Consider the following 288358-nt stretch of genomic DNA (forward strand, 5'->3'; position numbering starts at 1 on the left):
GTCCTTCACAACGGGGAACAGAGACCCAAGCATCAGCAGACATTTGAGACAAACCACAGCACCAATGAGCGGTATGAGCATATTAAAAAAAAAATAATAATGACCCCTAAGAATAAAGCCATGTTTCACAGAACTAAGAAAATCTAAGAAAAATATTCTAATTAGTATTCTCCAAGAAGTTTGAGAAGATACTAAGATACTGCATCCAAAACTATAAGGACATTTGCTACATAAATGGAGAGAAAAACAGTATGGTTTTAAAAATTTAAATAGCTGGCTAAAATAGAAAACTTCACAGAAGAATGTATGGTTGACTGACTACACGAATGACCCCATTTCTTCACCTCTGATTCTATCCCCTCCTTTGCTATTTACCCTCATGGCACTTCCCCTATTGGTCTCTGGGTTTGTCCATGTGAATTCCTTTAGCCAGCGATGCTAGCAAATGTGACACAGGAAGAATCTGGAAAAACGTGTTCCCTTTCTTCCACTGCTACCATTGCCATTGAGATGCCTAAGCCAGGATTTTGGATGTGTGTGGAGTAGAGCCCCAGCTGGCAGCCTGAAAACTCTTAGACACACTATGGAGACCAGCAGACATTAGAAGACGAGACATTAATGTCTCAGCTAACACTTCCCCTCAGGAAGGCTTTTCCTGACCCCTCCACCTAAGGAACTCCTCCTTGGCAGTTACACTGGCCCCCCCTTATCCACAGGGGATACATTCCAAGACCCCCAGTGGATGCCTGAGACAGGGATGGTACCGAACCCTGTAAATAATGTTTTTTCCTACATACATACCTATGATAAAGTTGAATTTATACATCAGGCACAGTAAGAGATTAACAACAGCAGCTAATAATAAAATAGAAGTTATGACAACATACTATAATAAAGTGATGGCAATATGGTCTCTCTCATAAAATATCTTATTGTGCTGACTCACACTTCCTCTTAGATGATGTGAGGTGCTAACATGCCCACTAGATGAGACCAAAGGACATGAACGCCTGGTGATGTAGAGTTAGGCTGCTATTGACCACCTGATGCTTCGTCAGAAGGAGGAGCATCTGTTTCCCAGCAGCGGTTGACATGGTAACAGAAACTGCAGAAAGGGAAACCACAAATAGGGGTGGGGACTACTGTATTTCATTACGTTTGTACCACCTTCATAGCACCCATCATTACTAAGTGATTGCATCTTCGTCTTTGTGTTCATGTTGATTGTTGTCTCTACTCAAATGTAAACACCACTGGATTAGGGACCTCGCCATCATATTCACTAGTGTTTTCTCCGGCATCAACAGCAGTGCTTTGCATTTAGCGGGTCAGCAGTTAAGTATTTGTTGAATAAATGAAAAAAAAAATGAATGAATGTGTTGTCAGGATGAAAAACTGGTAAGAAGATTGGTTATTAGGAGTGATCATTAAAATATTTACCAACTGATATGGCCCAGGCACTGATAGCTTAGAAAGGTAACCATCCAAGGAAGCTCCCCGCCCCCCCCACCCCCCATCTTGCCAGATGAATAACACTTTAGTTAGTGGATCTAGGGAAGACCCAGAAGATCCTTGAAGTATTTTAATTTTTTAGCAACTGGGTTGCCCCCTGGTGCATACCACTTGAAGACCACTCTGCTCTTTAGGACAACTGTGTAATGTGCAATAGTAACAAAGCCCAGCAAACTGGACAAATCCATCAAGTGACTCATTTTTGCGGGCTCAGTAGTATCACCTGAGTGCCCCCGAATCACACATTGCTATTGTCGGACCTCATATCTGTGTATCCATGGCTCCGTACAAAGAGCTTGAAAGTCAGGCTGTCAGGCATCCCTTTTGCTTCATGGGATTGAAGTCATTTAAGGAAAAGAATGAGATCACTTACACTTCTTAAAAACTGCGGGACTCTCTGAGCTTCCCACCAGCCCCACTCACATTTCTCTGAAGTCAGTGAGGCACTACTTTGCTTGGCAACAGAGAGCTGCCCTCTCTTATTTCCCAATGTCCCCCTCCTTTGCCAAGATAATCTTTCCCAGACAGGGACATTCAGAAGGAATAGAAGTCTCCAGAAATGGGAGGGAGGGGGGAATCCCACAAAAAAGGCCCTGGCAGTGCTTAGTTAAATGAATTCCACTTTTGGATAAGAACCAGCAGCTGACACGCATATGAGAAGATTAGGAGAGAATGTGTCCTGGATAGTTCACCAAAACAAAAACAAAAAAGAAATTTAATTTTCGGGCCATGGAGAATAATGCTGGTTGAAAGAATAAAGCAATTAATTTTCCATACAAAATAATCTGTTAACCACAGATGGCAAGTTAACTGCTAACCAAGCTAACGAATACGATAAAACTTCACTTGTTTGGTTGAAAAAAAAGAATAAAGATTATTGATCAGAGCCAATTTTTCAAGAGAGAAATGGTTGATTTCTATAAATGCCCTTTCAGTGAACAAATAAGGGTAACGGCTAATAGACCTTTGGAAAACCTATCAAGCACGAATGAGAATAGTTTTAATGACTTCAAATTGTTATATTTGGTTGCTTCTAGCATACATAAAAATAGATTAGCATCACTGTATTAAGTATCCTGTCTTGTTTCTTGGAAACAAGATATTTCTTAGAAATATCTTCCCCCATACATGTTACCATTCGAGGCATCAACCCACGCCATGATATGATGATTAAAACTACAAATAAGCTGAACATTAATTAGTGAATTTTTTCATTTTTAGAAAAACAGAAGCATTATCCCAGAAAGGGATAAAAGGCCTGTAAGTACCCAGCTCTTAACCCTACCTCCTGCTGCCGAGAAGCTGTTGAATATTTGTAACTAGAAAGCAACCATAAAAGAAAGGCTTTCCAATTAATAGGAGCAAATATCTCAGGAAACATTCAACTTGAAAGATACTCTTTTCCCTGCCGAAAGCCAAAAAAGTCTCCAAACCCTCTCCCACTATAGCTTCAGGAATTTTTTAACGGCTTTTTTCCCTAGAACGATTAATATTACAAAGCAGACAGAATTGCAGCATCCCTACATTTTATAACAGGAACAGGACCCCAAAAAGAATCAGAGTAATAGAGAAAATTGATGAAATTATGTAGTTGAAATTATGTAGTCATAGTAGAAATCACCTTAAAGACTGAACTTCAGTCTGTTGGTCTGTTACACATGTTGGTTTATGAAATTATTTTGTCTTATCTAAAATCAGGAGGTAACTAACGTAATATACTCCATGCGACATGCTGTCCAGAGAAGACCAGTATAGTAGTGACCACTCCACGTTCAGACCAATAACCTAATAATAAGAACGGGTAACCAGCGATAGAGATGTATCACAGATAAACATATGGAAGGAGAAAGGGGGATGGAGTAGTCAGTAATGACTAAGGTTATTTTTTAAAAGTACCACGCTTCATTCTATAGTTTGGGACAACTCATTGTTTTATAAATTCCCAAGCTGAGTCACTTCATGATCATAAGCCAAGAAAGATGAAATGAGAGACACAGCCAGCTTGCGTCCTTACTATCTTAGGGCAGAGACCGGCAGCCCCAGCCAGAATGATGCCTGAACAGGTCCAATTTCTCTTTCAAGCAGATCCCACACCAAAACTGGCACCAAATCTCTGTTCTAACACTTACACACTTACCCTAATTAGAGAAAGACCAGTAACTTATTTCGAGGATTAACATGTAGTTAAAAACAAAAAAGTTGTAAAACTCACTTATCTCCATGTCGAAGTAGTAGTTTAGGCACTTTGTTTAGTGATACAATGTCAGATAGAGCTTATTACTAAGCCAGTTGGAACAAACTTTGAAACCAAGGTCAGACCAAGAAGAAGACAGACAGAAGGGCAAAATGTAAATGTTGAGCAAAAGCTGAGGACAGTCTCGAGTCTACAATTAAGAGCTCAGAACACCATTAAGCTCGCCTTACAGGGAAGCTTAAACACCACAGGCAAAGAGGCATGTTCAAGATCAAGGGCATAGAATTTGGAGGAGTATATAGGAGGCGTCAGAAGTCATCCACAATACCTCTGAGAACCCAACTCCATGGCAAGTACAAACATGAATTACAGGCAAGTGCAGATAAAAGAAAGAGATGCACAGAGCGGGAAGACATGAGACTCAAGAGCTGAGTCCCTAACTAACCTTGTATATCCTGGTTCTAATACTGTTTTAAGGTCCATCTGCAACTCTGTCTTTGAATTGTGAATTGCCTGTGATAATTCTGTATTCTTATATTCTTATAATAAACTCCCAACCCCTTTCCTTTCGGTCAATTCAACTTGCTTCCTGTTACTTGCAACCAAAGAATTTTAATTAACATAGCATATGTGCATTATAAAGATCTTGAAGTATGTTGCCAAGTTGTTCCCCAGCAAGTTCATAGGGATCCATTTATTCAACAATAGCGTCCTGTTTTGCTCCACTTTTATTAACTCTGGATATTTCCATTCTTTCAAATCTTTACAAAATTCTCTTTTATATTCTAATGGCCGCCATAGTCAGAAATAGCTTTTGCACACATGGCTTTGCCACAGAAATATAGAAGGAATGGATATCAAGAAAAGATTTTGGACACAGAAAACAAGTGCTCCTATTGATACAAATTTGTGTTATCTTCCATTGGAAAAATGATGAGATCATTTGTGGCTAAATATGGGATAGTAAGATCATGCTAAGCAAGGGAATCTTGAAAGGAATGGACAGAAGGGTGGGTGAGCGTATGTTGCATCATGGTCTAGGAGGAATGGATCCCACTACACACCTCTTGAGTCTCAAGAAAACTGCCCAACCCATAGGGCTCCTTCTCATGATCCTGCTGATGCCCAAAGATGATCCTTCAAAAGGATACCTGATCCATCATGCTGAATTAATTACAGTAAAACCTTGGGTTACAACTTGTTCTGTGAGTGTTCCTCAAGACAAGCAAACATTTCTCATAAATTTTAACTTGATAAACGCGTGATGTTTTGCGATAGGAGCAGTACGTGATGCCGAACGTCACATGATCACAACTGAGCCAATGGTTCTTGAAATTCACTTTAATATACAAGTGCTTTGGATTACAAGCATGTTTCCAGAACAAATTATGCTCACAAACCAAGGTTTTACTGTATCACTTTACGCAACAAGATACGGTGTAAATATTAGAAAGGAGGTAATGCCATCATTTTACAGACAAGGCGGATAGCCTACGAGTAACTGAAAATCACAAGAATTTGTGAAAGAGTTCAGGGAGGTAGTTAAAAAAAATAAACGTGTTCAGTCAGTTAAGCATCCGGCTTCCGATCAGGTCGTGATCTCATGGTTCGTGAGTTTGAGCCCCGCATTGGGCTCTGCACTGACAGCCCAGAGCCAACTTTGGATTCCCTGTCTCCCAATCTCTCTCTCTCTCTCTTGGCCCCTCCTCTGCTCCCTCTCTCTCAAAAATAAATAAATGAACATTAAAAAATAAAAAATAGACATGTACAAATCAATATATTCTAGATAAAGCTGGGTACAATATACAACACAGATTATGTCACTCTCAATCACAACCAGTAGAAAATATCTGGGAACTGGCATGAAAATAAATCTGTGAGATCTATATAAACAGCAGTAACAACAAAAAGCTGGAAATAAGGACTGCTTAAGTTGAGAGACATACGTTTTGAGCTAGGACTATTTAATATTATAAGATGTAAATTATCTCCTGAATCAATTAAAATTCAATGAAGATATATTTAGAATTTGACAAAAATATTCATGAGGTTTATAAAATGTTGGATTAATAGGGGCACTTATCCAAACACATATTAAAGATTGCCATAAAACAGTAAGCAAAAAAGTGTGGTATTGGCAGTAGAATAAACGGAAAAAGTTCAATTAAATAAAAAGACCAATGTGGGCCAGAGACACATGTGACTTGCCCCCCGGGCCTTGTCTCCCAGAATCCTGCTATAGCCAGAGATCAATAAAGGAGGGAGATAAGTGGGGCGGGGCACGGCGGATAGACTAAACTACACATGAGTATTTGGCATGTGATAAAGGTTACACTTCAAATCAGTGGGAAGAGAATGGATTAATGAATTCTATTTGGGAAAAATAAAGTTCGTTTTGCATTGATCACATTCAGTTGCAAAAACCCGGTATCTTCTCCAGCTAGTTTAAGGAGAAAGGAATTTATTACATGGTACTAAATGGCTTATAGAATCTCTAAGAGGACTGGAAAAAAAAAATAGGCTATAGGCTGTATTTCCAGAAACGACTCCCAAAGCCCCAAGAAAAGTTAATCCAAATGGCTGTTTATTCTATGTTGCTGGATCTGAAAACACACTGCCTTTGCTGATTTCTGTATCGCTGAAATGGATGTCACATAGCCCACTTTTCTCCCCATTCAACTCCCTGGCAAAGTTAAGTCTCACATAATTATGCTCAATTCACAGAATCTAAATCACATCAGAAACACTAGTTGCACAGATGCGTGGGAGCTGCAGGTTTTAGCTTTCTGCCATGTGCAATGCAAGGAGGTGCGTTACATCAATTCACACAAACCAAAATAACCCTTGGATAATTTACATACTGACCACCGAATTAGAGAGCAGAACAAGATATAGATGTTTACTTTAAGTGTTTAAACTAATTTTAAATTTTTTTTTCAACGTTTTTATTTATGTTTGGGACAGAGAGAGACAGAGCATGAACGGGGGAGGGGCAGAGAGAGAGAGGGAGACACAGAATCGGAAACAGGCTCCAGGCTCCGAGCCATCAGCCCAGAGCCCGACACGGGGCTCGAACTCACGGACCGCAAGATCGTGACCTGGCTGAAGTCGGACGCTTAACCGACTGCGCCACCCAGGCGCCCCTGTGTTTAAACTAATTTTAAAGTACAGTCGCATTTTGTGAATTACCCTTATAAATTGTGTTAGATGCATTAATACATATACTACATGAAATACACATATTTAATTTATAATATATAACAAAACACATATGTGCACATATTTATCTGGGACAGAGAGAGAATGAGCAAGAAACAAAAAGGCTGTATGCCAAAATGATAGCAATGGGACTGTGGGTTCATTTTATTTCTTTTTTCTTGCTGGTAATTTCTTAACAGGATAAATAATAACAAAGCATCCCTTTTCTTACAAGAGGTTATTTTTTAAAAAACAAAAAAACAGGAGGGCAATCCACAAATATCATTTAGAATAAAGATTTTTTTAAATCCTAAGTAAAATATTAACTGACAAATATTTTAAATAAAAGTTAACATTTGCTGGGAACTTACTCTCTAACAGATACTATTCTTAGGGTTTGAGATGTATTAATATAGTTATTCTTTATAACAACCCAAGAGATAACCACTATTGTTATTTTCATTTTACACTGGGGAAACCTAAGACACATAAAACAGGTTAAGTAACCTGCCTGAGGTGGTGCAGAGGGGAAGGTGTCGTGCTGGGTAAGGTCATCCTGTTACAGAACCCGAGTTCTCACTTGCGACGCTAAATATTGTTATCAGCATTAATACTGTTACCAGCGTCAATATTGTTATCAGCAACAATATTGTTAGCTAACATAAACTGGGCGTCAACATACAATACAATTCAGCCATTTAAAGCGTACTATTCAGTGGCGTTTAGCATATTCACAGAGGTGTGTATCCATCACAATTAATTTTGGAAACATTTTCATCACCCCAAAAAGAAATCCCACTCCCCTTAGCTGTCGCCACCCACCCCTCCCTAAGCACCCTAGCTATACCCATACCTCACTGGCATAATCTATTTATCCTTGTAACATGTAACATCGCTATAGGATAGGGGCCAATATCCCCACTACAGAGTTGAGGAAACTGAGGCACAGAGAGATTACGGAAATGTGCACAAGTTTACATAACTAGTAAACAGGGGACCTGGGACTTCTTTTCGGGCAATCCATCTCTAGAATACTTCGCTTACCTACTGTGTTACCCCACCATCAACATACGCTATTACAAAAATGAAAACTTATGAACAAGTAAGAGTTATTCCAGGAATATAAGAATGGTTCCATTTAAATAAACATAATAATTGGATATGTCAATAATTATAGTTAAAAAAAAAAGCATGTGTCAACAAAGCATTCGATAGCATTCAATATCTATTTCTAGGGGAAAGAAATAACAAAAAGACAGATGAAAAAAGGCCCTAAACGAGTGTGGAAGAATGCGGACAGACGTATCTCAAATAGCTATAACACGTAGCAGTGTCCCAGTGAAGGCATACATAAATAACGAAGATAAAACATGCCCGCTGTTAACTACCCTAACTTACATTTATTCTGGAAGTTTCACCCAATGCAGTAAGTCAATAAAAAGAAAAAGGAAGATTTCTCTTGAAAACGAAAATGCAAAGTAATTATTTCTATTTAATAGATTGCATAAATAGGAAAATACCAGACTATCAACTTCAAATCCTTTTCAGCAATACGACATTCCAGTAATCTAAGAAACTGAATGGAAGACTGTGAAAAATAAAATTACAAGATAAAGATGTGGGGGAGTAGTCGTGGGAGGGAGGTTGGAGCTCGAATCTGTCCTTAAGGCTGCACAGCCCCCATAAACTGGAAATCATGAAGTCTTGCTTCACCTCCCAAGAATGCATACCCGTTAAGATTCTTTACATTCTTTTCCCTTGCCTATTCTGCCTGGAAAAATACTTGAAACCACAATGTTGGACATAGTTTATTTTTGTGTGTCAGTATTTTAACTGGAAGGAAAAGGAGAAGATTTGTCATGGATCTTTAGGTTACGGCGATTTGACATTTTATTAGTTACAGGATTTACGGCCCACACGGAGAAAGGAAACACTTGTGCAAAGGGAGAGTGGAAAAGCTAAGGACCAACATTATGTATCTCCTCCTTCCCCGACCGGGTAGTCAAAACCTCCACTTACATGGAATAAAAAGAAAGAATCCCAGAGCCCTTTCAGGTCCGTGAGGCTGTGAGGAAATTACAGAGTGACAGTGTCATGGGGTATCTCGCAGACTGCTGGAGTCACCGGGGATCCAGGCTGAAGGGAGTCCTCAGCTTTATCCAGGAGCCCAAGTATATCTATCTGTTCAACTACGGTCTATGAGGATATCCAAGAGCTGTAGCTTAACGCATTTACCAGGCACTTTTTGATAAACCACATGTATGCCTCTTTACTCTCCTCCCTCCTTCAAAGCTCTAGTGGTCAGGACATCGATACATTGTCTTTAGAAATAGATCAGCAACTGAGAGGTACCAGAGGAAAACTGACAGAGCAGAGCCCTGGTCTGAATTCCAAACAACCCACATAAGAAGGAGCATGTGCCGGGTCGCCTGGGTGATTCAGTCGGTTAAGCGTCCGACTTCAGCTCAGGTCATGATGTCACGGTTCATGAATTCGAGCCCCATGTTGGGCTCTGTGCTGACAGCTCAGAGCCTGGAGCCTGCTGCAGATTCTGTGTCTTCCTCCCCTGCTCACACTCTGTCTGTCTGTCTCTCTCTCTCTCAAAAATAAATAAACATTAAAAAAAAAAAAAGAAGTAGAATGTGTGACCTTGGCTGAGCCACTCAAACCATCATTCATCTAAAACCTCCTTGTGGATATCACCTTTAACCTGCTGGTTCCCAAGCCCAAGACACCTTTTTATTAAAATCTCACTTAACTTCTTTATGGCTTTGGACCTTGATGAACACCTTTCCTCCGTGGGCTTTCATAACACAACCTTTCTGGGTTTCCTCCTACCTGGCAGATGATTCTTCTCCTTATTCTTTAGCAGACTCCTTGCATCTGGGATCCGGCTTCAGTACTCAATTATTTGGTAATTCAGTTATTTGGGTTTAAATCCCTTTCCCTGGGAAGCCTCATCCAAATCCAGAGTCAAGTCCCAGACCTTTATCCTGAGACCTAGAACTCTAGACAGGTCAAATCATCTAGGGACCAAAACACCAGAACAAACCAGAGACCAAAAGGCTACAGGCTCCAAACTGAGCTAAGCTAAACATCTGTCCCACCCCCACCCCCAGCAACATCCAAATCAGAAAACGAGCTCCTCCTGTGAAGCTGATACCACCAGTCTGTGCATCGCCCTAGGAGGAGCAAGCCTTCTTTTCAGAGCTCTAACAACCAGCTCATCAACTTTTGTGGATTCTACCTTATGTCTATCCTTTTAGTCCACCTTATCACCATCTCCACTGCTTTAATTCAAGATCTTATGACCTCACCTTCAATGGCCTCTCTACTCTCTCTCCTGAACTCCCTGACACCTTTCTGGACCATGCCAATATGTGCCACATACTTCACCCGAAAGGACCTTTACCAAAGGCAAATCTAAGACTCTAAAAAGGCTTTCCATGGCCCCAAATTATTAAAGCTCCTTTGCTTGGTACACAAGGCCCTTCATGCTCTGGCCTGTTCCTATCTATAGACCTTCATCTTCAATCACCATCCCCTATCCCTTGCACCTCAATTAATTGCTTCTATTTTTCCCAAACACGTCATGCTGTTTTGTGGATCAGTTCATTTGTCCCTTTCCCAAGAAGTCCTCCCTTACCCCCAGTGTGACAGGCTGCATTGGTGGCCATAATTCTTCCCCATTCTCTGCATTTGCATTTTTGCCATGGCTTATCCTGAGCAAACTACACTTACCCACACTTATCTTTGAGGTTGGCCTTGCCCTGCTTTGGCCAACAGCACGGAAGCACGGATGATAATGTATCAGTTTCAAGTCCCTTTAAACAAACTTCTGACATCACTTGTAAGAAGAACAAGAGGGCTGGTCCCAGAAGGAACAGAAGGAACTCACCAAGCAGAACTTTTCCAGGGAACCGACCTAACCAAGTCCAACTTTGGTCAGCTCAGAGGACTCACAGGTGTGTGAGATTAAAATGCTTGCTGTTAAATACCACTGAGATTTTGTGGCTGCCTGTTAGGCGATATATTGTAGATAAATGATACAGCCAATGTGTATCATTAATTTGTCCTTTCCCTGACCTCCCATTGCATCCTTCTGTGTTTCCACCTGGTTTCTATCCAAGACAAATGAGAAGGCAGAGCTGCCTTGTGTTCCTGCTGCTGTTAATACTAAGCCTATCACCAACTTCAGTCAGAGGGGAAAAACTGCATCCTAATAAAAATTTCTTTAACGGCAAGAACGCTCTGCCCAGCACTATTCCCCCAAATAAATAAAGACTGAGCTCTTTCCTTTACATTATTCTCCAACCAAGACAATTTTACCCTTGACTTTTCTAAGACCGATGCCTCCACATATACGTGAACCTTTGTGTACAGATGACAATCGTGTGACAAAATTGTGAAGATGACATGCTTTTCCTGCCACCAACAAGCTAACTTTAAGTTATTCTGGAAGCCCAGCTCTCTTGAAGTCTGGAGTAACTTGCAAAACTTTGCAAGTAAAAATACTTCCATTTTTCCAACGCTTTTCTCTGGGTTTTTCTTTGTCACGTGCAAAGATGCTGGACATCGGGTTGTGTCAAGGGCTCAAGAGTCCAAAAGCCTATGTCTTGCGAGGGTGGTGGTCGATCAGAGGGATGTCTGTGAGACAGAAATCTGAAAGGCACTGTCTTGGGGAGATACCAGGTCAAAAAGACTGGCCCAGGGTCCAAATTCATCACCAAAACTGGACAAATAGGCAGGCAGAAAATCCCTGTGTGAGTCTGGAGAAAGGCGAGTTGGATGCCCAGTTCTTACACTCATGAAAAGGTACCACTGCATCTGATTAGGGAGCCAGCCGTACGGCTGTCACGAACAACTTCTATAGTAAAACTTTTCACACGGTCGCCCAGAAATTTCGTATTTAATTCTCTTTATGTTGTAAATATAGACAAGCTTTGGATACTTGTGCCGAGATATTTAAAAATGGTAGTTATATATATGATTTAGCTGTGTGGGACATGCTTCTGATAGAACGTTAAATGAAAAACAGAAGACAAGACGGTTTGCACACTATTATTATAATACGTATTCGTAGAACACAGACTGGGAGAAAATACGTGCCAAAAATTGTTGTTGGGCTAAGTGAAATGGAGTGATTTTTTTTTTGAAGTGTTTCTCTTTTTTTAAATGCTCAGTGTAAAGATATAACTTTATGATAAAGATGACAAGTGTCTCGTATAAAATAATGCCTACAAATAAAAACTGAAAATTGAAAAAGAAAGATGTCTCAGTGAGCACTGAACCAGAACAAAGCAGTATGTGAACCTCCCTGGCGTCTCCCCATTGAGATAATCCTATCGAGGGCTCACTACTCATTCAGCCTGCATAGCCCCCTCTCCAAACCGGGCTGGGGATAAATGAGTCAGTCTTTGGCTCTAGGTTTGTAGACTCCACACAGACCTACTGTCCTTCCAATACATTACAATTGAGAAAATTACTATTTACTTCAATTATATGCCATTACACATCCATGCTCGGTTTTCAGGATTAAACACGGGACATACCTCAGTCTTTTGCTGAAGGCTTTGAAATAGTTCATCGGCAGAGGTATTCCACTACCAAGCCTCCTTTGCTCGGTAGCCCCATGCCCTGCAGCCTGTTTTAGCTTTTTTTTAAGTGTGAGTGAAAGAAGCTGGTCCCAATCGTGTTCATGGCAACCCTGAACATACTTGATGCTAAAACTGCCCGTCGGCTTTTATTCAAGTGAGCTCACCTGTTCGGTGTGGCTTTACCTCTAAGGTGCTGTCTTCAGGAAAGAAGTGAATTTTTTCTGGGTCTTTGAGACTCTCTCTCCACTTGACTATCTCCCCACTGGTATTAAGTTGAAGATTCCTCAAAGGAATTCTCCATATTGGTGCAAATATCCCCAGCACTGCCTGTACTGTAAAGCAGAACATAGGGTGGGGGGTGGGAGGAGGAAGCAAGCAAAGATATGTTTTTCTATCATAATCAATTTCTTTTATAAGATATCACACACACATATGATGTTATGCAGTAAATACAAATACAGCTTCTTCCTACAATAGAGGCAGAGAGGTCAGAGTCAGACATCTGTGTACTAAGGCTTGGAGAGCCATTTCTTTCTTTTTTTTTTTTTTCAATATCTGAAGTTTATTGTCAAATTGGTTTCCATACAACACCCAGTGCTCATCCCAAAAGGTGCCCTCCTCAATACCCATCACCCACCCTCCACTCCCACCCGCCATCAACCCTCAGTTTGTTCTCAGTTTTTAAGAGTCTCTTATGCTTTGACTCTCTCCCACTCTAACCTCTTTTTTTTTCCCCCTTCCCCTCCCCCATGGGTTTCTGTTAAGTTTCTCAGGAGGCACACAAGAGTGAAACCATATGGCATCTGTCTTTCTCTGTATGGCTTATTTCACTTAGCATCACACTCTCCAGTTCCATCCATGTTGCTACATAGGGCCATATTTCATTCTTTCTCATTGCCACATAGTACTCCATTGTGTATATAAACCACAATTTCTTTAACCATTCATCAGTTGATGGACATGTAGGCTCTTTCCATAATTTGGCTATTGTTGAAAGTGCTGTTATAAACATTGGGGTACAAGTGCCTCTATGCATCAGTACTCCTGTATCCCTTGGGTAAATTCCTAGCAGTGCTATTGCTGGGTCATAGGGTAGGTCTATTTTTAATGTTTTGAGGAACCTCCACACTGTTTTCCAGAGTGGCTGCACCAATTTGCATTCCCACCAACAGTGCAAGAGGGTTCCCGTTTGGAGAGCCATTTCAAGAAAGAGGCAGAATTCTGAACTTTGGGTTACTCACCCCTCAACACACACACACACACACACACACACATACCCCGATATTGTAATATTAAGTGAGGAATCCCAGAAACTCTTTTTATTTATAGTCTAGCTTTCCCCCTCTCTTCCACTGGGGATATCTGATGTCTTTCAGGTTGACAACCATAGACCCCTCCTTACTAAACACTGACAGATGGGCAAATTCCTGAGAGGCAAAACAATCAATTCAGTATTATTTGGATGGCACCCTAGGAGCTCTGTCCCAAATGTCTGGCACGGAGGTTGTATCTCTGATAATACACCACTAGATGGCGCTCTTCCCAGCAACCTAAACAAAGGAATGAGTTTCCACCCCAGCTGGGGCCTGTGACCGACCAGAGAGGGAATGAACATTAGTGTGGACAGAGCCTTTCAGTTAGGAATTAGAAATGCAGGAGTGGCCGGGTAGCTCCACTGGTTAAGCCTCCAACTCGGTTTCAGCTCAGGTCATGATCTCACGGTTCATAGCATCTACCCCAGCATCAGGTTCTGAGCGGACAGTAGGGAACCTGCTTGGGATTCTCTCTTTCCCTCCCTCTCTCTGCCCCTCCCCCACTCTCACACAGGGCTCTCTCTCTCTAAATAAGTAAATAAGCTTTTTTTTTTTTTTTTTTAAGAAAAAGAAATGCAATTCAGAGTCAGAATTTGGCTGCCTTAGCGAGTCCCACTGGCACCTACCTGTCTCTTAGGTGCTCTGTCTTTAAGGAGTAGAGGGGTGTCTTCACACTTCATCCCAGCATTAAGGTCTGAACTTCATTAAGAAATCCTGTGCCCCCAAAGCTTTGAATGTTGACTTCTTTGCCCCCCCCCCCTTAACCCTATTCATCTTTACCAATAGAGAGACTTAGAGGGTTTTCAGAGTAACAATGAAGTTAATATTGCTTAATAATTCCTGATTATAAATCAACAGTGCATGAATTTCAGAATCTCCATCCATTAACCATACCCAAAGAAAAGCTGGTTCTCAGACTCCTCCAGTCAGTGACTGGTCAGGTTGAGCCATACGGGGGCCATCAAAAAGTGACATCTGTAATCGCTGAAAGGCTCAAATGAGCTCCAATACTGATCAAGCTTACTTTTGATTGCTAAAAATAAATAAATAAATAAAAGTAAATTAATTAATTAATTAATTACAATTAAAATTTTAAAAAGGAACAAGATACTCATCAAAAGCACCTTGCAATATGGGGCACCTGGCTGGCTCAGTCGGTAGAGCATGTGACTCTCGATCTAGGAGTCATGAGCTCAAGCCCCACATTGGCTGTAAAGCTTGCTTAAAAAAAAATTAAAGTACCTTGTGATAGAGAGGATCACTGGCTTAATACTGAGTTCTTCCTCTCAGAAAAATAGCAAAAACAGGAAAAATATTTTTTAAAAATCACAATATGTCGGTTAAGCATCTGACTCCTGATTTTGGCTCAGGTCATGATCTCTCAAACCATGAACCCCTGCATCAGGCTCTGTGTTGATAGGACGAGCATGGAAACTGCCTGGATTCTCTCTCTCTCTCTCTCTCTCTCTCTCTCTCTCTTCACCTCCCCCCCACAACTCACACTTGCTTTTTCTCGCTCTCTCTCAAAACAAATAAATAAACTTAAAAAATCATAATGGGTATTTTCAGTGCAATTTAACAGACCATAGGGATACATAAAATGTATGCAGGGTGCTATGGGAAAAGCTGCAGTCAGAGAACATAAATGAGTTCTTATGGGAAAAAATAATTTATGTAATTTAAAAATAAATAATAGAGGGCAAAAATAGGAGAAGGAACACTGGACTGCTGAAAACAAGTTAGAACAAGCACCCCAAGAATTCACCCACCTACTCAAATATACCTAAGTACCTTCTCTGCCCTCTGTTCTCACACACATGCAGACACTGTGGATACACAAGGAAAACGCATCCCTGCTCCCATAGAGTTTTCATTTTAGTGGGAATTATTCCAGAATTTAGAGCAAAAAGAGACATTGATAGAAATGGTAAGAGGAGTGATCAATAACATGGATGATAGATGAAGGTGGTTCTACATCTACATAATTAAGTCTTCCAGAAGGAGCCTTGAGAGCAAATGAAAAAATAATAATAACATATAGAAAAAGATTTCTTTGAGCTACCTGAGGTTTATATCGCAAGGTCTTGCCGAGTCCTGAAGAAAAAAGTTAAAGAAGCATTCAATTATATTAATATCAAATTTTAAAACCTTTACATTAAAAAGCCTTATTAGAGGTAATAAGGACCACTACATTATGGCAGAAGATTTAATTCACTAGGAAAATAATTTTAAACATGAATACTCCCAATAAAATAGCCTCAAAATATATAACGTAGAAATTCATAGAATTTTTTTCCGAAGGAAAAGAAATGACAAATGTATCATCAAAGGAGATTTCAATATGTCTTTCTCAGTTGTTGACAGGGAAAACAGAAAAGAGCAAAATACCAACAGGTCTTAAACCATCATCAATAGGATGGATCTAACGGAAACATATCCAATTTTGCCTCCAACCATTACAAAATATTAGGTCTTCTCAAGCATTCAAGAGACATTTAGGAGAAAGATACCAAGATAGAGATTTCTGATTTCTGAATCCCAAGATTAAATGCCCCACTATGATAATGTACCATGCTGGCAACATTTATGCCTCCAACACTCAACGTTAGAGACAGCTGAGCAATGTTAAAAATTTCTTAAGAAAAAGATTGTTACCCAAGAACTGTAAACTGGGCCAAAAAATGTTCATGTGGGGGGGGCGGGGGGAGACTGAAATATGTTTCCCCACATACAATCAGTTACAAAGTATGCTTTCTGGAAGAAAAAAATCATGCATGGCAGCCAAAAGAAAAACGATTCGGTATAAAGAGGTAAAGAAAGAGGAAGATACGGTATAAAAAAATCCTAATGAGCAAGATAATCAGCAGAGCAGTCTAAGGCCTTATTGGCATATGTTAGCAAAGATCCTTCAAAGAGAAACTGCATTATGAGAAAAGGATCTGAAAATAAATATGCACATTTTTAAGTATTTATTTATTTTTGAGAGAGACAGAGACAGTGTGAGCAGGGGAGGGACAGAGAGAGAGAGAGAGGGAGAGCAAGAATCCCAAGCAGGCTCCGTGATGTCAGCACAGAGCCCTATGCCGGCCCACGCTCACAAAACCGTGAGATCATGACCTGAGCCCAAACCAAGAGTCGGATGCTTAACCACCTGACCCACCCAGGTGCCCCCAAATATGTAGATTTTTAAAGATATATGAAGAATTTCTTGGAGGAATAGGGTAGGAAGGAAATAAAACTGGTAAATTTCTGAATTTGAAAAAGGGAAATAGACATGGACATTCTTTTTATTGATAGAGGGTTAAAACATTTTTGGAAAACACTTCATTTTAAACTTAAATTTAATTAATTTATTTTTTAAGGGGCTACCAGAGCCCTTTATCTTGTGATGCTGAGACAGTAGCAGTCTCTCAGACATACAACCAGGCTGGATTTCTCACAAGTTTCTCACTGGTTTTGAGTTGTATCCCGTTGGTTTCATTTCACTTAATCCCACCAACTCATCTCTCCAGGAGCAAGCACTCCTTTTTTCCTGCCGGAACGTTCTTTTCCGGAAGTTTCAAATCTGGAGCAGTCAGCTCAGGGGCCCCACAGGCAGACGATTTAGGAGCTTTGGAAGCAGGTGCTGCAGGGGACACAGACATCAACATGCCTCCAGAAATCATTCTTAAATATACCACTTCAAAGAAACTGAGAAGTAATTTCAAGATAGAAAATTAGAACTGAGAAAATAAAGATACAAAAAAGCATAATAAAGAGAAAAAAGAAAATGAATGTAGTAATCTGGCTACAGAAGGCCTCGTGGAATAAATAGTAAAGCAAAACCAAGCTCTCTGCTGTTGATAAGCTACATGCCCAAAACAAAATAACGAAGAGTTGGAAATGAAAACACAAAGAAGAAAACAGCGGGCTTGGAAATACTAACATTTTGAGAAGTCTCAGTTCAAACAAACAAGAAATTCTATTTTATCAAGCAAATGAAAAAATGTTCAACAATGTCAGTCGAAGCCGTCAGCACTCCATTTGGCCGAAATTACAATCATAATGAGAGACTGTGAAAAGCTACCTGAATTTGGCACCTAGAGTGGAAAAGCATAAACTATGATATATTAAATTAAATATATCAATCGCAAACTTTATTAGAAAGAAAACACAGATCTGTGTATCTAGCAAGAAACTCACATAACTTTTCAAGGTTTTATTGGGTCTGACACATTAATTCTAAATTGTAAATAGAACACATGCATAAGAATACCTACAAAAATCTTGACACAAAGAAACAGTATGGATAAGTGTCCATGTCATATTTTAAACGAATTTACCATTTTAATAATTAAAATATTAAATTACCATATGTAAGTGGTTAAACGAAGAGTTGAGATCTATAGTCTATGTTTTCTCTTTCTTATCCTTTCTCTTTCCCCAAATGCACATAAATTTATAACACGCATATATATACACATATGAACAATTCAATAAGTGGTGTTAGAAACATTGGCTTTCTTCTTAGAAAAAACAAAGGTACATTTCCACTTCTTATCATACACTTAAATAAATTGCAGTGAGATTGAATACTTAGCCACTAAAATAATAGAAGTACAAAATAAATGGCATCAAAGGTAGTTAAAGACATTTGTAAAATGAAAGAGAACAAATAAAATGATTTTGTCATAAAATTCAGAAGCCAGAAATGAAAATAATATAGAATTAAGGGAAGAACGGTTATCTGGCCAAACACATTTTCAAAGCTAGGAAAAACAGTCACCATATGTAAGAAAAACAAAGGGCTGTTATAACAAATAAATAAGCTCCAAATAAAGATGAGCAGTACATCATAAAAAAAATAGAAAAAGGATGGGCAAAGAAAAATAATAACCTTATGAAAACACTCTTGATCTCAACCCAAAACAAAGAAATCAAAATGAGAACAAAAATGTGAAATAAACACATACCAGTTTGGCTAAGAATCAGAAGATTGCTCAGTACCAATATTGATGAAGCCATAAGGAAACGGACTAGTAACTGGAAATCTCCAAGGACATCCAGGAAGTAGTATCAGAAATTGAACACAGATATCCCATTGTCGTGTCAGCAATTTTACTTCTAGAAATTTACCTAGGGAAGTAATTACACAAGTGCACAAACTTATATGATTCTTATCTCAGCATTTTTTTTTTCTGGGGGAAGAATTGTAAAAACTTCAGTGGTTCTCTAGCATTATTCTAATTACAATACATGCAATGGTATATATCATGCAGCAATTTACAAGTTGAGATACACGTGTCCCCATGTGCATGAAAGTTGTCCAGAATTAGGGGGAAAAACCAAGTTAAGATAGAATATGTATGCCACGATCCAATGTTTGCAAGATGTAGTTAAAATTTATAGTTCCATCTTGGAGGTGTAAAAACGTGACTTTATGTCTTTGTGACTGAATTCAATCTTTTGAGGTCCTATTTCCCTTCAGTGGTAGAAAAAAAAATCAATCTCAATCATGCAGGGAAAGTGAAGAACTTCAAAATAATATTTCGAAAACTATTTTAAAACTTAGTTCATTGAAGCTTAACCCAGTCTCCTCTGGGAATTTTCCTCCTCATTCCATGTTTTCCTTGATTTTATCTTGGAAACCTCTCCCCGGAGGCATCTGGGTACAGAAGGTAGCTCATGGATGTCCCCACACTGGCAGGAAGGGTTGTGGTCTATCTCTGAGACTCAAAAGGAGTCTGCACGCTGGTCCCACCTGATGTCAGAGGATTGGATCTGGGGTTCTGCCCAGGGGTGGCAGGTCTTGTCCTGCTTTTGTGTGTTTGCGGCAGCCAGTGCTGCTGTCTGTGGTTCCCCACATGTCCTCATACCAGGAGTTCATGCACAGCCTACCTTCTCTCAGCCTCTTTCCACCCACCAGGTCTTTTAGCATTTGTTCAAAACAACATGGTTTTTTGAGGGGATGATAGTGCTAAGTGGCTATTTTTTTAAGAGATAAAGTGATGACTCTCATAGAAAAATAAAACGAATACATGGCAAAGGTTTTGTCGAGCTCATTATTTAATAAGGGAACCAACTAGTAATGTTACAGCGCAGTTCAAAGAACACAAAGAACAGGATTCGGAATTCTTCCCGAGGATACTGAGCTGGAGGAAGGCAACTACCACCAGGGGGCTCCAAACTACAGTTGGGAGGAAATGGCAACCCCAGAAAATCTCAGAAGGCTCATTGCTTCCAGTTACTGCCTTAATCATTTCATTGACCTTTAAATAATGTGCTACTGGGTCTAATGTAATTAAATCTGTTGGGCTGAGACAGTAGCAGTCTCTCAGACATACAACCAGTAAATTTTTAAATTTACTGGTGGGATTTACTATATTTGGTTGAAGAATATCTTGTTTCTCTAAAACCTAAACTTATTCAGCAGAACTAGTGCAAACATCCAACTCCTTTCTTTCCTCTACTGTAGTGCTTTTCCGTACATCGTTTTACTGTAAATTAGTTTCCTTTTCTATGTTTTCCATTACATTGCAGTTAAAGAATTACATAGTTGTTTTGTTTTTGTTTTTTTTTTTAATTCTGAATTAGGTAGATTGTTATTTTAAGAATCTCATTTCAGGCTAATAACTTTTAAACAAAAAAATTGTCAATAAAAGGGAAGTATTGGCTCTGGATAGTCTTAAGAGCCACTGTATTACACCATTCTGCTTCCTTCTTAAGATCTGTGCTGTGGGCATTATGGAGAGAAAATATCTCCAGTGGAGATCATAACATTGGGCTTCAGTTGGGTTTGCCTTCCCCATAATGGTGAGTCCCAGGATTCTTTCTATTAAATGGCCTGCTTGGGGCTGATGCCAAATCATCCCATTTCTACTCCAGTGTTCGTGTATAAATTAATCTAGTGAACACTTAGGGTACATACTTCTTAATGATTATCATTTTCCATAGCACTTCCAAAACTAAAAGTACCTTCATTTAATATAGCCACATGATTCTATATTCTGAATATATCATTCCTTTCTCCATTCTTCTGTGTGAAAGGGTAATTAAAATTTCACATGATGAATTAACTTTTTAAATTTATTTTTTAATGTTTATTTATTTATTTTTGAGAGAGAGAGAGAGAGAATGAGCAGGGGAGGGGCAGAGAGAGCAGGAGACACAGAATCCGAAGCAGGCTCCAGGCTCTGAGCTCTTAGCACAGAGCCCAATGCAGGGCCTTGAACTCGTGAACCACGAGATCTCGACCTGAGCTGAAGTCAGACGCTTAACTGACTGAGCCACTCAGGCACCCCTAAATTTTACGTGATAGATTAACTTTTAAATTAAACTTTTAAAAAAATCGAATAGATTCTTCCAAATCGGAACTCAGGGTTCAGGGTAAAGTCACATCTTTAAAGTGTTTTGTATGTAAATGGAGCATTCAACTCACGTGTCATAAAATAAGGCAAGGATACCAAAAGAAAACTAACAGAAATAGAATCAAGAACCAAATTCAAATATAAGAAGGGAATAGGAGGATAGTAGGAGGAATGACACAACCCGATAGCTGTTGCCTGGAAGATACTTAAACATTTCACAACCTCTACCAAAGCTAATCAAGAAGTAAAGGAAATATTAATACATTAAGAGTGAGAAGGGAATATAACGAATATAAAAAGTGGTATCTTTTACATTTTTAACAGATGTGTACTTTTTTTTTAAATGAAAGTTGTTAGTTCTGCTTGACCAGAGGGTACGATCGTCATTTTTAAAAATGTTGTTGCTGATTTCAGAGGGATAGTCACTCATAAATGTGTGATGTATATCAAGCATTGCCTAAAAAATATCTTTTAAGAAGAGAAACTTATTACCACACACTCAACCCTGTGCTTCAGAGGTAAACAGACCTCCTCGTAGATATCCCAGAGGTAGCCACTGCCAAACACATCTATAAATGAACTCCTATTTTTCTCCTTGCCCTCACCTCAAATCTGTTAGTTTTCCTGTTTTAGTAAATGGCATCGCTACAATTTACCGGTAAGTAGTGGTAAGTCAGAGGCAAGACTTTATTTATCTCTCCTTACAATACACATTCCAGCACATAACTAAATCTTGATTGCTTTCATCTCCTACACAGATCTAAAATATTCCCACTTTTTTCCATCTTCACTGCCGACACCCTAGTCTAAGGGAACATCAGTTTTCATGTTAGTGCGTCCTACTGATCTCTTTCATCCACCTATGTCCCCATCTAAACTATTATCCAGTCAGCAAACTTTTGAACCAACATATCCCATCATTTCTCTCCCTGCCTTGAAACTCTTGGGTGGCTCACTGCCCTTTACTCAAAAGAAAAACTGAGCACGAATTATAGGGTTCCACCTGACATCATTCCTAATAATCATCCCACTCTTGGCCCCCACCCTTTTCTCATGTCCCATGTATATAATCTTTCAGGTACTTAAGAGCATGCTTTAAAGCGTTTACACATGATGTCCCATCAACCTTTCCTGCCCTTCTTTTATCTAAACAGCTTCTTCAGTCCCCAGCTGTGAACTTTAAAGGGACTTTCTCATAAAGAGGAACACTTTTGCACTGCTGGTGGGAATGCAAACTGGTGCAGTCACTCTGAAAAACAGTATGGAGGTTCCTCAAAAAATTAAAAATAGAACTACCCTACGACCCAGCAATTGCACTGCTAGGTATTTATCCAAAGGATACAAAAATGTTGATTCATAGGGGCACATGTACCCCAATGTTTATAGCAGCACTATCGACAATAGCCAAAGTACGGAAAGAGCCCAAATGTCCACCAACTGATGAATGGATAAAGAATATGTAGTAAAAATATATGTATTTATATACAATGGAATACTACCTGGCGATGAAAAAGAATGAAATCTTGCCATCTGCAATAATGTATATGGAACTAGCCTGTATTATGCTAAGCGAAATAAGTCAGAGAAAGACAAGTATCATATGATTTCACCCATATATGGAATTTCAGATACAAAACAGATGAACATAAGGGAAGCAAAAATGAGATTAAAAAAAAAAAGAGGGAGGCAAACCATAAGAGACTCTTAAATACGGAGAACAAACCGAGTGTTGCTGGCAGGTATTGGGTTGGAGGAAGGGCTAAAGGGGCGATGGGCATTTAGGAGAGCACTTGTTGGGATGAACACCAGGTGTTATATGTGCTGAATCACTAAACTCTATTCCTGAAATTATCATTACATTATATGTTAACTAACTTGGATTTAAATTTAAAAAATAAAAACAAACAATTTTAGTTTTCAAAAATTTTTTAAAGGGACTTTCTCATGGAAGTCTTGCTTGGGGCTCAATCCCCGTCCCCTCCATAATATTCATCTCACCTATAATAACGACTCTCCCAATGGTTGCCCTCCTTTCTGGTTTGTAAGCTCTGTGAAGATACATGCTACATCTGCTTTGTTTACCGCTCTTTCTCAAATATGTGCCAGAAGTTTTAACACAACATAACGCCTAACAGATGCTTCACTGGGGAAGCACAAAAATATTAAAAAGGAATTTAGAAAAGGTAAGGTAAAGTATGATCCTATTTTTGAAAACATGAGTAGAGGTAAATAATATCATGAATAGGCAACTAGAAATGCAGTCAGCTGTGATGGACACAAACCAGAAAAACTAATTAGGGCTTTAATTTTTCTTACGTCCTGAGGAGCCTTAAGGTGGGGAGTCCAGAGCCTGTGCAATAGTCACAGATAAACATTTAAGTGCTGTCAGTTGATAAGATGTGTTTTTCTAAGGTTTATTTATTTTGAAAGAGAAAGAGTGTGAGTGGGGGAAGGGCAGAGAGAGAGAGAGGGAGCGAGAGAATCCCAAGCAGACTCCACATTCAGCCCGACTCAGGGCTCGATCTCACAAACCATGAGATCATGACCTGAGCCGAAATGAAGAGTCGGATGCTTAACGACTGAGCCTACCCAGGTGCCCCTTTTAGATGTTTTTAACATCATGGAATGAGATGAGTGTACCTAGCAAGAAAATACGAGAAAGGAAGAGAACAGGCACACGACTGAGCTTTAGGGGACCCCAGTAGAAGAACTGATTTGATAATATACTCCAGTAACACCAAAGAGGTGACCATGTGAAATTTCCAAAGGTAGCATCCTAAATGTGACCTTTAAGGCTGCTGTTGCCGAAGACTTAAAAGACAGTGAGAAACATAGTATGGGAAACTGGAGGAAAAGGGATCCTTTTAAAATAGCAGCAGAAAGTTTAGTAACACTGACACCTACAGCAACATAGAAAGGAGAAAACGTACCTATGAACTGGGTGCTTTAATTAGATTTCCAGGTTGAGTGTTGAAGGTTTTGCTTGTCTTCTTTTTGTCATTTATAGTAAATGGCAACCGGAGACAGCTGAGCTGAAGAAAGGACTGTTAAATATAAAGGGTCCAAAATTGTTTGAAAACTGTCCATTTCTAAAAGCGGCAAATGATGCTGAGCAAAATAAAGGGCTTCAGGCACAGAACAAATGGAGGGCGTTGTCAGGAAAACACGGTCTATCAACAAAGCTCAGCTTGCAACTGACTACAAAATCTTTCCCTCAAATGTCAGAAAGATCTAGGTCGGTGCCTCCAAGAACCATCCAGACAGCAGGGCTTCTCAAAAACTAAAAGGTGTTACCTCTGCATCGCTCTCTCTAGAAACACCCATGTGCAGATTTTTGTGCGGACCTAGGTTTTCAGCTCCTTTGGGTGAATATCAAGGAGGCTGACTGCTGGGTGGTAAGCTAAGAGGAAGTTTAGTTTTGGAAGAAATCAATGTGTCTTCCAAAGTGGCTTGTACCATTGCGGATTCCTGCCGAGAATTGCTATGGCTCCACATTCTCACCAGAATTTGATCTTGTCCCTGTGTCAGATTTTCACCATTCTAATAGGTGTGTAGCAGCATTTCATTTTTCTCTTACTTGTGTAATTCCTTAATGGCAGAGGCTGAGGAGTATCTTTTCAGGTGCTTATTTGCTATCTATAGGACTTCTCTGACGCAGTGCCAGTGCAGGTCCGTTGCCCATTTTAAAACTGGATTATTGTTGAGTTTTAAGAGTTCTTTGTACATTTTGGGTAACAGTCCTTTCTCAGATAAATCGTTTGCAAATATTTTCTCCCAGCCCGTGGCTTATCTTTTCATTCTCTTGTGTCTTTTACAGAGCAGATGTTTTTAATATTAGTGAGGTCTAGTTTATCGATAGTTTCTTTCCTGGATCATGTCTTTAGCGTTGTATCTAAAAGATCATTGCCAGGGGCGCCTGGGTGGCGCAGTCGGTTAAGCGTCCGACTTCAGCCAGGTCACGATCTCGCGGTCTGTGAGTTCAAGCCCCGCGTCGGGCTCTGGGCTGGTGGCTCAGAGCCTGGAGCCTGTTTCCGATTCTGTGTCTCCCTCTCTCTCTGCCCCTCCCCCGTTCATGCTCTGTCTCTCTCTGTCCCAAAAATAAATAAACGTTGAAAAAAAAATTTTTTTTAAATAAAAAATAAAAAATAAAAGATCATTGCCAAAGCCAAGGCCTTCTGGATTTACTTCTACACTTACTTCTAGGGGATTTATAGTTTTGTATTTGACATTTAAATTTTGATCCATTTTGAGCTAATTCTTGTGAGGAGTGTAAAGACTGAGTCTAGATTTCCTATTTTTGTATGGATATACATCGTAGGACTATACGCTGGTGCAATTTTTTTGGAATATATTTTGGTATTCTTCACCAAAGTTAAAAATTTCAATGCATATTCCCTCTGATCCAGAAAAAGTTAGAAACAATCCTAGTATTCCTCGAAATTTAATACTGCTCATCAACATGTTAGGTTATGTTGCATTAACAAATGAACCGCAAAACACAGTGAATGTTTATTTCTTGTTCATTTCTTGACCATGCTGTTCATTCAGTATGAATGGCAGGGATTTTACTCTGCATAGTCATTCAAGGTCTCAGGTGGATGGAGACTTCATTCTCTTCATGTTCTCACATCTCCATGTTTGGCTTTCAGGGAAAAGATCTGGAGAGTACCCCGAGGACTTTTTACTTTATCAGCCTAGACATGACATTTGTCACATCCACACAGAGTCCGCAGGTCATGGTTAGTCCCATGAACTTGTCTAGAAGAGCTGTCATTTTCCAAGAGTCCAGGAAGGAGGGGGAAATAAAATATGGATGAGCTCTAAAAATCTCTACTTCAATTACACAGTGAGGCAGATACAGATTTACCAACCTTGGACATACCTCTGTGTCACCAAGTAAAAAACCCAAATATGTTCCAGATAGCTAACCTCATTTTGTTTAAAAGAAACATCTTCACATTTTCCTGGACAATAGTTTCAGATATTAAGTTCTGCTCTTTTTGTTTCTCCCTATTTCCTTCCTTTTCTTTCTTCCTCTTCAAACATATCAAAGGCTCTGTGCCTCCTATTTTGAAGAGGAATGTGGCAGGACGAGAGGAGAAGACCTCAAAGTCCACAATCTACATCTTTGGTCCAGAGAGATGCCCTGGGCCTCATGGATCACGTGGACACTTAGCTCCTGCATCGTTCTCCTTGGGTAGCTCATGGAGAGCTCAGATTTTACTCAGTATCATTTTCCTGTAAACTTGCTCCTTATTTGCATTTCTTTGAAAAAAATTTTTAACATTTATTTAATTTTGAGAGAGAGAGAGAGAGAGAGAGCAGGGGAAGGGCAGAGAGAGAGGGAGACACAGAATCCGAAGCAGGCTTCAGCACAGAGCCTGCTGTCAGCACAGAGCCTGACGTGGGGCTCAAACCCACAAACTGAGATCACGACCTGAGCAGAAATCAGATGCTTAACCGACTGAGCCACCCAGGCGCCCCTCATCTGCGTTTCTTATCTCACCGCATCATATCCGCATCTGTCAGTGGCCAAGGGCATTACCTGAATTATGACTTTTGGCACACAATCTCCGGGTCCCGAGTCCTCTCGAAGCCGGCCATCTCTTTCTCTCTGCACCCCAATTACTACCTTCATCTTTCATCCCAGCTAAGGTGACAGCCACCGACTGTCTTTTGGCTCCGGGCTTCCTTGTCTTCAATGTATTCTGAAATGTAAACGAGACTGTGCCACTCCTTTGCTTAAATCCTTTAACCGATTCCCCATAATTATCGGGATAAAACGACTCTCAAAATTGCTCAAGACATCATGCCTGCCTGCCCTCCAAGGCTCAATCTCACAATCTACACTTGTTCTTCTTTCCAAAATGGCGTCCCATCTCTCACCAAGCGTTTACACGTCTTGCCGGGAATGCCTATCTACCTGTGCTCCATGTGTGGCCTTTTCCTAATGGTGGTATTGATGTGGATGACCTACTAGCGTGGATGCAACTCAGGAGCTTGGCAGAGCCACACCTTTATACGACTCAGGCCACAAGATGAGGGCTTTGAGGGGACAGTTCCTATGCTAAAATGGAACCTTACTAGACTATTCTGACAAAGGTAGTCCCTCTTACCACCTTTTTGTCCCTTTTATTTTCCTTTAATTTCTATCATGCCATAGTTCCCTTTATAGCTCAATACAATTTGTGTAATGTCCTGGTTGTGATTTATTTTTAACTTATTTATTTCTTCCCGCTTTCTCCCTCACTCCTACTAAATTCTTGAAAAAACTTTATTTTAATGTTTATTTACTTTTGAGAGAGAGACAGAGCATGAGCCAGGGAGGGGCAGAGAGAGGTAGACACAGAATCTGAAACAGGTTCCAGGCTCCAGGCTCCAAGCTGTCAGCACAGAGTCTGACGCGGGGCTCAAACTCATGAACCATGAGCCAACGTCGGACGCTCCACCGACTGAGCCACCCAGGCGCCCCAAATTCTAATCAAGCTCTATAAAAGAACTTGTGTATCTCACTCACAGCAGTCCCATATGCACTAGTATATGGAGGGTTCTCAAAAGGTCTTTGTGAATGAATAAAGAATGAATAATGACAACTATCACATTGAATTATGGTTTTACAGTTCTCAGTCAAAAACCATTTAGTAAACAGCACTGTATTTTAGTTTTGTTCCGGGCATTTGGATCATAAAAAAGAGGCACAAAGTACAAATTATCTCATTCTCAAAGAATTTATAATCTAGTTTGGGGTATGGGCGCACCTGCATGTCTATACAAGCACAAGCACCCCGCAGAACAAATCATGCACCTGTTTATGACCTATTACCTTCTACTGCTTTTACTGTGTTAAGTTCTTTACAGGCTTAAAATAGTGCAATATACTGTCCGGCTCAAGGAACTCATAATTTGTTTGGGGAGCCAAGATAAGGACATATGAGGAATTATGGATTGCAATATAATATACATGTAATTATGTTTAAATAATTCTATAGACAACAACTATTAGGTCCCCGATTTTTCCTCTGAGATCCAGTCTCCTCAGGTGGAGACTCCTGACAGTGCCTCCTAACAGGCACTTTGCAAAGACCAAAATACAAATTATATGAGGGTCTTCTGTAAGCTGCAGGTCACATTACAAATTCAACATATACTAATATTAAAAATCTTTCCAAAGCATACCAAGGCACGTTAAACAAGACACGCTCAGAAAGCAGAAACTAATATTGATAAAATATTAATTCAGAAGACTTGACCTTGTTTTTTTTATTGTTCCTATTTAAACTGCAGTATTCTTAAATGTGGGGGAAACCTTTATCAGGGTTGTGGAACTAAGGAGACATTTCTTGGTCAAGAGTGCCTTTATTTGTGGTTGACACGTTTTATTTCATTTAAACAAGCGAGTTTTAAGTACTACTTAATACTGTGTTATGTGAGGTGGAGAATACAAAGTAAACTAAGATTCCTTCCTGAAAGATGCCAGGGATTAAATACAAACCCATTATAAACAATATTATACAAAGCAAAATGAATTCTGGCTTCCCTGATGCCAGTGCGAAGACATTTGAGAGTTTCATAAAACAAAATGTAAGCTCACTTTGTGAGGGTCTCTGTTTATTAGGCAATATGTGCAACAGAGATGTGTGGCCTAGCTTCCATCCATCAGGAGAGATTTTTACTTTCTACTTTATTCGTTTCTGTATTCCTTGAACTATTTAGAAGTTTGTATAATTTTTATAACCACAAAAGTCTCTCTTAACATACACTCACAACCTCTAGGGAAGTATCAGCCCCACGAAACTATTGTTATAAAGAAGTTTTAAAAGTTTCTGTATGAAAAATAGTTAGAATGTATTTGAAGAACTGGAGAACAGATTAGTGATTGCCAGGGGTCAGGATGGGGGTGAGCCCCAAGGACTGGGGCTACAAAAGTACAACAGGAGGGATCTTTGTGATAGTAGAACCACTCTATACATGGATCAACGTCAATATCCTACTTGTGATTTATACTATGGTTTTGCAAGATATTGTCCCAGTTTCCCTGGGAAAACTGGGTAAAGGGTAGAGAAATCTGTCCACAGTGCTTCTTACAACTGCATTGGAATCTACGATAATCTGAAAGGGAAAGTTTAATTTTAAAATGTTAGCAACGTTCTAACTAATTGAATAAAATTGGGATCCATGAGCCCATACTGATATAAATGAATGGGAGAGGACAGAACTTTTCCTGATAGTAGAAAGCAAACTAAAAATTGTGAGAAAAAAGAATTAGAAATTCATCATTTGGCAACTATCAGAGTAATGATCCGTTCATCCAAGAAATACCAATGGATGCGAAGACTAGACATTACAATTCCAGGAGGAATAGAATATTTCCTACAAAATACTATTATTACAAAGAAGAAAACAAACAAAGAGTAGTTTTCTTCACAGTGGAGAAACTGACAGGAAACACCTTAAGTAATCAAAGTTGACATCATCAGAAACGGAACAAATCAACATGGTTGGCTACTTGCCAGGATACAGTGAGAAGAACCACAGCAGCACTTCTGTGTTCTTTTACCAAAGATAAACATGAATCTAATTATAAAGAAATATTAGATAAACACAGATGCAGAGACATTCTACAAAGTGACTGACCTGTGATCTTGAAATGACAAGGTCATGAAGGTCAAGAAAAGACTTAGGGATTGTTCAAGATTGAAGAAGACTCAAGAAATGTGGTAACTAAATACAACCAGCAACCCAGGCAGGATTCTTTTGCTGCAAGGGATATTAGTGGAAAAATCGGTGAAACTTGAATGGGGCTGTGAATTAAATGGTAGTTTATCAGTGATAATTTCCTGATTTTGATTGGTTGTATTGAGGTTGTGAAAGAGAATATTGCCTGTAGGAATTACACAGTAACCAAGGATGATGGGGCATCGTGTTGGCAACTTAACACGTAGTTCAGGAAAAATGTTCTATAAATTTGGCAAACTTTAAGTTTGAGATTGTTTCAAAATAAAAATTATGTTTAGTATGAGAAATGCAATTGATAGTTTTTTCTGCAGTCTAGAGCTCAAGAGATTATAGTATGTTCAAGTTCTCCTTCCTTTTCCAATAAACAATATATAGTCAAATGAGAAGGACAGCAGGAGTGAAAATGGAATTCTCTAAATCAAGGGTTGGCACAGTTTTTCTGCAACTGGTCAGAGAGTAAATACTTTAGGCTTTGAGGGATGATCTCTGTTGCAACTATTCAATTCTGCCATTGTAGTACCAAAAAAAAGCCATAAACAATAAACTGATGAGTGTGGCTGAATGCCAATAAAACTCTTTGACACTGAAATTTGAAGTTCATATAATTTCCATGTCTTACAAAATATTCCTCTGCCTCAACCCTCCAATCATTTAAGAATGTAAAGCTCATCCTTAGTTCATACAAAAACTGGTAGATTTGGTCAATGAGTCCTAGTTTGCCAACCTCTGCTTTAGATTTTAAAAGGGTCTTTACACAACACATTTTTAAGCACATTATTAGTAAATAATTTATAGATATGAGAATTACAAATTTCCCAGAAGAACCTGAGATTTTAGGTATAGACTATCAAGTTACAGGTGAATGTTACAGGATGAACGGACCCTGCTTTGGAAGAGTGCTGACCCATTTTGGCCCTCAGTTATACACATTTCTTCTGTCAGATGACACCTAAACCCAAGCCCGTCCCAACACACAAACAAACCCCAATCCTTCTGAGGGTTTAGGGTCAGGTGAAGCTCACTTGGTGTTAAAAATGAGTGATTTGTTTCAAAAAGTCTTGCCAGAAAAATGTTCTTACCTTGGTGTAATGAAGGGACCCAATTAAGACATGTTTCTACAGTTTTGATTTAGCACGAGTCACAAGCTGGGTTTAAGAAAAAGAGCTAGAAACAAGATCACAAAATTATATTTCAAAAGTTGAGGGACTAGCAGAATAAATTAGAAGGAAGACGGACAGTGGAACCTAATGGTTAATTGAGAAAGAAAATGGGAAAACCAGTATGATTCATTAATTGTATATCGGCTGATGTTTCAAGACTAGGAAATCATGGTTTCACTAATTTAAAAAATGGAATATGTGAGGGGTGAATAATTTGTGAAGAAGAATTCTAAGATATCTGATTTCTAACAATCTTATATCCACCTAAATTTAAAGGTTCAGAACTCTCTTCCAAATGTCATGGAGACCTTCATTCCTTTGAATAAATGTTAACTTTTTTTACCATCTTAGCAACACAACAAAAAGAATATAATTAGCATATCATTGGAAGATACTCATGACTTTTGTTAGTTATTAAAATTGATAAGCATGAAGATCACTGTGATTCTATAAACTCCAAGTTTTTCATAAAGTCATCATAATGTTTTTATAAACTCACTTTTTCCAAAAGAAACTCATGTTAAGAGTAAGACTTATTACTGACAGAAAAAAAGCAGTTCTGAGTTGGGGAAGCACATGGTTGCTTCACCCCAAGAGGTCAGAAGGCCTGGTGACGGGGACATGAAGTTGTCCACAGAAGGAAGGCACCTTGCGATGCAAGCTGGAAGATTCCTGAGCAACAGAAACAACACGGACCAGAACCACACATTGCCAAACACTGATTGAAAATGAATTTATTAAGATCCAATTAGTATGTTTTTAACTCAAATAGTCCAGAATATATGCACATGAAAGTCCAAGTTCATTTCTTTCACTTCCAACATAAAATGCTCTGTACTTTGGATAAAGTATGTGCAAACACGTTTCTGCTAACTGGTTCCCCATGTTCTTTCCACCGTGGGCACCTTACAAGTCTGCCCTCTGCTCAAATGCTGACCTCTTCCTTCCTAGACAATGATACTTCTGGACATCTTTCTCTTAAACATACTCCCAACTTTCCCATACCTGCTTCATGACTGTGACTTTACTGGTTACTTATAACAAACTGGTACAATTACTAGTTCATCTGGACAATTCATTAAACAGGTATCACCCATTATGGTGGGAATCTATTAGAGGTGATTCCCAGAGAATACACAGTATCCAGTCACATACTGACACACTCAACCCATTTGCTACACGAGGGTCCCAAGCTACTTAATACGAAGATCCTTTATTCTCTTGGCATGTTTGATTTATTCGCATTGTCTTCACTTCTACATTACAGCCGTGGCGACCAAGAGCTGGAAATCGGTTCCTCAAACAAAATTTGGGATTGCTAGACATATTAATTAGGGGGTCCTGGCTATTTGTGACAATTGACTGCTTCTAGTCCATCTTGTTATAGAGAAAAAGTCACTCTCAACTAAAGTGACCACTGCATTTCCTTTGTAAAAAGGTAACTTCACTGGCTTTCCTCACAATTGCCACCCATGTGGTGCAAAGCAGGAAATCCCTTTTTATAAAAGGTAAGAGCATAAAAAGACATTTCACATTAAAAAAAAAAAATCCTTCATGGGAATACGTCCTAAGTAAATCATCAATTATATGGACAAAGTTTTATGTACACAAAATTTTGCAACATTATTTATAATAGCAAAAATCAGAAATGACCTAAGTAGTCAACAACGTGGGAATGGTTAAATAAACGGAATTGCATCCATTAAATGGAATATTATATAGCCACTAAAATTATGTTTTTGTAAAATTTTTAACGCCATAGGAAAATGTGGCAACTCTGCAGTGGAAAAAAAAAAAAACGGTTATAAAATTGTTTACGTATGATCCCAATTATATAAAAAGGCATGTGATATACATAGAGGCATACACGGGGGGAAAGCTGTGGTTACGGTGGTTAACGGTGGTTACTTCTGGGTCACGATATTACCAGTAATTATTTTTTCTGTTTTACACAGTTCTGCATTTTTCAAGTTTTCTACAATGACTATGTATTATTTTATAATACAGAAAAACACAGGCTATTAAAAATTCTTCTGATGTACTGATAATTAGAATGCACTTGGGTATTACAAATATGTGCTTCATCTTCTATGACTTCTTTTAGACTATGTATTCTTTTGGTAATAAACTTACATTCCCTGTTTTAGATGTGTTATAACACTTTGACAAGAAGGTAATATTATGATTAGAACATTGTTTCACAACCTAAATACTGGCTTTGACATCTAGGTTCTTCTATTTCCTAGAAGATTTAAAATCGATACCCTTTTATCTTTTTAAGTAAGGCATACTGCATACATACATTACATGCATGCTCTCTAAAAAATTCTAATTCACAATTTTCCTACATAAGGAAAAAAATGGAGTTACAATAGTTTAACAACAGCCTACAGTCTTATCCATCACAAGCATGCTGATAGGCATAAACATGTTTATTAAATGAAATGTATCCTTTAGAAATAAAAAGAGGGAAGCCTGTATGTAGATGAAGTTGTGGATTCAATTACTCAGAATTTATTCTGACTTGCACCAAACCACACAAAATCTTTTGAAGTCTAGTTAGTGTAGTCTAAATGGACACCCTGGAGTCTATTATGGATTCCATGGCATGATCTCCACTTTCTACTGTCAAAAGGAACGGGGATCAGGATGAGGGTTGTCACATAAACTAATTTTCCACATATCTCAAGTCTTGTGGGGTCTAGGAACAAATACTGCCATTGGTTAGTGTTTAAGTACGTGAGTTTATTTTTCCTCTCTCTCTCACACCGCACCTTGCCCTGGCATTTGGGTAGGGGGAGGCCGTTCATCCCTCAATCGATGATGGCTGGCTGCTCATCTTAGTTTCCTTTCTAAACCACAGAGTGGTCATTGCTGTGAACTCCGGCCAAGATGGTGTGGTTGAGGGAGGAAGCCGAGCGGTCCGAGCCTTCTGTGGGGCCACTGGTGTTGTCACTGCGCTGGCAGCAGAGGATCTGTCTGAAGGTGGCGCTCATCTCCTTGTCACGGTAGGAGTAGATGATGGGGTTCATGGCGGAGTTGAACTCAGCAAGCAGAAGGAAAAATTTCTCATAGGCCAAGACGTCACACTGCGGACAGCACACATCAAGAAGTAACAAGACCAATCCAGGAGTCCAGCAGATGATAAAGGCACCTACAAGGACAGGGATCAAGAGGATTTTACAATGGAAGAACAAAATATATATATATATATATATATATATATATATATATATATATATATATATATATAATTATGAAGCAAGCAACCGTCATGTGAATTTGACATTGGTTCAACATAAAAATACTAAGATTCAAAGCCACCAGATCATCATCTGAAATGAAATGTTCATTTTCTGTAAAAATAAAAAAAAATTTAGTGAGAAAATAATTTAATAAAATCTCATTGATTCAAACCCTACTGAAATTGAGTATTTATGAGATAAAGATGATGACTACTTTGAGCAAAACATACAGTTTGCTAAGAAATTGAGACAGTGGGGGATACACCCCTCAACCCTTACAAAGATAGGGTTTTTAGCAGTATGACATTGTTTTGGAGCAGAAGGGAACCCTGTGACAAATGTCCTTTAATGTTTGATTAAGGCATAATTTCTGAATTCAGGCTGAATGAACTCAAATCCTTGCTTTGCTATTTAGAAAACTGAGTGAATTTAGGCAATTACTTTCTTACCTCAGTTTTCTAATGTGAAAAATACAAATGATTACATTTACCTCATCAGGCTTATTGTAAGGAGTAAATGGGTGCTGAGAAAATAATCGTTAAGTATATTTTATCAGTATCAACAATAATACTGTTATGATCTGCTCAGTATCACGGGCCTACTTGGAAAGAGAAATTTCCAACAGGAAGATGGATGTTTATTTTCTATTCAACAATCACTTAAAAGGTGCTTTTCTATAGGCCTTACAAATACTAATTTTAGCAGCACTTTAATAGCCATCGGGGAGAGAAACCATTACCCCATCAGATAGGTGAAGGAACTAGGAAAATGCTATGTTATATTCCTGCTTCCTGAACTTAAGAAAATTAAATATTTTAACCCAAATTTTATGGTTTAGGTGTTTTACTAATTTAGATCAACTTTCATTTCTTCCCCAACTATTCTGAATTGTTTGGGCTTTTACTCTACGTGTAAAAAGAATGGAAATTCTTAATTCCAGTTGATTTTGTTGCTGAAATCACTCATTTGACTCCCAGGGAAAGTAGAGGTTGTGAAACAGTACTAAAATCTACCACCGTGGCACTCCAGGATCTGCAGGGATCCTTGGCCAAGAGGACATGGGCTAACACAACCGGTGGGCACCACCCCGTCCCATCATCGCTCACCCGTATGTGCAATCAGGCCACGCGGTGAACAGACAGGGAACAGGATGACCACTGAAGCATCTTCAGATTTAAATGGCACTGGCCTAAGTGGCTTGGACGGGGGTTGTGGATTTGTACTAGCCTCAAGGGTTGAGTTTTGTAAAACATAAACACATGAGATTTAGTATCCAAACAGCCCTGTTTTGAATGTGAGGTTTCTTTTTTGAGCCTGTTCAGCAGGGAAATGAAAATAAAGAAGAAAAGTACCCCCATAAAGCTCTTTGTTCTAAAACGCAAATGTGTATTGGCTTTCAACTGCTATTCACTTTGAAGACTGTCCAAGGTGCTTCATTTTCTAATAAATACAATACCTTAGATTCTCCTTAGAGAGAAAAAAAAATATTTCAAATATCAGGAGATAATAGCCAAGGAGCTATTTGAACTTCAAGTAAAAATGTTAATAAAGCATTCATTCCAAGTCCTTGAATTTCCTTGCTTGAAAATCACTCAGAAAGCTAAACATAAAGGGAAATCAAAGGAATTGCCTCTTGGGTTTCAGAAATAATGCATTATTCATTGAGAAGCCAGGAAGGGAATTATTCTCAGGGTGGAAAATGCTTGGATGGAAAATGCATGGTCCCATTATTCCATTTACTTGGAAACTAAAAACACGCAGGCCCTTCATGAATGGGAGAGCATTCTTGCAAGTTTCCTTTCCCTTTCTTTTATCAAAGCTCTAATTGAACTCAAATTCAGAGCTTGATTAGATACCAGCAACATGCAGCTCAACAGATTTATTTTAAATAAAATGATCTTTTTCTCCTCCTGGGCAGAAGAAGGGAACATTCTTATTCCCACAGGACTTTAAGTGACAGAATTCAACTACAGTCATTTGTCGCTTATAATTTTTTTCCAACTTTTAAAATTCAAAAAAAGCAAGATCTTTTTAATAAAAGCCATAGTCTCAGAAACTAGCCCATAGGCCTTACTTTTAGACCGAAAAAAAAAAAAAAAAAAAAAAGGCAAGGAGACTTGCTAGATTAGAGACAGGAAGTGGGAAACACCATCCTGACACAGGAGCTAATATATGTGGATACTTCATTGAGGAACTTGGAGTCCTCTCCCTTCTTCACTGAAAGGAACTGTTTTCAGTACTAGGATCACAGGCCCAATCACACAGTCCCAATACCCTGTGCTTGGTTCTTTAAGACTTGAGTAATTCGAGGGACTCATAGTACAGGCCTCAAAAATCAACATCTAAAACCAATCATACCATTTTCCCTTCTTCTCCCTTCCCTCCTCTTTCAGAGGTGCCAAGGACCACACTGACCAAAAGTGAAGATGGACCACAGAAGTGGAAAGTGGGGGCCTGGAACATTCCAAGGAGGTGAGGCTTCTAAACAATAGTTAGTGAGTGGGGCGCCTGCCTGGCTCGGTCAGTAGAACATGCTACTCTTGATCTCAGGGTTATGAGTTCAAGCCCCACATTGAGTGTAGAGATTACTTAAAAATAAAATCTTTAAAAGATAAAATAAAAAATAGTGAGTGAATGTTATGAAATCAAGTTTGCTCCAACTATGAATTTACCCCCAAACTTCTTTAATGAAAAATTTTTTTAATGTTTATTTTTGAGAGAGAGAAAACGAACACCAGCGGGGGAGGGGCAGAGAAAGAGAGAGAGAGAGAGAAAGAGAGAGAGAGAGAGAGACATAGAATCCAAAGCAGGCTCCAGGCTCTGAGCTGTCAGCACAGAGCCCAACATGGGGCTCGAACTCACAAGCTATGAGATCATGACCTGAGCTGAAGTCAGACGCTTACGGAGCCACCCAGGTGCCCCTACCCTCAAGCTTTTAAAAACAATAACTACACCCAGGCCCCTTTAGTAATAAGTAGCCAACCATAATTCAATTGGGTGATGGGACTTGAGATGTGCATTATGGACCCTATTGACACCTAATCTGCAGAGACTCGAGTACATGCCGAGTAAGAGTAAAAAGAACCTCATCTCCACATCAGTAAAGTGGAAAAGTAACAGCTCCTTGCCTACTCCATAGGGAGTGCTGAGGATCACGCTGAGATACAACATGTAAAAGCTCTCTATACCCTGTACATCTACTGGACTATACTACCTATCGCCAATGTCAGTGGCATAATAAGTGAAGGCTGGTGTAGCACAGAACCAGAGCAGATTTCCTGCAAGGGCACAATGTGGAAGCACGTTTTGGACTGGAGAAGACCTGGCATTTCAGGAAGCTCTGAAATGATACCACCCTGATTATGAGATTCCAAGGACTTGCTGTTGAGTCCAAGGAAGATAAGAAGAAGGAAAAGAGAGGGAACACAGGGAAGCACAGGAGCCCCACATTATTTTGGAGGTTCTCATGGGTCAGCTCAGCACCTATACCAAGATGGCACGCTACTGGATGTAGTACTTGATAGGGACAGTGCTTTGTGTAGTTTGCATGTTTCCAGGACATCTCTGATGGATGTATTCCCACAAGGAATGGTATGCAACAGTAGGGAAATAAAAAGGAATCATAAGTAGTTTATGGTTATTGATTTTAAAGTCAGAAGCAGAAGTGGCAGAAGATAAGATGGCCAAGGTCATGAAGGCCTTGTGCACCTGGCTAAGATATTTGAAATTTCTCCAGCACAGCACTGGTTCTCAGGCCTTGCCACATATTACAATAAACCCACAGAGCTCGTAAGAAAGATTTTCACTTACACTTCCCTCTGTGAGAGTCTAATGTCATTGGCCTCACTGGTCTGTGTCTCACTGAACATGGAATGCTCTAATACAGTGGAAGGAAGAAAATAATTTGGATAAAAATAAAGACAAAAACATCAGATGTTCCCAAATTCCAGAGAACTACAGAAAGCCTGAATTAGAGCAGTGCCAATATTAGGAAACGGACTGCATGAAATGGGGAAGATGGAAAGAGTCTAGATGTGCCTCTAGGTTTTCCATGGTGGGGGTTGGAGGGGGTGGTGAAGGAAGTAAGTCGCTACCTTTCATTGAAGGAGGAAACACAGGAGAAAGGGTTGGCTGGTGTTTTCTGAGGGGAGAGGAGGCGAACAGAGATAATGCCCTCGAGTTTACTGATCTTAACTTTGAGGCACCTGCGAGACTTCAGCTGCAGACGCCTTAAAGACAGGATAGGCTCATGGCAATTTGAGTCCTGGGCAACCGTCTCTCAGCGTGCTGAACAAGAGTGGCTACATTCTGCACAATCTGCCATGCTACATGTAACAGGGGGAGACAGATATTCAAAAAATATCCATGGGTTAGAATGAATAGCGGAAGTTGCTCTTCTTAGAGCAAGCTTCATTCCTGTCTTACGCATCTGTCAAATCAATCTGTGAGGCCCCGATGCCCACAAAGATGGAAGGAGAGGTGCTGGAATGTAGACGTAAAAAGCAGGGAGGAAGGAGGCTGTTTTGGAACAACAGGTCACAGCTGCAGAATGAGATCGTATTACCACACCTTCCCTCAAATCTACACAACCCCATCAGCGGAATAATGCTTACCATCTGGTCTCACAATTAGAGTCTTTTCTCTAGAGTGACTTTTCCCTAATCAGTTGAACTCTGCTCACATATGGAACATAACCAAGCTTTAACCAAAGTTAAAGAGAGAAAGTCCTTGACAGAGAAGACCGCTAGGGAGAGCGCCCTTTGATGAAGAAAAACCAGAAAACATTTCCAGTCTGGCTGGCAAATTTGTGTTTTTACCAAACAAACAAACAAAACAACAAAACAGGTAAAACAAAAACAAAAATACACACCAAGACAACCCACAGATCCAAGACAAGTCAAGGTAACGCAATTCCACACCAGTGCTGTGTTCAAGTCAACCTCTCCTCTGGCCCTGCATTTCTTGTTTCTCAAAGGATCTACGAGATAGTCCAATCTCAGAGGCCTGTGGTAGAGGCTGAGGGGGGATATAGGTGTTCAAAAACATACACTACCTCCACGGCCACTAAATTGGAATTTCCTCAGAGAAGGAGCAGCTTGGTATCCCAGAATTCAGTCCAATTTTTGTAGCTGTATTATGATTTCTGCTACTAAGGTACACAGAAATGATTCAGCCAGCGAGGAAACCCTTCGAAATTACATATTTTAAAAGAGGCTGTGTTAGATAACAGGCCGCAGGTGAAAGGCTTATGCCTAGGTCTAGCAGTTGAGGGATCGCTGCAATGAAGACGTAAATGGCTTTTTGAAATTAAAGTTTTTCTCTAAAAGAGCAACCTAGAGGGGCGCCTGGGTGGCGCAGTCGGTTAAGCGTCCGACTTCAGCCAGGTCACGATCTCGCGGTCCGGGAGTTCGAGCCCCGCGTCAGGCTCTGGGCTGATGGCTCCGAGCCTGGAGCCTGTTTCCGATTCTGTGTCTCCCTCTCTCTCTGCCCCTCCCCCGTTCATGCTCTGTCTCTCTCTGTCCCAAAAATAAATAAACGTTGAAAAAAAAAATTATAAAAGAGCAACCTAGATTATTTATAAAATCCATTTCCTAGAACACTGAAAAGATAAAATCAATGCAATGCCACTTCCTCATGGTCATAGTAAATGCTTCGTACGTTTATAGTTGCACGATCTCATTCATTGTGTGACGTACTCTAACGTTTCCTTCACCCCTGAGGGCAACATTTATCCTTTAAAATTTTTAAATATTTATTTTTGAAAGAGAGAAACAGAGCACAAATGGAGGAGGGGCAGAGTGAGAGGGAGTCACAGAATCCGAAGCAGGCTCCGGGCTCTGAGCTGTCAGCACCAAGCCTGATGTGGGGCTCGAACTCATGAACCGCAAGATCATGACCTGAGCCGAAGTCGGGCACTTAACAGACTGAATCACCCACGCGCCCCAACGTTTATCCTTTAAAGGACATTAACAACATACACATCTCGGGGTGCCTGGCTGGCTCAGTCGGTGAAGCGTGCGACTCTTGATCTCGGGGTTGTGAGTTTGAGCCCCACGCTCGGTGTAGAGGTTACATAAAAATAAAATCTTAAAAATAAACAAAAAAACATAAGATCTCAAAGCAGAACAGAATACTCATTCAGTTCTCTTTTGAATATTCCTGGATGAAAGTTTTAGCTAATCCTGTCTTTTAGCAACACAATGCTGGCTTTCCCACACAAAGGAGAATGCCAACACTGCTTTGCTTCTGGCATTTTATACTCTCCTTCACGTTAAACACTGAGTATCACACACACCCCTGCTCCATACCCTACAACAGACTCTAAATCTCATCTTCAACTGTACATTGGAAAGCACATGCCGAAGTGGCTAGCATGCCAGCATCATCTCTCATAGAACATCTGTGCTTGAGAACAGCCGGTAGAAACCACTTCTCCATGGCTACAGCCCTAGCCAAGTAAGCAATACCTTTTATCTGCCTATTGCAACAGGCTCCTAACCAATTCCTCTTCCTCCATGCTTCTTCCCTAAAGCTTGCACAGAATAGCCAGAATGATCTTTCATACGCATAAATCAATTCATATTACATCACTTTCCTGCTTAAAATCCTACAAAGGCTTTCTGCTTGAAATCCTTACTGGGATTTGCCCCATATGACTGGCCTGTCAATCTCTTCCACCTCATCTCGTTCCACTCATCACTCATCCACTAGATTCTAATCACGTGCGCCAAGGTCATTTCTGTCTCAGGACCTTTGCATTTATAGTCCTATTACCTAGGAATACTCCTTCTGTGGACCTTCCCATCTGCTTAGTCACAATTAAATACCACTTCCTCAAAAGCCATCCTTGGTTATCCTACCTAATGTTGCACACTCTCCTCACTACACTCTCCCGTTTTATCATCTTCATATCTCGTGACTATACCCAAAACTATCTCACTGGTTTAACATGTTTATTTTCTATCTTCCTTCAATGAGAATGTAAGCTTTGTGAAATAAGTAAATGTGGTCTCTTTCATGTCTGTATCTCCAGCATCTAGAACAGTAGCTGGCATACCGCGGGCATTCAATGTATCTGTCACATATCAGTCACAGGTAACTGCCCAATAGACATATCCAAAACAAGGATAGCACCCTTTGAATGGGCGCTACAAGGCAGTCAGAGGGCATGAGGTGGATCATATATGCAAAAGTCTCACCATATCTGCATTTGTTACTGGAGCATAAATAAATCTATTGCTAACAATCTGGATGGGTATCAGATTATCTGTAGAATCTCCTGAGTTCTGGAAAACCATGTTGGCTCAGTAATGAAGGGAGACATGGCATTACCCAAGTTCCTGCTACAGGAATGGTTCAATAGGATGATGATGCTTCATCAGACCCTGGATTCTGCAATAGCTACCTAGAAAAAATCACTTATTGACCCAACACACCTTTGTGTTAATCCCTCAGGATCCAAAGTTCCATGCAGGGGAATTTGGCCATGATTAGGTCTCATACCCATGCCCTAGTTATCAGGGAGTATCGAAAGAATATGTCCTACCCTTTGGCATATACTGTCTTACCTTTTTTTAGAATATAAAGTATACTTCTAATCACTTATCACCATAATCAGTGTCCAGGCATACTATTAAATGTGAATATTCACAAGTCTTTTTCAAGTGTCATACCTGCCTTTTTTATAGGCACTCAAATTGGTGTACTGTTTTCATATATTTATGTCCTCATAATTTATAATAGCTTACTTAACTCAAGGAAGACTCATAATTTATGAGAGGATAAAGATAATTCTCATTAATCTAATTTTTCTTCCTAGCATATCAGCTGGTTTCCTTTCAGTAACTGATGTCTAAATAATAGTATAAAGCTAAGTCCTTGAATTATCTTTATTCTTATAGAAAGTTTGGAAAATGCATAAAAGTATAAATAGGAAATTTTAAAAATTACTTAGAGTCCTGCAGTCTAGAGATACTTTAGTATATGGTTTTGCACTTTTGAAATGTTGCTTTGAATTCTAAATGTGTGCCTTTTTTTCTGATTGCATATGAAATTAATGTTGAATGACTGTTTATTAGTGATGGGGAAGGGTAGGGAAGTAGATTTTTTATCTCTAGGAACATTATTTTGTTATCCAATTGGTGTTTTATGTAGTAATGTATCCTAATTTGTTCAATACAACATCCTCTTGAATCTGTGAGAATATTAACTGTAATTTATTTGAGGCTGTTTTATGTTTTCTAGAGTACTTCTGTTTCAATGTTAGACGCTATAATACTCACAAATCCACGGCAGGGGACACCATGCTTCAGGGAATGTGTGTTCATTATTCAGGAGACTTTCCAGAATAGGGGACCCTCTGGGAAATGAATTGCCATCAAAGCCAGCATTTTCCTATACTTACAATATCCAGTGATGCCATCTAATGGGTGGGCGAAAAGTTTCATTAGACAATCACATAGAGAGAAGTAGACTCCTCTGAAAGTTCTTATCTATGAATGGTGAAAACAAAGTTGCAATAATGCTCAGATAATACAGAAACAGCATGGCCATCTTTCAGCTCCAAATTCGAAAAAAGTCAAGAGACAGCTACCAAACAAAGACGCACTAAGTTGTATGTCCTTAAACATCCTCGGCCATACTTTCAGCTGTAGCTAACATTCTCCCAGAGAAATATATGACCACTAAGGACTCTATAAGCATATGAAACAGGAAATGCTTGACTTTACGTTCGACAAAACCATTACATATTAAACTATGTTAAAATGGGTCACCATCTCACCCCTTCCTCCCTTAACAGGTTGCGTGATTTCTACCCAGCTCTGTCTTGGTGTGAAATAGCTGAGGGGAAGACTGGCTCACCAGAGCATTACCACCCACCAATAACCATAAAACAGTGCTCCTCCCAATGCCCACCAAAAGATTTTCTTGCAAGTCCTTACTGTTTTCAAATGACAGTTTCTACACTTATAAAAATATATACAATTTTTATATATGCACACACACACTGTATGAGTGTATACATAACACATATCTGTATGTGCATGGATATTCATACATACATTGAGAACAGTCATCACATTTTAGTGTCTTTAAAAAAACAATGAGATTTGGGGGCGCCTGGGTGGCGCAGTCGGTTAAGCGTCCGACTTCAGCCAGGACACGATCTCACGGTCCGGAAGTTCGAGCCCCGCATCAGGCTCTGGGCTGATGGCTCGGAGCCTGGAGCCTGTTTCCGATTCTGTGTCTCCCTCTCTCTCTGCCCCTCCCCCATTCATGCTCTGTCTCTCTCTGTCCCAAAAATAAATAAAAACGTTGAAAAAAAAATTAAAAAAAAAAAAACAATGAGATTTATTTTCTTTCACATGTAGTAGACTCTGAGACCCAACCAAAAAGGCCGCCACTTAACATATTCTTCACATAGAAAATAATTCGCCATTCTCAGAATGGTGAAATCTGTTTTGCCTTCTAAACCTAGTGATTGCAATTTTCTTAAAAAGTAAATTTCACTTCTTATTTTAAAAATGATAAATCTTCTATCTCACTGAAAATCAGTGTTGTCAACTCCAGACCAACATCAACTAACTCAGAAAGTGATACTAAACATATTGCATGACTGTGGTCCAGCTGTTACCAAGGTGATTTGAATAATATTTATTCCTTTAAAAAGATAAATAAAATCCACCCCCCAGAATCTTTCCCTAGCAAGAGTTCAACATAAACAAGGAATTTATAATTAGTTTTGCAACACAAACAAGGAATTTATCACTGGCTTTGCAACATATTTAGTTTTTCAGCTATGAATTAAGATTCTCCCCAAATGACATTAAGTCTGAAAAATGAGTACTAAAATCTGGTTGAAAATATTCACCGAATGTAGCTGATGACAGAATCCTATGGATTTTATTCTTTACAGTTCATGAACTACTTGCACGGATCAGCAAGATATGTACTAATCAAGAGACCAAATTCAAGGACAAAGAAATGTAAAGAAAGTTTCATTTCTAATTCATTTTTTATTAACAAAATGGGGAAAAATTTAACCCAAAAGCAAATTCAGAAAATTCTGTGAAATATTCTTCCAACCTAAAAATTATTAGTTTTTTTTAAAACATGCCTACACATGTATATATCCAAATGACATGAAAAGAGGAACAGCAGAAATGCTAAATATAAATCATTCTTTTCAATATCGGCTATGCCTCCTACGGTTGCTAAATGTCTTGGATTGATATTTACAAAGCACAGATTCTTGGCAGAATAGGAGGGATGTACAAACTGCTAGAATATGATAGCTGTGTGCCTAAGATATCTCTCATTATCAAAACCTTTTAAGTTAAAAAAAAAAAGTATACAAGCAATCATTCCATTGGGAAGCGAGTATTTAGGCTAAAGAATTCCAGATTGAAAATCATAAACAAATTTTTCTATATGAATTTCAATTATGTAACTACAAGTTCAGAGTAAAATATTGGTTGCTCAAACCTAAGATTAAAAATTACAAAACAAATTCAGACATAAATCCTGAACAAAAGTCTATCAGTTGTACAGCCTTCAAAATAAACTGCAACAGTATCACTTCTAGGAATTTATCCTATAAATACAGTTACACACAATTGCACATTTGCAAAGAATTCTTTGCATTATTTTATTTCAATTCCAGTACGGTTAACATACAGTGTTATATTATTAGTTTCAGGTGTACAATAGAGTACACTTGATCTTAGCCAAAGGCCAAGAAGTGATTAGGTGTACAATATAGTAATTCAAAAATTCTATATATTACTGAGTGGTCTTCATGGTGAGTATATGCTTAAGCCCCAGCACATATTTCACCCAACCCCCCACCCACCTCCTTTCTGGTAACCATCAGTTTGTTTTCTGGAGTTAAGACTCTGTTTCTTGGTTTGTCTTTGTTGTTTCCTTTGTTCATTTGTTTTATTTCTTAACTTCTACATGTGACTGGAATCATATGGTATTTGTCTTTCTCTGACGGACTTATTTCACTTAGCATTATACTCTCTAGATCCCATCTGTGTTGTTACAAATGACAAGATTTCATTTTTTTTTTTTTAGAGGTTAGAAGCAAGCTATTTTATTTTTTTTAACGTTTATTTATTTTTGAGACAGAGAGAGGCAGAGCATGAACGGGAGAGGGTCTGAGAGAGAGGGAGACACAGAATCTGAAACAGGCTCCAGGCTCTGAGCTGTCAGCACAGAGCCCGACGCGGGGCTCGAACCCACGGACCGCGAGATCATGACCTGAGCCGAAGTCGGCCGCTTAACCGACTGAGCCACCCAGGCGCCCCAATTTCATTCTTTTTTTAATGTTTACTTATTTTTGAGAGAGAGAGAGAGAGACAGAGACAGAGACAGAGTGTGAGTGGGGAAGGGGCAGAGAGAGAGGGAGACACAGAATCTGAAGCAGGCTCCAGGCTCTGAGCTGTCAGCACAGAGCCTGATGCGGGGCTCAAACTGACAGACCGCAAGATCATGACCTAAGCCGAAGTCGGACGCTTAACCAACTGAGCCACCCAGGCGCCCCTCATTCTCTTTTATGGCTGAATAATATTCCATTGTATATACACACATACAACATTTTCTTTATCCATTCATCAACTGATGGTCACTTGAGCTGCTTCCATAATTTGGCTATTGTAAATAATGCTGCAATAACCATACGGGTGCATATATCTTTTCAAATTAGTGTTTTCCTACTCTTTGGGTAAATACCCAGTAGTGGAATTACTGGATTATATGATAGTTGTATTTTTACTTTTTTTGAGGAGCCTCCATACAACTTTCCACATTGGCTATGCCAGTTTGCATTTCTACCAACAGTGCACAGGAGTTTCTTTTTCTTCACATCTCTGCCAACACTTGTTTCTCAGTATTGTTTATTTTTAAAAATAAGAAAGAGTCTAGGTAGAGAATAGAGAAGTAAATAGTCTAGGTAGAGAATGGTCACTGGTAGAAAAGCAAAATAAGTTACATTGTATTCATAAAGTGGAATCCTATTCAACTTCTTACATTTCTTCAGATATTCTATCCTGACAGATACCAAATGGTCTCCAAGATACACTGCAAAAAAGATCTAGAAAAATATGTACAATATGCTACTATGCTTTAACTATAGCAACCAAAAAAGGCATGGGCAAACACACAGATGCCTATAATAAGCCCCAATTGAAGCTATCAATAAATTTAAAAAATGTTTAGAACATGAAATTATAAAAATGATACTTAAATGTTTTATTTGAACTTAAAATACCACTTTGTATTAAGTTGCCAATCCTTTAATACAGAGCCAAGACTTTATATTTGAACTGGGTCTGCTAATTGGAGCTCGGCATCATCTTCCACGCAAAGCCACACCAATAAAGTATCACATGTTACTTCCAAATTGGCTCCTTCAGAGTGGAGTCAGAACTTTAAAATTCTGGTAAAGCAGTTTGAGTACAAAAATCTTGCAGATTTTTTATGGTTTTCTTCAAACTTAGTTGTTCTCATCAGCAAATCTAAAGCAATTTCTTTTTGCAACTTGCTTTAAGTATTAACAAAATATCCACCTTAGTTTTCCCAGAAACATATTCTTGTTCTCATTTTTAAATATCAATACTGTAATATTTAATTAATTATACAACATAAACAGTTTGGGGAGCAAAAATAAATCGATTCTTGGTACCTGTCAGGAGCTGAATTACTTGGCTTTAAGGCTATAGTCTACTAACTTCCTTTTTTATCCGTCTAAATATATATGTGTACTATGTACTATGTGTTAGGTACTATTCTAGGTACTGAGGATACCACAGCGAATCAAAAAGGAGAAAAAAATCTCTTCTCTCTTTGATCTTAGGTTCTAGAAGGGATTGAAAGACAACAAAATAACTTAAATTTCTTGTAGAGGGGGATAGCATTTGGGGACTGGGAGAGCAAGTGTGGAAGCAAGGGGAGCAGTTAGAGGCACGTGCAGAAGTCCAGAAAAGAGATAATGATGGCTTCCAACAAGGGAAGGTGATCACAGATATATGTTGATAGTAAAGCTTATCTAATTTGCTAATAGAATAGATGTTGGAGACAGAGAGAGGCAGAGGGACAAGTCAGGAAGCCTGCAAACAACTAAAATAAAGGATTTAGTGCCAAGGAGTTCACTGATGAGAGTTCAGTGGGTCTTGAGAATGGAAGCATGACTGGAGTAGATTCAAGAGTGAACAGAAGTTGGATACTGCAAGGATAGACATTGCTTTTAGGCAGTTTTGCTGTGGATAGGAGAAAAGCGACTATTGGCATTTAATTGTTATGTTTTACCAAGTTTTGTTAACAATCATGTTGGTGAAGAGAAAGTTAACAGGTCCACACTATGCATGTATACATAGGTGCATACCCACCCCCACATATATATGCTCATGTACGTACAGAGCACTTTTAAATAAATTTTTTAATGTTTTATTTTTGACAGAGAGACAGAGCATGAGCGGGGGAGGGGCAGATAGAGAGGGAGACACAGAATCCGAAGCAGGCTCCAGGCTCTGAGCTGTCAGCACAGAGCCCGATGCAGGTCTCAAACCCACAAAGCATGTGATCATGACCTGGGGCATGAGTCAGATACTCAACTGACTGAGCCACCCAGGTGCCCCTGTACAGAGCACTTTTAGAATGCTACACCAAAAATTGTCAATTATATGTAAACTGTATGCTTTAAATATGTACCGTTTGTTACTGCTAATTATACTTCAATAAAGGAGAAAGGGGAGAAAGATGGGTGGGAGGGGAGAAAGTGATTGAGATTAAGAAAGAGACTGACCAAGACTAGCACGGACCATCTTTAGTTTCTTCTTCCCATCTCTTGGTAGAAAGCATAGTCAGGCCCACTCAAAACCATGCAGCAGTAACCTTAGTGGTACAGACTTCGTGCTGGGGAGGCCCATGGTTGAGGGTCTGTGGGTACTGTCTGTGGGTCGGTGGCTAAGTCTTTTGATCCAGGAATGCAATGTTAGCAAGCCCTTCTGACTTCAGAACTAAAGCTCTTAAATGTTAAATATGACATTCTTATCTTGAAAAGAATAGCCAGCAGTTTGGGGAAAATTTAAAATCCTACTGGGGGCGCCTGGGTGGCTCGGTCGGTTAAGCGTCCGACTTCGGCTCAGGTCATGATCTCGCGGTCCGTGAGTTCGAGCCCCGCGTCGGGCTCTGTGCTGACAGCTCAGAGCCTGGAGCCTGTTTCAGATTCTGTGTCTCCCTCTCTCTCTGCCCCTCCCCTGTTCATGCTCTGTCTCTCTCTGTCTCAAAAATAAATAAACGTTAAAAAAAAAATTAAAAAAAATAAAATCCTACTAACGATGGGATGAGTAATAAATAAATGGACACATCCACATGCTGTTGACAAAAAAGTCATTTGACAGTCTTTCTGAAGGGCAATATGGTGAAATTTCTAAACTTAACAATCTTCTATCTATCGGCCCTGCTCCATGTAGGTATTTATCCACACAGGAAGATATGTGAAATATACATCTGTAAACTTATACCACCCACCATTCGTTATAAGATTGCTACAGGTATTTACACACATATATTCTCTCCATACACTACACCAAGTCTAGAAAGATACACATCACACTGTTAGCAGTAGTGAAGCTCGAAGGCTCACGGTAGTGGTGTATAGACTTTAAATTTTATTGTAATTCATTTTTTTTAAATTTTTGTATTTTTTTGTATTTTTGTAACTTTCAGGGTTTTTCTTTTTAATAAAGAGTATATTTAATAAGTAAGGAAACAGGTGACAATATGCAGGCATCATTCCCCCGGGGAACTCAACAAGCTAGCTGTGGGGAGGAAGACAGACTGAGGTTTCCTAGGGATAAAATTTTTTTCAATCTCCCACCCAGACTGTGTGATTTGGAAGGTGATAAGGGTCTTAATATTCACACTTCAGTAGACAAAAGAGATAGGCCTGAGGTCACACACACTGTTTCTTTCCCTGACTACTGGCAAGATATCCAACAGCTCCTACAATTCTGCTGAGCCTTAATTTCCTTCTTTGTCAAATGTGGAAACCACTTTCAGCACTGCTCTAAGGACTGAAGGAGACCCCCCTGTGGGCTAACGGGCCACCTGACGGGCTCCCTTCGTTCTTTTCCTCTTTCCTCTTCCTTCAGAAAAACCCATGGAATAAATCTACAAGAAATACAGATATGTGGAGTGAACTATTATTGGTTCTCCAGGCCTAAAGGTCACTCTAGCCACAGAGTGACCACTAGAATGTCCTCTTCCTGTTTAAGAAACTTCTGAGAGCATTCATCAGGATTTCTTGATGAGCTCTCAAATTTCAGGGTCGGCCCTCTTTCTACTTTAAGTTGGAAAAGAATTCGAGCTAAGAGACAAATTAGTAACAAGTTTAAATGATCCTTGCTTTTACTGTGCTTCAGACAGAGGAGAATAGTCGCTAAACAGTAATGGGCTCCCTCGGCCCGCTATGCCCTTCCAGTGTTGTAGAAAGAGCCTGGGAACATGGTAAAAAAAAAAGTGACAAAAGTGACTCTGAGCATGCTCAGAGCTGTGATGCAGGGGCGGCTGCCCACAGCCCAGCCAGAGCCAGGGGAGTTTCTGGGCAGACGCTGGGGCCTGGCTACTTTGTCATGTAGGCCCACAGTCAGGAAAGGCAGGACTAAGACCCACCCCTGCCCCACCCCCCCCACCCCCCCCAGTCGAGGCCTAAGGCAGAGGCCGGATTCCTAGCTGGGGAACTGGATGAAATGGACTTGTTTTTTAATGACAGGGTCTGGCCCAGCTGAGCTGTTTGAGGAAAACAGATAAGGCAGGGAGGGAACTTCTTTAGGGAGTAGACACTGGCCTCAGCTTTCTGTTTTTCACAGGTTACAGTTTAGGAGGGGATGGTGGGGATTCATCAGGCAATATAAGCAATGAGTGTGTGGTGCTCAGCCTTGGAGGGGCTCCAGCCTCTGTGGGACTGGACCCCACCCTCCTGAAACAGTTGGGCTGCTGGGAGAGGGCCAGGGCTGAGAGAATTCCCATCGCAGCCTAGTCTTGGCTACAGGGGGAGAAAAAACAGATAAAAAATAATTTTCCTAAAAAATAGAGCAGCAACAGCAAGGAACCAAATGTAGCCCAGAGGGGCTCCGCTTTTGCTTTGTTAGGAAGGGGACCCTTGAACCACCTGGACATCTCTCTTGCTCTTCTCACCAGTTACCCATCACTTCATAGACCTTTCTTAATCAAAGATCTTAATCAGATCAGGCTCACAGGGAGAATAATGTTGGGGAAGATATAAGCTGTGGCAATTCATTGGCCTACCTTTAGCTCCAAAGGGTTAGTGAAATGTCTGCTTCCATTTACACTGGAGAGAGAACTGGGCTTTCTCAATTTAATCCAGGGACAGGATGCTACTGAAGACCCTCAAGTCTAATTTGTAATCTGTCTTGTTACCACTTGAGATTTTAAAACTCTGCTGATACTCTCTAGGGTTCTCATTTTTCATAAATATTACCCATCGTTTCCTGTTAAATAATCTTTATTTTTCAGACACTTGCTGTATCTTCCAGTCTTTTGTAGTCTTTTTATCTTAACCATGTAAAGTGTTGAGGTGCAATTACATCCTTTAAATGCATTTTTACGCAGTATCTCTTATAACGCCTGGTTGCACTTATCAGGGCAACCCATGAGTGGAACATTTAAAGGCATCTCATAAAAGTGAAATTTAGTTTTGTGGTTTGCGTGTATCTGATTTTTAAAAAATTCCCCATCGTGTTCTGAGGTACGATGTGGAAAGTAGCCTTACATTTAAGTAGGAAAGAAAAAGAAAGCAAAGGACCAGCAAGAATTGCACAGTAGGATGGAATACTATAGGACCAGAAAGTTCCATAAGATGAAATTATTATTATTATAATAGTAAAATAAGAGTGAGGCTGGGAGTTTGAAGACTTCTACAGTCAAGTACTATAAGCACATTTAACAAATACATAATACATTTAAACATGGCTTAAAAGTTGGGGGTTGGGTTCAGTAAGCTGTGTATGAAGATGCCACTTTTTAATCAGGCAGAAACATTTTTTCCTGCATCCTGTCCTCTTATCCTTCAACACCCTTAGTACACTTGCAAAGCTCAGATGGACTGGACCTGCAAACAGATCACACAGGGAGAAAACTCTACATTCACGTCATTTGAGAATGGAATGTCACTTAGCTTTCTTGTGCATGTTTTAGGCACCTTCAATTGAGAGCACCTCCGCCGCACTTTCTTCAAAGAGTTGAGGTAGAACAAAAAAGATAACTGGAGAATTAATTCTAGAAAGACAGAAACTTGAGGGTGTGTGGAAAGAAAAAGAAACTGGGTATTCACTAAAATGAGCTATATTTTTTTTAACGAAGCAGATAGCCACACTGCGCTTACTAGTGATTGTTGTTTCTATACAACTTATTGTTGAATTTGAAAACTTTGGGATTATTTCATAAAGATTACATAAAATCCTCAATCACAGAATTTTTGAAGGAAGGATGGGGGAAACAAGGAGTTCAAGAAATCCTACTAATTAGACTTGCAGTCTTGTTCAAGTCACTTCTCACTGGACTCCAGACATATTTCAGGAGCTGAACAGACTGGTGGTGCTTAATCATTTCTGTGACATCAACCCCTCAGGAGTCCAAGGAAAACCATAGCCCTATCCTCAGAGGCAATATGGCCTAAAACAACATTTTACTTATAATTCTCAGCAATCCATACCCAAACTTCTGGACCGAATAATTCTTTCCAGTGCTGGTTATGCTTTCAGGAATTTAACAAAATGTTTAATTTTGTCTAGTAGTTGTGGAATTGCAGAATGATGACCTCAGAGAATTAATATAATTTGACACTTATTCATCCACATGGGGAGTAAAAATTCTTTCTTGTAGGTTGATACATGCACAAAAAAAAAAAGGGGGGGGTTTAGGGGCACCTGGGTGGCTCACTTAAGTGTCTGACTTTGCCTGGGATCATGATCTTACAATTCGTGAGTTCAAACCCTACATCAGGCTCACTGCTGTCAGCGCAGATGATCCCTCAGATCCTCTGTCCCCTCTCTCTACCCCTCCCCTTTGTGCATGTGTGAGCTCTCACTCTCGCTCACTCTCTCTCTCTCAGAAATTAAAAAAACATAGGTTTAAATCTCACTTCAGTGCTAGTATTGTAGTGAGGGCTTCCTCCCCTCCCCCTCTTTACTCACTGCTTCCCTAGTCCTGCCCCTCCACAGAAACAGTCCACGAGAGAGGCAGTATGAGGCTATAAAAACAACACTACATTTAAAATGAAGACAGCTGGATTTAAAATGTTTTAAAAATTATAAAGCCCTTGGGGCACCTGGGTGGCTCAGTCAGTTGAGCGACCGACTTTAGCTCAGGTCATGATCTCATGGTTCATGAGTTCAAGCCCCACATCAGGCTCTGTGCTGACAGCTCAGAGCCTGGAACCTGCTTCGAATTCTGTGTCTCCCTGCCCTCCTTTGTCCTCTCTCTCCACCCCTCCCCCACTCTCTCTCTCTCTCTCTCTCTCTCTCTCTCTCTCTCTCTCAAAAATAAAGTTTAAATTTTTTTGTTAAAAATTACGAGGCACTCAAGGATCATCTGGTTTACGGCAGACATTTCTGAGATAAAGATAAGGAAGTCTAGAAGAAAGGTCTTCAACCTTGCCTTTTCCATCCTTTGCCCTACTCTTACTTCTCTGAGCCTCGGTTTCCTTACTTGCAAAAGGAAGAAGGTCATTTACAGCCTGAAAAGTTTTCCATTAAACTGGAAGTTTAATGTCCCCCTTTTTCTATAGAAGTTAATTCTTATTTATGCTATTAGCTACAATACTCAAAATCACACCTTTCATGTAGTACATGTCTCCTCACCTCCAAAACAATCTATGAATGTTTTCATTGTATAAGTGCAAAGAAAGAACAATTCCTTGTAGTTTTAGCTGTCATATAAAGTAACAGATTTTGATCTATACCAAAAAACCTGATAACCCTCAGATGACTCAGACGAACATTAGGCAATTTTTTAAAATGCAATAAGCCTTATTCCATCAGAACAAATGATGATTCTGAAGATGTTTGCAATTAATATTAAGAATGGAAAGGTCTGGTACATTTTGTTACAGAGAAAAATCTAAATATAGCATACTGAGGCTGCATTTTCTTCTTCACATCACAACATCAGTAGTAACCTTAAACTCACTATGAAATTTCCAGGTATTTGTAAAGGTTATGTATTTTTTCATAGTTGAAACTCTAGGAAATGCCCAAATTAAATTATAAAGTAAAAGATGAAAACATCCATTCTTTTGGTTAAAAGGAAAACAACCTACACTAAGACTGTTCAGAAGTTAGTTCAACAAAATTCAATCCAGAAACAATAATACCAAGCAGCTATTTTTTTTAAAGTAGGCTGCACGCCCAGCGTGGAGCCCAACACGGGGCTTGAACCCACGACCCTAACATCAAGACCTGAGCTGAGATCAAGAGTCGGATGCTTAATGACTGAGCCACCCAGGCACCCCCCAAGCAGCTATTTTGTGCAAGACAATGTGTTAAGTATCTTTGGGGGTGGAATGTAGAGATGAGATAAGACCAAATTCTGGCTGAAAGAGCCTAGAAGCTGAGGTTGGAAAGAAAGGCGTTTACATGACTAAAAGGTAAACAGTACAGGGGGGACCAACAGAGGAGGGAAGAAAGGAAACAAGAAGGGAAGAGAAAGTCACATAGGCCAGTGTTTTTCAGACTTAAATGTGCATAGGAATCTTATGAAAATACAGACTCTAGTTTAATAGGTCTGGGGTGAAACCTGGGAGTCTGCTCTTCTAACAAGCTCCCAAGTCATGCTGCTTTTATTTGTCCATATGTAACTCTTTGGGTAGCAAGGGTCTAGAAGATCTTTATGCCCAATAGAATTTTCCATGGTGATAGAAATGTTCTGTATCAGAGCTATCCAATATGGTAGCCACTGAAATATGGCAAGTGTGACTGAGAAACTATTTAAAAGTTATTTAATTGTAATGCACTTAAATAGCCACATGTCTAATATCCACCCAATTGGACAGGCAGGTCTAGACCAGTCAGTTAATTCAGAGCAAGCTGCACAGGGGGCCTCAACTTCCTGCATGCTTTGAGTAGGTAAATCAACCTACTTCAGGATTTCTCAACCTGGGCACTAATGACATTGTGGACTGGATAATGCTTTCTTGGGCAGGGTTTGGGGGAGTGGAGGGTGGTCTTCTGTTGTAAGATGTTTAGCAGCATTCCTAGCCTCTACCCACTAGATGCCAGTAGTACACGCCGGTCATGAAAATAAAACATATCTAGACATTGTCAAATGTCCTCGGTGGCGGGGGGTATTTGTATTAGTTTCCTATTGTCGCCGTGACAAATTAAGGCAAACTTAGTGGTGCAAAACAACACAGATTTATAATATTATAGGTCTAGAGGTCAGAAGTCTGAGATGGGCTAAAATCAAAGGGTTGGCAGAGCTGAATTTTCTTTCTGGATAGCTCTAGGGGAAAACCCGTTTCTCCTTGACTCTCCCACCTTTCAAATGCCACCTGTGTTCCTTGGCTCATGGAACTTTCTTACATCTCCAAGCCAAAAATCCAGCATAATTGCCCCATCTCAAGGTCCTTAACTTAATCACAACTGCAAAGTCCCTTTTGCATGTGAAGGGGACATGTTAACGGGTTCCAGGAAGAAAGACATGGATGCTTTTGGTGGGCCATTTTTCTCACTACCATAATACGAAAATGAAAACTTAAAACAGTCAATAATTTCATACCTAAAATAATTTAAGATGAAATCTTCCTCTAAAGTCCTGCAAAACTGTGATTGTATTCTGTGCTGCAAACACTTTCATACCTAGAAATAACATTTTCTATTTACATATAAATTTGTATGTCACATTTTCCCACTTTTGATGTTATAGTTCTCATGCACTGCCTCATGCCTCCCCAACGCTGTTGAGATCACTAGTATAAAATTACATTTTTAACACCCAAGTGAGAAAATATCATTCACTGCTAACTCTTTGCATGATTTCCAGAAGTTCAGAATTCCATTTGTGTATGTACACAGTGACTGTCTTAGTCCATTGACGCAGCTATGACAAAACACCACAAACTAGGCAGGCTGTAAACAACAAAAATGTATTTCTCACGCTTCTAGAAGCTGGAAGTCCCAGATCAGGGTGACAGCATGATCAAGTTTTGGTGAGAGCCTTCTTTCAGGGTGTAGACGGCCAATTTCTCACTGTATCTTCATATGGCAGGAGAGACTAGAGAGCTCAGCGAGGTCTCTTCTATAAGGACACTAGTGACACCCATGGGGGCTCCACTCTCATGACCCAAGCACCTCCCAAAGAACCCACCTCTGGGAGGTGGGGGGGGAGTAGGTGTCAACATATGAATTTGAGAGGGACACATTCAAATTATAGCATTTATATTTCCTACTTCTTTAGATTCCCCTCAACTTTCTATTTCTTTCAAAAGGAAAAGAAGTATTTGGTTATGTGAACCCTTATCCAAAATCTCCACCAGCGACCTTTTCTGTAATTTCTAGATTTTTAGCTCATATGTGCCAAGGGCTGGGGCATTTTCAGTTATAGAACAATGAGTGGCTAAAATAATTATCATTCAAAAAATTTTTTTATTTTTTAATGTAAGTTTATTTATTTATTTAGAGAGGGAGAGACAGAGAGAACATAAGCAGGGAAGCAAAGAGAGGGAGAGAGAGAATCCCAAGCAGGCTCTGTACTGTCCACACAGAACCCGACACGGGGCTTGAACTCACAAACTTTGAGACCATGACCTGAGTTGAAATCAAGAATCAGATGCTTGGGGCACCCGGGTGGCTCAGTCGGTCGAGTGTCCGACTTCAGCTCAGGTCATGATCTCGCGGTCTGGGAGTTCGAGCCCTGCGTCCGGCTCTGTGCTGACAGCTCAGAGCCTGGAGCCTGCTTCGGATTCTGTGTGTGTCTCTCTCTCTCTGCCCCTCCTCCACTCATGCTCTGTCTCTCTCTCTCTCTCTGTCAAAAATAAATAAACATTAAAGAAAAAAAAAAGAATCAGATGCTTAACGAACTGAGCCACCCAGGTATCCCCAAAAGAATTTTAAACAAATACTTTCTTCAGTCTGTTCCTAGAAACTGCTCTTTAGAGTGAAAGCCTACATCTGCTCATCAGTTTCTGAAAGAGAAGAGTGGTGACTAACAAAGCCAGATGGCATCTACACTTGAAGTTTCTTTCCCCTTTTGAGTTTGATGTGCAAGAGTTGATTGTCTTTAAAAGCCGATTCTCCCGGGCTTGGGAAGTTAAGCTTGGTGAGCTCGACAAGAGGCGATGAGGAGGAAGGTAGAGGGAGAAGTGGTAGCCTGAGAATAGAGCATCTGCTGACTCACTTTCCCACCACAAAGAGTGGCAAACCGAAATTGAGGCTTCAATTTAACTCTTCTTCCACATTCTCCAAAGTACAAGAACTTCCATTCATAGAAGCCTGTGGTGGCAGCATGATTACAGAAGTGGACGTTGGTGGGGGGGGCTGGGTTGGTGGGGAGAGGATAGTTTTGGGTTCTGGTTTCATTTACAGGCAACTATAAGAGGCAGAAGCGTAAAGAAACAGAATACTTTCTGCTGAAATGAAGCCACTGACCAAATTCATTTTTTCTATTACAGGTAGTCTTCAGGGGTCCCTCAGAACGCTGCAAAGTCCCCTAATAAGATTTCTGGTCCAGACAAGATGGCGTAGACTACTTTCTCCCTGAGGCTCCCAGCTAAGTAAAATACAAACCCTGGCGGGAAAAACAGAAGAAGCAACCCCCCCGCAAAAAACAAAACAAAACAAAACAAAACAAAAAAACCACACATACACCACCCTCTGAAATGCAGAAAAAGGAAGGTTCGCAGTAGAGACCCTATGATTGAATGGTCTTGCGATCTCCAACCTAACAAGAGAAGGCCAACCAACTCCAGGTTTTCCACGCCCTGAACCTAGCAACAGGAGGCAGCCCAGCGAGGCTCAGACAGAGTCACATCAACACCACTGGGCTAGCCAGCAGCACTGACAAGGGGGATGAATCAGGAGCTTCCCGGAAAAGAAGTGGTCAGGGAGAGCACTCTCCTTACTCACTAGGCCTAAGACTCCCTTCCCACAATGAGAGGCAACAGGCAGCTGGCAGCCCCAGCGAAGGGGAGACTCCCCCAAAAGAGGCCCCACCTGGGAAGTGCTGTCCTTCCCTGCAATCTGGAGGGAGGTGTGGAGGAAGAGACAGGAACAACACAAGTGCCAGGAAGCTTGTTTGTCTTCAGTGGCCAAAGAATTCCTCTCCTCACCCTCACCAGAGGCACTGGGAGGCCCAACCCAGGGAAACCCCTCCTCCATCCCCTCAGGTGAAATCAACAGGGACCAGTGGGATCCCTAGCAACCCCAGATAAACCAGGCCAATCAAAACAGTACCACAAAGTCTCTGAAATGTAATCATCATTGGAAGCAACAGCCTACAAAATTAGGACGGGATCTGCATGCTAAACCTAACTAGGATGACTGCCTGGTAAGAGTAAAGATTGACATAGGATCTCAACCTACTAATATAACAGCCAAAATGTCCAGGATATAATGAAAAATCACCCATCGCACCCAAAACTAGGAATCACTACTTGATTGAGAAAAGAATCCACAGATGGCAACGCTGAGATGAATCAGATGTTAGAATTATTGACAAGGATTTTAAAGCAGTCATCAAACATTGCTTCAATATACAATTGCAAATTCTTTGAAGAAATAAAAAAAAAATAGAAACATCTCAGCAAAAATTAGAAGTTATAAAAAAGGACCTAATTGAAGTTATAAATATGTGATAATAAGAATAAACTTAGTAGGTCCAATAGTAGAAATGACAGAGAACAGAGATCAATGAATCTGATAATCAATAGAATCTAGTGAATTTGAACAACAGAGAGAAAAAAGACCAAACAAAACCAATGGCAGGGGTTGGGACAGTAAGGTACAACTTCATATATATCATGAGTCCCAGAAGAACAGGACAAGAGAGTGAGTTTAAAAGAATATTAGAAGAATAAATGGTTTAAACTTTCCAAACTGCATGAAACTAAAAGAGAAAAAACCCAAAGAAACACACGAAGACATTTCATAATTAAATTTTGAGAACTGAAGCAAAAAAAAAAAAATGTTGCCAGTATCCAGAGACAAATGACACATTATCCATAAGGGAACATCAATTCACATAAGAGCAAATTTCCTATTGAAAACTATGGAAGCCAGAAGAAATCTCACATTTTCCAACTACTGGAAAAAAAATAAAACACAAAAACCAAAACTCTGTCATCTTCAAATTCTATATCCAGCAGAACTATCTTTAGGATGAAGGGAAAAAAAGACATCATCCTCAGATGAAGGAAAACTAAAAGAATTCATTGCTAGCAGACCTACTTTAAAAAAATTTTTTTAATGTTTATTTATTTTTTGAGAGGGACATTGACAGAGTGTGAGCAGGGGAGGGGCAGAGAAAGAGAGGAAGACACAGCATCTGAAGCAGGCTCCAGGCTCTGAGCTGTCAGCACAGAGCCTGATGTGGGGCTCGAACCCACAAACTGTGAGATCATGACCTGAGCCGAAGTCAGACACTCAACAGACTGAGCCACGCAGGCACCCCTACCAGACCTACTTTTAAAGAATGGCTGAAAAAAGAATGCAAACAGAAAGAAAATGGTAAAAGAAGGAATCCTGGAACATGAAAAGAACAAAAGGAACGAAATATGCCTACCTACAATAGACAGTCTTCCTCATGAGTTTTATAAAACATATTAGATATTTGAAAGAAACACTATACCACCACCTGGTACTCAAAACGACGATATTTAAAAGTGGGGAAGGTAAAGGAACCTAAAAGGAAGTAGGGCTTCCACACTTCAAAGTGGTAAAATATTGGTATCACTACACTATATTAAGTCACATATATACACTGTCATAGCCAGAGCAACCATTAAAAAAAATACAAAGAAATACACTCAAAAACACTGTAAATAAGGGGTGCCTGGGTGGCTCAGTCTGCTGAACATCCGCCTCTTGGTTAGGTTCAGGTCATGGGACTGAGCCCTGTGTTGGGCTCCAGCTGAGCATGGAGCCTGCTTAAGATTTTCTCTGTCTCTCTCTCTCTCCTTCTGCCCCTTCCCCACTCGTGTGAGTGCGCACACGCACACACACACACACACACACACTCTCTCTCTCTCTCTCAAACACACACACGCACACACACACACACACACACACACACACACACACACAGAGTAAATAAATTGAGATGCAATCTTAAAAGCCCCAATATCTACTTGGGATTCTGCACACCAGATACCTAAATGTATATAAAAGTATAAAGTCATTCACAGAAAAGTCCAGAACTAGGCACCACCTCACTCTGGGATAGATGTATATCTGAATCTACCTGGGAATGTAAATCACCAGAACTTACTAGGCCTCAGTTTCCACATTTTTGAAAGAGAAGTGGCTGGAGAGGTACATCCAAAAGACAAACTGGGCCATTTGCAGTGATAAAAGTTGGTTATTCTAGAAGTTACGAATCTCCATTCTTCTCACCCATCCTAAATTATTCTTTATGATTCAGCTATCTCTAAAAGTGCTCTAAAAACTATGAGAAAGTCTACAAACAAAAAAGGTATTTGTATGACATACTCAGGGCTCTCGCAGATCACAAAGCAGAGAGGAGACAGATTTCAAATGTCACACATGCTATCGGAGCACGGACCATTTCCACTTAGTGGAATGATTCATTCCTTTGCCATCACTGGGAGGGAAGAGAAGTAATAAGCAAGGCAGAGTCAACTATATACTGCTGTTTATTTAGCATTCCTCTGAGATCAATCTATATCAAATCTCTGAAACTAGGTAAATTATGTGAAAATTGGCCAATACCTATCACAGTACATCAACTCAACATACTTTCACTTCTTCCTCAGCTCATCATGCTACCATATTCTGTTTGTATAAATGGCCCCAAGGCAATTTACCTTTGGGAAGTGCTAGGCAACGTATGGATAGTTTGGTACACTAGACAAAGAAATGCATTTAAAACAAAAATATGCCTTCACTCTGTTTTATAAATGAGTACAAACACCACAGTTTTACCACAAAGGTAAAAAAGGCCTCCGTTTTCCTATTAGTAATATGTAAGGATTAAAAAGACTATAAATTTCCCTCCATCTCTTATGTTCTGTGATCACAATGAATTATTTTTCCTAAACAGAATCAGGTGCAGTCATTCAACAAGGCAGTGAAAGCTTACAGGTGAAGAGTTTGAGCTTTGATGTTCTATGTACCTGGGATCGAACACCCTGGTTTGTGTACTTGCCAGCTGAGTGGCCTGGTTTAATACCCTGGGCCTCAGTTTCTTCATTTGTAAAAAGGATATACAGCAATACCTACTTTATAGGATTGCTGTAGGAACCCATATGTGAAACACTTGGCATAGAAGCATTCTACAGCAGAAACTTAGTTGTCAGAGGTAAACATAATTTCGAAAACAATGTGAAGCATTTCAAGAGGTCAGATTAGTTAGGATTACGGCACGAAAACACATCAAGTTCTACAGTCAACAGAGTGGTTATTTCTGAAGCCAAAATTCTCCTGTGTTATTTGGGACTCAGAGATTACTTACCACATGACTACAATGCTGAGTCATCCTCTGTCTCCTACATTAGGACGGTGGTAACCTCTTCCACACTCGGTGTAATGTGTTCCATAAAATAGGGTTTCCATAAAATAAATCCTACTTCACTTGTGTAATAGGACTCTGACACTGGTGATTTTTTTTTTAAAGCTTATTTCAAGCCATGTGTTCTTTTCTTTGAGAGAAAACTTCTGAATAAAGACAAGCAACCATTAAGAATATCATCTTCATAATTTTAGCCTATAGTATAAATGCAAATTTATCTTCTCTTTTCCTAATACCAACCCAGTAGATGCCAAAATGGTCACCTCAGAAAATTATCTAATAAAAGCATGCATTCCAGTCATGCTGCAATAAAAGTTTTTTTTCATATTTAAATATTGTTCTTGGATTTGACTTTCACAACTGTTAGAGTTGTTAAGCTATTATCAAAGTACTCTAAAAAGTTTTCTTCTAGGCCTCTTCTAGGACAACACTTTTTAAATTAAAATGTGTTTCCATATATAACATATAAATCTATTCAGCAAATATAAGAGATTTGTGATATAAAATATATCAATTATATGTGTAAGACTGAAGTGTCTATAGTGACATTGGAATCACTTTAAGGGCCAACTCAAGGATAAATTAAGTTTCTAAAAATTATGAGCAAATCCATCATTGATGCAGAATGGATTTGGATTAATATTTCATAATTTTGTAATTTAAATAAATTAACATTAGTAAAACTCCTACAAATATCTATATAGTCTGTGTTATTGTAATATAGATAACTAGTCATAACAGCTAATATGCGTCTGAAAATATTAAAAATGTATCGGTATCACTCTGACAACGGGGAGGAAAGGATAGCACCAAATCTAAGTGATTATAATCTTACTTAAGAATGTGATGGCAATGATGTCACAGACAACAAATGTTCCTGATAATATGCTGTCCAGTGAGTAACATCACAGAACTATCAAGGGAAGGGTAGAGAGAAGCTAAGACTAACAGACATGGGTGGAAAACAATCTAGAATGATTCATTAGAGACCTGGCAGGCTTCAAGGCACTAATGGTTCTAACCCCCTTCACACTGTAAAAAGCTGAGGGGTCATGTTCAGGCCTCCGATGGCATAGGCTCTTTGGTGGAAGAGAGCACGGAGAAAGGAACGTAAAGAAAGAATCATACAACCACCGAGGCCAAAATAAACAGATTATCTGTAAGGGGAGAATAGTCAGACTGACCTCAGACTCTTCTACATCAGGGACCAGTCAGGCCACATCTATAAGCGTTTGCAGGAAATGTCTTGATCCATTAATTCTTTATTCTCCTCTGCCGTTCATATGTCAGGACGACAGAAAGACCTTCTCAGATAAAGGGAACATTAATGTCTGTGTGATGGTGACTATTTTCTTTCTTTTTCAGTATTTCCTGATTTGTTCATGTTCTGTACTGATCATATGTTACCTTTACAATGGAAGGAAATCAACATTATAATAATTTGGAGATTAGAGCAGAACAGGAACTATAGAGAGGAGAAGAATGGCTCGCTATTCAAAGGATGTTTGAGATTTTCAATTTACATGTATCTGCTTAATTGTTCTAAAATTTTCATACCAAAAAAAAAGAGAAAGACTTATCCTTAAACCACCCCACCCCCCACCACACACACACACATCACTGTTCAGATTTCAGGGAGAAGCTAAAGTGGATTCTTAAGAAAATTATACTATAGTGAACAAAGGCTAAACTCTTCTCTATTCTGAGTAATTCAGCCTCCCATCAATGGTTCCTTATTTATTTGTTTTTGGAAATAACAAATCAGTGGGTTTTTTCACATTTTTCTCCTTAAGCATATTTTAAGAACATTTTCCATTTAAACTAGGAATTAAAGTACTATTAATTTTAAGTATTTAGTATTTAAATATTTAAGAAACAGTAAGCTATTTTAAAATCAATTTTTATTATTTTAAAATATTTTAAGACGTTACTTTAAATGATACAATGATTTATCAATACTTAAAATATTGATAAACTATTTTTACTATTAAAAATTACTATTAAAATACCTTAATTATAAATGCTTAATTTCAATTATTAATGTTTTAAAATAGGATACTCCTATATAAATTAATGCCTTATCACATAATGTCTTTGAAAGAAACCCAGAGGGAAATAGAGTAGAATAATAAGTTAAGTGGATACATACATTTTAGTAACTGCGCTGAATAGAACACTCAAGTCTGCCAGAGAGACTCATTAGGTAGACTGGTTAACCAGACACTGTGAAGAAATGCCTTCTCCTCTGTGGACCAGCAACTCCCTCACCTGGATACAATTTCCCAGAAAGCCTCAAAAATTCAGAGATGGCTGCTAAGGCAGCGAGGAAGCCCATGGAACTGGAAGAACCATGCTGAAGGACAGGCCGGGCATGCCCAGCATCCTTTAAGGAGAGGCGGTGTGCTCCATAAACAGGAAAAGTTCAGTGGGACTTTTAGGTTCCATTTCAGAAGGGACAGGAGAACTAAAGACCAGACACCAGAGTGGTGGAGCCCATTTTGGACCTCCCGCTTACTCCTATTACTTCCTGTTCCTCAGTAAGACACAAAGGCCTAGGTGCTTGTATCAGGGATGGCAGGAAAGCAGAAAGGCTGGGGAGACACTGTATCAGTCTAAAGAAGATCAACGGTAGAAAACCTGGAGTGAGAAAGGAGGTGGACAGATGAAAAGTAATCTGGGTCCCTGTGGACCATGGAAGGGAGAGAGAAAAACATAAAAGCAATGCAAAAATGAAATAGTTAAAACACAGGTTTTAAATACTTAATAGATGATGGAAAGAAAAACACAACTTGTTTCCAAACACACCCTACTTTTGACCACCCATAAGGCTAGGCTTATTTGCTGTGACCCTCTCCCTCATGGAGGTGAGTAGAAGAACTTTCTATCACAGAACCTTGGAACTTGGAAGCCGGGATATTGCCAAGAATCTCCCTCCTTCAAAGGCAATTCTTGACATCTTTACAGACGCAAACGTCTGATCCCAGACCCAGGGACAGAACATAAAACCTTGAAAAAGGAAAACTCTAGTCTTTTAATGATAGTTTACCAAAAAAAAGAGAATTAATAGAGGTCAAAGGCCTTTTTGCTGACAGCAGAGTTCTCATTTAATTGTTTTTACTTCTACAAGCAAAGAGAGAAGAGGCCAAATTAAATGAGCGTCTCCCTTCACAATAAAACCATTTTCAGACATTCCTCAGTCAGGGAGCACTGAAATCTTATTAATGGAGCTAATGTTTAGATACTCAGGTTTTCAGCAACGATAGAAACTAGCATAGTCTAAATGTGAACCGATTATTAACACAGAGCCATAATGTCTCTTGCTGAAGACAAGGTCTCAGCATCATAGTTTTCTCACTACTCAGAAACTACCCAGAGAGGAGGGCTAAAGATTCCACTCTAAATGTCACCCAAACACTCTTTCCTTCCTTCTTCACACTCCTGAAGAGAGAGGGCTGCTTTTAGTTCACAGGGTGCTAATCTCGCCTCGCTGGGGATTGCAAGGTCAGATTTTCAGCCTCCAGAAGGTCTAGCGCAGAAATGAGGCAAGGATGTTGACAAGCGCTGAATGAAGACTTCATGGCAGACACATTGCTTTTATTCTTCAACACAGTGTAGGATCAGTCTTCCTATTTCTCAGATGAGGAACCTAAAGTTGATTGCCATTAACTTGTCAAGCTACCACTCAAACTGAAGTCTGTGTTCAAATCCAGGTACACCACTGTATTCTCAGACCGAGAAATTCATCTGGCATATAAAAGGTGACATCTATCTATCTATCTATCTATCTATCTATCTATCTATCTATCTAGAAATAATGTGTAGACCTATCTGACTCAAAGACATTTTCTCCCCAGACCACATCACACAGAAAATACAGACAGAGCAGCCACTACATTAAGCACACGTTTGCCAAAGTAGCATTTACCATAGGGCCAAATCGGAAAGGTTCCTCCTAAGAGAAGTGAAAATCAGCACCAACTTGTCATCACACACACAAACACACACACGCGCGCGCGCACTCACACGCGCGCACACACACACACTTTGACTCTAAAAGTCTTTAAGTCCAAGTTTTGCAAAAGTAGTGGTGAAAGGTGTTTTTAAATATATTTTGAGTAAGTATATCCATTTTTAGCTTTAGATAAACAAGCCCATGTAATAAGCAGACTAGACCATTAAGAAACTGCAGAATATCCCCAAGGAACAATAGCCCATTTTGGATGGGACACAGAAAGCAAAGGGGAATTAGGAGACACAAGCCTCGAGAACAGGCTTCCATGATTCTGGAAGAATGAAAATATTAGGGCAAGAGATTTCAGCTTTCCTTCTTAGGCAGTGGGGATCCATTTGAATTATTGTTTGGGAAGATCACTGTGACTATTTTGCAGGATGGAGAGGAAAGGGAAGATGCTGTAGGTGGAAAGAGTAGCTACGAAGTTCAGTTGGGCACCTGCTATACTCCTCCACGGGAAGGCTGGCTGTTATTAAACTGTATTAATGAGACATGTCCAAACTTAACAATAACAAGTCCTTTATCTTTGGCAGGAGATGAAGGACTAAAAGAAGTTCCCCTATTGCTTTTTTCCATTGTTCCTGCCCACAGAAAATGCCATCATCTCAAAAGTTGCCTCTTCCCAGGGGAAAGCAAGTCTCACACCCAAGAATTTACAGCTCCTTAGTCCTTGATAGATTCTAATCATGTTTCCCTTTGTTTTCTTATGTCGATATCTCCCTGGCTTTTCAACTGTTTTATTATTGTGTTTACAATGACTTTCATAAATGAGTTTCTACCAAAATTTAAGAACAATCTTGTCTGTGAGAATAACTCATGGTTTCCATTTTATGAGCAGGGAACTCTCACTATCTCTATTTTTACAAATGAGAAAATTGAGGTTCTGAGAGCTCAAGAAACCTCTCTGGGCAATTCAGCTAACAAATGGTGGGGTCTGGGGATCTCAATGCCTCCAGAGGCCCTCACTCAGAGCCACAAAGCTACATTGCCATAGAGAAAAACAACACGAGATAGAAATATGTCAAAATGGTGGTGGTCAAATTCAGGATGAGTTTTGTATTCTTCTCAAATATTTACATATATGACAAAACAATGACACTGGATGGGATTTACTTTGAAAATCAGGAACAAATTAGTGATTAGTTAATAATATCACATGCAATCTTTGTGATTCAGCTCCATGAGGTTTAGATTGCTCAGTCCCTTGCTCTGCAAAATACCCTTCATAATTACACAGAGATCCTTCGCTTGGCCATGGGCTCTCCCTTTCCTTTCCTTGTAACTGATGTGGAACAGTCTTCTAATGAGGCAGATGTCCTTTTAAGCTCCTCAGGTTTCTCTAGAGAATGTTAATTACCACTCCCCCCACCCCCAAACACACACACAACTCACCAAAAAATAAATAAAACAAAAAATTCCACTGACTTCACTCTATACTTAATTAGGTGTAAAAAAGTGTCCAGAAGTTATCAAGAAGTATTATCTGTAAAAAAAAAAAACTTTAAAAAGGGCTATGATATAACATGCACAGTGAACCACATAACTCATTCTCCCTATGAGCTAAAAGATTCTTAATGGCAGCTGGAAAAAGATCTAGAATTCTTCGGGCTGTATGTTCACTTTCAATAGTAAAGACTTTATAGTTGGAAGATAAACCAAATTCACTTCAAAACATAATCCAAGGGATGGAAAGCAAAACCGTAAAAATTTCCTAAACTTTTGGGTGCAAGGCAGTAAGTTTTAAAGACACTAAGAACTACTGTGCCACCTTTCATTCTAAATTGAGTCAACCAATAGATGGGAAAGTCCAGGCCCACAGAAGGCTTTCGCTGAACCACACTGTGACAGCGGGCCACCAGCCTTCCTGGAGGAATGTTCTAAGAAATGATCTAGGCAACATGGCGCTGCATGTGAACACTAAGTTGTCCAATGTGCCATATCATGGCCAACGTGTCCAAATGAAGACCCGTAGGAGAAACGTCTCTTTGGGCTCAGCACTCAGAGAAGCTATTTCTTCTGATTTTACCTTATGGCCACCAAATCATGAATCTTTTTGCGTTTATGTCTGCATGAACTGCCAGAAAGCATGTCCTTATCTGACTCCGTGTCACTTTCTGGCATATAGTCTTCCCTTTCTCTTTTTCTTGCTTATTTTTAAACTTTGTCCTCTGAATGGTACACATCTTTTTAAGCTGCCTTAAATTCTTTTTTCTCCCCACAAAGTGTAAACAAACACAGGCACACACTTTGCACACGTCTGTAAGACTGTTTATAGAATCCTGCTATTAGAACATGAAAAACACCCGGCATGAATGGAACCAGCATGTCTCCTAGAGACCAAAAGGGAGAAAATAAATTTTCATTTCTCTTTTAAACAGCGAGGTCCAAGTGAGCCTCAGGTCTGTCACCCCACAGGCCTTTCATCTGACACTCAGATTACAACCGGGCCCCAACAGAGTCGTGCAGTTACACTGTGATTAGCTGTTTCCGTGCCCCTGTGCTCAGGAAGTGAGTGGTTGGGGTGTAAGACTTCTAGGTCCCCTGGAGGTAGGTGGATAAGGCAATTGTCAGGTTAGAGGTGTGGCATTTCAAAATCAAACAGAGTGGAAGATGTTCATGTGAAGGAAAGCAGCAAGAGGCAAGAGAACCAGTTAAGAGTAATGTCTCAGCAGCCAGAGGCAAAGAAAACTTCAAGATGGAAGTGTTTATGGACGCATTCTTTAAGGAAAGGCATATAGTTCTGGTGTAAATATATATTTTTTCTAATGTAGACTTAAATACATAACGTCCTTTAGTCTTTCATTCAATAACACTGATTGTTTTAAAAAATTTCTTTAATGCTTATTTTTTTGAGAGAGAAAAAGACAGAGTGCAAGCAGGTGAGGGGCAGAGAGGGAGGGAGACACAGAATCTGAAGCAGACTCCAGGCTCTGAGCTCTTATGACAGCTCAGAGCCCAAAGCAGGGCTTGAACTCACAGACCTCACGATCATGACCTGAGCTGAAGTGGGATGCTTAACCGACTGAGCTACCCAGGCACCCCAACGATTCCTTTTTTCTTCTGCTGTAATCGTATTAAAACACATGCACATCCATGGTGGATACACTCCCTAAGTGACCCCCAATGAGTCATACCCTCCTATAGTGCCCTCCCCCTGTGTGTGGGAAGAGCCTGTAACTTGCTTCTAACAAACAGAATATGGCAATGGTTATAGAAGTTGAGCAGGTTCTATTATATGACAAAGGTGAAGGGATTTTCAGATGTGATTAAACTGACTTTAAGTTGACCAAAAAGGAGATTATCCCGGGTCCGTTGGACCTAATCAAGTAAGCTCTTTTAAAAAAGAATCTAGAGGCCAGAGACTAGAATGGAAGCAACGGAGACGCTCTCTCTCTCTTCCTTGCTGACTTGAAAGAAGCAAGCTGCTGTGAAACCTGCAGACACAAAGAAATGCGTGCTGCCAACCACCTAAGGGCTTTTGCAAGCAGATCCTGCCCTAGTCTAGCCCTGCCATGAGAACAGGGCCCAGCCAACATGCTGATTTCAGCCTGGTGGGACCCTGAGCACAGAACCCACTAAGGCGTGCCTGGAATTCTGACCTGCAGAAACGGAGATAATAAATGGGTGTTTTACCACCAAGTTTGTGGCAATCTGTTATGCAGCACAGAAAACAAATCCAGCATCTAAAGATAGGCACTCTGGGGGCTGCCTGGGTAGCCCAGTAGGTTAAGTGTCCGACTCTTGGTTTCAGCTCAGGTCATGATCTCACAGTTCATGCATTTAAGCCCAATGTTGGGCTCTGTGCCGACAGCACAGAGCCTGCATGGGAGTCTCTCTCTCTCTCTCTCTCTCTCTCTCTCTCTCTCTCTGCCCATCCCCTGCTCGCTCTCTCAAAATAAATAAACAAGCCTTTAAAGCTATTTGTTAAAAAAGATAGTTTGTATGGGAATTGTTTATAGTATTAACTAAACAAAAAAAAAGTGGAATGGAGACTTCAGACTTTTTTTTCCTCAAGAGTTGCTAGATATATATCACTTATATTCTTTTTTTATAGCCTTGATGCTTGCTTTAAAAAATAAGCATTAATGTATTTTAATATAATGATGCTTTTAAAATAAGCATCAAGACTCTTAACTGTCCACAGCATCCTTAGCCAACCTCTCCCACATTAAATGTTTCAGATACTTAAATTAAAGCTGCTGCCACCATGCCCGTGATGCTTGGCTGGAAGACCACCGCATGGTGTCCTTGGGAGGATTCAGTGCTTACTTGCCTAAAGAAATCTGCCTCCAGTAGGGCCCAGAAATGTTTAGCCTGGCCAGCCTGAGTCCTCCACAATTTTCTAGTCAGCCAGCAGAGAATCAAGCTCCATTTTCAGATTGTTACAGTGATTCAGCACATTCAGGTCAAGGACTTCAAGCCTGGAGCTAGAAGACCATTTCTTCTCCCTCACCTGCCACTGGGACATGAAAACTACCAAACAAACATGGAACCAGCAAGCTTCCAACAGACCTGAAAGGAGGAGCCTAGGTTTCACTTCTATCTGAACACTGAAATCAAAACACAGCCTTCCACCAGGCTACCCAGCCAAGGCTCAGTTCCATAAATACCATGTTCTCTCTGCTCCGTGCAAAATTATACCCCAGTGATGTATTTCCATGCCACTGTGTCCAAAAAGCAGTTAGGCAGCAGTGGCTGTAGTATGGGTTAGAGGGTTAGGCTTATGAACATTTGGGGGAAAAAAAGGGGGGGAGGACGATGTTTGTCTCTTTTTCGGAAGCATTTTTCTGATGATCAGAAACTGAACTTAAAAATTCTAGTATTATATATTTTTTGTGTGGTGAATACAAGTTTTTGGTATGCAGTTCAAAGGCCAAGCATTTTCTCTTTTGGAATTATTTCTGGCAGCAAAGTACTGACAACGTTCTTTCAAACTGTTGTGATTCTTATATGCCAATTGAAACCACTTCCACACTGAGGTGTACTGGACACAGAAATGGCAAGTTTTCATTGTTTACAAAAAATCAAAGAGTAACAGCCACTTTTCCTTTCCTTTCTTCCTTCCCTTTTTTCCCCTCCCTTCCTTTTTCATTTTTAACTTGTGAAATATTAAAAGGTAGCCACATAGCAAGTATGGGGTGCTAGTTCTGAAATTACGAATCCTGCGTGAGGGTGTAGACTCCAGGCAAACAGTGAGTTACCTTCAGCAATTCCCATAGTCTCTTGAGACTCAGTTTTATCACCTCTAAAATGGGAATGATATTAGTTGCACTGTCAAACCTATGAGGCATACATGTATAATGTCATGAGAATCTTAAGAGATTATATAGGTTTATGAAGACACGTTAGTTGATCTAAACCAAATGTTATAAGAACGTCAAGTGTTTCTTCATTTTAATAATTGATGCTTTCTCTCATAAATTGGCAGAGACAGACATTACATTTAAAAAAATAAGTGGTTTGGGGTAACTGGGTCGCTCAGTGGGTTAAGCATCTGACTTCAGTTCAGGTCATGATCTCACAGTTCATGAGTTCGAGCCCCGCGTTGGGCTCTGTGCTGACAGCTCAGAGCCTGGAGCCTGCATCAGATTCTGGGACTCCCTGCCTCTCTCTCTCTGGCCCTCCCCTGCTCATGCAGTGTCTCTCTCTCAAAAAATCAATCAATCAAACATTAAAAAATGAGTGGTTTGTTACTTTATTCCTAACAAAAATTAAAATATTTGAGCGAATTTCTAGTTACTGACAGAAACAAGTTAACAGTTAACATTTAGTAAGTGCTTTAATAACATTCGTTAATGTGAGGCACCGCACTAAGAGCACTAATGCATTTCCTCATTTGGTTCTCGCATGAATTAAGACCTATTATTATCTCCATTTTATAGATGAGGAATACGGAGTTTCAGGAAATTGAGCAGTAAGCGGTAAACCCAGGACACAAAAGCAAGCAGTCTAATTCAGAGCCCGCAGTTAACCACTCGAATGTTTCAAATACATCTTCCAATACATTTTCAGGCCCAGAACAGCAGCAGGGAGATGTGGTCTGAGCAGTTCTTTGTCGGTATGAAGGAGAGACTGCCCCTGATGAGCTGGGAGGTCTGCTGTGGGGGCCTATCCATAGGAGAGTGCCACAGAGGGACACTTAAAGATAAGCCACATCGCTGGCATACCATTTAGGCAGCCTACAGTGGAAAGGACGCTCGCTGGAGTTGTGAACTGAAAAAGTCCTGTAAGATTTAGAGCTGACCTACAGCAAGCTACAAAACCATAATGGGACCTCCAGGGCTGTGTCTAGGGCTGCAAAGGTCCTGGAGCAGCCACAGAGACTGCCGCTGCTTGATGAAGACTAGACGGAGAATGGCCCTATGCAAAGGGGAAGGAAATGAGGCAGCTAGAACCAAGAAATAAATAAAAACAGGAACTAGGGAACAAGAGGAGGCAACTACCCAGAAGAAAACAAAAGTAAAGTGAAACCAAAAAACAGAAATACAGTAGGGCCCTGGTTCCCAAACTGTGCCCCCAAGGCACCTTAGGGTTCCACGCTTAATTTAAAAAGAGCGCTGGCGGATATTTTAAGTTCGAGGGCATCAGTGACATTCAGCATCTGTGAGAAACCATGTGAAAACTGCCAGCTCGAAGTAGTTCACCGTTTCAACATTAGATGGCATTAAATTCCTTTCTGTGACACGCTTTTGCGATATTGTCTGCTACGATAAAAATCAAATATTGCCTAAAACTCACTGTGAAACAGGAAATGAGGATGGCAATATTTGATCTGAGTCCAAGTTCTAAGTTGTACAGTGCCCAAAAGGCACACAGAGTTGTGGTTAGGAATTAGATGATCTTTCTTTCAATTTATTTTTTTGTTGCTGTTTTACAAAATGTCTGCTAGATTATCAGGAACTGCGCACTTATTAAGTTGATTTAACTGCTTCATCAATTAGACTCTTATGTATTTATTTGGCACCGAAAAAATGGAAATAAGGACACTGAGAATTTATGGGAACCTCTGCATTAGGGACTAAAGTTATCTCGGGAAGACAGAAAAGTGGGGGATCTCAGAATTGAGCTGTTTTCAGAGACATTTAGGATCCCTTGTGAGGAAGGCCACACCCAGTCCAAGGAAAACCTGTCCCACTGAGTCCTGGATGCACAATAGGTCCCGATCCTTCTGTCCTCCTCTTCACAATGTAATGAATGAAGAGGCACCACAATAGGGATTAATCCAGGGACTTTCAGTTTCGACACAGCAGTATGATCATTCTATACAAACACCAAGTTACGTATTTTATAATAGTATCTACCAAGTACTTACAATCCTGGCATCTTATATAATCATCTTAATCTTCTGAGGCTTTTCTGCTTCCGCCCTACCTCTTGTTATACAGACAAGGAAACAAAAGCATGGGGCAACTGAATACACGGCCCAAGTTGACAATGCTATGGGGTAGGACTAGGGTTAGAATCCAGGCAGTTGGCACTTCAGAGGTAACACTATTATACCTGCGCTCTACTGTTCAGTTGTCAGGCCTTTCGGTTTCTAAAGAAATAAATACACATTAGACCTTTACATGGAACAAAGTGCTTTAAAGCAGTACAGATATTTAACTATTAAATGCATTCCTATTTTTGTTTACTCTTAGTTTCTCAGTCCTGGAAAAGCACCCATCGCTTTTCAAGGCTTGCTCATGTCTGTCCTTATGAATAAAAATAATGTAAATGGTTGCAACATGGCACCATTGAGAGAAAAAGAAAAAAAGCCATCCAAATCCTGGCACGAATGTAACAAAGTATTCTCATTCCTTTGTGTAAGAGTGTAAATTGGTACATACTTCATGTAGAACATTAAATAATCAAGATTCAGAAAGTCTCAGTGAGGAGAGTTAAGATTCACATTAGATAATATTTATCTCAGTGTTATTTACCATAGCAAAGAGAAAGAGGGAGAGAAAACCTAAATGCTCCCTAATGCCCCTAAATACCCCCTAAATGACTGTGGGTGATCTATCATTTGGGATGTCTGAAGTCTGTGTAGATAACTCATGTTTTCATACAAATGACCCACAAGACACATGAAAAGATGCTCAACACCACTAATCATCAGGAAGATGCAGATCAAAACCTCAATGAGATATTATCCCCTTAAACCTGTCAGAATGACTCAAATAAAAATTACAAAAAATAACAAGTGTTGGAGAGGGTGTGAAGGAAAAGAAACCCTCATGGGCTGGTGGTCGGAAGGACTCTGGTGGAGCCACTGTGGAAAACCGTCTGGAGGTTTCTCAAAAAATTAAAAATATAACTACCATATAAGCCACTAATTTCATCACTGGGTATTTACCCAAGGAACACACTAATGTGAAAAGATATATGCACCGCTACGTTTATTGCAGCATTATTTATAATAGCCAAATCATGGAAACAATTCAAGTGTCCACTGAGAGATGAATGTACACACACACACACACACACACACACACACACACAGAAATATTACTCAGCCATAAAAAAGAATGAATCTTGCCATTTGCAATAACATGGATAGACCTAGAGGGTATAATGCTAACTGAAATAAGTCAGAAAGACAAATACCATGTGACTTTATTCATATCTGAAATTAAAAAAATAAAACAATGAAAAAGGAAAAAAAGACACAGAAAAACAAACTCTTAAATACTGAGAATGGTGGTTGCCAGAGGGGACACAGGTGGGGGATGGGTGAAATAAGGGGGATTAAGAGAATACACGTATCTTGGGGTGCCTGGGTGGCTCAGCTGGTTAAGCATCCAACTTTTGATAATGGCTGAGGTCATGATCTTACGGTTCATGAGATCAAGACCGAGTCAGGCTCTGCACTGACAGCGTGGAGCCTGCTTCCTTCTCTCTCTGCCCCTCCCCCTCTCCTGCTCACGCACGCAGATGCTCTCCCTCTCAAAATAAATAAATAAACTTAAAAAAAAGAATGCACTTATCTTGATGAGTGCTGAGTAATGAATAGTTGAATCACTATATTGTACACCTAAAAACTAATAGAACACTGTACGTTAGTTATACTTCAATAATCTTTTCAAAGATTACTTAATGGCATTAATGAGCACAGGGTATTTTTTTAAGTTGTGCAACAAAACTGTATGTAGTGTATAATCTCAGTTGTAAAGTATTCATTATAACAAAGGATTGGAAAGAAACAGCGTTTTCATTTTAATACTTTGGGTTTTCTCCAAATGGTTTAGAATTCCAAATTTTCTTAATTTTAATGTTTTCATTTTCTTTTCTTCTCTTTTCCTCCCAATGGATATATATTACTTTGGTGATCAAGAAAAAAGTCATAAAGATTAAAAAGGGATTCAGTACCTACAGAGGTAAATGTAGTCCAACAATACAAAATTCCTACATCATCACTTACACTGTAACGCTCAAAAACCTCTTTTACAGAAAGTTTTCCTGATATATCCTACTGATAGAATTCTCTTCCTTCCCTCAATTTTTAGATAGCATTACCTGAACTGTTTTGTTGGGTTTTTTTTTTTTTTTAGGTATTTTTGTTACCTCGTGCCTTTTACAATAATCATCTGTATACACGTGGCATCTTTCCTAGCAGACTGTAGGCTTCAGGATGGTAGGGCCCTATTAGCTTCGTAACTTTATCTATTATCAGCCTTACTCCCATCCTTGTAGTTGGGTCATACTGGTAAATGAGTGGGGATTATACATTTTGGTATTTGTTATGCCAACACACAAAAGGCAATATAGGTCACTTGAACTCAATTGGTTTGTAAATAATTGCAGTGTTCTCTATAGCACTAAAGAGAAATAACTAGATCTAGTAAGTGGCACCCTAGAAAATAGTTCCACCCCAGACTGTGGGTAAATATCTGTAACCCTCCATCTTTATCTAAACACAGTCTGGTTTCTAGAGACATCAGAGTGTTCTGCAATTCCAAGATGGTTGAGCAGAGGCTGAAAGACCATGCGTCCTTCCAGCTTCAGAAGAAGGGTGTGAATACCCATGATCTTTGTAAGGCTCATTCCACACCAAGTTTCTAGGATTCTACATTCATTGGTTGAATGAATAATTAAGAGATACATGGATAGATGAATGCACAAACTAATGGGCTGAATCCCCATATATCACCCTCAGCTCCATTTCTATGGGCAGATAGTGGGAAAATGCCACCAACGATAATACAGACCTATAAAAGTGGCTGAATAGATCCAAGGAATGACCATGCTGGGGAAACAGTTCAAACAATTTCAACCACTCACAGGTGGAACTTTCATGAATGCAGAACAATAGGTAAAGCATGAGAACTTCATGTTCACTCAAACAGGTGCCAGACAACATTCTAAGCACTTAACCTATCTCATTTAATTCTCAAAATAACCTCCCCTTTTGAGGAGAGAGTGATAAGTAACACTCTCTCCAATCATAGATAGAGAACAAAAGCTCTGAAAGGTCAAATATATTGCTCAAGGTCCACGCTTATATGTCAGCTGAACTGAGATTTTTAACTCATGTACATATCAATCCAAATCCCAAGCTCTTTATGCCATACTACTTCCAGAATAAAATGAAGGACTGGTGGGGGGGGGGGGGGGAAGAAAACTCTTTATGTTGCCCATGAACAACTAAGTGATTGATTTGTCCTTCTCTGTAAAGGTCTCCATGAAGACATACACAACTGCATCAGGTTAAACACCCCCCACCCAAAAAAACAAACATGGTTGCCTTACCTCCTCTTTTGGGGAGAAAAAAGTTTTTCCTTAGAATAGAAAATTTCATGCCTACCTGAAAAAATCTTCAATGTGCCATGATTTCTCAAGGGATCTTCATAATAAGCCATTACAATGCATTTGCAGTCATTAAATTAAAGGTGGCATATTTTCCTTGGGTGACAATAATTAGTGTGGTTATTCCACGTATTTTGAGAATACAGTCTACTTAGTGCAAAAATATCAATTTTCTTTATAGTAAACTTTTCAAGGGCCAAGAATCTTATCTTAGTAACACCGTTTTCTCCCTAAGTCCAACTCCCTTTACCTTCCTCTCATTCTATCTTTCACAAAGCAAGTGTACAAATACACAAGTGTGGGGGCAATCGCCAGTCCTAACGCATGTGTAAGTGGTACCCATAACGTGTCCATTTTAGTAGGAAAGGTGGAAAATAGATTTTGGAGATGAGCAAGGACAGGTTTAATGCCAGGTCTGTGTAACTAAACTGGATGCCTGGATGCCACCACAGGGATGCTGCTTCAGTAGGTCTAGGCTGGGGCCCAGCCATCAGCCTGTTCAATAGCATCCCACATGATTCACACGCGGGTGGTCCTTGGACCACACGTGGAGAGACCCTGACATAGCGAAGCCCTTCAGGGTACAGATGAAGAAACTATCATAAAGGTTAAGTGGACTGCCCAAAGTAAGTGGCAAATTCGAAGTCAGAATATAGTTAACACCTTTGCAACCACACGACATCACATTTCTTGCCTAGCATTCCAAACTTTTTTTGCTCACTGCTCTATCAGCAGCAGCTGCAAAAACATTCATCACTTACATTTATGTGACAGCCCCTATAAAAAAGAGTTTTCACAATCATTATCATATATGATCTTCACAAAAATATATTATCCATATTTGCCAGATGAGGGAATTGAAGTTCAGAGAATTAAGATTCTTGCTTGAAATTTTTACATTATGTATATTTGGGGCAAAGCAGTAGGATTTAATGAGTTTTGATGACTAGTAAGCTCTCAAATGTTAACCATCTTTTTTTTTTTTTTGAAACAAAACGATAAATACTGACTCAGGAAAAGTTAAAATTGGTAGAAAAGCCTGATTAAAAATAAAATTAAACCCAAACCCTAATAACACTTATTACTAATTAACCCCTCTGAATCAAATACTTTTGATAAAATTTAGCTATGAAGTAAGGCCAAGGTAAAGTCAACATGAGAGGAAAAATGAAAACTCACAATGGCAGACATTTGTTACAATCTGAGATGTTCCAAAAAAAAAAAAAAACTGATAAATTCATTTTACAATCTATACAAACATATTTGATTCTCATGAAAATTTCAGTTACATTAAATCTGAACAAAAATGTAGCAAACTAGAAATGTCTTAACTATGACAAATATTACATCATTGAAAGAATTAAAATAGATTAGTAATATATACTCCAGAAAATACCTTCTCAACAAAAGTTAAATGTTACTCTAATTCTGATTTAAATATCTATAAAGACAGTACAAAAATTTTTTTGAGGTCTACATAAAACAATGGGTCAAAATATCCCATAACCTCAATAACTTACTGAGTAATACAGTTACATGCAACGCTATCAGTAAAGCTGTAAGTGGGATTGCTGAGGCACAACACATTGGATATGTAACATATTGTAATGTAACAGATCACTTACTACGTAAAGTATTACATAGACAGATCACCATATAAGTGTATTTTTTTAATGTTTGTTTATTTTTGAGAGACGGACAGAGCATGAGCAGGGGAGGGGGAGAGAGCAAACGAGACACAGAATCTGAAGCAGCCTCCAGGCTCTGAGCTGTCAGCACAGCTCGAACCCACAAAACTGTGAGATCATGACCTGAGTGGAAGTCAGACGATTAACTGACTGAGCCACACAGGCACCCTAAATGAATGTATTTTCTAATTCTGTTTCTAATTTTTTCTGTTCCTGCTTCTAATGTCTTTTAAATTTATGTAGGCGTTAGCGACAAATTTCTCACTTGAAAAGTGACAGGACCAAATCAGATTAGGCTACAATGTTAAGAAATTCCATTATAGAATTATAGCAGTCTTATCATCTTTGCCCAGCAATGTAATAATCTACACTACTGTTAGATGTACTACTCCAATTTAGTTCCCACAGCATCCTCTTGCATTTTAAATAAACTGTTATGTAGTGGTACTTGCAAATATGCTAGACTATATGCATGGTACCTTGGAAATGTCTTTTTATGAAAACATCTTTTCTTGCCCCCTACGCCCACCAAGACTTTAGCATTTGCCAAATTAAACAAAGCTAGTGTTTCTAATCTCTACAAGTTCTGTGTATTTGATCATTACATATGTACTTTGTAGGATGTCCAAAATACAAACTCCTGTTTTTGTTCACTCGCTGATTCCAGCTCCTCAATTTATGGTCTGGCTTTTCCTTTTGGGCAGGAGGGAGGGGTGGTGGGGATAGCAATATACAAAAGAGCGTTCCAGGGCACCACGTGCTCAGCAAGGTTAGCAAAGCAAATCCCTCCAGCATAATATGGTGAATCACTTGCTGGCTGCAGCGAAAGCCTGTCAACTTTTCACTTCATCAGTTTCCTGGGCAGGTCCTGTAAGGCTGGGCTCCTAAGTGTATCTTCCCTCTCCCAAAAGAAAGGAAAATAACTCGAGCGAATGAATTCACGCCTGTAGCATGAAGAGAGGCTTTTTTGAAGTGCAGAAATACCCATTTAGAATGAACTCATGGAAAACCCTACTTAAAATGCAGCGTCCTTTGTGTCAACAGAGGTCTGCTTGGGCAGGATGAATAGGTGAAGCCATGAATTTCCAGTCTCCCGATGCCAGATTAAATCCCACTTCTTCAAAAAGACCCTGTTATTGCTGTGTCACCCTATTAGAACTTCTTATTTGCTTTGGATCATCACAATGACTCCTCTATTGGCGGAGGAGACCTGCCAGGGTTTAAGTAAAGCCATGACCGCACTCAGTCTAGACACTATCATCTTCGCTAAAATACATGAATAAAAAGTAGCTTCTTGGAGGCATAAGGCTGTAATTTAGACCTCAAAGGAAAAAATATCAAAGGTACAAACACAAGACAAAAAAAAAACACTTTTGTTTATACGGAAAAACAAACTTTGTTAAAATACTTTTTTCAAAGAGCGTGACAAGCCATATGTAAAAGGAGAGAATGATCCAGTTCAAAACTGGATCAGTTCAAAGTGTATATACCACTTTGTCTGTTCATAAGCATACATAAATTCTGAGAAATAAATATAAGATTCTATAAGCCAGATATGTCCATTTCTAGACAACTCAAAATAAAACTCAGAAATATTGAATAAGTGGAACCCTTTGTAAACTTAAATCGATCGCCAAGATGATATGGAAACAAGTAAGACAAAGAGAAAAATCTATGCAGAGAGAGTTGACAGGCATCTAAAATGCTTTATTTCCCACCCACCGCTGATGTGTGCTGGGGTTGCCGGATAAAATATATGATGCCCAGTTCAACTGGAATTTCAGATAAACAATGAGTACTTTTGTTAGTATGTCCTGTACAATTATTTTTATTTGCTAAATTTGGTAATTCCCATGCACACATGTGTGTTTATTGTAAGTGGTAGGTGTCAACATTTCCTGGCAATAATCTTTCAGGTCCTGAAACATACATGTCACTACAGAGCCCTTCTTACTTCCCATAGGATGTTAATTTGCACATATAGAAATTCATCCCTTTCCTTATAGGTAATCAGTCAAACTCATTTCCTTTACAAACAATTCGATGAGAAACTGCTAACTGCAGTCAATTAAAAAAAAAAAAAAAAGAATGTATTGTACCAGTGCAAAATGTAGGCAAAAAATGATAAGCACAATATTGTCTTAAAATTATGCAAGATTTCCTTCCCACCCTCAGGAGATTTGCACACCTAACAGGGGTTATTGTCATATCTAAGTGACATATTAATCGCAATATATAAGGAGGTGACTGAATATTTAATCCAACAGAGTGCCAACAATATCTAATAGAAATTATTTCTTTGCCTGGGTTCACATGGCAAATTCCTACACATTATCTAAGACAGAATTCCTAATCACCATCATGAAGTCTTTCCTGACATTGCCCAATCAGAAGACAGCATTCCTATAGCACCTTGCTTATTTTATTTATAATACTTTATTGTATTTATTTAAATGATCTATCATGATCTACTAAAATGAGAACTCCTTGAGAATAGGGTCCATATCTTCACTGATCTTTGCATCCCTACTCCTTAACTCAATACATGTTTGCTGACAAAATAAACTATTATTAATAAGCTCACGCTGAAACTTGGCCTAAAAAAATGTCCTTGACAGGCAGGATGTGGAACTGCCTTATTATAATTACCTTATAATAAATGCTACTTTGAATGAGACTCAGTATTAAATTACACTGGATTTTAAGGTATACAGGTATATTTCTATTATTATCAGGGAAGCTGGTAAAATTCTATCTGGAATAAAAGGTACATTTCACTTACTCATTCAACAAATATCTAGAGTTTGCTAAATTCTAGGCCCTGTTCTAGGTGCTGGCAAATAAGATATAGTCCTGCCATCATGGAATGTCCATAATGATATTCCAAGGAGATTGATGAAGTAGATGTTAAGAGATTAGGAAAGTAGCCAAATACCCTTTATCCTTTTCTTTCCAGGCAAACAGTGATGGTGGCCCCCACTAAAGGAATCATAGCTGGTCACTCTCTAAAGCTGGAGATGACTAGGGAACAGCAATAAGATGTCATGACCCCATCCCCTGGCCATTCTTCCACTTATGCCAGACTTGGTCCTTCATTGCAGACCAAAAGCAAATAGAATGGTGCCCTAAATGGTGGCTGGGCTACCAGCTGTGCCCTAAGCACAGAACATCCATCTGAAGGAACTGATGACCCTTTCTAATAGATACTGACAAAGTGGCCTGTTCCATTTAAAAATTCATTTTAATGGTTAATGCCGTTTAATGATCTTCAGAGTTATCAGGTCAAACTTGCCATTACTAATGATGCTAACAGGACTTTCAATACACAGGGCTGAGGCTCAAGAAGGAAGATGGAGGCAATTCTACAACACAGATGTATCTTTGGAAAAGCAAAGGCCACTGTGAATAAAAGGTACAGCTTATTATTGGAGCCAGCAGCTGCTAAAACACAGTACGACTTTTACACCATGTCATGAACAGGAAACACTAGCTCAACCACCAAATTTTACTATTGTATCTATGCTGGTAGGGTGGGTATGACAGAAAGAAAGAGACAAAAGGGGAGGGTACATGTGCAGACAAGACCTAATAGTAATGGTGATATTAGCTACCACCTAGTCAGCGTTTTACATGAGCCAGACCCTGGGCCACGACGTGAGCTTCACATGAGTCAGCTCATCCAGTGCTCACCATCACTTGATAAAGGCCCTACGATCCTTTTATTAATTCTGAAACTGAGAGGTTAAATCATTGACTCATTGTTATGAAACTATTAAAAGAGGAGTCAGAACGTGAATTCTAAACTCTGGCCTATCTTCTTCCAGATCTAAACTGTCAAACCCTAAGTAACAGCAATTCCCCATGGTCACCACACACAGTTCAAGGAATCCTTGCATCTTCTAAGATCCTTAATGAAAGGGACAAATGTCTGTGCAGCATTCATCTGGGGACTTACAGGAGCCTCAGGTATACAAAGTCTGAATCAGACCTAAAATAAGAAAGAGCTTCATGTTCTGGCCACTCTGTCCGCACCTCAAAAGGAACTCTGTTAGGTTCATGTGGTATTTTTGTTTTTTGTTTCTGTTTAAAGGTTTCTTCGGAGTAAAAATATTTGAATGGAGTTGGGCAACAAAAGGGTATAAAGAACTGGTATTTGAAAGTTGTTTTCGCTTCTGACCAGGGCCCAGGATTTGGGGTCTGGGCAGCACTGTGGGGCTTCTGTAGGGTGTCCCTCCTGACCACACCCACGATGCCAAGCCAGCCTCACGGCTGGCCAGACAATCAGGGCTCTCATGAATATTCTCTTAGGTTCTTCCTCAAAGAGGTCTGAACAGGGATGCCACAGGGATCTGAGGAGACTTGGGGCAGCTCTGGTTCCCCTACAGAGCAACAGGATGTGCAGCTGGTCACCAGCGGCCAGGGAATAAGAGTCTCTTGTATCCACTCCTTTCCTCCAGCAACGGGATCAGCTGGGAAGCCTTCTCTTCCTGTCACAGAGTGCTCTATGGGAGAGTAAAGCAAAATCAATTCATTTGAGATTATTTTCCATAAATGTGCCACTCCTTTAAATGGGGAATATACGTCTGAAGCTAACTATTAAAAAGGCTGATATGAAGAAAAATCATAACCCCTTGCTATTAAATTCTATTTCTGTGTTTTCTACTAGAAAACGCTACGTGCTTGATCCACAATAATTATGTCCTTATCGTTTTATTTATAGGCCAATAAATAAAACTGTAAATAATCTTGGAAATCAAATTGGCCAACTTAATCCTATAGATGAGGTACGGACAAATTAATGCACAGAGAAAGTAACTTGCCCAGAATTACCCAGATGGTTTAATGGCAGAGTCAGGAGTAGATCCCAGAGACATCCACCTCAATGAATATTAAGTGGGAACACACACACACACACACACACACACACACACACACACACTACAGGTTAAAAACAAAACTTGATAAAAACCAAGATAAATGAAAAATCAATACAATTGCTATTATTAAGAAAGCTGACAGGATGCTAATATGGGTAAAGACTACATACTGTGCAAGTAATTCAGTTTCCAGTGACTTTGTCAAAAGTTTCATTAGAGAGATTACCAGGTGGTTATAATGAGGCCAGATTCAAGGGGACCCTTTCTGTGAGTGCTAGGTATCTTTATGGCCACAATGCTAACACTAGCCACATAAATACATGCTGATGCTCACAAGGAAGGAAATGACAGAAAACATAAAGACCACTGAACAAGACGGAGGCATATGCAATAAGCAAAGAACCTTTCCGGAAGTCGGCAAACCTCGATCTTGGTTTGGGCCACCAGATAACTCAGATCTAAATTTCTCAATTAACTTGGGAGCCTCAGTCTCGTTTTTTGTAAGATTAGGGAGTCGGATAGTGTAGGGCTTGTTTTGTTCTGTTTTTTACTATTTGTAATTTACAAGGACTCTTTCAGCTCTAAAATTCTAATCCGGACAGATTCTTGCTTTAAAAAAAAAAACCAAAAAACAAAAACGAAAAAACAGAAGTTCTTCTTTACCATCTATGCAGTGAATTAAATCCAGCATTGAAATCTGCATTTTAAAAAGCCAAAGGAAAATGTAGAAAGAATATAAACAAATAAAAAGCAGAACTATGAAACAGACTGACACACATCTGGCATTGACCAGACTTGGTTTAGGCCTGTTGTCCCTGTGTCCCAACTAGTTAGTGCCTGTTTTCACTACCAAAAGCATCTCAGTTTGGACAATAAATTATATGGTTACCCCTGTAAGGAACTGGCCTTCTTAATCTTGGTGAATCTCACCAACTCGAATCACCTACAGGCAGAAGCCTCGATGCCTTAGTATGTTATGAAGGCTTTGACTCTGCAGGCCAAACTCCATCTAGCACACCCACCGTATGCTAATCACACCTGACTACTTTGGTTCAAGGTGAGGAGCTTTGCTCCCGCTACTGCTCAGCTTCCCTTCCACCCCCATCCTACAGAATGGCAGGCTCCCCCACATGCATCAACACCTCAGCTCGGTATTGCCTCCTCCAGGAGGTCACCTGGGATACTCTGCCCAGACCTCTCCTAGCACATGGACCCCAATGTTTCACGGCTTTTTATGTCCTCTATTCCACCCGAAGCTCTGTAAAGACAGTGCTTACCATATTTGTCTGTTTATCCTTTACTACATTATTAGCACTCAACATGTCTGTTGCATTAAATTGAGAAGTACATAAAGATTTGCTAACAGGATATTGGCTACATTGTCTTCCATCGGAGCGGGCAAAAACAACGGGCTTAAACTCATCTGCCCACCACCATTATTACCACCAGGAACAGCTTCTTATACGATACGTGGAGGGCCAGTGTCCTGTGGGTCATGGGTCATGGTCTACAACAACCTCACAGCTCAATCCCACTTCTGCCACTTACAAAATGAATGACCTTGAGCAAGTTATTTGCCCCATCCTAACTCAGTTCCCTCAGTATAAAACGGGGGAAACACAACTTTCTAAAAGGTGGATGGAGAGCAGTGCAAGCACTGACCCTGGCACAGTGGACACGGGTAGTGAGTAGTAATTTGGCTTCAGTGGTGATCATTTCCAGCCAGAATTGATCCAACTAGGAAAACCTGGGCTCCTTCTTCTTCCCCAAAGAGACAAGCCGCACCTGGATTTCTATATATTTCTATTTGGTCCCTTACCCTGTCCCAGGACTAAGATGCAAAAACCTCCGCACAATAACCACTATTCTCCTTCCAAATCCTGGTTCTTCGCTTTTCTTCTTATCCCCCACACAAGTGTCCACACAAGGAATACGGCAAGAAAGGCAAGGACTTATAACTCGAGATAGACTGTGGTCAAATAAGGTAGAACTTCTTGACTGCCAGTCTGATTCAACTGTGGAACACACTGAAAAGGAATTCTTGGTAAAATGTCAAGTAGGGAGAATTCAAGGCTGGGGAAGGATTACATGACTTCTTACTGGGACTGTGAACCCTTAAGTTAACGACACCCTGAGCAAAACACTTCCTCAATCAGAAGCAGTCAGTTACCGATACTCCAATGCCAAGCAGTGGAAAGGATCTAATGAAATGACAGCCATGAGCATCATTAGAGGAAGCAAAAGGAGGAAAGGAATGTTCCCTTAAAGCTTTCTTCTCCCCAGGAAAGAAGACACAAATAGCTAGGAAGTATCAATGGCAACAAACAGGATCACAATGTTTTAATTAAATAGCACGGTGCTGGGGCGCCTGGGTGGCGCAGTTGGTTAAGCGTCCGACTTCAGCCAGGTCACGATCTCGCGGTCCGCGAGTTCGAGCCCCGCATTGGGCTCTGGGCTGATGGCTCGAAGCCTGGAGCCTGTTTCCGATTCTGTGTCTCCCTCTCTCTCTGCCCCTCCCCGGTTCATGCTCTGTCTCTCTCTGTCCCAAAAATAAATAAACGTTGAAAAAAAAATTTTTTTTTAAAAAATAAATAGCACGGTGCTGTTGGAACTTTATAACAAAATACAGCATGAGCTGGTAGTTGTTTTTATTATAGAGAGGCAGGATGGTATGGAGGTAAACACACACACACACACACACACACACACACACACAAAGGCTCTGGAACCAGAGTGTCTGAAATGTATTCTAGCTCCTGTCCTTAACTAGCTGTGTGACCTTGGGCAAATTACCTAACTTCTCTGTACCTCAGTTTTTACCTCTGGAATATAACAGATACTTACTTGTACTTATAGTCAGCAGGGTCTTTTTTTTTTTTTTTTTTTTTTTTTTACAAATACTAATTTCTAAGGTAGACTAGTGCTGGGTACATGATTAATGGTATATAAGTATTTGACAAATAAAAATGTTAAGATCCAGCACTCAGTCAAAATAGTTTATATGCAATCTGGTGCTTAAAAATTGGTACCGGTATTGCTATGATAAATCTCAAAGAGATCTTTATTTTATGTTGACTCCTAAGAGTCTGACTTACTGACCAACACATCCTTCTGTTGATCATGGAAACTGAACGGGTCTGAAACCCAGAGGTCATTCTGACATGGTGAAATGGAAACTGAAGGTTTTTAACACAGGTCATTAAACCTTAATCATCTCCACAGTAAATGCAAGTAAAATAAACACATTTTTTATTAAGCATCCACTGTGGCCAGTCACTTCCCAGGCTGCAGTATTTGATTTGAAGGCATGGGACAGGATTGTAGCTAGGTCTGGCTTCTGCCACACAGCTGAATACAGTGGCATTAACTTAGTGAAGCCCCTTTGACCTTCTCTGGTCCTCAGTTCCGAAGGTTCGACAACTTGGTTTGGTACCACATTCATTCATTCATTCATTCATACGCACCTTAATAAGCACCTCCTTTGTGCCAGATACTAGGACAGGTAATGTGGAGGAAACGGACAACACATCATTACAACCCCATCACAAAGCTGGCAATCTGGCAGAAAGGGCAGATGTTAAAAACCAAATGTGCACCCACAAAGCCTGACTGTCGATAAGCTAATTCACGAAGAGAAGAGTTTCCAATAGACTAGATCTGTGTCTAGAAGACCAAGCCATGTCTTCCATGTAAATAGTTATGACTACACAGGATTCAAGCAGAGGAATACACTGTATGAATGGTATCAGGCGTCACCTGGCAAACATCTGACTGTTTAAGACTGTGAATTCTCTATTCTAAGCTTTGCAAGCACCCATCCCCTACAGCTCACCCATTCTCTCATTCTCGCTGCTTTTCTCAAAAGGGCTACAGTCCATTTATTTAATTTCTCCTTCCTGTATTACAGTCACATACACATCTTGCTTCACCAAATTTCTTCAGCTATCATCCTGGAGTCTTCCATGTTCTAAAATTTCTTCCATCATGCACCTATAGAAATAATGCTATTTATTTCAGAGGTAGTTACACGTATTCAAGCTTTGTAGAAGCTACTAGTTTAAACCTCAGAGGGCAACATTATTTCTGTTATTTTCATGTTTGGGGTTGGCACGGTGGGGCAGAAGGGGCACTTAGGGCAGATCTACACTGAAATTGTTGCCCCGTAAACTCTCAAAAAAAACCTCTCGCTTAACCTGTAAAATAATCCAATGAGGCATAAAAGTTAATTCTATATGAATCATTAAAGCTTACTACATACCAGAATGGGCAAGGCATTATACAAAGGGCAAAATTAAAACACAACTTGGCAGGTTCATAGTCCAAGTTCAGCGGTCATTTGTTACTGGCGGTTCTATGACCTATAAGCAGCACTTGAGATAATAATAGAAAAAGTGCACCCACATGAGAAGTTTCAGCCAACATGCAGAACATCAGTAAATAAATATTTGATCAAGACAGAAGTAAAATACCTCATGTTATTTAATTTCACACAAAAATAACATCCACGGTAAACTAAAACAGACAGGGCATGTCTGCAGGGCATTGTGTCAGCAATGTCAAGGTTTTGTTTTTGTTCTTACCGGTCTACCAAAGGGTCACAAGCAGGATACTCAGATATGATCTCCTTGGTGCGTTCACTTTCACCAAAATAGATGGAACTAGTTCATCAACCAGAATGCTAGTTTGTTTAGCCATAATTAGGGCCCTCTTTCCAGTGACTAAAATTCATAGAACTCCCAGAGTTTCAGAGAAGCCACACAATCCCAAGTTACATTCATTCAATCTGCTTTACAAATTGAAGCAAGAGCATTAGAGGAACTTTCCACTGAATTTCTGTGGGAAAAGGTGAAATGCTGAAGATTTTTAAAAAGGTTTTCAAATTGTGATCACACATTAGCTTAAATGTAGTCTATGGAGAAAATGTAATTCAATAGGGTAATTATTTAAACAAATTCTCACTGGGTGAACTTTTAAAACAGGTACTCTAAGCTTAAAAAGAAATGTTCTGAGGGGCTCCTGCCTCGGGGGCTCAGTCAGTTAAGCGTCTGACTTCAGCTCAGGTCATGATCTCATGGTTTGTGGGTTCAAGCCCCACCTCAGGCTCTGTGCTGACAGCTCAGAGCCTGGAGCCTGCTTTGGATTCTGTGTCTCCTTCTCACTCTGCCCCTCCCCCACTTGTGCACACTTGTGCACATGCTCTCTCTCTCTCTCTCTCTCTCTCTCTCTCTCTCAAAAATAAATAAATAAACATTAAAAAAGAAGAAGAAGAAGAAATTTCCTGTGCCTGTCCACTTCTTGGGTACAGTGCCAAGGGTCAGCACGTGGCCTGGAACTTATTAGGTGCTCAGAACTATTTTCTGAGTACAGAAATGAATAAATACACTCCTCTGAGCATTACCATGAGTTTAAATCTAAGAAAAACAATAAAGGCAAAAGTTATCTGAGTGTATATAAAAGAATAAAATCTTGCTCTTCACCTTGAAATATGAATTAATTTCCACCACTAAAAACAAAATCAATGAATAAAACATAAGTTTTTACAAAGATGGTCATAGAATGCTATTAATTCCAATCCATTTTGTGCAGCAAACCTATATAAAACCTTGATACGTTTACCTCCATGTATGTAGCAACAACTACAGAATGTGAAAGATAACTTATTTAGAAATGGCCTCATAAAAATGACTACACATGAAAGCATATGCATATTACATAAAGCACTTTCTATCTGAAAACCTATAATTAAAAGACCACAAGGCAAAAGTAACATAATTTGGGCTGTATGGAAACCTTTTGAAAGCTGGTATTTTCAATATATGATAGCGAAACTCATTCATGGCCCCTTTCACATCATCATTTAGCACACCACTGAGACATTTCCCTAACACCAATTCTGTAATTATAAAAAGACTTGTGTGCTGACTTCACCACAGACATTTGTTATAAAGTGCCTCATCCCCTTGTAATTCCTGAATATACACACACACCTGGTGATGCTCATTTGTTGTCTACCATTTTCCTAAATTAATATGGTTTACGTTAAGACACTGAAAATCCACAGAGTGAGTTTAACAGTCGAGACAAAACTTACCAAGCACAATGACGACAGTCTTCAGAAGACTCATCATGGTATCCCGATTCCGCCGGGGTCCAGAACTATGCCGAGACATTCTCATAGTCCTCTGGCGAACATAACCAAAGATATGAGCATAGAGAACCACCATTACGACAAAGGTCACCAAGTTGAAAATGGCCCAGAAGACTAAGTAAGAGTCACTGTAGAGGGGCGCCATGTTGGAACAATTTTCAATATCACAGATGCAGTTCCAGCCCACACTGGGTATAGCGCCCATAACGATGGCCATAGTCCAGATGACCACAATCACCACCACGACCCGCCGGTTGCTCATCCGTGTGTGGAGCTGCATGCGGAAAACCGTAATGTGCCTCTCAATTGCGATAGCCAGTAAGTTGGCCACGGACGCTGTCAGGCTGGTGTCAATTAGGCCCTGGCGGAGAAGCCACGTGCTGACAGTCAGTCTCCGAGTATTGGGTCCCGTGTTGAACATTAGGTAGAAGTAAGCCAACCCAGCAAAGAAGTCTGCAGCAGCCAGATTAGCCATTAAGTAATAAATAGGAAAATGGAAGCGGCGGTTGACATAGATTGCTACCATGACCAGTAGGTTGGCCAACATTATGAAGATACAAACAGTGATTCCAAGTCCCATCACCAGCTTGCTGACTGTGTTCCATTCTGTGGCAAGATACTTTCCACTCCGGTTATAAAAGAAGGCAATGGACTCATTGTAGAAGCACTGTGGTTCATTCATGGCTGTGAACTAAAAGAGAAGGGGAAAAAAGATGAAAAAGAAAGAAAGAAGAAACCACAGATCCAAATTTAAAGACATATAGTATGGTAAATGTGGCAAAAAAAAAAAAAAAAGCAAAGAATTTGAAAATCTGACCCTGCATAACATTCTATTATTATGTTGAAACCCCAAGGCTTTTCACTGTATTACTGCCCTCAAGATTAAAGACAGTTGGAGTTAAAAAAAAATGACAAGGTCTGTGCTTGGTGGCTGTATGTCATTGAAGTCTACTAGAAAAGCCACATGGCCCAGAAATCTTGCCTAAAATACATGAGACAGATGAAAACTTTGCAGAGAATTGCAATTGGAGTATTTACCATAGTGAAACCTATTTTGACCTGTTATTTAGGGAATCTATAAACATAGTTGGTTTACAGATAGGGTATTATTGCCCTATTATTCTTCATTTCTGTTCTCACATTGTATGTTCCATCTGTAACAAACATTTTGTAATGCAAGTCCCCACAAAGACCATCAGCACCAACATTTCAAAGAGGTCACTCTGCATCAAAGCTTCTTAGCCCAAAGCCAGCATTTGCTGTTCGACATTCCTGTGGTCAGCACTGTCTACCCCCATGACTCCCTATCCCCAGAATAGCATTTGTCAACCAATCTATGACGTTGGAGGACGTTTTTCTTTTTGGAGCACATAAATATGTTACCTAATGTAACCTCCAAAGAGCAGTTGACACTTTGACACTGCTCTACAAAAAGTGAAGCGTGCTTCAGGTTTTTCTAAAATGTGAAGCGATCATGTTTTATTGGGTCTTTTCTTATTTTGCAACATCGATTAGAATATATTCATTTATTAATTATACTCACTTGAATCCAAAAAAGGACTGAACAAGTGTATAACAGAATATAGGTAGTCAATGAAACTACTGAAACACAATTAGATGAAGTAGCATAAAGGAGACATGAGAAAACTACACATCAAAAAGAATAAATCACTTTGCCTGAAGCCTTCAGTTTTTCCGAGACTCCTAGAATCAGAAATTATTTAAGACAGCTCACATCCTTTTTCTTTTTTATCTTGTACGTTTAATAAATGACTTAGCACATACGACAGTTTCAACCACCATTTTTGACCAAATGTTCCACTGAATATCTACAGGTTGCGCATAAATGTTTACCGAACGCTGAACATTCTGGAACAGTGTGAAATGCTTATTAAATGGTTAGTCTTCTGACTTGTCCAGACATTTAAAGCCTCTTATTTAGACTTTAATAGCTCTTAGATCATGTTTCTGTCATTACACTTACCACGTGTATTGTTATTTATCACCTGTTTCTTGAGATTGTCGCCCAAGAAAGGAAAGAAGACCTTGTCTTACACATTTTGGTATCTGATGTACCTTCCAAGAGTTTCGTTCACTGCAGATCTGAGAACCTGGCTTGCAGTGTCCCATTCCACCCCAAATCTTGCCAGTACTCTGGCTATTTCATCTAATTTTCTTGCCTCTCAGTTTCTTGACCTCATCTCTAATGACCTTCTTCTATTCCATTACAACTCAGCTGCCCATTTCCATGGTCACACCCTACACTTTGTGACCACTCAGAACTGTCTCCCTTTGGAAATAAATTATACATTTGATTACTGACCACACTTCCCATTCTTCCAATTTTCTCATTTGATCCCAAATACATCAGTTCTTCAAAGTCATCTATTTCCTTAAGCATCCTACCTTTCCCTAATGGATTACCCTCCCCATCTCCCCCCTTTTTTTTATATGGCCTAGATTTCATAGTATGTTTCAGCCTCTTTATTGCTAACACAGGAACACATTCCCTTCTTGAAGATTCTGAGGTCAGATAGCCTTCAGAATTCAAAAATTGTCTGGTTTTAAGAACAGGTACACAGTAGATCACCCTTAGATGATGTAACATCCCCATCAAAATTTAGAGCATCATCCCATAATCACACACATTATTTTCTAAAGCAAAATGCATGAATATATACAAATTTGATAAATAAAGGTTATAAATAGCCTCACATAAATTCATTCTGAGCAGGCTTTGCCACTAGGTGACTTTTGAAAAAATCTTCAGTTTTCGGCCCTTCTTGAATTTTGTAACTTCAGATAAGGAAGAAGAGACCTTTCTCTTTTAATCTACTTGCCTGGATGTACTTCCACAACAATTTCTTGGAGCAACCCCAGTCTTGGATGAGTGCAGTTGGTTGCCACTTCCACACTGACAGCAAGGCTTCTGAGCAATGTTAGAGAAAATCAACACATCTGGCAGATTGGTTCTGACATAAATTCATAAGTCTAACCTCATCTGAGACTTCAGTAGCACAAGAAGTCTGTTTTTCTCCCTAATTGTTATTCTCTACTTTCTCCATAGTGACTAACTTAAGCTCACCTACTGTTCTCTTTTGAGTCCCATATTCCCTCTTTTCACAGCAATTGCCACAGGAGGAAAACAGAAACCATCAGACTGGGACTCCTTCACCCTTCTCCCAGCAAAAAAAAGACCTAGTCAAGAATCCATCCTTTCTCCTTCTGTTACAATGGAAGGAGTATACCTTTTATCATCCAAGTGTTATGTGTTTCTACTATTTCAAGAACTTTGTTCTATAAATTGTTTCCTTTCTCCTCCTTGTATCTCCCCCTCACTCCTCCTTCTCTCCCTCTCCCCTTAATCTTTCCTATCTACATTCAAGTAAGTTTAGTTTCTGCCAGGAAAGGAAAGGAAAGGAAAGGAAAGGAGAGGAGAGGAGAGGAGAGGAGAGGAGAGGAGAGGAGAGGAGAGGAGAGGAGAGGAGGAGGAGAGGAGGAGGAGAGGAGGAGGAGAGGAGGAGGAGAGGAGGAGGAGAGGAGGAGAGGAGGAGAGGAGGAAGGAGAGGAGAGGAGAGGAGAGGAGAGGAGAGGAGAGGAGAGGAGAGGAGAGGAGAGGAGAGGAGGAGAGGAGGAGGAGAGGAGGAGGAGAGGAGGAGGAGAGGAGGAGAGGAGGAGAGGAGGAAAGAGAGAGGTCTGTCATGACCCCGTTTGACCTTGCAGCTTTGATCCTTTTTCTCCTTCATAGCCAACTACTTCATTTCTCACTAACATCTCAATTAACTATAGTAGGGCTTCTACCCCAACCCCTCCATCAAATCCACTCCATTAAATTCTTTAGTTCCATATAACTTCCCCAAGTAACACCAGTCTTGTCTTCAGAGCATTAGACACATGGCTGAAAAGCCCTTTTCAGATCATTCTTTCTTTGGCTTTCATGACATCATACTCTCCTGGATTTTGATCCTTCTCTATTGCTGGTCCTTCTTAGTTATTTCTGAGGGTTCCCCACGTTCTGCACATCATTGATCTTTCTACACTGGTTATATACTCAGTCAACACATTTTCACTGAGTTTTCTAATATGTCCCCCAAGATTTCAATTATCTTATATATCAGCGATACTCCCAAATTTAACATATACTTTTTTCCTAAGCTCTAGCCAAATATCAAATTGCCTACTGGTATCTCTGACTAACTACCCCATAGGGCACTCAGTACTCAGTGTCTGTGCTCAAAATAAAACACAAAGTCATAATTTCCCTCTTGATCCCCAACTTGCTACTGCCATCTTCTCTATTCCCGAGCCTGGAGAACCATTATCTCCCCAGTGGCCTGAGGGCTAACCCTGGGAATTCCTTCTCCCCTTATTCTCATCACTTAATAACCAAACCCTGTATATTCTCCTTCCTAAGCATCTACTCAACCTGCACACTTTATTCCATCCTCAAGGCCACCAGCATTATTACTACAGGGGATTACTAAGTGTTCTCTCTACCCAGTGCCCATCTCCTCTCTAGTGATCTTTCTAAAAGACAAGGTTGACCAAGCTGTTTTCCTACTGAAAATGCTCCAATGGCTTACAAGTGCACTTAAGATAAAAATCTAAACTCTTCAACCACCTTATCAGGCCTCACCTGCCCTCCAACCTCAACTCAAACTATTAATGACTTCCAACTCTCTGCTTCAGCTCTATGTAATGTGTTGTGCTCTCTCTCATCTCCGTTTCTAAGAGCAGTGGTTTTCTACATCAGATTGGAGACAACGCAGATTGGAGGGATTTTAAAATACAGACTACTGGCATATTCTGAAAATTTCTGATTCAGCAGATGTGAAGTGGGGCCCCAGGCGATACTGATGTTGCCGGTCCAGGGACCACACCTTGACTTCCACTGGCCCCAAACAATCTTCCCTCTATTTTTACCTGGCTCCCTTTTTTTCATTCTTCGTGCAGTTGAAAGGTTATTCTTTCTACTCAACTTCCCTAACCATTCCCAAGTCGAGGCAAGGTGTTTTCTACTACAATTCCCTATATTTTTCCCATAACAGCACTTACCACACCGTATATTAATAATGGCTCAATTAACTCTTCCTCATACTAGGCTATAAACCCTATCAGAACAGAGATTCTCACCTTCTTGTTCACTGTCGTATAGCATCCAACCGTTAGACAGATTAGATGCCAAATATATAGGTTGCATTAATCCATTAAAGATAATTCCAGAGATGTTTACACTTCATAACTTTCCTTTCTGGAAAGATATACAATATACAAAAAATATATTCTAACTATAAATGCAAGGCTGCCTTCTTTCCTTTAGCTCCTATAACCATTTACTTTTTCTGGACACCTACATTTTTGCGCCAAATACGAAGCACATAGTACTTCACAGCATTCCAACTTCTGAACACCAACTGTTAACAAAGTCAACTGGTGATACATGCAGCCTCTTCACTTTTCCCAACTTAGAAAAACTAAACTAAGGATAAAAACATATTAAAAAAGCGCAAATTGTCTTTTTAAGCCACGATGTGTTAAGAAGAGTGAAACCGACAGATATTCTCTAGCGTATCCCACATGCTGCATTAGCAAATGGCACGTGACCAAATCCTCTGCCATCTCGGATCCTTCAAAAACGGAATCGTTAAAGCCATACCACCTTTAACGACATAACTTACATGATTATTTTATCATCTGTGAAATAAGAAGATTGAGCTAAATTTTACATAAGGTTAACCTCAGATTTAAAATTCTACACTAAGGAAATTCTGGATAACAACTTTATATGTCATAAAAATTGCCAGCTAAATACTAAGACAGTATAAAATGTGCCTGGGATTAAAGTAGTAAAAGGCAGAATATATCTGAGAAAAAGAGGAATGTATAACAGGATTGAACTGAAAGAAGAATTAAATCCCCTCTCTTTTCATCTACAAACAGAAGCAGGGCTGGAGAATAAGTGAAGGAGACCCTGGCAGAGCCACCAATAGGGTAACAGCCACAGGCTTTTTACTTCTTCAGGACCGAAGGGACCTAGGGTGAAACCCACACTAAGCTCTGGAGAATCTAACTTAACTATGATTGGACTAGAACCCATTCAGGTAGTCATGCCTATAATGACACAGCAAACAGCAAAAAATTATCAAATAGGGTAAGACAAAAATGCAACCGCAAAGGAGAGGACCATTCTGAAGAAAAGAAAACACCTCCCCTTGAAGCAGATTTATGGTTGGGGGGGGGGGGGGAGTGGTGTTTAAAAAGAAAAAGATTAAGTTACAGGATTCTCAACGTACTTTGTTAGGGTACTAGCACTGAAAATAAAACAAGCCATCGTGAAGACCAAAATGAAAAAAACACAACAAACAACCAAACAAAAAACCAGTAAAAACTACATAGAGATTGTAATAGTTCCTATTGCTACTGTAACAAATAACCATTATTAAGTTTAGTGGCTTAAATGTAAATTTATTCTTTTATAGTCTTAGAGGTCAGAAGTCCAAAGTGGGCTTCACTGGGCTAAAATCAAGGTGTTAGCAGAGCTGTGTTCCTTTCCAGAGGTTCTAGAGTGAATTTTTCTTGTCTTTTCCAACTTGTGGAGACTGTCCACACTCCTTGGTTCATGGCCTACTTCCATCCTCAAAGCCAGCAATAGCTCATCAAGTCTTTCTCACATTACCTCATTCTAACACCAGCTCCCCCGGCCCCACCTCATTTCCACATTTAGAGACCCTTGTGATTCCACAAGGGTCCACCCAGACTGAGTCCACCCAGATAACCCGAGACAATCTCCCCATGTCAAAATCCTTAACTTAATCACATCTTGCCAAGTAAGGCATATTCACAGGTTCCAGAGACTAAGTATCGGACATCTTTGAAAAACCACTATTGTGCCCACCAAAGAGATGGAAAACAATTTCTGAATTAAAAACAGCAATTCACACAGTGAAATGGAGTGTAAAAATTCCAGGAAATGGAAATGGCAGGCTGAAGACATACTTAAGAAATTCATCAGCGCTCAGAGAAGGTGAGGGATGGCAGGAATATAAGGAAAGGAGGCACACAGATGGAAACGTGTGGTTATATTAGGACTCTAAGAAAGATCAGGACAAAGCTGAAGTAATATGGCTTGAAACGTAAGTTCCTGCTTAAGAAGAAAAGACCTCAGGGGCGCCTGGGTGGCTCAGTCGGTTAAGCGGCCGACTTCAGCTCAGGCCACGATCTCACGGTCCGTGAGTTCGAGCCCCGCATTGGGCTCTGGGCTGATGGCTCAGAGCCTGGAGTCTGGTTCTGCTTCTGTGTCTCTCTCTCTCTCTGCCCCTCCCCTGTTCATGCTCTGTCTCTCTCTGTCTCAAAAATAAATAAACGTTAAAAAAAAAAAAAAAGAAAAGACCTCAGATTACTGGTTTACATTTATATAAATTACAAAACAGAGCTAATTAAAAACAACTAAAATGTAGATACAGCTTGGTTAGATTTTGGAATCTCAAGGGTAAAGATAAAAATCTTTAAGTACAAAAAAATAAAAATAAACAAAAAGCAAACAAATCAACATCTAAACAAAGAGACAGAACAGGGTATCATCAAGCTACTGCCATAGAATTCCAAAGGACAGAACACAAGCGATCAGAATCTCCATCACAAGGAGAAAATGAGGTCCATAAATTCTACAGCCAACTATATTCATGTTCCCCATATGAGGATAATATACAATGGTCTCAAAAATGTGGGCAGTCCCAAAGAACATCTACATTTCCTTCCTAAAAACTACAAAGGCAAGTAAGCCATGAGAGAAGTAAAAATAAAAAACACAATAGAGCAGAAACAGTGGCACAAAGTATCAAAACCCTCCAAAACACTGGAGTCTAAGTAAGTGTTCTTCATGTGGCTCCAAAACTTAGAGCAAATATCAAAAATAATTCTTTAGGGGTGCCTGGGTGGCTCAGTCAGTTAAGCATCCAACTTTGGCTCAGGTCATGATCTCACAGTTTATGGGTTCGAACCCCGTGTCGGGCTCTGTGCTGACAGCTCAGAGCCTGGAGCCTGCTGCGGATTCTGTGTCTCCCTCTCTCTCTGCCCCTCCTCTGCTTGCACTCTGTCTCTCTCTCTCTCTCTCAAAAGTAAACATAAAAAAATAATAGTAATAATAATAACAATAATTCCTGAAAGCATACTTATAAAAATAACCTACTCTGGAAGTAAAATCCCTTTATAGATAAGAACTTGAAATGTGGGAGAAGAATGTGTTAATTTTCTCTTACTACACAAGAAAGAATCAAGACACATCATTACAGTTGTAACAATAATTTTCAAAATTTTGAAAAAACCACCTCATTGAATCATTATCCTACTTATTGTAAGAAATTTAGAGGAAACAAAAATATGATCAGGCAAAACTCAGGACTTTTTTAAACTTTATTCTGCTAAACTCCCCATCAGCATAATTAGAAATCTCTCTGTAATGAGAGAAGTTACAGAATTCTACACTGCCCAAGGAACAAAGATGCAAATGAAACAGGATTATTCCAAAAATACTGTCCTCACTGCTAAAAAGAGAAGCCCACATCCATGCCTTTTTCACATCCACCAATCACATCTCAGGATGATGGGGCGGAGGGAGGAGTCTCCTGGAGCTCTGCAGAGCAGATGTTCCAAATCTCAGAAGTTGACCTCACCCTAGCATGTGATCTCAAAAGAAGTCATAACAATTCTGCCGAGCCCGCACTGAAGAGAGGTGCATATGGTGTTCATTTTCACTGTGCACTTCATTTATTATTTGCACAGTCACAGACATTCCTGGAAGGCCAGGTATGGGTGGGGCACTGGGCTATACTACACCTGACAAGGGTACCAGACCCCTGGTGCCCCCACTGTAGAGCCTCTCACAGTCCACCCAGTGTGATTTCTCATCTCCTGAAACACAATATATTCATTGACCAAGTGAAAAAGGGAATACTTGGCACAAGCTAACTGACTGGTGATTAAACCTATGTGATTTAGTAACTATTTAGATAAGAATGTGAGTATGTATGCAACCGACATGCTAAAAGAGAGATTTTAATCTATGCTGGATAAATGACCAGTAATAAGATATAAATCAAGCCGAGTTGGTTTCCCACTCCTGCTAAAGTACAACAATGGAGTGAACACTTCTTCCCGATTCTGATGCTCCCCAGCTAATTGGTCTCTAGTAAATCCCATAATTGCTCTGAATGTTGATTTTCTTATTCGTAAAGTAAGGTGCGGATGCTCTCTTAGACCCCTGCAATTCAAGTTCTTCAATCTAAAATAATCAGACCTTCTACACATTTCTTCCCCCTTCCAAAAAAAAAAGAAAAGAAAGAAAAGAAAAAAGAAATAAGAGAGAGAGAGAGAGAAAAGAGCACAGAATTAACTGCCATTAAGTCTCTATTAAGCAAAATTGTTCTCACCCGCTTTTAGAGCCTCAAATTAGAAACAAACAAAAAAGTGAGATGATCTGCCACTAGAGATAGAAAATGGGCCACAAAACAATGCTGATAGAAGCTGAAAATGTTTGAAAGCTAGAATTCTTAGAGTAGCTGAAGAATGGCAACTACAAGATTTTTTGAGTTTACCTGAAAAGGTACACAAGATACTACTTCTTATAAAGTAACAACGTATATGAATAAGATGTGTCCATATGTAATCAGAAACTAGGGAAAGCAGATTGTACTTCCGTGAAAATACTTTATATCTGTTACAGCCCCTCGTAATGGGCAGGGATAAAGTGAGAAACATTTTACTTACCAAAATTCCAGAGAAAAATTTGAGTTGGTCTAAGAGGAGGGAATGAAAACAAAAATCATTAAAACATTAAGAGGTTATGGAGAAAATGTAATAGTCTTCTCAATGCATTATTGAGTAAAAGGGAACCACAAGCCAAGGCAATAGGTCCCCCTGGTAATACATTGACAGATTATGGAGACTGGGCATTAAATATTACCGGGCCAAAGAAGATGAGCCCTCAGCCTTGTAGGAGGCAGTGAGCTAGAATTGAGAACAATCACTAAGCTAGAAGTCTTCAAGATCTCCCCATCAGTAAAAGAGTAGACCAGGAAAAAACAAAAAAATTACCCAATTGCTCTGGGGAAAACAAGGAAGTTTGTCTGTCTTAGCTTAGGCTCCAGGCTAGGAAACAGATAAAAGGAGTCATGACCCCAAGCCTATAAATCACATACAGTTGTGATTTGAAATTCAACTACCTGTCAAGTCTGCAAAGCCACAGAAGGAGAAATTACCAGAAACCATGGTCCTGAGCTTGGGATAGCCCCTCCCCCTTCCTGCTCCACATTGTCTGGCACTGGCCAGCAACAAACCTCTCGGGAGGGCCGGACCTCAGTGCGGCCAGACAGGTCGCACTCTCTCAGAGCAGCCCCCACCCAAGACAAACTTGTCATCCAGAAGAATAAGGGCACAGGAGGAATAACATGTGAGAACCAGGACAAAGTCCACAGCAGGATTAGACCCAAGAACATCAGATGGAAGACCGAACTGAACAAATGGAGCTTCTGTATTTCCCTCTTTCCACTTCAAAGATTTCAACAGCCATACTTTCTAATTCTGTTCTTTAATGCTTATTCTTAATATTTTAACGTGCAGTCTTGATAAAGTCTAAAGGTGACCCTCTTCCCTTGATGCAAGCCTTCTCTCCAGTGTCTCTGCTCCCATGTATCATGTTACCGCCACTCAGCATTGTGCTTCCATTTATCAAACCTACCAAAAATTACTTGATATTATTGTTTTGGTTTTATATTTTCAAAGTTTATTTGGTTACCTTTGTATGAAGTCACCATTACTATGAGAACAAACAAGGAGATTAAGAATAAAAGAAATTAATGGGGCACCTGGGTAGCTCGGTCAATTAAGCATCTGGCTCTTGATTTCAGCTCAGGTCATGGTTCGTGGATTTGAGCGCTACATTGGGCTCTCCCTCTCTCTCTGCCCTTCCCCCACTCACGCTCTCTCTCTCAAAATAAATAATATTTTTAAAAAGGAATAAAAGCTATTAGCCAATATTTTTAAGGAACATACATGAGAGCTCCTAAATATGTTATATATTACATATTATATATTTATACATGTTTATATGTAATTATATTAAAATATCTAATTATATAACATAATTATATACAAATATAAAATATACAAATATAGCTTTATATATCAAGACTAAACAGGGTTTATTCCAGAATCCAAACATGATCTAGCATTTAAATATCTAATAATATAATTCACCACACAAATTCAAGGTAAGAAAATAAAGCCAATGATCATCTCAATAGACATGAATAAATGTGTTTGGTAAGTTTTAGTGCCCTTTTGTGATAATTTGGCAATCTAGAAGTAGAAGGGAGCTTCCTTAACTTGATAAAAGATCTGTGGCAATTGTCATAGTTGATGGAAGTACTCCTTTTTAAAACAAATGAAACAAATTACCAACTGCTTTTTAGCATGTACTCGTGGTCATAGCCAAACTGTAAGAAAAACAAAACAAAAACAAAAAACAAAAAGAATTGAAAAAGAAAAACCTTATTGTTTTTCACAAATGAGATAATCCGTTACACAGAAAATACAAAGATAACTGTATGAATAGAATTTAGCAAGTTTGCTGGGTTAACATCAAGCCACATGAATCAACTATGTTCCTATAGACAGAGACAATATTTTATGGGTAAAGAAAGATATTAAGATGCCAATATTCCCACTATAAATATATTAATTCAGGGCGATAAAATGAAAAAAATCCCAAAGGGTTCTTCATGGTGCCTGACAAGTTTCCTAAACGTTGATATGGAGCTATAAAAGAATGTGAATATCCAGGAAAACTTGGAAGTTCTTTGCCCTATAGAATACCACATTTTATTGAAAGTGACAGTAGTTAAGACATTGTGATGTTGTCCCCAGAATACATGAATGACCAAAGGAACAGAGCGCCAGAAACTCGGTATTAGAGACTTGCTTTACCCATCAATGGAGAAAATGGCATAACTGTTCATCTGTATGAAAAAATAAAATAAACTATCTATGCCATATACACAGAAATTAATTTCAGGTAATATAAATATGTGAAAAAATATAATATGTGAAAAAATAAGTCTCTAAGACTTTGAAAGGAAAATAAGGCATCTATTTGTAACCCATAAATAGATTTTTCTAAACAAGGTCAAAACACTGACAAAATGACTAATTAGAAATTTAAGACTTCTGTGCAACAGAACTTTATAATTAGTGAAAAGAGAAGCTGGAGACTAGGAGAAATTTTGGCAATGCACACAAAACAGACTTACAGTGAAATGTAAAAACTTCCTACAAATCAAAAGGGAAAAGCCAAACAATGCAGTAACAGAATAGACAAAGATAAGCATAGGCAATTCACAGAAAAAGAAACTTAATGGCCAATAATCACATGAAAAGATTACTCTTCCAGGGAGTAAGAGAGAGTTAAACACAAACTGCAGTCAGATACAACTTATCTCCACTGTCTTGGCAAAAATTAACACGTCTGAAAATATCAGGAGTTGGTGAGGATGGTCATTCGGTGTTGGTGGGAGTAAAATTTAGCACGTTTGCTTTGAAAAACTATTTGGCAAAAACCACTAAAGTTGGACACATTCATACACGTGACCGAGAAAGTCTAAGCCTAGAAAAACTCACCCATGTGCTAAGGAGTCATGCCCAAGACTTTTCATCGCTACTCTTCTATAAGAGAGTATTTCTTATGACTGAAATGTCAGAAGCAACATAATTATTTGTCAACTGGAAAACGGGTAAATTGCCATATAAACAGAAAGGTATGCTATAAAGCAGTGAGAATGAACAAAGTAGAGCTTTCTATATGCTGAGGACTCAAGCATTTTATTCAGTACAATGCAGTACACCATTTTTAAGAATGTTAAAACTCTGCAGAAATAGGGGCCCCTGGGTAACTCAGTTGGTTAAGTTGTGACTCTTGATTTTAGCTCCGGCCATGATCTCACAGTTGTGAGATCGAGCCCCCTACTGGGCTCGGTGCTGAGTGTGGAGCCTGCTCGGGATTCTCTCTCCCTCTCTCTCTGTCCCTCCCCTGGCCTCGTGTGCGTGCATGCATGCACCCAAGCACTCTCTCTCTCTCTCTCTCAAAATAAGTAAACCTAAAACTTGCAAAAATACTATATATTGTTTATATTTTCCCACATATGTATATATACCCACAAACATACGCAAGGAGATGACAAATATCAACTTATGATCTGAGCCAAGAGGGCTAATGAGTCATATTTTGGCAGACTACAAGGGGCTTCAGCTTTATCTGTAATTATTTGTTTCATTTATTAAAGACCAAAAGATTTGGAAGCAATGACATCAAAGTGTTCAAATTTCACAAAGTCAGGTAACAGATACATGACTGTGTTACACCACTCTATGCTCGTCTCTACTTAACATAAAAAACAAAAACAAAAACAAAAAACCAACCACAACAACAAAAGGGCTAATTCATTCTGAGTCACAGCCAATTGGCTGTGATGTCAGTAAAAGAGGGAGGGGAAGGAAGGAGAGGGAAGGGTAGCAACACCCTTCCAGGTTACACCAGGCCCAAGGAGTGATTATTGAATAACCTGAATATGGGAGGGTGTTTCACTTGCGACTCCTGTTTCCTGGGAGACAGCAAGGGGTAGGGGAAGCACCATCATAGATTTGCAGAGGATGTGAGCTGAAGCCTTAGAATCTGTGAGACCTGAGTTGAAATGCTGGTTATCTAACACCCCCCTCTCAGGACTTCGTTTCCTCATCTATAAAAGGGAGAGAAACACATCACCTACTTGTAAGGATTGAGTACTTCTTACTCAGTTTTTGTAATATCTGTTCTCTTGAAACTTTCAAATTCAGTAGCCCAGAGAGCTTGACTTTCATAAAGCAACCACCACCTTTAAACACACCTTTCTTGAACTCACAGATGAAAATAGTAAGTAATTCATCCATGAAAAAAATGAAAAATTATTTCCCATTAGCCCATCGAAATTGTCTAATAGTAGAATGTTTCCTTATTATCATGTTCCAATTTTTTAATAATGATATGTGTGTAGATTAGTGTCTATTTCTTCTGATGGTTTATCTATCCTTACACAAACACCCCACTGCCTTATTCATTATAACTTTATAATAAATTCTGATACCTGGAAGTGCAGCTTTTCCCACCTAGCTCTTCTCCTTTAAGATTACATTTTTTTTTGGTTTTTATTTATGTTTTGTATTTTTATATAAGTGTTACAACTGGCCTGTGAGGCTTCCAAAAAAAATAGGATTTTTATTGTGATCACATTCAATCTATAAAATGCATTTGCAGGGAACTCACATCAAATCAACGAATCTTACAATCTACTGATAGTTATCTATTTAAGTCATCTCTTTTGCTTTGTTTTGTTTTTATTTATTTATTTTTGAGTGAGAGAGAGCATGAGCAGGGAAGGGGCAGACAGAGGGGGAGAGAAAGAATCCCAAGCAGGCTCCTCACTGTCAGCACAGAGCCCGATGCAGGGCTCAAACTCAGGAACTAGGAGATCACGACCTGAGCCAAAACCAAGAGTCAGACGCTCAACCGACTGAGCCACGCAGGTGTCCCAAGTCATCTCTAATGTCTATTAAAGTTTGATAAACAATCTCAAAGAGCTCTTACACCTATTTTCTTATTATTCCTAGGTGCTTGATAACTTTTCACACACTTATATACAGCTTTTCTGGATAATATTCCATCTAACAGTTGTTTCTCATTACTGAGATATAATGGATATATATCAGATGTTCAATTTTTTAAAGTTTATTTATTTATTTTGAGAGAGAGAGACAGAGACAGAGACAGAGACAGAGAAAGAGAGGGTGAAAGAGAGAATTCCAAGCTGGCTCCACACTGTCAGGGCAGAGGCTGATGCGGGGCTTGAACTCACGAATCGTGGGATCATGACCTGAGCCAAAACCAGGAGTCAGACACTTAACCAACTGAGCCACCCAGGAAACCCTCAGGTGTTTAATTTTTAAAAGACAGGACTACATACCTATTTAAGTCTTTGCTGTATTCTACTACCTACACTTAGGTACTCTTTTATTCTTATAAAGAGTTTGTCTGCTTTCTTTTTCTGTGACTAGTTTAGAAAAAGCAATAAAATGTCTAACCAAAAAAAGCAGCAGCATTTAATACTGTATTGATTTATTTTTTTTAATTTTAAGGAAAATATGCAAAAAAAGTTCTCAAAAGAATAAACGCATGCTCCAGATACATCATCTGAGAAAGCTAAACATCATGGCGTAACTACAACTATAATCCTCACAGATTTCCTATCATGCCACCTTGTTTCTTTCACCTTTTCTTTCTCCACTGTCACCGAATTGAAGCCCCATCTGCAAGCTGTGCAGCCCTAGTTTGCCAAGCTAATCCTGAAAGAGACAGTAGGCTGATGAGCTGAGTCTCCATCCTGACGTGGCTCACAGAGGTACGATCTTTGCCTGACCATGACTGCTGAGTCCTGAGTTCCCACTGGTCACTCATATATAATCCAGCATGTCAGAGAGAAGTCCTGAACATAAGCCATAGGGCTGGGATTCTTCTGGGTCCTCCCCTCCATTGTTTTTGCCAGGTTTCTTTAGTAACCTGATCAACTACAATTAAAGTCATGCTAAACGGAGTTTGGGAGTATGCAAAGCCCCTAGCGTTGGGGCCCAAAGATGAATCCAGATGAATGCACCTTCTTTTCAGGTCTCATGGCTCCAAAACCACCCAAAGCTGCCTGATGGGGGCTCATCTAAGTGCACATATTCTGAGATCAGGCAGCTATTTAGTTCAACCATATCCTATTCTCTTCCTGCAAAAGTGGAGGTTCTTGCTCCCAAAGGGGGTCTGAATCTCTGAAAGTTACTATATTGCCAACCTAGCCTTTCGAGAACTAATCTACTCCATGACCCTTTCATAAACATTTTGTCTGATGCTAAAGAAAAAGTAACAATCCACTTTCACTTTCTCCCAGCCTGTGCCTGCCTGGAATTATCATTTATGAAATAAGTTTAACTTAAGGGCAGTTCTTAAGTGCTGCTATGCAATTGTGAAATGGCAATATCATCACCCACAGCAAATGAAGGCTGATTTTTTAGATAACAGTCTTATTATATAGCAAGGTACAGTTCTCCAAAGACAGAAATCTCCTGGACTCTATGATTATGCTCTCCTCTGCTAGGAAACACACCAGAGCATTGCCCTCATCTTAGTGTTTATTCATGGAAAAGCTGCAGTGACAGTTCAAAGAAACGTGGCTGGAGAAGCTAGGCACATGAAGAGGAAAATGGGCAAATGGCACCATAATGGGCAGTAAGAGGGAGAAAACCATGTCCCTTTTGAAGGATAAAGGGGCAGCTTTAATCACTAAAGACTAAACTAATTAGAAAGAATTTATTAGAAAGAAAAAGAAGCAAACATGAAAGGTCTCCTTTGTGGTTTACCCCAGGTATCTTTGCACAATTTTCTTTTATGAGTAGAAAACTCAAAATGTGCCCTCATATAGATGAATGAATAAAGAAGGTGTGATGTGTATATACAATGAAATTTTATCCAGCCATAAAAAGAAATGAAACCTTGCCATTCACAACGACATGGATGGACCTAAAGGGTATAATGCTAAAGGAAAGCTGTCAGAGAAAGACGAATACCACATGATTTCAGTAACATGTGGAATTTAAGAAACAAATGAGCAAAGAAAAGAGAGAGAAAGAGAGAGAGACCAAGGAACAGATTCTTAACTATAGAGAACAAACAGATGGTTACCAGAGGGGAGGTGGGTGGGGGCTGGGTGAGATAGGTGGTGAGGATTAGGGAGAGAATTTGTCATGATGAGCACGGACAAATCACTGCATTGTACACCTGAAACTAATATAACGCTGTATGTTGACTGTACTGGAATTAAAATCTAAAAAAAACTTAATGAGTATATTGTTAAACATTTCCCAATCACCACCGCCTGGACTCAGTCTAAATAAAAAATCACATGACCTCTTCTCATGTGAGCTAATTAACTCTAGATCTCTCTTTCCCCCACCTTTATTTTACTTAGTTTGAAAAAAACCAAAACAATGTGCCCTCATGTTCCGAAATAAAATATCCTCTCAAGCTTTATCTGAGCTTATAAACACAAAAGGGAGCATAGATGAATTTAAATTGCAATATGAGAACAAATTTTACCTCTAATAGAAACATGGTTCAAGATAGAGTAAGTCAGAAATCTCAGTGTTTATCTACACATGCATTTATTCCTGGCAATGCATTGGAGTTTTCCTTAGACTGTTTATCTAACTTGGCTTTCCTTTGATGGATCTTCTGGCATACAACATAAGCACATCATCTACACACACCATATGCAGAGGTAACCACCTTCTCCCTGTAAAGTATTCTTAGAACAATTATGGGGGGGGGGGTGGGAGGGAGAGAAAGGAAATGATTTCATGTCAGGTATCTAAGGCGCCATCTTATGCCGAATGGATATTTTGCCATTTACATTTGGGAGCACAGTATAGTTTGAATTCTAGAGATTAAAAGAAATAAAACTGGAAAAGATACCTATATTGAAACATGCCCTAGGCATGGGACTTGAGCCAAAATTCACCTACATCTAAGCCCATGCTCTTTCCTCAGTTCCATGTTCGATGAAGCCAGACCACACTATGTCTTTGTTGTGTGGCCCTGGAAACATACTTCATACTCAGATTGGTCACACTTTTGTCTGAAAGCACTGTCAAGGTATCTGCAATTCCTTACGTTTGTGGCTAATAATTTAACAATTATAATCATTCTCTTACTTTGGAACCTTCGGTATGGGTCTAATTTTTCTATCCTTGAGTGGTGAAACATTCTGGTTGCTAGGTCAATCTATTTCCGACTTAGAGAATAAAGGGGGGATATGGGCTTGTCTTTTAAATCTTAAAAAGTCATCAAATGGTTTTGTGGAGAAGAAAACTGATCTGACCAATGTTTTTAGAAGATAACATAACTGCAAAACTACTTCTTAGAAAAGCAGTTGGGGAAATCTGAATATGGAGGAGTATAAAATGATATTAAGCAGTTGTTTTAAATTTTGTTAAGTGTGTGGGGTCCTAGGTGGCTCAGTTGGTTAAGCACCGGAGAGACTTCAGCTCAGGTCGTGATCTCACAGTTCATGGGTTCGGGCCCCTTGTCGGGCTCTGTGCTGATAACTCAGAGCCTGGAGCCTGCTTCTGTTTCTGTGTCTCCCTCTCTCTCTGCCCCTCCCCTGCTCATGCTCTGTCTCGCTCTCTCAAAAATAAACATTAAGAAAACTTAAATTTTGTCAAGTGTGATAACAGTATTATGGCTATATAAATGAATTATTTTTAGAGATGCATAATGATGTACAAGGGTTGAGGTGAGAGGACACGATGCCATGCATTTGCTTTACAGCGGTTCCTCCTCCCCTCAAAATGGGAGGAAGTGAAACAGGTATGGCAAAATACTAACAACTGTTGAATCTAGGTGATGGCTATATTGGTATTCGTTGCATTATTCTTTTTTATGTTTGTGAATGTTTGAAAACTGCCATCATAAAAAGGTCTAAAAAACAAAACAAAAAAAGCCAAAATGCAACCCATTAAATATGGAATTGCTTTAATCCAAAAGTATCTAGTCTCTGACACCAGAAGTAAACCTCTAAAACCAAACTTTGGAAATATGATGGATTTTGTCAGAGGAACCTATTGGTAATGATGTTCAAAAATGCTGGTCTTCCACCAGATGACAAATAGAGACCTCCTTAAGTAGAGACCTCATTGTGTCACATCTAAAGGCTGGATCAGAACTAGAGGAGCACTCTGTTAAGACACTGAGTATCTACCCAAATTCATGCCTTTGACATGACAGCTACGGGAAATCACATGGACGTTCGAAAACAGCTTTTGTTTCCTGGGCTTAAAACCAAGAAGGTCACTTCACAATTGAGAGCAGAATGAAATACCTTATAAATAACTGATACCATACAGTCCTCCCTTACTGGAATCCCAGGTGTAGGATCTGAATACCTTTGAAATTCTCAATACTGGTCCTGGCTTTGAGAGAGGCCAAACCATTCATGCATGTATTGAACTACTGACCCTTCCATTCAAAAGGAAAATAAAACTTTTCATCCATCCTCTACCCACAGTAATTGGATGAAGCACAATTAAAGTAATGCTAAACAGAGTTCTAGAAACAGAAAATGACCATTTACAGTGGCAAGTTGTTTTATTTCCTATCCCACCTCCACCCCACGCCCATATCTGCAGGACATGAACACGTTAATTCAACCTAATGATGACATGTTCCCGTTCATCCCTGAAGCTTTCCTTGGGTAAGGAACTCTTTAACAGGGCCTGGACTAACACAGCTATAAATCAGCTACGCACGGCCTCCCTGCTGCCGCTAGTCCAGTTTCGCCTCTGTATTTATCTAACTACATAAGAACAAGGTGCTTTCTCAACAGAAGAAAACAAAAATCCGCCTTACCGTCTAGTCGGGAGGAAAGCAGGGAATACAAACTTGTCCCACTTCAAAGCACAAGGCCTATCTTTCACTCGCTAAGCAGCAACCCCAGCGGGGGTGACAATGGAAGCTTTCTTCCCTATTATTGTCTGAAACAATCACAGGCTATCTGTCCATATTAATTAGCTTATATCTAGTATTAGGCAGCCTTGATTAGAAAAATTCTCTTTGTTACCAAATGAATAGAGGAAAACAAAACCAAAGGGTTTTTTTTTTTTTTTAATTGTTGTTTTTGCCTTAGAAAAGGATTGTCAGGCCTTTCACACTTGAATGTGGGTGTATCTTTACACAGGTCCCTGAATTCACTCTGAAAGAATGCAAGTTGATGTGCCAGACAATACCAGGCTAAGCCGATGGAGTGAAATGCTTATTACGCCTTGCCTGAAGAGATGCCATATTTAAATTACTTTTATCTTCTCTGAACCTGGAGAAACCTTGATGTTGAAAGAGTAGACATCAATACAGACTTGGGGGCTAGGGCACGTCAGCCTTGGATGAAAATCTGACAGCACAAATTACATGCGAAGAATTGACATATAGGTAATTAGGAGGCCCATCATTCGCCAGAGGATCTTGGGAACTAAGTGACCCAACAATGGTCTGTATCTCTCCAGAAGAGGAAACTCCCTCTCCTTGGGACCTATTAGTTGACAGCTGACTCCTTCCCAGTGGGCTTGGGTGCCTCCAACTATCAGAGGCTACTGTTCCCAACATATGTTAAGAATAATGAGACTCACTACCCTGCTTGAGACTAAACAATAAACTTACTCACCAAAATTGTCAAAAGTCAGGGTTTGAAGCCAGACCCAAAACTCCAAAGCTACACAGGCTTCAAGATTAACGTCAAATTCCTCCGTGTAGCTTGCAAGGCCCTGCAGAATCTTCTCCAACCTTGTAACCTAACCCATCTACCTCCTCTACCACCAGAAATATGCTGATGAATATCTAACAATGGGCTCTTAAGAGTAAGGGACTGTGTTTGCCAATTTCCATGGTTAAATACTCCACCCTGGCTGATTTCAAGTTACAAGCATGAAGTCAACTGGTTCACACAATTCCTGAAAATTGAACAATCAGATCTTCTGCGCCGGCAGAGCAGGCTCTAGCACATCTCTGCTTACAACCTCACACCCCAGCAGAGTGCAACTATCCCAAACTAACTTCCAAATGCTGTGCGCGCTCTCTCTCTTCCCTCGGGACATTCGACATTCACACACGCTGTTTCTTCTCCCTTGTCAAAGTCAGGATACATTAGCTCCTAGCCTGGTGGTCTTCCTTCCAGAAGCCTCCCCTGGTCTTCCAAGTCTTTCCTGGAGGCTTCCCTTCCACTCCTAGAGTAGCCATACTTCCATCATAGCGGTTGTGACACAGCACTGGAATTTCTTGTTCATCTTTCTGTGTCCCACTCCATTTTCTAAACCCTGCAGACAAAAGCCTTGTGTATCTTATTTATTCTTGGATCCCCAGGCCAGCCACTGTGAGCTTGCTGAACAGTATTAACTAAGATGTTTTGAGCACTCTGTACTAGATTTTGTTCTAAGTGTTATACATATCTCATTTCATCCTTAAAATAATCCTATGAAATTGGCTCCGTAATTATTATGTTCATTTTGCAGATGAGGAAATGCAGGGACTAAGAGGGTGGATACCTTTTCTCCACCCTCAAGTGCTCAGTCAATAAATGTTGGAGCCAGGATTTAAACCCGGGCAGTGTGACTACAGGGATCCTTGCACATCCAGCCCAGTGCTTAACTTATTTTTTCCCACTGGTGATTCTCAGTGAGAAAACTTTACTTAAATTCTCCCTAATGAGAGAAACTAAATATTAAAAAATAAGATATTGTCAGGTAGGTTTAAATTTGAAGGGATTTTTTTTTTAATCTCCCAAGATCCAAGTTTTGCCCTCTTGGGGAAAACGTCATTCACGTTGGCAATGTATGTTCTAGACCTTTCACTATGTGTTTACATTAATGTACCATATGTTTATCCCTAAATACATATGGTTCTACAGTTTGAATGATGTCTTCCTGAATTAGTCTGCATTTTACTTTCTTTTTCCGTCAGCTATCTTAGGGAAATAGAGTTGTGTTGAGATATGTATTTTTAACTGCTGCATGGTACTTAAATCTCAACATGCCTGAATTTATTGTCATTCCACTATTGTATATTCAGAATGTTTTGTACTTCTTGGCCTTCAACTAACGCTTCAATGAATATCTTTATACATGTCTCCTTGGACTCATGTACAAGTGTTTTTCTAATGTAGTTACCAAGATGAGAAGAGGGTATGTGCAAAGGGATATCATTTGAATAGATACTGTCAAATTGCCCTCCAGAGAGACTGAACCAATATACCTTCCCACAGAGGATTTAGAAGAGTACATATTTTCCCAAGTGTTTATATTAAATACAACCTCTTTCTACCTTGGGCAATGTTAAACATTTTCATTAAATGAGTCATTGAGAAATATTTCTCTTACTCACCAGCTGATAGTAGTTTGTGTGAGAGGAAAGAGATGTGTGGATAAGAGGCTCCCACTGGAGATTTGGACAAATGGTGACACCAAGACTGAGGTGTTAAAATCCTTGCCCAGAAAAGCTGTGCTAGGGCCTAACTAAGAAGGGCTATAGCCTAGAGGCAGCTGCAGCAGACTCTGACATGGTGACCCTAGTCAGTGGGCACTAAATCTCGTTACCCATTCACAAAGTCTCTGCAGCACCAAAAAACCTATCGAGGGGAATGGAAACCAAATAGCCAAGGTCAATGAAAATGCTGAAAACACAAGATCCATTTACCAGAAAGAGAAACACACATGGTGATGGTAACACTAAGCTTTCTGGAAAATACCAAACACTTTAAAATGGTAAATAAAGGAGGACTTTATCCATATCATAAAATTCCAAGGTCTTTTTTTAAATTTTTTAAAAGAGACAAAAAGCATTTATAGTAAATGAAGTAAAAATGTTCCCTTTTCCCTACCCCTTCCTCCTTCCACCCTCCTCCAAATACCCCTACTTGAAATGCATACAGAATTTAGTAGCCTGAAAAATGATGCAGGAGAAAAGAAGGGTGAAAAAATATTCTGCATCAAGATTTAAAGTTCAATCAATACAGCTTTTTTTCAAAGGTATAGTTTTTTTCTTTAACCATGGCTTAAAAATGATTGTCATGAATGAGATGGGGGGGTTACACTCTAAAAGGAGGGGGAGAAGGTGAAGGAAGTGCAGATGGAAAACTATAATTGTTGAGTACCTACTATAAGTTCTGTATATATCCTATCGTTTAATCCATACAACCATCCTGCGAAGTATGGTGACGTGAGAAGAAATTGAAGCGGAGTGAGGTTACCATGTCTAAGGCTACCCAACAATCAGGATGTGAATTCAGGCCTACCGATTCCAAAGGCTCTTTTCCCCGACTGTAACACACTGTCTGCTAAAACTGAAAGAATCTGGTTAATACGTTAATAGATCAGACTGTAAAATAATCTAAAGAAAATATTCTTGCCATGCAACTGTTCTTCTTCGCTGGACAGAGAAAGTAACCCATGACTACTGTTCAGAAGTTTCTGGACTTACATCTTCCTTTCAAAGTTCCTAGAACAGGTAAAGGCAAAATAATTACAGGAAGAAGACCTAGAGACCACATTCAGAAAACTTGGTGTAAGATTAGCTCTGTCCTGAGATATTCATTAAAACCCTACAAAAAGCCAAGAGAGGGAGAGCAGCAGGATTTACAACTGACCATCTTGACTGGGAGTTTGATGCCTATAGGAATAGCCAGACATTCTAACCACTGAAAACCCAGATTCGTACCAACAGAGGCTGGCTTGCTATAATCACTTGCTTACTGTCCCAGCTGCTTCTTGAACTAAAGAGAACCTCCTTCATAAAAGCACTATTAGCCAAATGCCCACCAAATGACAATTAGAAGGTTACACACCATCCCTAGAGTGAAACGTACCTTCGGAAACTCAGTTTAAATATTTGACAAAATTAAGATTAATAAGCCCAAACTTATACCAGGTTGAATCACTTACCTGGGGCTGTGAATTTGCGGGGGTGGAAGTAAAGGTGGTCACCATGGCAGCTCTGTTAGTTGTGGGCAGTGACCAGGCCCCAGCACAGTGGCACCAGACACAGGAGTCAAGTTATGTTAGCTGCTGATCAGATCACGGTCATGCTAGGAGAAACTGTGTACCTGGAAAAAGAGAGGAAAACCCACATTTAGCCTGAAAGAACAAGCACTTCCTTCCTGGCCAGAGGAAGCAAAAATCCCCCGTTGCATATGCCAACTACTGGCTTAATGAAAAGAAGAATCCAGTTTTGGGGGGGAGGGGGGCGCCTGGGTGGCTCAGTCAGTCAAGCGTCCGACTTTGGCTCAGGTCATGATCTCGCAGTTCATGAGTTCAAAACCCGTGTCGGGCTCCCTGCTGACAGCTCAGAGCCTAGAGCCTGCTTCGGATTCGGTGTCTCCCTCTCCCTCTCTGCTGCTCCCCCACCCCTACTCGCACTCTCTCTCTGTCAAAAAAGAAAAAAACATTAAGAAAAACACTAAAAGAAAAGAATCCGGTAGACAGCATCTAACATCTCAGAGCCAGCACTTCTGTACCATTCATCCAAATCATGTTACACTGATGCATAGTCAGAAGTCTGAATCCAGGTCTCCTTGCTGGCTACATGTTTCGGGGAGGCAGTTTCAAGCGATAAAGCTGGGGGTAGTGGGCCAAGGGGAGAGCCCATTCTTCATTCAACAATAAGCAGGTGACCCACAATTGATAACTGACAGTTTAAACAGAAAGGGCAAAGAGAATAATACCATCAAGTGTCTCAAAGATCACCCAGTCCAAGCATACCCGCTTGCAGATGAAAAAACTGAGGTGTGGAGAAGAAAAGAAACTAGTCATACATTTCATTCATGACAGAACCAGGACTAGAGGCACAATCAAGTGCCAGTCTAGTATGGAACATAAGACAATTGAGTACGTTCCATGTTTATGTTTCCTCAGGAAACGTAGTCACCACTAAGATTTTTTTAAAAAGGCAAGACATCCTAATGTTATAGGAGTCAGTTACAAGAATGAATCGAGTACTCCAAAGGGTGGTGAGGGTGGGAGGAGGTGGGAGGGCTTCGTTAGTCAGTCTCGCACAGGAGTGGGAGAAAAGTGCACCTCTACAGTCTTTGTGACATCCTTGGAGAGAGGACGCTAGATATGCACAAAATATATACATGCCTACTGTTATTAATATGTTCATTAAGAAAACTCAAAAAGATGCTGAGTTCTCTGCAGGAAAGCATGGCCCAATTTCTGTCACAAGACTGATGTGACTGTTTCCACACTGCAATTCAGTCCAGAGGGAAATTTTTTTAAGAATTTAAGACAACTGTGGGGCACCTGGGTGGCTCAGTCAGTTGAGCATCCAACTTCAGCTCAGGTCATGATCTCATGGCTCGTGAGTTTGAGCCCTGCATCAGGCTCTGGGCTGACAACCTGGAGCCTGCTTTGGATTCTGTGTCTCCCTCTCTTTCTCTGCCCCTTTCCCACTCGCTCTCTCTCTCTCAAAAATAAAAACATTTAAAAAAATTTAGAAAAAGAATTTAAGACAATTCTTCCATTTGAAGAAAATTTCTCATTTTTAGGTTTCATAGCACCTAACAATATCCTTTCTTTTATTGACAACATATTTATTGAACATCTACCATGAACCAGGAGCATAAAGAATAAAACTGAGCCTGCCCTGACCTCAGGATGCTTTTGTCTGGAAATGTACTTTCTAGTTTCACTAGCATGCAAGACGATACCTGAACACTTTTAACTCCTGGAAAATGATACTTTTCATTACAGTAAAAGTAAAGATTTAAGTCTTGAGCTGCATACTTAATCCAAGTCTTCTGAACCCCAAACCCTCTGGCACTGCTCTGTATTAGCTGATGATGCTGGGTAAGTCACAAAACCTCGCAACTGCTTCCTAATAAATAATCTAGGTTTGGCAGCAACTTCTATGAACTTTAAATTCTGATTTTTATCCTGACTGCACATTATCCTTCATACTATAGTTTCAATTGTTTTAAGCTTTTGTTTAGAAATGCGGCCCCTTCCTATTTTCTTCCCTCTGTTAGAGAGACTATAGTTCTTAACAAGTAAAGCTGTCAAACTACTTTGGTATAACATTCAACACAAAATTCCTTAGGTGCCCTGAGATAACACTGATGTTCTTAGTCGTAGCTTTGGGCTGGGGGCGGGGGGCGTTGTTTACCATACTGTGAATTTAAATGAGCAGCCTGGGAGAAAGGTATACGTGGGAGTGCCTTTCTGCTCGAGTGCCAAGCCTACACTGAGGAAATTACGGGACCCCTATGGTGCGCTGTTTTGTCCTCGTATCATTTTATCTTTATCACCCCTATCTTTTTATATTTCTTTTATCCTTTTCATGTATTTCTTTTTTTTTTTTCTTTTTTATTTCTTTTTCAACATTTATTTATTTTGGGGGGGACAGAGAGAGACAGAGTGGGAGTGCCTTTCTGCTCGAGTGCCAAGCCTACACTGAGGAAATTACGGGACCCCTATGGTGCGCTGTTTTGTCCTCGTATCATTTTATCTTTATCACCCCTATCTTTTTATATTTCTTTTATCCTTTTCATGTATTTCTTTTTTTTTTTTCTTTTTTATTTCTTTTTCAACATTTATTTATTTTGGGGGGGACAGAGAGAGACAGAGCATGAACGGGGGAGGGGCAGAGAGAGAGAGGGAGACACAGAATCGGAAACAGGCTCCAGGCTCTGAGCCATCAGCCCAGAGCCTGACGCGGGGCTCGAACTCACGGACCGCAAGATCGTGACCTGGCTGAAGTCGGACGCTTAACCGACTACGCCACCCAGGCGCCCCTCATGTATTTCTAATTCACGTTGCCTTGCCCTATCATATTTTGTGTGGACAGATGAATGTATCAAGAGCATGATAACCAAAACGCCGAAAAGAAGCAGGCAAGTGAGATTCTATTCTTAAAGACTCATGCTATGTGCTCAGGCCTTATCATTTCTGCCAAGCTAAGTCGTTAAGCAATACCCCCTTAAAATATTTTCAATATTCAGAGTACAGAGAATTGCCTGAAAGGTGAATAGTGGGCAGCTAGCCTGTAGTGCAGAAAAGGATATAGAAGTACATATGATGAATATGCCAGATGGCGTCCCTGCTAAAAACCAAAGTGGGAGGGGCATCTGGGTGGCTCAGTGGGTTGAGCATCTGACTTTGGCTCAGGTCGTGATCTCACAGTTTGTGAGTTCAAGCCTTGCATCGGGCTTGCTGCTGTCAGCCTGTCAGCGCAGAGCCCACTTCGGATCCTCTGTCCCCCTCTCTCTCTGCCCCACCCCTGCTCACATGCACACGCGCTCTCTCTCCTGCTCAAAAAAATAAAATAAATAAAACATTAAAAAAAACCAAAGGAGGAAAGGTAGAAGACTGGGTTTTAATGAAAGCCAAAGAGAGGCTGAGCACTGAAGAACTCGTTTCACATACAGTTTGAGACAGACACTGTTAACTCATTTCATGGACAGAAACCCTGGGGCTTTGAAAGGTTGTGCAGCATGCACACACCCAAAGCCTCACAGCCCAGAAATAAGGGAGCTGACACCTGAACCAGGCCCCGCGCCAGGCCGTGCTCTTTCTGCAGACTAGCCCCCTGCGTGAACACAAAGTAAGGAGAGAAAGGGCTTAGAGTTTTCTTAAGCAAAAGTTTCAGACAGTCCTGAAGACAGCAGCATGGAAGTCAGAGGTCCTACAGGGTAACTAATTTCCCCAAACTCTGAAACAGAGAATCCTGCACCACCCGCTCTCCTCTGTAGAAAACTGTAATGATGTGTTCCTAGTTCTGATGTACATTACATGTACATTACATGTCCTTGAGCTGTCTAATAGATAGCCCAGACTGGTAGCTTCACCTATTCAAGAAGAAAGAAAGAAAATAAAGCAGAAAATTAACTGCCTTCTCCTAAAGCATTTCAGACCTGTCTAGTTGGGAGGCTTTTGTCGAACCTATTCTCACATGATAGGAGCCCTTTATGAAATGGCATATGGTGACTTAACTCTAAAAAAACAAGGGCTAAGCAATACTACCTCAAAGGATATCAATCAGCTGTCTCATGGGAGTGAAGTCCTAAAATGACATTTATAAGACTTACCTCCCAGCTTATTTACCAAACTGCACAAATCATGGTGGGGAGCTAGACAAGATGACAAGACATCTTGAATAATTCCATTCAGTCCCTAAGCGAGTAAGCCAGCTCACTTAGACATGTTGGTCCCCTGCTTTCCCAGAGCCTCACAATGGCAACCACAGCACTAACTGGATTTCTACAGAAATTCATCTCTCTCCAAACTCTCCCAAGCATTTGGATGCCTGTCCTGTAGTTCTTCCAATCTTCCATCAACCCAGCTCTCAGCTTCCTTTGCTTGAGCTGGAAGACTGTGCTCCAGCCACAGAGTGATGAGGGTTGGCCCCATTGAACCCAGCTACCCGTGGGTCATTACTGTTGCCCCTCCTCTCCTCTTCATTCTCTGTCCTAGGCATCTCTTCTGGTCTGTGCCATTCTTCACAAAACCACAAACCACCTCTCATGTTCCTCACTTGCACAAGATCAGCTGTCACTTACTTATTTACTGTTCCATTCATCTATTCCCCTGTAGTCATTGGGTATGAATTACCTCATTATCCCTCCCTACAATTCAAAACAGATGTACAAAACACAATCCACAAATAAGAGAGCTACATCGGCTCATTCCTCCTGCACCAGATTATTAGAGAAATAACCAATAACCAACAAAAATAGGAACTATCCTGAAATCAGCCCTAGAAGCCACAGATGGAACAACTGGCTTACATTTTCAGAAAAATAGACTAGAAAGAATCAATATGGGAAGCTGACGGATGGACAAAGCTACAACATCCCCTTCATGCAAAACTACACTGAATGGACAGAAAATAAGCAAAAGAGACCCTAACAGACTCATAATGACGCTCCTAGTTCAGAGGAATGAGAGTTGGATGGAACGAAGCCAGGAAGCATTGGAGTACATTTAAATTACACTCACTCCTTAAAAGGGGTTCCTGGCTTCAGCTGAACAAGTTATCTCTGGCTGTATTTACTTCTGATTTACATGTGGCCATGAGGACTGCCCCCAGAAAACATGTCAGGGGGAAACCTCTACCAGCTGGCTTCTGACATGGCCAACGTTGCTAAGTGACAATGACCTTATTACTAACTGCTGAGTGCCACACCAAATACCTAAAAGAAAGTCTGGTTCTGAGGCGAACTCCCCTTTGTTTACTTCTGTAGCCGATGCTGGCTCCCTCGGCCTCAAAGGAAGATGAATTTCTAATTGGCAAATCAATCTACTATAAATCTAACCATTTTCCTCCATCTGGACTTGAGTCAAACAGTGACTCATTTCAGTCTCTTGAAAGAACACAGGGCAATACCCGATACTGCATATGTCTAGACCTCCCTCTCTACGGATAAGCAACAGAGAAAAATCCAAACCCACCAGGCAAATGAAAAATATTATGCCTCAAGAGAAGGGAAGATTCTAGGATAGAGCAAATATTTACTTAATAATAAGTGTACTACATTAAAAAAAAACTTTAAAAATTATGTGATCAGAATGAGCCTGCATTAACCAAAAAAAAAAAAAAAGAAAAAAGAAAAAATTCTGAATTATGAACTTAAATGAAGGCAGTCAATAAATCAGAAAACAGAATAAAAATAAAGCAAAAAATAGTTTTTGTGAAGCAGAAAATGAAGCTGGGGCAGTGGGGGCAGGGCAGCTTACAGGGGTAAAGATTTCAAAGTTGTCATCCCCAAAACATAACAGATGAACAAAAAGTACTAAAGGGGGAAAGAAGTCATCAATGCTAAAACCAGGAAAGAATAAATTTATCCTCAAAGTTTTAGAAAAGTGTTACACATAAATAGAAGCTTTTAGATGAAGTAGGAAATTTTTTCAGGCTTGAAATTTGTGGTATCCTTCTGCAGAGAGCTCTACAGTCTGGCAGAAACCAAGGAGAAAAAAACTCTGAACCTCAAACCTGGAGGAACAAGAAGATGTGATATAGGGAGGTCAGAGCTATAGCTTGTCTTAGTATTTATTCCCCCTACCAAAGCTAACCACCATCTGAAGCCAGGCTTGTATCACCTAAGGACTAAGACTCTGCTCTCGAATCTGAGCAGATGAAAACATTTAGCAGTAGTAACATCAGAAAGATGACATTGCACCCACTGAAACAAAAGCAGGATACTTAGAAACTGCTAATTCAAAATGCAGTATTAGAAGGATTGGAATATCAAGTTAAGAAACTTGCCCAAAATGTAGAGCAAAAAACAAAGGAAAAGAGAACAGTAAGAAGGAAAATGGTAGAGGAGCAGCCCAGGAGATCCAAAGGCTAAATCGAAAGCAATTCCAGAATGAAAGAATAAAGGAAACAGGGTGGGGAGGGGTGGGGGAGGGGAGGGTCACATACCTGGAAACATTACCTAAAGTAGAAAGTCTTAAGTTTGTTGACTGTTAGGGTCTACTGAGTGCCTGCCTATCTGCCCACCTGATTTTAATATGCCCACATGAAGCACACCATCATGGAAACTTTTTAAACAGTAGGGATAGAAAAAAAATCCTGTGACCAATCAGAAATTGGGGGGGGGGAGGGGGAGGGTTGGTGAGGGAGGCTCATAAACAAAGAATTAGGGATCAGAAAGTCTTTGGACTTCTCAACAGCAACCAGGAAGCTAGAAGACAATGAGGCAAGTGATTTACAACCTCCAATTCTATTGGAGGATGTTCTTTGGCAAAACAGGGAGGAAAATGAGAAAAAGAAAGGCATGTAATACAGGAATAGGAGTGTAAAACAAAAGGAATTTCTGGCATAAATGGATGACAGGTAATAGGACTCAAGAAGCAGCCTTGATGGAATAACTGTCCACCTGGATCTATTGAGAGGAGACTTCTAGAACTGACAGAGTTTAGGATTGAATGAGTACACAGAATGCTAAGCACACAGAAGACTAAGTAAATATAAAAAGAATGATTAAAACTTTTTTCCTCTTGTAAGAATTTGCAGAAGAGGAAAAAGGACTCTTTTTCTAAAATTCTAGATGGCTCGACTATTAACATTAACAAGGTCATGATGGCATTAACACGGAGTAGTGGCCTAATCAAAATCACGACCTAACTATATTAGGATGGAGAGGTATAGATGGGAATATGTGTAAGGCACATCTTCCACGTGGGATATATAGAAGTATTTAAAACTAATATGTCAAAAAGTAGAAGTAAAAAATCTCAGAGGTGCAATGCAAATACTGAACAAAGTAACTAAAACAATTAAAAATGCTAGCTATGGCAAGGGTACAATGGTAGGGAGAAAGGAGTTCCTTTTCTTGAGCAAGCCTCATACAGCTGCTTGACACTTTACATCACAAACATGTAAAACTTTAGGGGCACCTGGGTGGCTCGGTCAGTTAAGTGTCCAACTCTTGATTTCGGCTCAGGTCATGATCTCACAGTCATGGGATCAAGCCCCGCGTCAGGCTCTACACTGACAGCACAGAGCCTGCTTGGGATTCTCTCTCTCCCTCTTTCTCTCTCTGCCCCTGCCCCACTTATTCTCTGTGTTTCTCAAAATAAATAAACATTAAAAAAAAAAAAAAACGCAACTATGTGTAACTTTAAAAAATAAAAGCAAAAAAAATAAGAAGAAAAATAATATCACCGCTGACACTGTAAGTTTAAAACTACAGCAGGCAGAAATGCCACTACAGAAAATCAAGTTGACGCCATGGAAGATGAGCTTGAGAAAAATCACACGCACTTATAATAATAGAATTTACTAGACTCCTTAGATGTTATGTCTAGGGAGCACTGAAAGTAGAGATTCAATTTAAGGATAACTGGTATATCTGAGAAGGACAAATGGCACAACAGTGATTTCACAATAAAAGCAAACTTTTCTTAAAAGATGTTAAATTCGTAGACTTAAAGAGCTCACCACAAAAAAACAGATGAGACGGACTAAATCAAAATTTAAAACTTCTGTGCAAAGGACACAAACAAAAAGTAATACAGGGACGCCTGGGTGGCTCAGTTGGTTAAGCTTCGGACTTTGGCCCAGGTCATGATCTCACGGTTTGTGAGTTTGAGCCCCGCGTTGGGCTCTGTGCTAACATCACAGAGCCTGCTTCAGATCTGCTGTCTCCTTCGCTCTCTGCCCCTCCCCCACTAACACTCTCTCAAAAATAAACATTAAAAAAAAAAAGTAAAAATACAATCCACGGAATGGGAGAAAATATTGCAAATCCTAAATCTAAAAGGGAGTTAATATCCAGAATACATAAAGAACTCCTACAACTCAACAAAAAAAAATCCAACAACCCAATTAAAACATGAATAAAAAACTTGAACATTTCTCCATATACAAATGGCCAAAAGACACAGGCCAATACAGTCAACATCTGAATAATGAGGGAAAGCAAATCAAAACTACAAGATACTACCTCACATCCGTTAGAATGACTGCTACCAAAACAGCAGAAAATAAGTATTAGCAGGGATGTGAAGAAATTGGAGCTTTTATTTTACTGCTGATGATACTGTATGTGCTGCTGGTAAAATGGCTCAGCTCAGGATGGTGGTTCCTCAAAAAGTTAAACATGGAATTCTCATATGACCCAGCAATTCCACTTCTGGATATATAACCAAAAGTTGAGGGCGTCCAGGAAGCTCAGTCAGTTGAGTGTCTGACTCCAGCTCAGGTCATGATCATGCAGTTTGTGAGTTCAAGCCCCCCATCGGGCTTGCTGCTGTTAGTGCAGAGCCCTCTTCAGATCCTCTGTCCCTCTCTCTCTGCCCCTTCCCCACTTGTGCTCTCTCAAAAATCAATAAAACATTAAAAAAAAAAAAAGGAATCAGGGCACCTGGGTGGCTCAGTCAGTTAAGTGTCCAACTTTAGCATAGGTCATGATCTCGTGGTCCGTGAGTTCAAGCCCCGCATCAGGCTCTGTGCTGACAGCTCAGAGTCTGGAGCCTGCTTTGGATTCTGTGTGTGTGTGTCTCTCTCTGCCCCTTTCCTGCTCATGCACTGTCTCTCTCTTTCTCAAAAATAAATATTTAAAAAATCAGGGCACCTGGGTGGCTCAGTCGGTTGGGCATCCAACTTTGGCTCAGGTCATGATCTCGCAGTCCGTGAGTTTGAGCCCCACGTTGGGCTCTGTGCTAACAGCTCAGAGCCTGAAGCCTGTTTCGGATTCTGTGTCTCCCTCTATCTCTGCCCCTCCCCTGCTCATGCTTTGTCTCTCTCTGTCTCAAAAGTAAATAAAAACATTAAAAAATTTTTTTTAAAAATTAAAAAAAAAAAGAATTGAAAACAGGGTCTTAAAGAGATACTGGTTCACCCATGTTCATAGCAACATTATTCACAATAGCCAAAAAGTGGAAGCAACTCAAGGATCCATCAACAAGTGAATGGATGAACAGTGTGGTATAGAAATACCATGGAATAGTATTCAGCCTTAAAAAAAGAAGAAAATTCTGGCACATATTACAACATGGATAAACCTTGAGGGCATTATGCTAAGTGAAATAAGCCAGTAACAAAAAGACAAGTACTTTGTGGTTCCACTTATATGAGACACCTAGAGTAGTCAAATTCATAGAGGGAAGGGTGGTTACCAGGGTCTAGGAGAGGAGGGAATGGGACTTGTTTAACGGGTACTGAGTTTCAGTTTTGCAAGATGAAAAGAGTTCTGGAGATCTGTCAACAATGTGAATATACTTAAACACTACCTAAACTTGAAAATGGTTAAGATAGTAAATTTTATGTTATATATATAGGTGACCACAATTAAAAAGGGAGGGGGGGGAAGAGCTCACCATATTCCAGGAAAAATATGAAGTGCGTTACCTACAATCAAAACACAAGTTTGTTAAGTTAGTAGACTGCAAGAGTTAAAAGAATTCCCATTTAAAAAAAAAAATCCAATTGATGAAAAAGAATCAAATCACAGGGGGAAACAAATGGACTGGACGTAGCCACCCATTGGTGGCTCACCTTCTCTTGTGACCCACCCTGGCCACAAGAGAAGACAAGATGGTAGCAACTTTCATGATTTTGTCAGAAATATAGGATGACTCAAAAAGCATGCGTTCACCCAAACCGTCATTTACTTGCAACAGCAAGAACAAGGCACTCTTATTCAATATAATCAGGACCTATTTCACCCTGAAAAATCCACTTGATGACATAATGCAACTAATCATGTGAAACATCAAAATAATGTGCTCAGGAGAGTCAGCATAAGCGGTGTCCGTGTCAACACAGAATACCTGTGACCATAACAGGACCAAAAAAAAAAAAAATGGAGTTATTAAAACTATTAAAAGAAAAGCTACATAATTGAAATGCATATAAACTGGAATGAATATAAACTGAAATGCATATAAACCATAATAAAAAACTCCAGAAAATCACAAGAAAAAGGAAAACGTTCTTCACCTTTTGAGAGTCAATCAATACTGTCTTATTTCTAAAGTCAATAAAAGGAGAATTTCAGCCTCAAAAAGCCTATAAAGGGTGCCTATGGGGCCATGCTATGTGTTTTATCTGAACTTTCTATCCTTACCACTGCTTCCCATAAAACCAGTGAGGCAAATGGTCCAGCTGGGACGAAGAAAGCTGTGATCACTCTCAGTCCATCTGCTTCACATGCAGAGTTAGAACAAAGAAATCAGAAAAGCACTTGAGAAACCAAATCATTTCCTCATGTTTTGTTTTAAAATACCATCTCTACCTGTGGCAGCAGAAACTCTCCTCTCCTCTTCAAAGTATCAGGCCCAAGATCTTGCTTCAATATATTCACTGAAGACAATATATTTCGTGTTCTGAAGTCTTTTCCTACATATAGGATCAGTTTTTCCATTTGCTTCTCCAGCTTTTCAATCAGACCTTTCATTCTACATTTGGCCTAAAAGTCTATCATTCTTTCCATATGGCACTCAGCTGACGCATTCCAAGGAAGGAATACATGCTGCCTGCAGGAGGAGAAACAAAAGCATCACAATCGCCCTATTTTACATGGATCTTATCAGTTCAGAGTCCAGTATTCTACAGATTGAAGAGACTGGCCCAAAATTATTTAAAAAAAACACACCGTGCTGATTTCAAATGCTATATAGTGGCATACAGTTTTCACTTGTGAACAGTGTTCTTGACTGGGAGGGACGCTATCCTGAAACGTGTCAAAAGAACCAGGAATTGTCAGAACACAATTGGCAGAAAAATCTCAGAATCATTGTCACTACTAAGGCGAGAGATGTGTTGGCCATACTCTGTATATAGTCTCAAACTCAAGCTAGTTTGTGTCCCATTCTTGGAAAATGGGGGAAGGGGGGTAGTTTAGTAATAGTGGATCAGGAATGGGCTAGAATTACAGACTTCAGAGTTAGAGAAAAATGGTAAGTGAGTGTGTTCAATCACGAGAGAGCAGGGAGAAAAGAGATGGAAATGAAGGAAGAAAAGTCAACTAAAAAGACTAAGAAAATCCTCTTGAGAGGTAGGACAAATTTCTCTTTGGATAAGGGACAGACTTATTGCTACCCTGTTTCTTTCCACAGCCCAACGCCCACAATGTCTAAGCTCTTGTTCTTGCTATCTCACACCAGGACCCTCAGTCATTTGTATAGAACATCCACACTAGTGCAAAGACTAATGGGATTTAGGATCTGCATCCAAGGGAGGAAATACCCTGAAGCATAGCACAGATAAATTTTACTGAGGAATGTTTCAGGAGAGAGCCTCTGCGCCAAGCTGGAGTATTCACAGTATGTGAGTTTCAAGACAAGGAGAATTACAACCTCTATAACCAAGCCTCGGGCCAAGCTGGACTCCACCAAATACAGCCAATGGAGGAGACAGAAGATATTTTCTTCTAAGAGCAAGTGCATGTTTCTAAAATCAGAATTCCCAAATGGCTTAAAAGGAATGGGAGCATACATATTCATATTAGTAGAGGTGAGGGGAAGGGAAAAAGGGAAGAAAAGAGAGTAAATTGGAGAGGGGGCAAAGTATCCAAATAGCTGGCCAGAATATACAAGTCTATGGCTATGATAAGAAAAGTGATTCCGCCCAGAATAACAGTTTGTAACAGCAAAAGTTACTGTCAATAGGGGCATCTAGGAATTTATACCGTGTAAAGAACTAATACTAAGGGTAAAGATTTTGCTACAAGGATACTTAATGGACCATCATATACGAATGGCAAATTTCAGAAACAATCTAAACACTCAGTACTACAATACTTGCCAATCGAGTTATGAAATGTTTACATACGATTTAATTTTATGATAAAAATGTATACAATTTTTATACCATAAAAATTAAATTGTATTGAAATTATATATCTATATATCCCCCCATTTTGAAAAGCATACAAAGATAATACATATGTATTTATTAAGCCCTGAGGTGGTACTGATCACTCAGAATATCCTGTTTTGCCAGAAAATAAGACAGCACTCAAAGAATTATGGGCACATGTTAAAAGAACAAGGAAATTTGCTTGAAGGGCACCCTCCCCACCCAAAATAAAAATTTTAAGCTTCAAAATAAATGACAATAACAGATTTATAACCCTTTAAAGGTTAAATTTATAACCTTTTAAATAAAATAGAAATCCATGAGTTCATTTTAATATAAATAAACTAATAGAGGTTTGGCAAGAAATGAGATATTGACATAGACCCAAATACTTTCCCACAAGATTCTCATTAATTACAAAGGAAAATCCGTAACTTTGTAGTGGAGAAGTCTGGAAGACACCACCTTAATCAAGTCATCAAAGTGAACATCACGGGAAATTGAAATAAATTGACATGTGCCAACTGAAAGGACCCGATAAGAAGAACAAAGCATCACTTCTGTGACACTCCTGTCAAAGTTTCAAAATCTGAACCTAATGAGAAGGATACCCGGGTTCAACCCAACCCGAGCGACATGCTACAAAATAACTTTCCTATAACCTCTAAAAGATCAGGTCACAAAAGGGGGAAAAACACCGAGAAACTGATCCATGTTAAAGGACACGAAAAAGAGACATGAGAAACTAATACAACCCAAGATTCAGGATTGGATCCTTTGCTTTAAAGGATCTTATTGAGACAACCTGGGGAAAATTCGGAGCGATCTGAAAATTAGCTGACATATAATGACAATGATGATGTTCGTTTCCTAATTTTGATGGTGGTTTTGTGACTACGTGAAGAACATCTTTGTATGCAGGGAAATATAAAGTATTTGAGGTGTTAAGGCATCATGTCAGCAATTCACTCTTAACTGACTCAGTGAGATAAAAGTTCCCTTCGTACTTCTGTACTCTATTTGCAACTTTTCTGTAAGTCTGAAAGGGGGGTGGGGGGGGAGCAGGAGCAGCAGAAGCCCCACCATAGAAAAGAAAATGTGTCTAATTGGAAGGAAGTGTTCCTGTGTCACCGTTTAACATACAAATAGACATGCCCGAGAAGAAATTGAATTTTTCAAAATTTAATCTGGTCAGGAGTCATTGTTACAAATTACATGACTACCCCAGACACACATGCGCCTGATTTTAGAGAAGACAGGAAAAGACGTCTCAGACAAATGGCTGAGTAGAAGAGGCACGTTGCCAAAAGTCAAATAGGTCTTTTGAAAAAGGAGAAGTCTGGACCACAGCAAACAGTGCAGGCAGCATCATACGACCAAGGTTTGCTTTATTTTCAAAGCGCAAGATGTTATAGTATCAAAGAGATACATTTACATGCAACACAAAACAAAGAAACAGGCAGATATCCCAGCAATGTGGCCTTAAGACGTCTTCTGTGTCCAGGATGTAGGGAAAATGTGACAAGGGACCACGTTCTTTGAAGATGGTGGATTATGAAATTTCTTCTGCCTACCAGCAAGAATAATCGCTTCCAGATGCTGTTTGGCCCACAACGTGCTATTCAAAAATACGAACGTGTTATTTATTTTCGAATTTCCAAGAGCCAAATAAGAAACCTAGTTTCCTTCACTAATTTCTAATTAAACTGGAGGTAAGTTACCTTTGGGGAAAAGGAAAAAAAAAAAAAAAAAAAAAAACCTGTACGTCCTAAGTCTAGACTTAGACATCCTGCCCAAAGTTTTGAGGAGGGGAAAAAAATAAAGGCCGTTGAATACAATACTAGTTATCTACTTTGCCATGGGAAAAATGAGGCGCTTAATTTAATTTCCTTTCCTGCTCTCCACATACACCACTTTCCCTCAGCGAAGTCCCTCCTGGCAATATCTCTTTAAAGCAGACTTCTTTAGAACAGTAAGTATAGAGGGAAACCTCGAGAACACTGCTATTGTGCTACAGCGTGAATTATTCCCAGCTGGGCTGAGGATATGTAAATACCTTCCTTTCCTGAGAATTCACGAAGGTGTTTCTGCCAACTTGAGAGGTCAGTGAGGAAACGCTGGCCTCGTTCATTAATACAATTTTATGAGTAACATTTCAAATATTATCATCTCTGTTGAAGAAATCAGGAATGTGAAGCAAAGGGAATTAAATGGTCCTGCTCAGTTCACAATGATTTAGTAACTATGAAAACAAACAAACAAAAAAGGGCCCCTCCCTAACTTACATGAATGGTAGTCTAACTCTTGTCCTTTTATGAAAGGGTTTTAAATGTGACAGTGGATATCTTTAAAAAATTATTTGTGAAGCTGTTTATCACGAAAGCAGCAGAAAATGGAAAGGAAAAGAAGCCTTTTTCATAAACTGCAACGAGATAATAAAACCACAAAGTAGCCGCAAAACCCCAATGCCTGAGATGTGACCTAAAAACCAGCTGGAGACCTAAAAACAGCTGTGAGATACCACTTGAAAGACTTCTGACCATCTAACCATCAGTCTGAAAAATGCTGTCCTACTTGTCCAGAAACATCACAGGGGGAAATCCAAATATGTAAAGAATGGAGAGTGTCATTCAGAAAAAGTCTCATTAATGTAGAAAGGTATTGTATGGCTAAGCCAAAGAGAAGAGAAAGCAGCATAAAATTTAAAAGAGAATTCTGGTATAAAAGGAAGCAGAAAAAGAAAAACAGTGTTGCTAAACTGATGTTACTTGAAAAATCTGGGAGAAGGAAAAACAACCAACCAGACTCCGCGGCTGCAGTTTCTACCTGACCAAGAATTTCCTGGGGCTTAAAAAGGAAGGAGTGTGCTGTAGGGCCGGGGTTAGTGTGGTTGCTGTTTTCAGCCAAGTCATGGAGATAAAATAAGCAGGCATATCTATAAATCCTTTGTGTTCCAAGATTTCTTCATTTTACCCTACTGTGGTTCTGGGCTCCCGGAAACTGAGTGTGGTGTGCTCAGTCCACGGCAAAGGAGCGGCTCCAGGGGGAAGAGGAAATGGTCACCTCTCTCAAGAGCCATCCCTGTTTGAGTGGTGGCTGTGGAGGCGACCGGGATGACAAGCAAGGACTCTTCTCCTGCTGGGGCCTGATGGTTTCGCTTTGGAGCCTGATCTCAGATCCATGTTACATGAACTCCTCTCAGCTGGAGTCTGTAGCACCACACTGATTTCTTTTGGCCCCAATCCCGCATTGCAGCTGTTTGTACTTATTTGAGGTATGGTGTATTTTGAAACAAAATGAACCAGATTTCCCCTACTGCCTATGTCAGTGCCTGGTAATGGAAAACATTAACTCTTCTACAACCAGGATACTGACAATTGTAGTACACCCACTATATGCAGGAAAATACAAAGGAGACAGGGACCCAGAGCTGGGAGAGGTTCTCCAGATGAGCTTATTTCAAAGCAAAGGGCAGATATTCCATCACTTACACAGTTTCTGGACCCTATCCATCTCCAAACGAGTTTCATCCAGCTTGCAGAAGGTTCTATAAGAACAGGAGTCATAAGTTTGAATGATTATATGCCAACAAATTGGACAATCTAGAAGAAACAGATATATTCCTAGAAACATACAACCTACCAAGATGGAATCATAAAGAAATAGAAAATTTGAGCAGACCCAACAGGAGCAAGGAAATAGCAACAGTAATCAAAAACCTCCCTACAAAGAAAAGGCCAGGACTAGATAGTTTTGCTGGTGAATTCTACCAAACACTGAGAAAAGAATGAATGCCAATCCTTCCCAAACACTTCCAAAAAAAACTGTACTCCCAAACTCATCTTACCCAGGCCAACATTACCCAGATACCAAAGCCATGTAAGGACACTACAAAAGCACATAAGCCAATATCCCTGATAAACACAGGTGAAAAAATTCTCAAAATTTTAGCAAACCCAATTCAACAGCACATTAAAAGGATCATACACCATGATCAAGTGGGATTTAACACTGGGATGCAAGGAGGGTTCAATGTCCACAAATCAGTAACATGATACAACCACATTTATAAAGGATAAAAATGATCCTCTCAACAGATGCAGAAAAAGCATTTGACAAAATCTACATCTGTTCATAACAAAAACTCTCAACAAATTGGGAATAGAAGGAACACACCTCAAAATAATAAAGTCCACATATGACAAACCCACAACTAACATTATTATGCTTGACAATGAAAGGTTGAAAGCTTCCTCACTAAGATAAGGAACAAGGCAAGGATAGCCACTCTCACCACTCCTATATATAGTACTGGAAGTTCTAATTAAGCCAATTAGGCAAAAAGACAAAAGGCATCCAAGTCAGAAAGGAAGGAAAGTCGTCTCTATTTGCAGATGATGTAAACTTATACACAGAAAATCTGAATGACTCCACCAAAAATCTGTTAGAATAAATTCAGTAAAGTTGCAGGATATAAAATGAGTAAACAAAAATCGTTTGTCTCTACATATGAACAACCAACTACCTCAAAAAAACAAAGAAGGGGCGCCTGGGTGGCGCAGTCGGTTAAGCGTCCGACTTCAGCCAGGTCACGATCTCGCGGTCCGGGAGTTCGAGCCCCGCGTCGGGCTCTGGGCTGATGGCTCAGAGCCTGGAGCCTGTTTCCGATTCTGTGTCTCCCTCTCTCTCTGCCCCTCCCCCGTTCATGCTCTGTCTCTCTCTGTCCCAAAAATAAATAAACGTTGAAAAAAAAAAATTTTAAAAAACAAAGAAAACAAACCCATTTATAATGGCATCAAAAACAACAAAATGCTTAAGAATTATTATTTGACGAAGGCAGCAAATACATGCTGAAAATTAGAAGACTGGTGAAAAAAAACTGGAAGACACAAATTAAAGAGATCCTGTGTTTGAGGATAAGGATAAATATTATTAAAATGTCCACACTACCAAAAGCCATCTAACAATTCAATGCATTCTCTATCAATATTACTATAGCATTTTTCATAGCAATAGAAAAAAATTCTAAAATTCATATGGAACCACAAAAGACCCAAATAGCCATAGCAGTCCTGAGAAAGAACAATAAAAAGAGGCACACAATTCCTGATTTCAAACTTTATTACAAGCTGCACTAATCAAAATAATATCCTTTTAACATAAAAACAAACACATAAGCAACTGACACAGAATTAAGGCTTGAGAAATAAGACCACAATTAATGATTAATTATGATCAGTTAATATACAACAAGGAATCTAAGAATACACAGTGGGAGCAAGGATAGTCTTTTCAACTAAGAAATTTGGTGCTAAGAAATTTGGACATCCACATACAAAAATAAGAATAAAACTGTACCCCTGTCTTACACTACTCACAAAAATTAACTCAAAATGAATTAGAGACTTAAATAGAAGACAAAACTGTAAAAGCACTAGACAAAAAAAAAAAAAAAAAAACATAAGGGAAAAGCTCCTTGAAATTGGTCTTGGCAACAAATTTGTGGATATGATACCAAAAGCACAAACAATAAAAGCAAAAATAAACAAGTGGGACTACCTCAAACTAAGAAATCTCTGCACAGCAAAAGAAACAAGCAGCAAAATGAAAAGGCACCTACAGGAAAATAATTGGAAAGCATACATCTGATAAGGGAATAATATCTAAAATATATAAGGAACTCATACAACTCAATGACAAAACAAAAAATGTGATTTTAAAAACAGGACTTGAAAAAAAAAAGGACTTGAATAGACATTTTTCCAAAGACACACAAATGGCCAATGAATACCTGAAAACATGCTCAACAGCACTCATCATCAGGGAAATGCAGATCAAAACCACAATGAGATACCACCTCATGCCTACAGAATGGTTACTATCAGAAAGACAAGAGGCAGTGGAGAAAAAGGAACCCTCGTGCACTCTTGGTGGGAATATAAATTGGTACAGTCACTGTGGAAAACAGTATGGAGGTGACTCAATTAAAAATAGAAATACCATATGATCTAGCAATACCACTTCAGGGCTTATATCTAAAGGAAATAAAATCACTATCTCAGAGAAATATATGCACTGCCATTTTTATGGCAACATTAACAATAGCCAAGACATGGAAACAACCTAACTATCCATGGACAGACGAAAGGCTAAAGGAAATGTGTTGTATATATGTACAATGGCATATTATTCAGCCATAAAAAGGGGAAATCCTGCCTTTGGTGACACTGATAGACCCTGAAGGCATTATACTAAGTGATGTATGTCAGACAGGGAAAGACAAATATTGTATGCCCTCACTTACATGTAAAATCTAAAACAGTGAACTCATAGAAATAGTGAGTTGAATGGGGGTTGCCAGGGCCAGAGAGTGAGGGAAATGGGAGGTGTAGGTCAAAGGCTACTAAATTCCAGCTATAAAATGACTAAGCTCTGGGGATTTGTACAGAGGACTATAACTAACATTCTGTATTATACACTTGAAAGTCATTAAGAGAGTGGATCTTAAATGTTATGACTACCAAAAACAAAAAAAAAAAAAGGTAATTATGTGAGATAATGGTTATGTTAACTAACCTTATTACGGTAATCATTTTTCAACATAAAGTTGCAAATCATTCTGTTGTACATCCTAAACTTAGATAACGTTATAGGTTGATAATAGCTCAATAAAGCTGGGGCATCAGGGCACCTGGGTGGCTCAGTCGGTTAAGTGTCCAACTCTTGATTCTGGCTCAGGTCATGATCTCACGGTTGGTGGGATGGAACCCCACATCGGGCTCTGTGCTGACAATATGGAGCCTGCTTGGGATTCTCTCTCTCTCTCTCTCTCTCTCTCTCTCTCTCTCTCTCTCTCGATAAATAAATAAATTTTAAATATATATTTTTTAAAAAATAAGTCAGAGAAAGACAAATATGATTTCATTCACATGTGGAATTTAGGAAACAAATGAGAAAAAGGGAGAGAGAGACAAATCAGCAAACAGGCTCCTAACTATAGAAAACAAGCTAGTCACCAAAGGGGAGGCAGGTGGGGGAGTAAGTGACCTAGGTGGAGAGGATTAAGAGTACACTTACCACGATGACCACCGAGTTATGCAGAGAATTGCTGAATCACTATATTGTACACCCGAAACTAATACAACAATGTATGTTAACTATACCGGAATTAAAATTTTAAACTTAATAAAAAATAAATAAAATTGTTTTTAAAAATCCATGGTTCTCAGAGAGCTGAGAATCTTAAGCCCAGAACATACACAAGAATGAACACCTCTCCTCACCCCTAACCAGAGCTTTTTAGTAGACTCCAGTCACCTAAATTTTTAAAGTCCTCTTAAGTAATTCTGAAGTAAATCTCTGATTACAAGCCACTGTCTTAAATCAGAGTTCTATAAAGACATTTGTCTTTATAGACAATGCATTATATTCTACATGTATACTACTGAGCGATCTTATATGATACAAGGTGAGAGCAGAGGTTCCCAAAGCAGGCTTTGCCACAGAATATAAAAACACTGATTCCTGGGCCCTACCTGAGGCTTACTGAATCAGATTCTGTGTGGATGTGAACCAAGAATCCGTATTTTAACAAGTGCCTAAAGTGAGCCTAGGTTGAAAGCCAGATGTGTTAACTACTGTATTAGACTAGTGGTTCTCAAACTACGTATGCAACATTCAGATTTCATTGGAGGGTTTGTTCAAACACCAGATGGCTGAGCACCAACCTACTGAGTTTCTTATTCAGCAGGTCTGGGATGGGGCAACGATTTGCACTTAGTAACACGTTCTCAAGCGATGCTGGTGGGGCTGCACCAGGGACTCCACTTTGAGAATCACTCACTGAACTGTTCTTTTAATATATTAGTTACCTCAACGGGTCTTTGATACAACTAGAAAGTAGATAACTTAGGACTCCAGTCTCTGGCAAACCAGCGTCTGAAGTATAAGTGTTCAGAGCTATTGATTAAAAAAACAGGCTCATGATACTAGGCATAAGAAGCAAATTTTGTCTTTTCTTTAAAAAACTAAAATAAGTTACACTGTAATCCAAACTGAGGACTACTTGCCAGCATTACCTTGATTCCAAAATCAAACAAAGACCCACTAAAAAGGAGAATTACAGGCAAATATCCCTGATGAACATAGATGCAAAAATTCTCAACAAGATATTAGCAAATTCAATCCAACAGTACATGAAAAGAATTATTCACCATGATCAAGTGGGATTTATTCCTGGGCTCCAGTATTTACAAATTTTATTCCTGGGTTTAATATTTACAAATCAGTCAATGTGATACACCACATTAATAAAAGAAAGGATAAGAACCATATGATCCTGTCAATGAGTGCAAAAAAAAGTATTTGACAAAACACAGAATGCATTCTTGATAAAAAAAAAAAAAACGCTCAACAAAGTAAGGATAGACGGAACATCATAAAGGTCATATATGAAAGAACCACAGCTAATATCATCCTTAATGGAGAAAAACTGAGAGCCTTTCCCCTATTCATTCCCCAGGAATAAGACAAGGATGTCCACTCTCACCATTACCATTTAACACAGTACTGGAAGTCTTAGCCTCAGCAATCAGACAACAAAAAGAAATAAAAGGTATGCAAACGGGCAAGGAAGAAATCAAACTTCCACTATTTGCGGATGACAAGATATGTAGAAAATCTGAAAGACTCCACCAAAAATTGCCAGAATACATGAATTCAGCAAAGTTGCAGAACATAAAAATCAATGTGCAGAAATCTGACGCTTTTCTATACACAAATAACGAAGCAGCAGAAAAAGAAATCAATGAATCACTCCCCAAAACAATAAGATACCTGGGAATAAACCTAACTAAACAGGTAAAAGATCTATACTCTGAAAACTATAGAACACTTATGAAAGAAATTGAAGAGGACACAAAGAAATTGAAAAGCATTCCATCCTTGTGGATTGGAAGAAAAAACACTGTTAAAATATCTATACTGTCCAAAGCAATCTACACGTTTAATGTACTCCCTATCAAAATACCACCAACATTTTTCACAAAGGTAGAACAAACAATCCTAAAATAAGTATGGAACTACAAAAGACCCAGTAATAGCCAAATAAATCCTTCAAAAAAAAGCAAAGCTGGAGGCATCACAATTCCAGATTTCAAGCTATATTACAAAGCAGCAGTCATCAAGACAGTATGATACCAGCACAATTACAGACACCTAGATCAATGGAACAGAACAGAAAATCCAGAAATGGATCCACAACTATATAGTGAACTAACCTTCAACAAAGAAGGAAAGAATATCCAATGGAAAAAAGATGGTCTTTTCAACAAATGGTGTTGGGAAAACTGGATGGCAGCATGCAGAAGAATGAAACTGGACCACTTTCTTACATCATACACAAAACTAAACTCAAAATGAATGAAAGACCTCAATGTGAGACAGAAAACCATCAAAATTCTACAGGAGAAGACAGGCAACAACCTCTGACCTCAGCTGCAGCAACTTCTTACTAAGACACGTCACTGAAGGCAAGGGAAGCAAAAGCAAACATGAACTACTGGGACCCCACCATGGTAAAAAGCTTCTGCACTGCAAAGGAAACAATCAGCAAAACTAAAATTCAACTGAAAGAATGGGAGAGGATATCTGCAAATGACATATCGAATAAAGGGTTAGTATCTAAAATCTATAAAGAACTTATCAAACTCTACACCCAAAAGAGAAATAACCCAGTTAAGAAATGGACAGAAGACATGAATAGACACTTTCCAAAGAAGACATCCAGATGGTTAACAGACACATGAAAAGATGCTCAACATCACTCATCATCTGGGAAATACAAATCAAAACCACAATTAGATACCACCTCACACCTGTCAGAATGGCTAAAATTAACAACATAAGAAAGGACAGGTGTTTGTGAGGATATGGAGAAAAGGGAACCCTTTTTCACTGTTGGTGGGAATGCAAACAGGTGTAGTCACTCTGGAGAACAATATGGAGGTTCCTCAAGAAACTAAAAATAGAACTACTCTACGATCCAGCAATTGCACTATTAGGTATTTACACAAAGGATACAAAAATACAGACTTGAAGGGGTACATACACCCCAGTGTTTATAGTAGCATTATCAACAACAGCCAAACTATGGAGAGAGCCCAAATGTTCATCGACTAATGAATGGATAAAGAAGATGTGGTTATATTGGGGCACCTGGGTGGCTCAGTCAGTTAAGCATCTGACTCTTGATTTTGGCTCAGGTCATGATATCACGGTTTGTGGGTCCGAGCCCTGCATCGGGCTCCTCGCTGCCGGTGAGGAGCCTGCTTGGGATTCTGTCTCCCTCTTGCTCTGCCCCTCCCCTTCTCACTCTCTATCTCTCTCTCAAAATAAATAAATAAATAAACATTAAAAAAAAAAAGATGTGGTTATATATCTACAATGGAATATTAGCCATCAAAAAGAATGAAATCTTGCCATTTGCAATGTGGAAGGAACTAGAATGTATTATCCTAAGTGAAATAAGTCAATCAGAGAAAGACAAATATATTATTTCATTCATATGTGGGATTTAAGAAACAAAGCAGATGAACACATGGGAAGGGAAGGAAAAACAAGGGAAGAGAGGGGATACAAACCACAAGAGACCCTTAATAATAGAGAACAAACTATGGGTTGTAGGAGGGAGGTGGGTGGGGGATGAACTAGATGGGTGATGTACTAAAGACAGCACTTGTGATGAATCACTGAATTCTACTCCTGAAACCAGTATCACTCTGTATGTGAACTAAAATTTAAATTTAAAAAAGGGGAAAAAAATGAAGACTACTTTACCTATTCAATTATGAGGACTTCCAGAAATTTTCTTAGGAAGAACCTTTTGAATTATTTCAATAAAGACTAATTGAAACTCCACAGACCACTGATGAAAAGATCTGAGTGCAGGTGTTACCATTTATAAATCCTGAACATTAACAAAACATACTCAGTGAAGCTGCTAAGAACGTGTTATTTTTGAGGACTCAATCCCAGTGTGTGTCCACAAGAATAAGAGAGCTAAAAATGTACACACCACACCATTATATGAATTGACCTGTGGAATAAAGCAATTTAATGCTGTCCATCTGAATGGTGAAAGGTGCATGCCAAAACCAACAGCTTTCACATGGACAAAGTCAACAGCACGCTCTCCTAAAAGGAAAGATCAGCCAACAGGTTTGAGGCTTCTTAAATTCATTTCCTGTTCATGAGCGTGAGACCTTACCATGGCTCCACTGTAAAGAAATATCTGGTTCATACAAAGGTTTTTAAGTTACTGATTATGAATTTTTTTAAAAAGGCAGAGGGATGTGGACACAGATAGGTTTTATATCACTTGGAAATGGAATTTGATCTGTCAAAAGAAAATTCCTATATACTACATGCTTCTCAAGGTGGCTGTTATCCATCCTCTTAAACACTGAAGTCTAAAATCTTTGATATCGGTCAGTTCAACTCAAGAGCCATTTCACTGGGATCAAAAGCTTTGGTTAAATCAATAAATTGTGCAAGTGGTCATAAACTGACTTCTGAATGAAGATGACATCAGCCCAAATTCCTTGATATGTCTCCACCCAATTTCCAGTTAAAATGCACATAAAGACAAGCAAAAATTCAACATGGCTCTGAAACCAAGGATAACAGCCTCCCATTAATAAAAATAATAATAATAATAATAACCCTGGGAGTGATATCTATTAAGTACAGTGAAGGTAGAGTAAGTTAAAAGCAGTCAACGTCTGGGGCGCCTGGGTGGCGCAGTCGGTTAAGTGTCCGACTTCAGCCAGGTCACGATCTCGCGGTCCAGGAGTTCGAGCCCCGCGTCAGGCTCTGGGCTGATGGCTCAGAGCCTGGAGCCTGTTTCCGTATCTGTGTCTCCCTCTCTCTCTGCCCCTCCCCCATTCATGCTGTGTCTCTCTCTGTCCCAAAAATAAATAAACATTGAAAAAAAAAATTAAAAAAAAAAAAGCAGTCAACGTCCAGTGAATGCTTTGCTGAAAAAGAACTAGAAGTGAGAAGGTTCAGACATCCTCCACTCTACCTCCTATTCCATCACAAAGAGTGGGTTCCAAAGAGAACGGGGAACAGCCCTGTACTGTGCAGCTTTTCTTCCTGAAACAACCAGGTAGCAAACCATATTTCCCCTTTCTCCCATCACTTTTGATAATTCTAAGTCTGTGGGAAGAACTTTTTTCGTAAGTCAGCGAGCACAATAAAGAATCTATTGGTAGGTTCATGGCCTCCTGAATGTGAGAGAACCCAAGGCTGTTCTAAAGAGATCTGGGTACAAGAAGAATTCTAACATGAAGAATCTCCTTGCCTATTACTACACGTAGCCAAGTCTCTTAGTATTGATTTATAACTTGGGAAAGAATGGGCCCCACTTTGAGCGGGGAGACTTCTTTGCGGTATGGGGCCAGGATTTTCTTCCATTTCAGCAGTTAAGGGACAGAGCTTCTGGAGGTAATCAGGGGAACCATCCTCGCCAATGGTGCCATTTGCTCACTCCAGAAGGGTGTGTGGCTAGGGGAGAGGCAAGGCTAGAGTCCACCAAGTCCCGAACCACTCACCCAACCATACTCTCATGCCTGAGCATGCAACTGTGCCTGCCCAAAAGACAAAGCCTTTTGAATCCAGTGGAGCCATACAGCTCATAACAGGGGATGATTTTAACTCCAAGGTCAGGGCCTGCACCGTCCGATATGATGGTCATGCGTCGTAATGGGGAGAAGTGCAAAAATAGAACATTTCCATCACTGCAAACATTTCTATTGGACAGTGCTGGCACGCTGTCCACAAGAATTGTGAAGTGGAAAAAAGCTTTATTACTTTTTAATGAAAACTGAAGTAGGATTATTTTCTTCTACAAAATGTAGTCTCCAGAAAGTTCTGTCATTCTGGAGTCAGAATGAGATCTAGCTAGATCAAAGTATACATTAAGAATGTTAGTGATAAGAAGCTCATAATCCACTATTGCTATTCACTGTCTTTCCTCATTTTTAATACATCAAAGTATTAATACATTAAAACATTAAAGTAAATGCATGGAAATGCTGAGCTGTCCTAAGTAAATTCCTTAAAAAGAACCAGGCTCCAATTACATATTCATCCACATTGCTCTGTTATGCTGTCCTTGTAAAATTCCCTTGAGAAATCAATTTTGAACTTCTAAGCCACCTCACTCTGCACGCCAAACAATAAATCACTGTAATACTGGAGTATATGTTGTAGTTACTTTAAGGCAAAATAAATTTAATTTTACCAGACAATATTCATTGTATGTCGAAGCTAATCAAACAAAACCAGAACACTTTTCAGAAAGAACTTATCTTTAAAAATGAAAAGTGTCACACAAAGGTAACTAACAACAGGAGAATAGTGAGAATAAATGCAAATCAATATCCATCAGCTTTTGAGAGCCAAATAGGTGAGCATTCTCTTATCCCTAATCAAAGTTAAATAAACCAGAGGATATAAAGCCATAAATACAGATAGGATTGTTCCTGCCAAGGCTAATAGAACAACACAATGAAAACTGTCAGTAAAAGAGGAATACAAAGGCCAGGCTCTAGAAATATTTGTCTACCCAAAGTCTAAAGCACGAGGGGTGTGCGAATTCTCTTTAAAATATGCAAGTATTGGTGGGGGCGGGTGAGCCTGGGTGGCTCAGTCAGTTGAACATCTGACTTTGGTTCAGGTCATGATCTCAAGGTTCGTGAGTTTGAGCCCCGTGTCAGGCTCTGTGCTGACAGCTCAGAGCCTGGAGCCTACTTCGGATTCTGTGTCTCCCTCTCTCTCTGCCCCTCCCCTGCTTATTCTCATTCTCATTCTCTCTCTGTCTCAAAAATAAACAAACATTAAAAAATTTTAATATGGAGTGTTGGCTACAGGAAGCCCAATTTGCATACCTACATCAGGAACTCTGGAAATCCAAGTAGCTCATCAGGAGCCCATTTATAAGTGGAATCCCCATGCCCCATGGAATCAATAGGAAAGTATTTAAACAACAGAAGTAGATTCTCAACAAAAAGGACAGACTATAGCTGCCGCAATCCCTAGAGTTTAGTGGGCAAGCCAGAATACTCCAAGATAGAAGAGAGTTCACAGCATACACTCACAGGTGCTTCTTCAGAAAAAGGCTGGCCCAAGCGAGAAAAACAGGATGGCACACAAATTATCTAGAGCCTATCCTCTGGGCAAACCTAATATAAAATTTGCTTAGTGGGAAGTGCCGCTCATTGAATGTGAAGGCATCTCTGAGAATGCCTTAGAGTTTTCCTACATGGAAGGAAAACTTCCTTCCGTTTCAGGGAGATGGAGTGACGTGAACTAGTATTTGGGATTCAGGGACTAAAAGTGGTGGCAGCAATCACAGAACAGGCAGAGTCACCCCAGTGTCCATGCAAAGTGGTAGGACCAGGAGCTTCCTTCCTTCCTGAGAGCACCATCCATCTGAAGGCAGCCATCTGTGAGCTAGAGTATGAAAACTAACCCAGTCTCTTTTTTCTTTCTTTATTTTTGAGAGAGAGGGTGGGGAGACTGAGGATCCGAAGCAGGCACTACACTTAAAGGGGCTCAAAATCATGAGCCATGAGCTCATGACCTGAGCGGAAGTTGGATGCTCAACGGAGCCACCCAGGCACCCCAAAACTAACCTGGTCTTTATGGGAGTGAAGGCAAGACGCGAAAGCCACAGATCTTCATTATTCCCCAACACCTCTGATTGTACTTCAGGTTCTCCTGGCTCACAGAAACAAGAATGTAATAGAAACCAGAATAAGGCCAAAAAAATAATCCAAAAGTAGCAACCAATACATCTTTGAACACTGTGCCAACTGTTGTTTTTATACAGTGTTCTTAAACTGTTAGTAATGTCACAGTCTCATTAATGATTCCAATAAAGTTTATGCCAACAATTCAGACTTAGAAGGAAAGAGCCAACTAAATGCTCCATGAAGACATAATCAAGGCTCTCTCATATACCCAGTAGGCAGCTGCCATAGTTCTTTGTGCCCATAAACATTTGTAAATGTATGCCTTGAAAACCTTCATCTTCCAATAACAGTAACAGTCATTTTGGCCAACACTGACTTTGGAAGACATTTCTCCCCATCCATCCTAGTCCTCAGTTGGCCATCTCTAGTTTTGAACTAAAGTTTGCTTCATTTTTATTCTTTCTTCTGTACCTTCAGCTTTGTTCTCACCTCCATTCCCAGTCCTCAATAAAAACATGATTCTGATTTTAAAAAGAAAACAGACAAGTACTCCCTTAAGCCCAACTACTACTTTTTCCTCTTCCCCCCTTTGTCTCCTCCACCACCCTCTCTTTTTAAGGCCAAGAATACTGAAGGAAGAGCTTGTGTTCATTGCTTCTGCATTCTTATATGATGCACTATGGCCTCTGCCCTCACCACTCAAAATTTTGAGAAAATATCACTTTCCTCTAAATAAGGATATTTCTCTGTCCTTACCTTACTGGAAAAGGAATTTTACATTGTTGTTCACTATTTTTGTTGTTGTTGTTGTTTCATTTGCCCTACTTATGACACCATGCTCCCTTGATTCTTAACCAACTTTCTGACAGCTCTTCCTCGGCACCTTTGCAAGATCCTCTTCCTCTGTTTCTCTGGAAATGCTGGTGCACCCCTGAGTTCTTTGTTCAGCCCTTTTCTACTCTTCTGCTCACTCTTCGTAGGCCAGCTTTTTCATACCAGTGGATCCCACAGACATTTGCAGGCTGATGCTTCCTTAATATGCATCCTCATTCCAGAACATCCTCCCACACTCCAACTGACCTATATGTAATTTAAGGACCTCAAATTTTAAAATATCCCAAATCCAATTTCCTATTTCCTACCTTGAGCATGCCACTAAATCTTGGCGAGAACACTTTCCAATAGATCAAAGCCATTCTCTCTTCTCCAGTGCCCACCATCACCTACTTAGTTCAGGTCATGTCCCCTAGACAATTGCAAGAATCCCTATCTCTATCTTATTTCACTTCTCTGCCCCCTCTCCAATTTAGCCTCCCATAGTGATCTATCTGAAAAAACTGTGGAAATCCTATCAATTATCAAGAACTGGGAGGGAGTAGACAAACTCAGATTCATCTGCACACTCCACAAGATCCCCCACAATCTGGCTTCTGCCTCTTGCATGATCAAGTCCTCCATTATTTACCAACCAAACCACTTAAAGTTTGTAGAAAACACCGTATTATTTTATGTCTTTTCATATTCTATTTTCACTGATTAAAATGCCCTCTTCCACTACCTATCCACAAAGTTAACTCCTCTTTATCTTTCATTATCAAGTCTCAGAAGTCTTCTTAGTCACACACACGCCACCACCACCACCACCACCAGTAGAGAGCTGGTGCACCCTTGTATATGCCATCATCTCTGCACCTTGTACACAAAAGATAACAGTCATCACATTAAACTCTATTGATTTATGACACAGCTGCTGGACTTTGTGCTCCTTGAGGACAAAGTCAGCACCATAATTCTCTCTCTATACTAATGCCCAGTGTGCCTGACAGACAGTCCTCAATAATGAAATGAATAATGAAAGGAAAAATGAATGAGGACATATGGCCATGAGAAATGAAGAATGAACTAAAGAACTGGTTTACTCCTAAGTGCAAAGTATTTAAATACAACTTAACTATATTTCCTAACCAGTGAATCTCCTTCATTCATTCATCCATGCAACAAATGTTTATTGACCACCCAATACACACAAAAGGCCATCACACAAGAAACAATGTGCTAGTAACAGAGACCTCTCAGCTTTCTCAAATCACTGCAAACCCCAACAATGCAAGAGCCTTGCTGGTCAACCCCAAACATACTATTCCCAATGATCACTAGGAAGATAAAGAAAAACATACACAAATTGGTAGAAAGATGACCCTATGGTGGTTAAGCATTATACTTACTCTACTTTAACACATCCCTTAGTTCATTCCTTCTTCCTCAACACACTCACCTGCTCTTTTCATTTTGGATTTGGAGTTAACATTGCCTGTATAAATATCTACATTACCAATTCCATTATTATGCCAATTCTATTTCCAAAAGTAACAGTCTCAACATGAAAAAAAATTCCAAATAATTTGGCTTTATCCAACTCATACCTCCAAACAAGTACCAAGGCAAATCGACATGAATAAAAGTTCACAGTGGTCTACGGTGAGAGATAGATCTTTACATCACATAAAAAAATGCATTTTCTATAAAAAATGAAGTTTTAACAGACCTAAAACATAACAGAACATTTATATAATTGTACAGAAAGAGAAGGCTATTTTAGCGTAATGTCAAAGCAAAACCATAAAAGAAAAGATTGATAAAGGTGACTAAACATTTAAAGGTTCTTTGCATTGAAAAAAAAAAGGAAATGCACACTGGAAAAATGTTTTAGATCATATGAAAAGCCACTGACATTTTAAAAGTTTTAAAAGAATTATATATGATATATATATATAGCTTAAACAAATAAAGTAAACCTACAAATAGCCATCCTAATAGAAAAACAATTAATAAACATGAACAGAAATTTATATGAGAAATACAAATGGTCAATAAGCATAAGAAAAAGTTATAATTCACCTTTCAAAGAAATGATGAGCGAACACTCAGTATTAATAAAGCATGGCACTTTCGAGTACTATGAACATGAGTTTCAATATGGAACAATTATCCTGATCCTTCAGGAGGACTCTGCTATCATCTATCAAAAACCAAACAAGCATAATCTTTGACCTAGCAATTCTGCCTCAAGATATTTATCCTGGGGAAATAATCAATGACGTATGCTAAGACATATATATGTGGACATCCATTACAACAACAATGTTTATAACAGAGAAACTGAAAGCAACCCTATGGTTCCAAGGAAGGGAATAATTTAAGTAAATAAAAATATAATTGAAGGATGAAACGTGTCCTATTAAAAAGTCCCACTTTAGACTTACTTGCCAGGAATACTGAAGACAAAATATCCTGAACACCCTTCCAGTACAAAGTCATCTAAAACTGCTGAGTATGTACACATATGCATCACACTCACACACACACACACCCCTGCCTTCATAAATGCCTAGCCAAGTTGGCCCAAAAAAGTCATGAAACTCTTGGAAAGCCAAAACGTTTTAGGAAATCAGTGAAGGTGAAAAGAACACTGAACCGAGTAACCAGTTACATCCCAATCCCAGATGAATTCACAGGCAGAAAGCAAATGAAAAATCGAAGTCAGATCAAAGACCTCTACAAAAACTTAGGACATCCCACCCACACAGGTGACTTGTGGGGAAAAAAATACTGACCCGCATCACATAGGAAGTGTGTGAGGAAATAGGACTGTCTCAGACTTGAATATAAATAGGAGAGAGTCTCCCCCTGAGAATTTACATCCAGACACTTATCTTTAGTAGACTGGTGGCTTGAATTCACACAATCCACGTGGCCACTCAAGAAAGCTCAAGATGAACATTTAAACTGATGTGACAGGACTCGACAGCCTCAAGGCATCCAGTAGAAGGAAATACAAGTTCTTTCCGAACTGATTCACTTTGAGTTCTCAAAGAATTCCCAAAGAAAAAATTCCTAGAGGGGCGCCTGGGTGGCGCAGTCGGTCGAGCGTCTGACTTCAGCCAGGTCACGATCTCGCGGTCCGTGAGTTCGAGCCCCGCGTCGGGCTCTGGGCTGATGGCTCAGAGCCTGGAGCCTGCTTCTGATTCTGTGTCTCCCTCTCTCTCTGCCCCTCCCCCGTTCATGCTGTCTCTCTCTGTTCCAAAAATAAATAAACGTTGAAAAAAATTAAAAAAAAAAATTCCTAGAAGCATGAGATCACATTTAAAAAAAAATCACAAAACACATGAGGAAGCACACCAACACATACAAGAATCATTAAAAACAACAAGTAGAGTCAGGCCTACAAAATCTATAGATAATGGAATTATCTGATACAACCTATAAAATAAAAATGTTCATATGTTTAACAAAGAGGATATATAAAAGGTGTGATATATTAAAAAATGACCATGCAACTCTGAAAAAGATCCAGTTTCTAGAAATGAAAAACATAGTATTTCAAACTAGAAACTCAATGAGTGAATGAAATAGCAGATTAAATGCAACCAACAGGAACGTTAGTAAATGGGAACATTACTACAAAGAAATAACACAGAATGGAAGACAGAAACAGACAGATGAAATTTGAAAGTGAGGTTAGAGGTAGGAAAGACGGCAAAAAAGTTTCAAACATTTAAATAGACATCCAGAACCAGAAGACCGACAGAACAGGAATAAAATGTTAGTCAAAGAAATAATGCACAAAAATGCCCCAGAATTGGTGGTAGACTTGAATTCTCAGATTCAAGAAATAGAAAAATCAAAAAGAAATCCACACCAAAACGGAGCATTTATTGACACAAAAATGTGTAAATTAAAAAAAAAAAAGCAGTATATGCTCTAGGGTCATTTTTAAGAAGTGTGGGTTTACAGACATGTGTACATACTTAGAAGAACTAGGGGTTTGGGAGTTTTTGTTTTGTTTTGTTTTAGAGAGAGAGCATGAATGAGAGGGACAGAGGAAAACACAGAGAAAGAGAAAATCTCAAGCAATCTCCATAATCAGTGCAGAGCCTGATTGGGGCTCAATCCCACAACCCTGGGATCATGACCTGAGCCGAAATCAAGAGTTAGACGCTCAACTGACTGAGCCACCCAGGTGCCCAGGAAGAACTGGTTTTTAAAATGGTTAGTTTATGCTTATTTTTAAGTGGAAAAATTTTTATTTATGCTTTTTAATCTTTTTCAAGGAACTATATATCACTTTTATAAGAAGAAAAGTTACTAAAACTTTTTAAAATAGTGCTGAACATATTTATGTATTTGAGTACATGAAGAAACACACCAAACTGCTAACAGCTAATATTTCTAGTTTGTAAGAATTTGAATGATTTTTACCTATAGTTTCCAATCCATGATCAAACAAATTATATGTGTAAATATAGATGGAATAAAAGAGTTGGTATTTTAACAGTGGTTTTACTATAGATGCTAAATTGCTACGTGATTTATGATTTTATATTTTGAAAATTTTCATTTGTTATTTTATTAGGGTTGTTTACATTTTATACATTTCCATTTGTTTCAAAATATGCAAATAACGTATGTATACGGATACATGGGTGAAGCAGGTGTCTTAGAATTCTGGTAGAACTTTGTGCAAGAAAACGCCATTTTAAAATCATCAAAATTGAAAATAAATATGTGGCATGTCCACACATTTATATACAGTGTTTGCAGAGACTTACAATGTTATGGGAAAGCGTGGTCTTTAAATGTTACAATTTTAAAGCGCACAACAAAAATATGCGCAGAGCTCATAAGCAATCTGCAGGGGGATGACTGGCAGAAATAAGAGAAGAATGTTAACAGTGGCTATCCCTGGTGGTGCCGTTTCCTTCTTGCATTAATATCAGGGGAGGGAGAGAACAAGAGGGCCAGTCAGGGTTTCTCAATGTTGACACACATCTGGCCCCAATTTTGAGTCTTGGGAATCAGAGCAGTGGAAACGAGAACCAGGAAAATAAGACAGGAACTAAAACCATCTATCTTAAAACACATTAAAATTTACAATTATTGGCATTTAGAGGGGAAAAGTCAACATTTACTAGGGCCTTTCAATATAAGGAGAAAAGACCAGCGAAACCAAGAAAAGGGGGCAAAGCTAATACTGCATGGCAGCTATCACTTCTCTTTAAGGACATCAAAATCCGCATCAGATACACGATTTGTGTGTTGGTATGTAATGTCTTCGAACTAGAAACCAGATTTTCATCTCTAATTTATTCAGAAATAAAGATTCTTATCATAGGCAACATACTTTTATGAGACTTCAATATGCATTATTACTAGCTAATGACAGGAAAACCTCACATTGCCTGGTTGACTTCACACAAAATGTCATGACTCCCCCTCTCTTCCTACAAGCAGATCCCTAGCCAAAGAACAGGAATACAAAGTCTCAGGACAAAACTTTTAATTTATTCTATCCAGTCTTCCTCTGATCTCTCAAGGAGTGATTCTGCAGTGCTTTCCAAATTCACAGCAGACTTGATGTATAAACATCAAATCATCAAAGACAGTTCAAGAGAGCACTTTGCTTCCAGAAACATTACAAGGGAAAACTAAGAGGTTCTACACCTGCAAATAATAAACTTCAAAAGCAACCCCAAACTAGCCTGGCATTTATCATCAGTGTGCAGAAGTGTATGTGTGTATAATCAATCGACCAGCTATAGTTTACCTAGTCTTCTTTAGCCTTGGATTCTTGAATAGTGTCCTAGAAGTTTTAAGAGTGCTGTGTGTAAAATTAATAGCATCTCCCAATTGGAAGGAAACTTCTGAGGTCATCTTGTACAACCTCTTGTCCAATGTTTTAGTCTCATCTACATTCTCCCATAGCTGCTGCAGACTTCCAATGATGGGAAGCTCACTACCTTCCAAGGCCAGCCATGAAGTCGTTGGGCAGGCTACTCACTAGAAATTCTCTCTTGGTGTATGAAGTTGCTGCTTTTTTGTAATTACACCGAATCTCATTCTTCAAACACTTGGTGTAGCAGGCAGAGGAAGGTAGTGATCAGGTCATCCGTTTCTCTCTCTTTCCTCTTTCACAACGCATTTCACAGATCCTTCAGAGAACTCCTTTTCACTCTCCACTCAGAACACAGCTATTCTCAAAGGGTGGCATCTAAAACTACTGACAGTACAGAACCCTTGCTGGATGGTTCTATCCAAGCCAAAATACGGTGAAACCAAGCTCTCACTTGCACTCATGTTAATTTTCATATATGAGGTGTTTAGAGAACATACTGCAATGAAATAAAGTCTACATTTTGGTAGAATTGCCATTTCAAATGGGTCCAGCTTCAGAAAATGCTATTACTATGAATTTAAGAATTATAAAAATTGAAGTCCTGTAATCCACTGTTTCTCCAAGATCATGTGGCCCACATGTTCTGAAAAATGCCAAGTCCTGGATCCTTCCCAGATTGCATGAATGGGAACCACTGTCGGGGGACCCGGGACTTTGCATCTTAAATACATTCTCTGGTGATTGTGATGCAAAGTAATGAGTGAGCACCAATGCCCTACCCCATGATTGCTCAATTATTGTGGCTTTGCCACACACAAATCTCCCTCACCCTCTAACTCCTGGCAGTCCATAAAGGCAGAAACGAAAAGACCAGTATAATCTAAATTGGTTTCAGTTGATGGCTAACTTGGGATTAGAACCAAATAATGGTAATCTCTTCCCTTAGTTCCAGTCCAAGGTTGTCCCTAAAAAGGAGAACAGTATCTGGGATGTAGTAGAAGAATGAGGAAAGGGGCAGAGTATTAAATGGGGCTAAATTTGGGGAAATAAACAGCCTAAAGCAATGATTTATTCACACTTGATCCTTGGAGATAAGTGGTAAAAAGCTGAGAACTGCTCAATTTGGAGGAACCTGCCAAAAGAGGACAGAAAGAGGAAATCCCAACAGAGAAAGGGGTTGCAGGAAACACCACTTGGATTCAGCCTGTAGCTTCTGCGAAGGTTCTCTCGTTTCTCTCTCAGAATTTTGTCAAGTTTTCTTGTACGCAAACTAAGCTTTATGCAACCGAGAATACATTCTTCCCCAGGTAAGCAACCTCGACATCAAAGTAGTTGATGTCCACGTTTGTGGCAACGTGAGCAACAACAACAAAAAAACTCAAGAATCATTTTTATATGCAGGGGTGCGTTCTTTCCTCACATATCAAGAAGAAATCCTAACACTGAACACAAAATGGGCCCATACAATTCTTTCTGTTGTTTTGGGTTCTGGTTTTTTAAAACTACATTTCATTCTATTGCCAAATACAGATGCAGACTGCAGACAAAACATCCTACCACAAAACTAAATCTGAAAATGCCCAGGACCAACAAATCCACAATAAAGAGGCTAAATTCCAAACCCGAAATGGTAAATGTAATAACGATGACCCTTACCATGTGGTAAAAGATGAATCCAATTAATGTTACCTTAAAAAGAATTTCAGTAACTCCTCTCTTTCCTGTTACAATTGCCCATGATAGGCCTCAAAAGCCAGCAGTTTGGTGGAGACATTTTCTGACCAATGTACTCCTTCACCCTGTGTGAACTCTACGAACCAGGCATTAGTGGATTCCATAATCTGTCAAACATTTACAATTACAAGGGGATCAATAAAACTGGAATTGTCAAATGGGTACTTTCTAGATTGCTCTGATTTTAAAATACCAAAAGCGGGGGGGGGGGGGGGGCGGTGAAGATAGTGACTCAGAAAAATGACATTTCTTAAATCATGAGGCTGGAAAGGATCTTAAAGATTATCTAGTAAATCTCCCCTACCCACTACTCCCTCCTCCAAAACACTCAGTCGTTAAGCAAATCATTATCAAGGGCAATTTCAACATATTCAGAAGTCTGACCTCTCTGCTTAGCCCCTCATTACCCAGAATTTCCCCCCATGACACTTCAAAATCCCCCTTTCTAACTGGAATTGGACATCCATACAGCTGTTCTACATATCACACATCTGGCCTTGGATCAAGTTACCCAGCTTCCCACCCCTCCAATTCCCTGGCTCATCAGCCCTGTCCAGTCAAAATGCTACAGTCCACCCCCTGAGCTCCCCACACACCAGCCTGCTATGCTCCTTTCTGCTCTCTAACACCCCAATTCTGATTAAACTCCAAACTCCTGTTCTGCTTCCATTCACAGCCTCCAGGGGTCCCAAGGAGAAAACTTAAGGACAAGGTGAAGATATCAATGTATTCTAATCTCAGCAGAGCCCCCAACAGCAGCCATTAATGCTGCCACTTCTCTCTGCTCTCTTTCATTTCTAATGGAATTTCTTCTAAGCCTCTAATCCTTTCAAATAGACTCTGTAACTCTTGCATCCATCATGGAGAAGTCAGTATCAGGCAAGAACCCTCTTTAAATTCTGCCCTTCCCCTCCTGCTCTCCCCTATAGCCCATCACTGGAATAATCTGCACCATTCTTGCATGTCTCTTCTCTGGCTTACCCACCACACACACTCTAGACCACTCCTCTCAAACTTGGAAGCACACTAGCATCACCAGGTGGCCGTCCCGTTACGGGCTAAACTGTGTCCCCCAAAGATCCATACATTGAAGTTCCAAACCCTACTATCTCAAAATCTACCCTTATTTGGACATAGGGTCTTTAAAGAGGTAATTAAGTTAAAATAAGGTCATCAGGGTGGGCCCTAATCCAATACGACTAATGTCCTTATAGGAAAAGGAAATTTGGACACAGACATGTACACACAGAGGAAAGATGTGAAGATACAGGGAGGTGACCATCTATAAGCCAAGATGAGATGCCTCAGAAGAAACCAACCCTCCAACACTTTGATCTTGAACTTCTAGCTTCCATAATTGTGAGAAAAATTTCCATTGTTTAAGCCACCCAGTCTGTGGTATTTAGTTATGGCAGCCCTAGCAAATTCGTACACGTCCCGTGCCCTCCTTACTCGCTCTTATTCCTCCATCTTGGTGAATGTTTGGTGACTCCACTATTACATATCTTTCACATCTGCCTCCTTCCCTCCAAACCCACTATCACTGCCTTAATTCAGGCCTTCATTATCCCCCCTAAGATATCCCAGTCGCTTCCACCAACTACCATTTCTCCTGGCTGTGTGGAGAAGCGCCTTCCTGAAATAGCAATCTAGCATGCCAACACTGTTCCTACATTTCCCTACTGCCTCAAGTCCAACCTCCTTGAAACTAATATAACACTGGATGTTTATTATTCTTGAATTAAAAAATTAATTAATTTTTTTTTAAAGAAAATGGTCAGTAGAAACAGAAACACATTTGTTAACTCTAGGTAGAAGTAGACCATAAAAGAGACCATAGTGGAAACAGGCCATAAATTAACATGATTAAATGGAAAATGGGGAACTGCAAACGTGAGTGGGTTTGTTATTTAAATATTGCCATAATGCAATGGTTTCATAATGTCTGGCTTCAGAAACATTTTAAGCATTTTAGAGAATATTCTAATCAGTGTTTTTACACTAAGAAACATATTTTTAGAAGAGCTGAACAGTTTTAAATTCTTTAAGATATGTTTACTGAAAAATTTTTACTAGCGGAGTTATTCTATTATCAAAATGGGACGATAAAGGAAAGGATCTAGGTAAGCAAATAATTAGGTAAGTACATTTTCCTTGTATTAGAATAAGCCCTAAATAGTCCACCAATGTCTGTTATAACAACAATGGACATGCTTAAAACTTTTTTCCAAAATTAATGGAATGTTAAGTATGTTTTACAGTAACTCTTACAGGAATAATATTTTTAGACATGAAACCTGAGCTGATCTTTACTCCTAAAGAAGATATTCAGCAAGGTCTCTAATTCCTAAATCAGATAAGAATTTGTGATTTGTGGTCCCCACTCTGAGGTGGCCAAACACTTGAGAAGAGTTGCCAAGACTGCATTTCCCAAGGTCACGGTGACAAAGTCCTACACAAGGGTTGACATTCCCTTGAATAAGCAGAGACGTTCAAATGATGCTCCCATTCCTGAAGATAAAATTCCTCCAGGGCGCTTTAGATTTCTGTCTACCCAACTTCTCTCTTCAATGCCTCTCCTTAGAACACCAGGCGGTGCATGAGAACACTCTGTGCCTCCTCCTGGCTTTGTCTGCGTTGAACTTAACTCCTTAACTCCAAACCCTTCTGATCCAACTTATTTCTAGTACTAGCCTTGAGCAATGCATGTGCCTATTACCTGCCTGGACTGAAGCTCAATCCAGATCCCAAACACCAACTGCACACCCTACCCCTGCCTTGTCCCAGATCAGGAGCCCTGAGGTCCTGGCCAGGCTTCCATACGGTATCAGCTTAAGGAGAAAATATTCAACATCAAATAAAGGAAAAGGAGCTGATGAATCAGCACCAAAACACACTAAGTAAAATACCCACAGTTACCTGGACTTCTTGAATAAATATTTATCATGAATGAGGAATTAGGTAAAGCTCAAACAGAAAAAGCATGCATCTTGTCTTTTTTTTCCTCAAATATATTTTACTCAAAAATAAGAACAAGTGATATAAGGCACTAAGAGAAATAGAAAGACTTAAAATTATTCTGAAATTACAAAAAAAATGTATTTAATCAACTGACTTAATATTTGTATAAGAAAAACAGAGTTGTCAGGTACTTTTCATCTGTTTCACATAAGACCCATTCTTTACCAAATATTCCTTAAACCTGGAATAGTCATTAAAACTGAATTAGTCCTCCATGTGATTCCTTAGCCCTTTAAATCTCCTTGAAATAACATCACTCACTGTCCAGTGGGTTTTTATAAAATGTGGATTATATATAACTTAGATAGTGCACATTTCCCCCAAAGCTAACACTCAGCATATAAACCAAAGATAATGATTTTTCATCTTCACGGACTCTCAAAGGTTAAAAAAACAAATTTAATTTCAGGTGTGAACAAACAGCAAACCAGGATGTTAAAGCCCTAAGGATCTGCTCAGGAAAGTCCTAATCTTTGCCCCCCCTTCCATGTTCCCAAGGGAAGCATTAGCCTTACCTTACAATACACATAAGGATGTAAATACCTGGAGTTTTTACACTAAATTAGCTCAATGGCATGGGGTCATCAACTCTTTGAATATTAAACAGCCAGAGCAAAGTTGAAAATAAGAAGTCTAGGGGCGCCTGGGTGGCGCAGTCAGTTAAGCGTCCGACTTCAGCCAGGTCACGATCTCGCGGTCCGTGAGTTCGAGCCCCACGTCAGGCTCTGGGCTGATGGCTCAGAGCCTGGAGCCTGTTTCCGATTCTGTGTCTCCCTCTCTCTCTGCCCCTCCCCTGTTCATGCTCTGTCTCTCTCTGTCCCAAAAATAAATAAACGTTGAAAAAAAAAAAAAGAAAGAAAATAAGAAGTCCAGAGTCACCAAATAAGAGAATGATTAGTGCAATGGATTCCAAGTCCTCTGTTTTTTAACTTTTCACTTGAGTACAGTGGACAATGTTATCTTAGTTTCACGTGTACAACACAGTGATTCAATTTCTCTGTAGGTTATAGGATATGCTCACAAGGGTAGGTACCGTCTGTCACCATACAATGCTATTACACTGACTACATTTCCTATGCTGTACCTTTCATCCCTGTGATTTACTCATTCCATAACCGGAAGCCTGTATCTCCTACTCTCCTTCACCCATTTTGCCCATCTGTCCACCCCCTTCCCTTTGACAACAACCAGTTTGTTCTCCGTATTCACAGGTCTGATTCTGCTTTCATTTGTTCACTTGTTTTTAAGATTCTGCTTTTGAGTGAGATCATATGGTATTTATCTTTCTCAGTCTGACCACGTCCTCTATTGTTTTTATTTTTTTAAAAACTTTTTTAATGTTTGAGAGAGAAACAGAGCATGAGCAGGAGAGTGGCAGAGAGAGAGGGAGACACACAATCCAAAGCAGGCCCCAGGCTCTGATCTGTCAGCACAGAGCCCGATGTGGGACCCGAACCCATGAACTGTGAGATCGTGACCTGAGCCAAAGTTGGACGCTTAACTGACTGAGCCACCTAGGTGCCCCCAAGTCATCTATTTTAGACAAGGACCTAACGGCCTGGGAAGTGTGGGTACCGTTAAAGGCCCCATGGACAGTGGCAAAACAGACACTTGAATCCTGATCTTCCATCCATCTCATTTAGTTTCAAACTTACTTTATGGATTTCCATTTGATTTTGTTTAAACTCTTCACACAGCTTTTTAAAAAGGGTGAGGGGAGAACCCTAAAATCCTACTATGGCAAAATAAGTAAAAAAAAAAAAAAAGCCATAAAATCATATCCTAATAGCAATAATCCCTAACTATTATTGAAAAAAAAATTACTGAGAAGCCATGAAACACTTATCCCGTCACCTGGTCTTCACTTACCAAATCTGAACTTCAGTGCTTCACACTCTCACAAATTATGCATAGTTACTGAATTGGTAACAACACTATATAATAAAAGTATTTTTGAATCCAACCAAAACTACATCTACAAATCCATGCAGAGCTTTGTACAGTTCCTACTGAAGAACAAGTTTACAACAAATATTATTATTTAGCAATACACAAAACTGCTATAATACAAAACTGCTTCAACATATATCTACATCTATGCCCCCAAAATATTCTTTCTATTCCTACTTGAATTTTGTCAAGTGGCAGGGGAGGAGGGAGAATCACAAGTAGGAAGGCCCACTAAGTATCACAAAAAATTGCCAACTCACCCAACCATACGCTTGCTTTCCATCTGTCATTCATTTTTAGTGCTCTATTTCGCTTCTATTACTCATTTCTTCTATGACTCTACTGTCTCATGTGCACACATCCCTCCTCAGCCTTGCAGACTTAACCCCTTCTCATTCTGCAGATCTCATCAAATGTCACTTCCTTCGGGAAATCCTGACTCACCCCAAAGTCAGATAAGGTTCCCCATTTAATCACTTTTGAAACTCCCTGTTCTTTTTCCCTTCTAATATCCGTAACATTTTGTACATATACATTCGGGTGATCCTTTGGTCAATATCCCCCTTCCCAGTAGACTCTAGGCTTCATGCCTCCAGTGATAATGGCTGCTTTATGCACCACTCTATTCCCAGCTACTAGCCCAGGAACTGGTATTGGATGCAATAAAGACATGTTGAATAATGAATGGCCCTAATTCCACATGGAACAGCAAAAGACCAAATCAATGTTTGCAAAATTTCTGAGTTACGACCGGCACTTTTTACTGAAAATGAACAGACTATAACAGAAAATATAGGAACAAAAAGTATTATAGTTTACTGTATGTAGTTAAACTGCATGAAACTTGTTTCATTCGTGTATATGACCATTGGTAACCTTGGGTCATGGACAAAAAAAAAAAAAAAAGGTTGAAAGCCACTACACCAGATCAATACAATTCCTCCCAATTTCCATTAAAATGCTCAAGAAGGTGCACAAAATGGGAAAAGTCAGCAATAGGACTAAAAAGAGGGGAGAGAAGCCAAAAATCAAGCCATTATTTCTACCACACTCTTTGAAAGATGGATAAGAAGCACTTTCTTGGACCATATAAATCTGAAAGATGCACACTGCATCTTTTGAACTTGAACAAGATAGATGCTCTGATTAATGTAGGAAAAATTCCTAAGTCTAGCTCAGGAATGCATTGGCCAGATAACTATGAGGACATCCCCCAACTACATAGGAGACACCTTCCAAGCCAGCTAAAGCAAGTGGCCTACATGTCCCCAAGAGCTAATGAGGGTCAAAATAGACACGTACAAAATACAGCGACAGATTTTATTACAAAATAGAAGACAAAAATTTGAAGTCTATACTTAAAATTTAGGAGGAAAAATGTATATAAATTTATGCAGAAATCGGGAAGGGAAAAGAAGGCAAGAAAAATTAAGGCATACTAAATTCTTTGCTGTGCAGAGGAGTGGGATGAAAAGTTATTTAGTTCTTTGACTTTGAGAACAAAGAAACCCAGGTTTAGGAATGTACTTGGAAATACAGAGGCAGTCGCTAGTAAAACTGAAATCTAGACTTGGCCGTTTCAAAATACTATGGATGTACTGAAACAAACAATACACAGAAAAAGAAAATAAAGGTAGGAAGGATATTAGATTGAACCATACAGAACTGCCATTTTTAAAGGTCAACAGCAGTCAACTACCAACGATTTCATATGACTGAAGCTATCAACAATGAAAATAACAGCAGTTGACACATTCAGTGTGCCAACCATTTTTAAACCATTAATTCAGGGTGTGTGTGTGTGTGTGTGTGTGTGTGTGTGTGTGTGTTGTTTCTTTACAAGTAGAAATCCTAGACTTAGAGACCTCATGTAATCTATGTAAGCCCATATGGCTGAATATTGGTGGAAAAAGGCAAGCCAGTACATTGTACTCAAGGCTATAGTACCTTTCATAACAAAGAGAAAACGGAAGTGTAAGAAATAAGTTCAAGCATGTTAGTTGTAACAATAAATGTAAAAGCAGTAAGTTTCCTATGGGGGTATGTAAAAACAAAATCCAATTAAATGCTGTTTATAGGGAAAATACATTAAATAAAATGACACCCAAAGTTTAAAATCAGAAGGATAAGTGAAGTCTTCTCAAAAACAAAAAAGAAAAGAGTACTGACAACATTAGTTGCAGGAAAAAAGGAGGATGTAGCTCCAAATGCACAGAAGGTTATTTTATATTAATAAACACATAATAAAGGCCCAGCAGGAACCTTTATTTAATATTATGCTAACACACAGAAAGGGCCATAAAGAAATTAACAAAAGCCCATTTGTAAATAGAGACTAAAGGACAATTATCAGTCTATGACAGCTCAAGTATAGAATCAGGGCACAGAGAATGTGAATTATATTATAGTGGTTGAATTAGTAACATATCTGTATTTGTCACCCAGAGAACATCCTGCTCTTTTCAAGAATCACGACACAGAAACTCTCAACCAGAAAGAGAAACTATACAAACCTCACTTAGTTACCATGATAAATAAACCGAAGTTTATACAAAAGTTTACATGAACACAATAAAGCAATAATCAGCCAAGTCATAGCGAACCACCAGTAGTGTTCCCATGAAGTCAAGTATTAACAAGAATGATTACTTTCCCTGTATTGTTTTATATTTTCACAGCAATTTTTATTAGCACAAAACAGAATTTAAGCTGGTTCCATTAAAAACATTGTTACTTTTAGATTGAAAATTCCTCCTCCCTCAATGACTGACAAAATTTGTAAAAAATACTGTTGATAATTCAAAATTATTGAAAATGAAGTACTATATATCAAAAATGCCAAAGTTAATCAATCTCTACCCTTATGCAATTCCATCATTTAAAACAAGTGACCTAATTCCAACTCAAGAAGTGAGGCTGAGACTTTTGCCTATTTTCCTAATTTTTTTTCCAGTCAAATTAGCCTTTTTTCTTTATCAACGTCTCTTTCCTCTTCTATCCTCACCCCCCCGTTTTACTAAACGAATTCAACTCATCTTTCCAGCCCCGACATAGATACCACTTTCTCGGAGAAACTCTTCCCACTCTCCCAAAGCTAGTCTCCCCATTACACTCTTCTTACTGCTTTTCTCAGTAATTCCCATCATGCTTGGAGTTACTTATTCATGGTCGACTCCTTCTCTAGATTGTAAATCTCAGGTAGTCAAGACCATATTTTATGTATGAAAACACGCTCAGTAGATGGTAAGTATTTAATATTTAATTCAAAACATGTCAGCTCAAAAAATTTTTATTCAAGAACTCTGACTTTTACTGTGTGCAAGGCATTGCACTATACATTGGGAAAACAGCAGTAACTATAATGGAAATTATATAAATTTCCCTCCTTTAAAAAGTCAAAAGGAAATACAGCGGAGAAGAAAATATCAGGCAAGGCAGAAAAACGGGGAAAGTCTTACTATTTTAAATGTAGCTATTAGCGAAAGTCACACTAAGAAGGTGACACTTGAGTTGAGACCAGAAAATGGAGAGAGAACAGCATACAGATACAAGGGACCAGAGCACTCCAGGCAGAAGAGACTGGCCGTGGCAAAGGCCCAAAACCACAGTCCACTGTGTAGATCAGCTCAACCATGGAGACTCTTTAGAAGAAGCCTAGAGCTCTGGGAACACCAGCACTTAAAGATGGTGGAGGAGCACACACCCTTAAAAGAGAGAAAAGAAGCAAACAGAGACAGAAATAATTAAACACGATACATATTAAATACTGTGAATATCGGGGCACCTGGGTGGCTCAGTCGGTTAAGTGTCCGACTTCAGCCAGGTCACAATCTCGCGGTCTGTGAGTTCGAGCCCCGCGTCGGGCTCTGGGCTGATGGCTCAGAGCCTGGAGCCTGCTTCCGATTCTGTGTTTCCCTCTCTCTCTGCCCCTCCCCCGTTCATGCTGTGTCTCTCTCTGTCTCAAAAATAAATAAACGTTAAAAAAAATTTTTTTTAAATAAATACTGTGAATATCATGTAGTCACTGGAAATTAAAAACGAAAGATGTTAATGGCAGATGTACTTACGATACAATGCAGAAAATGCTACTGAATATTTGATAAGGTCAAATATTTGAAAAACTGCAAGAAATTTTCCCAAAATGGAATGAGGAAATTATTCTTTCATCTTAATTTTTTATTTTTTTAATCTATTTTTTTTTTGAGAAAGAGGGAAAGCACACACAGGCACGGGAGGGTTAGAGAGAGAAAGAGAATCTCCAGCAGGGTCCATGCTCAGTGTAGAACCTCAGGGCTTGATCTCACAGTAGCGAGACCTGAGCAAAAATCAAGGGTTGGACACTCAACTGATAGAGCCACCCAGGCACCCTGAAATGAGGAAGTTATTCTTGAGTGGCAGAACTATGGATGAGTCTCCTGTACTGTCCAAATTCTAAAATGAGCATGTTCTGTTCTTACTATCAAATGGAAAAGAGTATAATTTTAAAGAATCATAATGGCTTAGAAAGAAAACAACTAAGAACAGATTTATCTTTGTTCTCTTACATGCAAGAAGCCATGCCAACATAATTGTATAAAATGGAAATACACTGTTAATTGGAAAAGGTTTTTTTTGTTTGTTTGTTTAAACCAAGAAAACAGCAGAGTTATACCATATCCTACTTACACCTTACTTAGGTAACGGAAGCTTACATTTACTTGATCAGATTTTATAAGTCCCCACGACAAACCTGTCGGGAGTTTCTCTGTCAGGTCTTTAAGATAGTGGGGTTCCCAGAGTTTGCTGAGTTTCTCGGCTTGTCTTTTACTGTAGCAATGACAGTAATGGGGCTTTCACTGCTGCTATTCCTACAGTAAATTAAAATTATATTTTGCAATTCCTCTCAGCCCCCAAACTACCACCAGTGTTCTAATTAGTTTCAGAACTGTCTTTTCCTTTCTGGAATTGATGGTTTCAGGAGTTTTTATGCACCCACAGGAACATCAAGCTGGAACTCTACCCTCTTTGTATCATCCCATCAAGAGAATCCACGGTGGGTGTTCAGTGAATGCTTGATAACCAAGAAGTCTATTTCAATCACCTACTAGAAAGAAAAAATAGCCTAAAGAATCAAAATACATCTTGTCCTTGTTAAAACACCAAATATATTGATGGGAGGAGGGCCCCTTCACAATGTATACATATATCAAATCATCGCACTGTACACTTTAAATATCTTACCGTTTTGTCAATTATGCCTCAATAAAGGGGTAAGGGGAGATTTTTGTTATATTAAAAAAAAAAACCACCAAGCATATATTGCTCTTCTCACTCTAAAAGTTCTCTTCAGCTTATCCCATAAATTTCACTGGTACGATTTACTTTGACATGTCACAATCACCCCCCAATACTGCCAAGCTCTGACCTCTCAGCTAAGCTTCCAACTCAAATTTCCAACTATCCACTGAAAATCTCTGCCTAAAACCAACACGCCTCGCTGGAAGAATCCTCATACTGTCATGTTCCACCTGCTAATGGCAACAAATGTCCTTTTTTTTCTTCTCCTTTGTTTAATGGTCCCAGTGGCTTTTTACACCCTTCTGTTGGCACTGCAAGGTTGTCCCAAAGCATACCACCACTCTGCCACAAACCCTAACCTGTCACTCACACTCAGTGCCTGGGCTTTCTGCTGTTCCCTGTGCACCGAGCTTCTCGGCCAACTTGTGCACCGAGGCCAGAATCCTACTACAACTCCTTCCTTCACTCCAAGGCAGAGATACTGTCTCCACCCTCAGATATTCAGATGGCACTTTGTTTAAACCACAGTTGAAAATATTTATCACTGTCTACCTGATCTGAGGGATTTGTTTCCAGGGCTATCTCTGTTTATGAGCTACTTGAGAGCAGGGACCATACTTTCTTGGGGTGTGCGTGTGTGTGTGTGTGTGTGTGTGTGCGTGTGTGTGTATGTATGTATGTGTGTGCGTGCATTCACGTGTGCGTTTTAGTGTCCTCAGCGGACGGTGAGAAGAACTTAACCACAGAAGCCGCATGCAACTGAATTGACAGGGTCTCAGATAAAGTGACCAGAGAACAGATTCTGCTGGATTTGGAAGCCAGCCATCCTGCCCTAGCCTTTGAACCTCTAGGTCTCTGTGTCTCCCCAAGGACAGCAAGCAGTTCTGTATGGAAGTACAATAAACACCGAGGAGTCCACAATCAATGCCTCATTTTCTTAACAGGACAATAACCCCTCTTCCAACAAGTCACAGCCCAAGATGGCCAAGCAGCCCCTTCACAAAAGGCGATTCTGTTTCAGCTGTGATGCTCCCTGAGCAAGAGCCCGCCACCCTCACCACCCGATCACCGACTTCAGAGGGGTCCTCATTGCACACTGGTGCGATGAAACCTGCCTTCTGTTCAGTGTAGTCAGGGGCCTGCCACAGACGCCCTGTTTGCCACCTAACAAAAGGTCTGCACATGCCAAACACGTGCTCCGCACCGCCCCTCCCCCCACACCCGAGACCCAGATGAGTCCTTGTGAGAATAACATTCTCTGCAAGGATACTTCTTGTCTTGCTTGTCACGCAGCTGGAAATCATTTTCTTGTTCCCTGTTCATACAGCCAGACATTCATCTCTCTCTGACAGAAACTTCGCTGAGTAATACCACGTTTAGAGTCAAGAAGAGTCACACGTGCTTTTGGGACTTCACACTTCTGAGGCATGGTGGCAGCCTCAAGGAGACTCTCTAGAAGGAACAAGGCAGGAGCGAGTGTGCGCACACACACACGTACAAACAGGTGTTTGGGTATACGCAAACATACCTGTGCACACACATATAAATATGTACATACACAAACATGTTTGTAGCTTTGTGCAAGCAACACTACAAGTCCAGAAGGCTCTGTAACAAACTGTTGACAAAGGAGGTACATCACGTGGGTAAGGTTAAAGGAGCAGAGGAAGGTTATTGCATTTGCTTTAAACACATCTACATCATCTGCATCATTACAAAACCCAGTTCTTTTTGTAAATGAACGCAGCACCCTTCTTCTGGTTAGAACACTTCATACTGTGTTCATTCCCTCGGCGATTTAAACAAGATAAGTAAAATGCATTAACAGCAAAGAACCATCATCGCGTGACCTCAAAATAAGTCTGATTTCGGAATGAACACTAGATTTGGATTATTCTAGGAAGTCATAAATCTAGAAACTCAAACAGGTTGGGTCAAAATCGAGAATATCCAAAATGAGATGGAAAGAGGCCAAGATTATGAATACGACACAGCTCCATCTGTCTCTAGACTTGACATGAACAGGTAAATCCTAGCAAAACACTTCAAGTTTATAAAATGACAATGAGAATGCCAGGCTCTACCTCCTTCTTCTCCCATTTACAAGGGAAAAGCTAACTTACTCGAAGCCACCGAGACTCCAGTAGAAGAATAATTCAACAAACATGCTGGATATTTGAAGCATTTCAAAAGAACTTCCATTAAAATAACATGGTCGAATGCAAGCTCCCTGAAAAGAAATCGCACATGTCTTGTTTTCTACAATTTCCCAGTGTATGGTAGGAGTGCAACAAATATCTATTGAATATGGAGCGAATAAGTGAATAAAAGATTAAATTAAGGAACAAGTAAATGAAAACTAGAATTAGCAAGCAGATAATGTCAGTTCTTATTCCCATTTTACAGCTACAAAAAGAAAACCTTTGACTTACCCGACAATAGCAAATCTGTAAATACAAAGCCTAGTGATTCCCTCTATCTTGATCCCTTCTTTTCTCTTTTGGGTTTCTTGATGTATCTCCTAGGGTCCTTCCAGATCCTAAGCCTCCAGCAGCCTTCCCTGACCCTGGCCCTTACCACAACCGCCACACCTCTGAGGGTCAGGTGTCCCTCTCTGGTGCTCCCATAGTGCCATGTGTTCATCTTGCTCCTCACACTTGCTGCACTGAAATGCTTGTTACAATGAATCTGTTAACATGCCTGTACCTCCTGGAAGGTAGGAGTCCTATCCCCACTCCCAGCACTGAGTACCTAGCACAATGCTTGTTATACAACAGTCAATTCAGTGCTGCTCGTGTTGAAGAGAACTGGTCTCCTTTGGCCCTCAGTCATTTCTCCTTCCAAAGAGCCAAGAATATCCTTCTCTTAGGGCAGAATTTCAGAATGAAGGAAGCTTAGGGATTGGTCAAGGAGAACCACTTCAACATGGAGAAAGAAAATTGAGGATAGCATATTTACATGATATCAAATCTAGTCCATCGTTTTGATATTTAAGAAGATGGATAAAGGGAAACTTGCTACAAAGAAATGCTCCACAGTAGCACTCTCTGCATAAAGAGTCCTAAACCTTCAAAAGCATAGGCACCCATCACGGCCATCATGGAAATTGCCCTGCAAAGAGATCCATGTTAGAGGTGTTATTGGTCAAACTTTTTCTCTTTTAGAGAGAGAGGCTGGTTTTGAAATTGTTTTATCTCCATATTAAATACAACAAACACAGCCTGATCTACCTCATTCAGGCTTGTACACGTTTGTTTTAGCTCTGGACTAAAGTTAAGAGTCTGCCCTATCATTATAGCACTTTTTAAAAACAGTACTATGAAAATAAAATAAATTATAACCTAAATCCATGCACACAGTAAAACAGTCCACTTTCATTTCTGACAGAAATTTGAATTTTACATGAACTTCAAGGTTAAAGTTTCTAGCACTGATCAGATAACAGGAGCTAACATCAAAGTACTAAGATAATTTCTTTTGCCCCACCCCCATAAGTCAGTAATAACAACAACACAATTTTGAATCCATACTAACCCTGCAGGGGAAAGGAAAAAAAAAGGGGGGGGGAGTATTTAAATAAAATCACAGTTACCACCCCCCTTTCCCTCTTCACTCCCAAAAAAAACAAAGAAACAAAAAATGCATTCTTCTAAGAAATGAAATATATGAATCCTGGACTCCTTCAAATGAATGAACTAAACATGCCAAATTCCAGTTGCCCTGCAAAAGATAACCTGGTGGAGGATCATTCATTCAAATTGTATTCAAAGACAGTAAGGGGGCACCTGGGTGGCTCAGTCGGTTGGGTGTCCGACTTCGGCTCAGGTCATGATCTCGCGGTCCGTGAGTTCGAGCCCCACGTCGGGCTCTGTGCTGACAGCTCAGAGCCTGGAGCCTGTTTCAGATTCTGTGTCTCCCTCTCTCTCTGACCCTCCCCCATTCATGCTCTGTCTCCCTCTGTCTCAAAAAAATGAATAAATGTTAAAAAAAAAAAATTTTTTTAAAAAGACAGTAAGAAAGAAGCTGACCTCATCTCCCCTTAGTAGGGTGGCTGGGCAGCCCAGCACCTCCAGACTCAAGGCAATTAGAAGACTTGCCCCAACCAGTCCCACCTTTGACACACAGCTGAAAAGCCACCCATTCCCACCTGTGACATGAGGCTATTGTGGTGTGAAAAGAAATGCACAGAATGCCTGTCTCTCAAATAGATCCCATGGAGGTTGTTCCTATCCAGAGAGGTAATGAACTAGACACCTTAGCTCTAGAGATTTAGAAGGAGACAAACAGATGATCAGAAAAGGAGGTTCTTAAAAAAGTATCAGTCTACACCATTAAGCTACTTCCACTGGAATTAAATTTAAAGAATTTTCAGAGTTGTGTCAGCCCTCACTGCAGTACCCAGAGTGCTGCTCTCTCCCCACCTCCTCACTGGATCATCCCCCCACGACCCTTTACAAGGGCATGAGCCCCATTTTGAAACTAATAGTAATTCTTTCTCTTCTGTGCCACAAATATTCAACCACTGTCGTTAAATACTATGTATAACATAAACAGGGTCAAGAATGTTGGTTGCCATTAGAGTCATGTTTAAATTAGCATTAACCAGCAGGCCCTTCCCTAAACAAAACAAAATGCTTTCTTGGTCAGCTCTGTGCCTGGAGAGTGATTTTAACTCACATGCTCAAAAGGCGTCCCACCATCATTAATTTTTACTAAATTAAATTTCTCAAAAGACCACACTACCAGTTCGGCAGGACTATGGAGGAAGAAACTGCGTACTGTTTATCCTATACTTTGTATATAATTTGAATAAGCGGGCAGCATCGCCCTGAAATTCACTAGCCATGAATTACAACAAATTGGAAAGGAATAGGGCTGCCTGGGTGGCTCAGTCGTTTAAGTGACTGACTCTTGACTTCGGCTCAGGTCATGAGCTCATAGTTTCATGGGTTTGAGCCCCACATAGGGCTCTGCACTGGCAAACACGAAGCCTGCTTGGAATTCTCTCTCTCTCTCTCTCTCTCTCTCTCTCTCTCTCTCTGTCCCTCCCCCATTTATGCTGTCTCTGTCTCTCTGAAAATAAACGTTTTTTAAAAATGGAAAGGAATAAAACCTCAGCCCTTTGAAACATCCCGCCCCTCGCAATGCCCCAATAGGCGTCACTCACTGGCTTCCTGCACCCCCCACAACTTACTGCCTGGAACCTTTCCAGCCTTCGTTACCCCAGACTCCAACTACATCTTCACTCTCAACCATTTGTCTTTCAAGAGACATATCATTTTCATCTTTCAAGGCCCTTCTGCGAAGTCTTCCCGAGTCAGAAGTTCGCCTTCCATTCCCTAGCATCTCAAGGGTTCTTAGATTCTACAGCCACCATCCAGCTACTACATAATGGAATTAGCTACATGCTTTTTCTCTGCAATGCAGCTCTTTCTAGAGCCTCCTTTTCATCATCTTTGTGTCTGCCACTATAGAAGGAATTCAGTAATTGCTTATTCAATTAAAATTTCCTCCTTTTCTCCCAACTTTCTAAGACATCCATAAGAGTTCCTCCATGAGATATTTAAATAATAACACAATAGAGATGGGGTTGGGGGGGGGGGGGGGAGACGGGGTAACGTGATATGTAAAAATAAGAAACCAAGTAGTATGATGCTGAGTTAACGAGGCCAGAGCAAACTTTCAGACTTTAAGCCAACAGCTTATGTTCCCAGTTTTATGACATCACACTTCACTTTTAAAATAAATCATGTTCCTCAAGTGTGTACGAATATGGGTACCAAAAAAACTAAAGACAAGGAAGACAAGCCACACATTAAGCACAGACATTAAAATCTTGACCTCAAATTAAATTTCAAGTCTTGCTATTTGCTGAACCCTTGGGGCTTCCCAGTGAAAATGATACAGTGTATTCTGCCCAGACTGCAACTTTCCTTACTAAGCATTTGAAATAAGATTCTTGGCCCTAAAAATCACTAACTTCAGACTGAAGGCCATTATGTATCAAAAAGACTCAGCAAGTGAGAGTTTTACTTTCTTTGAACTTTCCAATAGGTCTAACAGAACGGATTCAAACCTCGAAAAGTCTGGGGTATAATTTTTTTTAAAAAGAAATGAAATCGCCGTTCGGTAAATATTAACTTCAAGCAAAAACAGAAGATTCAAAATGCAAGTTGTTGAAAAGGCTGCCCCGTAAGCTCCCGTCTGTGTATTTTTCCCCATCACTCACAGCGACACTGAGATCCTTGAGTGCTCACAGCACTGGGCAGCTGCTGATCTGGGGACAATGATGTAAACGGGAAGTCGGTCAGGCCGGACTACAGACATCACTCACCTTCATATCAGCCTTACAGCTAAGCAGGTTCACTCACTTTAATAGGATAATGGAAGATTGAATGGGGGTGAGGGCGTACTGTTGATGCCCTTTTGGAGAAGGAAAGAAACAACAGAGGCAAATCAACCCCCAGGTCAAGGCTCTTCCCCCTCTAAGCATCTCCCACTGCAGGTTTTGTACCTTTAGCCCTCTTGTCCTGTCACGCCCCTCTTGGAATAACCCGTCCGCACTATCCCTTACTCTTTTCCTATGGTTCTAACATGGGGTAACCAACCACCAGTTTCTAATTACTTGGGGAAGCTGGAAAGAACAGCGAAGATCATCACATCCCTCCATTTTCCAGATGAGGACTCCGAGATGAAGGACAAGCTGACCTGAGCGGCTGAGGTGGAACCGCTAGGGGACGCGGTGCGCCAAGGGGCTCAGATCATGACAACCCACTCCTCCCGCCTGGCTCTTCATTCCGCCCCTGCCTTCCAGCTACGCTCTTTCCCTTGTTACTCAGCTCCTCACCCTGACATTAACCGGTGTCAAGAAAACACAGCCTTAACATACTTATGATGCTAGTCATTATTCACAATTTTGCATTTGGGGCAAATTTGCTCACTCCTACCCCTTTTTAGAGAACCAAGGGCAGAAACAACTAGATGGCAGAGTGTGAGTGTTAATGTAATTCAGTTCGGCCCACATAGCCCCTAACTCCAGTATATACTCTTTTCCCTTCGGGCTCACTCTTCTGTTTGACAAGGGAATCACTTCCTAGGAGAACTTAGGTTTCCCCCCCCCCCTCCCATGTAGTCTTCCTCGAACCAGAATCACAGGCTTTGAGTCACAGACCACTGGCTTCACAGTTATGCTTAGGCTGGGCCAACAACACTTACGCAAATACGTGAAAAACACGGACTGTTAGAGCCTGAAGGAATAAAGGATTTTACTCTAATAACTGCAGTTACATGTTTCCAATACTCAGGTTTGCAAATATGCATCTATTCCAATGGGAAACGACGCATTCACAGTGAAACTTTAACAAGCGAGCACTCACTGAAAACTCACACTTATGAAAACTCCACAGATTTCAGCAAAAAAGAAAGGAAAGAGAAGTAGCAACGGAGAACAACAATCTCAGGCCCCAGGCTGAAGGCAGCAACAAGTCCTGGGTGCCGTCATCCCTTACATATCAAAGGCCAAATGGCAGCAAAGAAAAAAAAAAAAAAAAAACCAAGAAAAAAATTTAAATCCATTCATAACAAGCTAGTCCTACACAAACCAAACGAGCCTGTCGGTTTCAAAACCACCAACTCAAAGCCAGGTCCCTCCCTTGCCTTCAATTTCCCAGTTACTTGCTAAGCGTGTTTGTTAGGCGGCTGGACAGAAACTAAGTTTAAAGTCCGCAGCCCCGGAGAGACTACGAAGCAGTCAGTGAGAAGCAAGCAGCGCGGGCGCTCCGGGCTGCGGGGCGCGGGGAGCCCCAGGGTTCCACGTCCACCTGGACCCGGCTTTGGGGCAATTTCGGGTCCCCCCATCCCCGCAAGCCTCCTCGCGCTCCCACCCAGACCCAGGTAACCCGAGGCCACCTACGTGTCACTTGGGCGGGTCCGGGCCGCAGACGCTGCACAAAGCGCGGGCCCCGGGGCGCACTGACCTGGCCGGGGGACGGAAGGGCCGGCGGCCCGGACGGCTGCGGCAACTTCCCTCCCGGGGCTCGGTCAACTGGTTGGTCGGGGAGACCAGGGGAGCCTCGCCTCCCGCTCGCCAGCTCGCAAGCGCGCACGCCCACCCACAGCCGACACAGGCGAGCGCGCGCGCGCACACACACTTACACTCGCTCGCACACTCGCACGCAAAGCCACAAAGCCCGTCTGCCCCGGGACGGCGCGAGACGAGCGCGCCGTGTGGCGGCTCAGGCGACTCGGCGGCCGCTGGCTCGGCGCCCAGGGGGCGCCGTCTCCCGCCCCGCGCCGCGCCCTCCCCTTTACCTGCGCCCGCCGCCGCCGCCGCCGCAGCCGCCGCCGCCGCCGCCGCCGCCCCCGGGCTGGCCTCCCGCAGCGCGGTAGCTCCCCGCGCCCGGCCCTTCGCCCGCCCCCTCGGCGGTCGCCCGGAACGGGGCCGCCCCCTGCGCCCACCCCGCCGGGAAGCCGGGGAGGGCTCCGCGGCGCCGGGGTCCAGGCCGCCCAAGATCCGGGCGGCGCTGTGCAGCGGACGGAGGAGTCGCAGCCCGGGGAGCGCCAGCCGCGGCTCGGGCCGACTGCTCGCGCTTTGGCGCGCTGGCCGGGGCGGCGGGGGAGGGGGCGCCGAGGGAGGGCCGAAGCAGCGGCGCGAACGCCAGCCTCCTTTCTTCTTCCTCCGCCTTTCTTTTCTGCCCGCTCCACGTAGCACATGTCAGCAGCTCCCGCACCCCCGACTCCCTCCTCCTTGCTCCCCCCAGCTCGTTCCCTCACCTGGCGTGATGCCCCCGGCCCCCCGCGCTCCTCCTCCCTCATTCACTGCCCTTCCCTTCCCCGAGGCTGGCGGGGGGCGGAGGGGCACCTAAGCCTCCCATCACGACTTTAGCCGCCCCCCACAGCCCTGTGCTACCCACCCGCGGCGGGAGACCCGCGGCGCCGGCTCGGATGCTCAACCCCATCCCCCACCCCCCCGCCCCGCGCGCGCTCACCTCAGCGCCCGCCAGCGTGCTGGGCTGGGTGGGCTCCCCCACACGGTGCATTTTCATTTTGTCGCTCTACTCTTCCCACTTGAAAAGCTCAGGAAAACATCGCGGGGCCCGCAAAACCCCTCAAGTATGGCCTCTCTCTCTGGTAGTTCAGTTTCTGAACTTTGCAGGAGACATAAAAGTTTCTCCCGGCACAGCCTTTAACTGGAGGCTGCAAAGAACGAAGAGTTGACTTCTCTACTAGAAAGGTGCACACGTTTCTGTTTCTGAGTTTTCGATTGACTAGGTCTGCAGACCAAAGCAAGTGTGACCGTGCTCCCCTAGTTCTCCATAGCCAGGATTATACACGTCTCTTCCGCTTTCCCAGTGAAACTTTGCAAGTGCGAACTATCAGTTTTAGGAGAGTCATTAGGGCGGGGAATGCACACCTGGAGGTGTGGGCGGGAGCCGCGCTGGACTAAGTGAGGCCTGGGGATCTTCTCAGGAAAGTGGCAGCCACAGAGGTTCGCTCTCAGGTCCTACAGCCACACCCGGTCCATCGGGGGCTTTCCAGCCGCGCCACCTCCTACCCACCTCCCACTTCCCACCCTTGGCTTCCCAGGATTTCCGGACTTTGGGCAATTCTCTGCCTGTCGCTCCGCTGCTAAAGCCGCCACACATCAATAGTAGCTGTTTAGGGGTAAAAGCTGAGGGAGCTCTTGCCTGGAACGGTACATAGGAGACCAAGATAGCTATAGGGTAGGGGACTCACTCGGCAGGACGGATGACTGTGTCTGAGAAAGAATCGCAGAACAGCAGTGGGGGGCTGCGTTGGTGGTAGACACCCGGTAATCTTGGGCTTCTCAGAAAGGAGAGGTCCCTTTAAACCGCAGTGGGCGGGGAGGGGGAGGCTTCTTGTAAGGGATGGAAACTTTTCAAGCTTCCAGTTAGGTGTCCTTGTAAGAGAACGTGACCATCTCCTGCCCGTCACTGCTTAGGACCTTGACTGTGTTCGCCTTGTGGATACTCAAGGCTAAGACCTGTCTGCTATGGGTTACTACTTGAAGCGGGTTCTTTTTAACATGATCTATCAAATACCACCCCCCACCCACACACCTTTTTTTAAGATTTTGTTTTTTTAAGTAATCCCTACACCCAAAGTGGGGATTGAGCCTACAACCCCAAGATCAAGAGTCGCGCTCCGCCGACCGAGTCAGGCAGCTCCTTTTTTAAAAAATCAACTTCGAACAATTCTTCCTCTCCTTTCCTACCGATTTGTGATTTATTTTACAATAATCCACTTACAGTGTGAAAAAAATTAGAAATGTTAATACATGCACGGTGCTAATATGTTCACGTACAGTGCAGAAATGCATATACATACTCTTATCTCACAAATGACAGCCATTGACCTTAAACTCTAAAACATATTATATTGGACAAATAGGACAATATCCACTATAAAGTCTAATACAAAGTATGCATTGATAAGAAGAGAATACATGCTCTAAGGGCTTTTGTTTTCAACCACAGCTCTACCCAACTCAGAAAATCACTTAGCTAATTTTCCTGTCTCCTTACTACACCCTCTTTTTATTCACTGTTAGGTTTCTCAATGGCAAAACTTTAATATCTACTGAAAAGAATATTTTAAGTTTTTAAAGTATTAGCTTTATCAATAAACATTATTAGATTATTTAATTGATTTAAAAATTATTTCAATGTTTAGCCCCTCCTTATAAATCAAAAGCAAAGTATAAATGAGTTACTTGCCGACCACTCAGCTTGAATTTTTTTCAAATACATTGATTTTATCTCTTACTGTCTTAAGGAATATTGCTGCTTCTGCTTTGATTATATATTAACTGCCTTAACTACACTGGTCCTTTCTAACATCAAATGGGGAATTCTGTCCACACAAGGCATATGTATTCAAGAGTTCTAAGTTGTTTGCTGTAGAACACTTTATTTCCTCTTTATTTGTTCTTCTATGGCCTAACATGAGATGGAGAACAAAATTCAAGGTCAGCCTAGACAGACCTGTCTTTCTGACAAGTGTGGACCTGTCTGAATGAAACTGCTCTGCAGCCAGCTTTAGGACAATAACTTTCAAATCCAATGTAGGTTGTGTGCCCAGTGTAAAAGGAGAGACCAAATGAAGTCCGAGGCAGAATTGAGTTACAGCACAGCGATTAATTCATCAAAACTAGTACTATGTTCCAAATGAGCCAGTTTTCTCATCTGTCAAATGGGATAATAATACCAATATGGTCTATTTTATTGGGTTCCAAGTTGTCTTTATCAAAGTAAGATAATAAATATATTTGAACAGACTTCTTAAAACATTAAAATGGATGATGTTGTTTCAAAAGAGATGAAGGATACCTTGATAGACTTTCTTCAGTGCTTTTTACCTGCCTGTGGCTCTCTTGCCGTCCTGGCTATTCCCTTTCTTGGATAGTCATCCAAATGCTTTCTGCCTTAACCTTTCTCTCTTATCGTCTGCCAAGCAGTGTTTCTCTAGATTTGTTTCTTCAAATGACTTCAGCAGAGCCAAAGACTCAAAGACAGCTGGTGCTGTCAGATGTGAGAAAAAATATTTTCAGCAAAATGAAGAGAATCTTAATGAGGAATGTTTCAAGTACAGTTTACATTAATATCTTAAAGAATACTATAGACTTCATTAGATTCCTGATGTTATCTAGTGAGTGGTCCAAGGGCTATAATTTACGAAGCGTTTTAGGAAGGAAAAATTGGCTGTCGCTGCTTTTGGCTCTGTTATTTGCTCAGAAGGGCTTGCTGGTCACGCCAGTTCTCTGCCTCCCCATGTTCCCTCCTGTCTGGCACAAAGCCTTTGAAATTTTCTACAAGAGAGTAATCAAAACTATCAACAGAAAGATCTGTTGGAAACTTTCCCTCCAATCTGTTAATGTAGATACTGATTCAAAAAATACATTTTGGTGAAACAATCCCCTGAGAGAATTCAGCCTGCTTGGGAAAGTTTTTCAGGTGCCTCCGGGGCATAGGTTTCTTCCTTCTTAAAACGGGGTATTGGTGCCTGTCTGGTGTTTTTCCTTTGACTAGAAAGAAAGCATTCTCCTTAGGAAACCTTTCTATTTTAAAAGGCCAGTAGCAGAGGTGGGTGAGGCAACCCAATTTAGTAAAAAAAATAAAATAAAAAATAACACTCTTGAGGGTAGAAGTGGCATTCAGAGACTCCAGGAATGGGGAGTGGAAGGTGGGATAGTATGGGCAGCAGCCATGTATGAGGACCACCCTGCAATGAAATGAAAGTCCTTTATGGAGACCTCTGTGCTCCCCTGCTTCTTCTTGCACATTTCTGCACGAGTAATCTGGGTAGTCTGAAGCAGATTAAGGACAAGCAAACCCTTTCCTGCAGTCTTCCTCACCCAAATAAAAAGGCTTTGCTAGAAAGCAAAGGGGGAAAAAGAAGAAAATGAAGAAGAAAAAAATATGCGTATGTGTTACATATATAATTTTGAGCTAACAATAGACTCACATACAAAGAAATCATAGAAAGGATCATAAAACAAAAATAGGCAAATTGCTACTAAAACTGATAGTGGAGAAAAAAGAGAAAAACAAGATGATGAATGAGATTATGATGATAGTTTCAGTAGAATTTTTTTAATATTAAGAATATTCTGAGCATTAGAAGCTTAGCTAAAATAAATATTTTTAGTAAAATATAAATTACAGAAATTATTGATTCAAAAAATTTTAAATATGAATATAGACATGGCTGGGTGGCTGAGTCAGTTAAACATCCAACTTCAGCTCAGGTTATGACCTCGAGGTCCATGAGTTCCAACCCAGGGTTGGGCTCGGTGCTGACAGCTCAGAATCTGCAGCCTGCTTCAGATTCTGTGTCTCCTCTCTCTCTACACCTCCCCACTCATTCTCTCTCTCTCTCTCTCTCTCTCTCTCTCTCTCTCTCTCTCTCTCTCTCTCTTAAGAATAAGTAAACACTAAAAAAATAAAATAAAGCATGAATATATTTATAATCATTAAATAAACTGAATTCCCATTTCTAAGTCTACCTGTAAAAAAGCTCAAAGATTTAGTGGGAAAGATTTATGAAATCTTTACAGACAATCTCTATTCAAATGGTTTCAAAGAATAGAAAAAGGAGGAAATCATCTCAATGATCTTACGAGCTAATAAAATCTTGATACCCAAGTCAGAAAGAAAACATATAAAGGAAAATTATTAGCCAATCTTGAAAGGCATTAAAAAATGTTATTCTTACATATGATATTACCCATCCCAGTTCAGCATGTATTTTAAAGATGTACTACATAAGCACATGAGATCGATACCCTAATGTAAGGATGATTAGAAAATATAAAGTAATTTACACTCATTTATTTTTTTTAAATCTTAGCAAACTAGGAAAGGAAACGTAATAAAGAGTTGCTACCAACAACCTAATTCTAGAAACATTACTCTTAATTTTAATTTATTAAACATTTTTATATTAAAGTTAGGAGCAAAACAAGGATAACTTTACCATTTTACCATTTCTACTCAGCAATGTACTGAAGCCCCTTGCCATTAACACACACACACACACACACACACACACACACACACACGGGGGAGGGGAGAGAATTTAGAAGTCATAAGGGTTAGAAAACAAGAAAATATGATTTATAGATGATGTCATTATCTATAAGAAATTCAAGCCAATCTAATAAACTAATAAGACAAATAAGAGTTCAGCAACATTGCTGAGTAAAAGGTCAATATACAAAGAAGCCACAGCCCTTTAGAGATTATAAATTCTTAAAGGTCTCACTCATAATAGCAACAAATCTTTATTATAACTTGCATAAAAACTCATAGAACAGTATGGTATCTATAGAGAAAAATATAAAACTTTATTGAAATACAGAAAAAGGCCTAAGTAAATGAAGAGATACATCATGTTCATGGAGGAGAAGACTCCATGACCACAATTCAATCTACTCCTAATCGTAATAGGGTTTTTCATAGACCTTGACAAAGTGATTGTAAAATTCATGTGGAATTGGAAGAGGCCAAGAATAGCCAAGACAGTTCTGAAGAAGCATAGGGAGGGGAAATTTTCCCTTCAGATATCAAAAGCTTCACCAATTGTAATAATGTGGTACTGGTACAGTAATTGGTAAATAATCTAATGAACAAGAAAAGCAGGTTCAGAAACAGAGCCACATAGACCTGCGAGGCCTATTGTCTCACCCAATAATCTAGTGAAAGACAAATGTAGGTTCAGAAATAGCACCATTCATATAAATGACATAAGTCAATGCAAATTAGTAAATCAAAGACACTCTGTTTAGTTAATGATGCTCAGATAATTAGCACTCTCTATATTTTTTTTTCTAGTGCCATTTTTTTTAATTTTTTTTTATGAAATTTATTGACAAATTGGTTTCCATACAACACCCAGTGCTCATCCCAAAAGGTGCCCTCCTCAATACCCATCACCCACCCTCTCCTCCCTCCCACCCCCCATCAACCCTCAGTTTGTTCTCAGTTTTTAACAGTCTCTTATGCTTTGGCTCTCTCCCATTCTAACCTCTTTTTTTTTTTTCCTTCCCCTCCCCATGGGTTCCTGTTAAGTTTCTCAGGATCCACATAAGAGTGAAACCATATGGTATCTGTCTTTCTCTGTATGGCTTATTTCACTTAGCATCACACTCTCCAGTTCCATCCACGTTGCTACAAAAGGCCATATTTCATTTTTTCTCATTGCCACGTAGTATTCCATTGTGTATATAAACCACAATTTCTTTATCCATTCATCAGTTGATGGACATTTAGGCTCTTTCCATAATTTGGCTATTGTTGAGAGCACTCTCTATATTTTTTAAATGGGATCCCCACCTCACACCATGAACAAAAATAAGTTCTTAATGATTTTAAAAGCAAAGCAAAACCTCCATATTTTTAGACTATCTTCATTGTTTCAGAGCAGAGAAGAATTTCTTACACCAGGTACAAAAAGCACAAACCATAGTCTGCTCCTTTCTTCCAAAAAACGATATGACTAATTCAAATATTCTGGATTCTTGTGAGTTCTGGTGGTTGACATGATATCTGCCTCCAGCCCCGGAATGAGTATTCCAAGGAATATGAACAGTACTGTGCCACCCTGTGCAAAAGTGGGGCAGAGAGTTTTCCTAAGTTGTGTATATTCTGTCGTTTCTGTTGTTTTGACCTCATTGTCTACTATACCTTCGAGAGCAAGGTAGAAATAGCAGTACTAGTGGTACAGGAGCCTCTGAAACGTTTTTGGATTTGATCCTTTTCAGAATGTAATCAAAGCTATGAACTGCTCTACGGATAAATGTAGAGGATACCTATTGTAGCAGAGGCCTCTGACTACAGTCTTCTTTCTTGCCTTCTTAGGCACCAGCTAGACTAGATTCCAAGCCTCTCTTGGAGGTAGTTGAGGCCATGTAGCTGAGTTCTCTCCAGTAGAATTTGAGCGTAGGTAACATCTGCCAAGTCTAGGACTACCTATAAAATTCTCTCACGTGTGCTTCATCATGGTCTTTGTCCCTTTTGGTTGACTGGGATGGTGATGCCCACACCAACTTTGGACACCATGGGCTGAAGATGACAGGCAGCCAAAGTCCTGATGCCTTAGCATCCATATGAGGGAGAGTCTATCTACTGATGTGAACACCCTCTCTGGACTTTCACCTGAAAAAGAAATTTCGTGTTCTTTGAGCCAATAAATTTTGGGAATCTATCAGTTACCTTGGCTTAACTATTATATACGCTCACACACATTTTGACTGTAATCTCAGGGGTTCAATGATACCTAGATTGTGGACCGATCTGAGAAAAAAAGAAATTCTGATGTAATGCCTTCTGGAGTGGGCACTCATCAAAAGTAGGCAAGTTAGAGACGTTACACCTTTGCTTGATTAGGCCCTGATTACATTTAACTGCATGGCTCTGCCAACATATACTCTGCCAGAAGCAGAGACAGGGTAAATTCCAAAGGTTTAAAAAAATGGACATGAATGCAAGATGAGTCAGCGACATCAGGAACAAACTCCCTATATACACAAAAATATGGGTGAATCTCAAAAACATGCTAAACAAAAGAAGGCACACACAAAACAGTGTATATTCTATGATTTCATTTCTGTGAAATTCTAGAACAGGCAAAACTAATCTATAATATTAGAAACAGAACAATGATTGCCTAGGGAATAGAAATTGACCAAATTCCTTGGGTGAAGGAAATGTCCTGTATCTTGCTTTGTGTGGTGGTAACATTGGTGTATATAATTGGCCAGACTCATTGAACTGAACATTTAAGATTGCTAGAATTTATTGTTTGGAAATTATGCCTAAATAATATATTTTTAAATGCAAGTGAAATGATTTGGATCTATCCTTACAGTAATATTCCTGGGGCGCGTGGGTGGCTCAGTCAGTTAAGTATCTGACTTTGGCACAGGATGTGATCTCGCGGTTCGTGAGTTCGAGCCCCACGTAGGGCTCTGTGCTGACAACTTGGAGCCTGGATGGAGCCTGGATGGAGCCTGCTTTGGATTCTGTGTCTCCCTTTCTCTCTCTGCCCCTCCCCCACTCATGCTCTGTCTCTCTCTGTCTCAAAAATAAATAATAAACATTTAACAAAATATTCCTAAAACAAACATGGAATAATGTTCAGCCAGCACATCCTCTGGGAGCTACTGTTGTGATTACATAGAGACACTACCACACCTAAGAGCAGAAAATGATTGTACGCCTATGTAAAACCAAGATGCACAATAAACATATCATGAGAAAAATTAACTTTATAACAAGTCAGTAGATTATTTCTAGGTATAAAGCCTATGATTTTCTGTAGCTAGTATTCTAATTCTATGTAACCATAAAACATATTTCTATAATCAATAGTGTATAATTTCTTCCACTCTTAGTGGGGTATACTAATTATATGACAGACTACATTTTGAGATTTTTATCTGATGTTTTCTTATCCTTGTATTTCCACTCTCCTCCCTCTCATTGTTGAATAGTCATATGTTCTCTGCTCATTGCCCAGGAAAATGTGTGGCAAAACAGAGAACAAAAGAGCCAAAAATATTTGCAGAAAGCCTAAGCTCTTAGGATAAAGGGATTTACAGGGATAGAGTAGTATGTATGGACCCAAAAGAAAAATAATACTCTTGGAGTAGGAGAGCAACCAAGAAAGCTTTGTGTATCCCAAGAATGGAGGGCACTTCTGCCCTTCTTCGTAGCAACTGTTCCAAGCAAGACTCTGGAGAAGAAAAGACCTCAAGGTGTGTTTAGGTAGATGGAACCCAGAATAGCTTAGTAACATATGTTCATGTCTCATGGGTGGCATACCAACAAGGAACTTGGACAAAGGAAGTCTTAAAGGCAAGCTTTAAGCACCAATGGTAGATGGGCCCTTCCAACACACAGACATTATACAAAACTCTGGAAGGATGACCAATATGGATAGGTGTGTCTAATTAACTTCCCAAGAATGGATAAAAACTCCAAAAGAACTGAGCTCATGTTTTCCCACCTACCCCGAGGAATGGGAGATCCAGAGTAAGAATTTAATCAGAAATATAGAAAAATATTTCTGGAATATCTAAGTTCATTGACTGAGATTCAATAGTTGCTAGAAGTGCCAGAACAAATTACCACAGACTGGGTGGCTTAAAGAACAGAAATGTATTTTTCTGCTGATCTAGAGGCTAGAAGTCCAAGATCAAAGTGTTGGTGTGGCTGTTTCTTCTGAGGTCTCTTTTCCTACGCTTTCAGATGACAGTTTTTTCTGTATGTCTTCACTTGGTCTTCCCTCAGTCTGTGTGTGTGTCTGTATCCTAATCCTCTTATAAGGACACTAGTCCTATTGGACCAGTACCCACCCAAATGAACCTCATTTCACCTATATTTCCTCTTTAAAGGCCCTATCTCCAAGTATAGTCACACTCTGAGGTACTGTGGGTTAGTGCCTCTACTTCTGAATTTTGGAGAGACACAATTCAGCCCATAACACCTACTAAAGTTGGAGTTCTTATTTATGATTTCTAAGAACCTCGGCCACCTCATGCAGGCACCATGGAAAGATTACAAACCTTAGAATAGGAACCGATTTGATATAAGATGTGGCCACAGCCTTGTGACGATTAGTATGCAGACAAGAGATAACCTGCCAGAAGTCACTGCAAATTTGTACAATATAGATGGACCTTAAGGAGTTTGAAACAGTAACATTGAACATCTTAAAACTCTTGGGAAGATGCAGTATGATCAGAAGGAAGGAAGCAATAACAATTGAGCCTTGATAGAATTTTCTGATGAGGTTAACTTATCTCTAATATCCAAGAAAATGTCTAGAACAATATCTGTGAAAAGTTACCTTTAAAACCCATTTCTGGGACTTTAAGTTTCTGAAAGATTAACAACAACGACCATAACTGGACGTCTTCCCAGAGAGAGATTGGCATTGACTTGTAGCAATTTAGGACTAGAGAGCATGGATCTGACCCATTAAGGATAGGTTTTGGCAAGTGTAAATTATATGTAGTATCATAATCTAGCTAAGATTAACTTGAATAAACATGATCCTCCTGCTTCCATAATTCTTCCAATTGGTAAAGGAGAGGGAAGAGGTAGAATTCCCACACTTCTCCACCAGAAGGAATGCTGAACCAGCCTTTGTCAACACCACAATGGACACATGAATGAAGTGGCCACCAGGACAGAGAGGGGGTCTATGCATGGATCCAACAGTATACACTCCCCACTTACCAAAGCTGACCCCTCTCATGCTGCTTCTAAATGTCCAAACCATCAGCCCCAGAGACCTATTCAAAGCCCCAGGTGTGGACAAAAGCATGGACCAACTCTGAGCTCTTGTATGGACTATTTCTGGAAGAGACCAACTGGTAACTTAGTGGCATGTTGACTAGGTTGAGCCTCTTCCATGCTAGAAGGGCCTGTGTTTCATTTTCACAGGAATAGACATCTATTCTGGATATAGCATTGCTTTTCCTGCCCTCAGGACCTCAGCCAGCATCACTATCCAGGAGTTATGAAATGCCAGATCCACAGGCATGGAATCCCATACAATATTCCGCCAAGGCATTTTGTTTACCATGAAGGAGGTGCATTGTATGTTCTCATCACAAATCACCCCATCCAGAAGCTTCCTGTGGAGGGATGGAATGTCCTGCTGAAGAACACAGCTGAAGTACCAACTTGGAGACAGTACCCTGCAAGGATGGGGAACTATCTATCAGGATGCAGTGTATGGATTAGATCAGAGACCTTTATGTGATGCTTCATCACCAACAGGAAAAACACACAGATCCCAGAAGTTAGAGGGTAGAAGAAGAAGTGAACCCACTCACCATCATTCTCAGTGACTCACTATAGGACTTTATCCTTCTGTCCATGCAATTCTGGGATCTAGAAGGTAAAGGTTCTGTACTCTTACCAGGGTTAAAAGTCTTACAGCCAAAGTCCTATTGAACTACAAGCTATGGTTCTGCCTAGGCAGTTTGGGGTCCTTGTGTCTAGAGACCAGCAGACAAGAAGTTACAACTATGAATGGACAAATATAGCAACTAAAGAAGAATGTGGTTACCAAGGACACAGACACCTGAGAAACAAGGGTTTGAGTCATACCATGAGGTAAGTTACTAAGCATGGCAGAGATGTTAGGTGAGGGGAGGGGAACTTAGAATGTATGAGGGGTGGGAAGCAGAGGAGTAGGGGAGCAGTGAAGTCCCAGTTGTGGTCCTGAGACAAACTGCAGTGATAAAGGCTATAGTTTGCACTAACCTCCCTCTTCTAAGTTCATCTTCAAGAAGAGAGGCCCGCCAGATACCTGCTACCTCAACAAGTTTGCAGAAGTGGATCCACGTAGAGTGAGTACATTATGGCAGACATGATGGTGTGTCATTCAGATCTGTTTCAAGAAAGAATTCCTTGACCACCTGCAAAGATAACCCATGGCTTTTAGTGCTTTCAGGGTCCTCTGTAGCTTTTGAGGCGAGGCCACATTCTCCCTGGGGCATCCCGTCAGCCAACAAAGGAGCAAAGTGATAGCCAAGAGTATGCTCTTCTCATAGTGGACCATGGCCAATGACTGAGCAAGGGGGTGATACAAGGGCCTAGTCATTACTGTCCAATGTGGGACTTCTCTAATGGACCATCTTTGTTTCCAAGAGCCATATTGGGCCCCCCAAAATTTTGTTGGTTCTGTATCATGGTCTGATGGCTCACTTTTTCCTATCCTGCTCCTCTACCTCTTTCATAGATGTCACTCCCCAATAAACCCTTTGCACTCCTAACTCAGCCCCAGTGTCTACTTCCCAGAGAACTCAACCTGTAACAAATATGTTCCACAATTACTGTCTTTTTAAAATTATCTTACTACTTATATTTAAATAATTGCCATGTAATAGTCACTTTGTTGAGACTTTCAAATTGCTTGAAATGGAATTGATAGGGTATTTACTCTTGTTTATCCAGTACTGTAAATTAATTTTTTTTGTTTGTTTATGTTTCAAGTTTTTATTTATTTTTTTCAATATATGAAATTTATTGTCAAATTGGTTTCCATACAACACCCAGTGCTCATCCCAAAAGGTGCCCTCCTCAATACCCATCACCCACCCCCCATCAACCCTCAGTTTGTTCTCAGTTTTAAAGAGTCTCTTATGCTTTGGCTGTCTCCCACTCTAACCTCTTTTTTTTAATATTTTATTTTTTGATGATTTGCTTTGCTAATGGTATTTTTTTTACTTTTGACACACACACAAAATAGATCTAGGGTCTATTTATCAATGTTATTCATTTTCTAGTGGGCATCTCATTAACTGTTTTGTTTACGGTGAAATCATTCCTACTGACTTCTTTAGGTTTGTTTTGTAATTCTCTTTAGTTTCTGGTGCTGAATGCTTAATTAATTTATTTTATTCTTTCTTTTTAATAATAATTTTTAAATGCTTTCAACTTGGTCTATAACTTGGTCACCTGGACTAATTTTTACATTTCTCAACAAGACTTTACAGGTGTTATATATTATAGTCTTTGCATGCCTTTGGTTGTTTTCTGTTCTCTTCCAAAAAAGAAAAATTTGGGGTGCCTGGGTGGCTCAGTTGGTTAAGCATCCAGTTCTTGATTTCAGCTCAGGTCATGATCTCATGGTTCGTGGGATCAAGCCCTGCATCAGGCTGTGTGCTGATAGCCTGGAGCCTGCTTGGGGTTCTCTCTCTCTCTCTCTCTCTCTCTCTCTCTCTCTCTCTCTCTGCCCCTCCCCCACTCATGTGCAGTCTCTCAAAATAAATAAACATTTTTCTAAAATGTTTTGATAAAGGGGGCACCTGGGTGGCTCAGTTGGTTAAGCATCCGGCTTCAGCTCAGGACAAGATCTCATGGTTTGTGAGGTCGAGCCCCGCACCTGGCTCTGTGCTGACAGCTCAGAGCCTGGAGCCTGCTTCTGATTCTGTGTCTCCCCCTCTCTCTCTGCCCCTCCCCTACTTGTGCTCTGTCTCTCTATGTCTCTCCAAAAATAAATAAATGTGAAAAAATTAATGAAAAGTTTTGATAAGAAAAATAGAACTACCGTGTAGCCTAGAGACACTTTCAAATCTACAAAAATAGGTCTTTATGCAATAGGTTTATAAACAGGTTTGCAAACCTTTAGAAAATAGGTTCAGGAAACTTTTCTTCTACTACATAGTTAATTGTTGCCTTTGCTTAGTTTTTTGTTTTGTTTTGTTTTGTTTTGTTGTTGTTTTGGTTTTTTTTTTTTTTTTTTTTTGGTCTCCTTCAGGAACAGCCCTATCCACACAATGGCTCTTTGTTCTCTATTCTTCATTCACTTACTCTCTTATCATTTTTATGTCTTTGCCTTTTCTCCCTGCATCCTAGGAGAGCTTATAATGTGTTAAATGCACATTATTGATCCTATTATCTATAGCATTTTTTCACTCCAATATAGATTTTATTTGCATTTATTTTTAAATTTTCTTGCACACTTCCCTTTTGTTTTCCATCTTCTTTTTCATCTCTTCTAATCATCTTTTTTAACAAAAACCTATCATGCTCTTAACATTTTATATCAATTTGCCTTTTTCAAAATGCACCTGTTCCCATTTCTTAAAAGCCCATCTTTTTACCCTCTATTAAATGTGTATGCTTAACTCAGTATCTAGCACTTAGTAAATAGTTATTGGATTAACTAAGTTTGAGTGAATGAATGAAACTTTGACTGTAGGGCAAGTTCTGTAGCAAAGGGGAAGAGGAAATGCCAGCAAAATTGGCAGTTCAATCAAAAATGTTTCAAGTTTTATTCAAAATCAGTTTTTAAGGTACAGGAAGAGAATTACTCAATATTTAATTTAAAACTATTTAGAAGAGATAACTGATTATCAAGACTGCATCCAGCCTATGTAACAAGGCACCTCTTTTTAATTTTTTTTTAAATATAAATTTATTGTCAAGTTGGCTAACATACAGTCTATACAATGTGCTCTGGGTTTGGGGGGTAGATTCCCATGATTCATCACTTACATACAACACCCAGTGCTCATCCCAAAAGTGCCCTCCTCAATGTCAGTCACCCACTTTCCCCTCTCCCCCAACCCCCATCAACTCTCAGTTTGTTCTCTGTATTTAAGAGTCTCTTAGGGTTTGCCTCCTCCCTCTCTGTTTGGAACTATTTTTCCACTTTTCTTCCCCCACATTCTTCTGTTAAGTTTCTCAAGTTCCACTCATATGAGTGAAAACATGATATCTGTCTTTCTCTGACTTATTTTACTTAACATGATACCCTCCAGTTCCATCCACATTGTTGCAGATGGCAGGATTTCATTCTTTCTCATTGCCAAATAGTATTCCATTGTGTATATAAACCACATCTTCTTTATCCATTCATCCAGTTGATGGACATTTGGACTCTTTCCATAAATTTGGCTATTATTGAAAGTGCTGCTATAAACATTGGGGTACATGTGCCCCTATGAATCAGCACTCCTATATCCTTTGGATAAATTCCTAGTAGTGCTATTGCTGGGTCATAGGGTAATTGTATTTTTAATTTTTGAGGAACCACCACACTGTTTTCCAGAGTGGCTGCACCAGCTTTCATTCCCACCAACAGTGCAAGAGGGTTTCCGTTTCTCCGCATCCTCACTTAACATCTGTTGTCTCCTGAGTTGTTAACTTTAGCCACTCTGACCAGTGTGAGATGGTATCTCAGTGTGGTTTTGACTTGTACTTCCCTGATCATGAGTGATGTTGAGCATCTTTTCACGTGTCTCTTGGCCATTTTGATGTCTTTGGAAAATGTCTATTCATGTCTTCTGCCCATTTCTTCATGGGATTATTTGTTTTTCAGGTATGGACTTTGGTGAGTTCTTTATAGATTTTGGATACTAGCCCTTTGTCTGATATGTCATTTGCAAATATTTTTTCCCATTCTGTTGGTTGCCTTTTAGTTTTGTTGATTGTTTCCTTTGCTGTGCAGAAGCTTTTTATCTTGATGAGGTCCCAATAGTTCATTTTTGCTTTTATTTCCCTTGCCTTCAGAGACTTGTCAAGTAAGAAGTTGCTGCAGCTGAGGTCAAAGAGGTTGTTGCTTGTTTCTCCTCTAGGGTTTTGATGGTTTCCTGTCTCACATTTAGGTCTTTCATCCATTTTAAGTGTATTTTTGTGTATGGTGTAAAAACATGGTCCAGTTTCATTCTTCTGCATGTTGCTGTCCAGTTCTCTCAGCACCATTTGTTAAAGAGACTGTCTTTTTTCCATTGGATATTCTTTCCTGCTTTGTCAAAGATTAATTGGCCATACATTAGTGGGTCCAATTCTGGGTTCTCTATTCTATTCCATTGGTCTATGTGAAGGCACCTCTTTTTTAAAAATTGCCTTGAAGAAAATTTATTTCTGAGATGTTGAAATCTGCCCATTCTCTTATGCTTTACAAATATATTTGTAGCTCCTTCTTGTGTTCTCTCAAAAAAAAAAAAGTCTGAATTTGAAACATTAACCATGGAACAGTTTAAAAAAAAAAAAAAAACACCTCTTCTGGTAATATTAACCAGCCACAAATGGCCAGAGTAAACTTCCTTCATGAAAGCTTCTTGCCTAGAAGTGGGATTGGGCCATTATGTCTGCACAATAACTGCCCCTGCAAACAACATATGAATGCCAGATGGTTGGAGCTGTTCCATTAAGAAACTGATGTTTTCATTGTTTGGAATTTGATTTTGTAGCTTTCTCCATATAGTGATTTGATTGCAGCATTTAGAAGCCTTGAGAGGTTTCCCATAAATTATTCCACCCCTTGAATATGAAACTAGGGGAGGCTTATTAGCCTGTTTTTCCATTAGTATGTCATTCCCACTTTCTTGCTCAGATGTGGATAATTTAGGCAGGATTCATAAAAAGAAAATGTGGATTTTGTGCTTTGGTTGTTCTCTTCAAGGAACGTGCTACTGAATAACACTTCCCTCAGTTTGTTACTTGAATATTTATATATGATGATTCATAAAAAATTAAATAATAATAGGAAACAAAGCTCTTGCTCTGCACTTCTGTGGCTCTTACATACTTTTTCAGTTTGAACTATTCTATGCATTTTATATATATTAACTAGTATAAATACCACATCAACTCTGTGAAGTCAATACTATTATTATTGCCACTTTATAGTGAAGAAACCAAGGAATAGTGAAATCAAGGAACTTTCCTAAGGTCAAAAAAGTCAGTGGTAGAAGTAGGATGTCAACCTACGGGAAAAAGTCTGAGTCTGTGTTCTTGACCACCCATCTCACACCACATGAAGTCCCGACTAACATAGCTTGTGCCAAGACAATAATGAGAAAACTAGATTCCCTCCTCCTTACTTAGTCCTCATTAATGTGAAAGGGTCTTGCTATGGTGGTGGCAAATGTCTTATCTGTTACAAACCTTAGAGAATATGCCAGTGTCTATAACTACCTATCAGTAGGACCAATCAAATCTATATCTTGGAGAGACCTATTATTCTGTTTAAGAAGTAAAGGAGATTTTCTTTCCTGAAATCCTTCACAAATTATTCTTGGTATGAATGCTTTAGTCTTGGTGTCCCCCCATTATCTTAAAGTGGGTCATGATTTTTTTTAAAGCAACTCACTTGAATTAGAAATAAAGTGCAGCATGAAGGAAATGGAAGCAGGCTATAAAATCAAAACTACACGGAATTACAATCGCAAGATGGCAATTACTGTGATATAACTCATGATAGGTCCTAGTGAGAAAGCACATGCTCGCCTTCGAGGTGAAAGGACATGGGGACGCGATAACAACAAACATTTGGACTATGGCACTGTAAGAGGATGACTCAGGGAAACCAAGTAGTTTAAAGGGCTGTACAAAATATCTTTACTCAAAGGCAAGTATTTAAAAGTCATCCTAAGACTAGTTCTCATTCATCAATTCCATAGGCAAATGGATGGGGTATTGGACATCTGCTGTTATTTTGTTGCCCCAGCATCCACGCTTCCTTCTGATAACAACACCCTGATATTCCTTTATACTGTTTTTTGTTGACTTAACCTTCTCCTATGATGTGGTCCCGGCCATTGAAAGCATTCAATTCCACCGTCGAATTGAGCAATTCAAAGATGAGACAGTGATGCTATCAGAGCCAATGATGTACGATCTTGGGTAATTTTGCTTGAGCTGCTGAGAAAGGAGAATATTCTCTTTTCCTGTTCTAAGTGGAGCTCTGAGACTAGATGCCTAAAATGTTAGAGGGCACCATGAATGAGAACTTGCCAAAGGAGTAAGCCGACACTCAGAAAAGTAGCATACAGAGACATAGAGGGAGTGAGACAATATCTTGAAGACATCATTTGAACCCCTGGATCAAGGTATATCTATAGTCTGTCCTTCAAATCTTTAACTTTCATAAGCCAATCAATTTCAATCTTATTTAAGTTTTTTGAGCTACCCAAGGAGTTCTGACAGAAGGAAAGAACTAAGAGTCCCTGGCCCCTTTGGAGAGAGTTTGCTTTGTGTTCCTTTGTAGGGGGAAACAATGGAGCCCTTGAAGGCGGCTCTGGAGAAAAACAAAAAGGTTGGGATTTAAGGATATCCCTGAGCAAAGCTAATCTCTTAGGGTATTAAAAGAGAGGGTCTACATTACCCTTTTTTGAAAGGCAAAGAAAATGTTTTGTACTTTCACACAGAATCCTTGGGGATAAAGTTGAAAAAACATTTTCAACAGGTAGTAACTGAAAGTTTCCATTTGTGTTATTGTGACAGATTTCAGAGATTTGCCTTTTAGCCAGTAACCCACAAAGATGCCTTGTGCTTTAGGGAAAGGCATTGACCTGGGTTTCCATGCTTTTCAAGAGATTTGTTCCCTATACAGGGATTAGCATGGTGTGGCCAACTACTAGTGGTCACCAGAAACCCTTACTTTTCTCATTCCCTAATAGTAGAATTTTAGCTGAGCACATGGATGTTCAGCTGGAGCCGCCACTTCTTTTTTTTTTTTTTTTTTCAACGTTTATTTATTTTTGGGACAGAGAGAGACAGAGCATGAACGGGGGAGGGGCAGAGAGAGAGGGAGACACAGAGTCGGAAACAGGCTCCAGGCTCTGAGCCATCAGCCCAGAGCCCGACGCGGGGCTCGAACTCACAGACCGGGAGATCGTGACCTGGCTGAAGTCGGACGCTTAACCGACTGCGCCACCCAGGCGCCCCTGGAGCCGCCACTTCTAAGCCAACTTTGCAACCAGTTATGATCATGTGATTAGTTTTCACCAATGAAAGTGGAAGAGTATGAGTGGGAGAAATGGGTGCAATTTCTATATCATTTGCTTAAAAGGAAATTGCTTGACCTCCACCTTCTAGCTTGATTCAATTTCAGTTAGCAAGGATAGTACCCCACAGACTGGAGAAACAAGAAGATGAAAGAAAAAATGTCCTTGAATGACTAACTCAAGACAGGAGAGCTCCCACCACCCTGGACCACTCACCACTAGACTGTTACTTGACAGGGAAATAAATTCCTACGTATTTAAGCCCCTGTATTTTGGAGTTCTCTTTTTTTATATAGCAGTTTAGCACCTAGTCTACTACTCCTATTTTCTGAATCTTTCACCATTTCCTTCTCCACTTTTTCATAACAGATAATTTCCATTCCATGATGTCTCCTTAATTATATTCCATCTGGCCAGGGTCTTCTAATGTATTCAGTCTTACACTACTACAGCCATCATCTTACAGCTTTGTCCTCTAACAACAAAGCTGAAACTTTTATTAAACAATATTGAGAAAACAGCTCGCTTAAATATTAAGAGGGAAGCCCCTCAACTATTAAAACTTCATTTTAATTAATTTCTAAGACTTGACTGTTTAGATTTTGTGAGGGATATGTCTGTGTCATTCTTAATCATCAGGAGGACATCACTCATCCTGCTAATGATTTTCACTAATATTCCAGAACAAAAAATACTGTATCTCTCCCTATAATTTTAAGTGCATCAAATAGAGTTTAAAAAAATGAAGGTTGAGAATTCTTTTCCATAAAATATATAATACTTTTCTATTTTCTCACCTTCAGAAGTATGTGTGGTTTGATGATTAAGACCCCAATCATCTTCCCCTAAATGTCAGACAGTATGATTGTCACAGATGTACCTCAGTCCAGATACCCTCTGCTGCTGTGAGAGATCTCATGAGGATGGAACCAGATCTCTGAGAGCAGCAGGCTGATAGACACTTTAAAGCACACCTTACACGTGACTCAGTTGCTATCTCAATCTCTGTTCCCTCTGTGTCTTCTTGTTTCTCCTACTATCAACTGAATTCATCACCCTTGATTATAAGTCTTATATTTAAGTGAAATGCTTTCTGCTTCTTTATAACATTAACTTGATGATGATCCTGGAAGTACCTCAAGACTTCTCTCTCTACACCCTTTTCTATTCTTCCTGCCACTGCCTGATTATCACCCTATTTCATCTGGTGAGGACAGCTCAAATAAATAGAATGGACAGTTCTGTGTAGCAGGCTTCTAAAGTAGAGAATGGAGTCAAAAATTCTGCTAAATGAAAAGACTACCTACTAAATGAGAAAAGATATCTGCAAATGCTATATCCAATAAAGGGTTAATATCCAAACTATATAAAGAACCAGTACAACTCAACACACACACAAAAACAAATAATCCAATTAAAAATGGGCAAAGAACATGAATAGACATTTCTCCAAAGAAGACATACAGATGGCCAACAGGCACATGGAAAGACGTTCAACATCGCTGATCATCAGGGAAATGTATTGCAGCCTAATTTACAATAGCCAAATTTGGAAGCAACCTAAGTGGATAAAGAAGATATATAGAGATGTAATGGAATATTACTCTGCCACAAAAAGAATGAAACCTTGCCATTTACAACAACATGGGTGGAGCTAGACAGTATAATGCTAAGAGAAAGACAAATACCATATGATTTCACCCTTATGTGGAATTTAAAAAAAAAAAAAAAACAAAGGAAAACAAAGAGAGATGACCAAGAAACAGACTCTTTATAGAGAACAGAGGTTTACCAGAGGGGAAGTGGGTGGCAGGGATGGGTGAAAAGGGGATTAAGAGTACATTTATCTTGATGAGCACCTGGTGATATATGGAAATGTTGAAAGGCTATATTGTACACCTGATATTAATACAACACTGCAAGTTAACCATACTAGAATTAAATCCTTTTTTAAAAAAATCTGCTAAATAAAGTTTCCACCACAAAACCACACAGAGGTGGGGGGGGGGGGGGAATAGGGCAGTATTTCAATAAAACCCCACTCATGCTTTGTCACCCTAGTAACCCCTTGCTGTTTTTTACCGGCACCTACATTTCTAAGCAGATGTCAATGTCCCTGGAATCCCATGATCAAAGGTTGTGTGCATAGGCAAGTTGAGGATCAGTCACTAGAGAGTAACCCATAGGATGTCGAAAGCATACCTGGAGTACCCCACGTACAAAGTGACTGGCTCATCATTCAGCCTGAACTTCACGTGAGGCAACTAATAGGGCAAACTAGGTGGGGCTTTGGCACCCAATAATTCACTAAACGAGCAGTTCTGCGGCCATTCTTTAGATTGGCTTCTAGCTTGCATATCTTGAAAAGGAGAGACTTTTCCGGCCCAGCCCAGCCAACTCACTTCATCCAAGATCCTTACACGTATCTGCCTTACCCAAGGAGGGAAGTGGAGGGAAGAGAACTACCAAGGAAACGTGATCCAACAAGACTGTTGACAAAGCCCATGGAGGCTGCTGTTTGTCATTCTAACCCTTCGTTCTTAATGAGTGGACGGTGAAAAATGACTAGACAAAATAAAAGAATCTGCCACCCAAAAGAAGAGTGGTTCTCTTCTGAAAAATCAGAGAAAGTGTCCCCAGTTAACAGCAGTAATGGTGGAAACAAAATAGAACTTTTAAAAAAACATTCTAACTGATATTTTCAATGAGATTTAAAGGATAATGCATAGATAAAATGAGAACAGGCTACCGTTCGATTGTACCAGAAAGTAGTAAGTGGAAAGCAAGAACAAATTCTTATAGATTTAAATATAGGATTGTCAAAAATAAATAAATAAAAGCGAAACCAATAAGGGGCAGAATGGACACTCCTGGAAATTACATTAATTGGTTAGATCCACTGCTGGACTTGTCCTAGAACAGTGTGATCACAAGGTAGTGTTTTGATAGGACCATGGACTTCATAGTTAGGTGCCCCAAGTTCAATCTGTAGTAGCTCCACTCCCTTTTTAGCTATTTCATCTTGTGCTGTTTTAGTTAACTTTTCTAGGTGTCTAGTCCTCATATAGAACGCTGAGCTCATAATAGCGCCTTTTTTCTTGGATTGCCATGAGGATTAAATGAGGTAATTTATGCAAAATCTAAATGCCCAACACATAAAATACTTAAATGTTAGTTATCATTATTAACACCCAGCAAAAAGCAAAGCAGTGGAATTCTTTTTTTTTTAATTTTCTAATGTTTACTTATTTTTGAGAGAGAGAGAGAGAGAGAGAGAGAGAGAGAGAGACAGAGCATGAGCAGAGGAGAGGCAGAGAGAGAGGGAGACAAAGAATCTGAAGCAGGCTATAGGCTCCAAGCTGTCAGCACAGAGCCTGATGTGGGGCTTGAATTTATGAACTGTGAGATCATGACCTGAGCTGAAGTCGGACGCTTAACCAACTATGCCACCCAGGTGACCCAAAGCAGTGGAATTCTTCTTCTTCTTTTTTTTTTAATTTTTTTTTTTAATTTACATCCAAGTTAGTTAGCATACAGTGCAACAATGATTTCAGGAGTAGATTCCTTAATGCCCCTTACCCATTTAGCCCACCCCCCCCCACACACACACAACCCCTCCATAACCCTCTGTTGTTCTCCATATTTAAGAGTCTCTTGGGGCGCCTGGGTGGCGCAGTCGGTTGAGCGTCCGACTTCAGCCAGGTCACGATCTCGCGGTCCGGGAGTTCGAGCCCCGCGTCGGGCTCTGGGCTGATGGCTCAGAGCCTGGAGCCTCTTTCCGATTCTGTGTCTCCCTCTCTCTCTGCCCCTCCCCCGTTCATGCTCTGTCTCTCTCTGTCCCAAAAATAAATAAACGTTGAAAAAAAAAAATTAAAAAAAAAAAAAGAGTCTCTTATGTTTTGTCCCTCTCCCTGTTTTTATATTATTTTTAAAGCAGTGGAATTCTTAATAGAGAAGATAAAGAATGTGGAAGAGAAATAGAGGAGACTGGATGCTATATGTATCTAATAGAATGTTGAGTAAACTTTTCCAGTTTTATAAAAATGGTAACTCAGGTTGATAGCTGAAAATAAAGAAATTCCATACACACACTTTCTAAAGAGAGGTACTAACCAGTGGGGACAGATTTATATGGTATAATAAAAGATATCACAATGGTCGTTAGCCATTAATATAACCCTTTCCCCCAACCTCAGGATATAACGAGAGAAAGTAGAAAGATGAGGATTTTCAGAGAGTTTATGTAAATGACTGTATGTGATTCTCACTGATGATACATATTATCTAGTGAAACTGCTGTTGAGCAGTGAACATAGCAGAAGCAGCGGGGACAGCTGACCTATTGCACTGACTCAGTCCTATATATCAGTGAAGACCTGAGAAATGTCAAATAAGTAGGAGGCTATCAGTGAAGAATACCATTCATTGTCAAGTCCAAAGTCTCTCTCTTGAAAACTCAGAAAGGTTTTATTTGGGGGATTTGACTGAAAGGTAGAGCAGTAAGAAAAAAAGCACAGGGAGAGACATGGAACTTTAGACGTAACAGAACTTAAGAGACATATGGTCAATATGAATGAACATTAGCAATGTATGAACATTAGTTGGATTCTGATTCGAACAAATAAATTTTGGGGTTTTTTTTAATGTTTATTTATTTTTGAGAGAGAGACAGAGACAGACACAAGGCACAAACAAGGAAGGGGCAAGGAGAGAGGGAGACACAGACTCTGAAGCAGGCTCCAGGCTCTGAGTTGTCAGCACAAAGCCGGATGCGGGGCTCAAACCTACGAACTGTGAGATCATGACCTGGGCTGAAGTCCAACGCTTAACCAACTGAGCCCCCCAGGCACCCCTCAATTTTTTTTAAAAAATGACATAATTGAAAATTTTGAAGACTGGATATTGATGATATTAAGAAATTATTAATTTTTAGGTGTAATAATAGTATTATGGTATGTTTTAAAGGGTTATATTCTTTTAGGGATACATAATGAAGTATTTAAGTATAAAATAATACTATGTCTGACAATTGTTTCTAAATAATCAGAAAACTTATATAGGTACAGTTATCAATGAACAAAATTTTAGAAGTTTTTTTTTAAAAGCTGAGTGTTTGAATAACATAACAATTATCCATTGTTTAAAAGAAGCAGACCAAAAACAAAAAGAAAATAGAAGTTTGGAAATAAGCAAAATGAGAACTTATGCAAACGATAGTTTAAAAACTCATGGAGGCCCCTGGGTGGCTCAGTCGGTTAGGTGTCTCACTTCAGCTCAGCTCATGACCTCATGGTTTGTGGGTTGAAGCTCTACATTGGGCTCTGTGCTGACAGCTCAGAGCCTGGAGCCTACTTTGGATTCTGTGTCTCCCTTTCTCTCTGCCCTCCCCCACTCTCACTCTGTCTCTGTCTCTCTCAAAAATAAATAAACATTAAAAAAATAATAAAATAAATAAAATAATAAATAATAAAAACTCATGGATAACACTATTAAGTTCAGAATAAGTAATATTCAAGGAAAAAACTTAAGTGAGATTAAGATGGACAGTTCATATGAATAGACATTATAATTTATCAAAAGATATAGCAATGAAACTTTGTGTTCAAAGAATATTGCTTTAACCATCTAATGCAAACATTATTAGAAGCACAGGGAGGTTTTCATACAGTAAAAGAAAGTACAAATCAATTGGACTTACAAATATAGATGAAAATATTTTGGAAGTATAAATATTTTGGAACAGTATAAAACAGATGGCAATAGCATAAAGATTTCAAAATAACTACATAAAATTACTTCTAGGGGTTTAAAAGTGATTTGTAATTTCAGTTATAAGTCATCCCCAAATGAGGTCAAAGCAGAAAAACACGCATCTTAACAAACACAGAAAAGTCCCACTTTAGGCCTTGGGGACACATCAGTGAAAAAAACATAGCTCTCCCTCAAGGAGCTGACATTCCAGCAGGAGACAGAAAATCGGCCAATAAACAAATTACCCATCAGGTAGCAGTAAGAGCTATAAAGAAGATGAGAGAAAAGTGAATGCAGAGTTATTAAGGGAGCACTCATTGAGACAGAATGGTCAGACCTTTTGGAAACATGGCATTTGACAGAGACCTGAGGAAGGCAGACAAAGGGGTGTGGAAGGGGTGGAGGTGAGCACTCCAGGTAGCAAGGAAGGTAAGTACAACTGTCCCCCGATGGTACTTTTCTCCCCTTATTCAAGAAGGGGATTACATACCACTTTAAAAAGCCTACAAATAAAAACAAGCAACACTTAAAAAATGATCAACTGGGTAAATATTTGTAAAATATGAAAAGTATTTTAATGTGGTTTCCCTTTCTTGAGCATCCGTCTAATTTGGATGACCGTCAGGGGTAATTAGGACTGTTAACAGCAGGAATGCAAGAGAAAGAAAACAGTAAATGTTCAGCTTCTGACTGTCAAATGGCTTTGCTCAGAAAGACAAGGATTTTCTAAATTCTTTAAGCTCTCACTTACTTAATTGCTAACTTGATCATAGAGTTCCACTGCAAGTATAACACAGAGAACTCAGGAAGCAAAGGCCCTGACATAGAGGAAGGAGTTAAGGTCCATCCTTTGTTTCACAGTAGAGTTTGGAGAAAAAGAATAGATACAACGAAGTTAGGTGCCAGTGATCTCATTTTTGTCCTTGCATTGTAGAGGTCAGTAAAAAACATGTTGGAAAGCTATCATGGAAACTGAGGACCCTGGAATTAGTGGACTGCTTCCCGGGCCCTAGGGAAGCCCTATCAATACTTGGCTCATTCACTGTTCAACAATGTGGGAGACCTATCATGCCACATGGACACAGGGAGGTGGCTGGAAAGATGGCTTCCCACACCAGTTCGTGCCATGTAGGGGAACCAGACATTCCCAGGGAGGACCTTGTATGGATGACCCGAGGACACCGATTGGATTGGCAGACCAGTGAGTGTCTGTTGTTGAAACAAAGAGTCTGCGGTGGTGGGGATTTTGTACCTGGCTTCATGTCAGATGGTAGGGTGTACATAGGTAATTCAAGGTCTTTGTAGCCAACAGAGCCCCCGCCAGAATGCAGGCAATAGCTTATCAGTCTCTTAAAGTCTCATGTTTTCATTTTCTCTGTGGTTTTATAGATATTTAGGGAGGCCTTCAGTGAGTCTGCTTCAGGGAGCAGTAGTCTCCTTATTGGCACACCGAAAAAGAGACTGGAATGGCTTTAGCAACCCCAGCCTACCACCAATAATCTCTATTCCCCTTTATTCTCTGAGATGAACAGCTGACTTTCTCAATCTTACGTAGGATGGCTTCCATCCAACAGTATGGCTGTCTCCAACTCCCTCATATACAGAAATTTTGCAATCACCAGTGGCAAACCAAATACCATTTTGAACTCTCAACTCTTAAATTGGGCACTTGAACTTTGAAGTTTTGAAGTTGTCTCTTCTGAGGCAGGGAATAACAGGCTTCCATCTTTCTATTGGCAATTTTAGATCCTATCTCTTGTGGATCCCATTTCCTTTAAATTATTTTAAAATTCCATCTTCCTCTCTAAAAAAAGGCAGGCTCCTCAGCAGAACTTCTGGGAATAAGGGCAGTAAATGTAATCAGTCATTTATTTCTGACAGTGCTTTCTTATGACGTCCTTATTGTGCAAGAGGTATCTCAGAGAGAAACATTGGGACATATGACTGACCAAGTAATCAAGGAATTTAGCCACGAGTTTTGGCTAATTTAATTAACACAACTTGGTCATCTTCTATTTCTTCTCCTTTTCTTGTCTTGTATTTCATCTCAACGGGCAAATCTGGATGTTATAATCTAAAAAGAATCTTTGTAACTACTCACCCCATCTTTTATATCTCATTAGTATCACTTCTGTTTCATTCATTACTCACTTCCCTGACCATGATCCTTCTGAAATGTTCATTCTTCTACTGCTTCTGTGGCTTCATTGTGTCCATACAGCCCATCTTCAGGCAACATCTATAGGCCCCAACACCTGAGAAGAACTGCCCTTCAACATTTTTGTTATTTTTCAACATTATGGCTATTAAGTTGTTTCTTGTCAAAATGAAGATTCCTGGGACTCTGACAAATCAGAAACTGTCAGCAAGTCTTGGGATTCTTCATTTTAAAAGCTTTCTAGGGGTGCCTGGGTGGCTCACTCTGCTAAGTGTCTGACTCTTGATTTTGGCTCAGGTCATGATCTCTTATTTGTGAGACTGAGCCCTGAGTCAAGGCTGGGGATTGAGCCTGTGCTGAGCGTGGAGCTCGCTTAAGATTCTCTCCCGCCCTTTCCCTCTGCCCCTCCTCCTTCCCCTCTCCCCCACACACATATGTGCGCTCTCTCTCTTTCTCAATAAATAAATAAATCATTTTTTTTAACGTTTATTTATTTTTGAGACAGAGAGAGACAGAGCATGAATGGGAGAGGGGCAGAGAGAGAGGGAGACACAGAATCGGAAGCAGGCTCCAGGCTCTGAGCCATCAGCCCAGAGCCCGACCCGGGGCTGGAACTCACGAACCCGTAAGATCGTGACCTGAGCTGAAATCGGACACTCAACCGACTGAGCCACCCGGGCGCCCCTAAATAAATCATTTTTTAAAAAGCTTTCTAGATGACTGTGATGCACACTAGACCTTAGGAAGTAAAAAATAAAGAAAAAAATAGATCGGACTTTCAGCCCACTCAACTTTTTGGCTCCTTTCCTTTCTCCCTTCCTTTTTTCCTTCTTTGGAACTTAATATGATATAGAGCACTCACTTTCTGGTTTTTAGCCTTCCTCCTTCCCTTCTACTCTTTCTTCCTGCCTTCTTTCTCATCCTCTCTCTGTCTCTCTCTCCTATCCTACCCTGCTTTGCTCTGGCATTTAAAGTGTATCATGGCAGTAGGCTGAACAATGCAAGTATCTGATACTCTTTACCAGAAAAGAGGAAAGGAAAAGAAAGAGAAAGAAAGGGAAGGAGAGAGGAGGGGAGGGAGGAGAAGGGAGGGAAAAAACCAAGTTGGGCAAGAGCTGCTGGGCTGAAATCTCCCTTGAGCTTTGGACACGTAGACTACAAACTACAGAATGGTAAAGAGCCAGGAAATCCAAAAGTAAGCACAGCTGGGATCCATAAAGTCCCCTCCTTCTTTGATTTGGGGAGAGACATTAAAACAGCTGACCTATCGCTCCAGTGTTTCTTTTCCATCACAGGGAATGTGTGAAAATAGATATTTAAAATCCGACATTGTCCTGCCTCCTTTATCCTTTACCACAATTTCACTAATTATTTTTCAAGAGAGTTTCCATCCTATGGGCCTTATATAAAAAGTCTTCATTCTTCCATATGCTTTTAGAGTTCTGTGTTAGAATATGAAAAAAATCTCTTCAAAACCTGTTGCCTGCAGAAGTGAGTAACACAGGCAGTCTGTGGTTGTTGTTTTATTAAAAACAAAAAGCTAAAAGAAAACTGTTTAGAAATTTACTGTTTTTATTGTGATCAATGTTACTAAAGAGCTGTATATTAATGAAATTATGGTTAATAAAGTATACTTAAACTATATGTATTCCCAGAGTCTGTGATTTAAAGGAAATTGGTAGTAATTTTTTTGGTCAAATAATGACTTCTTTTTACTATGCAAATATTCATCTTCTTTTGCACATTAAGGTTGATTAAAAATCCATTTTCCTTAAAGTGGAGACATTTCTGTCTGCCTGAGTGTTTTCCTTTAAACGTTGGGAAAGGCACAAATGCTATACCCATGCTGACCTTCCATGAAAAATGCTGATTTCATGTAAGTTAACTGGTTAGTAGCATTGTCTCAGATGACTAGGCTTTGTGTCCAGGAATTAGAAAAGGTCTTTCACTTGAAAAAAAAGATCCATTTTATCATCAATGGTTGCTTTTTAAAATATTGTTTTGTTTGAAAAATTGACAAAGAGACCTATTTGATTTGCAGAATGTAAGTAACTTATAGACAGATAGCTTTCCTAGAGATAGGAAGGTGGGGGAAGGATCACCAGTGCCCACTGAGAATTATCTTCCAAATACCGCCTCTAAGTCTGGACTTCACATCAAGATCTGGCAGACACAGTACTGAAATTGTCAGCTCTCTGGAATAATCACAGCCCGCTGTCAGTCAAAGCTTTTCCCCTTTGAATTAATGCACATTTCTCCCTTACACAGCAATCTCCCTTTAATCCTTATTCTTCTCACTTACTTTTATAATAACTTGATTAATTGACACCTATACCTCCCTCTGCTGTACAAATTCACAGCAGGAAATATACGTTGAGGGATCCAGGCTGGTGGGGGGCGGGGTGGGGAAGAAAAGTAGGCTTTGAGAAAAAGAAGTGACAGAAAGAAGGAGCCAACCCCTGAATGGCTTCAATATGCCCATCCCAAGTCTGACGAACATCTCTTTCATATTAAATATTGGCTGGAAGTACTTTTACATAAAGGAAAAAGAAGACTTTTTTTTTTTTTTAATGGCTTTGAAAGGTGAGCACAAGATCAAAGTGGCCAGAATCCGAGTTTCTTGACTGGAATTCTACCAACACAGATGGAAAACCCATTTTTAAAAAAATCAAGCCTATTCACAAATAAAAATAAGCCACTAGGTTTTTAAGAGCTCTGGCCTGTGTTATATGGAACATTAGGAACCAATTAAATGGCTCTCCCCTTCTTGTTTATTCTAAATACTATGGTCTTTTCCCTGCTCTGATTATACCAACTTCATGTCCCTGTGGCAGGATCTGCTCTTTCATTTCCGTTAGACCTCTCTCTCCGTAGCACGTAAGAATTGGGGAAAGCCTGCATTTTATCATGCTAAGGACAAACAGCTAGGCATCTATCTTATAACCTGTAGTATTCTCTTTTGCCCCCAAAAGACAGTCGACAGTTGCTTAATGGCTGGGTGCATTTGTATGTTGAATCACAATATCCAACCGTTGACAATGATCCTGTTTTTCATTTGCTTAAACTTTTCACCTCCCTCCTAAGCTTATAATGGAACATATTCTTCATGTTCTGCTTTTAGTTTTCCTTTTTTAGGCTCGTGCACATGGTTCAGTTCTGAGAGGACAGAGAGGTAGGCTTAGTGCCTTATTGTGAAATATGGACTATAAAATGACATCAATCCTTCCAGTTACTGTCTGAGAACACAGCACTCAGCGTGTCTGTTTCCCGTCTGCCCACCAAGACCACAGCCCCAATAGAGGGTATGATGTCTCATGTCTGCACATCAGCAGATCTACGTATCTGCTCCTAGGGTGTATTCCTAGGGTGGATATTACACATTGGAAAGAGCTACCAGTTAAGTTCAAAAAACCACAAGTCACATGGCTCTTAACTTGTACAATACGCAGACATGATCATCCTTGTAAATTTTGCCATAGAAAACAAATGGGAAAAGAGAAGGAGCTTGGACCAGTGCCCTTTTAGATCTCTCCAGAGTGACTAAGACACCGCTGGAGCCTCAGCGTAGGTAAGAGCGGACAGCCACCTCACAGATATTTTGGAGCTTCTGCTCCCTGTGAATCCCAATCAGTGAGTTCAAAGTTCAGTCATGTGTCTTGTTAATGTCCAGATAATTGTGCCAGGAAATGACAGAGGAAATATTATCTCAAAGTTGAAAAATAGCTTCATCTTATACCCACAAGAACTCCAAAGCTTAGCTTCACTCTCCCAGTGGCTCATCAAGAAACACTTTCTCCTTAATAAATGCCTGCACTGTTCTACTCAGACCTGCTGAGTGCCTGCCATTTACTACTGTACAATATCTCATCGTTCTTTTCTCTCTAGCCCAACCACTGGGTTAAATTATGTACCTTCAGGGACAGTTGATTGGCCATCTGCCTTGCTGTCTCCATAGTAGTCCTGCTTTTTACGCTTTTCTAGGAAACAGAAAGGAGTAGTTGCCTTCCTAGAAGCTGCCTGGTGACCTGGCATCACCAGCTGTGTCCAGGTTGCCTAGTAGAGGTCATTCAAATTTGAGTGGTGACAAAGCGTAATGGGAGTGAAAAATCAGACCAGGGAAAGGGATACCTGATTTTGGCCAAATCTCCTTACCAGAGATAGCACCTGACCGTTAAGCCTCGATGTTCTAAACTATTAAAGGTATAGCAGAAAATTAACATTCACAGAGTAGCTACAATATTCCATGCACGTCAGAGAACCCTTTAATTTTTATTCACATAAAACCCTTCCAAAGGAAGACTTTCTTTCCCTGTGTTTTACATAAGGACATCGGAGCTCAGAAAGGTTAATTAATTTGCTGAGGGTCACAAAGCAAAAAAGTGGAAGAGCCCAGATTTGAATCTATGTCTAACTAGCCTCAGAGGTATCACCTCCCTGGAAAATACATGCATGAAAGCATTCTGCTTGGTGCATAGTTAGTGCTTGATAGACAATTTTTTTTTTCCCCTTCCAAAGTCCCTTCTAGCTTTAAAACACGGATCCCATTACAGATTCCAAGCTTCAAACCTATTCATTTATACAACTCACATGGCTCGCTGCAAATGGAGTCCAGCACTATCTGCTTAATTCCCCCTTTTTAATTCCCACCAGGCTACTCTTATCATAACTTCATTTCTTTCAGGCTAAACTTCTTGCTACCCTCCTATTCCAATATTCCCACATTCCCATCTTTGATGTCTATCAGCTTATGCTCCACCCCCCAGTACTTTGTCAAGTTCTGAGCCTTTTCTGTGTGCTAAGAGCTCTTAAAATTTCAGCCTTCATTAGAGGTCTGTTTAGAAAAAGTTAAAATAAGCATAGCAATTCCCCGACTCCTCACTGATGTACTCAACAATTGATTTTCGTTAAGCAAATTGTATTCGAGTAAAAATATACAGCATACTCTACATGTAGAATATACTATATATTTTCTATGTATAATATATATAATATATACCATAGATAATGATATATGTAACATATACCATATATAAAATACTAATGTATATTCTATTATACTATGTATGGATAGCCCATGGATAACTGTGAAAACACACACACACACACACACACACACACACACACACTTCATAAGAATAACAAATAATTTTCAATAACAGTGCAGTCTAAATCATTTTTAGACAAGCAGTATCTTCCTAAAGGAAACAAAATCTGCAAAGATCCAACTCTGCCCACAATGAAGCCAACCTTTTATAGGAATAGCAGAGGAGTTTAGTTCTTGGGAATTACATGTTCTCCCTCCTTTCCAACCCCAATCAGGTATTTGTGGTGGTCTTCCCATAACAAAGGAATGTCTCCTCCCCTCCACCCACCCACACACACATAAAGCAAAGAATTGCTGGAACTCTGAGCCCACAGTGTTTTAGTTAGGAATCAAGCTCCAGAGTTTGAGGATCCCCTTCCTTCGGCAGACTTTCAGTAAAAGGTGATTTTAGTGAAGGGCTTGGCCTGAGAAGGGGAGCTGAAGAAGTGGATGCCTTCCATCTCCTTGGGTAGGAAATCCCGGGGTGTGTGATCTTTTCTCCCTGTTTAAATGTGCTCTCACATCAAGACATTTATCTCTCCACAATTTTTGTACTTCTATTTTTTTTTCCAAATCCACAGAATGTGTGAGAAAGGTAACTCTCAAATTTGACCTTAGTTATGCTGCTGTGCTATTGTTGGTTTTGTATTTGAACAATTTTACTTTGAAGTGTACCACTTATTAGAACGTGGTTGGTGGAGAGGGAGTATGTGGATGGCTCAGTTGGTTAAGCGTCTGATTTTGGCTCAGGTCATAATCTCGGGGCTCATGAGTTTGAGCCCCACGTTAGGCTTTGTGCTGACAGTTCTGAGTCTAGAGCCTGCTTCAGATTCCGTGTCTCCCTCCCTCTCTCTGCCCCTCCCCTGCTCGCTCACTCTCTCTCTCTCTCTCTCTCTCAAAAATAAATAAACACTAAAAAAAAATTTTTTTAAGAGTGTGGGTTAAAAGAATTGGCAGGTGTAAGAGAAGGTAGTAAAGGAATACTTCAGGTAGGGTGGAAAAGAAATCCTACAACTGTCTCTGTACTTTCCCTGAATTGAAATTTTCCAAAGATGTCTACTTTCAGTGATTTGTACTTATTGTTAAGGATTCTGTATCTGTTGCCTTAAGGTAGTAACACTTATAGACTTCTAAGATGATTATTATTTCCCTCCCACCCTGAGCTCAAGAAAGGAAAGGAAAGAAAACCAAAGGAGGATCTGGAACCTGTCACTCTTTCTCTCTCCTCATCAGCTTTTTCTCTTATTCACTTCCTCTTCTTGCTCACCAGGGGTTGCAGTCCAAACCCTGCCCACAGGGACTGGTCATTGACTAAAAGAAATCACCTCGGCACTAGGCACATAATCTCAGTACTAGAGTCTCATTAAATTTTTTAGAGTGACTTATAAAAGCCAAACACTGTTTTTAGTGTTAGGCATCCTATTTCCTGGTGGGGCAGGGGGCGGGGGGAATGCTAAATCACACATGAGAATGAACCTAGTCCCATATATATCCTCAACATGATTCCACAAAGCTCCTTTGCTGCAGGGAATAAGATCCCAACTTTCTCATCCCTAACTCTGTTCTCTCAGAGGCGTATCATGGGGAAATACTGCTCTGAAGTACAAAATCAAGGACACATCAAAATCCTCCTGGTAGAAGACTTCAGTGGGGCAGCTGATTTTCTGGATATCTTCCAGATGAGTTAGGTATTAGGGGAAAAGTTATTCAAGAATGTGACCAGTAATACCCTACTGTAAAGAAACTACAGCACTCTTTCTATCCAATACTTTCCCTTCCACTAACACCCTGATAGAGGGTAGGACATTGTGATAATTAATGTCCTTGTCCAGGGACAAAGGAAGAAGCCAGAAGAACTGCAGAAAATGCCCAGAGCTATCAATAACAGGAAAACCCTATTTGGAGGCAACTGGTAGAAAGCAGTCACTGAGAAATGTGTTGTGCATCCTGAAATAAAATGGTGTGGCTGTGAAATCCATCTCAGAGGACATATTTACTCTAAGAGAACAGTTAGTTACCTGGTGGTTTAAGCATTTATGAAGAGACATGGAAACGCTAAAGAAACCCCCAATTTAATTAGAAGATGGTTCTGGTAACTGACCCAGACAAAGAGCAGGTGCTACAGAACTGGAAAATACGAACTTGGTTGAGGGGGCAGGGTAGCTTTTAAAAGAGAACTGATATGTTGGGATGAGCAATGGGTGTTGTATGTAAGCCAATTTGACAATAAATTATATATAAAAATTTTTTTAATTTAAAAATTAAAAAAAAAGAATGATAGCACATTACTCATGACCCCTGGGAAAGTAAAGAGGCCAAGTTGACCTCGTTGATAAGAATTTTGTGAGATCAGATGGAAAATGCCTACCCCGAGAGTCTGTAGAGATCCTCGGAAGGATCTATGTGACCTCTTTCCAGAGAGCGATGACTTGGAGGGCTGCAGCCTTCTCTTGGGAGGATATTCTGCTGGCCTCAAGCCAATGTTGAGGTCACTTTGTCAGACCAGCAGCTATTTAGAGAAGGAACCAGTTAAAAGGAAAGTCTTAGGGGTGAAAGATCCGCCCCCCGCCCGGCCAACTTCCTAGAGCATATGGAGGCAGAGAATCTGAATGCCTTGGCCCAGATCTCTCTCATTAGGCTGAATTTGTTGAGGCAGGAGTTGATTCCAAGGTAAGCCAAGTACCCAGTGGATTTTAAAAACTGATAAATACCCTTCACCCATTCTTGGTGGAAGTGGAGGGAAGAGATTGAGCTCACAGAGGCCACCATATGTGACCAGCAGGAGCTCCTTGGGGTTTGGCGGAAAACTGTAGCAAGTGCTTACTGAACCATATGGTTTCCTTAAGAGTTCTAAAAAAGCTCTGTAAACCTAGATTCCTATGAATCCAGATATGGTAAGGAGTACTCTCATGTTGGGGGCAAGGGGAAGGGAAGAAGCATAGATTTTTGTATTAAAAACTATTTTAACACATGGAGTCCTCATTCGAACAATCAAATAATTTTAGACTGTTTCCAAGTTGGCATCTACAGTGCATATGATTCCTAGCTTATCAGTAATTGCTCTCATTATATTAAATTTACACTCTCCATTTCTCTTTGTCAGCTGTACTTAGTCTCTTACTGGTGTTTAATACCTAATGTACCTAATTTTTGCTTATATAAATATGCTGCCATCTCCAGTGGTATTATTTTCCATGGGCTTTACGGAGGGCAAGGTAACGTAAGTTATGCTGAATGACACAAGATGGTTAGTTCTAACATTGACTAGTCAGGTGACCATGGGGAAATTTCTAGAACTAGGATGGATTGGATAACAGTACCTGCCCCACAGAGTTGCTGTGAGGATTAACTGACACGACATATATGTGACACTGACTGGCCTATAAGATGTGCTCAGTGAATGGAATCTCCTTCTGAGATGTCTGGGCAGTGGACCCTTTGGGGACTCTTCTGTTTCCCACTTGGCATCACACTGGGTTGCCACTAGATGAATGTGTTATCTGACCTCAAGTCTGTTTACCCACTTCTCCATTCTCAGACCTAGAAATATGCTCTTATTCCTCCCCTGAAGCCATAGATCTGTTTGAAGTTTCTACAAGCCATTGCTCTACACCATTGCACTGAATGCTGTTTCCACCAATTCCTTCTGGCCCACTCCATGCCTCTCACCCTCTTCTGCTGGCTGCATTTTCGAACTCAGTAATTTTTCTCATCCTCTTTTTTTTTTTTTTTTTTTGGAGTTTATTTTGAGAGAGAGAGTGAGGTAGGGGCAGAGAAAGAAGGAGAGAGAGAATCCCAAGCAGGCTTTGCCCTGTTAGTGAAGAGCCCAATGCTCTTGAACTAACAAGGGCTTGAACTAACAAACTGTGAGATCATGACCTGAGCCAAAATCAAGAGTCGGACACTTAACTGACTGAGCCACGCAGGCGCTCCTCCCATCCTCTTTTTAAGGGTTCACAGTCTCTGACCAGAATCAGTCTGCCCCAGGTAACATTTGGCCATTACACTTTGAGTACCTTCTCTCCAATCTAGCTTCCAGAGATACTCCAGGTCTTGAGAGACTAAAAAAATAATAATAACAAAGAAAAAGAAAAAAAGTGGCGTTGGCATTCCACTGGTTGGGAAAGCCTACATATTGGGAATTAAATGCAGAGTTCATGGAGACCCAAGAAATTGTCTTCATTCTCTACCTCAGGTACTTATCCAATTTGAGCAATATGAAACAGCCCTTCTTGAGTTTTTAGTAGGTGTCAGTCATGGAGTGTTTTATATAGATTATCTCATTTCATTGTTAACTAATTCAACATTTATTATCATCATCCTCATTTTATAGATGTTGAAACTGAGGCTTAGAAAGGTATTCAGATCACAAAGCCAGGGAGTAACTCAGACATTCTGGCTCCAGGGTCCTTACAAATTGTTCTACACACAACTGTTCAAGTCTACTATGGTTTTCAGGCTAAGAGAAAGTGACTGTTTCAGCCTAACCCATTTTTCCAAGACTTTGGACCCTGATTCTCTTCCCGATGCATTTGACAAGCCTGGGAGAAAGGATCTGATAAAGATAAAAATGTTAATATATTGCTCTCAGAAAATTCTCAGAGAATTTTCTATAGTACTAAGGCAATAATAAGGCAATAACTGAGGTAATCACTGCTATTGAGCATTAACTATGTGCCATTAGGAACCTTCTTTATTTCATTTAATTCTTTTTTTTTAATTTTTTTTTATTAAAAAAAATTTTTTTTTCAACGTTTATTTATTTTTGGGACAGAGAGAGTCAGAGCATGAATGGGGGAGGGGCAGAGAGAGAGGGAGACACAGAATCGGAAACAGGCTCCAGGCTCTGAGCCATCAGCCCAGAGCCCAACGCGGGGCTCGAACTCACGGACCGCGAGATCATGACCTGGCTGAAGTCGGACGCTCAACCGACTGCGCCACCCAGGCGCCCCTCATTTAATTCTTAAAATGACCCTTCCAAGTACTTATTATGATCCCCATTTTATACATGAAAAAACTGAGGCTTAAAATAGTTAAGTGACTAAGTAGTAAGGTGGGACTAAATTCAGGTCTCCTAGATTCCAAAGCCTTTGTTCTTTCCAAGATACTGTCTTCCACTTGTTTTCTTTACTTTTAGAAAAAGCATGTACGGCAATCTTCTCGCCTGTAGTCTCTGACCTATGACCATCTTTAATTCTGCATGAAAAGATTAAAATGATAAAGAGATTAAAATGATTCAAGTAATCAATTTCTGATTATCTCAAGTTGCCAAACAAAGGGAACTTATCCCACGAGCCAAGACCTTTCACCAAGAAAAGGAATAAAACAAACACATTGTTTTATCTTTCGTTATGTGGTTTGTGACTCCCGGTGAAAGGAACTCAGCTGTAAAATTAAGAAACGAAAACCAAATGGTTCACGATGAAGTTCTGGAATCTATCTCTTTAACAGGTAAGGGAAATGGAAAAAACAAAAAACTGGGCTCAATAACTAAAAGGAGTATTGGAATGATCGTATTCCACGGAAAGAACGTGAGGGTGTGGGTTGCAGTTCCAGTTCTGCACAAGCCATGCATTCTTGAATCAGTCACTTTATTTCTTTGAGATACAGTTTCCTCATCTGTAAAATGGGGCCAATTTCTGCGTTGCTTAACCCATTAGGTTGACAGAAAAATTAAAACAAGAGACGGTACGTGAAAGTGTTTTATAATTTATGAAGTCTATTTAATTATATTGCTCTGCCATCATCATTGCCTTTGGAGTCAAATCGGTTAGGGTTTTAAGTCCTAATTTGGTCACTGACTATACCTGGGATGTTGGATCAGGTCACCTAACTTCTCTGTACTTCTACTTAACATTTATAACATGGATGTAACAAATATTTGTTAAAATTGCCTACCCCATAATTTTCATTTATGAATACACACCTGCCCCGTGGATTTCAAATACTTTAGAGGTCACCTGACTACATCTTCAGTGTCAAGGGTGAGTCTTGATTGGATTAAGGAAATCAAGGACTCCAGACCACCTTGCCATAATGATTGATTTACAATGAGCATTATCAGATAACCGAAGAGTCTGGTTCAGAAACAAGCAAATTTATTACCCCACTGTCACTAATGAGAGGCACTGGAGGTTTGCAGGTGAACTGGAGCTTTGGGAAAGAAGCTTCCTAGCTTTTATGATCTAGTATCTAAAAAAAAAAGTTATATTTCTACTTTTGGCCATGACGGAATAACTAATACCAGACTAGCCTTCCTATTGTATACAACTAGAAAACTGGGAGATTTTATATATATATATATATATCTCACAACTATTTCTAGACACCATACAATTGACAGCACAGGATTGTGACACCTGATAGAAGAAAAACAAATGAGTTGAATCCAATGGATTACCCCAGCTTTCTGCATGGAGGCATTTACTAGACACCGACAGAAGGAGGAGGAATGTAAGCAGAGCACAGTGGTCTTAATAAGCTGAGGACACAGAGACCAGAGCTCAGGGAGGCCAAACTGGCTAGAATTTTTATGGAGCACCAGAAAGGAATGAGGTGCATGGATAAATTGCTCCATAAATCTGCATGGGGATCACCTTGAATGTTTGACCAAATAATAAGCTTTTATGTATAGGGTGAGACTACAAAAGAATACTTATGTGAAGCTGTAAGTTGAACAACTACCAGAACTTTCACAGTTAAGAAACATTTCTTTTTTCAATATAATTTATTGTCAAACTGGCTTACATACAACACCCAGTGCTCATCCCAACAAGTGCCCTCCTCAATGCCCATCACACATTTTCCCCTTCCCCCACCCCCCATAAACCCTCAGTTTATTTTTTGTATTTAAGAGTGTCTTGTGGTTTACCTCCCTCCCTCTCTGTTTGTAACTATTTCTTCCCCTTCCCTTCCCCCATAGTCTTCTGTTAAGTTTCTCAAGATCCACATATGAGTGAAAAAATATGATATCTGTCTTTCTCTGACAGACTTATTTCACTCAGCATAACACCTTCCAGTTCCATCCCCACTGCTGAAAATGGTATGATTTTAAGAAACATTTCGATCTGACCAGCCAAAGCGGAGAAACCTCACTGAACACTCATAGCATTCATTAGAATCTGCAGATGTCTATACTTTAAGAATACGGCTTAGCCCTAGAACAAAGACTACCTTGGACATGCTCAAACAGAACTTTAAAAATGCCTTGAAATGATAAAAAAAAATAACTAGAAGTAAATTAATTGCTTTCCAAAATAAAATCCAACACCGATTAAAGGAAAGCAACAAAATCTAGACACTCAACAAGGTAATCATCACAATGTCCAGAATCCAATAAAAATTTTTATACATGCTCAATATCACTAGTAAATAGGTAAATGTAAATCAAAACTTCACACCCACTAAAATGGTCATAATATGAAAATACAGAAAATAACAAGGGCAAAGGTATGGAAAAATTCCCACAGTATAATGGAAATGTAAAGTGGAACAGACACTGTAAAAAATGGCTTGGTGGCTTTTCATTGAATTAAACATAAAATTAGTATATGACTTAACAATCCTACCTCAAGATATATACCAGAAAATTGAAAACAGATGTTCAAACAAAACTTGCACATGAATGCTCATAGCAACACTATTCACAATAGCCAAAAGGTAGAAACAACTCAAATGAACATCAATTGATACATGGGTAAACACAATGTGGCATGTCCATTCAATGGAATATTATTTAGTCATGAAAAGAAATGAAGTACTGATACATGCTATGACATGAAAACTTGAAAACATTGTACTAAGCCAAACACAAAAGATCACATATTCTATGATCCCATTTATATGAAATATTCAGAATAAGCAAATACACAGAGACAGAAAGCAGATTAGTGGTGACCAGGGGCTGGGAAAAGGAAATCAGGAATAATTACTTAATGGGTATATGTTGCCTTTTGGGGTGAAAAAAATTGTTCTGACACTAGATAGAGGTAACGATTGCAAAACACTGTGAATATACTTAATGCTACTGAATTGTACACCTTAAAATAGTTAAAATGGTAAATTTTATGTTATGTATGCTTTACTACATTTAAAAAAAAAATCTTTATTTATTTATTTTGAGAGAGAGAGAGAGCCAGGGAGGGGTAGAGAGAGAAGAGAGAAAGAATACCAAACAGGTTCCACACTGTCAGCATGGAGCCCAACACAGGGCTTGATCTCAGGAACTGTGAGATCATGACCTGAGCTGAAATCAAGAATCAAAGTTTAACCGACTGAGCCACCCAGACACCCCTGCTTTACCACAATTTTTAAGAATTATTACTATATGTGTCAAGAAGTAGGAAAATTCTTGTGGGTATTTTTTCCCCCTTGTTTGGAATTTGTATTATAAAACAGAGAAAAATCAGACAATAGGAACAAATCCCTGGATGAAAGAGACGACGGGATAAGCAGATAAGGACTTTAAAATAGTAATTATAACTACATGAAATTATTGCATTAGTTATCTGTTGCTGTGTAACAAATTAACCCCAAATTTAGCAGCATAAATGGCAAACACTTAATGTCTCATATTTTCCAAGAATCAGAAATTCAAGAGTAAATTAGCTGGTGCTTCTGGCTGAGAACCTCATGATTCCTTATGTATTTAACATGACAAATTTGAGAGTAAATATAAAAGACAGCAAAATATAAAGGGCAGTCAAAGTAAACATGGCAAATACAGAAGTAAAATGGCAAATGTGGCGGTAAATATGAAAAGACCTTTGCTGGGGGCACCCGACTGGCTCAGTCGGTTGAGTATCCAACTCTTGACTGCAGCTTAGATTGTGATCTCAGGGTTGTGGGATCAAGCCCCACACCAGGCTCCACACTGAGCATGGAGCTTGCTTAAGATTCTCTCCCTCTCCGTCTGCCCCTCCTTTGTGCACGCATGCTCTCTCTCTCTCTCTAAAATAAATAATAAATAAGTTTTTAAAAATTAAAAAAAAAGACCTTTTCTGTTTTTTAGATTTCTTTAAAAGATAATTGGGAGAATTCTTCGGGTTGCAGCAGAGTAAGTCCCGTCCCTTCTACAGAAAACAACTATAAAACTTAAATAGGAATATAGTGCTGAGACATTTATCCCAAGACAAAGACCCAAAAAGACTCAGACAAGGAAGCAGAAAGCTTGCATGTCACTTCCTACAGGAGACACAAGGATCACTAGGTAAGGTTTCCCTGGTTATGTCACATGTTAGAATAATCTCAGGAGAAAAGCAATAGGGTTCACGTAAGGAACTTAGATGAGACCCATCTTAGCACACACTGGGGAAAGAATGAAGGTCAAGAGAAATAGTGTTGGTATATGAATTTATTTTTAGACTTGTTTGCAAATCAAAAATTCTCTATTAGATCACCGAGAAAAAAGTGAAATATCTGTCCCTATGGAGCTGAACATGGAGCGAAATTCTAAAATTCTCTGTCTAGCAGCCCTTACATGTCATCAAACTGATCTCCTTCCAGCCAGTTGGGATGCTTCCAGCAACTGATAACCAAGAGGCACTTGAGAGCTGTGGGAAGTCTCTCCAGACAACTTTCTTAGACAATGTCATTAAGCTTCTTGTTTCCATGAGCACCAAATTATTTGTTTTAAAAAGATTTCCTATGACCTCACATGTTTTTCAGTTTTTGGACCTTTCATGTCTTACTTAGAAAGTCAGCACAGCCCATGTCTGAGCAAAGTAACATGATATGACGGAAGAACTGGGTCTGAAGCCCACGCCAGTCGTGCTGGGGACCAGGAAATCGCGGAAGCACGTGAGTGCTCACCATGAGGGCAGAACACGGGAGGTGCCTGGAGGTGCGTGTGGGAATCTTCAGGGAGAATAAATTTCCCAAAAACCAAGTGAAACAAATTAAGATTTAAAAATTCACTGGTGCTAGATTGTGACAACATCAATTAAGGGTTAAACCTCTTCTGCTGTTCAGGGTCAGTGTGGTTAAAACCTCCCGCCTTCTTTGGGATTCAGATGAATTTACCAACCCTCTCCTGCATGGATTCCCAGCCCTTGATGTACAATGGAATCACCTGGGAAGCCTCAAAAACTTCCCATTCCTGGGACTCATTCCCAGAAATTCTGACTTAGTGGCTCTAGAGTGAGCCTGGGCTTCAGCTTAGTGTAAAGTCCCCTGCTGATTCTCATAGTGCAGCGAAGTTTGAGAACTAGGTCTGTACTGCTTTGTTACATGAAGTGTGGTCTGAGGAGCTTGTTCGAAATGCAAATCGCAGGCAACATCTGGATCCACAGAATTGAATCTCCACTTTTTAATAAAACTCACACATAACTCAAATGCAAACTCAGTGTGAGACATGCTCGACTTTTCTGATCCTCCTTCCATTCTTCAGAGTAGTGCTTACCCTGGGCTTTACATTAGAATCATCTGGAAGGTCTTTTAAAAAACACTGATGTGTGTGTCCTCCCTCCAAAGATTCGGATAAAGTGTGGGTCAGGCATGGTTTTAGGTGGGTTTATTTTTCTTTTTTTTTTCAGTTTATTTATTTATTTTGAGAGGGAGTACATAAGTGTGCACAAGCTAGGGAGGGGCAGAGAGAGAGGGAAAGAGAATCCCAAGCAGGCTCTGCACACTGTCCGTGCAGAGCTCCACATGGGGCTCAAACTCACGAACCGTGAGATCATGCCCTGAGCCGAAGTTGGACACTTAACCAACTGTTAAGTCACCTTAATAGGCACCTCTTTTACATTAAAAAAAAAAAAAACTTCCTGGGGGTTTTAATATACACTCAGGGCTGAGAGCCATTGCTATAGAAAGAGAATTTTTTCTTCTTTTAATGTAACAGCCTTCGATGTAAAGTGACAATTTCTGTTAAAAATTTAGTTCCCCTGGAAGAAGTAATACTTAAGACTATTTTTCGGCATTGGCTATCAAACGTTAATGTGTGAAGGCAGCCACTGCATTGCTTATTCAAAATGCAGATTCCAAGCATCTCAACTTCAGGGAGTTTCCTTTGGTAAATCGGGAATGGGGCCCAGAATCTGCAATTTTTACAAGCCCCAGTTGGAACTCTGATGTGTGTGGTCTTTGTGTCATAGTTTGAAAATCACTGCTTTAGCTTGGCAGGAGAATCAGAGAGTAGACTTTGACAGGGGGAAAAGGAGAGAAAGGGGAACATCTAAGTCCCCAGAGTACAGGGTGAGGGAGCAGAAAGAAGTAATGCAGGCAAAGCAAAAGATGGAGCCCCAAAGGTCACTGAGAGAAAGATGGAACGGTGTGGCACAATCCCCAGCAATGAGCCGTGAAGATCAAGGCTATGGGTACAGGCTACTTCCTGTCCGGCAACTCCATGCTGCCTGAGGAACACTAGCATGCCTAAGTGCAATGAGCATCCTCTTGGAAATCTCAAGAGAGGGAGACAATGTAGGCTTTTAACTGTTGCTTCCCAGAGTTCCTGAGGTTTTCCTTGTCCCTTCTGACCCACCAGATTAAGAATTAGAAGAAACAGAAGAACCCGACTTGAAAGAACACTGTTGAAAACCCCAAATCTGTCAATGCACTTTGTCTTATAGAAGTAAAGTGTGTGAACAACTGTAGGTTGAGTTCTTGTAAATCAAATGATATTTTGGATCCTTATGCAACATCACTAATGATCAGAAAATGGCAAATCAAACCACAATCAGATATCAACTCACACCCGTTAAGATGTCTATTATCAGATTTAAAAAAATTTGTTTAAGTAATCTCTATAGCCAACATGCAGTTGGAACTCACAACCCCAAGATCAAGAGTTGCATGCTCTACCAAGCCAGCCAGGCTCCCTGGGATGTCACTATCAAAAAGACAAGAGACAACAAGTATTGGTGAGGATGTAGAGAAAGGAGAACACTTGTGTACTATTAGTGGAAATGTACAGCCTTTATAAAAAATACTATGGAGCTTCATTAAACAGTTAAAAATAGAACTATCTTATGATCCAGCAATCCTACTTCTGAGTCTATATCCTAAGGAAGTTAAATCAGTACCTCAAAGAGATATCTGCACTCCCATGTTCATTGCAGCATTATTCACAGTGACCAAGATATAGAAACAACCTAAGCCTGTATCAATGAATAAATGGATAAAGAAAATGGAATATTATACAGCCATAAAAAGGAAATCTTATCATTTGCAACCGTAGTTCACATGAATGAATCTAGAGGACGTTATGCTAAGTGAACTAAGCCAGACACAGAAGACAAATACTCTATAATTTCACTTATATGTGGAATCTAAAAAAGTCAACTCACAGAAAGAGATTAGACAAGATTGCCAGGGGCTAGGTAGAAATGGGGGCAATGGGGAGATGCTGGCCAAAGGTAATAAACTTGCAGTTATAAGATGAATAAGTTCTGGGGATCTACTGTACAGTATGGTGACTACAGTTAATACTGTATTATATACTAGGAAGTCAAGGGGCGCTTAGGTGGCTTAGTCAGTTAAGCATCTGAGTCTTGATTTTGGCTCTGGTCATGATCTCACAGTTCGTGAAATCAAGCCCCACATCAGGCTCTATGCTGACAGTGTAGAGCCTGCTTGGAATTCTGTCTCCCTCTCTCTCTCTGCCCCTCCCTTGCTTGCTTTTTATCTCTCTTGCAAAATAAATAAAAATAAAACTTAAAAACAATTATATACTAGGAAGTCGCTTAGAGAATAAATCTTAAGTATTTTCACCCCTCCCCACGCACAAAGGTAACTATGTGAGGTGATGGATATGTAAATTAGCTTAATTGTAGCTATCATTTCACAATGTATATGCACATCAAATTATCATATTGAATACCTTAAATACATACAATTTTTATTTGTCAACTCTACCTCAATAAAGCTGACAGGAAAAATCACCACAGCGGGGGTAAAAGGCTTGCAATTTAAAAAAAATCTCCTGATAAATTCTGCTTATCTGATTTTCTTAATGAAGGACATATATTTAATATTAACAGTTCAGGGGGTCATTACTGGGTTAAATGGGAAAATGCATTTAACACATTAGGACAGTACCTGGTACCTAGAAATTTTTAAAAAAATGTTAGATATTATTTTTACTATGATGATGGAATTTGTCTAATCCATACCTCAGAAGTCCAATCTATACCTTTCCACCTCAGGGGTCATAACTAGTCCTAGAAGGCTTATAAGATTTATGTCTATTATACAAGAGCTTGCAGACAGGAACACAATCAGGCAAAACCACAGTCTGTCAATGATTGACCAAATGATAACTCCTTAGAGACGGTGGAAGTGAGTAGAACAGCACTGATTCTTTTTTCCCTAACAAATCCATTCATAAACCATTTGGTCTCATTCAATGAGAGCTTACTGCAAAAGCACAGGGATTTAAATCTCATGAAATCCCTAATTGTTATTAGTTACACTTCATTAATGGGAAAGGCCCAGAAAAGGACAAAGCAACTACTAAAATCTGGGTCTGTCTCCCTAGACCAGGTTGCAACCACTCTATACCTTCCCCTTCCTAAGCGTCCCAACAAATGTTTACTTTGCCACACTATCAAAATATGCAAAGACAAGTTGTTTGTAAGGCAACACTCCGTGAAGTTAAAATGAGACCTCTACCCCCTGAACCAATCTCAGGTTACAGAATGTAAAGCTCTTTTTCTTAAAAGTCAGGTTCCAAACAAGTTGGAAATGTACCAGCTATTCATTAAGGGGCTCAAGAGACCTCTCAGTTCAGCTGAGCCTGATTTACCTCTTTATGAAGTAACATTCTTAATGATGAGCTGGGGTGTCAGGCAGAGCTAGAAGATCATCAACTTACTCACTGGAGGACTCCATTAACAGTCTGAGCCCCTGTGCTACCAACTTGAACTCACATCTGCCTGTCTTCTTCCACCCTCAGCACCCCGTGCCCATCGGCAGCCCTGACTCTACAGACGCCCTGGTGCCAGACCCCCGGTGCTTCTTCTGGGAAGGGTGCACAGCCACAATGGGATAATTTGATATATGTATACATTGTAAATTGGTCATCACAATCAAGCTAATTAACACATCCACCACCTCACACAGTTACCTGTTTGTGTGTATCTGTGTCTGGTGAGACCATTTACAATTTATTTTCTTAGCAGCTTTCAAGTATATAATACATTATTATTAACTATAATCACCATGCTGTACATTAGATCCTCAGAACTTAATCATCTGATAACTGGCACTTTGTACCCTTTGACCAGCATTTCCTCACTTCTCCCACCCTAGCCCCTGGCAACCTGCATTCTAGTCTCTGTTTCTGTGAGTCACTTTTTTTTAGATTCCACACATAAATAAGATCATATGATCCCTCCCTTCATTCCTAGTCATGGCACCCTACCTGGATTTGCTGCATCCCAGGGTGGAGGTTGGAGGCCCCATTACACTAGCTGTCCCTGTGGGTGTTCTCCAATATGGGGGGGGGCTGACATTTGGTGGGGATTTGCACCCAGAGGAGGACCACAAAATGACATTCGCAAAGCCAGGTAAGCCAGCCAATGATTGGAGCACTTAAGGAAATGAAATCCCAGCAGGATTCTGATTTTCCTCCTTAATTAGCTTCCTCCATCCGCTTAGGCATTTGTTCCCTTAGCAAGATCCTACCCCATGAACTTCCCTTTGTCTTGGCTCAAGGGTGCTTAAGTAAATACCTGGGAAGGAGATCACCCAGTAGCTTGAGAACGCTTTTTGCAGTCCACAGCAGGCTCCCTGGCCAGACAGCTTCTACTAATGCTAATTGGACTGCTGTGTCACACTTTCTGTCCCCAGGAGAGATGCTGCTCTGCCTGCCTGAGCTCTTGCCAAAGGAGTACTGAGTTCCTGCTCAAAGAACTTCCGTAAATGTGTGTTTATGCCCAGCCAGTCTCCCGAGGGGTCAGCAGGTGTTTATTTCAGCCACATTAAAGGACTTGTTTTCCCATGACTTCTAGGTGTTCTGAAATGGAAAGGTCAAAGGACAAGCAGAATAAACCCATAACTATAATAATAGGAATCCCATTTTTAAAAGTCAGGTTAAAGCAACTCAAATTATTGATCAAATAGAACCAATATTAACTCTACAAATAAATGTTATAAGTCTAATCACCAGGTTAAAGTTAGAATCACACATATTAAGAAAATAACACTGAAATCCTTAGATTCTCTCTGTTTCTATCACAACAGCCTCTCCCTGTCCTGAACTTTGATGGCTCCACTGCACTGTCAGGGTTTATTGCTACATTAATTTTTTTAAACAAGAAAATGGAGAAAGTTTAGAGAAAGGAGAAGTGGGAAGGGAAGAGGAATCTTTTTACTCTTTCTATATTAGGGAACCTGAATCTATTTCTATAGCTGAATTATGCTTCCAGGCAAAATACTGCTGGATAATGCAATGCAGAATGCTACAGTTGAAATGTTTATCTCTGTTTCCTTCATGTTGGATGAAGCTAGGAATTCATTCATTCATCGATCACTATATACTATGGTTGGGATGAACATATATATGATTTATTATCCAAATGGGGATAGTCTAGAGAATGAAAAAGATGCTTCATTATTTCTACCAAGATGAAAGGATACACCAGGACTGTCATAAACAAAATGGGCACTGTCTGTATACCTGATATAAAATCAGAAAATACCAATGGGGTGGGTAAAAGATCTGTTCATCATTCCTCGATTCAAAACTCAGTGCTAACTCCCACTATTCTCAAAATACCAAAAGGTTCTGGTAAAACCAATTGGTTCTTTCATGTAAAATAAAAATATGTGCTTAGGTCTTTCAACCACTGATTTTTCTGACTTGAAACAATTCTCTTAACCTAAGTAGGATCCAATTTTTCTCCTATTATTTCTGAGAACAGATTGAATTTTGATAGGTAATTCTATATTTAATTACACTGATAGACGATGAGCAGCTCATTGAGACCTAATCTGACCCCCCCCCCAAAAAAAAAACCAAACTACTATTCTCCTTCAAAAATGAGGAAACTACTGTCTCACCATTCAAGGGAATGTTACACAGATGGTGGAGACCTATTTTAAATTGTCAAGCAAGACAAAGTACAAAAAATCATGTATTTATGTTTGTATACATACATGTGCATACAAATAAAAATACATACGTTCAGTCTGGGACAGACTTGAGCATAGCTGATGTTAGTTCATAGCTCATGTTTTCATAAAACAGTATTTATAGTTTAGAAATAAATTTTGCCCACCTTATCACCATTGATTCTCACAACAGCTGGCTTAGATAGTATCACTATTCCTGGTTTACAGTTGAGGAAATTAACTATTACAGATAGACACAGACTGGCACTTCTCACCCTGATTCCATCACTCTTGCAATAAAACAATAACTCATTACAGATGTTGAAGTAACAACATTTTCCAAAATTCCTTACACTTCCATCAAACTTAAAAACCCTTCAAAGTATTTTCACATTTACTCACTATACTTAAAGGGACTACTATGTGCCATGCACTGACTAGAGTCTGGAGGGAGACACGCAGATGAATAAAACTGTCTCTGAGTATAAGGAACTGGAAATCTGATGTGTAAGACAGACAAGGATGGGGCACCTGGGTGGCGCAGTCGCGTAGGTGTCCGACTTTGGCTCAGGTCATGATCTCATGGTCTGTGTGCTGTCAGCGTGGAGTCTGCTTGGGATCCTCTGTCTCCGTCTCTTTCTGCCCCTCCCCCACTTATGAGTGTCATTCTCTCTGTCTCTCAAACATAAATAAACATTTTTGAAAAGGCAGACTAGGAAACTGGTCCAGTTCAGTTGATAAGTAAAATGAAGGAGCTGCAAAATATGCCGTGAGCCACACAGAAAAGAGCAAAAGGGCACGAAGGCTGGGCTGTGGGGACCACACAAGGCATCACAAGGATGTAACGCTTGCAAGAAAAATGGGAGTTTGCCAGAAGGACAAAGTGCACAAGTGCTCATGACCTCGAGTCAGGGAACATCAGGTTATGTAAAAGCAACAGTACGTTGGTTTGTAAATAGTTGTGGCAAAGGATGTATTTCAGGATAGGTTGCTGGATAATCGTTAAGGCCCATGGCTAAGGAAGTTGAGATTCCTCTTATAGGCTTAGGGTGCCAACAAAAGGAGAAGGAGGTGAGATGGAATACAGTGAGACACTCAGGGAAGCAAGTGCACTAGGCTTGGTTGGGACCTAATTTTAAGAGAATGAAGAGGAAAGCATTGCCAGGAAGCAAATGTTTTTAAGACAGAAGTCGGTAGGATTCAGGGTCTGGATGTGGAAGATGAGAGCTGAGATGAAAGAAAATGTACCCCTAAATTCTTTGAGGAGATGGGTGATTAATTTCATGAACCCAGATGGGGCACATAGAGGGATGAGCGGATTTCCAAGGGACACTAAGAAGTTCAGTTTTGTACATATTGAGTATAAGGGGCCTATCAAGCTGTCAAGTGGCAAGACCTAGAGGGAGCTGACAATAGACTTCTACAGCTCAAGAGAAAATTCAAGGCAGTAGTTTCAGCTCTGAGTCTTTAATGAGAGGCCATAGGTGAGGCAAATATAGAAGGGCCTTCACTGAAGAGGGGAACAGAAGAATCTTTCCATTGGGGAGAGGGAGGAGGAGTTTTAAACAATAGAAGGTCATTATAGTGTTTTGTATTATTAGAAAGGCAGTTAGTTGGAAATAGGTGTTTCAATTAAAATGTAGAGAAAAAACTTCCCCCTCCCTTTGTTTTATTAGGAAATATATACAAACCTCCACACTATTTCCCCTTAAAAAATGGACTTTGAACCACATATATGGGAAAACAAGATTGGAGGAGATCTTTCTTCCATGATGTCAAACTGATGAATGTGTGGTGACCTTTCATAGGGAGAGATGCACTAGGGAAAAAGAGGCATATTTCTAGAAGCCCCATAGGACTGACCTTCCAAGTTTCCCGACAGTTCCAAGACACCCTCTGAGATCACAACATTTCATTCAGCTCCTCCATGTACTTGTATCTAAACAAACAGTTTCAACTTCCACCACCCATGTTCTCATCCCTTTCAAATATCAGATGTAGATTTCCCCATGGCCAGCAATAAAGCCAAAGAATGACTGAACCCCCTAGTTAGCCCTGGGAAACAGGCCACACAATAAGGAAGAAGGAGGTCATTTCCCTAAGCGTCTTGTAGTGAAGTCACATTTGGCTGTGTCCCGATTGCACAAATGGCCTGTGAGACTGGATCCCATCATCTCAAGAAATGGCTTACTATGGTGTGAATATAGTTCTAATCTTGGGCCACATTATGGGCTGAACCGTCCACTGCCACCCCCACCCCAAAATTCACATGTTGAAGTTTTAACCCCCGGTACCGCAGAAGGTAGTTGTATTTGGAGACAAGGTCTTTAAAGAGGTAATTAGGTTAAAATAAGGTCTTTAGGGTGGACAGTAACCCAATATAACTGGTGTCGTTATAAGAAGAGATTTGGGTGCTGATGTGCACAAAAGAAAGACCATGGAAGACCACAGCAGAAAAGTGGTCACCTGCAAGGTAAGAAAAGAGGCCCCAGAAGAAACCAAACCTGCTGACATCTTGATTAGTCTTGGACCTCCAGCCTCCAGAACTGTGAGAAAATAAATTTCTGTTGTTTAAGTCACCTAGGCTGTGATGTTTTGTTATACAGCCCTAGAAACCAATAAGGCAATTACAAATGTGGTAAAATATGTGCCAAGGATTTCCCAAGACGCAGTTAAATGGAAAAAAAAAATCAGCCTTATTTTATGATTAAGAGTATTGATGATGCACAATTGTATTGTGTAAAAATCTGTTAATCAACTACTAAGTTCTACAGAAGTCTGACAATCCAGGAGAGAAGCTTTTCGGGGTACTTGGGTTTTGTATCATCTTTGCTACAGAACTCACTGACAGTGAGTGGCATTACATCTTGTCTGTGGCTTGGACGGGATTTGGCCCGTGTCTCTTGTACCTTAAGATGTAGTGAACTGCTTTAGGCAGATTGTATTGAGTTTATTCTCCAAAACTCTTACATTTGAAAACACAACATTCTGAATATATTATGACATTTTAAAAGCAGAAAAAAACACTCGTGAATAACATCTCTGCTTGTGGGACCAATCATTTTTTCCCCTTTCCTTTCCCATTCAATTTGTCACCAAAGTCCTATTGGATACAACTTTTGAAATAGGCCTCACCTCTGTTTTCCCCACCCATACTGACTGTGACTGCTTTTGTTCAAAACTTTGTAATTTCTGGCCCATTCTATTATCCACCTAACTGAACTTTTCGAAGGGAATGCAACATTGTGGAAAGTCGCTGAGTTAGAGTCCCAGCTCTGCCATTTACAAATTGTGTGACCTCCCCAGAGAGAAGCCTCAAATTTTCATGATTAAAACAGAGATAATAACAGTACTCTCTTCACAGGGCTGTTGGAAAATTTCGTGAAATAACGAGTAAAAAGTATTTGGCATGGTACATAGTAGAATACTCAGAAAATATTAGGTATACTATTATTAACCTTTTAAAATACATCGCCTTACAACGTTTGGTCATGCTCTCTTCTGATAATTCCACCAGCCAAGATTTTCTTGTGCTTGGCTTTCTTGTAATTGATATATTTTTTAAGCTCTTATTTTTATTTATTTATTTTTTTAAGTTTACTTATTTATTTTGAGAGAGAGACAGCATGAGCTGGGGAGGGGCAGAGAGAGAGGGGAAGAGAGAGAATCCCAAGCAGGCTCCGTGCTGCCAGTGCAGAGCCTGATGCGGGGCTCAAACTCATGAACTGTGAGATCCTGACCTGAGCTGAAACCAAGAGTTGGACGCTTAACCGACTGAGCCACCCAGGCACCCCTGTAATTGATATTATGAACTCAATAGACACGCTGAATTTCCTGTTTCCAATATCACAAGTTCCTCCCACCCGCCTGAGTCTCCTCAATGACGGGACCCAAGCTCCCCATGTGAAAACCCCAGCCCTAACTGACTGGGGTTTCCCAAGTCCCCATTGTAACCCAGTCTCCCTGTGACACAAAGCTCCTGAGTTCTTTTTCCAAAGGGCAGCACTCAGATTTCCAATCCTTCAAGTGGCCTCTTCCGGTTTGAGCTGAAGCCCAGATGCTTCCATGCAGCCCACAGTGCCTTCATCAAACAAGCAGCCTGTGCCTCCACACACTGCCCCCCAGCCCTGAGGCCCAGCGCAGGGCCTAACGAACAGCAGGTGCTCAGTAAATATTTGGTCAATGAGAGGAATACCTGAGAAACAAACGTGAGCATCAGCCTATTGTAGCAGCTTCCCGGGGCTGCCCTAACAAACTACCACAGATTTCGAGGCTTAAAACAACAGAAAGTTCTTATCTCGAAGATCTGAAGCCCAGAAGTCGGAGATCAAGGTGATGGCAGGACCACGCTCCCTGTAAAAGCTCCAGGGGAGCTTCCTTGCCCTTCCTTGCCCTTCCTTGCCTCTTCCAGCTTCTGGTAGCCCTAGCTGTTCCTTGGCCTCCGGCTATATCCCTCCTGTCTCTGCCTGTGTCTTCACGTGGCCTTCTTCCATTGTCTCTTCTGTGTCTCTGTGTCTCAATTTCCCTCTCTTGTGTAAGAACACCAGTCAGTGGACTTAGGACTCACCCTAAAACCAGGATGACCTCATCTTGAGATGCTTAATGCAGAGTCCCTACTTCTTACTAGAGTCACCTTCACAAGTACCTGGGGTTAAGACTTGGACATATCTTGTTGGGAAACACAACTACAAACTACAGTCAACAAACTGTAACAGTCAAGAGTAAGAGAGGTCAAGAGGTGGGGTGTGATTAGAAAACAGAGAACTTTGACCGTGGTCAGGAAGGAAATGGGATCTTGTTCTGCGGGTCAGAGACAAGAGCTGTGTGGGTGCTGAGCATGCCATCTGGTGAGAGGCCTCGAGCAAGCCCAGGGGACCAGGGGAACACTTTTTCCTGCCCAGCTCTCTCATTTCAGGTCCACTTGTTAATGGTTTTGGTTTTGTCCTATGAAGTATTGCTTATTAATAAGGCAACTTAGAGAAAAGAAAATCTGTTATATTTCCATTATGTTAATATACTCTGCATTTTAAATTTAGTTTCATATTTTTCAAAATTACACCTGCACAAAACTCAAAGTTTATAATGTTTGTTACCAAAATAAAAATAAATCACAAACAAAAAATAAAACAGCAAACCTTTGTACCAGAGATCCCTCCCATGTCCTGCTGCCCAAAGACAACTGCTTTAAAGAATCCTCAGTTGAGGGGAAACCAGATGGCTCAGTCTGTTGAGCATCTGACTGCAGCTCAGGTCATGATCCTACATTTCGTGAGATCAAGCCCTGCTTCAGGCATCGGGCTGACAGTGCAAAGCCCACTTCGGATTCTTTGTCTCCCTCTCTCTGTGCCTCCACAGCTTGTGTTCTCTCCCTCTCTCTCTCTCAAAAATAAACAAACAAAATTTTTTTGGAAAAAGTCCTCAGCTTATTCTTTAAATGTTTACTTCTATATGTCTCGATAGCATGCTTATCATAATATTTCTTGATTTCTCAGTTATTTATTGGATGGCTGCACCTTTGCCTACACTGCTTTGCATCTCTCCCCCACTTCCACTATCACTCACACACACACACACGCACACACACACACACACACACACAATCACACATGTCCTATCTCCTTGTACTCTCGAAATGTTTATGTATTAATTTTAGTTAGAACAACAGTCAGTGTTTACATTACTTACAGTTGAGCCAGGAAGTATGCTATACTTACCCGTTTCATTCTTAAACAACTCTGCCTTCTACACTATTAATGATTGTATTTTGCTCTATTTTCTATATATTCATCACTAATGGATTTTCAAATGCTTCTCCATTGTCTAAATCTCCTTTTAAGACTCTGTTAATTTCGGGGTGCCTGGGTGACTCAGTCGGTTAAGTGCCCGACTTCAGCTCAGGTCATGATCTTACAGTTCATGGGTTTGAGCCGTACGATGGGCTCTGGGCTGACATCTCAGAGCCTGGAACCTGCTTCAGATGCTGTGTCTCCCTCTCTCTCTCTGCCCCTCCCCTGCTCACGCTCTGTCTCTCAAAAATAAATAAACGTTAAAAATTTTTTTTAAAAAAGACTGTTAATTTCTTCTTTTGGAGCCTTATCTCCTGGAGCCAGCTGCTGTGTTTTCACTGGTCCACTGCTCCCCTCTGCCAGCTACACAGTTGCCGCCCTGGGTCCTCACCTTGAGGATGCCCTTCACCTCCGTCTCCCATGGGATTTCCTGTTTCCCAGTCCCATGTCTTCCTTTTTATTATTTACTCTCTCATTGTGGTGGAGCATCTCCTTCAATAAATTCCAGAGAAAGGATACTTTGATCGTAAATTCTCAGGGACCCTGCATGTCTGAAAACACCTTCAGTCTATTTCATATTTAATGGATATTCTCCTAAGAATAGAATCTTGGTTGAAAATAATTTTCACTCAGAGTCTATAAGAAAAGCCTCTATTAATTTCTACCTTTCGGGGTGCCTGGGTGGCTCGGTTGAGCATCTAACTTTGGCTCAGGTCATGATCTCACGGTCTGTGAGTTCAAGCCCTGTGTGCTGACGGCCCAGAGCCTAGAGCCTGCTTCGGATTCTGTGTCTCCCTCTCTCTCTGACCACCCCCCCTTCATGCTCTGTCTCTCTCTGTCTCAAAAATAAATAAATGTTAAAAAAATTAAAAAAAAATTTCTACCTTTCTCTGTTGCTGCTAAGAAAACCAAAGTCATGTAGTGCCAACATCTTCACCCAGCTACCCCCCTCTACCTCCAAGCTTCTAGGACTTTCTCTTTGTTGCCAGAGTTCTGTAATTTCATGATTACGAGGGTACCAGACAAGGGCAGGAAACTACCATACTCCCAGATGAAAGTTTTTTAGACTTTTTAATAAAGGAACTGGTGACCTAGGCTGTGATGAAGGGAACCCAGGGATTTGGAGGCACTTCAGGACCAGCAAATGCAGAAAGCTAATAGAACAATCTGACATGGAGGGGCAGTGGCAAGGGGAGAAATATCTGTATCAGATTCTGCTTGTGTGCTGTCGCCCTGGACAGAGAGTTGCACAACAGGAACCATAGCAGCAACAGGAGTGGTCGCTGCTAGGACTGTGCATGATCTTGTCATAGTCTGCATCATCTAGTTGTGATAAGAGCAGAACCACATTTGCGTGCTCACTCACATGGTCTCCCAGTGAGTACCGGGTGCCCACCGGCTGCATATTGGTCTCTGGTTTATCAGATACTCCTTCCTATGTTCACACAGAAAAAAAAAAATTCTTCCTTTGCAGCATACGAGGGTATGTGTTAGATGTGGATATGGGAGGAAGATTGATTGGTAGAAGAACTTAGGTATTGCAACTTAGTTGGTTGAAAGAAGAAAGGCCAGCTTGTCCAACTAGAAAGAAGTGTAGTCTGGGGGCCACTCCTCCAGGGCCATGTTCCTTTGGGTAAAAAGAACACAAACAATTGTATTTGTATCTGGAAGGCCTGATAGATAGCTCTTGCAGGTAAAACCTACATGGACAGATCCTGAAGAAGAAACACCATCCATAGGATCCAGGATGGCCAACATATATGCCCAGAGGGCCACTAGCCTCTATGAAAGTATCTTTGTATGAGCTATAGAAAGGCAACCCTTCTGTAGAGACATTAGAAAAAGATGCCCACTCTGGACAGATCCATCTGCGGGAGCACAGCTCGATGAGCAGAGCAGGGCTAGATGTCACCCGCCATTTCTTCCTTGGGTCAGGCAACTTTGTCACATGGACAAACTTTACATCTATTTAAAGTGGCCCTGGGTTCTCATTTACAGATGAAATACAGCAAATTTGTTAGGGTATGGACCATGACCACAGGGCACCATAGCACCAGATGAAGGGGGTCTACTGTCACCCTCCCAGAGCTGACTCAGAGTAAAATAATAACAGCAGATTCTTGGAAGCTAAAACTGCAGGCAGATGAATGGTAACCAAGTTAGCAGACCCAAGAAAGGTGAATCCTAAATGAGCGATGAGGAAAGTCAGGTCACCGTCAGGGTTATACCACAAATAGATCCTTGCCACAAACAGAATTCCCAAAATGCCATCAGAATTCCCATTCCAAAGGGGATAAGACATGGCTTCCCCATTTCCCTCATATGTTCTTTACTTTGAACCAAGCTTCATTTACAGTCATAAGAGTGTTGTTCTTCAAGGGAGGCCACCAAAAGCCTGGTAGGGACCCTGCTAGCCCTGTGGAGCAGACAAAAAGAGCATAGAAAGCCCACGCAGCATTTAGCCTCCTCTGATACCTTGAGCTGAGGTGGGATGGGGGAGGTGGTTTGTAGGACCAGCAGACAGAGGGATAGGTTTGTAATCTCCAAGTGGGGCTATAGAAGCTACAAAGTCTTTGGTAGAAGAGTTCCAAGGCAAAGTAACCTCTGACATCCCTTGTCACCCAGGTTTTCAGAAGATTGGAAGAACATGGTCCGTTATGCTTCCCAGGAAGCTTGTGGCTACAGGGACTTTGGCAAACTACCAGTCTATATCTCCTGCTGTTCCTATCTCATCCTCCCAGGCCCTGAGAAAAGGTTTCGTAAGGAGCTCATTTTCCCATCCCTGACCACTTAACTCAGCTAGGAAGAAAGAATACTCAGAACGGTAGATCATAAGTCTAAGTTTTGTGGGTAGCCCTCACTGTGGCATTGCATTTAACATTTTGTGACAGCTCCCTATGGCCACCGGAGAGACATCCGAGAACATGAAGGTCTTTAGCCTTCCCCAATATTTCAGCATTAGAGTCCCTGAGATCTCTTCAGGAGATCCATAGGTCAAAACTATTTTCATAATACTAAGATATCGTGCTGATGGGACAAAAGCAATGGTAGATAAAACTGTTGGCACAAATCAAGGCAGGGACAGTCCAGCGTACCAGGAGCCTAGTAGTCATTGTACCCTTCACTGCCACACATTCACAGGAGGGAAAGCCAGTTTCACTTTAAAATGTCTTTGAAGAAGCAGTAAAAAGTAGAACTTTCATTAACCCTTGATTCTTTTTTTTTTAAACATTTAACGTTTATTAATTTTTGAGACAGAGAGAGACAGAGCATGAACAGGGGAGGGGCAGAGAGAGAGGGAGACACAGAATCTGAAACAGGCTCCAGGCTCTGAGCGGTCAGCATAAAGCCCGATGCGGGGCTCGAACTCACGGACCAGGAGATCATGACCTGAGCCGAAGTCAGACGCTTAACCGGCCAAGCCACCCAGGCACCCCAACCCTTGATTCTTTTAATTCAGAATTTTTAATTCTGTCGGATGAATTTGGCTGTATGCAAGAAGCTTAACGCATAGAAAGTAACACATTTGTCTCCAAGAAACACACTTGTGCAATTTTGAGTTTCAAGCTGAGCTAGCTACTTTTTTCTTTTCCTGAAGCATGATTTTTACTTGAAAGAAAGATCAAAGACCAAAATATGTGTGTTCATATTTGGGTATCTGACAGATATTTTTCTGAAAATTAAAAAGTGATTCTATAACTTTAATTAAAACAATGCACAGTGTTTGTTGCCAATTACAAAATTTGAGCTTTTAAGCAAAAATTACAACTTCAGAATATTTTCACCTGTGTCATGAAATTGACAGCTACCCAGCACTTAAAGATGTTTCTATCTTTAAGTTGTTTAAATTGTTTTTCTGAGGGGCATCTGGGTGGCTCAGTCAGTTAAACGTCCACCTTAGGCTTAGGTCATGATCTCATGGTTCGTTGCCTCAAGCCCTGTATAGTGCTGTGGCCTGACAGCTCAGAGCCTGGAGCCTGCTTCAGATTCTGTGTCTCCCTCGCTCTCTGCCCCTCCCCCACTTGTGCTCTGTCTCTCTCCCTCTCAAAAATAAACATCAGGGGCACCTGGGTGGCTCAGTCGGTTGAGCGTCTGACTTCAGCTCAGGTCATGATCTCGCGGTTCCTGAGTCTGAGCCCTGCATCGAGCTCTGTGCTGACAGCTCAGAGCCTGGAGCCTGCTTCAGATTCTGTGTCCCCCTCTCTCTCCGCCCCACCCCTGCTTGTGCTCTGCCTCTCTCTGTCTTTCAAAAATGAATAAACATAAAAAAATTTTTTTTTTTTTTTAAATTTTTTTTTTCAATGTTTATTTATTTTTGGGACAGAGAGAGACAGAGCATGAACAGGGGAGGGGCAGAGAGAGAGAGGGACACAAGATCAGAAACAGGCTCCAGGCTCTGAGCCATCAGCCCAGAGCCCGACGCGGGGCTCGAACTCACGGACCGTGAGATCATGACCTGGCTGAAGTCGGACGCTTAACCAACTGTGCCACCCAGGCGCCCCAAAAAAAAAATTTTTTTAAATAAATAAACATCAAAAATTTTTTAAATTGTTTTTCTGTGACTGGTACAGATATAAAGAGTTGGGATGTTTTGATGTTGTATCACAAAATATGTCAACATTTTAAAGATCTAGATAACTCAGTGAACCAATACTATAACATTATGAATGGGCAAAAGATCCATTCAAAATACCAAGTAGACCAATAGACTTTTCATGAAACTGAGTTCTTTGATACAGTTTCAGATTTCACAATGCAGCTAATCTTTAAGAATCTACCATTTGTTGGGGTGCCTGCATGGCTCAGTTGCTTAAGTATCCAACTCTTGATTTCAGTTCAGGTTATGATCCCAGGGTTGTAGGATCAAGCCCCATGTTGGGCACTGCACTGAGCGTGGAGCCTGCTTAAGATTCTTTCTCTCTCCCTCTACCCCTCCTCCCCATGTGCTCAGTCAGTCTTCCTCTTTCAAAAAAAAAAATACTACCACTTGTCAAGGGTTAATTTCTGGAGTAAAGACTGTGTGTAGGCTCCCAGGCATGGATGGATAGATTGCTTTTAGGATTATAGATAATTAATCCATTGCAATAGAAAGGAAGGTGGACTATATGGAGACAAATAGAGACAATGTGATAAACTTGGAAGAAGCATGAGGATATAGAAACTATGTCCTTACAGCAATGTTCTCAGTGAAACGAGAGGCAAGAGCTTCAAAGAAGGGAGAGGGAACTGAGCAGAGAAAGGAGGAGGGTTGCTAGGCAGCCCCAAGGGTCCACTTGTGGTTTGTGGTCATAAGTTTAAAGTTAGACCAGCCAGCACATTGATGTATAGTACATTATTAGGGTTTTCTGTTGAAATAAAATTTTTTATTGAATTCAAAGGTAGGAAGGAAGGAGGGAAGGAAGGAAGGAAGGAAGGAAGGAAGGAAGGAAGGAAGGAAGGAAGGAAGGAAGGAAGGAAACCTACCACTTGTCATTTGGTGTAATATCAAAGGAGAAAAAAATTTTCTGAAATTGCTGCTAAAACACTCCTCCCTTTCCCAACTACGAATTCTCATGAAGCTAGCTTTTCGTCATATACTTCAACCAAACATATCACATATCACAACAAATTGACTGCAGAAGCATATGTGAGAATCCAGCTGTCTTCTGTTAAGCCAGCCACTACAAGATCTGCAAAGGTATGAAACAATCACTCTCTTCTCACTAAATGTTTTGTCTTAGAAAATGTAGTTTTTTAATTAAAATATTACTTATATTTACATATACTAGGTATATCACAATTATTTTAAATGAATTAATACACAATTTAAATTTTTATTGCAAAATACATTGTTTTCATAAAAATATACTACTTATGTGAATATGTAATAGTTTTATTATAGTTATTTTAAAATGACTCAATAAACAATTAGTAAAATTTTCATAGTTCTACTTTCTAAATGTGGTAAATTCACCCATAGAAACAAATGCTAGTGGGGGTCCTAAATAATTTTTAAGAGTGGGAAGAGGTCCTGAGACTGAAAAAAATGAGAATTTCTGCTCTAGGGTTATCATCCAAGTCAGCCCGACTGAAGCGAGCTCACTGGGCAAGTCCTTGGGAACAGGGCAGAGGAGAAGCAGAGGAAAAGTGGTTTGCTTAAACAGAGCCAATCCAGAAGTTGCTAGTACTATTCCTGCTCACAGTCTATCGGCCAACACTCAGTTCCATGGCCACATCCCACTGCCCAGGGGCTAGGAACCCTGGTCTCCATCTGGGAAGCCAGAAGGGAGGAATTTGAGGTCTCTGTCACACTCCCAGAACTGGATCTTGGGGCCATGCAAAGAGAGATTTCTCAGAGTTGGTATAAAGGTAGTTTTGTTATAGTAGCCAGCACTGAGACAAATTGGGATAATTTTAGGGCAATACAGAAGCCTGGAAGCTGGTGGTAGATCAATGCTTTGATCCAATAGGCTCAGCTGAAGCTGGGTTGGAAAGTGCCATTAATAATGTCTGCTGGGGCATATGCCCACTCAAATATCCCCTAATACAACAGCTGAATGTGAGGGCTGGCCAAGAAGACAAGAACAAATGGGAACAAACATTGATCCTGTACAGTCAAAGCACTCAGGCTCTCATGATCCACCAGGGCCCATGTTACTTTTCTATTAGCATCAAAGGAACATGAATGGAGAGTGGACCATACCACAGATTTCAATTTGTCTACCACCAAAAGACTAGCTGCTTCAGAGAACTCGGGTCCTGACAAAGGACAGCTGCCATCTCTGAGAGAAAACTCTTCCTCTCTTGTTTGCTCTAAGATCACCTCCTATAAGCACCCTGTTGGACCAGCCACCAGAGAGCCCCTGTAGAAGGTGGGTGCAGGTGGCTTCCTCTGAGCCTAGTACACGATAGGTGAGACCAGTCATCATGAGACTGAGTGCCCAGCCCATCTGGTTAACACAGGACTGTTGATTGTCCACCTCAGCAGCTCGGCTCAATGGATCCTCCCACTCAATTCACACAAATCACTTCATTTCTTTTTATCTTAGTCTCTTGGCCTTTAAAATAAAGGATTAAAAATGTGTTTGTTCACAGGGTGGCTAAGAAAATCAAGCAAGATTTAAGTTGCAAAACACTATGTACCAAAAAGGAAAAAGACATGTTTGAGTAATCAGTTAACATGGCTCTCACCTCCACTTGACACAGTCACGAGAGCTTTAGGCCCACCTATGATTTCTCGGGTTCATATGTCCTCTTTCTTGTCACTCAAATTCTGTAATCAATCTCCAGAACTTTCTCATCTTGCAAACCTGAAACTCTCTACCTACTAAATAACCACTCTCCATTCCTCTCAAAATTAGTTTTGAAGTAATCCTTTCTCTCAAGCTTCTAGAGTCATAATCAGCTAAACCAATATGCCACACAGTGGGGCCCCAGGACTTTTCTTCACCTTCCCATTGTCTATTCATGAAACATGGATTATATTGAGCCTACCATACGACAGGTTCTTTGCAATGCTCCGAGGCTTAGAAAAAACTATTATTATTCTTAAAGATCTCACAGTATATTTTACAAGTGTGTCAATAATCGAGTGTGATTCAATGGTCATAAACATGCAGTTAAGGTCTACACAAGGCGTGGAGGTAGCACAAAAGAAGATGCCATTCATCCATATGCATAGGAAGCAGGCAGGAATGTTATTAAATGCTTCATGAACAAGGTCCTCAGGTTGGGAGTTGAAGAATGAGGAAGTAAGAATTCATTAAGAGAGAACAGTGAGAAGTTATGAAATACAAACAGTTCAGTCTAATGTGAGGTAATTTTAGTCTAATGTTTTCTCATGAATTGTCTAATTCTCCAAAGAGGTTTTAAGTGATAATGATCTCAGGCAGGAACTTTAGTAGAGCTGAGGAGGGTGGTTATGACAGTGACAGACCAACGAAGGAGATGATTTTTTGCAGAGACTTGGAAATTTGTCTGTGTAGGTAGCACGTTTCTCTTAATATGCAGACATTCTTCTAGGGACAAATACTCAGGATAAAAATAAATATCATTCTGTTTGCAATGGAATGCCACACAGCCCTAAAAAAGGATAAGGTCGTGCCGTTTGCAACAACATGCATGGACCTAGAGTGTATAACGCTAAGTAAAATAAGTCAGACAGAGACAGACAAATACCATATGATTTCACTCACGTGTGGAATCTAAAAAGCTCAAATGAATAAACAAAAGGCAGAATCAGACCTGTAAGTACAGAGAACAAACTGAAGGTTGCCAGAGGAAAGCAGGTAGGGTGATGGGCAAAATGTGTAAAAGAAGCAGGAGACACCGGCTTCTAGTTACAGAATGCAGAAGTCGCAAGAATAAAAGGCAGAACACAAGGAATATAGTCAATGATATTGTAATAGCCTCATATGGTGACAGAGGGTAGCTACACTTGTGGTGAGGGTAGCTTAACATATAGACATATAGGATAGCTTCACATATCACTATGTTATACACATGCAACCAGTGTAACATTATGTGCCAACTCTACCCAAATTCTAAAAATTTTAATAATTAAAAAATGAGGGGCACCTGGGTGGCTCAGTCAGTTAAGCGTCTCTTGACTTCGGCTCAGGTCATGACCTCACAGGGGTGAGATCAAGCCCTGCATAGGGTGGTGCTGAGCATGGAGACTGCTTCAGATTCTCTCCCTCTCCCTCCGCCCTCCTCCCTCATGCATGAATGCACTCTGTCTCTCTCTTAAAGAAAAAAAATAATAAAATAAAAATTATTGGTAAAATTTGAGGTTTTTAAGTTATGTCTAAAAGTTTCTTCCTCTCGTGATGTCTTTCCTTTGTTTCTTTTGCATGATATAGAGCTTACAAATCAGTCTTTTCCTGATATACTTTTAGCTTTCTTGTTTGATTTCAAAGCTTGAGTTCTGTTCATATTGCTAAAACCCTACCAATTGTATAGGGAGGTTTCTTTTTTTCTTTAAAAATCTATTCTTTTGCTGTTCAAAGCCATTTTTAAAAATCGGTCTCTTTAGAAACTATTTCTAAAGTCATATTTACCAACAGCCACCTCAAACATATCTGTTGGATGGACATATTCCAACTTAACTATTAAGAGTTTAGGGCGCCTGGGTGGCTCTGTCGGTTAAGCGTCAGACTGCACTGGCAGTGCGGAACGTGCTTGGGATTCTGTCTCCCCCTCTCTCTGCCCATCCCCCACTCGCACTGTCTCTGTCTCTCTCAAAATAAATAAAAAACTTAAAAAAATTTTTTTAAAGAGCTTAACGATTTACTTTCCTTTTTGCCTAAGTATTCTAAAATGGTTACAGGATTGCTCTATATTATTCCAAACATGAGATATTTATTTGAAAATCAGGGGTTTATGGCTTCAGCATAGAGTTAGTTATTTCTACTACAAATTCTACGGATGTTTTTAATGAGCAATCAAAATATTTACAGACACGTAAATTTTAAGATCCCTTGTATCCTGCAATTATAGTAATTGCTTCCACCTCACTTCAAAAGAGGGACCTGACAAGCTCACGATAAGAGGAAGTCAGGACTGGGACCCATCATGCAGAATTAAATAGTCCCAGGGGTTTGGAAAGCACTCCCTGGCTTCAGAAGGAAGACTAATTGCCTGGGGATGTCTCAACATCTGAGGCAGAACTCACCTGAGTTCCATCCTATTTTTCCTGGCTCCCAGGGGCTACGATTCAGAGGCTACATTCCACAGAGGAATCCTAAATCCAAGTGAAATAACCCTGAAATGCTAGGGTCTTGGCATAGACCTGAAGCCACGGTAAGCATAAGGCCCAGGTGAAAACATCCAAGAATTGCAGGCAAGTTTAAACTGCTTCCCTTCATCTTGATTTTATTTTGCTATGTCTATTGCATCATTTTAGCAACGAATTAAAATTCAACAGAAGATTGAATAAGGGAAAATTTTGAAATCTACCTGGGAAACCATAGAGATATTTGCTTTTTTGTGAATGTACATTTAGGAAAAAAATAAGATGGATGTTTCCCAGATGTTGTGAGCCAGGGTCAAACATCCAGGTGCTTTCAATTACTTAAGAAGCAGGAGATTCTATTTTGACAGAGCATCTTCACATATAACTTAAATTCCATGATTTGGGAAGTTTACGAAGACAAAGGAGAAATACCCTGTACTAATTTGTTTCATCAGGCAATCTCTCCAATTACAGAGCCTTTAACTAACATGCCGGAAATCTTACAGTCCTCAGGATGCAAAGTGTAGAGAAGCCTCATTGGGTTTCTTTTTATTCCATTTCCTCCTTTAGTATCAATTTTTCCCTACTTGACCAGTTTTAACCAAAGTAAATATTTTAACATATCTCCCTCCTGAAATATAAAGTAACAACAAATTTTTTGACAGTGACCATTTTTCCTTTTTTACCCTCTGCTTTAAAAATATTCTTTTCTTTGAATCAGTTCAGATACTAGAGCATCTGTTTTAAATATACTGCTTTGGGTAGATTTTTTTTCCTCCCACATTCTTGTTAAGTGATACATTGGCTTTATTGGGTCATCTTGAAATGATGTCTGCTTCTTTCAAATATGAAAACATATATGAAAGAATGGCTGTATTACTCTTAATTAAATACTATGTTTACACATATATGTTTGTGGTCGAAGATTTAAGACATACATGAGCACTCTGAGGTACTAGCTCATTCCTAGGAGGGACGGGGGAAGAAAAGATGAGCTTCTGTTGTATCAGTAACATTTTATTTCTTTAACAGAAGAAATTATCTGAAGCAACCATGACATATTATTAACGTCTATTAATAGGGTATAGAGGTCATCTGCAGCTGAACCACGGGAATCTACCCCAAAAACCAACAGCACACTTTACACACTGTATGTTAGCCAATTTGACAATAAATTATATTTAAAAAAAAAGAACAGCCACAGAAACCTTAGGAATAAAGCTACTGCTGAATTCATAAGAAGTGTAAAGGCATAAAACATGAGACTAATGAATGTCATCAGATAGAAGGTGTCATGGTACAATGTTGTGGGGAAAAAACCTGGCTTTGAATCCCAGCTCTGTCACTTTGTAGATACACCATAGGTTGAGCTATTGAATCTCTCTGAGCCTCAATTTCTCCATTTGTAAAAGGAGTACAAGGATATTTACTTTGTGGGTTATAAAGAATATTATGTAGCTATACACATAGAGAATAAAACCATTATCAGACCTTTACATCATCTATATAGAGTGATGATCAATTTGTCATTAAAGTCTGAAATTCACTTCTAAGATGATTTCTAAATTTATTGAATTTTTAAAAAATTTCCAACTAACAAATTTCAATATACCTCATCGAAACACTGTATTTATAAAGCAATCTAAGTGCTGAGGTGCTATTGTGAAAGCGGGTAATATAATAAAGGATCTGAGTACCTAGAAGAATTAAAATTGAATATGGAAAAATGAAAACAGACTCTATATTAAGATAGGGCTACTGGGAAAAACTATCTGTTTAAAGATTTTTAATGTTTGTGGAAAAAAAAAAGGAAATCAATAGAACGAACTAGGCAGAGAGGACAGAGAAGGAAAATTAATCATTGCTTTTGCAGATGTTGTCACATTTAATACTCTTGCCCAAAGTTACACAGCTATTGAGTGGGAGAACTAAGCTTCAAAGCTAGGCTTGATTTCATTCCCAAATCCATATTTTTAATTATTCTACAAAAGTATTCCCTTTCTGGAACCTAATTCTAACCAACACAGAGGAATCTGCTGGTTAAGGGGAGGTGATTATTATATACCAGTTTACAGAGAGAACCTACCAATGAAATCTCTAAGTCACTTCATCCTTGAATTCTGGAAAATGTGAGAAAAAATGTGATTCTAATATTTAAAAAGGTAAATTCTGCAAACCCTAGACTAAGAAATTTTATTACTGACTCTTATCAAGAGGGCAACTTGTAACCACTGAAAAAGAAATCCATGATCACTACAACCATTATGGTTCCATAAAATGAGCCATGGTAAACTAATCTCACTTTTCTTTTAACAGATTTACGATAGGCTGATCGGGAAAAGGCAGTAGAAAACACTTATCTGTGCTTCAGTAGGACGCATGACAAAATCTCTCATTCAGTCACTCAATTCACAATTATTGAACCCTATACCTGGCAGATATGCCCATGTTGACATTTAAACAGACCAGTCCATCCATGCTTCATATAGCACACTTGCCAGAATCTGTCCACATATTTCCAATGGTGCCCGTCCCTAAGTTTCTTCCATCCATTCCTTTGATTAACTGACTCCTGCTCACCCTTTGAGACTCAGGAGTCACTGCCTCCAGGAAGCCTTCCCCGATGCCCTGAAGCAGTCCCTCACACACAGCTGTCCTGTGTACAACCAAAGTTTCTTGTGCGCATATTTATCCAAGCACCTACCCTAGTGATTTGCAGTTGTTTGTTTACTTGCTCCCCTAACTCTTTGGATTATAATCAGCCTACTGGCAAGAACCAGTATTTGTGTTCTATCTATGTTGCCAGCAGAAAGTAAGTGTTCAATAAATATTGCTTGGAAAAAAAATGTATTAGGCAGTATTGGAAGTCGTGCCAGACTTGACATATTAAACATGAATAAGCTTCCTCCCTTTCACTGATCAATTTCCACATTTATTCAAGAGTTTCTTTTGCACTTGTCTTGACCTAACTATCAGACAGCTGCTCACTTTTGAGTGCTCCTTTTCAGTTCCCCTTCTAGGTCACCTTACCCACATAACTTACAGACCAACTTCTTTCTTCTTTGGATTGCCGAATAATTAAGTGTTGAATCAGAACAGACACATACAGAAAGCAGCCCAATATGTTTCTACAAAACAAACAAAAATTTGAAGTCTAACCCATAGGAAGCAATTTCCTAGTGGTTTCCGTAATTAGCTAAGAGCATTCTCATCCCGAATGTTTCTCAGGAGGTTGAATGGAGGAGCGAGTTCTAACAACACTTACTATATACCTGCTAGGCTAAGCACTGTACATGTTTTACTTCTTTACTTTGATCCTTATATGATTCAAGATCAACCATTTTGTTTTAGAGATGAGGAAACAGGTGAAGGAAGGAGAAGTGAATTGGTACCTCCAGCTATTTAGGGGCAGAATTTGGACCCCAGTGCTCGGATCCCAAGCCAGGTTACATTCTATAACTTACTGCCTTTGAGCCATAGTTTCGTTCTTAGCCCAGCAGGGTGCAGGAGGGACCTCTATCACCTTCAGTTTCTATCAGACTGTTTGAAATTTCAAAGCATTTTGTTTTCAGATATTAAAGCTCTGTAAGAAGGGATGATAGGGCTTGGGTTTCCACCTACAAACATTATGCCCTTCGTGTCCCTCAACACAACTTGTTTGCTAAAATGCACAGAGGTAAGATAGCCCAGAGGGTTGAGACAACTTTTTATTTGTTTGCTCTCTTTCACTAGAAGGTAGCTATCTTCTCCAAGTCCCTGATGGTCAGTAGCAACTCCTGCAGCCGAATTGCTGCAAACCTGGCTCCCCAGGACAGCAGACACAACTCCCATCCAGTGAATGGCATTTCAAATCTCAGAAGAACCATGACTATTCCAGGATACTCAGTACCCACCCCTGTGAAGACTCAGACTTCAAAAACATTGACCCATGACTTGTATGCCAACCTGCCTTAAAATCCTTGTGGTAACTGACTCAAGAAGGCCAAGATACATAATGTCACTTCAGGCTAGAATATACAAGGGCACATAAGAATAGAGAATTTATATAAAAGGTGATACTTTTTATTCTCCTCGTCTATAGCTGATTGTTCAAGGTTCCAATAGAGTTTGAGTCTCCTCTGATTGGAGTGTAGCAGCCCAAGCTTCCAACTGGAAACTGGCATCTCCGTAATGAAACACACACAAGACACAGAAGAGCTTGAGACAGTAACAAAGCACCAACATCTTTTGTTGGCCAGTAACGTCTACTTACAAGGAGCAATGGCTGGATCTGGGACAGTTAAGAGTTCAAAAGAACTAAACCTTGACTGATTTTTTTTTTTAGTTTATTTATTTATTTTGAGAAAGAGAGAAAGAAGGGGAGGGCAGAGGGAGAGAGAGAATCCCAAGCAACCTCCACACTCTCAGGGTAGAGCCTGACACAGGGCTTGAACTCAGGAACCATGAGATCATGACCTAAGCTGAAATCAAGAGTCAGACGTTTAACCCACTGAGCTGCCCGGGTGCCCCATCCTTGCCTGATTATTCAAAGTTCTGTAAAATACTTCTGGATTACAGTGACATCTGGTCATCAGTTCCCCAATTATCTTGTCCATGTCTTACTAGAAAGACTGTGAAGACACTGGGGAAAAGGTGAAAACTGATCATGAACCAAAACTAAATCAAATAAGTACTTTCCCATTTAGATTAATTCTTTTATCTGCCTAGAAATACAGGATGTTTGTCCTTCATCTTTATCATTAAAAGTGTTCCCAGAATGAATTTGATCGTGAACTTCTTTTGATTAATTTTCTTCAGGAACATTTTCCTGTCCTGCAGTTGAATTGTTCCTACTGTTACATTTGTTTTGGGTCTCTTCTGCAGGATCACAGACTTTACCTATGAGGAAGCTCTGGGTCTGTCTTCCATACCTATCATTTTTCTTTTACATTATTATCCTTTTCTTGTACATTCTGCAGGAACATGTCCATTTTGTATTGCACTATATTGATGAGCTTTTCCATGATCCTAATTCTCCCCCTCTCTCTGTCCTTATATGTAGAATTTAAGATGTTTTTGGATTCTTTGTGGTCATTCTTTTTCTTAACTGGTGACTTCACATATGCCCATTGCCCACTAAAATGTCAGAAGACACTCAGTGATTATATCCAAATGATTATATCCAAATTGCCTATCAGGAGTGGAGGCAAGAAATTCACACTTCCAAATATCTAAACAATCAGAAAATGGGGGCTCCTGGGTGGCTCAGTTGGTTAAGTGTCAAACTTTGGCTCAGGTTATGATCTCACGGTTCATGAGTTTGAGTCCCGCATCTGGCTCTGTGCTGACAGTTCAGAGCCTGGAGCCTGCTTCAGATTCTGTGTCTCACTCCGTTGTGTGCTCTCTCTCTCTCAAAAATAAATAAACATTAAAAAAATTAAACAATCAGAAATGTACATCCAAAAAACTGTTTTCAGAAAAATTCGCATTAATACCTCCATATGATTTTTGTACAAACAGCTAACACAAGGGAGAAAAAGAAGTAAAATAATGGGAGGGGCGCACTGTTTCATACCCAACTCTATGATAATCAGAGAAAAACAGTATAAGAATTTCAAGACAATCACTTGTAATATTCCAAAGCATTACAAAGGTAAAAGTAAAGAAAACATAGTCCATAGAGCAAAAGATAGAAAATGAAAAAAAAAAAAAAAAGACTAATGGGAAAGTATAGAAAATCCCAGAAATAAGAAAAAATAAATTAACTATAATAAAATGGAAATTGAATCACTTTCCCTAGGAAATAAAAAGCCTCTCAGATGTGTCAGAAAACAAAGTACAGCCATATTTCATTTCTATGAGACAAATTCAAAGCAAAAGTAATATTAAAATGGCTATAATAAAGACATGGTCAAAGATATGAAGTTATTGCTAGCAAAAGCAAAGCAATGATCACAATATTAATATCAGATAAATTTGAATTAAAGGCAAAAAAAACATGAATTGGGTCTAAAAAAGCAATTCATATTAATAAAAGATCTATTTAAAATGAATAATATTCATGACAGTGTTTACACATTTTAATAAAACACAAAAAGAAATAAACACTAACATAAGCACAACAGTATTGAAATATCTTAGCACGATTTTGGTCAATCTACTAAAAACTTTTAACAAGCTGTTGCTACTGATTGAGACCAAAAATGGCACTTGAGGTACTTTAGTGATTTTTAGTCTATATGAATAAAAGTTCCAGAAGGATCCTCAAATCAGCTGAAGGGGTAGCCTCAAATAAGCTAAATCTTATAGTTCTGAAAGAAAGAGTGCCCAGATGTTTTAAAAGCCTGAAGAGTTGTGTGATCAAATATTCATGCTGATTTAAAGCATATGCTGCATCCTATAGAATAATATCCCAATCATGCAGAATTTTGTCTCCCAACTGCCTTCTCTAGGTCATTCACTATTTCTAGGGATGAGGTACATGGTAACACCAGTGAATTTCTTAGGCACAGATCTTTGACATACTTCTTTTACCATTCCTAGTCAGATGAAATATTGTATGGAATACCATGACAATGGACAGTCCAGTCTATAAATCCACAGAGGAGTGTTGTCAGGGTAAGGCACATCTCTGTCAGAAATCTGTATGTATTCTTTAAAAATAAATTGCTGCATGCTCTATGATGGTGATGGCAGGTCACATTGGAAATGGTGCCTTATCAGGGCCTCAGCATTGGTCTCACTTATTGATAAGGTAGACTATCATCAGGGTAACCACCAAATTAACCTTGATAAAATGAAATCTACATTTCTGAGTCCATGCATAACCTCCACCTCCGCCAATATGGCCACTTTGTGCATAAACCCACCAAACAAGCCATTTGAGGACTGGGGGGAGAGACTGATATCCAAAGGATGGGTCATCTTGTCTACCTGATTGTTGAGATCTTCCTCTATAGTGGTTACTATCTGATGAGATACAAATATCTTCAAACTCTTTGGCCATTCTGTGAGGTCCATCCACATATCTCATATTACCCATTCTAAGTCCCAGACCTACAGTGTGAACAGAGTTTATTCCTACCATTTGGAATGCATATAACTCACTAAACACCAGAAAGTATATTCATTTCCTCCAGCAGAAATATCACATTTGGAATACCAGCTGCAATCAGAGATACCACTGATGGTAAGTTTAGTAGTCCACTTTAGTAATACCACTGCATACAGCCTCTTACCATTTTCTCATTCTCCACTTACAGTCAAGCTGACAGGTTATTTTCCTTAAATGAGAGGGCAACATTGCACAGAATTCCCATGCTGAGGGTCTGATTCTAAGGCTACTTTTTGTGCCAAATACCAGAGTCCTGACAATAAACAGAATTCTCCCCAGTAGCTCAAATGAGACTTTAATGAAAGTGCTACTTACAAATATATGGGAAGTATTAAGAAATGTCAAGGTACTCTGAAATTAGCATTAATAGGAAGCCATTGCCACCCCTAGGCTGAGACACAAGGGGAGTAACTAGTGTTACTGGGGCCCAGTGAGAAAAGAGTCACCAGTATCGAACTGTACTCATGCACAGTTATAGCTATTGTCAAAGATACAGCATTGAAGCAGTTGGAATCAAGGAATAAATATTCTGATATCTCTCTCATACCACTTTCTGACCTCCATCAGCTAAATCCAATTTGAAGTGAGACAACACAGTCTTGGTGATACAGTGGGAAAAGGTTAGTCTTCTAGGTTAAACAACAACACAGAGAAGGTAGACAATGGGTATAAGGGTGAGGAGACAGAATAATCAGCACAGAAATGCATAAACAAAAAGCTTATGTGGCCCTGCTTTCAGATAACAAGGACTAAACTAATGATCTACCTAGAATGTGTAGCACTCATTGTATGAAGATACTTCTACAAGTTATTTTCATAGTGATTTATAGTGAACAACTATAGTTTGGTTAGCCCAACCCAACACCTTTTCTGGGAATTCCACCCTCCTTTTACAAGTCCATCTATGTAGTCTGAAGAGCTGAATAGGCCAGTAAAAGTAGGGTCAAGAATAATGAAGATGTGCAGTGAGAACATGGGAAAAAATGGAGAAAGAAGACATAGAAAGCAATTCCTTCGCAGTTTATTCCTGAAGTACAGCATCACATTGCCCTTAAATCCCATAAGATTCCCTAGAATCCTTCAACAACACGGTTGAACTACACGGGTCCACTCATACAGGAATTTTTTTTCAGTAAATACAGCACAGTACTGTAAACGTGTTTTCTCTTCCTTATGATTTTCTTAATAATGTTTTCTGTTCTCTAGCATACTTTATTGTAAGACTACAGTACATGATACATACAACATATAAAATATGTGTTGATCTGCTTTTTATGTTATCAAGAGGTTTCCAGTCAACTATAGACTATTAAGTTTTGAAGGAGTCAAAAGTTATACACAGATTTTCGACTGCATGCAGGATCACCAGACTTAACCTCCCTGTTATTCAAGGGTCACTTTTTCCTTAAGTTTAATTGGAGTTTGGTTTCTTTTTTTTTTTTAATTTTTTTAACGTTTTATTTATTTATGAGACAGGGACAGACAGAGCATGAACAGGGGAGGGTCAGAGAGAGGGAGACACAGAATCTGAAACACGCTCCAGGCTCTGAGCTGTCAGTACAGAGCCTGACGTGGGGCTCGAACTCACGGACTGTGAGATCATGACCTGAGCCGAAGTTGGCCGCTTAACCGACTGAGCCACCCAGGCGCCCCTGGAGTTTGGTTTCTGTTACCTAGAATTCTAACTAATAGATCATCATTATGAATGCATAGTTAGATTTAACACATCTTTACACATTAATATATCATACCAATTTGAACTTGTATCAATGTTTCCTTCTCAATCTCAGGTGATTCTTTTTGAAAAAAATATGAGAAATTAATGAAAAGAAAAAGAACATTACATATATTGGTTGAACGGAGAGGAGTCAAAGAAAAGAAATTGGGAAATAAGTGTGCTACAGTTTTTCTACTACAAAAGGAGAAAACCTATTATATCTATTAAGCAATTCTAGGAATAGATCACTGCAACTGTACATTAAATTTCATGTGGAAGGTAGACAATCTTTGAATTATCTCAATTCCTACCTGGCAGTGTGTCTGACTCACAACTAGTTTGATTTTACTTTCTCGGTGTACTCGCATTTCAGAAACAACCAGAGACCTTTTCCCTTCTCAAACCCTTATGAAAGTCTACATACTCCCCACTGGGAGAACACAAATAAAATGGATATTCTTGAGGAAAAAAGTTGTTGAGAAAATGACTTTTCAATGGGGTTTGAATCCACAAGCTTTCTCTGCCAAAACTCCCCATCTCAGATTTCTATACCAAGATCTTAGCTTAAAACACTTATGCACTAAAATAAATATCCTCAAGAAAATAACATTATCTTAATGTTCTCTCCTAAATCCAAGATTACTTCAGGAAAAGTAAGTTAATTTAATGTCAGAACTGGCCACAGAAATTCAGTTTGAGTGTATGTTGAAAAAACATTATTAGACTCCAATCCTGACCCAAGAAAGGTTAAAATGGTTTTGTTTGGTTGGTTGTGTTTAGTTGGCAGGGGAATGTTTATTCTCCTTCCATACTGCTATCATAAAACACATTGATCATTGTCGATAGCCATTTGGGTTTACTATTTACATTTGAGAGATATTGCAATATTGAGCTGGGAAGTCTCTATCATAGGAGGGAAATGATTTGGATCATAAATAGTTGTTTACTAATAAATCCAGCTTATTCATCTGTTTTCTGTTTATGTTACTAATTATCAGAGTTAAATGAGTGTTTTCGTTTAGACAGATTCTGATTCTTGGGTCTCCTTCAGGCAAATTTTGAATACCAGAGGATTTTTTTTTCACCAACCATCACAAGCAAATATTTAGCCTAATTTCCAAATTTATTATTGCATTGTGATTCCTGCCACCTTATCTTTTCCTAATTTCATGGAAGGAACATAAAAATAAGGACATTTTAAATCCAATGGAACAAACATTGGATATTTTCATGTGCCAAGCCTGTGCTAGTCATTTAGAGTAAAAAAATGAATACAGTTCCTGATCTATCTGGAGATGAAGGGAAAGCAGAAGTCCCACAAGTATTGACCTCTATTGTCCACAAAGGCAAGACAATTGCTAAGAGTAGAGAGCAATGGGGAAGAAAGCAGATGCAAGGGAAAGGACATAAAGAGAGCAGTAAAATTTGGGATTTGCCATTAAAAAAAGGGCAAGCATTAACTGAGTACTATGTGCCATCCAGTGGATAAATTTCTTTAACATACATTTTTTAATCCTTAAAACAATCTTTTGATGTAGGTACCACTGTTCTCGTTTTAGAAATTAATTAATGGAGAATCAAAGAGATTAAAAGACTTTCCCAAGGTCATACAGCCTAGTGAATTGTAGAATTGGGATACAACCTGCTACCTATAAAAGGAATTGTCTAGAAAACAAGCAAAGAACTGCTGAATGGCAGTAAGTGCCATGTTAAATTTAACATCTATGAATTTACACTAATACAAATTTGCAGAACTATGCTATTTTTTCCAACAAGGCTTGGCAACTCAGGAAAAGGAATGCAGAAAGCTAATTGTTGAAGTCGTCTAGGATTGACTGAGAATTGACATGGTTGTTGTGGGTAAAGCATAGTTGTGATAAAAGAATTGAATGTACTGAAAAATCCTTTGGAAATGAATGTTAGGTTACAAAGGAGACAGGTGTCTGGCTGGCTCAGTAGTAGAACATTGACTCTTGATCTTGGGGTCATGAGTTTGAGCCCCATGTTGGGTATAGAGATTACTTTTAAAAATGTAGAGTTAATGGCACAGAACAGATCATCCATACAATCATTATCCATAGATGATGTGGAAAGATGGGAGGAACTGAGATGGAGAAGATTAGCCAAGTGCTAATATTTTAGATGGATGGTGGGGAAATGACCAAGAAAGTTGGTATATGACAGCAAGCAGTAGGGTGGAGGCTAATGAGCTTAAATGGAAAAAGCCTAGTGGAGAGGGTTTTTATAAGATGGTGGAGAAATGGAGGTGGCAATAGTAAGCTAGAAAGATACCAACACTACCTTCTGGTCCTAAGGTGCATAAGCTTTGTGAAAGTAAACAGCCACAGCCACTTATAAGAGCTTCAGGTCTTCTCAGGAAAGACCCAGATTTCATTAAAGGCAAAGAAGTAGAGGAGTACTCAGGCAAGAGATTGAAAATATGAGGATAGGTGTTGCTGGCTATGGAGCAGCCATTCTAGAAAGAATAGCAAAATAGTTTGGGAGGTGAAGAAATAAGCGGTTAGTTCGAAAGTAAGGAAGCAGCAAGTACAATAGAAATTTAACTTATGCTGTAACTGACTACAATGGAATGAGAAGCATGAAGGATCAGGTCTCAACAGTCTTTCTGAGAAAGGCAATCATCAGTCACAGTAGCCAGAAGACTTAACTCACTTGACTGAGTTGATGGTGGATCCAGAACCTATAGATAAAACTAGCTACTGGATGAGCTTCCATTTATTAAAAGAATATTATGTACCAAGTATTATTTGTATTGATTTCACTTAAACCTTACAAAAGTCTGTGAGTTAAGTATAACTATTCTAAATTTACAAATTGAAAACAGAGGCTTAAAGAGACTAACATAGCAAAGCCAGGATCCAAAATTTAACAGAGATTGCTACCAGTGGCTCATGAACTGTAATAGGCTGGAAACATAATTTGAATGTTTTGTTTGGCTCTCACATTCTCAAAGGAAATACATATAGGTCAGTAGCTAGAAGAGTTCTATCTAGACCACCTTACTTGTTTTTAATGTTATTGCATTACTCCTGTGGGCATCTAAATTTGCTAGCCTTATTTAAACTAAATGGGTCTGACTCCATGTTTTATGTACTCTACAGTATTTAACAAGAAAAGGCAGATTCCATTTTCAGCCATGACAGAGTAACCACCCTAAACAAATCTAAAATTAGAAGAAATATATAAGGTAACTGCTTTCAGGTACTGAACCACAAGCAATGTAGGATCATGATCCTTAAGAGAAGGAAAATGCAGATGAATGACATATTTTCCCTAGATTTCTGCCTGGAGACAATTTCCAGATGACTGAGTAGAGAGGTGAAGTCGAAGCAGAGCACAGCAGTCTCACTGAGCTAATGAGGTAGGAACCAGAGTTTGGAGCTACTAAGGCAGCTGGAATTTGCATCATGGTTCAAGAGAAGTAATTGCACAGAGGAGGGGTCCTGAAGTCTGCATGGGGTGCCCAGTGGGTTACTGGACAAGGCTAGGCTATATATTCACAGGATGAGACTCCACAATGTCCAGCAAAGCATAGATAATGCAGGACTGAGGGTTGACTGGAGGCAAGAGAGATCATACAGAATTGAGAGATATGAAATTCCTAGTCCAGCCAGTGTGGAGATGCCTTGTTAAGAATGCCATAAATGTCATGTCTTAGAAACAAGGACCATAACCTTAAGTAAAAACCACATTCTAAGAATAAGAAGAGCAAGGGTCAAAAATACTTGAAAACATAATGGTTAAAAATTTCTAAAATTGGTGACAACCATAAACCTGCAGATCTAAGAAACCCAGCAAACTCCAAGTAGTATAAACTAAAAAAAAATTTAAATCAAACCTGGTATATTACAGTCAAACTACTACAGAGAAAACTTTATAGGAGCTATAGAAGAAAAAAAGGACATTAAATACAGAAAAACAAGGGTAAAAATGATGTCTGATTTTCTATCATAAACTATGGAGGATAAAACACAAAGGAATGTCATCTTAAAATGCTAAACAAACAAAAGAAGCCTACCTAAAATTATTTAACCAGTAAATATATCCTCTAAAAACAAAAATGAAATAAAGATATTTTCAGATAGAAGAAATATAAGAGAATTTGTATCCCGACCTGCACTATAAGAAATGCTAAGGCAAAGAAGTTTTTTAGACTGAAGGAAATGACATATCAGAGAAAGAACTGTGTTGACACAAAGGAATAAATAACACTGTGAATGATAAATATTTGAGCTAATATAAAGACTAGCACTTTTTCCCCTTAATTTCTGTGAAAGACAATTGACAACTAAAAGCAAAAATAATGGCATTGTGTTGTAGGGTTGATATCATATATAGAGGCAAAATATATGATGACAACAGCAAAAAAAAAAGTAAAGATAAATGGAATTATTTTACAGAAAACAACTCCATTTACAATATTATCAAAAAATAAATTAAATACTTGGGAATACATTTCTAAAAAGAAGTTCAAGATTTGACCACTGAAAACTACAGCACATCATTAAAATAAGTTAAAGACCTAAATGAAAGGAAAGACATTCCATGTTCATGGATTGGAAGACTTAATATTGTTACAAGGGAAATTCTCTACAAATTGATCTATAGAGTCAATGAATTCCCTAACACAATCCCAGTTGCCTTCTATTTTTGCAGAAACTAACAAAATGATGATATGAAAATTCTAAGAATTCAGAATAGTCAAAACATTATAAAAGAACTACAAAGTTGGAGGACCCACACTTCCCAATTTTAAAACTTACTACAAAGCCATAGTAATCAAAATTGTATGACACTTACATTGGCATAGACATACAGATCAATAGAATAGAATTGAAAGTCTAGAAATAAAGCTATAAATACATTTATGGCCAATTGATTTTTTTTTGAGTGCCAAGACAATTCAATGTGAAAGAATAGACTTTTCAACAAATATTGCCAAGAGAACTGTACATTCACATACAAAAGAATGAATTTAGACCACTACTTCACACCACATTAAAAATTAACTCAAAACAGATCACAGACCTAAATGTAAGAGCTAAAACTATAAATCTCTTAGGAGAAAGAATAGCACAAGTCTTCATGACTTGGATTAGGCAATGAATTCTTAGATATGACACTAAAAGCTCCAAAAACAAAGAAAAAAAACCCACATAAATTACACTTTATAAAAATGTAAAACATATGTGCTTCAAAAGACACTAGCAAGAAAGTGAAAAAATCCACAGAATGGGAGAAAACATTTGCATACCATATACCCAATAAGGGCCTATGTATCCAGGATACATAAGCACTCTCACAATTCAACAAATAACCCAACTGAAAAAATGTACAAAGGATTTGAACAGACATTTCTCCAAAGATAACATATACATATGCCAATAAGCACATGGGAATATGCTCAATGTCATTAGCCATCAGGAAATGCAAATAAAAACCATAATGAGATACCACTTCACACACAATAGGATGGCTATAATTTTTAAAAATACACAATAACAAGTGAGGATATAGAAAAATTAGAACACTTGAACATTGCTGGTGGGGCTGTAAAATGGTATAGCCACTTTAGAAAATAGTTTGACAGTTCTTCAAAAATCTAATCATATGATCCAGAAATTCCACTCCTAGGTATATGACAAGAAAATTGAAAATATATGTTCACACAAAAACTTGCATGCAACATTTATAGTAGAATTATTCATAATTGCCAAAAAGTGTAAATCATCCCAAGTCTATCAACTGATGAATGGATAAACAAAATGTGGTTTATACACACAATGGAATATTATTCAGCCATAAAAAGAAATGAGGTACTAATATATGCCTCAACATGGACAAACCTTGAAAACATTATGCTCAGTGAAATGGATAGGGAGCTTCTTTTAGGAAAATGAAAATGTTTTGGAATTAATGGTGATGTTTATATAACTCTCTGAATATATTAAAATCCACTGAATTATACACTTAATGGGGGTAAATTTAATGGTATTTGAATTATATCTCAATTTTAAAATTGGAGAACTTTGTAGTAAGATGTAAAATAAAGGCTGTTTTATTTGGGACAGGAAAACTCCCTAAACTAATCCATAAAATTCATGTAGGTCCAAAAAAATCTTAATAGGACTTTTTTTTCACTTGACAAAATGATTGTAAATTTTTTTTGAGAAAATAAACATGGAAGAATCATCTTCAAAAATCTGCAAAATATTACAAAACTTAAGTTGTTTGACATTGAATTAGCTCTCCTAGATGTTATTTGTGTGTGTGTCCAAATACTACAATGTCTAAAGGCATATGCAGAGAGATATTTTTCAATTTTCCATTTTTAAAATAATGCAAATATATTAATTTTAAAATAATAAAATAGTAAATCAAGCAAAAAAAAGAAAATTAAAAAATAAATAATCTATGTAGCTCCTTCTCCACTATTAGTTTATTCTATTTTAGGCTAAAAATCCCTCTTCAATGTATCTGCATCTGCATAATTTCAAGTCACTTTTTCAGCCTTGTTGATTTTCTCTTAATATAGGTTAATTTATGAACAGCCTCCCTAGAATTTGGCACCTAACCTGGTTGGCACACAATAAACATTTATTTTCTTGGTTATTCTGGTTATTTCATTTACATAAATGCATCCTAAAACCATATTACCCCTTTGGGGCAGTTAATGCACAAAGTTTACTGATATTGGGTCAAAGACGAGTGCCTGAAGCCCCATGTCCTATTCATAATCAGTACTGCTAAGCCAAAAACTATCTTTATCATCTTGTCCCACGTGCAGTGATATTTGGAATAAAGTATATGACCTTACCTAATTCCATCAAATTTCATCTCGATCTAGTTGTTCCAATCCTTTGTATTTGATGCAATCATTCAAGGTATTCATTAACTCCTCCAGCTCTGTGATATCTAAAAATTTGTAAGGAACGATCCTTAGACCATGATCTGAGTCATTTATGAAAAGAATATCAGGGCATCTTGGGGGACACAGACTGAAGATAATATGAACATCTCCTTATGCATTAGTTAATTCCCACTGTATCTGACATCTAGCCCAAATGTGCTCAGACCCTAGTTTACCTAAGAGTCACCTGGGTAGCTTAAAAATTCTCTGGGCTCACCTGTAGGGATTCTGATTCAATAGGTTTAGAATGAGGTCTGATTAAAACTAACATCCACAGAACTACCTTTAGATTTAACTAAGTCTATATATTTCTCTTTATTGATTATAAATATATCAGAGAGGTCATGTCATACACATTGCTGAAGGCAACATGAAATGTCTATTGAGTTTACTCCACCCACCACTTGGCTCCACGTTAAAGAAGAGAATAGAGTTAATGTGCAAGAAAACCCCTGCTGTCTTCTTATGAACAATGTTGCCTTTGTGTTCACAAACCCTTTCCTAATAATCAATCCTAGAAATTTATTTTCATACATTTTTATTTAATGACCAAATATCTGGAGGGGGGACTAGTATATGCCAAATATTATGCTAATCTATATTCCCACCTGTGGTAAGAGTTTTTCTTTGCACCCATGTTCACATTGGGTCTTATAATTCTTCCTTGTATTTCGTCTGATAAGATAGAATAAATATATTTGCGTATTTTTAACTTATATTTTTATTATCTTCAATAATGAAGATAAATATTTTTTCATATTTTTCTTGGGCCATTGCAAATTCCCCATTGATTCCCATATATAAGTTGCTGTGTTTATTTTTTCTAATAAACATGTAATTTATCACTGTTATATTTAATGTTATAGGGGTTGCAAATAGTTTTCTCCATTTTCTGTTTCTCTGTTCCCCTTTGTTGTCTTTTAACCTTTTTATGATTTTTCTCCTTTATAGAAAATATGTTTCAAATTCTTATGCAGACAAAGCCAACTATCTTTTCATTATGGTTTCTGCCATTGTTTGAAACCACGCTTTGAGGCGCCTGGGTGGCTCAGTTGGTTAGTCACCTGACTCTTGATTTCGGCTCAGGTCATGCTCTCACGGTTTGTGAGATGGAGCCTTGCGTCAGGCTGTGCATTGACATCGCAGAGCCTGCTTGGGATTCTCTTTCCCTGTCGCTCTCTGCTCCTCCCTGCCCTCTCAAAATAAATAAATCAACTTAAAAAAAAAGAAACCGTGCTTTAAATATCTTCTTCCAAGATTATGTAAATATTCAATTATATTATCTTTAGAATATAATCTTTTATGTTTTATATATTTACATTTTAGATATCATTTTATCAGTTATATATTCCTATAATTCTTTAAAAATATAATCCTTCAAAAATCTGGATCAGGAATGTTAATTAGTATTGTTCAAACACTAAAAATTGAGGAATTGTGTAAATGTATCATAAGATGAGATTAGTTGATTATGTAGAACTTGCATGAGATAGAACATTGTGGCACACGACATTTTGGTTTAAAGGGATATTTTCTTATATGAAATTATTCATAATTTAATGTTCAGTGAAACAAAGCAAGACTACACATAGACACACACATGCATTCATGAAGTCCAAAGCTAAAACTATATGCTGTGTTGAATTCTATTAACTTTGAGGTAAATAGGAAAATATGGTAAAGTATCAACTATTTGGTTTTAGATGACTTGCATAATATTTGGAAGTTATTTAGAAATTTTTGTTTCCAAATATAACTGTGCTGCTATTGTGAGTCATCAATACCCAAACCAAGTCAATAATATACTTGCCATAAATAAGCATGAGTTTAACTATTTCTAAGTGTCATATGCAAATATAAATATACTATCACGTTTTACTGATATGGGGTCAGCATGCTTCTGCACTTAAATTTCCACATTTAAGTGACTTTTAATAGTCAATTAAAAACACAATTCTGGCATAAGAGTTTCAACAACATGAAGATGTTGGTGGCTTATTGTGTCGGGGGTCCCCAAGACCCTAGGTTTGATGATCTGCTGGGAGGACTCAGAAGACTCAGCACAAGGCCATACTCATGACTATGATTTATTACAGCAAAAATATCAAAGCAAAATCAAAGAAAAGACCAGAGGAATCATGAAAGCTTCGAAGAGTTTTCTCCCAGTGGAGTCACAGGAGAAGCACTTAATTCCCCAGCAATGCGATGTGACAACACATGTAAAATGTTGTCTACCAACAAAGTTTATTAGAAACTCAGCACACGGGGTTTTTACTGGGGGTTGGTCACACAGGCCCCCTCTGCCTAGCATGTGCTGAAATTCCAGATTCCCAAAAGGAAAGCAAGCATTCAGCAGAAACCACATTGCTTGTACAAACTGTCTAGGCACAGTGAGCCACTCTTATCAGTTCTGTGAATGGTGGCCATTTTCCAGAAATCCAAGTTTCCAGATGCCAGTCAAGTGCCAACTTGCAAATTGGCATTTCCAAGGATAGCAGTTTCTAGCCTGCTTTCTTAATTCTTTTCTGCACACATGGGTACAAGTTATCATGTTACCAGATATAGGAATCACATACACACACATTAGTCTCATTCATACCCAAATAAAGTAAATGCATGAAGTTTACCCTAAAATTCATTTTTATTGGGCCCCAAAATAAATTATTCCAGAAGTGACCAACTCAAAAGGGATCAGAAATTAAAATATCATAAAGTTTTTTTCTCAAGGGGTAAAATTAATGCACATTTGTTACAGAAAATGGGGGAAACTCAGAAAAATATTAAAGAAATAAGATTCACTAAAACCCTCAGTCGTAGATTTTACCATTGCTGACCTTTTTTATTCATGTACCTCTATTAACGTAGTTGAAACCATACTTACTATTAAATTTTATTTTAGTTACCTTCATTTTTCTATGTCACTAAAAGTTCCCACTAAACATTTTTCATAATGGAAAATATTTCATCCCTAGTTATAATTTTTAAAGTATTCTCCTTTCTGTTGGATAGGTTGTTTCCTGTCATTAATATTTTTTTTAACCCTCATAAAACCTTTCAATGGCTTCCAATTGCTCTTGGAATAAAGGTCAGAATCTTTAATATGGTCAACAAGGCCCCACGTGATCAGGGGCTCCCTTCCCTCTGCAACTCTAGTTTACTCTCTGTCTGCCCTCAGTTACCATGGCCTTCCCAGAGTTCCTCAAATGTGCCACTGTCGGGGCGCCTGGGTGGCGCAGTCGGTTTAGCGTCCGACTTCAGCCAGGTCATGATCTCGCGGTCCGTGAGTTCGAGCCCCGCGTCGGGCTCTGGGCTGATGGCTCAGAGCCTGGAGCCTGTTTCCGATTCTGTGTCTCCCTCTCTCTCTGCCCCTCCCCCGTTCATGCTCTGTCTCTCTCTGTCCCAAAAATAAATAAACGTTGAAAAAAAAAATTAAAAAAAAAAAATGTGCCACTGTCTCCCACTTCATGGTTTACACATGTGTCGGTAGCCCCTACTTTCTATACTGTAATTAGCACAGTCATTTAATTAAGTTAATTAAGTATGCACATTTTTTAAAAATATGTATCTCCCATAATAGGCAGTAATCCCCATGAAGGCAGAGCATGTATCTGTCTTGTCCACTGATGTATTCCTTCCCAGTGCTAAACGTTATCCCTGGAATATACACATGCAAAAATAATTGTGGAATTAAAGAATAGATGCATAAATAATAGGATTCTACCTTTAAGTCAATTTTCAATCACTTAGTATATTTCATAACTTTGTTCATTGGATGCCCACATTTCTTGAGTTATCATTAAATATTTCCTTTTTGTAGGATTTTCATTTCCTCATTATACTTCTTCATTATCTATTATGGTAAATAATTAAAACCATTTAATTCTGTACATATTCTTCTTATAGACCCTTTACTGAACTATTTTATTAATTCTAGTAATTTTTAGATGTATTGTGTAGATTTTTCTCCAAATCACAAAGACTATGACTTACACTTTAAGTAACATCGTTATATTTTATCACTTATTATATTATTCATATTCATTCCTGGTCGTTAGATTTCAATTTTGAATCAATACTATTTTGTATAGTATTTTTAAAATTTTCCTTATGGATGGGTTTTTTGCTTAATCTGTTTGTAAAAATCAATCTCTCTGTCTTTTAGCATGTGCTCTTTCGAACTTCTGGAGGCTTCATTACAGATAAAGGTGTTTACCTGCAGATTTTATTTTTTAATCGGGATGTTGGGTGAAAACTGAGTGGAGAGAAAGGATTTTCTTCTTTGTAGAAGAATTGAGAGGTCTGGACTCTCTTGTGGGGCACCAGGTCAAAGACACTCCATTTGGGGGATGTGAGCCAGTTCCTACAACTTGGTAATAAGGTGAGGGTAACAAGATAGATGCCCTGGAGGGTCCAGGAAATGGAGAATAGGTTTAATTTATGAATCCTGGAAATAGTCATATCTGATATCCAGCATTTTCTTCTCTATACTGCATCTAGTATTATTTAGGTATCTGGTATTGTGAGTAGAGTTTTGTTTAAATGTTTCAGCCTCAGCTAACTTCTGGGTGCTAATCGATGGGTCTATCTCCCCATTTGGGTTGCAGCTCTCCAGAGTGAGCTTCAGTGGCCTTCGGAAGCCAGTTCAGAAATAATAAGAAGTTATTATCCAAAGATCAGAGATGCAGGCCATAGGGAGGTCGCTGGCCCGAGCGTGCAGTGAAATCTAGGACTGATCTGGGAAACACTCAAATATTCTATAGAGTCCCAGAGACCTTGGGGAGGGGAAAATGAGAAAAGTCTAACTTTCCTGTGGCCAAACATAATGAGAGCTCAGATCCTTTCATTCAGAATTAGAGGGAAGTGCTAGTTCTGACAACTGGAGAGGTCAGCAACCCCTGGGTTACATACTAATAAATTCACTTAATAGGCAGTCAGTGAGACAGAAACTCCTTTTCCAGATGCTTTTGTAACTTCCTGCTACACAGCACTGTGATTACTGTTCTAAAGTTCTATTTCAAAATACATAATGTCAATTTTGTTTTGTTTTGATTTTTAAAAACACTGAATGTAGATGAAGCTACAACAAATGCGGCATCTTTATCTGGTACCACGAATAAAGAGCCACAGAATATTTGCATAATTTAACCTAGAAATTCTACTTAATGAAAACATCTTGAAATAATAAAAAATGTAAAGGAAGGCACAAAAAGGGGTTAACAAAATAAACTTCAGGTTTACAAAAAATGCCTTAAAACTTTGGGCTGAAAAGCAAAAAATATTCATTCATTGACAGAGATGATGCTGATAATAATGATAAGGAGAAATGTATGTTATTTATGCCATTATCAGTATAAAAGTTTTGGAATCATATATAAAATTCCATAAGTAAAATAAGTAGCAGCATGAGTGCAAAATTGCAAATAATATGTTAAGCAATTAAAAGTATTTAAATATTTAGGGGAACCTGGGTGGCTCAGTCGGTTAAGTATCCCACTTCCACTCAGATCATGGTCTCGGGGTTTGTGAATCCAAGCCCCACGTCAGGCTCTATACCAACAGCTCAGAACCTGGAGCCTGCTTCGGATTCTGTGTCTCCCTTTCTCTCTGCCCCTCCCCTACCTGCCCCCCCCAACTCCCACCCTGCCCTCTCTCTCTCTCTCTCTCTCAAAAATAAACATTTAAAAAATAAGTAAATAAAAGTATTTCAACATTTAAAATATTAAGTTACAAAAGGGCAGAAGTGTGTATTTGCTACAAAATAGGCTCCCTGGCTTAGATTGCTGGTAGACGGGAGAGTTAGCCAACCCTGCACAGGTAGTGGAGACATTTATACTGTCTTCACGAGCTAGCTTTCTCTCTTTCTTTACCCTTTGTGACCTGTTCTTACATGTGCAGAGGATAGGACATACACATTCCTCAGCAAATGGTAATAGCCCTTAGTAGTAACTTCCATCCCTACTTGTACATAAGCGTGAAAGCATGGTGATATTATGTATAAAAAAGCACCCATGTCAGTGCTATTTATACCAGTAAAATATGGAGACAACCTAAATATGACTAGGAATTGGAAAATCATTAAATATCCCATCATCAGTTAACTCACTGAAATACTTTGGAATCCTCAGAAAATAATTTTCTAATTAAATTTTAAGTTAACTCTAAAAGATGCGCCCTGGGAAACATCTTAAGATTGAATAATAAAGGTAAAAATAATATAAAATATACAAACATAATGGGCAGATGTCATATTTTATTTTAATTTTTTTATGCCTTTTTGAGAAAGAGACAGCACAAATGGGGAAGAGGCAGAGAGAGGGAGAGAGAGAGAATCCCAAGCAGGCTCCACACTGTCAGCGCAGAGCCCCATCCAGGCCTCGAACTCATGAAACCATGAGATCATGACCTGAGCCAAAACCGAAGAGTCTGACATTTAACTGACTGAGCCACCCAAGTGCCCCAGCCTAAGTCATATTTATAAAGCATGCTGAGAGGAAACACATAACAAAATGCTAGCAACAATTAAGATGACAAAGTTATGAATTTTTTCTGTTTTTTTTTGGAACAGTGAAGTTAATTTTATAAGAAAAATTATATATGAAAATATATTGTGACAACTGGCTGCTTCCATAATTTTTGGACCCGTAGCCAGAAAACCTCAAGGTGATTAGGGCTCTGTGGCAGCCAGGCACCTAGAGATTCCCATTTTCAGCCCTAGTTTCGGTGTGTGTTCCCAAAGAGTCAGAACCCCTATGTCTGCATACCATCTTGATCCAACCATATTGAGTTTTTAAAGAGGGTCACCAGAAACAGAATTTTCTTATAGAAGAGATGAATAATAAATCCCCAGGAGAAAAAGAGTATATACTTAAAGTATACAACTTGATGATTTGATATTGTTTGTGATTTGACATTGTGAAATGATTACCAAGACCAAGATAATTAAGTGTGTACCTATCACCTCACGTAGTTAACTCTCGTGCGTGTGTGCATGTGTGTGTGCGTATGTGTTAAAAATGCTTCAGATCTACTCTCAGCAAATTTCAAGTGTGCCATACCATACTATTAAGTATGGTCACCATGCTGTACATTAGATCCTCGGAACTTCATCTTACAGATGAAAGTTTGTACCCTTTGATCTGCATCTCCTCATCTTCACCTACCCACAGCCCCAGCCAACCATTCTATTCTTTGTTACTATGAAACTGGCTTTTTTTTTAAAGATGCCACATACAAGTGATACTATGCAGTATTTGTCTTTATCTGACTTACTTCATTTAGCATAACACCCTTCAGGTTCATCCATGTCGTCACCAGTGGCAGGATTTCCTTGTTTTTTAAGGCTGATAATATTCCATTACATACATACACAACATTTTCTTGATCTATCCATCAATCAAAAGACATTAAGTTGTTTCCATATCTCAGCTATTGTGAATAATGCTATAATGAATATGGGAGTGGGGATATCTCTTCAAAATAGTGATTTTGTTTCCTTCAGATATATACCCAGGAGTGGGATTGCTGGAGCATATTGTAGATCATATGGTAGAACGGGAATTCTATTTTTCACTTTTTGTGGAACCTCTATACTGTTTTCCATAATGACTGCAACCAATTTCCATCCCCACCAATAGTATATAAGGATTTCCTTTTCTCCACATCTTAGCCAACATTTGTTATCTCTTGTCCTTTTCATAATAACCATCCTAACTGCTATGAGGTGATGTCTCATTGAACCACATACTTCTTTTATTTCCAGGTGAAGGCAACCCTTTGAAAGACCCCTGTGGGGTCAAGCTTAAAATTGAATTATGCTAAGTGGTCAGATCACCTCCTCTGTCAATGGCAGGAAATGGTAGTAGAAAAGTAGAGAGACTATATCAGAATCTGGAGTTTTACTAATTCATGACAACCACAGACAATTACAGATTCTTCTGTAGGAAAAACAAAGAGTAGAGGAAAGGGAGTTTATTCTGTCCTAACCAGACTCTAGCCCATCCCGTTCCAGTGTCCAGAGCCTACCATTCATGAATTTAAAACTCTACCCACTGTTCCTCCTTCCTGCCAGTCTTCTCAGTCAAGTATTCTGTAGCAAGGGCACAAGAACTAAGACCTAATATGTGTCTCCTAATTAGTAATTAAAGTGACATAAAAAGAATTGTCATACATTTAGTCAGCATGCATTTTCCTTTCACTTCAGGCTCAGAGACATCTGAGGATTCATACAGATAATTTCACACTACAGGTAGCTAATCATTTGTATACCTTCAAATGGATATTATTTAGGTATATGAGCATCCTTTACCTAAAGGAGAAACCAACTGAATGCTGGTCAGGAGAACCTCAGCCTACACTACCCTGGAATCACAGACCCACTGACTGTGACTAGAGCTTGCTTTCTAGCAGCCATTTCTTCCCACCCCAAGGGCCTATGTAGGCAAAACACTCTTCAACAACCTATAGAACTCTCCCTGAGAATAGCTGTGTTAAATACAATTTTCTCCATATAATTACATTTCCAGTAATGTTGTAGTACCCCTATAATTACAGACCCATAGAAACAAGTATGTGCACTTGTTAAAACTCGGGAAATTAATAACTAAGACTTGTACATTTCACTGTAAGTTTTACATTAAAAAAACTTACATTGTTTGTAGGTTTTACATAAACTAATATTCAATCGTGTTAATGACATACAGAATACAATACACAGATATCCATATATTGAAGTCTGCAACTTACCTTGAATTACATCATCAAAAATAAGATGGACTAATAGAGGGATGGTTGGATAGACATGTGACAAAGCAAGTAGAGTAAAATGCTTATAATAGAATGTAGATAGCAGACATAGGGGTGTTCACTGTAAAATTTGTTCAACTTTGCTGTATGTTTAAAATTTTTCATAACAAAATGCTGTAGGGAAAAAGAAATCAACTCGCATTCTCCATCCTAGCTCTAAATAAATTATAAAGTAAATTTATTACTTTGCTGTGTCTGCCTTCAGTAACCTCCTTCACTCCTGATCGTTTTAATTTTTTGGAATTATAGCTCCATTCTTCTCTCAAAAATAGAATTGCCTATAATGACTCAGGATACTGCTAGTACTGTGACCATCACAAGGCTCAAACTGAATTACTTTGCCTCACCTGGAATATTCGAGTATTAGTTAAGTTTCTTTGGTTGTGATCACCATATACTGACTAACTTAAACAAATAAGGAAGGGTGCCTGGGTCCCTCAGTTGGCTGAATATCTGACTCTTGGTTTCAGCCCAGGTCATGATCCCAGGGTCATGGGATTGAGCCCCATGTTGGGCTCCACACTGAGCCCGGAGCCTCTTGGATTCTCTCTCTAGCCCTCCCTCTGTCTCTCTCTCTCTCTCAAAAAACAAAACACAAAACAAAAACAAACAGGGAATTGACTGGAAAGATACAGGGAAGCTCACCAGATGGAGGGAAGGTTTGGAAACCAAGCAAGGAACATACAGACACTAGACTGCTCCAAAGAGTTTAGGAAGCAAGCATACTGTTGCCCCAGGAGCTGAGGCCATAATAAATTAACTCCAAGAATTAATAGCCTTTCATCATTCTGCTTCTAGTTCAAACTTCAGGCACAGAACTTCCACTTAGGCTTCCTGGCCCGCTAAACTGTATTTAGTGGGAATAAAGATCATTTCCAAAAGATACTGGAATAGGTGCTGAACAACCAAAAAAACAAGACAAAAAAGCTGACCAAAACAAAGAGTGCAGTGCACTTACGTTATTCTGTCACCCTTACCAGACACTGATACCATACTATTTACTTGAACATCACTGTTTTTCACTTCCACGAAAACATGGAGTTTGGTCACTCCAACTGTGTGGCTATCTTAAAATCTCCATCAAAATTTCCTAGGTTCTATTTTTTGCTCCCCTTCTCAGCCCAGATTCCAAAATTTCATAAAGAAGCATCATCTCCTTATACTCACTTCCAATGCTGGCTAAGGATTTAAGACTTCTCTGGGTCACATCGCGGATCCCACACGAGCGTATCTAAACCTATATCAGTTTGTATATTTAGATCTATTTCATAACTGGGAAGTTCTTCTCTGGATATTGGTGAAGATGGGACCTCAGTCCAACTGCTTGTCCAACAATATATCAGAACTGAAGGAAGCCCAAGGAACTAACCTGATCCACCTGAGTTCCACTCTGTCTAGAACAGGAATGCTCTGGGATGATTGCTTCTTAGGAGAGCCACTTAGGAGACACGGGAGAGTAATGAAAGTCTGCAGAGCAGACTAAGCCATTTTAAGCAACTGTATTTGAAATAACTAACAATTTCAACAGAAATTTGTGAGTAGGGAATGGAGACTTGGCTCTGGAGCTGCACATTTGGGCCGTGTTTATGTGAGTCAGGAGAAAATCTGGCTCTGAAGCTGACACACTAGCACGGTTGTGGCTGGTGCCTCTCAGAGTAATTTGGAGTGCATCCAGCAAGGATTGGCCCTCCAGTGTGGGAAGCCAGAGGCCAGCTGGAATTATTTTCCATGGGCACCACACCCCTGGATTTTCAGGGTGTCCTCACACTACTGGCTCCATTATGAAAGAGCACACCCACCATCAGATAGCAACCTGGGGGGTTCCCATCACCACTTGATTTTCCAAGTTCTGACTTCATTTTCTCCAAGGCATTTTCTTCTTATTTTTCTGGTTACAAGGAACTGCAGCTGCTTTATTTGGCTATGTTTGTCCTTAAAAATGGAATATTAATTGATTTAAGAGTTTACAGCTGACTATTCATATTCAGAAAGTTTTAATTCTAGTGCTGGCTTCATAAATTATTAATTGTTTGAGTTTGAAAAAAAATCACTCCAATTTCTCTAAATTGTACTTTCTTAGTCTAAAAAAATCTGTCCTATGTACCTTAGATTATTATAAGGATCGAGTGTCATAATGTTTTACCATTCTACAATAGGTTTTCTATCTGTGTCTGATAAAATTATATAGATTCTTTATATACCAAATATATTAATCATACATAAAAATTTTTAAGGCTGGTATTTGCCTTTAATTCTCTTTAGGTTGCTTTTAAAATATAAAAAATAATCAAGCACAACGATTATAAAAAGAATAAGATGTATAAAAAGAATACATAATGTTATAGTTTTTAAAAAATTAAAAATTACTCATAACTTCACTCACTAGTGTGTGTTTTAGAATATACACTTGTATTTTGACAATGCATATATTTGCAGATATTTGTGAAGACATACATATTTTACAACAAAATTAGGATCAGAGATACATGCTGTTTCATAAATTCCTTTTTTATTTCACAATATGTTGCAAATATGGATATGTGAGATAGTGTGTAAAATATGAAATATCTTACAAACATTCTCAATTACTGTCATTATAATAATTTATACTACTGACCCAGCAAAATTTGTTTTCCTAGGATAATGATTAATTTTAAGACTATATTTTCATTCTTAAAAGTGTTACTTAAAAAAAAAAAAAAAACAGCTAAAGGCTACAGAATCCTGAGAGCTAAACAAGAGAGTATAATGTTTCCAAAAAGGACTTGCAGGTGTGAATGCGATAAAGGACTATGTCCAAAGAGTAGAAATCTAGGTATTGGAGTCACATACGGATTTGAATTCTAGTTCTGTCCCTTTAAGTCTTGCTTTTCCTGTCTATTAACAAAATAAAATATAGTTCTTACCTTAAAACAATTTTTATTTAATACTTAAAATACATAGCAAAAAATAATAAATATGTCATTAATCTTACTATAATTATTACTATTTAATAATAGATATTTAAGTTCTTTTTTAAAAAATTTTAATGTTTATTTTTGAGAGAGACAGACAGACAGAGCGAGGGAGAGTCAGAGACACAAAGAGAGGGAGACACAGAATCCAAAGCAGGCTCCAGGCTCTGAGCTGTCAGCAAAGAGCCCAAGGTGGGGCTCGAACTCATGAACTGCAAGGTCATGACCTGAGCCTAAGTCAGACACTTAACTGACTGAGCCACCCAAGCACCCTAAATCATAGATATTTAAGTTCTAAAAATAGGCTTTCTGGCACAAAAACAGACACATAGACCAATGGAATAGAATAGAAACCCCAGAACTAGACCCACAAATGTATGGCCAACTCATCTTTGACAAGCAGGAAAGAACATCCAATGGAAAAAAGACAGCCTCTTTAACAAATGGTGCTGGGAGAACTGGACAGCAACATGCAGAAGGTTGAAACTAGACCACTTTCTCACACCATTCACAAAAATAAACTCAAAATGGATAAAGGACCTGAATGTGAGACAGGAAACCATCAAAACCTTAGAGGAGAAAGCAGGAAAAGACCTCTCTGACCTCAGCCGTAGCAATCTCTTACTCGACACATCCCCAAAGGCAAGGGAATTAAAAGCAAAGGTGAATTACTGGGACCTTATGAAGATAAAAAGCTTCTGCACAGCAAAGGAAACAACCAACAAAACTAAAAGGCAACCAACGGAATGGGAAAAGATATTTGCAAATGACATATCGGACAATGGGCTAGTATCCAAAATCTATAAAGAGCTCACCAAACTCCACACCCGAAAAACAAATAACCCAGTGAAGAAATGGGCAGAAAACATGAATAGACACTTCTCTAAAGAAGACATCCGGATGGCCAACAGGCACATGAAAAGATGTTCAATGTCGCTCCTTATCAGGGAAATACAAATCAAAACCACACTCAGATATCATCTCACGCCAGTCAGAGTGGCCAAAATGAACAAATCAGGAGACTATAGATGCTGGAGAGGATGTGGAGAAACGGGAACCCTCTTGCACTGTTGGTGGGAATGCAAATTGGTGCAGCTGCTCCGGAAAGCAGTGTGGAGGTTCCTCAGAAAATTAAAAATAGACCTACCCTATGACCCAGCAATAGCACTGCTAGGAATTTATCCAAGGGATACAGGAGTACTGATGCATAGGGGCACTTGTACCCCAATGTTTATAGCAGCACTCTCAACATGGAAAGCGCCTAAATGTCCATCAACTGATGAATGGATAAAGAAATTGTGGTTTATATACACAATGGAATACTATGTGGCAATGAGAAAAAATGAAATATGGCCTTTTGTAGCAACGTGGATGGAACTGGAGAGTGTGATGCTAAGTGAAATAAGCCATACAGAGAAAGACAGATACCATATGGTTTCACTCTTATGTGGATCCTGAGAAACTTAACAGAAACCCATGGGGGAGGGGAAGGAAAAAAAAAAAAAAAGAGGTTACAGTGGGAAAGAGCCAAAGCATAAGAGACTGTTAAAAACTGAGAACAAACTGAGGGTTGATGGGGGGTGGGAGGGAGGGGAGGGTGGGTGATGGGTATTGAGGAGGGCACCTTTTGGGATGAGCACTGGGTGTTGTTTGGAAACCAATTTGACAATAAATTTCATATATTAAAAAAATAAATAAAATAAAATAAAATAAAATAAAATAAAATAAAATAAAAATAAAAAAAGCTGTTAAAATGTACATGCTAAAACTGAATCCTTTGGTGAAGGATGTGGTTATACTTGATAATGGTTATTATAAAAATAAATTCTTTTTATTCCTGAAAATAAATAAATAAATAAATAAATAAATAAATAAAAATAAAAATAGGCTTTCAAAAATACTGAGGATTTTATGGCTCTCATGGTTTAATTTAGTGATATAACCTATAATTTGACTATCACAAAACTGTCTTCCCCCTTTACCTGGACAGAAAATGAAACCATTAAAATTTTTCCTAGTGCTAGCACAATAAATGAAAATATATGATAAGAGATTTCACAAAAGAGAGAGTATTGGGGCGCCTGAGTGGCTCAGTCAGTTGAGTGACCAACTCTTGATTTTGGCTCAGGTTATGATCTCACGGTCTGTGAGATTGTGCCCCATGTCGGGCTCTGCACTGACAGCGTGGAGCCTGCTTGGGGATTGTCTCTCTCCTACTCTCTGCCCCTCCCCCACTTGCTCTCTCTCTCTGTCTCAAAATAAATAAACATTAGATTTTAAAAAAAAGAGAGAGTATAATAATCATTGCTTCCAATAATTGTGAATGTTCAACCTTCCTATTAATTAAGGAAATTATTACAATGATAATATATAAATATTTTCAGGCATGATGTTGTTAAAAGAAAACAAACACAAGAGCCCACTGATGGTAGCTGTCCACTAAGATAAGCATTCTCATAAATTGGTGGTGGTGGCAAAAAGTGTTACAGTGTTTGGAAAGTAACTGTATAGTGTATAGTAAGATAATTTAAAAACTAGTAGTAATTTACCAATAATCACAGTTCTAGAATTCCCTTCTAATAAAAAAATTGATTACAATAGGATCTTTGTCACCGATTTGGCTATTACACTTTTGTCTATGTTAGTGAAAAATAATAATACGAATACCTGAGACTAGGAGATTAAGAGACTATTAGTACATCCATTCAGTGTAATATATGGCCATTGAAATATGTTTCAAGTATCTTTCTAATAACATTTTTTAAATGCTTATGTTGTAATGGCATGAAAAATGCAAATTTAAGGACATTTCATAGGCTGCATGTCATTTTGTTTTGTTTTTCATGCTTAAGCAGACATCAACTTGGACCTTATTTTTGCCTTCCACTAGAATAGGTATATTATCTTCACTCTTCTTCCCTTTATTTGCATCCTGACTGGATCTCCACCTCAGACCCACTGATGTACCCCACCTTCTAGTGTGGCTCTAGGCCTCTGGCTACAGCCTGAGGTTTTACCCAGAAAGGCTTCCTACCACCCTCCACATTCTTTCCATTTATTCCCTGACCTATTACCTCTCAACTGAAGTAAATACACCTCTTGGGAAACAACACATCCTTGTATTCCTCTCCTTTAGTTTGTGAAACCGTCAGGTTGCTGCCATGAGTGAAAAAGAGAAGATATTGATGGGGGCTAGGAACTGGAGAGAGAGAAGCATACTTGGCACCCTTATCAAAAAGTGCATATATATGAGGTGGTGAAGAGGGCCAGCTTGCAAGCCTTCCATGTCTCAGAGCTAAGGCCAGAGACTGGAGTTGACTAAAAATCTCCTTCTGCTGTATTTTCCCACCTGCCGTGCACTATGGCATTAGTAGGGGAGGGTAGAGGTCATGATCCTTTAGATTCAACCCAACTTCTGTGCCACAGCAGCAGATGGAATTTCCTTCTGTTCTTTGGAATGTGGTCTCCTAGTACCTGTAGTTTCTCGGGGCTTTATTCATTTAGTTTGGTTTGGTTTTAGGGTCTTTATTTATTTAGTGTTACATACCAACAAGAGCCTAATGAAATAATGGGAAAGAGCATATCATACACTGTGTTTTAAAAGCAAATTTGGGGGCACCTGGGTGGCTCTGTCGGTTAAAGGTCCCAACTTTGGCTCAGGTCATGATCTCGCGGTTTGTGAGTTCAAGCCCTACATCAGGCTCTGTGCTGACAGCTCAGAGCCCGGAGCCTGATTCAGATTCTGTGCCTCCCTCTCTCTCTGTACCTCCCCCGCTCACACTCTGTCTCTCTCTCTCTCTCAAAAAATAAAAAAAAAAAACATTTAAAAAAATAAGAAAAAATTAAAAATTAAAATAAGTAAAAGCATATTTGGCGGCACCATATCTAAGTAAGCATTGTTAAACAGTTGCCATTAATTGTTTAAAATACCTTAATCACAGATTTCTCTTTTAAATTAGTTCCTGAGAATATCTCATTGTAAATAGATTTTTATATTTCTTTGGAAATTCAATGCATACAACTATGTAAATAACTTGTTTATTTACAAAATTTATTTTAAAAAACCTGTTTGGGGTTCTGCTACCTTTATATCCATTTCAAAAAGATTTTTTAATGTTTATTTTTGAGAGACAGAGCGTGAGAGGTGGAGGGTCAGAGAGAGAGAGAGAGACAGAGAGACACAGAATCTAAAGTAGGCTCCAGGCTCCGAGAGCCATGAGCACAGAGCCCGACACAGGGCTGGAACTCACAAGCCATGAGATCATGACCTGAGCTGAAGTCGGAAGCTCAACTGACTGAGCCACCCAGGTGCCCCCCTTTATATCCATTTCAAAATTTGTCTTCCTTTCCATAGATAACGATCCTAAGGAAAATGTTTAATTGAGATTTAAGAAACATGTAATATAAAAAGAGAAAAATAATTTTGTTTAATTTATGGATTTTTAAAAAAATGGTGGCATCAGATGAATTTGATTAAATTGTTTCAGGGACAAAATGTCCATTGGAAATATAAGAGACGTCATATTCCAGATGGAGAGAAATGCAAATGGCAGCCAATTTATGTATTAATGAAAGTTTAGATCTATTTACTTACAGAAAGTCTAGGAGTTAGCACTGCTTGCAAATCTTCAAGCACAAAAACACTATAGAAAGATGAAACAATGAAAATGGCATGCCAAAAGGCTTCAATTAAATGTAAGGCAATGAATACTATTTAATTGGAATCTCCTTCCAGGGCCAGAAATGGGGCCTCTTGCTCTGTCAGGGCTGTGCCTTGCTGTGGCTTATGTGTGAACAGCTACATGCTGAGGGTCTTGCAGTCACTCTTTACATCAAAGCTGTAAGTCAAGCTTCTCCAGTGACTTTAAAGCAAGTTAAATAAACACCCATCAGGGAAAAGAGGAAAAGCTGTGGTTGAGAGAAACAGAGAATTTAAAACAGCAAGAAATAGCAGACACTTTAGAGAACCACTTTGTCCACCTCCATTTGGCATGGCCAAAGACATGACCTTCCCAAGTTTCTCAGAACTGTGCTGAACAGAGCAATACACTGTCCAGGTCCCCCTTCAAGAATGGACTCACTGCTCAGCTAAGAGGAATGTGGTCAGTAGCAAGCCTCCAGCTGACAGAAACTTCAGGGTCAGCCTCCTCTACCTAGAACTGCTTTCTCCATGGTCATAGCCATCATGGGGCAGCCTGGTTCCAATGACCTAGCAAGGTGTGGGTATAAAAGTTCAGTCATTAATGTATTGCAGTATGATTCCAGATAGCCCTAATATATCAGAACCACAATAAAATAAAAAATGAAATAAAAAAGAGGGTGAAGTAGAGAATAAAATAATACCAGGTGACAGGATTAGTATCCAAAGCACATTCTATAAAGTCCTATACACTCGCTAGTAATGGGCTGTAAATTTGAGCTCAATGAGACATGTGTCCTTTGGTTCCAGGGAAAATGGCAGAATAGGAGAACCCTGAGCTCACTTCCTCCTATGGATACAACTAGGTAACACTCATATTCATGCAAATAACCCAGAAAATGGCCCAAAGACTAGAAGAATAAGCTCCACAATTAAATGTAGAGAAGAGGTCACATCAGATGGGTAGGAAGGACAGAGACTTGATAGGGAGCTAAATGGACATGTGGGCCTGTCTGTAGGAGGGAGGGAGCTGCCAGTATGGAGACAAAAAGACTATCACACTGGGTAGCCTGCACAGGGAAGATGAATCCCCACAATATTTGGTAAAAACTAGAGGGGCCAAATTTCATGTGTTCTTACAACCAGTTAACATCCCAGTTAAAGCTGGGAACTTTAACAATTGGTCAGCTCAGCTTTGGGAAAGAGAGGATGATAGGAAGCCAAGTCCCCACTCTTAAGGAGACAGCACAACAGCCCACAGAAATTCAGCATACAAGTATCAGTTTGAGAAATGCCTGGGACATAGGGAAGGGAGAATTCTTTACCATCCCAGAAGGACAGAGATCACTGGGAGACACCTCCAGAAACAAAGGATATGACAGGTGCCATTACCACCCCTACTCACCCCTGCTTCCAACACAAACACACAGCCACCTCAGGGAACCAGTGTGGTACCAGCATTTACTACATAACTTGCTTACACAGCACCCCACCCCGTGCAGCCAGCTAACCTCAGTCCTGGCTTTGTGGGTCACCTGCCCCAAAAGACCTGAACAAACCTTGCCAACACCAAGTCTCCCAACTGCCTGCTTTGTAGGGCTTCAGTCCCAGAAGCAGCCACCAGTCACCTCCCATGGAGGACATGCACACTTTGTTAAAACTGTACACCTGCCCCCACATGCTTTGCAGATGGGCCCAGCCAGCCCTGGTCTCAGTGGCAGCTGCCCATCCCCTGTGGCAGAGAACCAGCTTGTAAAACTTGCAGGCACTGCACATCACACCCATACATGTTTTGCATATTGGCCTCCATTGGCTATAGCTTAGCCTCTGGCAGAGGACCACCACCACCTAGTAATAGTGTGTGCCCCACCTACTACTTTCAAGAGCAGGACACTTAGCTGACTTTCCTAACACAGAAACAAACACAGAGAGCTGGACAAAATGATGACACAGAGGAATATGTCCCAAATGAAAGACCAGGACAAGGGGCGCCTGGGTGGCGCAGTCGGTTAAGCGTCCGACTTCAGCCAGGTCACGATCTCGCGGTCCGGGAGTTCGAGCCCCGCGTCAGGCTCTGGGCTGATGGCTCAGAGCCTGGAGCCTGTTTCCAATTCTGTGTCTCCCTCTCTCTCTGCCCCTCCCCTGTTCATACTCTGTCTCTCTCTGTCCCAAAAATAAATAAACGTTGAAAAAAAATTAAAAAAAAAAAAAAAAAAAAAGAAAGACCAGGACAAAATTATAGCAAGAGACCTAAGCAAAACAGAGATAAGTAATATGCCTAATAGAGAATTTAGAGTAATGATCATAAAGATACTCAATGGAGTTAAGAGTGGAGAACATTAGTGAGACCCTTCACAAAGAGATTTTAAAAAGAATCATGCAGAGATGAAGAACACAATTGAAATTAAAAATACACAAGATGGAATAAACAGCAGGTCAGAGGAAGCAGAAGAACAAATCAGCAGCCTGGAGGATACCATAATGGAAACTAATCAAACTGAACAGGTAAGAGAAAAAAAGAATTATGCAAAATGAGAATAGACTTAGGGAACTCAGTGACTCCATCTATTAATAACATTTGCATTAAAGTGATCTCAGAAGAAGAGAGAGAAAAGGGGGCAGAAAATTTATTTGAAGAAATTATAACTGAAAATTTTCCTCATCTGGCAAAGGAAACAAAAATTCAGATCCAGGAGGCACCGAGATACCCCAACAAAATTAACTCAAGGAGGTCCACAAAAAGACACATAATAATTAAAAAGTCTAAAAAATAGTGGTAAAGAGAGAATTTTAAAAGCAGCAAGAGAAAAGAAAATAATTACATACCTGGGAAACCCCATAAGGCTATCAGTGGATTTTTCACCAGAAACTTTGCAGTCCAGAAGGGAATGGCATGATATATTCAAATTGCTGAAAGGAAGAAAACTGCAGCCAAGAGTACTCTATCAGCAAGGCTATCTATCATTCAGAATAAAAGAGATAACAAGTTTCCAAAAAAAATGAAAGTAAAAGGAATTCATCACCACTAAACCAGCCCTATAAGAAATGTTGATGGGGACTCTTTGCATGGAAAGGAAAGATCATAAGTAAAAGTAAGCAAAGTAGGAAGTGCAAAACCAGTAAAAATAAGTTTACCTATAAAAATCAGTCAAGGGACTCACAAAATAAAAAGATGTAAAGTATGACACCACATAACTAAAATGTGGGGAGGGGAGGAGTAAAGAATGGGCTCAAACTTAAGTGACCATCAACTTAATATAGACTGCTATATGCCTAAAATGTTACATACAAAACAAATGGTAACCACAAATCAAAAACCAGTAATATATATTCAAGAAAATAAAGAGAAAGGAAAGACAACTTATGGTGAGAGAAGGGAGCAAGAAAGGAACAGAGAAGATCTACAAAAACAATCACAAAACAAATAACAAAATGGCAATAAATACATACCTATGAATAATTACTTTGAATATAAATGGACTAAATACTCCAATCCAATCAAAAGACATAGGGGGACAGAATGGATAAAAAAAAAAAGACCCACCTATATGCTGCCTATAACAGATTCATTTCAGACCTAAAGATACATGCAGATTGAAAGTGAGGGGGTAGAGAAATATTTACCATACAAATGGATGTGAAAAGAAAGCCAGGATAGCAATACTTAGATAAAGTAGACTTTAAAACAAAGATTGTAACAAGAGACAAAGAATGACATTACATAATCATTAAGAGGGCATTCCAACAGAAGACATAATAATTGTAAATATTTATGCGTTCAACATGGAAATACCCCAATACTAAAGCAGTTAATAACAAACAAAGGAACTAATCAATGGTAATACAATAATAGTAGGGGACTTTAACACCTCACTGATATCAATGGACAGATCATCCAAACAGAAAATCTACAAGTAAAACATGCAGTGTGTGAATGACACACTAGACCAGATGGATTTAACAGATATATTCAGAACATTCCATCCTAAAAGAACAGAATACACATTATTTTCAAGTGCACATGGAACATTCTCCAGAATAGATCACATGTTAGCCCACAAAACAAGTCTCAACAAATTCAAAAAGATTGAAGTCATGCCATTCATCTTTGCTGACTATAACACAATGAAACTATAAATCAACCACAAGAAAAATTTTGGAAAGACCACAAAATACATGGAGATTAAATAACATGCTACAAACAATAAATGTGTCAATTAAGATATCAAAGAAGAAATAAGTGCATGGGGGACAACTGAAAATGAAAATACAATGGTCCAAAATCTTTGGGACACAGCAAAAGCAGTTCTAAAAATTTATAGCAATACAGGCCCACTTCAAGAAGCAAGAAAAACCCCAAATAATAACCTAAACTTACATCTAAAGGAGTTAGAAAAAGGAGAACAAATAAAATGTAAAACCAACAGAAGAAAGGAAATAATAAAGATTAGAGCAGAAATAAATGATATAAAAACTAAAAAAAAGTCAATGAAACCAGAAGCTGGTTCTTTGAAAAGATCAACAAAATTGGTAAACTTCTAGTCAGGTCCATCAAGAAGAGAGAGAGAGAGGGGCGCCTGGGTGGCGCAGTCGGTTAAGCGTCCGACTTCAGCCAGGTCACGATCTCGCGGTCCGGGAGTTCGAGCCCCGCGTCGGGCTCTGGGCTGATGGCTCAGAGCCTGGAGCCTCTTTCCGATTCTGTGTCTCCCTCTCTCTCTGCCCCTCCCCCGTTCATGCTCTGTCTCTCTCTGTCCCAAAAATAAATAAACGTTGAAAAAAAAATTTTTTTTTAAAAGAAGAGAGAGAGAGAGAGGGGACTCAAAAAAAATTAGGAATTAAAGAGGAGAAATAACAACCAACATCTCAAAAATATAATGGATCTTAAAAGAATATTATGAAAAAGTATATTCCAACAAACTGGACAACCTAGAAGAAATGGATAAATTCCTGTAAACATATAACCTACCAAAACTGAAGCAGGAAGAAATAGAAAATTTGAACAGACTGATTACCAGAAAGAAAACTGAATTAGTAATCAAAAAACTCCAAACAGAAGTCCAGAACAAGATGGCTTCACAAGGGAATTCTACCAAACATTTAAAAAACAGTACTTGGGGCTCCTGGGTGGTTCGGTCAGTTAAGTGTTTGACTCTTGATTTTGGCTCAGGTTATGAATCACTCTTACAGTTCGTGAGATCAAGCCCTGTATCAGGCCTCCACTGACAGCATGGAGCCTGCTTAGGATTTTCTCTCTCCCTCTCTCTCTGCCCCTCCCTCATTTGTGCTCTCTTTCTCTCTTAAAATAAATAAAAATTCAATTAAAAAAATAGTTGTCAAACTTTTCCATAAAACAGAAGAGGAAGGAAAACTTCCAAATTCATTCTATGAGGTCAGCATTATCCTGATTCCAAAACCAGATAATCATGCCACAAAAAAAGAGAACCACAGGTCAATATCTTTAATGAACATAGATGCAAAAATCCCCAACAAGATGTTAGCAAATTGAATCCAACAATAAATTTTAAAAAATCATTCACCACAATCAAGTGGAATTTATTCAAGGGATGCAATAGTGGTTCAACATTCATTAATCAACCAATGTGATACGTCACATCAATTAAGAGAAAGGATAAAAACCATACAGTCATATGTTTTTTCTAAAATTTTTTTTCAATGTTTTTTATTTATTTTTGGGACAGAGAGAAACAGAGCATGAACGGGGGAGGGGCAGAGAGAGAGGGAGACACAGCATCGGAAACAGGCTCCAGGCTCTGAGCCATCAGCCCAGAGCCCGACGTGGGGCTCGAACTCACGGACCGCGAGATCGTGACCTGGCTGAAGTCAGACGCTTAACCGACTGCGCCACCCAGGCGCCCCTGGTTTTTCAATAAATGCAGAAAAAATGCACATTTCAATAAATGCAGAAAAAAACATTTGACAAAGTATTAATTCCATTCATGATAAAAACACTCAACAAAGTAGGTTTGGAGGAAATATACCTCAACATAATAAAGACCATACATAAGGGGTGCCTGGGTGGCTCAGTCGGTTAAGCATCTGACTTCAGCTGAGGTCATGATCTCATGATTCGTGGGTTTGAGCCCTGCATTGGGCTCTGTGCTGACAGCTCAGAGCCTGGGGCCTGCTTCAGATTCTGTGTCTCCCTCTCTCTTCCCCTCCCCCGCTCAAGCTCGCTCTCTCTCACTCTCTCTCTCTCTCTCTCCCTCTCCCAAAAATGAATAAACATTAAAAAAAATTTTTTTAAATAAAAGCCATACATGAAAAACTCACAGCGAACACCATACTCAACAGGGAAAAACTAAGAGCTTTTCCCCTAAGGTCAGGAACAAGACAAGGATGGCCACTCTCACCACTTTTATTCAACACAGAAGTGGAAGTCCCAGCCACAGCACTCAGACAAGAGTAAGTAATGAAAGGCATCCAAACTAGTAAGGAAGAAGTAAAACTTACACTATTTGCAGATGACATGATACTATATATAGAAAACCTCAAAGACTCCATCAAAAAACTACTAGAACTGATACAGGAATTCAGTGAGGTTGCAGGAATGTATAGAAAACAATGTATAGAAATTCACTGCATTTCCATACACTATTCATGAAGCAACAGAAGGAGAAATTAAGAAAACAATCCTTTACAATTGCACCAAAAATAATAAAATACCTAAGAATAAACTTAACCAAGGAAGTGAAAGACCTGTACTCTGAAAACTATGAATCACGGCTGAAACAAATGTAAGATGACACAAATAAAGACATTCCATGCTCATGTATTGAAAGAAAAAATATTGTTAAAGTGCCCATACTACCCAAAGCAATCTACAGATTTAATGCAATCCCTATCAAAATACCATCAGCATTTTTTCCAGAACTAGAACAAACAATTCTGAAATTTGTATGGAACCACAAAAGACCCCAAAGAGCTGAAGCAATCTTGAAAAAGAAAAACAAATTTGGAGGTATCACAAGTCTAGATTTCAAGTTATATTACAAAGCTGTAGCAATCAAAACAGTATGGAACTGGCACAAAAATAAATACATAGATCAATAGAATGGAATAGAGAGTCCAGAAATAAACCTACAATTATATGGTCAATTAATCTTCGAGAAAAGAGGCAAGGATATACCATGGGAAAAAGACAGCCTCTTCAGCAAATGGTGTTGGGAATACTGGGCAGCAATATGCAAAAGAATGAAACTGGACCATTTTTTTATACCATACACAAAAATAAGCTCAAAATGGATCAAGGACCTGGTTAAATGTGAGACCTGAAACCATAAAAATCCTAGAAGAGAGCACAGGCAGTAATCTCTCTGACATTGGCCATAACAAAATCTTTCTAGATATGTCCCCTGAGGCAAGGGAAACAAAAGCAAAAATAAACTGATGGGACTATTTCAAAATATAAAACTTTTGTACCACAGAGGAAATAACCAAGAAAACTAAAACACAACCTGCTGAGCAGGAGAAGATATTTTTAAAAGACATATCCAATAAAGGATTAGTGTCCAGGATATATAAAGAACTTAAATAATTCAACACCAAAAAAGCAAATAATCCAGTTAAAACATACAGATGGCAAACAGACACATGAAAAGATGCTCATTATCAGGGAAATGCAAATCAAAACTACAACAAAACATAACCTCACACGTGTCAGAATGACTAAAATCAAAAACACAAGACACAAGTATTGGCAAGGATGTGGAGACAAAGGGACACTTGCACACTGTTGATGGGAATGCAAAATGGTGCAACCACTGTGGAAGATAGTATTTAGGTTCCTCAAAAAATGATAAATAGAATTACTATATGATCCAGTAATTGCACTACTGGTTATCTACCCAAAGAACATGAAAACAATAAGTTGAGGGGTTTATGCAACCCTGTATCTATTGCAGCATTATTTATAATAGCTGAATTATGGAAGCAACCCAAGTATCTACCAATAGATGAATGGATAAGATGTGATAGATAGATGACAGATAGTAAATAGATAGTTATATAGATAATGGAATATATATAACATATAGATATATAATAGAATAGAATATTATTCAGCCATTAACAAAGAATGAAATCCTGCCATTTGCAGCAATACGGATGGATCTGGAGAGCAAAATGCTAGGTGAAATAAGCCAAAGAAAGAAAAATATCATATTTCACTCATATGTGGAATTTAAGAAATTAAAAAAAAAACAGCAGCAAAGGGGGAAATAAGAGAAAGAGACAAAACAAAACAAAACCAAAAATAGAAAACAAACAAAACAAAAAAAAATCCAGACCCTTAACTATAGAAAACTGATGGTTACTAGAAGAGAGGTGGGTGGGGTGATGGGTGAAATAGGTGATGGAGATTAAGAGTACACCTATCATGACGAACTCTGAGTCATGTAGAGAATTGCTGAATCACTATATTGTACACTTGGAGCTAATATAACACTGTGAGTTAACCACACTGCAATTTAAAAAATCTTAAAAAAATAAGAAAGAAATGTACCCTCTGAATGAGTAATGAATGAGTGAGTGAAGAATTAAGTAATAAATGTAAATACTACAATAATTACTAAGGAATGCAAAAGTATTTGAAAATATGAAAAGACAAATCATGATTTGGGTTGTAAAGATAATAATGCAAATATCCTTCCCAAAATAACTAATAACTTTAATGTAATTCTAAATTCCCAAGGGTTTAGAAAATTGACAAAAATATTCTGAAGTTCACCTGAATGAAAAAAGAGACAGGAATAGCTACAAATTTTTTTAATCCAGAATAAAACAAGGGAATTGCACTACCAGAGTAAAATATGTAATGAAATAATATTAACAGCAATGTGAGAGATGGGCAGGAAAAAAGACCCGATGATATCAATCCCATAAATGATAAGAGACAGAAACGGACCCAAGGATAACATTTGAATTTAGTATAAAAAGCATTCATTGGGGCGCCTGGGTGGCTCAGTCGGTTAAGCGTCCGACTTCAGCTCAGATCACGATCTCGCGGTCCGAGAGTTCGAGCCCCGCATCGGGCTCTGGGCTGATGGCTCAGAGCCTGGAGCCTGCTTCCCATTCTGTGTCTCCCTCTCTCTCTGCCCCTGCCCCGTTCATGCTCTGTCTCTCTCTGTCTCAAAAATAAATCAACGTTAAAAAAAATTTTTTTTTTAAAAAGCATTCGTTGCTTCTCATGATTCTGAAATTTTGGTATGTCTCTGAATAGACAGTTTATTTCCACCTCATATTGTGTGGACTACAGCACCTCAGCTGGGGCTGGATGTTCCAAGATGGCTTTGACCATGTGTCTGGTACTTCATCTGGGGTGGCAGGATTGGACTGAGACTGGCTAGGCCTTCCTCCCTGTTCCCCACCCACCTCCCTTCCTCTCTTCTCTCTCTCTCTCTCCCACACACTCATCTCTCTCCCTCCCCCACCATCAATATCTCTCCCCCTGGATTCTGTTGGTAATCTAGTGTGAGTTTCTTTACACAGCGGCTGATAATGTCAAGAGAACCAGAACCCAAGCTATCTGGTCTTCAAAGGCCTACAGGTAGCACAGCACAACCAAAGCTGCTTCTATTGGCCAAAGCAAGGCACACCAGCCCAAGTTCAAAAAACGGTGAATAGACTAATTCTTGACTGGAGGACTTTCATGTGTATACTTGTCCCATTGCTCATGTCTACTTCTGCAGACAACCTGCCAGAATAAATTTGTTATTATTATGAAATATGTATGCACACACACACTCACACACACTCATACACCAAGTGTTTACTTGGGCCCATCTGGTTTTGCAGACTAACTCTATCAAATATTCTCTTCCAAAAGATGGAAAAATAAGGAATGCTCCCCAATTCACTTTGTATTGCTTATATAACCTTGATTCCAAGGTATAAGGAGGTACTAATGCAAGAAAGGAGAATTGGCCAGTCTTATTTAAAAATATAAATCAAAAAGTACCTAGATAAAATACTATCAAATTGAATCCAGCAGTGTATAAAATAAATAATACATGGTGTTCAATTGCAGATGGGTTCACATCTGAAAACCTAATTAGTTTAATCTAAATACTTTCACAAAATAGAATAGGAAAGAAATGAACATATCAATGGATGAGGAAAATTATTTTTTATTATTCAAAAATAATTCGTGCCTTTAAAGAACTCCTAGCAAATAAAAGTAAAAGTGAGCTTCCTTAACCTGATAAACAGAATCTACTGAAAACCTATAACAATAACCCTGAATGGTGAGAAGTTAGCATTGCTTCAAAGACAGGAACATGATAAGGGTACTCACAATCAATACTTCCATTCAACATTGTACCAGATGCCCTAGCCAGAGGGGTAAGGAAAGAAGAAAAGATAAGTGGCATACAGGTTGGAGAGGAAGAAACAAAACAATTATTTCCTGATGATATTTTTTAACATTCAGAAACTCCAAGAAACTCTTCACGTAAACTACCAGAGCAAACAACACAATTTAGCTAAATTGTTGTATAAAAGGTCAATATATAAAATCAGTGCATTCTCCTACATTAATAATCCAATAAAGCTGGTATGGGTTATTCAAAAAATAACATTAAAATTAGCTATTATAGGGGCGCCTGGGTGGCGCAGTCGGTTAAGCGTCCGACTTCAGCCAGGTCGCGATCTCGCGGTCCGTGAGTTCGAGCCCCGCGTCAGGCTCTGGGCTGATGGCTTGGAGCCTGGAGCCTGTTTCCGATTCTGTGTCTCCCTCTCTCTCTGCCCCGCCCCCCCCCCCGTTCATGCTCTGTCTCTCTCTGTCCCAAAAAATAAATAAACGTTGAAAAAAAAAATTTTTTTTAAATAAATAAATAAAATTAGCTATTATAAATTTAAAACAAAGCATATCTTGATCCCACGGAAATCCTGTGAATTAATATTAATTTTTTCAATATTTTTTAATGTTTATTTATTTTTGAGAGAGAGAGAGAATGAGCAGGGGAGGGGCTGAAAAAGAAGGACACACAGAATCTGAAGCAGGCTTCAGGCTCCAGAGCTGTCAGCACAGAGCCTGACACGGGGCTCAAATCCATGAACCACGAGCCCATGACCTGGGCTGAAGTTGGATGCTCAACCGACTAAGCCACCCAGCCACCCCAATATTAATGTTTTAATGAAGCTTTTGGAATATCAGAAATTATAGATGAATGTCTAAGTAAATGGAAAGAGATTTTCCAAGTGTAAAGGCCATGAAAGATTCATAAAGCAAATAACTGATAAATTAGACTCCATAAAGCATGTTAAATGATATAAAAACTATCATAACACTTAAGTGATGTACTGGAAAAACAGCCACAAATAAGGCAAAAAGTTGATACCCTTAATATGTAAAGCATACTTCTAAGTCTTAAAAGCCATTGGAAAAACACTACTGCTCCCAATAAAAATAGTAGCAAAGAAAATTTGTGTAAGAAAATATCACTTATAATCATGTGAATAAAGGCTAGTCTTACCATAATAAAATAATTGCTTATTAAAATAACAGTGATGTGTTACTTTTTCACCAACAAATGGAAAATAACACCAGGAAAATGCAATTTGTGTGCTATGAGACAAGTCTTTTCCCACATTGCCATTAGGAGTTGAAGATACACAACCGTACCCTGGGCTGTATTTACAGATCACCATATAACATACTATGTCTGACCCACTATCCAGGTCCATTTATATACCTATTTATATACCCATTATCTATTTACATACCCCAGAAAATAATTATATATTTATATACTTTATACTTTTTTTTTTACAGAGAGAGAGAGAGACAGAGACAGAGAAAGAGAGAGAGAGAGAGACAGTGTGCGAGTGGGGGAGAGAGGCAGAGGGAGAGAAAGAGAAAATCTTAAGGAGACCCCGTGCTCGGTGCAGAGCCTGATGCCACAATCCTAGGATCATGACCTGAGCCAAAATCAAGAATTGGACACTCAACCAACTGAGCCACTGAGGTGCCCCTATACTTTATACATTTTTAATATATATATTTATTCATATATTTTATACATTATTATATTTAATATATCTATATTATGGAATTATGTGCGAATGTATATATATGTATATATATGTATGTACAAAATTGTTCATGATATGACTTGAACTATAGAAAAACTGAATATGAAATACCAAATGATTAAATAAATTATGGCTCACCGGTAATTGATTTCAAATTTTGATATGCTTGGGAACTCTTCTCTAAGGAGAATTTTGTGCAGAAGCCCAGTATCTAAAGTAGTTCATTGTGAACCTGTTTGAAAAGTGCAAGGGAAGCCATGGAATCCATTGGGCTTGCTTCTCCCAATTCTTGCTTCTCCCAAGCCCTGTGGTGGCCCTTAAGACACCTCTATGAATCCCCAAGACTACATGGAAAACTGAGAAGAAAAGACACCACTATACAATATTATAAGACTACTGAATTCATACTTCAAAAAATTTGTAATGATGAGAGCAAAGGCTCATAATATATCACATAAAAATTAATATACACAAAACTTCATTTTATATGATCACAACTAGATAAATATATGTATGTAAATATCTGGTGATTCTATTTTCTTCTTTAAAGTTATCCATAATTTTCAGCTTTCATACCAAAACCATGAATTCCTTTCATTATTAGGGGGAAATGGAAAATTATTAACAAACATGTGTAGTTTGCATTCAGGCCCTCTAGTTCATGCTAGAATTATTATATGCATCTGTAGAAAAAAAAAAACTTGGAATTTTTAAGAAAGTTTTATTAGAAACAGCTAAAGAGCTCTCCAATAATCTACCTCTGGGACATTTATCTTCGGTGTTATTTGGAGCACATCTGAAATCAATTAGAGCCCCCCAACTGGCTTCAGGAGGCTGTGTGTGCCTCCAGCCATCTCCACAGCAAATTGCCTCAGCCGTGGTCAAAGTCAAAATTTCTCAGTTGCCTTGGTTGACCTAGATATGTTTTATGTAATTTGCCATTATCTGGAAGGGAAACAGTTGTTAGAAAATAAATCTTTTCTGACTTTGTCTTGTTAAAGGGGTGCCAAGAAATGTTCTTCATCATTCGGACATACCAGAAGAAAAATAAGAAATATTCAGTAAAATAAATGGAATCTCCAAAGTAAATCCAAAGAAAAATCACTGTTAATCTATCTCTAGAGATACAAAGTATAGAGTGATTTGCTTTTTAATCTTTGAATGCCAGAAATAGCGTATCTATAAGGACTGAATATGGAAATAAGAGGCAGAATTTTTATTTTTCTTTCCTTCCTCCATTCAGTACGTACTTACCAAAAAAAAAAAAATCTATAATAAGAAGGTAGTGTACTCGGGGCTGGGAATAGAAATTCATACATAGTAGAGGAGAGGATGGAGGCAGAAATATCCAGTGCTTCCACTAACTCATGTAGCTTTACGCTGATGATCACTAATCTCAAATGGTCCCGTGCTCGCTTCGGCAGCACATATACTAATCTCAAATGGTCCCTTAGAGCCTCCAGGTGATTCAACTGTATTTAAGTAAGTAGCTCATTCACTTGCCTACTCTACACAGTTAGTTTGTACCTTTTTCTGTGTCCTCACATGTCCAACGCTTCCTCCCCTTCTCTCTCGGATGCTGAGACTGCTTGCTTATTCACTGAGAAAACAGAAGCAACAGGAAAAGATTTTGATGTACTCCCCACCACGTCTGCTGACATACGGGCATGTGTGCCCTGATCCTCCATCATCCCTCCTGTGGCTGTGGATAAACTCATGGCCTCCGAGCTGAGACCAAGCCCTCCACTTGTGTGGGAGATTTCATCCCTCTCACCAACTCAAGAACACGACTTCAGCAATTGTTTCCTCTCTCCCCTGCTTCTTCAGTTTCCCTCTGTCTGCTGAGTCTTTCACAACAGCACACAAAAATGCTAGATCTTAAAATGAAACCCTCACTTGACCCCACATTCCCTCCCAGCTACCACAATACATCTCTGCCTTACCCCACTGCAAAAATTCTATGAAATGTTGACTATACAGCGTGTCTCAAATCCCACTCTTCCCATTCTCTCTCGAATGCATTCCTGTTAGGCTTTCTTCCCAAGAACTCCACTGAAACAGCTTTCGTAAATATCCCCTGACCTGTCTCCCTCTCTCGAATGCATTCCTGTTAGGCTTTCTTCCCAAGAACTCCACTGAAACAGCTTTCGTAAATATCCCCTGACCTGTCTCCCTCTCTCACACCCTGTCCTCCACCTCCCTTGTGCCCCACCACCATTTGACATACCATATAATCACTCACTTGTTTGTTGCCTGTTGTCCCCAACTGATCTATAGCTTCCAGGAACTCTACCCTAAGGGCCCAGAACATCGCCTGGCACATAGCAAATATTCAATAAATTTTTGTTAAATGGATCAGTGGGATAAATAAATGACCATGCCTAAGATGATGCAATTATCCAGTTAGGGAGCAGATATTTAAAGTCAGCTGTACCTGACTTTCAAATCACGTACCCCAAAGCTTCATGCCACAACCTATGCCTCTGATGAGGTGATTGAAATAGATGGCAGTATCATTAGTGAAGTAGGGTCTATAATAGAAGGGAGATTTGCCATGCAGACTTGTGAAATCATTTAATACTTGGCAAAATAAGCATAACATTAGAGAAATTGCCTACTTACTCAGAGGTGAGTAATCTGGCAATCTCATATATCTACTACACAATCCAGAATGAGAAATGGAACAACCACAGCCTCTAAATGACCCAAGCAGATGTCACAAAACCCAAGCTTACACACAAGAAGCTTAGTGGGTTCTCTCAGAGCCACAAGTTTAGGGTTAGGTATTCCAACCACAGAAGCTTAAAAGCGACCAACGGTGAGGTACTAGAGAGAGCACACTCCCACATAGACACACACACAATTTCCAGAAGCCTTTACAAGAACATAAATGACCTAGTCTGGTTTTGTTCAGCCTTACCACAGCCCTTCACACCTCCAGAGCCCTTCACGCCTCAGTAGTGATTCTCCTGCAAGATGTCCGAATACAGGGCAGCATAAGGCACGTGTTTAGAACAATGATCGGAGGTTGGGAGGATACGACTGAGTTGCATTCAGTACCTTTTTTGAAAAAGTAGATAAGGAACTCATACATTTTAGAGATATCCACAGAATCTGGCTGCAAGTTTTTAAAGCCTGCAATTGAAGAGGTAAAATTTCTGGAGAAACAAACAAGAAAATCTATTTAATAGAAGAGCCCAACCCCCATTTATGCTAAACAAATGGGACATTGGTATCCTTCTCCAAAGGATAAAAAAGAGAATCAAAGTGAATTTTAGTAGATACACGGATTTAATTTTTATTTTCAATTTGTGTTTGAGTCATGCCAAAGGTATATGAGAGGTGATAAATACGGCACAACTTGCATCATGAGAGTAATATCTGATATCAACAATCCAAGACAAGTTGGTACCCACTGGTCCAGAGAATGGGAAGTTGCTGACTTAGTTCTATGACCTTCTATAGAGTGATGATAGTCTTATTTGTGGCTAACTAAGTATACTTTTTCCAAGTAAGAGATTTGTTTTTCTAAGATTAGCAGTATAATGTCCTTAAAACTGGAAATAAATTAGCAGTACCAAAGAAAACTCCAAAAATCAGGCTTTTAACTCTGCAGGCTTGAAAAGAGAGAGAAATAAGAGCTTAATATTAAAATTTTCAAATTTTTTCCACCCTCATTAGCACTTCTGGTCTCGGATTTCACTGCTGGCATTACCGGTGGTGTATAGAAGCTTGTTTTTGTCACATATGTGAAGATTTATTTAACGTGAAAGCCCTCCCCAGTTCATGCGGATTGAAACCATAACTAAACACCTTGTCACATGTTTCCTATTGTGAATAGGCACATATAGCTTTCCAAAGAATAATTATTATTCCAGTGTGCAGAGTTTACCCAGACTTTCAAAAGGTAGATTATAGATCTTGAGAAACTAAAAAACTTATTTATGATTTTTAATCAGAAAAAGACTGTGTTCAAAATAAGACTTGGAAAACAATTCATTCTCTGGAAAATAGAAAAATAAAGCTTTGGAAAACTAATTTCCCACTAATTTCCCCCTTTTTCTGAGCCAGATTCGAAAAGCTATGGTAAAAAAATATATATTACATGAGAAAAAAAACCTTCTTTTCCTGTATTTGGTAGTTCAAATATCATATGAGATACTTTAAAGATTGAATTTTTGCTTTGGGGGGAATGGAATGGTTTCCTAAATGCCATCGGGACCCTCACTCTGCCTTATGGCCAAATCTTTTTAAAGTCCCTACAATCTGATATCCAAACATATAACATTGAAGGCAATATAACAAAGGAATTAAGACTGTAGGCTCTCAAATCAGAGACTTGAGTTTGAATTCTCCATTCTACTTATTACCCTTCCTATCCTTGAGCTATTTACTTCTCTGAGCCTCTGGTTTCTCATCTGCAAAATGGGATAAAAGTATGGCCTGTTTCATACTTTCAGAAAGTATCAAAAAACAATACACAGAAACCACCTACCATGGGGTAAATGCTCAAGCACTGATTTCAATTATGAATGTGATTGTGATCATGATAAGTAGCATCAATTGCTATAAGTCTGGTTTCCCTTTAACACCACTCGCCTGCCTGGCGCATAGGCACATAATACCTTCTTAAATATTTTGTGATAGACTGCTGGGAAGAGGAGTTTGAACCTGGATCTATGCTCTTAAAATTCAAGAAATGTAATGACTCTTCTCTATTTCATTTCATCTACTCTCATTATTCCATCCACTTTCTTCCCTACTTTCAGAAACATCTAGAGAAGAATGAGAAAACTTGGCTACAAACAGGAAAGTGTTTTGGAGGATTTGGATGTTGGGGAGCACGAGGCTTGCTTTGGGAGAGTTGAAACGGGATAACGTAAAATAAAATATGAAGAACAGCCATCCCTAGTGAGAAGAAAACACTATCAAATCCTGATTTGTGTATATGTCCATCATTGGTATGATTACTGAAAAGCCAGTCTAGTAGCTACTTTTTACCTCCGTGCTCCGTAATTGTGCCTTGAGCCTTTTCTGCCTCTTTAAGATAAACCCCCTTCATGTGCTAGCTGCATTTAAAAAGTACCAATGAACAACTCAATTAACCCAGTAAATTATGAACCATTCAGTAATGACAGTAAAGATGGTGCCAGCAACATTACTGAAAGACTGACAAGGGGTGTTCGGGTAAGTTCAGTGGACCTGGACTGCTTTGTAGTCTTCACCCAAATCCTATCCAAAAAGGAAAGCTCAGTCCGTTGTGTTTGCATACAGGGCTTGGTGAGCATGCTTTGTCAATTATTATCAATGACTGACCATGACATTAGAAAATGTTATTTCTTCCAACTAAAAAGAACCTGCACTGACCCTTCTCTGTTGTGCCTCCCCATCCCCCGCATAACTATGCCCTTTCACCTCTGTTTTTCTTCTTCTTCTTCTTCTTCTTTCTTCTTCTTCTCTTACTTCAGGATTTATAAAATCCTTTGAAACATGTTGTTTCCAGATGTAGGTCCCAAGTGCCCTGTCATTTACTTCCTGTCCAAGCACAGAGCAGATGGAATTACACAAGGTTGGCCGCATGATTCCACCCTCCAATGCCTTCATTAAACTTCAGGATTTTAAAAGAGTCTGCCCAGTTACTGGCAGGGACCTTTCCATACTTCCACCCCCAAAGCTGTAAATTACTACCTCATTAAACTCAATTGTAAATGATTAGGTGTCTGGAATGTACTTTCCTTTCCCTGCAGCCTCCTTGGGGTAATTACTGCATCACAGGCCTCCCTACTTAACTTAGCACATTATTCAAGCAGTGCAATGTTTGAGTAGCTCAATGAGGGAGGAGGTTTTATTTCTGTGAAGGTATTATAACTCTATCTTTCGGTTCCAAAAGCAGATTTGTGATCTTTCAGTTCCCATTGAGTAATCTCTCTTTTAACAAGAGAAAGCTGTACTCAACCGGCCTTTTTCAAGAATTCATCTTTCTTTCTACCACACAGGCAGTTGGAACTACAGCACTTTTGTTTTTTCTGAGAATCAGTGAGATAATTTAACATTTTTAAAAGGCTGCTGTTGCTGCCATTAATTTCTATAGGTAAAGAGTGCCTGGGAAATGTTTAAATGTGGTTTTTTGTTTGAGTGGGGTGTTTTGTTTAGTTTTGTTTTCTGAGACAAAGGGAAACAAAGGTAACTCAGGTGATCAATGCCTAACCACCTAAGTCTGATTCTTTGATGACATTTGTTTTACGAAACCTTGAAGAGTCTGGAAAGGTCATGGGTAAAGGGTAGGAGGGAGAGAAAGAGGAGGAGAGGCTGTCACATTGAATAAATAATCTATCCCAAGTTCCCAGCCTGGTTGCCATCACGTTAGCAGGAAAGGTGAAACTAATATTCCCTGAGGGGCAAAAGCTCAGAAGGTCAGTCCTCTTTCTTAGGGAGGTTTTTGCCTCTTTAGTTGATTCATTGGTTTAGAGTCAAGATTTTTCACTATGTCTGTCCTGGGCCTCCCTGCCACTTGTTTCACTAGAGTCCATCCGTTGTGCTTCAGTGTCACTGGAACATAGGGAAAGATAGTGACTTGTCATTTGGAGAAAGGAAATGAGGGCCATTAAGCCAAATGTTTAACTGAAGTCAAACAAGTATTAGCAATACAGTCATTGCTGATGTAGAGTTTCCACTTGTGTGAAGGAAAATGCGAAAATTGATAATGGAATGGAGCACCATCCCTTCTAACTCAGCCTAGGAATGCGTTCTTGGGTATTATAGATGAGCCTAAGGAAGATTCATTCATATTTGGACATGACACATAAGAGGTGGACTACGTGGCTTAGGCATTCATTTGTCTGCATTCATTTGTGTCTGGAAAAAGTTCAAATGAACTTTGCTTGGGAGACTACTCTCTAATTGGGATGGAATAAAAGGGCATATACCTAGTACCTTGGAGTAGACAGCAGAAGAGAGGTAAAGGAGCTACTTCCCCAAGGAAGGAAAAGAAATGTAGTCATTTGGCAATGTCATCAATGTCGTCATGGCGGACACCAGCAGCAGTGATGATGCTGACTTAAAATTCTCGGCAAGTTTCGTGAACATTAGATATCTAAAAGAGTGCATAGGGAGGAACAACATGAGCTAAAGTAAGACACCACAAAAATAACCAGGTAAGACTTTAAAAGCCTGGACATTCTTTGTTAGTCTTGCACAAATGCCAGGAGAATTTATTTCTACAGTCACCCTATCCGGACCTATGGTCTGGTGAGTTCTGGGAAAATCAATTTACACAAAGGAACACTATTAAAATTAGTACCACAAAATGAGCACAGAAAAAAATCAGCTAGTGAAGTAGACTGAACGGAAGCAAAGCAGGTTTGTGAAGTACTTCATGTTAGCTATGTTGTAGGCAATTCACTCTCTACTTTTTTTATTCCTTTTTAAATTATCATTTAAAAATCTATTCAAATTTTAAGATTATTTTTCCCCCACAAAGGAAAAGAAACAAAAAATGATATATGTCAAAGACCCTCCTGTAGAGTTGCGTTTTTATGGATTTCAATACCAGGCAAAACTAATCCACGATAACAGATACCACAATGTAATTACTTTTGGGTTGGAATGTTGGCTGGGAAGGAACATAAGGAAACTTTCTAGGGATATGAAAATGTTCTATATCTTGTGTAGTGGTCATAAGGGGTATATACATTTGTAAAAATTTATTGAACTATAAAATCAAAATTTTCACATTTTACTATATTAATTACGCCTCACTAAAAACAGTGTTAAAAATGTTTATTTTTCAACCCAAGAAGAATTGGTAATATATTGGGTCAATCTATCAGAAACACGTTATGCCTCCATTTATTCATTTGTATTTGAACACTCTCTGTATATCATTTTAAGTTTCTTCCTTAGTTAATTTAAAAATTACTTTTGGGGGCGCCTGGGTGGCGCAGTCGGTTAAGCATCCGACTTCAGCCAGGTCACGATCTCGCAGTCCGGGAGTTCGAGCCCCGCGTCAGGCTCTGGGCTGATGGCTCAGAGCCTGGAGCCTGTTTCCGATTCTGTGTCTCCCTCTCTCTCTGCCCCTCCCCCGTTCATGCTCTGTCTCTCTCTGTCCCAAAAATAAATAAACGTTGAAAAAAAAATTTTTTTTAATTACTTTTGTAGAAATTATAATTATATATTTTCCATCATACTTGTCAGTGGGTTGTTTCTCATATATAGCAAAATCATAGTATAGTTATTTTAACTGACTTCCTTATTTCCATTATTCTTTTCTGTCTAGGCTTTGTTGTTGTTGTTGTTGTTTGTTTTTCACTGAGCATATCACTAAGAAATAATGACAGTGTTGCCTTGTTCTTGGCTTGAACTACCAAAAAGCTATTTTTTAAAATGAGGAAATATGTCATAAGTGCTATATGTCAATTACATATCAGTAAAACTGAAAGGAGGGGTGCCTGGGTGGCTCAGTCGGTTAAGCGTCCGACTTCAGCTCAGGTCATGATCTCACGGTCCGTGAGTTCGAGCCCCGCGTCAGGCTCTGGGCTGACGGCTCAGAGCCTGGAGCCTGCTTCCGATTCTGTGTCTCCCTCTCTCTCTGCCCCTCCCCCGTTCATGCTCTGTCTCTCTCTGTCTCAAAAATAAATAAACGTTAAAAAAAAATTGAAAGGAAAAAAATGATGAGAGCTAATATTCCTGTCCTCTTGATAAAATGCCTTTAGCATTTGCCACTAACAGAATGTTGATGTTAGATTGAGAGACTTACTCTCATATTAAGGTATTTCTGTCTATCCTTAAGTTTTCCTTGAATTTTATCACAGATGGGTATAGAATTTTGCATCTCCAGATCCTGATCTCCTGGTTGTGAGATCAAGCCCCACCTCGGGCTCCAAGCCGTGGTGGAGCCTGCTTACGGTTCTCTCTCTCCGTCTCCCTCTGTCCCTCCCCCACTAAAATAAAGAACTTACATTCAATGTTCTCATCATCATTTTCAATAATCCTAGCTGCAATTTTTTTTTCCTACTTAACTCAAGAAAAGAGACAAATTAGTTAGAAATCAGGTGTGGCTGTTGTGAGAGGCCCTAGCGGAGAGTGGTTAAAATAAGGTAAATGTCCATGTAGGAGGCTAGGGCTGAGGACAGCTCAACCTTTTTCTATCTTGCTAAGATATTTACCACCCAATTTCCACAGTATGTGGTCTCCACATCATGATTTCAGATCACTGAAGTAGTTCTTAACATCATATCCACATTCTAGCCCACAGAAGAAGCATAAGAGGGAAGGAAAGGATTTGCAAAGTATACATTGCTCATATCACTGCCATCCACATTAGAATTTAGTCACATGGCCACACCTAGAATCAAAGGATCCTGAGAAATGTAGTCTTTCGCTGGATGGCCAAGTGCTAAATTAAAAATTCTATTACTATATAAAATGGGAGAACACATAAACAGCAAAAAAGAATCAGCACCTGACAGTTTTTAAAATGTTTCCAGTGAGCTGATTTAGTTTTTAATTTTTAATTTCTAGTTTTGTTTCAGTGGATCAAACAATGGGATATGAATTATTTTTAGTATTTAAGTTTATTGATAACTGATTTAATTGAAGTACACTTGACACACAATGTTCCATTAGTTTCAAGTATACAGCATAGTGACTGGACAAGGCTATCTGTTATACTATTCTCACCAGAAATCTAGCTACTATCGGTCACCATACACCATATGACACTATTACAATACCATTTACTATACTCTACTTATCCTATACTCTACCTTTTATTCCTGTGATTTATTCATTCCACAACTGGAAGCCTGTATCTCCCACGTCCCTTCACCCATTTTGCCTCTCCCATCCACCCACCTCCCCTCTGGCAACCATCAGTTCGTTCTCTGTATTTATGGGTCTATTTCTGGTTTTTGTTTGCTTATTCGTTTTGCTTTTTAGATTCCACATATAAGTAAAATCACATTGTATTTGTCTTTCTCTGACTTATTTCATTTAGCATAATACCCTCTAGGTCCATCCATGTTGTCCATATGGCAAGATCTTATCCTTTTTATGGCTGAGTAATATTCCAGTGTGTGTGTGTGTGTGTGTGTGTGTGTGTGTGTGTGTGTGTGACTTCTTTATCCATTCATCTGTTGAAGGACACTTGGGTTGCTTTCATATCTTGGCTATTGTAAATAATGCTGCCATAAACATAGGGGTGCATTTATTTTTCAAATTACAGTTTTCAATTTTGTTGGGGGTTGGGGATAAATACCCAGTAGTGGAATTACTAGATTGTATGCTATTTCTATTTTTAGTTCTTGAGAAACCTGTATACTGTTTCCCAGTTTGCATCCCCACCAACAATGCAAGAGGATTCCCTTTTCTCTGCATCCCTGCCAACACTTGTTATTACCTGTTCTTTTCATTCTAGCCATTCTGACAGGTATAAGGTGATATCTCATTGTGGTTTCACTTATATCTGTGTCTGTTTCATTTCATGTGTCTGTTGGCCATCTGTATGCCTTCTTTGGGAAAATGTCTGTGCAGGTCTTCTGCCCATTTTTAATTGGATTATTTGGGGGTTTTTTTGGTGTTGAATCAAATAAGTTCTTTATATATTTTGGATATTAACTCCTTATTGGACATATCATTTGCAAATATCTTCTCCCTTTCAGTAGGCTGCCTTTTCATTTTGTTGATGGTTTCCTTTGCTATGCAAAAAGCTTTTTATTTTGGCATAGCCCAAATGGTTTATTTTTGCTCTTGTTTCCCTTGCCTGAAGAGACCTATCTAGAAAAGTGTTGCAATGGCCAATGTCAAAGTAATCACTGCCTGTGTTTTCTTCTAGGATTTTTATGGTTTCAGGTCTCACATTTAGGTCCTTCATGCATTTTGATTTTATTTTTGTATATGGTGCAATGAAGTAGCCCAGTGTCATTGTTTTGCATGTAGCTGTCCAGTTTTCCCAGCAGCATTTATTGAAGACTATCTTTTCTCCACTGTATGTTCTTGCCTCCTTTGTCGTAGATGAATTAACCATACAACTGTCGGTTTATTTCTGGGCTCTCTATTCCATTGATCTAGATATCTACTTTTGTGCCGGTTCCATACTGTTTCCATTACCACAGCTTTGTAGTTATCTTGAAAGAGTGAGATACCTCCAGCTTTGTTGTTCTTTCTCAAGATTGCTTTGGCTATTCAGGATCTTTTGTGGTTCCACACATATTGACAATTTTTATACCTTAATAGATGATCATATATTTTTAAATATCCATAGATTATGAAAAAAATGTGTTCCCTTTGTAATGTACAAAGTTTTATACGTATTTATAAATCCACTTTCCCATCTCTTTCTCCCTGTCTATTCTTACCTAAAGCACTTTACCTGCTGGTTACATTCCTTCCACAACCAACACTTTTGCTAGTTCCCTTTTACTTGCTTTCTAGTTTTCTACAGCTTCTCTGAATAGATGCTTAGAGATGGCAGAGTAGAAGTAGATGATAGCTTCATATATCCCACTATCATAATTCTGTAAAATGTAATTTATTTTAGAAGTGGCTAGTTTGCTATTTTTCACTAATATTTATAGGTACCTTGGACAAATATGCCTCTTTAATAAAATAGTAGGGGCTACACTTACTCAAATAATAACTTGGGCTATATTTCAAGTTGTAGTTTCACTATGAATTCTTGTTCCTAAAAACATTTTTTTCAGGGGTTCCTAGGTGGTTTAGTCGGTTGAGCGTCCAACTCTTGATTTTGGTTCAGGTCATGATCTCACAGTTTGTGGGATCAAGACCCATGTCAGGCTCTGTGCTGATAGCCAAAAATTTTATATAGTCTTCCTATATCTTCCAGTGTTAATAAAAAGCACTGTTCCATTATTGTGGCATATTTCCACTATTTTAAATTTTTTAAAAATTGTATCAGTATTTATTTTATAAAATTTAAATTTTATAAAATTTTATTAAATTTAAATGAAATTTAAATGAAATGAAAAAAAATTTAAATGAAAATAATATACATTATTTTATAAATTATGTTATAATCTCAAATGTTGCCCAAAAAACTATGTAATGTTTTCTAACAAATCCAAAGTTTTCATTTTATAAGTACAGCGTCTTATAGAGCAGGCAAAACTGGAAAGTTAAAAATGATATGTAGACCTGCAGCTGGTGAAGAAACATACGAAAAACCCTGTAGAGTTAAAAACTATAGAGGCTGAATTCTTAGTCAGAAGATGTTTTCCCAATGTCAGGTTAATAATTTTGTGTGTCTGGCACTGTGGTTCAACTGTAAAAACAATGGAACTCCAACAAGATGGGATAGTTGTGGGGGGAGGGGAGAAAGAAAGCCAAGAAGGGCGAGGAGGATATGATTTTAACATCTGAAACTCAACTTTATAATGAGAAACAGAGGAGACATGATGTCATACTCTAGAAGGTAACTCCACTGTATTTTTTTTCAAGCTGGCTTGACCTGAGGTTTTCAACAAAGTCCAGATGGAAAGAAGGGAGAAATATATATATTCTAAGTTTGAAACAAAGACTTAAAATGGGGGGGAGTGGTTCACTCATGAATTTAACATGCTTGCATTTAATGCAGACCAAGTAAAGCCACCTCATTATTCCCTCCTCCCGGCCTCCTTACCCCAAACCTGTTAGCCTTACTCTGAATCTGCAGGATGCTGTCTGGCCTGGGTAGTCTCCTAACCACTGACTGAGGGAGGAGGTTCCTTTATTCCCACTGATGGAAAAGTCATCTATCGTCTTTCATCCACTCTAAAGTCTCAGGTTTGTTTTCTTGCGTTCAGTTTTTGTCCTTGTTTTGTTTGTTTGTTTTTAATTTTTTTAATGTTTTATTTATTCTTAGAGAGAGAGACAGAGCATGAGCGAGTGAGGGGCAGAGCGAGAGAGGGATACAGAACCCGAAGCTGGCTCCAAGCTTTGAGCTGTCAGCACAGAGCCCAACACAGGGCTCAAACCCACAAGCTGTGAGATCATGACCTGAGCCAAAGTCGGTCACCTGACCGACTGAGCCACCCAGAAGCCCCTGTCCTTGTTTTGTTTTGTTTTCATATTTTCCCCTCTCTGCAATTGGGATGGATCTTACAATCAATGATGCTTTGTGGTTTTATCGGCAAAAGTTTTTTTGGTTTGCTTACCTGCTTGCTTTTGTATTTTCCTTAGTGGAACTAAAATAATGCTGTATCCATTGTTAATGTTGTCTTAGAATTGGCCAAATACAACTCTAATAGAGATGACTGATGAAGCACAAGGGCTTTATTTGCTTTGTTTTGCTTTGCTTTGTGTTTATTCTGCAGTCACATCTTGATTGCAGAAGACACCCAGAAAGTACCCCCCTGTGACCTGGTCTATGTTCTGTGAAAGTTCACTTCTGTGGCTACTGTTGATTATGCAACTATAAAGCCAGCGGTCATTTTTCACCTGGGGAAAGGCTGTCCATCTTCCCTGGAAGCTCTAGGTAGGGAATGTATCAACGTGCATTAGAAGCCCAGAATCTACAAAGAGGAAAGGATGGAGACTGCAGTCCCTGTCCCCCTAAAAATCCAAGATCAGGAAAACATGGGATGAACCAGGGTGCCAATGCTAGAAGTAAGTGACAAGTACAAGAAAGGAGAAGTCATTGAGAGAAAACAAAAAAGGTTGATTTTCCTTGAGAAGGTGGTGGAGCCTCAAGACAAGGCTAGGTTTTAGGGAGAAAGGCAGCTGGTGGCTAGGGGCAATAAGTCCTGCAGACTTGGCCACTCTATCATAGTGCTGAGCTGGTCGAAGAATGTGACCAAGGACAGAGCACAGCAGCCCAGCCAGGAAACACTACGACACTGGCAGGAATCCAGACCTTCAAAACCATTTCCTAGGGTCACCTGGGAGACTCGATCAGTTGAGCGTATGACTTCGGCTCAGGTCATGATCTCATGGGTCCGTCAGTTCGAGCCCCACATGGGGCTCTGTACTGACAGCTCAGAACCTGGAGCCTGCTTCAGATTCTGTGTTTCCCTCTCCCTCCCTGCCCCTCCCCCATTCATGCTCTGTCTCTCTTTCTCAGAAATAAACATTAAAATAATTTTTTTAATTAAAAAAATCATTTCCTCAACTGTAGACAGGCACCCATCCAGCTGAGCAGGACTAGCCTTGTAACAGCAACAACACATGGCAAAAATGAAAGCAGTAACACCAATAATCCTACTCCACTTGCTGGTCCCCCTTCTCTCCCCTGCATGCATTCAGAAGTAACACTGACACCCTCTGGACTGGGGGTGGCCCTGCATTCATGGACAACTAATTGAAAATTAGGACACTTGCCAATCTTTGTATCCCAGCTGCTAGAGCAGATCATTTGCCTAACAGGTACTGAGTACCTGTTACAAAATCAGGCACCATAGAAGAAACTTTTAAAATGTTCCCAACCATCAATGACAAGTTGTGATTATTCTAAGGAAATAATGTCACAGGGGTTTTAAAACAATAATGTCCAAAGACACAAAGCTGATAGTGGTGGATTAAAGATTCAAACGAAGGCCAATCTGATTTGGAAAGTCATATTCTTTTCACAACACCATGCTGGCCATCTCTGAAGAGATGAGAATTCTCACAAGGTCAAGTTACTCAGAGATCTTCCACAATGCTTAACTGATTGTCTTATTCCGGATTAAATAATATAACCAATGTTTGGAATATGAAGAGGAAATAGCTGGGCCTAGAACCAGCCATCTGTCCCAGTGATGCAGAAGTCTCCAGTCAAATTTCCCTGGTTCACTGTGAACTGGGTTAATACAAAGCTTGACAAATTTAGGAGTTCCTGAAAGTTTCTAATGAGAGGTTTTCTGAAAAACAAAAGAGACCTTGACTCTACTTCCTCTGGAGGAAACACACAAGACTCTGTACAGAAGCCCTAAAAATCTGT

The 288358-nt window shown here is 39.5% G+C and overlaps 1 protein-coding gene across 6 annotated transcripts; it reads right to left on the minus strand.

The window, feature by feature from the left end:
* Positions 1-31764: 31764 nt before the first annotated feature.
* Positions 31765-167283, minus strand: LPAR1 (lysophosphatidic acid receptor 1). Of its 6 annotated transcripts, XM_043566422.1 has the most exons (5): positions 122972-123229; positions 122055-122085; positions 112179-112339; positions 88521-89268; positions 31765-34210 (listed from the first exon to the last, which is right to left on the minus strand). In XM_043566422.1, exons 3-5 carry the CDS (start codon positions 112221-112223, stop codon positions 33909-33911), a joined length of 1095 nt encoding a protein of 364 aa, XP_043422357.1. In that variant the 5' UTR covers positions 112224-112339; positions 122055-122085; positions 122972-123229; the 3' UTR covers positions 31765-33908. The 6 variants fall into 6 exon arrangements, with proteins under 6 accessions (XP_043422357.1, XP_043422358.1, XP_043422355.1 ...); XM_043566423.1 differs by lacking the exons at positions 122055-122085; positions 122972-123229 and adding an exon at positions 166935-167283; XM_043566420.1 differs by lacking the exons at positions 122055-122085; positions 122972-123229 and adding an exon at positions 165860-166197.
* Between the last annotated feature and the right edge of the window lie 121075 nt (positions 167284-288358).

This window comes from Prionailurus bengalensis, chromosome D4, assembly GCF_016509475.1.
Source record: "Prionailurus bengalensis isolate Pbe53 chromosome D4, Fcat_Pben_1.1_paternal_pri, whole genome shotgun sequence".
In the NCBI taxonomy this organism is placed as follows: Eukaryota; Metazoa; Chordata; class Mammalia; order Carnivora; family Felidae; genus Prionailurus; species Prionailurus bengalensis.

Excerpts from the sequence above, each read along its gene's own strand:
- LPAR1 (XM_043566423.1), bottom strand. The coding sequence starts at position 112,223 with ATGGTGACCACCTTTACTTCCACCCCCGCAAATTCACAGCCCCAG. Across the intron at positions 89,269-112,178 it reads CCGCAAATTCACAGCCCCAG|TTCACAGCCATGAATGAACC; the intron begins GTAAGTGATTCA and ends CTTCTCTTTTAG. Across the intron at positions 34,211-88,520 it reads GACTGTCGTCATTGTGCTTG|GTGCCTTTATCATCTGCTGG; the intron begins GTAAGTTTTGTC and ends CTGTCCTTGTAG.